The sequence below is a fragment of the Brassica rapa genome, chromosome A05, assembly GCF_000309985.2.
Source record: "Brassica rapa cultivar Chiifu-401-42 chromosome A05, CAAS_Brap_v3.01, whole genome shotgun sequence".
Classification (NCBI taxonomy): Eukaryota; Viridiplantae; Streptophyta; class Magnoliopsida; order Brassicales; family Brassicaceae; genus Brassica; species Brassica rapa.
In genome coordinates, this window is record NC_024799.2 from 23,357,712 (window position 1) to 23,601,166 (window position 243,455).

Here is a 243,455-nt window from a genome sequence, read left to right on the forward strand (position 1 = left end):
CTGGTCCCACAGACACGTGACGGTCCGCGATTGATCATTATTTTTAAAAAAAAATTCAGATAAAAAAAAGAGTTTTTTAAGCATCCATTAACAAATAACTATCTAATTATAAAATGTTAACTATCATTATAGATATAGCTCCAACTAACCCCTTCAACTTATATTTTGTTTTCTGCAATTTTATTATCAACAATGTGTATGTTGTTTACTAATCAAAACCATCAAATATTTATCCCCACTAATTAATTGAAAGATTATTTCTTCTTCTTGACATAACCGAATTTATTGTATATATAAAAAAATTATTTTTGATTCCATCTTTGATTAAAAACTAGTATAGAACGTTAGAAACCTAAAAATTTAATATACCAACGTTTTTTCTCCAAGAATGTCAATATTACCTTTCTTGCTGGGAGGATGGTCCTCTATGAATTGGACTGCATGATCCAACCCCATATACTTCGGTAGTTTTGTAGCCATGATAGGTTCCAATATACCATCCTCATATTTACCTAGCTCCTTTCCATCCTTGAACCCCATCTTTTTCAAGAGTTCCAATATTGGCTGATGATGATTCACATTGATCCTTAGATGGTGATGATGTATAATCCGTTGGCTGATGATGATGCATCGCGATGGTCGCGATCTTCGATTCAAATTATCTATCTATCTTTCATCATCATTTTGTAGTAAACATATTTTGTGATGTTCCACTATGCCATCTTCTTCTTTTTTCCTAGGCCCTTTCCATCTTTATAACCCATATTTTTCAAGAGTTTATATCCAATGCCAGGAGTATCTTTCTTTGGTTTATCTTGTTCCTTCTCCAAAGTTTTCTCGTTGTGCAAGTTATCCATAACTCGAACGGTGAAGTAGTTGGATTTATTGGTTTAACCTTCTTGAAGGGTGAAGCAGTTGGATTCATTGGTTTAACCTCCTTGAAGGGTGAAGCAGCTTGGGGTGTCTCCATACAAGATCTGAAATCGTGGTCATTTTGTAGTGAACATATTTTGTGCATTTCATCGGCCAACAACAAATTGCGTTGTGGTTAAAGATTTTTTTCTTTCATTCGCCAAATCTTTTTGTTTATGTTTCTCCAAATTCTTTGGAGGTTTTCGTTTATGCTTCACTAAATTTTTTAAATCCTTTTTGTTCTAAAGTTATCTTTTTCTCTGCCTAACTTTTAAAACACCATGCATTTATATTATAAAAGATTGACCACTCAAGACAAAGTTCTCATCGAGGTTTGTGAGTTTAGGAAGAACATAAGTGATAAATTTGTTTTGGTTCTTATACTAATATGGTTCTAGTTTGTTATATTTTGCTTCATATGATTGTCATGTGATGTGTTTTGACAAAATTAAGAATTCAAGTTCATATAACACAAAATTTTGATAGAATTATAGAATTGTTAAAACTCAATTTTTTGAATAACAATGTATTTATTACGGCATTAAAAATCATCAAACAAATAACACTTGATTTATATGAATGTTAGAATGGGTTAATGCCTTAATGGGAGTAAAATTTATGAATAGTTGGTTGATTGTGAAATCAAGAGATTTGTTAAATTTTTAAAAAATTGTAAAGAGTTTTTCATATTTAAAAAGTTTATCAAATATGCTAGTATAGTGATTTTAAAAATTTAGAGGTTATATGCAAGATTTGTGAAGTTTTGTTTCATAAGTAAAAGTGTTTAGAATTCAAATCTCAATGACAGTAGATTTGATAAAATTATAGAATCATTAAAAACTAAACTTTTTAATAACAAGGTATTTTGTAAGTTATTAAACAATCATAAAACCAACAACACTATATTTGATTAAGAATATTAGAATCCACAAACCAATAACATTAGAAATTCACATCCCATTAACACTCATTTAGAATCCATTAACAAATAACTATATTTTTTTTTGATGAAAAATAATAGGTCAGAGGAATCATAGGTAATGCAAGGCCTTTTGAATGCACATGAACTATTTAATCTAGATCACGTACCAGAATATCAGCCACATTCAGTTTTGGCAACAAACAGCTATATAATTTTAAAATGTTAACTATCATTATAGATATAGCTCCCACTAACCCCTTCAACTTTATATTTTGTTTTCTGCAATTTTACTGTTAAGAATGTTTATGTTGCTTACTAATCAAACCAAAATATTTATCCCCGCTAATTAATTGAAAGATTACTTCTTCTTCTTGACATAACCGAATTTATTGTATATATATAAAAATTATTTTTGATTCAATCTTTGATAAAAAAACTATAAAACTTTAGAAACCTAAAAATTAATATACCAACGTTTTTTTTCTTCAAATGGTCTCCCCCATTAATTAGACGGGTTCTTCCGATCTTTTAGAAAAGCTAACAAAAACAAATCAAAGGGACGAGACAGAGTCGCAAACAAATTTGTGTTTGTGAGAGAGATCTAGGAGAGAGAGAGTGAGAGAGTGAGTGCAGAGAACGTGAAATTGAAAATGCGTTTCCCACTTGCTGAGAGAAGAGACAGAGAAGATTGGGGTTCGAGACTTTTCATGAGGCACTGAGATTTCTTTTCGCATTCTTTGAGGAATACAACCCCCAAATGTCAGATTCAGATTACCATTTGATCCACCTCTGATCCCTTCTTCTTCTGCATGCTCTGGTAACCTTATCCACATTTTTCAGCTCTCTTTAGCCTTAGAAAAGCATCTCAATTTCTTGAAATCTGGTCTATGGGTTTTTGATATTTTATAAGCTTTGGTTAGAAAGATAAAGATTTGGCCTTTCTGGGTCTCTGATCTTGTCTTGTTTTGAATCTATTGCTCTTGTTTGATTCTGAGAAATTGCTTGTCGGCTCCAACCTATCTTGAAGGAAACAATTAACTTCTTGCTTTTTTTTTATATCTCAAAAATGTAAATTTGATTCTTGTTTCATTTATAACCAGCTGTTGTAGTTTCCTTTTATCTTTGCTGCTAAAGTTCTGATTATGAATCTGTCACTATTACTCTCTATAATCACAGGTAACTACTACCGTCCCCCTTTGTATAAGCTGAAGTGGAACATGCAGTTAGTTTGTGAAGATGCTTCCCGAAGCTGAGTATGAGATGTTAGAAGATGATAGCTTTGAGGGGTCATATGAAGAGCATCAGATATTCAGGGAAGTTTTCTTTGCAAGTGATGCCGGAAACACTACTACTAATAAAAGATGTCTTGTTACTGGAGCCATTAACTTCGAGTGTGATGATTCCAGTAAGAATGTCAACTCCTCCCTGAGCTCAAACAATGACAACAACTCTGTGGTCACAAGTGGCCTAGAAGGTTCTGAGCCATCATCTGCTTCTAAGGATGGTTCTGAAGTTAACACAAAAGCTAAAAGAGCCAAGCTTTCTGCTAATAAGAATGTGGATGAAAAGGGATCGCCTTTTACTGGTTTTCAGAATGCGGATTTTGCTAGAGATATGATACCTCTCCATTTAGTCGAGTCATCTAACAAGGGTGTCTCAACGAGCTCTTATTTGCTGAAGCAAAGCATAGAAAAGGGAAAAGAAGTTTATCTGAGTGGCATTGTCTCGCAAAACGTGAAAGAATGCAATGGAAAGGAGTTAAAGGCAATTGAGTCTCCTGTTTCTCAGGAGAGCTTCGCAACCAGAGTGTTCTCTGCTGGTGCATCTACTCCACTACAGTTGAAGGAGAGAACTAAAGTATCTCCTAATGAGTTAAGCATTTCTAAGACTTGTCTAAAGATTGATCCTAAAGAGGACCCTCGTCCTCTTCTCTACAAGTACGTCTGCAAGTTGCTTGCTTCTTCCAGATGGAAAATCGAGAAGCGCCAGAGATCCAATAGTAAATACTCGGAAACTATATACGTATCTTCACAGGGGCGGAAGTTTCGTGAATTTGGGTCAGCCTGGAGATCACTGGGGGAGATCTTACTCGCTGATCATAAGCTAATGGATACAGGTACTAAGAATTGGACAGGTATCAATGACTTTTGGTCTGATCTCTCGCTTACATTGTTGGACATTGAGGAGAACATGAAACTGTTGAATCTTGAGAACACACGGGCGCTCTGGTGGAGTACCTTGGAGCCTTTTGTGACTGCTGTCTTCGTCGATAAGAAAGTTGGTTCTTTAAGAAAAGGAAATAAAGTTGAAGTTGCAAAGAATTCAATTGTAGACAAGTTTAATCGAGAGGATGCGACTTGTCTGAAATTGATCTCAGGCTGTCCTGAAAGTGTGCTGACAGTATCTGAGAGCAGTCTTCTTGTTTATGACGACGAGAATGCTAACCAAGAGATTCGTTCTGATCTTGAGAGGAAAAATGCTTCTTCAAGACAAGAGAAGCAGAAGAACAGTGTTAGCAAGGTCGTTGAAGCTTCAAAACTGATAGCAGAAGGGATCCATGAGAGTCTTCTGAGGAAGAAGTCACACGGAAGATCGAAAAAAGCTCCCTTGGACCCCACTAGCCTTGAATGCCAGGATAAAGATATGGGATACATCCACGTCATCTCAGAGGAAAATGGAGATAAAAGGTTGAGGAATGATAAGATGAAGAGTTCTAAGAAGGGAAGAAGAAAGAACTGTAATCAAGACGATGTCGTTTTTAAAACCAAAGGTAAGGATGCCTGTGGAATCAGATCAAGCCAGAAGAAGAAGAAAGCTCAGAAATCAAAAGCTAGAACCAAGAAAAAGAATAATAGAGGAGGGTGCAGGCTCCTTCCTCGAAGCACTAGCAATGGGGAAAAACAATTTGGTCAAGGGAACTGGTGTGCTTCAGGTCCAAGAACAGTGTTATCATGGTTGATAGCTTCCAAAGTAATCTCTAAGGACGAAGTAATCCAGTTGCGGGATCCAGATGATGATGATACCGTTGTGAAAACAGGCATCGTGACTAAAGAGGGAGTGGTCTGCACATGCTGCAACAGGACTATATCGCTTTCTGAGTTCAAGAAACATGCTGGATTCGACCAGGGGTGTCCTTGTCTGAATCTGTTCATGGGATCAGGAAAGCCTTTCGCTTCGTGTCAGCTTGAAGCTTGGTATGCTGAGTATAAGGCTAGAAGAAATGGATCTAGATCAGAGGAAGGTTATGATGGTGATGATCCAAATGATGATTCTTGTGGAATCTGTGGTGATGGAGGTGAGCTGATCTGCTGTGATAATTGTCCTTCTACCTTCCATCAGGCTTGTTTAGCAATGAAGGTAATGTGTGGTATATAAATTTACAAATAGTTTTTGTAACTTCAGTAAGTTGCATGGCATGTGAGAATGGCTGTATTACTTTTGCTCTTTGTCTATTCAGGTGCTCCCGGAAGGCAGTTGGTATTGCTCAAGCTGCACATGTTGGATATGCAGAGAGTTCGTTAGTGATAATGCTCCTGATGACCGCTCTCAGGATTTTAAGTGTACTCAGTGTGCGCATAAATGTAATGACCTCTCCCACTCGTTCACCTGTTATAAATTACATGATCCATTCTCCTTGTTTGAGTTGTCTTACATAGATGTTATCACGATTGTTGCCACTGTTCATCAGTTTAGTTACAGTTGCAGATGTTGATTTATTTGCTAGGCTCAGCTCTTCTCAGTTTTGCTTTCTATACTCTAAATTTTTATTGAAGTCCGGCATGGCTGATAACTGTTAATGTATTTGATCAGATCATGGAGTATGTCTGCAAGAGAGAAGTAAACGCAGAGAACCATTTCCAGAAACCTACTTTTGTGGTAAAAGTTGCGAGAAGGTAAGAGCACTCAGGCCTAGTTTATATATTTTAAAATTGATATCTTTCTCAATGTTCATGGGCTCTTTTGACATATAACAAGAGAAGTAGTTACATCTAGCAATTTAGCAAATAACTAGTTTCTTAACAAGTTAGCTGTAATGCACAGGTGTACACTGGTCTAACTTCTCGTGTTGGGGTCATATCTTCTCCTAATGCGGATGGTCTGTCTTGGACGGTTTTGAAATGTTTTCAAGAAGATGGAAAGGCTCATTCTGCGCGAAGGTTGGCATTGAAGGCGGAATGCAACTCGAAATTAGCTGTTGCTCTATCGGTTATGGAGGAATGCTTTCTGTCTATGGTAGATGCAAGAACTGGTATTGACATGATACCTCATGTGCTTTACAACTGGGGGTAACGTCTTTATTTTACCTTTTTTGGTTCTCATTTTCATATTTAACGATCTGTCTTACCGTTTTTTTGTAATCTTTTGTTGCAATTAAAGGTCAAAGTTTGCTCGCTTAGACTTTGATGGGTTTCACACAGTGGTTGTGGAAAAGAACGATGTGATGATCTCAGTAGCATCCATCAGGTTAGTATATGAATTAAGTTCAACTTCACGCTCCAAGAAAGTGTAGTTTTACATGTTTGAGAATGAGTTACATATGAAAACGCATTTTGCTTATATCCAGGGTGCATGGAGTAAGTGTTGCAGAGATGCCTCTTGTAGCTACTTGCAGCAAGTATCGTCGTCAGGGAATGTGCAGAATCCTCGTGACTGCAATTGAAGAGGTACACTATTTTAAAATTTGGTCCATGTCACTGTTCTTGAGGCTCCATCTAAACTAATAGTAATATTGGTTTTGGGTGCAGATGCTTATGTCTCTCAAAGTGGAGAATCTTGTTGTGGCAGCGTTGCCAAGTTTAGTGGAAACATGGACTGAAGGTTTCGGCTTCAAAACCATGGATGATGAAGAACGCGAAGCTCTCAAAAGACTAAACTTGATGGTGTTCCCAGGTACAGTTCTTCTCAAGAAAACGCTACACCAGTGCGCAAATCCCAACACTGTGAAAGGTACAGCCAGCAAAGAAGCAGATCTAGACAATGCCGGGTTTGCCGTGACGACCTGCAATCAGATGGTTCCAGAAGGATCAGATGATGGACCTCCCCCAGGCTTACCAGTGCCACTTGGAACCAACCAAACAGAACCAGTGGCAGAAGCAGAGAAGCCAGCCCAAGAGAGGAACAACACCAAAGAAGATTGTTTGGAGAAGGAACTGTCAAAGTTTTCATCACAAGGAGAAGAAGAAGTGAAGATAAGAACTTCTTCATCCTGTGAAGTTGTAGAAGAAGAGAGGCAAGTTAGTAGTGTAGCAGTAGTAAATAATGTTAGTGATGAGATGTTGCTTTGTGTTGATGAACAACTCGACTTTGATAGCTCTGAAGACTCGGATTAACATTTAGGACTTTGATAAATAAGAAAACTACCACTTCTTTTTCCACTCTGTTTCTTGATTTTATATAATCTTTAAAATCAGCCAAACATTTGTGAATGGAGTATAAGCGAAGCAACTTAGCTTTCGTAAAGAACGGAGATATATCATACGATGATACTCTTCTTGATTAAGGTATTATCCTAAGTATGATTAAGAAGACACTATCACGTGATTAAGACATCCCTACATTTTCATTTGGACACAAATTAATCACTTTTAAAACATTCTGCGGGAAGATCTGAAATCTTTGTTAACTTACAAGCTAATATACAAGATAAATAATGCTAGAAGTTAGAACTAGAAATTTGTAAGTTTTAACTTAAAAAAAAAAATTAATTACCAGTAGTGTAGATGTTGATTTTCAATTGACATTAACTAGTACATTACTGACACTTAATGACTAATTTATTTTCTATTTTCTTAGCATCTGGTCAAATCACCTTCCTAACTTATATTATCATCATCAATCCTCTAAATTTGTTTAATTCATTAATTAACCTTCATACACATAAAGATCTCTGATCTGAGAAAACAGAATGTCCAACGACCGTTAAAACGAAATAAACCTCCGAGAACTTCCTAATAACTGGATCCGTTATCTGTCCGTTACAAAAAATCATGCCGTCTTCACCGAGGCTGAAGCTCTTCCACGCGCGTACATCACCCTCCACGCGCCGATCGACGTCTCTGATCGTCCTCACCTCTCTCGCGATCGGGCTATTCGGATTCATCTTCGGACTCTCCGCCATTGTTTTCCCTAGCCGGACCTGCCTCACGAACTCCCCTCCGAAGACGGTAAAGGTCGTCTGGGACGTCGCCGGCAATTCAAACGGCAATGGCCTCAGCGGCGGAGTGAAGAGGCATAAGGTGATGGGATTCGTCGGTATCCAAACCGGATTCGGATCAGCTGGGAGGAGACGAGCGCTCAGGAGCACGTGGATGCCGTCCGATCCAGAAGGGCTTCGACGGTAAGGGTTCATCCTCTCTCTGGAATCAATTTTGAGAATGATTAAGATTTTAATTAGAGTTAAACCGAAATTGTATAGCTGGTTTAGTATAAACCGGTTCCTCTGTTATATAGTATCTAAGAATTTTAGATAGCATTGTGTAGATAGGAACTGAATCATTGATCATAATCTCAAACCTTAAAGATCAAGGCACTCACTCACATGATGTTAATTTAATTGATTAAGAACCATTAAACTGAAACATCACTGTTCTCTGCAGCTTGGAGGAGTCAACAGGGTTGGCTATCAGGTTTATTATAGGCAAGACCAAAGATGAAAAGAAAATGGCTGAGCTTAGGAGGGAGATTGCAGAGTATGATGACTTTATACTGCTTGATATCGAGGAGGAGTACAGTAAGCTCCCATACAAAACGTTAGTTAAGAGATTTAACACTTTATCTGCATTTGAATCTTGTTTTGCTCGGTAACGGGAAAGGATTGGTCTTTTATATGTTTTTTTTTAATTGTTGTTGCATAGTTTGGCTTTCTTCAAAGCTGCGTATGCTCTGTATGATTCGGAGTTCTATGTTAAAGCTGATGATGATATCTATTTGAGGCCAGGTAATTGATTAGATTCTATTTGATTTTTTTCGCATGTCTTTAGGATGGTTCTGAATTTTCTAAGGAGGTGTTGTTTTCTTCACAGATCGTTTGTCATTGCTGTTGGCTAAAGAGAGGAGTCACTCGCAGACATACCTTGGATGCTTGAAAAAAGGTCCTGTTTTCACAGATCCAAAACTTAAATGGTAAGGACAGGAGTGGAGAACTAACCGAACATGTGAATTCATGCTTGTCTTTTGAGAAGTCTTGTTTATGATCGGATTTGGAACACATGGTCACATCTCTTGTGATTCAGTATACCTGAAAATTGGTTTGATTTTTGCAGGTATGAGCCTTTGGCAGATTTGCTGGGGAAGGAGTACTTTCTTCATGCTTATGGCCCCATTTACGCTCTTTCTGCTGATGTTGTCACCAGTTTGGTTGCCCTCAAGAATAACAGGCAAGACTATGTCTCCTCTATTTTATTCAGTTTTGAGGTCACCCTGAGTTATGTACTTGGATTAGGACTTTGGCTTCAGAGTCTTTTGCTTGTTAAGCTTTGTTGTTTAATAAAGAGAGCTGTTTTCAAACTTCAGTTTTAGGATGTTTAGCAACGAGGACGTGACAATAGGTGCGTGGATGCTGGCAATGAACGTCAACCACGAGAACCACAAGACCCTTTGTGAACGAGAATGCTCACCCTACTCCATTGCTGTTTGGGATATACCAAAATGCTCAGGTTCGATACTCGCATTTTGGAAACGCATCCAGGTTTTGCGTAAGCCTTTCGACAAGAACTGATCACAGCTTGGGTTTGAATATGTTTACTGGTGCAGGGCTTTGTAACCCAGAGAAAAGGATGTTGGAACTTCACAAGATAGAGAGCTGCTCAAAGAGCCCGACTTTGCCATCGGAAGATGAGTGATCTTTTACCTCTTATATAGTTATATATATCTCTCTCCTTTGATGGTCGAAGATCCGAGGCGACACTTCCTCCATTGAAGTTGCAGCTTCGCACAGATTATACAAGACTTTCCTCCTTCTTTTTTTCACTTACTCTGCTATGTACTTTAGGTGGCAATGCCAGAAAAGCGAGGAGAGTTGATCCTTCGCTTAAACGACATTAGGGTTTATAAAACTAGGGCTGGTAAATTTTGGATTATTCCTTGTTGTACAAGTATGAGGTTGAACTAACTGCAATTTCGAACTCGCATTATCGATGAGGAAAGGGGAAAAACCGATACAGTGTTAATCGATTAAGCTTTTGTTTTTACTATAGTAGAAAACTAATTTATATTTTATGTAAATATTAATAAGAAATGAAATAAAAAACAGTCGATAACCTTTTTTTTTTTTAACACTGATTATATTATCAAAAGAAGATTACAAAGGTGTGATACAGATTTGAAATACATTGGCCGGCAGGTTCAACAAACCTCCGGAGACTGAAGCTCCAACTATGGAGAGACTAAAACACAATAACATAATGGCTAAAGAAACAGAACATAAAACAATCTAAGCTAGAAGAAGTGGGTAACAACATAAAATAAACATTCACCCAAAAGAGATCAACAAGCATGATGACTTGAACAGAGCTTCTCTGAACAAGGCAAAGCAAGGAAGCCATCCATGGCTACAACCTCCGGTCTGTGAATCCTCCTATGGTGAATAGCACATGCAGATAAAAAACCAAAGCTTCAAGTACCAGGAAACAGAACACATCATGTTCAAAAGTCTTCAACTGGAAGTCGATGTAGGAGTTGAATCGACAAGCCAGAGAAGCTAGATAGAAAATAAGATCTCGATCAAATCTTTAAAGGAAGGGATAAAGAGCGAAACAACTCATAACCAGGAACAACCTCATTCGAGAGACCGAGAGGGCCGAAGATCAAGACCATGTATGAGCCAGAGAAAGCTCAAAATCAACATGAAATCAATCAAACCACACACAAGTTCCAAGATAGTGTAGAAGCCTGAAAACCGGATTGACATAAACGATAAAATACTAAACAATGTTAAAGAACATACGATTCAAATGAGACATGGAATCGAGATATAATCTATTTCCTTAACTCTATATATTCGCTTTGTATTGAGACGAGACTGTACGAATATCGAGTCCCAACATACAACCATGGCAGACGATCACGCTTCACTCGTGAACGCCCTATTGAACTAATATTTCTACAAAACACCCTCGGACTTACGTTTGGAAATTTGCTGATTTTTTTGTGTGTAAGAACTTGAGAAATGAGGAAGACATTCGCTCTATTTATAAAGGGAAACGAGAGCTCTGTTGGTTCTGCAATCGAAGGCACGTGCGCACGATGCGTTAGACTCGGGAAGTTGCTCGATGTGCGGAGAGAGGGAGAGATCGTTGGGAAAAAAAAATCCAGATAAAATTTTGTTCGAATTTTTTAAAATATATTCGTTTTTTCAAATTAAAACAAAAAACAAAACACAAAAAACTTGGTTTGGCCCAATAAATTGTTAAACTGAACTTGGTCCAAAAAAAAGCTTATTGAACCGGAAGCCAAGACCCATGCCCAAGCCCGAGCAGCCCGGACGGTGCCGGCGCCTGTGGTGAGCCTTCTCCTCTCTCAAGCTGTTTAACACATGATATCATGGGATCATATATAAACAGCTATCTTCCTCTTGTTTTCACCGATGTGGGAAAAGTACCTTTGCATCATTATTAATGTTTTTTGGGCTGTTAAAAACACAGACCCAAGTCATTTGTTTTTCACAATTTTCATTAAAGTCTGATGGCTATAAGGCTATTAATGGATCCAACGGATAGAACCAAATCTGAAAAGAACGAGGATATAATCCACTTCGACTAGAAAGATCGACAAAATAGATCAACCGATAATTCTCATTCTCTTTAGAAAAAAAATCATATCTGAGATCTGAAAACAATCCGTTGAGAGAAGCGAGAATAACCTAGTAAATCTACCCGGAGAACACAACATAAAGCAAAAGGAGGAGCAAAAAATGGCTCCGGCTCTATGGAAGCAACCAGAGCCGGCAAACAATAGATAACTAACATAAACTTATTTTAGGGTCTGCAAAAAAAAAATAAGTAAAATATAAGAAGAAGCTGAAAATAGGGTCTTTTACGCAACATCAAAAAGTTGGAGTCTTACCATCTTCATGTAACATGTTCAAAAGCTGTCAAAAGCCATGCTAACACCAAAATTAAAACAAAAAATGATAATGAATCCATCCATCCTTCTTCACCAATTCGTTAATTTTTCCTTTTCCTTTTTAACTTTGCATATTTCATTTTCTGTTGTCAGCATTTCCTATTCTTCTTAAATCATGTATGCATTAAGAAGAAAGAACATAACTAGATCTGCATTAACAAAAAGAAAATGGCGGAGCCAGAAAAATTATCTCACGTAGTCATATATATTAGAAAATTGAAACTGAAGGTGAAAAAGAAAAAAAAAATAAAAAGTTGAGGACTTAAACAAAAAAAAACAAAATGGGTCAAAATGTAAAATTTAGTGGGGTCAATTCATAAAACTTAAATAAATACAAAGCAGTTTTATAAATTTGGTGGGGTCTGCTGACCTCACTATGTTGTGAATAGCTCAACCTCTAACCATTAACTAGTCATTTTGCTTTTAAGAAAATCAATTTTTGGAATATTTTTTTAAGAAATTAGGAATATCATAAAATCACTAAAACATTTTTTATTCTGAAATAGCATATAATTTAAAAATAAAAAATATAATTAATCAAAACTTTTTATATTTAAACATGGTTGTGATTATAGTTTAGAAGGTGGATTAGAATAATCGTTTAAAAACTAGATTAATTTAATTATTTTATATTTAATTAATGTTGTTTTGAAGGTTTTTATGTATTATTTTTATTATAAAAATTTTATGTTATCAAAATTTTTGATTTTTTAAAGGTTATTTTTAAAAAGATGTAACTGATTTTAAGAAAAGGTGTGAGAACATTTTCTGGCAAAAGAAAAACATTACAATCATTCAATACGTACATGTACTTACCTTCTGCCACGCCTTCTTATCAATGTCAACCAGAGACAGTGATGATTAATCTGGCGTCATAGCAGGATTCCAACGTTTAGTTGACAAAGACATCCATCAAATTGCTTAAAGGTGTTTTGAACATGCCAAATTAGTTAGAACAAACACCATTAGATTTGTTTGATGCAATGTATGATTACAAACCAAAAGTGCTTATGCCATCCATCTTTGTTTGAATTTCGTCTCTAAGAATTAACATCAAAATAAAAGTTTACAGAATACACAGTATTCTTTATCAGTAATCTCGAATTAAGTAATCAATCTATGTTATCATACGAATCATTATATATATATATATATATGTGTGTGTGAGTTCATGTAAAAGTAAAACGTTAGTGCAAAAGTAAGAATACTTTATATCATTTCGTGTAAAATGTCTACCTAGATCGGTATGTATTCTGTTAGAAAATTATACAGTTCGACTCGGATGGAATATTATATTGGCCAATCAAATGCGTGCTTAATTAAGTGCGTACGTACCTATTCTTACTAACAAATCTGGACATATTAATTACAACCACCAACATATAATCTGATAATCAGAAGTAGGTCCATGCATGTACCTACCAAACAAGTTAATATTCATCGTCTATTGTTTACCAATAGTGTTTTGGCATTTATCTTTACGCATCTCACAGCCGCAAGTATAAACACTATAGGATTCTGTTTCTAGGAAACACACGCCACAGGCATGTATGTCTGCACTGCACTAACCTATTTTTACGTATTGTATTATGATTACTTTACTCGGTGATTGCTTACAAATGTCAATAAATAAAAGTAACATATATTTAATTTGTTATCTTTCAAGTTGTCCAAGACGATCTGGCCTTGTGAATAAATAATTATTCACTTATACTACATGTTAACATTTACAGTCTATACATGCATGCAGAGCAACAAAGAAGTGTGATAAAAATGTGTGGTCAGTTAAACATCACAAAAGTTTGATATCAAACGAAGAAAAAAATAAACATATGGTAAATCAAGTTTTTATTTTATATTTGTTTATATATAAAATGCATGGTATTATATTGGATGTGTCCTTGCGAACTGGGGTGATTAATTAATTAAATTAATGACAATGGTTAATGTCTTAATGATACTGTTAATTAAGAATTACGATTGCATGCTTCTAGGAGCGTGCACGTCACGTACCGCGAGTTAGCTTCTAGATATTGTAAGAAAAACGAGACAGTATAAAGACAAGACAGCAGATTACTTTATAAATTTTAGTTACTTCCAAATATTTATTGATAAGACATTCCTACGAGATTGACAAACACAAGATACATGTAAAATAAAAAAAATGAAACTGCTTATTTTTAAGAATACTGTAATTTAAATTTATTATGTATAAGCCATAGTAGTAGAGTGTTGAGCGCAATCTACGAGAAGGATCCAGTCAAGACTTTGGGTTTGAATATTAAAAAATAGCTACAACCAAATCTTAAATTAGATACTTCGTAAAAGTTTTAGATCATAGTGTACATTAGTTTTCATTTGACTAGGCAAAATCTTGTGAAAATAAAAAAAAAACACTTTTACCTCCTTTTTCTCTCGGAAACTCTAATTTAAAATTATTCGTACGGTGAAAGATTTCTCTTAAACTAAAGTTTTCTTAATTTTTTTTTTTTTGTCACTTTCCACAATTCTAAAGCGGAAGAAAAGAGCGAACAGTTGAGAAAACAAATTAAATCTCACTTCTATTTTTGTGTGTCAACATTCAACAAGTCGATGTAGTAAATAAATAGAATTTTAAAATTATTTACTTTATTTTTTGGTTTTCACTCCGCTCTTCGTCTCCTTCCTCTCTTCTTTCTCCGAGACTGTCTCTCTCTAGAAATCACTCTTTTTTTTTGCATTGCTCTTTTCTTCATCGCGAGATCCCCATCTCTCCCGATGATGCATTGATCGGAATATGTGATCGTATAAATCTTCTCCGTCGTTTCTATCTTGTTCAGCCATTGAAGGTCATCGCTCTTAGTTTTATCTCCTCACTTAGAGAATCCATAGGGAAAGTGAGATTTTTAGACGATTAAGCTATATATATATATTTTTTTTTGTAATCTTATTTTAAGACACAATGTTGAAGCCTATTAAACATGTGTCGGAACCTGACACTGTCGCCGATAAGCTTCGCAGATCACTGAATATGTCAAATAGTAAACCAGACAATGTTCATGTCGAATTCGGATCGCCAATTACTCCACTTCAGACACAACCGAGTGGACTCACCTCCGCGGCAACCACCACTTCCAACAGTAGCTTCAGTTCTAGCTCATCCGGATCGGTATCGGGCCGTGCCGTACACACTCCGGTTTCAACAAAAACCGACTCCGGTCGGTCAAATCCCTCCGCCGTACAATCTTCTAGGGCCACCGCTCCCTCCGCCTCTCAAACTTCTAAGACAAGCAATCCCTCCGCCGCTAAATCTTCCAAGTCCACCACTTCCGGGTCTAGCAACCCCGCCGGCGCTAAAGCGGGGTCGAACCCGAGACCGGGACGTGTCTCTTCAGCGTCGGACTCAGCTTCTGGCTCAACAAAACGATCAACAAAAAGCTCGACTCCGCCGCCGCAGCCGGTGAAAATCCTCCCCGGCGGGAATCTTTTCCCGTCCGGGAAGGTTCATATAACAGGGATGACACAAGGAGTGCCAAAACGCATGATTCTCGGACCAGGCTCCAAGTCCTACGGATACGGTAGCGTAATGCGAGGAACAAACAGCTATTCGTCAACGCCTGCAAAGCTAACAACGAGTTCTGGTTCTTCTTCCTCCGGTGCACTCGTAATATCCCGCTGCTCTAGCGGTGGTGGTGGCTCTGAGGTGGATACGTCGTGGAAGAGAGTGATGAACAGTCCCAATCCAGAGGAGGTAAAGAGACTTGGAAACGAAATGTTCAAGAAAGGTTGTTTCAGTGAGGCTTTGAAGTTTTACGACCGAGCGTTAGAGCTCTCGCCGAGTAATGCCACTTACCGTAGCAACCGAGCAGCTGCTTTGTCTGGTTTAGGTCGGATTGCTGAAGCTGTGATTGAGTGTGAACATGCTATTAAACTGGATCCGAATTTTGCAAGGGCTCATCATCGTTTAGCCACATTGCTTCTTAGGTAAACTAAATTACTTAGAAGTTTATTCTTGATTATAAAAAAGAAGTTTATTCTTGTTATATATATATTATCATTTGAATCTTTATTTGGTTTGCAGATTAGGTCAAGTTGATAATGCGGGGAAGCACTTCTTTTCTGTGGAGGAGCCATCAGATCCCATGGTGGTGAAGGTGCTTGAAGAAGTTGATAGACACTTGAACAAATGCGCAGAAGCAAGAAGACGTGGTGAATGGAATATTGTTTTGACAGAAGTAAGTGCAGCTATGGAGTCTGGAGCTGATATGTCTCCTCAGGTATCTTCTTGTGTGTGTACCTTTTAAAGAATCAGAATCAAAAGTTTTTAAAAAATATGTTAAAAATCTGCAGCTAGCTATGTGTAAAGTTGAAGCACTAATGAAGCTCCTAAGGCTTGATGAGGCTCAGACAATACTAGCATCTGCCCCCAAAATAGAAATATTATTACCATCATCTTTCACACGGATTCGGTTTTTCGATATGATCTCTGAAGCTTACACATATTTTGTAAAATCTCAGATGGAATTGGCTCTAGGAAGGTAATATATTTATAAACATATAGGTTTATTATTTATTATGTTCATAGTAAAAGAGAGATGATGTATTCTTGCAGGTTTGAAAATGCGGTTACATTTGTAGAGAAAGCTTCAGAAATGGAACCACGAAACAGTGAAATTGAAACATTGAATAGAAACGTTAAAATGATTGTTAGGACGCGAGATCGTGGTAACGGTCTTTATAACTCAGAAAGGTACACTGAAGCGAGCGCAGCTTATGCAGAAGGCCTTAAGTTTGATCCATACAATGCTACTTTGTTCAGTCATAGAGCTGACTGTTTCTTTAAAGTTGGGATGTGGGAGAGCTCAATAGAAGATTGTAGCCATGCATTGCTCATTCTACCGAGTTGCACAAAGGCTCGTCGTCAAAGAGCTGCCTCATACAGCAAGGTAACATCTATATATTAATATATATAGATATGGTATGAGTTAGTTTTTTTTGGCGTTTTACTTGTTGTAAGCTTCTTCTTGTGAAAAATGAAGCTGGAGAGATGGGCTGAAGCAGTTAGCGATTATGAAACGTTGAGAAAGGAACTATCTTATGATAGAGAAATAGCTGAATCTTTGTTTCACGCTCAAGTTGCATTGAAGAAATCTCGTGGAGAAGTAGTTTTAAACATGGAGTTTGGAGGTGAAGTTGAGGAGGTTTTTAGCCTTGAAGAGTTAAAAGCTGCATTGACCCGTCCAGGTAAGTGATACTTTAAATCAGTGGCTGATCTAGAAATTGTTTTTATCTGGGGCAGAAATGAAAACTATTAGCATAAGTATAACATATGAACAGTTTATAAGAACTAAAGGGCATGACTGAAATTTTATAAGAACTAAATTTAAAAATGTTATGGTGGGCAACTGCCCCATCCTTACTCCATTTAGCTTTTCCCCTGCTTTAAACTTTTCTGCTCTATAGAGGCAGATACTTTACTTATTAACTTCTTGTTGTACACTTCAATGGTGGCAGGAGTTTCTGTTGTACTTTTTATGAAAGCCTTTGATCAACAATGCAAAGAGATATCTATTTTTATGAATGCACTATGTATTCGTTACCCATCTCTGCACTTCCTCAAGGTTAAAAAAAAAGAAGCAAAAACTTTAAACATATGTGCGTGAACAAGTAAACTTACATGTGATGTTTGAATAGGTGGAGATAGAGAAATGTCCTGGAGTGGGTGATGCAGAGAAAGTGAGAGTTGTGCCAACCTTCAAGATTTACAAAGTTGGTATTAGGATGAAGGAGATTGTGTGCCCAAGCAAGGAAGCACTGGAGATTTCAGTGAGACACTATGGCCTTTAGCAAACTCTCAAACATATTTACTTGGTTCATATAAAAAAAAAGAGGAAGATAAAAATTTTGTCAATAATCTCTCAGAGTTAGGTAGAGGATTACTTCTGATTCGGTTCATTCATTGCTCGGTTATTAGAGATTAAATGTGTACATAGACAAAATTTTGCTTAGGTGATTAAACCCTATAAAATAAACAGAGAAAGAGAGAGCCATTCATTCATGTTGTCAAAACATTTTTGCCATGAATAAAAATTCTTCCTGTAAAATATTGTTGAATTACCGTTTTTCTTATTTATCTTCTCAGTGAATAAAAGTAAAAGGTGCCTGACTTAGATGACTAGAATAAACTGACTGAACATTGTCATATTAAAAATGGTGATGGTTATTCATATGGTAATAACTGGATGATGATGTTTCTTGCAACACACACAAGCTAAATGAGCGTACTATTTTCCTCTTAAAATGATTGTTGTTAATGAAGAAGTCTCTTATAGAATCAATTGGTAACAGTTTAATCTAATCTTCTTCTGTGCTCGTCTATGGTTTCCCTCACAATACAAATGATTAACATACACAGTTTTAGTACGCAATGACTAACACTCTCTCCTGAGTTACATCTTCAGAAGTAGAGTGTGGGAACTGTATGCCATAGCTGTATATGAAATACGTGCCGTGTATTTTAAGCTGGATAGAAAACCGTGTCGTTTCCTCCATGTACCTCGCTTCTTTAACGGCCTCGTTCGATTAAACATGTTCAGGGACCACATTTCAACTTACACGACTACACGTTTTGTGGAAAAGTATCAACAACTGTAAGTGATTCTGGTACCGCGAGATAGAGATCAGAGACAAAAAGACAAGATTTAATATTGAACACTGTCTCAGAAACAGAGCAGTGTTTAGTTTCATACAATGAGAAATTAAAACTTTTCTCAACGGTGTGGATACATAAAAAGTAAACTGTAATCCAACCGTAGTTACTTATTATTTTAGTTTTAAAAAAGAGATTATTCTTAAAAAAAAAAAGAAAAACAGAAAAGAGGACTCAGAAGTTTGTTTTCTCTCAGTGACTTAAACTCACTTAACCGGTGTTTTGCAGTCCTGCGGCAATACCTTTCATGGTTAAGATGAGCGTGTCCTCAAGTCCAGGCGCGTACTCACTCGTTGGGTTAAGCTTCACGAGCTCTTGTGCCGATTTGCTTGATTGCATGATCTCTTTGGAAATGTGTGGTCGCAGAGTCACATTGTAGTTAGGATCACGGATTCTCTTCAATGTGTAGGCTTGGCACACGTTGAGGGTCGTAATGTAAGAGTCACGCAGCCTAAGTCTCTGTTTCAAGTAAGGGTCTTCTTCGAGAAGGTCTCTGTGTCCAGCAGTCTGCAACAAAAGGACTTTAGTGGTACTTCAAGTAAAAATACGAAACAGAGGAAACAGAGGACTCTGTTTTTGTTTATTACCTGGAGGACGAGGCTCTTGGTTTCTTCAAAGTTGGTTCTGAGTTTCTCCCCAAAGGCCCATAGATCTTTCGAGACAAGAAGTTTGTCGTACAATGCAGCGATCCCGGGGTCTCCCTTGGCGAACACCATCTCAATAAGATCGATGGTAACTCGGAAGAAAGGCCAGTGTTTGTACATATCTTGCAGCATGTGAAGGTTCCGCACATCCTTCTTGATTGCATACCTGAAAGCTGCTCCAAATCCTAACCATACAGGAAGATGGAACCTTGTTTGTGTCCAAGCAAAGATCCATGGGATTGCTCTGAGAGACTCGATCCCACCGCTCGGTTTTCGCTTTGAAGGTCTGCTTCCGATGTTCATACGTCCATACTCCAGCTCAGGTGTAGCCTACACAAACCAAAACCAAACGGTTATAATACTTTGAACTATAAATCTTGGGGACAATTGGGAATACTTACAAGGCGGAAGTATTCGACAAATCGAGGCTCTTGGAACACAACAGATCGATACTCCTCGGTTGCAACAACCGCCATTGCATCGAGCAAAGCGCGCCACTCTGGTTTTGGCGAAACGGGAGGGTTCATACCATGCTCAAGAGTAGCAGCTGTGAAACGCTGAAGTGTTCTAAAACACAAGTGTTCCTCTCCAAACGATTGCTCAATGACTTCACCTTGAACAGTGACTCGGAGGGAGCCATTAACTGTATCCGGTGGCTGAGACAATATAGCAAGATGTGTTGGACCACCTCCTCTTCCGACTGTGCCACCACGGCCATGGAACATAGTCAGCTTCACTCCATATTTTTTAGCAACCTTCACAAGCTCCTCTTGAGCTTTGTACAGCTCCCAAGCAGCTGAGAGACGTCCAGCATCTTTCCCTGAATCTGAGTAACCGATCATAACCTCTTGTTTACCGTTAATGCGGTTTTTGTACCAGTCCAGAGAGAAGAGTCTTGAAACAGCTGCAGGAGCTGCTTCTAGATCAGCTAGCTTCTCAAAGAGTGGAACAACTCTGAGTGGCTTCTTCACGTGGCACTCGCGCTGTAAGAGCTCAACGGCAAGGACATCACTGGGTGAAGTTGCCATAGAGATAATGTAAGCTCCAAAGCAATCTGAAGGCAGCTCGGATATGACTTTGAATGTGTCCAGAACATCAGCAATCTCTTCGGTTTTGGGAAGATCTGGTCCGAATAGCGGACGCTTGCCGCTTAGTTCAGCTAGAAGCCATTCTTGCCGACGTTCTTCAGACCAGTCTCTGTAGGAGGAACCGTCTAAGTGCTTGGTGATAGCATCCAAAACATCGGTGTGACGTTCAGATTCTTGCCTAATGTCAAGCTTCACAAGGGAGAGTCCGAAGGTAGAGACTTGCCTCAAGAAATCAAGAAGGCTTCCATCAGCTATTGGGCGGTCACCACATGCACATAGTGATCGGTAACAAAGCTCAAGAGGCTCCAAGAACTGCGTAGATAGAACAAACAACAGGTTTGTTAGAATCAAGCAAAGACTAAGTAAAATAGACATTTGACAGAGTATAATATACATAGAGTTTGCTTACCTCTTCCACATTGGTGAAAGTAGCTTCTGCAGAGATGTCAGAGATTCCGTTACTCAGCAACTGACGAGAGCGTTCACGTGTGTGATAGAGTTTGTCCCTCACATCACCAAGAATCACACGGTATGGTTCAGTTGGAGGAATTGTCTTCCAGAACTCTGCATTGAGTCAAAAGAAAAAAAATGACTTAAGAATTGCAAAAGCACATTTGAATAAAGTTTTATGCTTCAAACCTATGTAATGTTTTGCAGCATCTTTCCTTGAGTTCCTGTGGATTTCATCAGCCTTGGCACGAAACTCATCAGTGCAACGCCACATAGACAACTGCCAAGAACAAAAAAAAATGAATCAAGAGGATCTTGTTGAAGGGAAAACATAAAAATGAGGAGATTTTCAGAAGAGATCAAAACCTCAAACATGAGATTCTCAATCTGGTTATAGTAGAAATTGGCTGCCATCATTCTAGCCAACAAGCACACGTCTCTAGTGACCTCAGGTGTGACCCTCGGATTACCTGAAATTCAGTTAAGTTGCTGAACAAGAGGAAACAAACAACAGAGAGTTTGGCTTGTAAGTAATGTGAAAAAAAAAAGAGTTTTGTACCATCACGATCACCGCCCATCCATGAAGAGAACTGAATCAGTGGGGCATTGTAAGGAACACGTTCATCAATTCCAATGTTCTTCAGAGCCGTGTCAACACGGCGAAGGAACTTAGGGACACCGTTCCAGATTGTCTCATGGAAATAGCTCATTCCAGCTCTCATTTCATCTTGTGGGGTTGGAGGTGTTCTCCTAATCTCATCTGTGCGGAATGCAGCTTGAATCTCTCTTTGGAGAGACTCATCAAGCTCCTGCTTGTCATCAGGAGTAATGTCCTTTGCATACAACTGAGCTAGACAATCTCTTATCCTGAGAAATCATTTTAAAGGTCAAAAGAGTTGTTTCACTGATCTCTCATTACAAAGTGTAACAAAAAAAAACTAACCTGCCGTGCTTCTGAAGTAAAGATCTACGCACCGACTGAGTAGGATGAGCAGTCAAAACCAAATCAACAGTCTGGTTCTTCAAAGCATCAAAGATCTCTTCAGGAGACTTACCAAGAACACCAACAAGCCTCTTGAAAGTCTCCTCGATATCAGACTCGGTAGTGGCAGAGCTCTCATCAGCGAAATCCCCCTTCTTCAGCTTCTTGATCCTTCTCCGGTAAGCAATCTGCACCTCCTCAGCCAAGTTGGCTAAGTTAAGCATGTGAGAGAAGGCCTTGGAGATAACAATGGAGTCGCCAGGATCCAAACTCGTGAGCACACTCCCTAGCTCCTCAAGCTTCTTAGGGTCACGTTTGCCTTCATACTCAGCAGAGAGCTCGTACAACTCTTGTACCTGTTACATTAAGACCATTTAAATTTAAATCAAACCTGTTAATGAATCTAAACGTAACTAAATAAAAAGTTCCATCTTCAAAGTGTCGTTTCATATTATTTAGAACCATGTTCAAAAAATATTAACTGTATATTTAGCTATGTAATTAAATAGCTTTGAAAGTTTATAGTCCTATAAATATATATATATATATATATATTTGACGTATTTTTGAAATTATAAACTCTATATTTATTAGTATATCTAAAAATTTTGACGATTAATATCTATATTACCATTAATGAATTTATATATAATTAACTATAAAATCAAAAACGATTTTTTATTTATAATATTAATATTTTTTTTCAAAAAGATAATTTTTATCTTGTGTTGTTATCTTAAAACATATTTTCAGTTATAAAATTTAAAATAAGATATAAAACTATTTATAATAATTAAGCGATTAAAGTCATTGTTACCCTTAATGAATTTTATATAAAATTAATTATATAATTAAAAACGAATTTTGATTCATAATATTAATTTTTTTAAAATAAGATAATTCTTATATATTGTGTTGTTATCTTAAAATTTATTTTTTCAATTATAAAGTTAGAAAATAACAAATAAACAATTTATCATTAAATATTAATAAACTAAATTTGTATAAATATATTTACTAAAATATTTTTAATATGTGAATGTTTTCTTTTAAAATTTCAGCATAATAATAAACATATATATATTTTAATTAAATTTACGTCATATATTTATATATAATTTAATGTTTAATTTATTTTTTTGAAAACACAAATAATAAGTTATCATGCTGATTTTTGAATCAATAAATTATAAATTAATATATATTTGTAAAATTTAAGTTTGCATGTGCGGGCAAAACATCTAGTTTATTAGTATATCTAAATTTTTTGAAGTTTTAGACCATAATTTATATATAATTTTCAAAAAAAAATTGTTTTAGATTTGGACCGTGTTAGACTGCTCCAATAGCTCATGCACGGCTCTGCATCTTTACAACGTGTTTTTCTAAAGGTTACGTGTTTTTTCTAAAGGTTTGAACTTTATGCGATCTGAGAAAATGAGTATCGATTTAATCAAAATAAAAATCAAGTTTTGGTACCGTTTCACGGAGATCCTCTCCATGCAAGTCCTGGAGAATGTCGAGGAAACGATCGAGGAGAAGAGCGTCGTACTCGATGAGTTTGTCGTCTTCACTCACTTTAGCAGGAACCAGTTGACGAAGCTGAGCATCAATGGACGCCATCTTCTCTATGTTACGACCCGCCATGATCGTTGATCAATCGCTCTACACACTCTTTCTGACTTCTTCTGTGATCATCAGATCAAAAGGAAAGGTTTTTTTGTTTTTATTAAATGATAAAAACAAAAATAATGCAAAATCTGTTGATTAATGACAAAAATCTCGCCGGTGGAATCGGGAATTCTATAACTGATCAAAACCCATAGTTAAAATAATAAAATCTTTTTAAAACAGAGTTTCAATGATTTTTAGACAACGAACCTTTTAAGAAGACAAGAAACTGTTATTGGTCTGAACTCTGAAAAGGTTATTAGATGGTGGAATCAGATTCAGAGATGAGAGCTAATGAGAGCGTATCCACTGTTTATATAGAGGAAGTGTGATAGGCGTCAGATGCGCGCTTTGAAAGTGAGGTTTAACCATTTCATTATTTTCTTTATTACTTTAATATGATCTTTTCTTTTTTTTTCTTTTTCTTTTATCATACTTTTTTATTGGAGTATAACTTAATTTGTTTTGTACCATACTTATCTAGTGGAAACAATATCCGCAAAGTCCATCTTATTTTTTGTAGTGAAGGAATAATACTGACGGATATTCTGCATCTTATTTAGGTATTAGTACAATCAGATTACATAACATAATGAAAGAATCTTTTCATTAACTCCATTCCATTTCATACCGTAAACAAAAGTTTGTTTACTTAGTTTTGTAAAAAAAAAAATGAATGAATGTAAAATTGTATTCAGTCAAATCTGTTTTTTTTAATGGTTGCATCTGGATTTTTAGTTTTCTTTAGGGCTGGGTTTTACAATAGACGTTTTGAATAAACTATTTCATTAGTTTTGTAGTTTACTTAATTGTATTGACCGTTAGAATTATATAGATTACAAAATAAGAAAATGAAACTATCAGTGATAGTAGATCACTAGATTGATTTATTATTTTGATTCGAAATATTATGCAAGCATTAAGTAATTTATATTAAGATTTACTGATCAAATACCTAATGGATCTTGATTTCTTAAGTTTTTTTCTTCTAAGAATCTTCTTCCTTGGTTACCTAGTTGTAAAATGTATAACAGGGTTTATGGAATTACGTTTAATAGGTTTCGTTTTGATCTTATCTTCTGTGTTTTTGGGTTAATTCTTAGTTCTGGTAGTAAACAATAATTGATTTTTTAGCTTATAAAACAGAAAGTTGACAAAAAGAAAAGCTTATAAAACAGAAAAGAAGATCATGCGAGTTCGTGCATGCACCTTGTCTATGCACGAAGATGCACAAATCTCTGGGGCTAGACGATAAAGTTGACTTTTTAAAAAGTTACTCCCTGAGTTTTAAAATAGATGATTTTTTAAAATGTTTTAAAATACTTGATGTTTTGATATTTTTATATTATTTTAGTTTTACAGAAAATTGTGTCACCAATGATGTTTTATAGTGGGTTTTATGATTGAATGAATTAGTTTTACTTTATATTTTTAATGTTACTTTTTAGGAAAAAGAATATGTTTTAATTCTTGTACATTCATCTAACACATCAAGTATTTTGAAACAGATGTAGTATTAAAATTTCAAGACCAATTATTCATTATACTTCTTAAAATATACTTTCCAGTATAGGTTTATGTATTCTCATTGCTTAGCAATGGAATATTCCAAATTTCGAATCATTGAATTTGTCATTATAATATGTACACAAGTCAACCAAGTTTGTAATTTCTTAGCATAAAAAGTGTTCTTGATCAATGATCTGTATCCAACTTGAGCACTTGTCTATCTGTTAGAATATTCGGTTCAAATGTAATTCATTTCACAATTTTACACAATTAGAAAGTTTCAGAAAAAAATATTACACAATTAGATCCCATATGTAACTACGTTCCAAACTATAGGATTAAAACAAGTCGTCTCAAACAATCCAAATATTGGAGTATAAAAAATAAAAATAAAAGTTCATGAAACTTTTAACAAGAAAACAAAAAGTCTGTGAATTTTAAAACTTATTAGAAAATTGGCTCTTGGGTATACTGATTCGTTCGAACATGTATCATTGACCCTTTTGTATTTATTTATAGGTTTGATGAATCATGGCGTCTTCTTAATTTGAAATTTAGCAATAATGCTGAATTAAATATAACAACTTTATAAAGTTTATAGCCTTATAGAGATCCCTTTCTTTTTTGTTTTTTTGAACACAATAGAGATCCCTTTCTACGTTAAAGAAATAGTTAGGTTCAGTTAGATAATATATTGAATGATAGCTAAAGTGGCTATAATAAAGTTATGCATAGTGGTCTGGCGTGGGATCAGTGTCGGTGATAATTAGGTTGACGTATTAGATGATAGTTAACATTATTTATCAGAAACATCCGGAGAGAGCGAGCCAACAGTGACAGAACTTTGAATAGTTAAAAAGTATAAATGGGATGATTCACGAAAGCAAACACGGCCAATGGCCATGGTAGACACAAAAGTGCAACTGTTCATTTTCCCGGGAAAATGGCAATCATAAATCTTATTCTCTTTTTTTGACCAAAATCATAAATCTTACTTTATAATTTATAAGTAATAATATGTTGCGAATTCATTTGACTTTGCATTATGTAAATTAACTTCTTTTTTTGAACAAATGTAAATTAGCTTACAATTTCATTCTTTTAAATACTCTTTCCGTAAGAATCATATTTTAGAAAAAAAAATATTTCAAAAAAATATATGTTTTACATTTTCGATGTATAAATTAATTAAAAATTGTAAATTAAAAAAATATAATGGTGTTTATAAAAAATTTATTGGTTAAAAATTGTGGGAAATAGTTGATATCAAAAAATAATGTATTGATAACTAAAATTTAATATGTTTTATTAATAAATGTGAAAAACTTAAAATATATATCTTTTTAAAATGGAGGGAGTATTCAGCAATTTGTAATTCATAACAAGCATTATACGGATTTGAATTCAGGTGATGACACAAAACAATGATACAACCATCCGAACGGTTTTGTCAAAAAAAAACATCAAACGTTTGACTCACGTATATACTAAACACACGTTATATTATATTTTAATTTTGTGTAAAACTTTATATATTGGCTCTTATCGGTAAATTTGTGAGAGTAAAAGAGTGATACAAAAATTTACACGTTTGACTCACATTATCAGGGGTACATTTTCTGTTTTTCTAAGTGAAGAAAAGATTTACAGGAAAATATTAATTTACTTGATAACAAAAATTGTTTTTCACTTTCTAATACTTTTTACCAATCAAAGCCATTGTTTCCTATAAATCATACAAGTGCTACTATATGTAATTATGATTTATCAGCCCATAACAACAAAAGAAGGAAAGAAGGCCCAATACCTGGAGTTATGTTTATATGCGTTTGTATTTCCGGTTAACATCCAGAAAATCTAACCGGGAAATCACATTGGATAACCAAATCAGACCAACCCAAATTGATTCAGACTGAGATTAGTGGCTTCTTTTTCTTTTTCTTTTTCTTTTTCAGTTCATGATACAAAAACAACCTACTTGGTTTCACATAGAAGATACAACAAATAAAGATCGAGAATACAAACAGGGAAAATTTTCAAACTCAAGACACTGTTAAAGTTAAAACCGGGACAGTGTCGACTGTTCTCAAAGCAAGTCACTCACTCTAGGATAAGATTATGAGTCAGAAACAGAAGTTTTTCTCTGATTCCTGCACCAAAAACCAAAGAGATTCAAACGTATGTTCACAAAACTAAAACAGAAAGGGGACTTGTCTCTCACCTGTCTATTCAACATTCCTCTCCTCAGGCAACCAGTTCAGATTCTGCAGGAACATGGTTTTGGAAAAACGTTTTGTAATCCAAGCTCCTTGCGGTTTCAAAGAAATGAGCCACGGCTTCCTCTGGTGTCCCTACCAAGACACCATGTCCTAGGTTGAGTATATGCCCTTTTGGTCCAGCACTCTTCACAACTCTTTACACAAAAACAAACATTCTCTTTCAGTTTCTTGAATTGAATATAAGCACAAAGTAAACAAACTACCTTTGAATTTCTTCAGTTAAAGCAGGAAGCGGAGAGAATAGGAAAGCTGGATCAACATTCCCCTGCACGCTAACATCGCTCCCAAGTCTCCTCCTTCCATCAGCCATATCTACAGTCCAGTCTAGTCCAATAACATCAGCTCCGGTTCCTTTCATCCGCTCAAGAAGGCCGCCGTTTCCATTGATGTAGAAAACTATCGGCGTGTCTGGACATCTTCTCTTCACAGCATCAATGATCTAGCAACATATAACGTTAGCCAAAAGAGAATCTTTTCAAGTCCTCAAAGAGGAAAAGTACTTAAAACTATATACCTCTTCAATGTAAGGTTTGGACCAGCGCTCCCACATCTCAGGAGTCAACTGCCCACCCCAAGAATCAAATATCTGTATGCAGTGAGCTCCGTGCTCAACTTGGTACACAACATACTCCGTAATAGCCTTAGTCAAATGAGACAAAAGAGCTCTCAGCACATTAGGTGCAGTATGACACATCCTCTTGATCACAGTATACGTCCGAGTCGTCCCTCCTTCAACTATATAAGTCGCTATCGTCCACGGAGCTCCAACGAAACCCAACACAGCAGCATGCTCCCCCACCTCTCGTCTCAGAATCTTCAGAGAGTCTCCAACGAACTGAAGCTTCTCAAGATCAATAGGATGCAGCTTTTTGAGATCATCTTCGGTTCTGATGGGGGACTGGATCACAGGGCCTTTGACTTCCTCGATGTCGAAAGGGACGCCGAAGGCGGGTAAGGGAGTGAGGATGTCGGAGAATATGATGACACCGTCTGGTTTAAAAGCTTGCCAAGGCTGCAGAGAGATCTCCACAATGAGATCAGTGTTCTCTGATCTCTCTCTGAAGGAAGGGTGCTTCAGGGCTAGCTTTTTGTAGACGGACATGTACCTTCCTGCTTGCCTCATCATCCAAGCTGGAGGACGAGTCACTGGTTGCCCCTTAGCAGCTTTAACCAATAAAGGATCTGATTTTTAAACAATGCGAGGGAGATTCATTAGGAAGGCTACAGATTCAACTGTGAGTAGTGACCTAAAGCTGGAAACTTTATCTACCAAGACTCAAAGCATGAAACTTTGGAGAAATTGGAGTAGAGGAGATACGAACCTGAGGATGAGGAGGAAGCTATGACGAGCTTCCGAGGAGAGTTAGTGTGTCTTCTTGGGTGAGAAACCAATCCTACATTGATGGGACTTGATCGGAACCCTATTGGCAACGATAAGCCCGAGGAGTAACATCTTGACGAGCTGCAAGCACTGTATTCAAGTCTCCGATTAGATTTAGCTAAAATAAGAAGAAAAAAATCGGAAAAAAATTGGAACTTTATCGGACCTGGTTGGTGATGATAAACTCATTCTCAATCACGCAAGAAGCTGGAGTTCGAAGATCAACTGCTGTCTGATTTTCCCGGCTCCTCCTTGGTCTGGTGTTTCCTTATCGCCGAGAGAAATGGGATTCAAGGTTTGACCTTTTTAAAGTCAATCATCTAGACGGCTGTACTGTAGCCACGTAGGATCTATCTGGATAATAGTAGGACCCACCTTCCGGATTTTCTTGCTCTTTGGGTGACACTTCCCGGTTCAATTTAAGAGGATGATTCAAATTAATCGGTTTATCAATCTTCAACTTATTTGTCATGTTTCCCGTCTGGTTAGAAGCTTCAGCCGTGGGGAGAGGCTTCAGTGTTTTCATCTTGGAAACAGTTTCAAAGCTTGTCATATAGAATGAGGTGTAGTTGAAGCTACTGATGTCGCTCTAGTTGCTCTGTGCTTCCATATCCATCGTCACTAGTAGCTATGTTTCATTTCGCAAATCTGATTACTCGGTTACTTTCTGTGAAACCAACCCATACAAACGTAGCAAAACTATTTGTTGAATCTTTGAAGCAAATAAATAGACACTATCTAGTTACAATGTTAACTACACACTAAAGAATCACTGCAATTTTCTTGTTCTTGATTAGATAACATATTATAGTTTAATAGCTCTTGTAATCAATTAGAGACTCTCTTAGCTATGCACAACAAGCTTGTGTAAAAGAAAAAAAATGAAAATGAAACGGTTACTTAAGACAGAGATCGGTTGAGCATAGAGACTTGGCCGGAATCTCCATTGAGTAAGAAGACTTCAAGAGGAATATAAGGAGAAGACGAAGAGTTTGATCCAAACCTATACGCAGGCTGCAACAACTTGCTACCTTTCGCACATTGAATCGTTAGAAGACGCGGCCCCGTTCTCATCTGCCACACCTGCTTTCAAAGTCCGTAGCAAAATCAAATCAAATCACGCCAAATAATCAAAACAACTATAATGTCTTTGAGAGAGAAGATGATAAACGTTACCTCGATGATGCCTTTGCGTGGCGCGTGAATGGCTAAGCATAGACAGTAATCGCTTTTCACCGGTTCTGTGTGATATACAGATTTTCCTTTATCTTTTTTGGCTAACATCTCCATGAACACGCAGCTGGCGTCACGATAACCCTGAAGCGGAAAAACTCTGTGAGCGAGAAAAAAGAAGTATGAAGGATGATGCTAAAACGAACCTTCCATAGTCGGACAACCACGAGAGCTTGAGTGTCTAGCAGAAGTATACGACCAAGAGAATCTGTTATAGCAGCTAATGTCCCGCTTGGGGATAACGTCAGCTTCTCGCCTTTCCTTGGGTAGTCCTTTATACATGTCAAGGATGAAGCTGGAGACCAACATTTTGAAAATGTCATGAATGCCCACATAATGATCTAGTCTAGTGAATGAAATCTACCTCGAGCGAATGATTGAGTCTTAGCTTCTGGCTTTCGCTTTGGTGACTGATCATTACTTCTCCAGATCAGTTTTGAAAAAGAAGCAATGGTTGAAGCAGCTGCAGGTACAACTTTTGATAGAATCGCTCCAACAAGCGATCTACCTCTATCTTCAGAGAGCCTTTCAAAGAAGCATAATAACTCTAATCAAACAAAAGAACATCAAAGAAAGTAACACCATCGAAAACGTTACCAACCTGTAAGCCGAGATAACAGCATCCTCTCCAATGGTCACTGCACAGTAATAACGTTGACTTGACTGTCAAACAAATAAAATCAGTAACAATTATAAATCAAATAGTATATCCTTCAAAAAAAAAAAATCAAATAGACATGACTAATCACCTGATGCTCCAGTAACGGAGGAGGCATTATGCCGGTGATAGTAGCATCAACGCACACACCGTTCTTGTTAACATTCCATATCTGATAAGGTAATCGTTGGTGCAAACTCCCAGTATCTTCCGGATCACCTTTTTTACTCTTTTGGTCCCAAAAGTTTGAATTTTTTTCTTGAAACCATTTCTGAAGCATACTCTATACAAATCATAAAGACAAAAACTCTCAGAACTTAACAGTTCCCATTACGTCAGAAGTATTTTTAAACACTAAACCTGAATGTTGGAGCCATCAAAGCGAGCAATAATGCCAGGCAACACAATGCTAATCTCCTCAGAGGATGTCTCTTGCATCAAATCTTTCTTAGTGCCACGTACTCTTAGTTTCAATATACGGCTAGGATGCACCAACTGTAACATATATACATAAGATCACTTGAAGTAACCAAACTAAATAACTGGGGTTCTTTCGGACAACAATTGTTTAAACCAAACATCAGTTTTAATATTATGAATTTTTTTTTTTACCTGTTTATGAATCAGATCACCGGCAATAGAGTAAACCAGGAGATAACCACAGGAGGTTCCGGCGAGGACGACTCTGACGTCGTCAAACACTAACCACTCGATCGCTGTGATAGATTCCGCCTCGATGGGAGACAGATCGGGTCTGATCTTGACGCGAAGAGAGTCGGGATCAGCCCAATTCACGATCAGGATGAGGAATCGATGGGCTAGGGCTATAGAGTGGGAATCGAGTGCGGAGATAAGGTTTGGATTGTTCACGAGCCACCCTTCTTTACCCGCGCCGAGCTCGGTGAGTTCCTCGCACGCGATGCAGCCTAGTTCCGTCAGGTGTATCCTCTTCGCCATCGCAAGTTTAATCGAAGAAAGAAAAAGAAAAAAAGACAGGATTTTTAGTTAGTTACTTTTATTGCTTGTCGGGTATTAACGTCTAACGCCGTCGTATTAATCAGCTTAAACGCCATCCATCGATTTTAAAACGGCGCCGTATTGGGTCGACTTAGTATTGATAGGCTTAATACGGCGTCGTATTATGTCGGCTTAATAGGCTTAGACGCAGCCGTACGGCCTAAACGGCGTCGTATGGTATTCATCTGCTCAATTAACAGGCCTAAACGCAGTCGTATTATATTATTACAGTATCTAATCGTCATCTCTGTCTCTCTCTCCGTCTCTTCGTTGTTTCACGGAAGGAAGAAATGTTAGGCCAAGACTTATCCTTTTCTAAAACCCTAAACCCTAGCTTCTTCATCTCCCCTTTCTCAATCCGCAAATCTCCACCCAACTCCTTCGCACGAAGAACTGTATCCGTTTTACCACTTACCGAGAGGAAGTTTACTTTCGGAGTCAAAAGCTCCGAGCTTTATGGTGGCTTCCGGCGAGACGTTCGCGCATTAGCGGGGCGGAGCAAGAAGAAACCCGGAGGCTCATCCGGCGGGAGGATAGAAGGAGACTCCGACACAAGAAAGCAGGCGAAGCGCAACGCCCGCGAGAAGTCCAAGAAGCTAGCGGAGTCTCTGTTCTACCGCCTCTACAACAACCCCGACAAGTCCCGGAGCAAGATCCTCAGCAGCCACCCGGACAAGTTCACCGAAGACGAGCTCGAGATGATCGGGCTCGGGTACGACAGGATGGTCCGGTTCATGGACAAGGACGACCCGAGGCTGCGCCACCCTCACGACTGGTTCAAGTACGGTGAGTTCGGGCCTTACTCGTGGCGCGGCGTCGTGGTCGGGGACCCCGTCCGCGGGACCATCTCCGACGAGTGCGTGACCATGTACGGGGAAGTGGCGAATCACGAGGAGTTTGAGAAGGTTGAGCAGCACGAGATGAATCTTGCGTTTCAGAAACGGGTCAAGGAGTTGGATTCGGGTGTTGGGTTGAGGTACTTTTGGGTTTTCGTTAGGCATCCCAAGTGGAGGTTGAGTGAGTTGCCGTGGGAGCAGTGGACGTTGGTGAGTGAGGTCGTTGTGGAGGTGGATAAGAAGAAGAGGTTGGATAAGTGGAACTTGATGGGGAGGTTGGGGAACAAGTCGAGGTCTTTGATATGTCAGTGCGCCGCTTGGTTTAGGCCTGATATTGTTTATGTGAAGAAGCCTGTGTTTCAGTGTAGGTTCGAGCCTCAGGAAGATTTTTTTAACTCGATTGTGCCTTATTTGAACCCCGTGACGGAGGCTGGATACGTGTTTGAGGTGGAGGATGATGATGGGAGGGTGGAGTTGAGTACTTACTATGGAGGGTTGTGTAAGATGTTGAAGGTGAGGCAAACCGCTTTTGTGGATGATGTGGTGAAGGCTTATGAGAAGTTGAGTGATGAGAAGAAGTCTAAGGTTTTGAGGTTTTTGCTTGGGAACCATCCGATTGAGTTGTTGCATCCGTATACTAAAGAGTGGAAAGCGAAGCTGGAGGAGATGGAGCTTGGGTGTGATGCTCCGGATGAAGATGAGGATGAGGTGATTAATAGTGGGAGCTCGGAGAAGGGTGAGTTTTCTGAATGGGTTGAAGATGAAGGTGGTGATAGCGAGATGGAGGAAGAAGAAGAGGATGATGATGATAATATGGTTGTTGATGTGGAAGGGAACGTGGAAGAAGACAGTTTGGAAGGTGAAGTAGATGAGGTTGATCCGGAACAGGATGAGAGGTATTGGGAAGAGCAATTCAAGAAAGCGACAAGTAATGCAGAGAGGATGGAGACGCTTGCGGAGATGAGCATGGTGGTTTCGGATAAGTTTTATGAGAAGCAGTTGAAGGCAATGGCGGAAAGAGAAGATGGAGATGGAGATTTTGGAGGAGATGAGTTGGAGATGAGAGGTAAGAAGGCGAAAGTGAAGCCAGAAGAATGGAAGACTGTAGGATATGGAAGGTGGATGAAGAAGATAAAGAAGAGTAGAATCCCACCTGAGCTCTTTCTTCGTGCTGCTGTTAGGCCCTTTGTTTACAGGAACCTTGTGAAAGAGATTGTTCTGACAAGACACGCTATTTTGGAAGGCGAGATTGGCCAAAATGAGTGATAATAATCAGTTCAGGTCTTGTCTGTTTTGATTATTACTGAGAGAATGTTTTATGTATGGTATTAGAGCATTAAGAAGAGATTATCCAAGAACTTTCCAACCTTATGTATGTAAAATGAAACGGAAATTGAAGCATTTTTTGTTGTCAATGGTTTTGTTATGTTGCTTGTGCTTCTCTTTTCTTGGATCAGTAAGCTCTGTACGCTGATAAGTTGATGCTTAAATGGCAGTGCCATGTACAAAAGCGCGTTGAGTTAAATACAACTGACAGTGTCATATTAAAAGACTGTTAAAGTTAAAGACGCATTGATTATAGTTTGATCACAAAAAGTATTCGTGCCTGACAAAAGAGATTTGCTAACATAACGCACAAGACTTAACAGCTGAGTTCCCTAACTTCAAGCGATAAAGTACTCCTCCGGAGTAAAAAACTTCAATCCATTCGCCTGCAACCAAAGAAAGTAGCTTTCTATCAGAACAGTCACGCAAATTATCTCGAGTATTGCTGAGATGTTTGTAACAAATACCTGCGCAAATTTAATGTCTGCGTCGCTGTGATCGCCTTTTCTTCCGGCTGCATCCCCAACATAGAACGATCTAATGATACAAAAGTTATAACCAAACTGAAGTGCTAGAGAGAACACAAACAAACAGATGGAGTTTAAATAGGAAAGAAAGCTGATGGACAAATGTGTGTAATCTTTCCAGCCTTGCTAGAAATTTCACAGCTAAATTCAAAATTTTAAGAGCAAGTTGGGAGAAAACGAACTTATCCATATCAATTTCAATTCCAGAGTTAAAGTGCTTCTTCATGAGTTGCCACATTCCAGGCTTGGGTTTGCGGTAAAGGTCATCTTTACCACCAGAACTTGCGACTCCACAGGCTATAAACACCTGCATACAGAACGAAACCATAATCAATCTTCAGATACCAGCATGTCAGAGAATTAAGAGTTTGGAAAATTGAAAAGTTCAAACGTTAGCTTATGAGAACTGGCAAGACAGAACTAACTTCAACATAGAGCTTTTGTCTGCGTCATAGTTTCTTTTGTATTACTAAATAATAATTAGGATTTGTTGAAGCAGTGTACGTGCTTGAGAAGATAAAATAACGCTGTTAACTATGGAAAACCAAACCGCACTTCACCTGAATGGGGACCTCCACGCGTTTGATAAAACTGTTGAGGCGTCCAATTTTCGAGTCAACAGCAGCTTGTCTTTTGTTTTTCCACCGGTCAATGTTGGACTCATTTGTGAAAATCACCTGATGACCATTTAAAATCAGTATCTCTATACGAACAAACTGAGACAATTCAGTAACATGGATTAGAGGGAATACAAAAGGAAAAGAAAGTACCAGCTTATAGCCTTGACTATAAAGACTTTGCAGTTTCTCAGGAATAGAAGGATACATAAGTGACCATGCATCTGCACCTACTCTGAGAAAGAGGAAAACGAAAATAATATGTGATTGCCTTTATAGAAATCATAAATAGTCAATGTAAGAGGTTCGAAACAGAGAAGAACAGCAAAATTCTGAGTGAACGAGTGGCTTCTTACTTTTTCACAGATGTGTTTGCAAGGCATCCATCAAAATCAAATGCAGCTATCTTCTCTGAATCATTAAGACCATCATCCTGTTAAGATGCAGCAAATGAATTAATCATTAAGACACAACATACACTGCCTTATATTTATACTAGGAAAATAACATCATATCTAAAAAAGATGATTTCTGACCCGCTCAAGGAATATTACAGTCTCAAACGCTTTCCACTTCGGTAATAGACTGGCATCCTGGAAAAAAAAAAGACAGTATTAGCAGCCAGAGAGATAAGATTGGAAAATGAATACGTATGTCACAGCTGCAAAGTCCCTAGGAATAAGATAAAGTTAACGGATAATACAGAACGTTAACTTATTACACACTAAGACTTACCCTGTACTTTTCCTTCACATCAGAAGCTGAAAAGGATATTTCTGCTTCAGCTACGACCTGAGAAGTTGACTCACTGGTGTTCATCTGCATAACACAATGTTTAAAATCAGTTAGGAGGATCTCTATCAGTAAGAACAGACTATCAACCATGAGCAGGTGTTTAAATACATATCTTATTGCTTGCATACCTTAGGTTTTCTAGTACTCGGTTGGTTCGCATTTGTTTGTACTTCATCTTCAACCAATACCTCCCCAACCTTCACAAAAAAAACAATCAATTACAGGACAATGAAAATTTAGCATTTACAAAATTATATTAGAAGAAGTGATTAATGCTATCTAATAACCTGAGAGTGTTTTCTTTTGTTTGTCTCCTCCGTTTGGTGGTGATCAGTTCCAGTCTCATCATTATCTTCGTCCATCTTCTGCAACCCCGCCAGGAAATGGAGTAAGAACTTAATTCAGAGAGGCCTCAAATATGTAAGCCTCGAAATGAAAGCAAATATCTGTGAAAGAGTTTTACTAGTAAACCTACCAAGGTCTTGTTCACGCATTGTTGGACCAGTTCCTTTAATGCATCTTGATCTCCATTCTGTTATTTTGTAACAAATGAATCAAATATAAAAGATGTGTCAGCACGACTAAGGCTGGTTATATGTTTGGGTGTTTATTCAACATGAACTAACAATGATGTCGTGCCATTGGTATATCTGAGAGTCAACGTGACGATTCTTTTTATCAAATATTCAACATGACACATCTATGTTCAAAATAAAATTATCTGTTTCAATTTATGATCCTAGTAACCAGAGGACATATGCAAACCCCAGAAGTTCTATCCACTTAACTGGAAATTCTTAATCTATAAATACAGACTAACCTGCAGCGATGAAAATCCACCAATGTGCTCTACGGAATCAACTGCAACTGATTCAACGGGGAAACATCCCAAGTGATGCCATTTAGTCATATCAAATCCCCGAGAGTCTCTGGTCACCATCCCTAATCTCAGTTCTTTAGCAGCAATCGGCTGAGAGCACTTCTTGCATGATGATCTGCTTGATTTGGCGTACTCAGCAATAACTTTTGAAGATGCAGAGGAACCTTTCGTCTCCTTAACTTTCTGCCCACTTTTTTCATCTGATCCGGCCTTTTTAATCTCTACCTCTTCCTCAACCTGTAAGCAGTTAAGAAATGTAATTTATTATACATTCTAAATCCACATGAGCAAACCATAATGAAGTAAGCCCTTTGCTATCTAGTAACCTGAGAATGTTTTCTTTTGTTTGTCTCCTCCGCTTGCCCTTTATCAGCTACAGATTCATCGTTAACTTCTTCCATCTTCTGCAAATCCACAAAGAAATGATATAAGAAGTTAGTACATAAAACACTATAAACACACTATCAAACAAGGTTTTTGCTAGTACATCTACCGAGGTCTTCTTCCCGCATTGTAGCACAAACTCCTTTAGTGCATCCTGGTCATCGCTCTGTTTAGCATAACAAATGAAGCAGTTATGCAATATACGGCAGTACAAACAAAGAAACTTATTACTTATATGTTTTGTAATTTATTCAACGGGAGACTGACAAAAAAATGACGCCATTGATATATTTGAAAATCCACGTGACATTGACAATACTTGTGAAATAGAATTATTGGTTTGATTTTATGATCTAAGTTACCGAAGGATATATTCAACCATCCAGAAGCTCTATCACCTTAACTAGAAAACTCCAAATATGTGATACAGACTACTAACCTGCAGTGATGAAAATCCACCAATCTCCTCTACAGAATCAACTGCAACTGATTCAACAGGGAAACATCCCAAGTGATGCCATTTAGTCATATCAAATCCCCGGGAGTCTCTAGTCACCATCCCCAACCTCAGTTCTCTAGCAGCAATCGTCTGAGAGCACTTCTTGCATGACGATCTGCTTGATTTAGCATACTCAGCAATAACGCTCGCAGAAGCAGAAGAACCTTTCGCCTCCTTAACCTTCTCCCCACTTATTTCATCTGATCCAGGATCTTTAATCTCTTCTTCCTTCTCATCGACCTGCTTCATTTCAACAGATACAAGCAGTTATATCAGTCTACATTCCAAATCTACATGAGCAAACAAGAGTGAACTATCTTATCTTACTTCTTTAGCACGCTCACCACACTGTTCCACCAGTTTCGCCAAAGCATCCTGATCATCTTTCTGCCACCATCACACAAATGCATTAACACAAATAACAGTAAATAATATTTTATTAACAAAACAAAAAAAAAGGTAAAAACTTTGGATGAGAAACGCTAACCTCTAAAGCGGATAAGCCTTTGACATCATCAACGGAATCAATCGCCACCGAATCGGTAGGGAAACACTCCAGATGGTGCCACCTGGTCATGTCGAATCCGCCAGGTCCCTTGCTAATCATCCCCACCCTTAAGGTTTTCGACGCGATCGCCTTCGAACACGCCTTGCACGAAGACCGGTTCGACTTCGCGTACTCCGCTACGATCGGCATCTTCTTTGATGGTAGAGACACTTTCCTCCTCGTTCTCGGAAAAAAGAGATTGGAAGAGTGGATAATCGAAAGAGAGGAAGAGTGAGAGTGATGAAAGACGAAGGAAGTTAAAACCATATGGCCATTGGGGGAGATTTCGAGAAAATTAGGGCTCAGTTCACATTTTCCCGCCATTCTGAAGTGGAAGAAGACTGTGGAATTGTAATTGACCTGGAGTATAAGGACTTGCATGTAAATACATATTGCTTTACAGTCTCAAGATAGAATTTCCTTTTTTTGTTTATTGGGCTTTAGTTTTATTTATTGGGCCGTTTTAACCTATAAAAGTCCAATAACTGACACTTGAGTTGGTTTCAAACTTTTCAGGGGGAATTCAACTTTATGGAACCTTTTTTTTTTTTTTTTGTAACGGTTAACTTTATGGAATTTCTCACTATTGTAAATTTTTTTTAACACTGGATAACTATAATTTTAGAAATATTACAGACGATTCTATAGCCGACAGTTTTACCTGCCATATAAGAATTCACGCATGACTGCATCACCTGAGCTACCCTGAGCATTATCATATGAGTATTCCTTGCGCCATACTTTAGATCTCTTGTAAGTTTTTTCTCTCTTAATTTGCATAGTTCCATCTTCTCCGAAAATTAAAATCTAGATCTTCTGATATAAAAGTATTAATAAATTCTTGGTCAAACCACTAGACCAAGGCGTTCACTATTGTAATTTTAAGTGATTTTTATGCTAACTATTATAAACTATAACCCTTTGATTTTTTTTCCATCTACTATAGGCATTACATATAAGCATAAATAAATTAATTGAAGTATAAACTTTCATAGTTAACTAAACATTACACAAAAAAGCGAACAACAACTAAAATTGCACGAGGATGCAAGGGAAATCAAAAGGTACACCAAGTGCGTAATTGGGAAGAGAGCTGTCCTCTGACCAAACAAATATAAAATGGCTATGTCACCAGTATCTTCGATTATTTGAATAAAATAATTTATGAAGAAGAATCTCTTATTTTTAACGAGGAAAAAAGAGAGAGAATCTCTTGCAGTTTTAACTCAGCCAACCAAACAAAACGCTAGGAATCGACGCCGTGATAGAAGGACGCGTACCATACCAAGTGTCTTCATGCATGTCTTCGAGAGATATTACCACGCCACGTTCACTTCATGTCTTTTGTAATAATGTTCTTTGACCTTTTTTTTCTGTATCCACTTGGTCTAAAGAAACCAACGATAACCCACGTCCCCCGATTCACGTGTATTTATTATTTTTTGTTTACAAAGAAACAAAAGCTTCAGTTAGTCCCATCTAATTTTTCAAACTGACTAAAAAGAGGGCAAGTTAACAAGACATAGTTCGACTTATATATCGTAAAACATGCATACATAACATAAGACAGTTTTCCATATTTCATAACCATGTAAAAACCAAACTCAATTTGGATAATAAAAACATGGTAAACACATATAATTATTATCTAACAACTATTAAATCCTCTCAATTCTTATTAGCTTTCCAAAACCGTTAACATGCGTTTTAGACGTTGGCACTTCGACGACGGTCGTGGCTACTCCCCCAACCAGAAACCCCCCTACGAAGCTCAGCCGCAGCAATGAGAAACTCGGCTTGTTGCAGCGGACTTAGGAGCTCCACCACACCTGTGATCGTTCTCAGTCGGAGATCATCGGCTCGATGAACGATCTCTGCTAGCCGTCGTATCCTCTGGTCGAGATTCGACACAGTTCCCATGACGAGCTCGCTCGCGTCGTCTTGCCACTCTGATAACTCTTCCGTTATCGCATTCTCTTCCTTTACCGTCTCGCATTGTAGCTCACTCACCTTCCTGCCTTTGACAAATTTAAACCTAATATTAAAATTTAAATAATCAAAATGTATATAGTTAGTCGTCCTCATGCTTACGTATCGAAGAACAACATAAAATAACACTTTTGCAACAACAAGAAAAACCATTACAACTACCAAAATAACAAAAATAATTAAATATTTATAATCATGATCAAATGCGTTTTAGAGATTGATTGTTTGTAATTTATGTTTTAGTTTTTGGTTTTGCTTTTGTAAAAACTTTTTATCAATCAAGTTTTTAGCTTTTAGTTTTTGTTTTTGTAAAAACCATTTCACTTGCCAATCAAGCTTTTTAACAAATAAATTCCCTAAAATTTAAGGAAACGACGGGATGTGGTAGCTCACTTGGTAAGGACCTTGTGGGCCAATTGTCATGCTCACGGGTTCGACGCCAAGCGGAGGCGAACTACCCATTCTGTCATCAAATGCGGTACTGGGTGTTGGGCCTTGTCCCCAGCCCAGGTAAAGCCCTCCCGGGTGAAGTGGACCGCTGCCTAACCGGGCCCAGGGGAATGACCCACGTAAGTGGGGAACCCCTGGATTATCAAAAAAAAAAAATTTAAGGAAACTTGTTTCTCAAAATTTTAACCAATTTGTGAAGAAAAGCCAAAAACCAATTTTTTGTGGATTTTCAATACAAAAACGAATTTTGTATAAAATACTATAGTTTAATTAATTAATAATTAAGTAAATAATGTTTTCATAAAGATAAAATTTCCATACAATTTTTTTTTATCAATTAACATTAATGTAAAATAATTTATGTGTTTCATATATGTAAATAATAGATAATATTAGTATTAGTTGTAACCAATTACTTACTAATATCTATAAATAAATTATTGAATAATTTTATTATACATACTAAACAACAACTAAAAATTATAAATTTAAAATATTATATCAATACAATATATTATATTAATTTGAAAAAACAGCCATTCAACTTCAAAAAAACAAAAATATTTTATGTAATAAAATCTATAAATAGTTTCAAAATTTTAAAATATTTTAATTTTAATAATTTATAAATATTTTATTAATTATATTTAAGTATAACACTTAAAAGTAAAATAATTTAAAACATGGTAATGTTTTTATTTAAAATAACAGCCCCTATATTTTGATAAATTTTAATGGTAATTTTTTAAAAAATTATTATTTTAAAATAATCTATTGCTTATTTTATAAAAAAAAACTAAGAATACAGCAAAACCAAAATCTAAAAACCAAAAACCAAAACTAAAAGCTGAAAATCAAAAATCAAAATCTAAAAGTTAAAAACTAAAAACCAAAATCTAAAACCAAAATCTAAAAACCAAAAACTAAAACCAGAAACTAATGGAAACAATCTATCACCTTAATCTCGAATGTTTTATATCTTGATTTCTCCATATGTTATCAACACAGAAAAATTAAAGTAAATAATCGAGTTAATGAAATATATACACAATCTATGACCATAATTTCTCTCTTTAATCTTCCCCTGTAATTAAAATTTTAAAGTCAACTTATGCTTGTGACAAGTATTGTTTTGGTAAGCACAGCTAGCTTGTTTTCACAAAAGTTATGATATTTTGGAATATCTTTTCATAAAACAATAAAGTCATTACATATTACATTTTTGATTGGTAAACTTAAGTATGTAACTAGGGTTTTGGTAAATAACCTGAATTGAGAAGGAGATAGATCACTGAGATCACCGGTACGAAACCCCCGGAGAATATCAACGATACGAGACTCAAACAAAATACTAGACTCGGTGTAAACCAGATGAAACAAGGTAGTTGGTCGCCAATCACCAACCCAATGGAGTGACCGTTCAAGAGCCGAAGACCAAGGAGCAGCCATAACTCCGACCACATCTTTCTCCGTCGTGGCCAACTTCGCCCTGTGGTACTCTCTACAAAGTTCCATCACTCTCTGCACCGCTTCCCTCAGCCGTTCCTCGTCACCGGTAGCAGAGTTGCGGTGGTGGTTTTGGACGGAGCGCAGGTGGTTGAGGTGGTGTTGTAGCTGCCCTATCCATGTGTGTTGAAATTTCTTGAAGCTCTCTATCGCTGTCTCTTGGCTCATTATTTTTGGGTCCTCCGTAGTGTTCGGGATGGTCGAGCCATTTTATATTATCTCAAACACTATGCTTTTATATAAAGATTTTTATTTGGTCACCGACTTTGTTATTGTATTAAACGTATACCTTATTGATTAGTCAAAAGAAAAGTAAAGTTCTATTTCTATCGCGTTGTGAATTGATGGTGTATTTTTTTGGACAAGTTACGTTACGTGTAAAACTGTATCCAGTTGTCAAAATTATAAGACTTGGCCAGCTTTGTAAATGATTCAGGTGTAAATGTGAAAACCGAACTGGTTTGGTCTCAAGTTCCGTAGATTCTATACCAAATCCAAGATAAAATGACAAATTTGAAATTTCAGTATATATTGGTGACAGGCAGCATACTGATACAAACCGGATTAGTTTAGGAATCAATCGTGAATCAGAGAATAAACCGGGTACGTTACCCACCGAGCCTGGACCCAGAGACGTTGTGGAGACATAAGATTCTCGGATAGGACTACTTTTGGGCCCATGAGATCTATCAAAAATATATTGGACCCATCTGATTATTATCTAACATATTTGGTCGGTGGATCAGAATAAGTAAAATATACTATAATGGACCCATCAGAGTGTTGTCATCCTATTATCTAAAACATATTTGGTCCGTGCTTCATTTTCATTTTAGAAGATATTTCAATTCCACTAACACAACATTTTATTCACTTTTAATCTTTCTGTTTGATGCACTAATTGATATCATAATTCATATTATAAAACCACAACATACAACTTGAAAGTATAGCCATGAGTCCATGACAATAATATCTTATTATTACGAATTATTTACATAAACAGAAGATAGTGACGATAACTAATAATAGATGGAGAACAGCTCAAAGATGCTTCTGTCTCTCTGATCAAATATTGACAAACAAAATAGTATAAAAAAAAAAAAAGAGGGCACAGTCGCATACTGCAATCCTTCCCTTAATCCAACGGTCAGCAAATTTTCTCCTCATTTATTTCCCCTAAACCAAAAATATCCCCACCACCTAAAATTACCTTAATACCCCTGGCGGAATCTATCCACTGTCCGGCGTTGACTTTGAACGAGAAAGGTAAACCTCGCATTGTATCGAAGTCTTACCGATTCTAAACCCAGGAACCACAGTAAACGCAACTCTCGGCTCAGATTCCGACAAGCACTCTTCCGACACGCTCTTCATGTACACTTCCGAGAATCTACAACCCTCAGAAACTCGAAAGATCGAAGCTTCGGGCTCCAAAGAGAACGCAAGGCAATGCAAGAGCCAAACCCGTTTCGCCATCTCCAAAAACGCACCGCAGAAACTCGTCTCGGGAAACTCCCCGGCAGAGACTTGGTTCCTCACGTGCGAATGTCCGAAGAAGGCAACCTCCATCTTCGGATGCACGAGCTGCAAATACTTACCCCTGCAGAACCTCGAGAATCTCGACTTGGGCCTTGACGCTATGTACTCTCTTACCTTCACCGATCTAAGCTCCGTGAACCTCTCCAAGAACATCTCTCTGCTCTTACTCGATGATGATTCGGTTGAGAAGTAAGGTAGATGAAACGCTTCGAACATTACTTTACAAACGAAATGCTCGAAGGCGAAACACGTGTGGTCTCGCTTGTAGTAGTACACTCCAGGCTGTATCGCATCAGCTGCTCTATCCACGTCCCAGCCGGAGAATCTCATTTGCTGAACCATTGTTTTGACGAATCCTCTGATAGACTTGACTGTGTGATGCAGATAAGTAACGAAATGAGTTGGACTATTATGATCGCTTTGGTTAAATCTCTTTTCCATCAACTTGTTCTGACTCGTTAAATCTTGAAACTTCTCTTTGAGAAAGAGTATCTCAGAGTCTTTAAGCTTCAACTGACACTCCATCTTCTTCCCAGTGATCTCGTAAGTCTTCAACAAACTTCTCAGCTCTTGAATCTCCGCGAGGACAAGAGTTCTATCGGGGTTACTATCAAACTCCTTCTTCAAGAAACTCTGTTTCATCTCAGACAATGTCTTCAGCTCCGACACCACCAAGCTGTCTGCTCTCTGGATCCCAGCTGGATCGTACGGTGACTGAGCGTACTGCAGCTGCGCGTAGCCTGATTTAATCGAAGAGACCGTGGCGAAGAGCTTTGCGAGAAGAGCTTCCATGGCGAGTCTTTTCTCATACTCTTCCTCGAGTTTGTCGAACGACTCTGAAAGATTTGCAGCATTCTTCACCAAGTCTTTGTCACCTTCTGGAACCACACCGGTTAGCTTTTTAACGTTGATGACTTTCACAAACGCGCGTCTGAGTTTTCCTTTTCCTGAAGCAACAACATCCAGTGGCTTCACAGTCTCCATCTGCAAAGATAAAATGATAAGGAAGAAAGTTATGAATGGGACTTGGCAATGGATGTCAATATCTAAATAAAAAGGAAAAGGTAAAAGCAAAATTTAGATCTAGGACCATTAATGGAACTTTGTAAGAGCAGATAAGGAGTTTGAAGAGATGATGATCTCACTAATGGCTAACACTACACTTTTTATTGTCACAAAGGAGAGAAGTAATGTAATGCATATACATTTATATATAAAAGTACACAGAGAGGGGAGATACATGCCTACAATATCAAGTGGACACAGATTGATCCAAAGTTATGGGGACAATGTGGCTCATATATATAAAAGAAAATGTGTCTTTTTATTTTATTTGAAGGAATAAACAATCAAGAAATGTCCAAGGAAGAAGAATAAACAACTTGCGTGTGTAGTACCATTTTCTTTTTCATGATCCGATCTACTTTTTTCTAATTAATGTTCTGAAAATCTTTTGGTTTGCTATATATGTAGTGGGGCTCTATAGTCAAAATATGCTGCTATAGAATCAAACAAATAACATAGAATAAAAATTTGTACCCAAATGGGTTATCTGCAGAGAGAACACATGACACATGCAAATAATTCAACACCACCCCTCTGTTCTCATTTTCTATTTAACATTTTCTTGAAAAGAAACAGTCAAGAAAAAAGTGCAAAAGAGAGTACAAAAAGAGCTAATGAGTTTAAATACATGTAGATACTCTTGAGTTATCAATTATGGAACACTGAGAAACAAAAGGATTAGAGTAATTCAGGAATCATAATTGCTAGGAACCAAAATCAGTTTAAACTAGAATCCAAGGATCAAAAAGTGCCCCCACACACAAAAACACACATGCTTGTATGCATATGGTTCTATTGAATGGTCATTTGATTCCACTCATTTGAAAAAAGATAAAGGTAGGGCAGACTCTAAGCCTAACATAGCTACCTAACATTTTGTACAGTCACAGACTTACTACTCACAAAAACATTCATATTCTCTATTTCACTTAACCATATCACTTTTTGTTTTTGAATATTAACCCAAGGATCTAGTGATTAAGTAACCTAGAAATGAACTCAGGTTTTCTATGATCTGTTTGTTAGTTGTTTACACTTCATTGTAGAGTGAATCTGAAGAAAAAAAAAAGAAATGAACAGAAATGACAGACTAACCTCTTCTTTAAACCCTTACAGATTAAATCAATCATAAGAAACTTCAAATCACTACCTACTGAAAAGAAGGGTAGGAAACAAAGAACAGATAAATAGAATGCAATACTCCTTATGTGCACGCAATGTGAATTCAAGAACCATGGTATGGATTTTCAACGATGGGATTTTTGATAAGCCTCGCAAGTTACTTATTGATTGTAAACTAGAGAAACAAAACCGAATCATTTAGAAGAAAGAAAACAAGATTTGAACAGATGTTGATTAGCAAACCTGATCGAAGAAAATACACTCTCCCCGGTAATATTCTCTCTGCTTTATCACTTCCTATCGACAATATGGGCAAAACGAAAAAGAGATAAAGATAAAGATTCCTTGGCGGTTTCAAGACAAACCCGGAGCTCGAGAATACAAGAAGAAAAAGAAAAAGTGTTAAGCTTTCGAAGTTTAGAGAGAGAAAGAAGTGTAGACTAGTAGGGGGAGGTGAAAGAGTAAATGACAGAGAGAGGTGAAGCAGAGTGAGCCTTGGGAAGTTCAAAAGACTCAAGTTTCCTGATATACCCTCGTAACTTAAGAGATATTTACACCGACATTGACGCTTGACGCTGCGGAAACGTCGAAACGGAAAGGGTGTTGTTGGTAAGTATGCAGACAAATACAGATTTATGACATGTTTTAAAAATTTGCTACTACGTACGTAGTCAGACAAAGTCGCAATACCACACGGTTAGGAAAGTTGTTGCGTGAAGACCGGTCCGCCTGGTACGAGTGTGGTTCGAAAAGTGACACGTGGCAATTCAAGAGTGTAACGATCACACATTTGAATTGCTTTGCGCATAACTCAAGTTAATGGCTGATTATTACATAATCAACGAGAATTTGTAGGTTAGTTTCTATTACTTAATAAAATATTTTGCATACGTACGTAACACAGAAGAGACAAAAAAAAGTAGCGCATCATTCCACAAACTTGTAATCAAATCTTAATTATTTAAATTTAAGGAAAGTTCAACTTGCATAAAGACAGCTAACTAGCAAGACTGGTTTTACACTAATTACGTGTGAAAAACAGAACAAGTACAGTTGTATGTCTTATCGATGGAAGCAAATCAAGGATGCTAATTGCCAAGTCCAACGTTTGAATTTATCTTAAGAAGTTACTATAACTAAACAACTGTTAGTCTTATAATGGGGTTAAATGTAAACTTACTCTTATAGCGGTAGCTATACATACGGTTATGAATACATGGAGTGGAGCTGGTAACGGAATAAAGTTCAGACAACTGAATTTCAATATTCAAAAGAAAAATTGAGAGCAATGAGCGAGGCTAGTACATGTAGGCTTCCCTTTAGATTACCCTTTATTTGATACAATAGAGTGGTTTTCTATTTACACAATCACACACATATATTTATGGAGTAGTACTGTTGATTTACCTAGAAGACAATAGAGTAAAAAGGAGGTATTGATGTTGATTAGACAAATCGTTGAAGTGCTTCTGATCTGTTTCAGCTTTTTTTTCCTTCTTGTTTTCTAATTATTTTGTCTTTTCTTCAGGACTTACAGTGGGTAAGCAATTAGCACCATCCAACGGGCACATCCAAGGTAGGACCATTAATGGGCTCAGTAATGGGCTCTATAAAAGGGGCCTAGTAACATAATCAGTAATAATGACCATTTATAAACACTAACCACAAAAGGTAATTTCCACAAGAAAAGAGCACAGAAAGGTTAGTACATTACTGCTTTGGAAATGAACTGTTCCATATCTGCAAATTGGTTTGTTTTGATTCTGTCTAGGGTTCGATTCGAACATAACTTGTACTCGTGAAGCTACAGAAAAGAGATGGGAGAATCTAAGAGCTTTACTGGGTCTTATAAAGACTTTGTTTAATTTATTCATCGTCTTTATTCTTCTTCACAGCTTCTAACCTGAAGCTGGTCCTCCTGCTTACTTTATTCATCGTCTTTACTCTTCTTCACAGCTTCTAACCTCAAGCTGCTCCTCCTTCTGGTAAATTACCACCTTAGTTTTTATTGATTTTTTTTATAAATTTCTGATCAGCAATTATTGATTTGGGTGCTTTTTTTTTCTGCTCACTCATTATCCTAATCATCAGTTTGGTTCTAGTTGGTAAGACTATCTACAATGATTTTAACACCCTCTTAGTTTTTAACATCCTCATTTTTTTCTTTTTAACATTCCACATCATCTTTTCTCTCTTCCACTTCATTTATTCAACACCCACTTCGTTTTGTACTTTACAATAATTTTGTTTTAAAAAATTCAACATTCTACTCTACAACTTTTAATTCATATTTTTTGTTTTTTAAAACATAACAATTACATATTAATAAGTAATTTAAAACTAAATAAAATAAATTTTAATAATATTTATTTAAAATTATTATACTAAACTTATTTTTAAATAATACCAAAATCACTATAATAAAAAACTAAAATTAAGAACATATTCATTTTTAAGTTAGATATTTACTTAATTTTATTCAAAAGTAAGAAACTTAATATTATTAAAACAACTAAAATTAAAAAAAAACTTTTAATATATACAATACAAGCACACATTATTAATAAATTTTAAACACACACGATATGAAGCACACAAAATAAAAATACATTAATTAGTACATTGGAAATTTGGTTTTGAAATTGATAATTGTTGGGATTTTGAAAGTTGAACAGAAAATTAGAAGAGTTTTGGGTGTTAAAAAGATTATTATTAGGATTCATTTAACCAAAAAAAGTTTAAAACACTAAAATAGTTGATTATAATGAAAATGATGATTTTTTCTGTATCCAAATGAAATGAGAGTAGTCTCTATTTATAAATAATTTTTTTCTGAATTTTGATATTTTAAAAACAAATTTTATTATGTAATAAATGTGTTTGAATTATTAGGTGAAGTTAAATATCAAGTGAAATTTGCTCAGTCAATAAGAGCAAAACATTTAAATCTTATCCAGACTAAAAAAACAGGTTAATCCGTATGCGTGACGCACGCGCTAAATGCGCTAAATGTTTTTGGCCATTCACAGAGCGACACGTGGTAGTACAGGCCACAAAATTTTTTTTCAGCTGTTGAAACTTTTCAATGCTTGTTGATAACACATAGATAAACACTTGTATAACATCCTCACTGCAAGGGTTTAAACTGTTAAAAGTGAGTTTCAACACCCAGTTGTGGGTGGTCTAATTAAATTGATAGTTAACTTACTCTTTATTCTTCTTATGAACTCGCGGTTGAGTTTGATGTCATATTTGCTGTAAATGGAAACCAGGTTCGTTGGTTAAGCCCATGTCCTCGGTTCTGAAGTAGACTACATGATCATCGTCCTCTAAAACATCCTCTCAGTCGTGATTGCTCAATTTGTAAATACAATGCTCTCACCTCTCAATATGTTTTATGCTGCTGGAGATTGTTTTGACTTTGTTTATAATATCTGTGTGTGCAAACAGCAAGGGAAGATCGGTGGCTGGATCATTTCAAGGTAAAAGGGGACATGCTGATGGAAAACATAGCAAGGCTCGTTTTAATCATCCTAAAAGGAGTCAAAATGGATGATAAAGGGAATGTTTATGTCGCTGATACTTTGAACCTAGCCATAATTGGAGATTCAGGTATGCATTCTTATTTTTTGTACAATTATCAAACTTCAATGATGTAAAGAGTCCTTTTTGAACATTTTCTTTCACAGATGTCACTACTATAACTGGAGGGAAATCATATGTAGCTGGGTTGTAGAGATGGGCTATGCTCAGTCCTATGCCACAGAAGAGGGATCAAGGCGTCGCCATCAAGGCAGCAGCATCAGATACGGTGAAGCCTGTAGAGTACAATATAATAATGAAGGATTGTTGATTTGTTTCATACTCTAATTTGCTTTTTGTTGCTGTTAAAGAATTTTCTCTCTATGTGTTTCCTTTTAAATCCACAGCTTTTCTTCCAAAATATAAATCTATTCACCAGAAGGAAAAGATGACTTCCTTTGGTAAGAATATCTGTGGCTGATTGTTTCATGTTACTTGTTGCAGGGTCAGTGAAAGCTGAAAACAAGACCAGCAAAGAGTTTTGAGACCATGGTCCTTAGTACAGGTATGACACTTGTAGCTTTTCTAGAATTGATCTTGCATTCTAACATTAGGATGTAAAAATGAGTATATTCAAGGGACTAAAGGTAGAATGAGCAGAATACAGTTTCGAAAGGGAAAAAGAATAAAAACATAAAGGGCCCTACCGGGTTCGAACCGGTGACCTCTTGATCTGCAGTCAAATGCTCTACCACTGAGCTAAGGACCCTTTTTGTCGTTATCCGTAATAGTTTACATTTTTATTACTTTAAATTTCACCGTAAGAGATTAGGTGCTCATGCAAAAACCATTGTGATTTCTCCATGGTTGTCTGGCTTTGAGACATAGCTAACGCATGAATATGATTCTTAATTCACGTTCAGTATTCCATTGTTATCTAATTAATGTAGAGATTGCTTGAAAATTTTGTAATTTCATACGTGTTTTGTTTGTAATGGAAGTTATTAATCTAACGAATTCGTAGTCTGCCTCTAATCATCCGATTTACTTGCTTGGGTCGCACACCATCCATCCCCTTTCTCAACCTCACTAGTCACTACCCCCTCTTTGATTTCACTCGTCGAATGCATATTTTATATTTATTTGTTCCTTAATAAGTCGAATTATGGAGTCCTACTTAAAAGTAAGTATTTAGGTTTGAACAATTTTTCTCTCCCAGACGACCTTTTCGAGAGCAGTCTTTATCCAATAGACCCAAGCACATTCCTGTCCAGCATCCTGCTTTAGTCCAAAAGTCAACGGAGTTTCTTTTCGAATTTCTTTCTTTTTTTGGAAAAACCATTGGATTTCTCCACGCTCTGGTCTTTTATACATCGGGTTCTTCCCCCGACCATGGTCGGAGGGACCGCCGGAGCCGCCTTCTCGCCGCTTAACTTGCCTGCTGGAGTTTCCCAACCGGTCGTTCCAACCCAAAGCCACGCCTCTCCCCGAAGCGGAACCTGTTTCCTCTTCAGGGCCCAACTTTGCTGAAGATCTCCACTACACCGAGGGTTTCCTCAGAACAGAGACGTAATCACAGAAGCCTTTCAAGGAGCTCACAAATTTGCTTAAGGGTTTCCTTATATACCTTTCTATCACAAACTAGAAGAAGATCTGTCATTTAAATCTCAACCACCAAGAAGTTATTGCTCACAAATTGACTCCACCAGCAACTACTTAAGCCTTCAAAGCGGCTTCTCTAAGGAACTAACTGACACAGGGGTTCCTGTTACTACATTAGTTTCTTCGTGCTTTCCACCTCACAACAAAAGATGTCTGGAAGACTTAGGAGAGCGGATAAAGGTAAAGAAATAGCTACTGACCCCTCTCAAGCCCCAAGAACTGCTCGCATCAGAATCCAAGACCCGGATAATGCTGAGCTCATGCAACGCCACTCTCTAACACTCATAGGCCGTGTTACCAACAGAACGGCGCAGCGAGTCTGGTCTCTCATCCCATTTTTCACCGATCTCTGGAAGGCAAAATCCAAACCGGTCGGCTCTGACCTAGGAAACGGAATGTTCCAGTTTCAATTTGACAGTGAGGAGGATCTACTATCGGTCTTGGAAAAAAGACCCTACTATTATGGAAGATGGATGGTTATTGTCCAGAGATGGGAACCCACGGTCTCCAAAAATTTCCCATCCCCCTTGCCTTTTTGGATTAAAGTTCAAGGAATTCCTGTACATCTATGGACAGAGGAGACAATCCAGAAACTTGGCGAAGATCTGGGTGTTTTTGAAAAGATGGAAATCACTTCATCAACGGTGAGAATGAGGGTGCAGGTTAATGGACTGCTCCCGCTAATCAAATCATCGGTGATTGAGTATGCGAATGGAGATGAAGTTACAGCGAGCTTCGTATATGAAAAGCTCGATAAGCATTGTCCTAAATGTTTCCGCTTGGATCATGACTTAAAAGATTGCTTGGAGGCCAAGCATGAAGCTAGAGCTCTTAAAGCTCAGGAAGCTAGCGTGGGAAATGAGGAACCTGAGAGAAGGGGAACGCACTACAAGCATCGCGACTCAGGTTCTAATATTTTCCATTTCACAGCTCAAGGATCAGAGCACAGAGGAAGACAAGACTATAACCGGCGAGATCGCCAAGTTGATGCGCGAGATGAACTAGAGGCCCGACGCAGGTCTCGCTCCAGCCAAGATACAGTCCCCCGAAGATACTTTAGTGAGGACCCCAAGCGGGGAAGAGAGGACTATCGTAGCCAAGATAGTCGGTCCTCCTATCACCGTGACACAAACCTGCACCTGCGTGAGGTTTCTTCTAGGCCACGGGACCTGGGAAGAGACATTTCGGATAAATATTTATCCAGGGACCGCAGCCTGCAACCAACTAGATCCAGAGATAGATCAATACCAGGGAGAGAGGATTCTCCTCCACGGCAGTCAAGAATCAATCCAACTAGGGGGATTCCCCTGGAAGAAGTTCAAGCCTCTGTTCCAGTGGAAGTATTTAATGCAGCAGTGGGAGAAGTCAGGGAGGCCATGATACAATATACCCAATGCAATGATCCAACTGAGAGCGCGGCCCGCAAGGAACGCATGAGAAGAGCAGAGGAAGAAGGTGAAATGGAGGAAACAGCAGCACTTATGCTTCGGGCAACCTTGATAGCGCCTACAGATACCTTGCAAAGCCCGGAACAGCAACCCACAGCGGAAAGAGTACCAGCTGCTCTCCGGCTAGGGCCTACTGTCCAACCTTTACAAGGACCAGGCCAAGATGCATCCAAGGAAACAGGCAAGAGAAAGCCTGGACGACCTCCAGGAAGACGTACGGTGCAAGGAAGCCCAAAGTTAATCAGAGGATCGACTTCCAAAAAGAGAAAACTCACACAAGATAAACCACCTCTCACCAGAAGAAAACTTATTCCGGAAACGGATCAAAGAAACCCGCAGAAGGCAAAGTCAAAACCCTCTTCATCACGAGGCTCCCGAGGAGCCCGAGGAGCCCGAGGAGCCCGAGGAGCAAACGGAAGAGCAGAGGTGCAAACAAACTCGGAGGATCAGCCCATCTGCAATTTGATTCCGGCGTCATCAAGAAGAAGAAAGATGGATTTTCAAAATCCATCTTCTCTCGTTCCTTAAAAGTTGCGAGTTGGAACTGTCAGGGTTTGGGGAATCCCCGGACAGTTCGACGTCTAAAGGAGATGAAGAGAAACATTTCTCCTGACATTCTTTTCCTTATGGAAACTAAAAACCCCGACAGCTTTGTTGCAAAGAAGACGGACAAGCTGCAGTATGAAAACAGAGTTCTAGTTTCACCTGTGGGACACGGGGCTGGAGGTTTGGCGCTATTGTGGAAGCAAGAAATTAACCTTCAAGTTCTCTCTACTTCTACAAACTGTATTGATACTTGTATTATCTTTGAAGGGAAAAAATTTTTCGCTTCCTTTGTCTACGGCGACACTAACAGACCTCAACGAAAAGAACTATGGGATCGTTTGATTGATCTGAACGCGGCCCGAGAAGCTCCCTGGTTTTTAACCGGCGACTTCAACGACCTACTTAGCAACGCAGAGAAAGATGGTGGGGCAATTCGCCCTGAAGGATCCTTTACAGATTTGAGAACCTTCTTTTCCGAAGGTGATTTATTTGACCTCCAATACTCGGGAGATTTCTTGTCATGGAGAGGGAAGCGTGGTGATGATCTGGTTCGCTGTAGGCTAGATCGTGCAGTTGCGAATAGTGACTGGGCTGAGTTGTTTCCGACTGCAAGTTCCCAATACCTTGCCTTTGAAGGATCGGACCACAAACCCGTATTATCCTTTTTCGAGCCAGAAAAGAAGAAGAAACGTGGAATGTTCCGCTATGATCGACGGCTTAAGAACAATCCAGAAGTTAAAGAACTAGTGGCCAAGACGTGGAAGAATGGATCATTTAGAACTGTCAATGACAGGATCTCTGCTATACGATCAGTCCTAATCGAATGGAGCAGACAGCAAGCTCTAAACAGTAGAGCCCGTATAGAGGAAAAGAAGCACCAGCTGGAACAAGCTCTAACGGACCCTGTAAACGACACAGAGCTGATAGCGAAAGTATCGAAGGAGCTCGACGAAGCCTATGCAGCAGAGGAGAGCTACTGGCATCAAAGGAGTAGACAGCTGTGGCTCAGCCTAGGAGACAGAAACACCGGATACTTTCACGCTGTGTCAAAGAACCGGAAACGAGTTAATGCCCTCTCGGTCATTGAGAACGCAGAAGGGGAAGCAGTCTACCAGGAGGACCAAATTGGGAGGGTTATTGTCGAGTACTTCCAGCGACTATTTACCTCTATGGGTGGAGACAGAGAAGATACTGTGCACTACGCCCTCTCCCCAATGATCTCGGCAGAGACAAATGAAGAGCTAATCCGCATACCTTCTGCATTGGAGATTAAAGAGGCAGCTTTCTCTGTTCACGCAGACAAAGCGCCGGGGCCTGACGGTTTCTCGGCCAGCTTCTTCCACACAAACTGGGAAAATATAGGAGCGGATATAGTCAAGGAAGTCCAGGGTTTCTTTGTGTCGGATAAGCTGCCTGACAAGATCAACGAAACCCATATCCGGCTCATCCCGAAGATTCAAAGCCCGAAGACAGTTGCGGAATACAGGCCCATCGCTCTCTGTAATGTCTACTACAAGATCATCTCCAAGATCTTGACCAAGAGACTGCAGCCACTGTTATCGAACATCATCTCGGAGAACCAGTCCGCCTTTGTCCCGGGCCGGGCAATATCGGACAATGTCCTCATCACTCATGAAGTCCTTCACTATCTCAAGACGTCCAAGGCTGAGAAGAGAGTATCTATGGCGGTTAAAACCGACATGAGCAAAGCCTACGATAGGCTCGAATGGGACTTCATCAGATTGGTATTTCAACGCCTCGGTTTCCACCCGAAGTGGATCAACTGGATTATGCAGTGTGTCTCTACTGTTACTTACTCCTTCCTCATTAACGGCTCGCCTAGAGGAAGAGTCACACCGAGTAGAGGTATCCGTCAAGGAGACCCTCTCTCACCATACATCTTTATCTTGTGTAGTGAGGTCCTCTCGGGTCTATGTAACAAAGCGCAAGAGGAAGGAACCCTTAAAGGGGTCCGTGTAGCACGAGGGTGTCCTCGTCTCAACCATCTCCTCTTCGCCGACGACACAATGTTTTTCCTTAGAGCAAGCAAGGAAAATGGTGAGGCTTTATGCCGATTACTGAAGCGATATGAGGAGGCTTCCGGGCAGTCAATCAACACAGAAAAATCTTCGATTAACTTCTCTCGGCACGCACCGACAGCTCTCAAATCAGCTATCAAGGATGCTCTTTCAATCCAGAAAGAGGGAGGTACCGGCAAATACCTCGGACTCCCAGAGCTGTTTGGAAGGAAGAAGCGAGATCTTTTCTCATCTATTGTGGACCGAATAAAGCAAAAAGCTTGTGGCTGGTCAAACAGGTTCTTATCTACTGCGGGAAAGATGACTATGCTCACCAGTGTTTTATCTCCCATTCCATCGCACGCCATGTCCTGTTTCCAGTTGCCGATATCTCTGTGCAAGAGAATTCAATCAACGTTGACTCGATTCTGGTGGGACACAAACATAGGAGATAAGAAGATGGCTTGGATTGCTTGGTCTAAGCTGGTGCAACCGAAAGATAGTGGAGGCTTAAACTTCAGAGATATACAGAGTTTTAATGAAGCTTTCCTCGCAAAGCTGAGCTGGAGAATCATCAACCATCCTGATAGCCTACTTGGAAGAGTTCTACTTGGAAAATATTGCAGTGATGAGAGCTTCTTAGAATGCTCAGAAAAAACTGCTATCTCGCATGGCTGGCGTGGAGTTTTGATTGGACGCGATATCATTGTCAACTCCGCAGGATGGGAAGTAGGCAATGGCTCCAGCATCAACATCTGGGAAAAACCATGGCTCAGTTGCTCTACACAGCTGAGACCCATGGGACCACCACCGAGAGAATTCTCACATCTCACAGTGTCTGACCTCATGCTCCCGGACCGGAATGAATGGGATATTGGGATGATCCAGCGTGTGCTCCCATTTGAGGAACAGAGAATTTTAGCCATTAAGCCAAGCTTAACCGGGGCTCCGGACAAACTCTCATGGCTGAGCACTGACACAGGAGATTACTCTACCAAAACCGGCTATGCTGCAGTCCTCTCTTCTCGAACCGCAGAGGATTCAGTAAGCACGGAGGATGCATCCTACAACTGGAAGAAGAATGTTTGGAAAATTCAAACAACACCAAAGATCAAGCTGTTCATCTGGAAAGCGCTTCATGGGGCGCTACCTGTGGGTGAAGCTCTCAAATCCCGGGGAATCAACACCAATGGACAGTGCAAACGATGTAATCTACCTGAATCTATTGATCATCTGCTTTTTCATTGCGACTTTGCTAGACAGGTATGGGAATCAGCCCCTGTCTCCCCAAGCATTGAATACAGTGGATCCATAGATTTAAGGAGCAACTGGAGTAGCTTTTGCTCAAGGAAAAACTTGCCACCGACTGGAGTTTCTACAGGAGCCCTTGCCCCTTGGATCATTTGGCAACTTTGGCTAGCTCGTAACAAGTTAGTTTTTGAAGGAAAGATCATCACAGTGGAGGAAACTATATCCAGAGCAACCGCTTGCGCCCGAGAATGGATATCTAGCCAAGTTCAGCTGTCTGCAACAAAACAGGCACTACCACCCAGACCCCCGCTTCATGACTGCGTTTTGGTGAGAACCGATGCTGCCTGGAACGAGAATTTAAAAATTGCAGGGCTAGGATGGACAACTAATCGAGAGGAGAGAGTCTCCCCATTCTCGACCACTGCGCAGCATGTTGAGTCCCCTCTTGCAGCAGAAGGTCTGGCGATGAGGGAAGCCCTCCTAAAGTGCAGAGAAATTGGCCTCCCCAAGCTTAGATGTGAGTCGGATTCGGCGATCCTGATCAAAGCTATTAACTTGCGCTCCCCACTAGTTGGTTTGTATGGCATTTTAGCTGACATTTATTCTATTGCCTCTTCTTTTGAATCCATCTCGTTCACCTGGATCTCGCGTGAGAGAAACAGTGTAGCGGATGGACTGGCGAAGAATGTTTTATCTTCGGAGCTGGCCATTATGGCAGCAACAAACTCTGTTTCGATTGTTTGAATTAATATAAGTAGTGTTTCAAAAAAAAAAATGGAGTCCTACTTAAATGTAGAATCAAACACAATAACAAATATGTAGTCTATTAGCAACGGACCTTTAGTTTATTCAGATTCATTCAAATGTAGAATCAAACACAATAACAAATATGTTATAATGTTGTTTTCCTATTTTTAAATATTTCTTACTAAAGCATATAATTGTAAAGAATCTCATTCCAAGTATCTGGTACGCCAGAGAGACACCAGTGGCTGCAATCATTGCCGGTTCGTCCGCCTATACCGTAAATGGAAGGGTGACCATCTTTGCGAAGCAATGAAAGCATAGTAATGTCTAACAAAGTCACCGGTTTGGTAATTTTCCCGAGTGCTCTCTTCAAAACTCCAACTTCTGGTGGCAATCCTCCTGGATAATTTGTCCCCCAAAGTGGTTCCGTCTGTCCCGCGCAACTATGTGCCGCTGGTTCACCCCATAGAGATCCACTACCAAACAAACAAAATGAAAGTTTAAAATATCTGATTGATTGCCGATTAAGAAAATGTGTATAACAACTTACTTGTAATGAGATGGTGAAATTCCTTGGAAAAATACTCTAGTTTTGCTAGTATCTACCACGCTATCGACCCATTTGCCCCAAGTTCCAAGTGCGATTTCGAATGCCGCCATGCGGTCCATGTCTTTTGTGAAGTTACTTCCTATTTGAATATAATCCCATCTGCCCAAAACAATTCGAACATAAACTTCTAGTGATTTAACTAAGCTAAGAATAACTGAATAAGCAAAGTGAAGAATTACGATTTACGGCTCCACCAATGCCAAGTGTTGAAAATCAGTGTATCCATTCCTAACCAATTCTTTCCATCGTTGATCGAATCAAGCTTCATCACGCTCCCAATCTTCTCACTCACTATATCTACCAAATACGGATTCCTATCAAACTTTATTTCAACTCCATACTCATTAAGCATTTATGGTTTAGTTTGGTTTAACTCATCCCGGTTTTCTATTTGAAAGATATATTTTACGTAACCAGAACGAGTGTATTATTATTACCTGGAATGTGAAGGTTGAGATAGTGCCTTCTGTGGTCATAGTATAGGGAGACTTGGGAACAGAAGAGTGGAGCATACATGTCAAAGACTGCCATTGATTTAGGCTAAGAGAATCACCTACAAACATTATCTTCTTCCCTCTATTTTTCTGCAAAAAATCTACTCCATTGAACCTACACAACAAAACAGTAAAATAACGGTGGCTTCTTAAGGCAAGTGTGATAAATGATAATTAACGTTAAAATCAAGAAATTTGCTGGCTTGTGTGTGTGTTATATATTCAAAATGATACATTTGATGTAAAACATCTAGAACCAACAACAAAGAAAGAATTTAAAAGGTATTATAGATTAACTGATGATGATACCATGCTAATTTGCATCCCTGTGGTTGCCATCTGAAGGTAGGGTAGTCGAGATCCGGCCGTCCATTTTTCTTGCAAGCGAACTCGCGTCTTATAAATGGACACGTGGAGGGATCGTAGAGAGGGTAGGAAGGATCCTTCACCCACTGTCCCGTGAACATATCACATCCCTTTGCAGGAGGAGGAAGAAGGAGGAGCAGCGACAACACTAACATAGAGCCATAAGAAATGGCGTTATCCTGTAAACCCATTTCACCACAGACGAGAGCAAGAGATAAAGAGAGATCAAATACACACTTGGGATTTTATACACCCATATGTATATAATTTTGTTGTTTGTTTTTCTGAGTCAAATACATGAACTATAATGCCATATAATGCCATATTCGTTTTGGTAAGAAATCTTGAAATCAAATATGAACAGTTCTTTGTATATATCTAGGCTATGAATGCTGACAAATGAACGAGATGAAAAATGCATTCCTAATAAATTTTAACATTCATAGAAACAATTATTTCTTTTTATTTTTTTATTATAGAGAATTAAATAATAAATTTGTTCCTCACTAAATTTGATATAGAATAAACATTCCTCATCATTCTTATATAACTTTATTCTCATCCATTATTTTCCTATATATCCCCTATATATTAATTAAGTATCATTTGAAAAATTATAACCTTAAATTTGTACTATTTAAAAAGAGATCATGCATAAGTGTCACTTTATTATGATATCAATTTAACTTACGTGACAGCTTAAGAATCAATTGAAAAAAAATGTTGGTTCAAATCCAATTTACTAGAAAACATTATATTAACCCAAAATATAAAAATCGTGTATTTTTTCCTTAAATAAAACTACAGAATTATCTAATATGGTTAACATATATATGACAATTAATGACTATGAATAATAAAAGATTTGATAACAATTTTTTGCATCTTTCTTCATTTTAATTGGTTTTCCCGTAAAGCTTAGAACTCCGTAATTACATACGTATATATATAATATATACAAACACAAGATCGCTGGCGTTGGCCGTGGAAGTAGAAGACGGATAGAAATTGTCTTAAATACAAATTTATCACAGTTCAAAAGTAAATTTTACAAAAAGGAAAACAAAAAGAAAAGACACAATTACTTGTTTCATAGTGTTTTTTTTAACATAATGCATAACTAAACGGCCCTAGAGTTCCAATACGCCGAATCAGGCTTAAGATCGCTGGCGTTGGCCGTGGAAGTAGAAGACGACGTGAATGGTCCGTCGGTGCTGATAGTCTGATCCAACATATTCATCTCCTCTTCATTTATCATCGCGTAATGCTTCTTCATCGCCTTCACGCTCTCTTCGTCTTTCTCGTTTCCTTTGTCGAAGGAAGCTACAAGAAGCTTCTCAACATTCACCGTGGAACTTCCTTCCAGTATGCTCACCACCGTTGACATTGACGGTCTTTCCGACGGAACTTGACTGGTGCAAAGGATCCCGATCTGGATCATGGTCATTGCTTCTTCTCTGTTGTAATCTGTGCCAAGCCTCGGGTCTACTACTTCCATCAGTTTGTTTTGCTCCCTTAGAACGTGTACCTTTTGGAAAGACATTGAGATTTAGATGATACTATTTCTGTTCAGAAATGTGTTTAGGTTTTAGGGTTTTAGAGGTGACAAAGTTATACCCAGTCAAGAAGGTTGAAGGTATCAACTTTGGAACGTGTGATGGTGTTGCTTCTTCCGTGAACGATTTCTAAAGCAACGACACCGAAGCTGTAGACATCTGCTTTATCTGTCAAATGGCCTCTCATGGCATATTCTGGAGCCATGTATCCGCTGCATAAACAAGTTTGCTTTGGTTACAAGAAATCTAAACATAGCTGAAAGAAACTTCTTCATTATCATTGATTGATTGACTCACTATGTTCCTGCGACTCGTGTGCTAATATGTGTGTTTTCTTCTTCATCAAGCTTAGCAAGACCGAAATCCGAAATCTTTGCGTTGAGTTCCTTATCCAGCAAGACATTAGTGGCTTTGATGTCTCTGTGTACAATCTTGAGTCTTGATTCCTCATGAAGATAAGCTAGTCCTCTAGCTATTCCAACGCAGATCTTCTGCCTAGTTGGCCAATCTAGTCTTATTTGAGTCTCTTGAGGACCTTTAAGAAACAAAAGAAATATTGTTACTGACAACAGTGACATAGTGTTTTTAATGCTTTTATAAAGTGTGCACTAACCGAAAAGTGCTCGAGCGAGACTGTTGTTTTCTAAGTACTCGTAGACTAGCAAGAGCTGGTCACCTTCGACACAACATCCATATAGTTTAACCAAATGTGGATGTTGTAGAGCAGAAATCATAGCAATCTCGTTCAAGAACTCTCTGTTCCCTTGTTTTGATTTTGATGATAGCTGCTTCACCGCCATTACGGTTCCATCTGTCAACGTTCCCTGGATTCATACAATAGACAAAACCTTTAGACAACTACAATCTCTGTTTCCTAAAGATAACTTTTTCGCAAAAAAAAAAAGTTTTTAAAAGATAGGAAAATGTTTTCAATGCGTTTTATATGAATAAATAATACTTCTTCTGTTTCATTTTATTTGTTGTTTTATATTTTTTTCACACAGATTAAAAAATCATTAGGTGCTAGAACTCAGCATTCTGCTATAGTTTATGTTGATTTAGTTCATCTGAGATAACTCTCGACTCATGAACCTACCTAGTCTAGTTTTGTCTTTTGTTGAAAAACAATTAAAAAATCATTAAATTTCATCTGTCATCCCTAATTAATATATTATTTTATTTGATTATGTTAATTAATGAATTAAAAGAATAATGATAAAATTGGAAAAATAGCAATTAAATGCATACACAATGTAAAACGACACTTAAAATGAAACATATTTAAATTTTACAATAAATTAATCTGAAACTAAAGTAATAAAATATATTTTTGCTTTATTAAAATTAATTGTACATATTAATTTTCTATTGGTTTACATTTTTTAAAATAGTTAATCACAAAAATAATGTATTTATTATCAGATTTAAGTATTTTTAGGATGCATAAAACACATAATATTCATTTTTAGAAGAGGAATTTTCTGTGATAGTCTTTTTAGTTTATTTTCACAAAATAGCTCTCAAAGAGAAAAATGATAAAAAAATTTTTATTAAAGAGTAAAAATACATGTATACTTTAGGATTAACTAATATAGACTTAGATTTAGAGTTAAGGGATGAAGTTTTGATGATAGGGTTTCAATATTAAAAAAGTTAAAAATTAAAACTTAAATTTTCAAAGTAAAAAGAAGCTATTTTGATCATTTTCTTCATTGATAACTATTTTTGCGACAAAAACTTAAAAATAGCTATTTGAGAAAATCAAGGACGGTGAAATATTCAACGCGTGTAGTAGCTACACCGCAAATCCCTAGATCCATGTCTTCCCGGCTAGATCTACCGTCGGCTTCGCCGACTAGACCTACTGCCGCCTCCGCCATCCCAGTTACTCACGTCTCATCTTCCCGCTACTCCTGCTCCGAAGACCTTCACCGGATGCCACTCCTTCGACCGTCGCAATATCTTCCCTCGTCCATAGTTTCCGGCATTTTGAAGTCCTGTGTGGTTGGGATTCCACCGTTTACCAGGCTTTCAGCGCTGGACTCTCGATGTCTGTTAAGTTTGAGCGCTCCCCGGTCCGCTACCACCTTATTCATCTCGAAAGTATACCGGTTTGGCAGTCTCCTCTGGGTTTCCGAGAAGATCTGTTGGGTTTCAACCGCTTGCTCCGGTGAGCATCCATCTCCACCGTTCGACGTTCCCGTCTCCTCACCACCCATCTCCACTTTCGGCGTATCTCCCAGGTACTCCCCGTCTCCGGTAAAGCGAATGGTTGTCTCCAACCCGAGGGTACTAAGTTTATGGGCCTGGCCCTTTCAGTCTTGTGGTATAAGAACTGTAAAAGTGACTATGCGATTGACTTCTGATGTGTGGGTTTGTGTGAAGAGCTTCAAGATTTCTGATGGGTTCATTAGGGTCTTTGTTGTGCGATTATTGTTATACCTCTCTTTTATGAAGATTATTTCGGTGGATACACCGTGTTTGCTTACGGTTTCAACCTCTTCCTCTACCGAGAAGAGTACTTTGCAACCATGCCTCCTCTCTATGAAAGGAGATGTCTTCTCGGTTTTATTACCGAGGAGTTTACTCACCGTTTTGTTATCTTGTGGAGCGGTCTGTACGGGACCTGAAGATGCAATCGAGAATAATTTGATTGTTCTCGTTGGTGAGGGCTGTCTCTCAACGTCGCCTTGTGTGTCTCTTCTCCAGCTGTCCGACTTTGTCGGGAAGGCTTTTTTGACGAATTCAAGCTTTGTTTTGAATTCGCTGTCACCTTCTTCGGAAGATTTATCTGATTTAGTTTTATATATCTCTGTACTTTATGCTTTCTTGCAAAGAGGATTTAATATTCCCTCTTGTATTGTATCAGAACAAGGTTGAATGAATGAAATTAAGTGGTGTTACAAAAAAAAAAAAAGCTAGTTGAGAAAATTGCTTTTTTAGAAACAAAAGAAGTATTGTTCATCATTCTATTTTTCTTGTAATAAGTCAACTACATTATGATGCTAACCTTGTGTACAGGACCGAAGCCACCTTCTCCGATCTTGTTAGCTGGATCAAAGTTGTTTGTAGCAGTTTTGATTTGCCTCAACGAGAAGGAACTTATATGAAAATCCAAGTTCTTGAAATCTGTAGGTGAAGAAGAATATAGAAACATCATTAAGTTTAGGAAGAAACATAGACTTTTAAAACCACACAAGAGTGGCCGTCGAGTGGTACAGCAGGATTGGAAAGGTGTTAAGCATCCGGTATTCGAAACCTATCAAATTCAAATTTATCCACTTGTGTGGAAAGTGACATAGATATCGAGTTCCTACTGCGAGCAACCTCCAGTGACTATTCGGTTGAAGCCTCGATTTGCCGGATACTCTAGATTATCAAAAGAAAAAAAAACATAGATTTTTGACCCAATAAGTTTTGATACGTACCTTTTTCCATTTGACTCTTGGGTCTTAAGCAACCTCTCCACCATAAGATACCACCGATTAAAAGCACAAGAAACATCGTCGAAGCAACTACAGCACCAACCAACGTGCCAATAGAGCTTCCACCACCACTTCCAGTGCCGGCTTCCTTAGGTGGAATGAAATCTACAACAAGATCATTAAAGATAATTAGTAAACAAAAAAAATACATTTGCTCTCTCTGTCAGATAGTTTCAAGTTTAGCAAAGTTTACTTGGATCTACAGATACAGCTGATATGAGAGCACCATATACACCTCTTACAGGAAGATCTTGAGTTCCTTTGCCAGCCCAGAACAATCTTATTTCAAGTTTCCCATCTGAAATCATGACCGGGAAACTCTTAACCACAGCTCTCCCAACACCTTTTGCCTCATCTACTATATTGAAATCCTTAACCACAAGCTTTCCCTGCACATTACCACGCACGCCAGTTGATTTAAAGCATGACAATCTTATCAAACATTTTTAGAAAGTTACCTGAACGTATATGTCAAAGAATCGTCTCCCCAAACTTTTATATGTTTGGTTGCCAGTGAACATAATTTCAGCGAAGTGGAGATTAACTGTGTAGTTTCCTTGTCCAAGACACAATGCGTAGTAAGTGAGGGAAATGGCAGAGAGACGTGCATGTGTATAGAGACTAGGATCTGCTATCTTAAGCTCTGATGTATTTGCCCAGGAAGTTACACCTCTTGGAGACCGCTCATCATCCAAGAAGTTCCCGGTGTTGCTTGAAACCCAACCGTTTCTACTGTCGTAGGCTCTATCGGATGTATCAGCATCATACGTAGTCCCATTGATTGTAAGTTCAGTGCCACCACAGTTTATATGAAGTCCATAGAAAGCTGGAAAAAAATATTAATAACAAACATAAATCAGATATACGCTGCTAGATTGTTAGAGATATGATTTTGTAAAGTATAGCTTCAAGTACTTACTTTTGGGACATATATAGCTACTCAGACACGAAACGTTTGAGCTGTAGAAAAACATAACATCAATATTCTAGTCAGTGTTAGAGAGAAGTAGCCATAGTCTACGGTCAGAAAAATGAACTGAGAGTTGGTCTGACTGCTTTAACTATGGCAGAATATTTCCTAGATGTTAATGAGCAAGACGATTCTAAAACTTATGAGAAGAAAATAAGGCTTACTGGTTATTTGCCACTAAAGGACTTGTGCTTGAAAACATATTCCTGTGATTGAAAAAGGACCAAGAAACTGTAAGATGTATATTCATATTTTAAGGCATTAGAAGTTTTAAATATTTATTGTTATTCTTACACATCATTCTTCTGACATTCTGCGGTTCTTAGATCATTGGTAAAGTCATTGTAAGCAAGATCACTGCAATATAAATAACCAAACAAAACGGTATTAGGATGTGTCACTATAAAAGATTGTATACATTTATCGTGGAAGAAAACTTGCATCTTTTCTCCTTTGTCTACCATCCAAATTGGTACTTCCCCACTTAACATGTTACTTGTCAAATATCTGAAAGATTAGGACACAAAATTAAACTTCCATTCATAGATAGATTTTAACAAAACAAGAAGAAAGAAGAGATGAGCAGAGAGTCATACATGTTATCTACATCAGCAAGAGCGCTATATTCTACCGGAATTGGTCCACTTAGTTTATTAAAGCTAAGATCTCTGCAAAATGAGTCTTACAATGTCATCTTGAAGTCTTTTTCATATTTTAGGCTGACCAAAGAAGAAAAGACTTTACTTACAAGAGTTTTAATGATGTGATTGGTCCAAGATACGGTGGTAACTCTCCTGTAAGATTGCAGTTCCTAAGAATCCTGTGAACAAATAGCGGGTGGAAGTAGAATTTAAGCTAAAAGAAGGTTGGAAGAAACTATTACTGAAATCGTTTAGTGTTAGAATCAAACTCACAGTGTCTTCATTGATATCATGTTTTGTAGTGGCGGAAATGGAGACTCTGGTCCGCTCAAGTCACTGATTCTCCTACAAACCAGATTAGGAAAAGAAACAATAAATATCGTTGATAATGAGTCCACTAAAGGTGACAACAAGGAATCACATACGCAAAGTTGATGTACTTACAATTTTGTTAACTTGTTGAGAGAACTAATGGTTTTAGGAATCGGTCCGACTAACCCACTTGCTTGAATAACCCTGTAACATGCAAAAAAAAAAAACAACATTTCACTCATTTGTAAGTCACCAATACCCATACAGGATACGAAAAATTCTGTTTACGCTGAAAGAACTGCTTACAGTTTTTCAAGTTCTGTCCAGTTCTGGATGAAATCTGGTATACTACCGGTGAACTGGTTGTCACTTATACGGCTACAAATCAAGAGAATAATATATATTAATATATAAAGTCAGAATCACCAGCAAAATATGCATTACGAAATAGAAGAATATTAGGGGAAGTATTACAAATCAGTCAATGTAGTAAGTTTGGAGAATGTACTTGGGATGTCTCCACTCAAGTAGTTCGATCGAAGATGCCTACAAAGATAAACATAGTCTCAACACTAGTGAATTCTATGAATGTTCCGTAGATTTTTTTTAAAAAACTTGGACAATGATTCTTACAATATTTGAATGTTTGGTAGATTCCCAAGCTCTGGAGGTAATTTCCCTGAGATTTGGTTGAAATCAAGGCCACTAAACCGAAATGTCAACAAACCAAAACAAAAAAATCAAGACGTATCAGTTATCTTCAAAATATGAATTATCTGAGACATTTACATTTTAAAAAAGAGAGATCGATCAAAGAATGGTGCTACTCACAGGAACTCAAGGCTTGTAATGTTTCCAATCTCTTTTGGGACTGGACCAGTTATTCGGTTTCCACCTAAGTTACTGCATTTCATCATCCAACAAATCAATCTACACATTCAAGCACATATGTAAAGTGCATATGGACAGAGACACGCATATATACATACAGGTATACAAGTGGCAAGGCTCCCCATTCGGGAGGAATTGGACCATTGAGAAAATTTCTAGACAGATCACTGCAAAGAGAAAGAAAAAAGTATCAGTTAAGTTAGTTAATGAAAGACACTGGTAGTGGCATATATTGTAATAAAGGGGGTGTTCGAGGGATAATATTTGCTATTCTTACATTCCCTGCAGAAAAGGAAGTCCTGCAAACTCTTTCGGAAGAGATCCATTAAGGTCTTGTCTCGTGACATCTCTGTCCAAGATTTAAGAGAGAAAAAGAAAGAAGAGTTTTCAAAATACCGTTTGCAAAAATATAGGCCTATTTATTTTTCGGCCCACTACTATTCAGCACGAAAGTTGAACAAAATAAGCTAAAAATCTGCACTATGTTAATTTTTTTTTTAATATTACAGTTTAGAAGATAAATAATATTCCCTCTATTTCATTTTAATTGGTGTTTAAAGTTTTCCCACAAAAGAAAATTTTTTTAATTATTATGTAATTTATTTTGGTAACATAAACTGATAAAAGCAACATTAAATAATTCTACAAATAAAAAAATTCAGTATTTTGTTATTGGTTACAAATTTTAAATTATTTTAAATTTTATCTGAACATATTTTATTATAAAACAAAATAAATATATTTAAACACCATTTAAAATGATTCAGAAGGAGTATATGAAAATATACAAAGTTTAGTTCATATATTTTTAATATATTAGTCTTATTCATGTAACTGAACAATTATATTTTCTATTTAAAATTAAACATAAATAACATTTTAGCTAAATAATTCATGAATTAAAGTTTATTTGTTTGATTTAAAGATTTTTATCCAATATTATTTTTTTGTTATAGAAAAATATGAACCATCGAAATATTTATATATGACAAATTGATCATAATATATAATTGGAAGAAGTATTGTTGATTCTCATAAAAAAATAAAAAAGAAATAAGTTACAATATGATTTGGTGATCGTCACTTGCGTGCCTCAAAACTGGAAAAGTCGAACACTTCTTCATCTCTTTTTGGGTTCCAATTTTTTAATATGCTAATGTGTTAATAGACTACTAAAACTATTAAGGCCCAAAAGCCTGTACTTTTTTCCTTCTTGCATTTTAATAGAAAGTCTCAGTTCAAAAAAAAATAGTTACAATATGTCTAATTTATATAGGGAATGATCTAACATGATTTCCTGAACTAATATGAAATAATATATATATATATATATATAGATAATGATAAGTTTTATATTCTAATTATTGATGTATATCCTAATACTGACTATTAGATTTGGGTAGATTTTCTAGATCTCTAAAAATATAAACATTCGTTTCTTTTAAATTGGTTTTTCTGTTTAGGTAATATACCAATTTTCAAGATTTTTATCTAGTATTATTTTTGGTTATAGAAAAATATGAGGTGATGATTGTTTCATCAGTTTTTAGATTTTAGATTTTAGATTTTAGATTTTAGATTTTAGATTTTAGTTTTTAGATTTTATATTTTAGTTTTTGATTTTTCAGGTTTTTGTTTTTGATTTTTAGTTTTTGGTTTTAGCTTTTGGTTTTTAGATTTTGATTTTGGTTTTTGGTTTTGCTGTATTTTTTAGTTTTTCAGAAAATAATTAATACATTAGTTTATAATAATACATCAAAATAGCAATAAAATATCTAGAATTTACCATTAAAATTTATAAAACTATTATAATTATTATTTTAAACTAAAATAAAGTAACATGTTTTTAATTATTGTTTTTATAAAAAAGAACTTATATTATACTAAAGTATAAATCATAAATATATATAAGTTACACAAAATTAAATATTTAAAAATTGGAAACTATTTAGAAACATTTCATATATATATATATATATTTAATTTTTAAGGCTATAGAAATATTATTTTATGCATGTGTTGTTAGTTATTAAATCTTCATTGGATGAAAATGGTTTTAACAACTAATAATTAATAAAATATGTCAAATTATATTTTTACAATTAGTTTTTTCAAAATTTATAGTAATATAATAAACAAGAAATAAACATATATAATATTTTATTAAAACATTATGTTTGTTAAAAAGAAATTAAAATATATTTTTTTTTCAAGTAGTAATTTTTTTAAAAAATAAATTTTACTAAAAATGTAAAATATTAATATATATGAATAATAAAAGAAAAGTACGTAAGTAAGAAGTTTAACAAACATATATATTTAACTAGTGTTGATATATTATATTTATATATTTTAAAAGGTAGTCGTGCATATTTAAAAAAAACCAACAAAACATGGATTTTGGTTTTTCATTGAAAACTTTGTTAAACATCTAAAATCTAGTTTTCCTATTTTATAGGAAAACTCTTTTGTTAAAATCTTGATTGGCAACAAAAATCAGTTTTAGTTTTCCTAAATTGTAGGGAATCACTTTAAAAAAAATCTTGATTGGACAAAAAAGTAGTTTTTAAAAAACAAAAACCAAAAACCAATCTAAAATCTGCAGACAATCAACCTCTGAAACGTTTAAATATTTATATAGAATTTGGTTTCTTTTGAATTGGTTTTTCTGTTTCAGGTAATATGCTTTTAAAAATGAGACCTCGCATTCGTAAAGGGGCAAAGTCGAACATATGGAATGTCAAAAATCATTTATTTATGCTTGATATTAAATCTGAACATGGAAATGGAAATTTTATAAACGAAGATGTATATACATTTTTTTAAAGGGAACAAAGAGAGAGAGGAACGCACATGTAGATGACATGGCAAACGGAGGAGGAGCAGTTACAAGTAACCTCGTCGGCGTCAGGAGTTCTCCAACCTCCTACGGTTGAAGCGACGTCGCATGGATCCACACTGAAATCCCAGTTATTTTGGTGTAACCCCTTCGCTACGGCTCTTAAAACGTCCACTGCGACACAGAAAACTAACATCATTATACAACTGACGAGTGACGAATAGATACGAACGTAACGTACGTACACCCACATTAACATATGTATACCTTCATCTTTGGCTAACTTTTGAGAGGAAGCGAAGCCGGAGAGTAAGAGAGAGACGAGTGCGTAAATGAAGATAAGTTGAGTTAACGACATTTTCTTCTTCTTTTCTTTAAGACTGTTATTAATTTGTTTGTGTGAGAGAAAATATGGTATGAGAGTGAAGTATAAAAAGAAGGGCACATCGTCTTTCTTGCCAGTGCATCTCATGGAACAATCAAAAAAAAATCTGTTATAAGTGCATCTCCAACCCTACTCTATTTTATATTTTAAACATTATTTTAGAGTAAAATCTTCTCAAACTCCACTCCATTTTCAACTCCAAAATGAAGTAATGGCTGGAGTTACTCTATTTATAGAATAATATTACCCATTACTTCATTTTGGTGATGAACTTTTTTCATTTGTGAAAACGTGGAATGAAAATAATATTGTTTAATTTAGAAAGTAAATAAAAGACCACAAAATCGCAGGAAAGTTGAGATATTTACGAGTATTATCTGGTTCTATCCGGTTCCAAACTGACTTAATTCGAACCGCCACCGAAACTAAACCAAAACTGTAAATCATTTTTAAACCGAAGGAAATCTAGACCCCACTCCATTTTCGACCCCAAAATGGCCTAATGTCTAGGGTTACTCAATTTATGGAATAATCTTACTAATTACTCCATTTTGGTGTTGAACTTTCTTTATTTATGAAAATGTGGAATGAAAATAATATTGTTTAATTTAGAAAGTAAAACCACAAAACCATAGGAAAGTTGAGATATTTATAAGTATTATCTGGTTCTACCCGGTTCCAAACTGACTTAATTCAAACCGCCACTGAAACTAAACCTAAACTGTAAATCATTTTTAAACCGAAGAAAATCTAGACCGATTCGACCCATACCTAATTAATTAAACCTTAATTTAGGATTTACTTCCCCAATCCCAATTCCATTCCTTTCCCATCTTTCCCTCTCTTTCTTGGTCGCTTTGTGTGTAAATCGAGAGAATGAATCGAGATGATGGAGACGAAAGAGATGTCGGAGGAGCCAGCGATGGTGACGGTGACAGATGGGGTCCTCTCGGAGCCGATAAATGTCTTCGTGGAAGCTGCGGTGGCGGTTGCCTCTGGAGAGGAGAATGATGGTGAGGATGATGTCCCTAAGGATAAGGAATTGGACGGTGTAGTAGAAGGAGATAGAGATGGGGAAGAGGAGGAGGACGATGACAACAAGGTAAAAATTTAGAAGAATTCCCAATTTAGGATTGGATTTTGAGTCGTAGTATCCGTTTTTTGAATTGGTAATGTTTTGGTGAAGGATGGAAAGATGTGTAGAACTAAGAATTATGGTATAACTATATGTAATAATAGTACCACTTGGTGAAACACTGAGAAAAATTGGTAAAATTAGTAGGTAGGTATTCTAAGGAATGCGATAATAACTTGGGAAAACTATTTGGTATTATTGGCAAAACTGATGTAGAAGTAAATGTATCTTGCAGGAATTTGACCCTATTGAGGCAATCAAACCAGAGAGAAAAAAAGTGTGGTTCATTGTCAATGGTGTTCCCATCCGTTTGTGAAGGAAGGCCATAAGGGATCGAGAGTTTTAAGGATCAAAGAGGAAGTGAAGAAAGTAATCCAGAGTATGTATTTAGGATTGGAAGTTTTTTTTGTTGATGTTTCATGTCGGATTATTTTGAAAAACTATATGCTTTCTCGGTTTGTAGAAGTTTGAAGCTATCATTTTCTGGATGTTATAATTTCAATTTCATTTTCTGGATGTTGCATTTTCAATTTCATGATATCGTGTATCAATTTCAATTTCATGATATCAAGTTGTGATTATACAAAGATACTAGTGTTACGATTATGTTTACATCTCTAAGACAATCTAAAACACTTAAACATAGAATTCTCCAAACTTTCTAACAATTTTATCTTCATTTTCGTCATTCACTGTCTCTTTCTTCTCCAAATTGCTTTTCATTTCTTAAATTGTTTTATTTACCTGCTTAATCACTCTATTCTTCTTCCGGATCTCATCACGGGCTTCAATCAAAGCTCTTTTTTGCCATTTTCTACCTTCCTCTTCATCAAACCAAGAGAAGTACTTGCATTCATCTCCAAGCTGCCACAAGGTCCAAATTCTAGTTTAAATCTACATTTCACATCTGAATCACTAGTTAAAAAGTTCAATTATCATATCTCATACCTTAAAACGCGGACAACCAAAAAATCGTTGACCTGGATTTTTGTCAGTCCAAGCTTACGTTATACTCGCTGGTAAGCTACAAAATCACAATTTCTGACCAGAATTTTGGCTCCTCGTGGACGATCCCGAACCCACTTCAATCTTCACTTTTCCATCTTCACTTTTTGTGTTTGATAAGAAGAGAGAGAGAGAGAGAGAGAGAGAGAGAGAGAGAGAGAGAGAGAGAGAGAGAGAGAGAGAGAGAGAGAGAGAGAGAGAGACCCCTAAGGAAGAGAGCAGAAATCTAACAGGAGAATGGGGGGGGGTCCGTATATTCGAGAAATTGACCGGTTTGACTCTCGGAATTGTTAGAGAGAGAATTGTAAGAGAGAGATGGATAAGAAAAAAGTGAAAGTGAGAGGATGTTGTGTGGTTGAGATGAGAAGAGAGAGATTTCGATGATTTTCGGAACACATAAAAGAAAAAGTGAGATAATTGGAACAAATGTTTTAAATAGTTAAAGTGCCAAAAAAAATTCATTTCCCTCCAAAGATTTGTTCTTAGTTATACTGAAGATACTAGTGTTACGAAATTTGGTCATAGTTTTTTTTTTTGGTGGTTTTTAATTTATTTAGTGTTACTAATCCTTTTACTTTGGTTTTCTATTTTTACTTTCGATTTTAGTACTTTAAAATGTTAGCCATATTTTGTTGTGCAATAACATTTTGATAAAGATATAACTCAAAAAAATTTCTTTGTAAGAAGTTATTCATTAAGAAAGTGTAATTGGAATTACAAGGTCTTATAATGGATATATTACTAGTTTAAAAAAAAATTCAAAAACATTTATTACGTTTCTTATAATTATAAGTAGTAAAGAAACCAAATGTAAAACTATGACCCGAGTTTTGATATAGATAATACTAATGTCATTACAAAAATAAAGTAGATAACCAAGTTTTACGCAGTTTTCCGAAGCATTCATAATGATATACCATGGATTTTACCCACTTTTAGCCATGATATATTAGTGTTTTAGGATGTAATTATTCTGTTTTGGAGTCATTTTACCATATTACCAGGTTCATGAGTGTTTTGCAGGAAAGTGGTAATTTTGGTGTATTTTGAAGATAAAATGAGAAGAAGTCCCTAGCTTACCATCGAACCAGTCTGGAGGTCGACATTCAGAATTTAACATCGATTGATGCACATCCAGTGCCGTCGATCGACAGCGAAAAGCGCAAGACCCGAATTGGTTTCCAGCCGACTTAAAATCCAAGTCAAACACATTACAGAAATACTCCTGGCCGACTTTAACCTAATATTTATGTGCTCCGTCATTGTTCTAGGCAACACGCGCTTTCATACTTTCTTACTTTTCACAGCAAACATAATTTAGAGTTTTTGGTAGTTTAGAGAGAAGATCCAAGACTCATTCAGAGCCTTGTATTGAAACTCTAGTTTTATACTCTATTCTATTTATGCAGTTTATTCATATTGTTGCTATGATTTACTTTGCTATGTATGAGTAATTGACTCGGTAGATTTATGGTTCAATAAGGTTATGAGGGATTAGCCCAAAATATAGAATTGCTAAGGTGATAAATATCCTTCAAGGAATTGTTATTAATGACTGTGTTCTAGAGTAGCTAACTAGAACCTTGAATGTAGGAGTGGACAACTATGACGGTAGGTTCTGCACCAGAATAGATTCTCTTGAGTTAGGATTGCTAGAAACAACCGACAGCTGATCTAAACAATACTAGTGAATCTATCGATCAACTCGCTATAGCTTACCTAAGAAAACATCGATCGACGCTCTTACCATAGCGGCGATCGACGTTCGATCCATATCAAGAAGCGATAGCTGAGGTATTGGACTTAGTCAATAGGATTGATTCAACAGCGAAATCTGGAATACTTTCTCATAATAAGTCGAGTTCTAGGATTGACAACCTAAGTATTCTATACGTCTATAATCCTTATTACCTGAAACCCTAGATCTAGCGCTTTCATTTAATTGGTTACAAACCTCAAACCAATCAACTGAACAACTATCTTGTTCACTCTGCTTATTTACTGTTCTAATAATTTACATAGCTTAATCACATGATGATTATGATCTATTGTGTGTCCTAGCTTTTTGTGGATTCGATCCCGAAGTACTACAACTGAACCTCTTATTTGAGAGAGTAAAAATCACTACTTAGCGGTTAATTTGAGTGATACCAAAACACAAAATAAACAGAGAATATAGCTAAATGCATTACTCATAATTCATCCAAATAATTAACTTTTAACTCCTTCCCTTCCACGGATGCGATTCGGAGGTATCATCTTCACCTCCTTGATGTGATCCGATACATTCTAAGAAGACATGTCGCACAACATAAAGTGTCTTGGAATACGCCAATCCCCATAATTCCGTCCAATAGTATTTTGAGCACAACTCATGGATATCAAGGCGCCTGCCAATTCCCCCATTGACGTTCTTAGTGAAATAATGTAAGCAGCCAGTCTGTCCAGACAAGTAAACTTTTCATATTCTCACACTTTGCATGTACAATTTTTCCCTACCAAGTTCGCCAAAAACATATTTCCATCAATGTCGGTGATCTCGTACTCAAGCTCATAACTATCAAGATCCCGTACAAGTAGCTTTTGTGCAACAGCCCATAGATCGTGGAAGTAGTTCTCAACCAGAGGTATCCGTTTGGTATCGATTGATCCAGAAACATCATCCTTTCGATGTTGATTGAACCAATCAGAAAATTTCCTGATGATACAATTCAGCATTGGTATTCAGGCCCACCTCGCTGAACACGTTCTTCATTGATTCCACACTGTTATTTGTATCCAAGTTGTACATGTCACATGAAAAAAACATTTGCCATTTATCCTTTTCAGTATGTTCATGCACATACGTATACGCTGAAGGATATCTTATCTTAAATGTATTGTAAGTAGAGTTGAAGTCAGCCACCGTGTAATATATGCCCAACTCCATGAATCTAGCCCGACTATATCCTTGTTGACTTTACAAGCATGCCATTTCACATTTTCCTTCAAATGCCATAAACAATGACTATGGTGAGCCTGTGAAAACACGTTTGCTATAGCGTAGATCAGGCTTGATTTATGTCACTCATGAAAACTAGCTCAAAAGAGTATGGTATAACACTTTTAAGCATCTCGAAAAACCAAGTCCAACTAGCATGATACTTTCCATCTAATACTGCAAACACAAGTGGATAATTGTGACGATTAGGATCCTGATCTTTCGCGAAAACTAGAACACCACCATATCCGTTCTTCAGCCATGTCACTCTTCTGCAAATCCTTCAATGAAAGCTCGCAAGGCTATGAGGAGGTAGTTGAATTTACATGCCTAATCCAATTTCACACAGGTTTTTGTTCCTAGATTCACTTGCTCTAACATGTACAAATAGCTATACATCATCTTGTAACTCTTTTCCAGACTACCACATATATCACAAACCACCAGATTCTTTCCGTCCAACGATCTGACGTGATTGCTCATTGTATTCTGCCAAAAAAGGAACAAACTCAACAAACTGACTAAAATTATCCAAAGTTATACCAGTTGTTTCTATTTTTTCCAGTTATCCACAGTTCTACCAGTTGTTCCTAGTTTTCCATTTATCCACGGTTCTACCAGTTGTTCTGAATTATACAATATTACTACAATTATCAAGAACAAATTTAATTAGTTTTCAGGTGCGGATCGATCTAGGTCCCATTATACTGCCTATACACTCTCATTCACCACCAAAATGCATTATATACCAAATTGACTTTACAAATCGACCCCAAACAAAACAATGCCGTTGTGCATACTCCTAATAAAATTCAATTGCAAATCCATTAAAATCTATTTTCGAAAGAAATATCAAGACGGAAAACACAACTTACGGGATGCTAGATGCTGGGTTACTATTAGTCTACACCAACAGACGGCGGTGATGGAGAAGCTGCGGGAGAGAGGAGTGTAGGTTCTGCCGAGTTACGTGTTTTCTTTTATTTTATTTTTCCAATTTTTTATTATTATTATTTTAAATTGATAAAGACGATACCATTTTTTAGCCAAATCGCAATAACCAATCATGAATCCAACCAAACCGCAATTTCTGTTTTTTCTTATAAAAAAATTTGAAACATGAAGACATGCATTTTCGTCAATGAGAGAAGAGCATAAACGACTTCAGAGGAACATAAACAATTGCTTCATGAAAAGAAGGCATGCAGGACAATGTTCCAAGAAGAAAGGATTTGTGTATGTGACAATGAATTGGTCAGACTCCAAGAGAGACTTTTACTCACAAAGTCATTTGGGAAATAGAAGAGAGAGGGAGAGGACACAAGAAGATAAGCGAGTCAACATTGTAATTTAATAGGATAGAGGATTTAAATTTGCAACTTGCACATAATAATAAGTAAACCTGGCCAGACTGAGAAAAACCAAGGGCCCAAAGCATTAAAATAATTCATTGCTTCTTGCTCTGTAGACTGTATTACTTTTTAAATTCTGACAGATTATAAAAGAGTTTGTTTCGTTTTATTTTCGTTTGAGAGAGACATATGTGAATATATCTAGTCCACGATTGATTTTATTAAATGTATTTGTTGATGTAGTAGTATATGCATTTTGGAGTTTCATAAGAAAAATTATATTAGTAAAAGATATATTAAGGTGGATACAAAGAGAGGAGCAAGTGGCTCACTGTTCGCACCAACTCTGTTACCATCTCATCAAGCGGGATTTGAACTCTGCAACTACCTCTAATAGAGAGAGTTACATTGAGAGACATATTGTGACTTTTGTTTTCCCTAACAGACACATTCTCTAGTTGGCACACATTCTATAGCCAGCTGTAATTTTTCGGACAAAAATAACCCTCTTTTTGTCTAAAGAGAAGTGTGTTAGTTTTAAAGAATCAAACTTAAAATTCTTAAGTTTTTATTCAGTTGTAATAAATGATAAAAGGGTTAAGTCAAAAAATAGATTTATGGGATAAAGTTAATTGTTTTTGGTCGTTGGATCTGTTTAAAAGCTAAAAAGATCTAACGGCAGCGAATATGGAGTGCTATGAAGGTGTTTGGTAGATGGTGCGAGAGAAGGTAAGCAGATTTCACTATAACTTTCTAACATTACAAACTTATTTTTCCTTTATACAACTTTCTGTGGATACAATTTATATGGACACGAAAATGTTACAAAATTTTATGTGGGCAAATTCTGTGTACACAATTTGGTGGGCAAGACCGTTACTTTGACTTGGATGGGATTGGCATGGATGCATGCGAAGCCGTTGTGTGTGTATTGAATCAGTGGTTAGCTTTGTAATGCACACGCAGCTGTGGACATGAGATGAAGTTAGGCATGAATATGTAATATGTTAGTTAAATACCAAAAGAGCCACACATACTGAGTTCGTGGAATTAAAGTACATGAATAGACATAAGCTGAAAGGCATATTAAGAACAAAACAAAAGGTGTATCATGTGTGGCGACATGAGATGGGTTGCTAAGGTTGTTGTGGTTGGGTGAGTTGTGGTCGGGTAAGTCATGGTTAGGCGTAAACTGTTCGGCAGCTTTATGGTCAGAGGTTATGTGGACGGACGATGTGTGGTCAGGAGTGGAGTGGTTGCGAAGTGTGTGTTCGGGCGATGTGTGGACGGGGATTGTGTGGTTGTGCGACGAGCAGTGGTCAGACAAGTTGTGAAGTGGTGAGGAATCAAGGATAGGTGGCGAGTGAATGTCGAAGTTGAGGAATAAAGGATAAAACTTTTCTACAGATTTAAACAGAAGAACATAGAGTTGAGGTTTATATCGAGAACTCAGACAAAACTAAACCACCACTTCCTCCTCCTCACGTCCTCCACCTCTGTATCCATATCCACACCATAGCATCCACCATCACGGCATCCACAGCCACCTCCTCCTCACGTCTTCTACCTCCGTATCTACATCCGCCACCACGGCATCTACCATCGCGACATCCACCACCACAATCAGAGAAGAAACTAACTTTTCATATATGAATCAGTTGCGAAGAGTCTCACGGGAAGACGGTGGTCTACGGCGTCCTCTGCAGAATCTTAAAAAGGAAAAATCGTTAACGGTGACTGTGGGTGGAAGATGAAGAAACAACGGCGGCGGAGACAGAGTACGAAACGGAACTCACCTTTCATGGTGGATTTTTCTCAATCAACGGTGGCTGGCTGTGGCTAATGACGAATCGACTATCGCCGGAGAGGATCTGATTTCTAGAAACTTGATTACGGTTTGGCGAAGGTTTGAGTTTCTAGATCTACAAGAAGTCGGGAGAGAGATAAAACTAGAATTTGTCTCTTGGAATCTACAAAATGAGAAAGAAAAAAGAGATCGACTCTTTCAAAATTCAAGTAAAAAATATCTGAAAATATATTATTTGTTTTATTGTTACTAGTTAGGAAAACCAATTGTTCTGGTTAGAGAATTTATGAAACTCACTTTCATTAAGAGGTGAGGGTTAAGCTAGACATTTCACTAAGAGAAAGTGTCCACTAAGATCAAAGTATCTTAAAGTGTAGTTCATAAGATGAATTGTATCTGTGGGTGTAAATATCTCTGTCTAATAAGAGGATCTACTAGGCTATTTTACCACATATGACTTAAAGAAAATGGAGACACGAAATATCTCATCTATTAGCCTATAAAACGTTTGAACATGTATTTACCTGTTTCTATATTTTCTAAACATTTTTCATATAAGAAAAATAGATTTGTCGGAAATAACTAATTCAAGTTAATTTGGTATGAACCAAAAATTAGAAAATCATCAGCACAAAATTATCTTTAACTAGTCTAACCTTGTAAATAGATTTTGATCCACACTTTAAGAGAATGTATATTTTTTTCTGGGGTTGTTACAAATAAATGTGTAATATACTTAATACTTGTGATATGTACTTTTATTATGGGATATTTGCAAAATTGACTAAAAACACAAAGTCAAACACAAAACTAAACTATGATTTTTTTGGAAATTTCATTTGCCTTATTCACCCTATAAGTTTGAATTATTTACGAAAATGCCATTAATTTTTTTCTTCGAAAATTGATTTTTTACTCTCTTAACCCCATCATCTTCAAGCATTTACAAGAATGTAATTTCCATCAATACACCAACCACTATGAATAACCAAGTTGAAGCTCTTAATGCACCCAAAATTGATTTACACTCATTCTTTCTCATTTCATATGAACTAAAAACAATATCTCTTTCACTTTCTTTCTATATTCATAAGAAAAAACCCAAAATTTTGATTCTAAAATTTTTTAAGGTTCATAGAGCCATTCAAGCTCACGATTTTTGGTGGGTCACCTTCGTTTGAGGTTCTGGGTGCTTGAAAAAAGACTTATGTGTGCTAAGGAAGTTATCTCATGAATTTAAGGTATTAAATCAATTTTTTTTAGATCTGTCCGTCATAAGACTTTCGTGTAAGTCTTCTGGATGTAGAAGACTTACACAAAAGTCTTCTGGTCAATGCATAAGTTAGTTTTGCAATGGACTCTATGTGTATCTTTTGAGACAACTTATTTGGAAGTCTTCTGGTTTTCTTTGTTTACAAAAAAAATTAAAAATCCCAAAGATGACTTCCATGTAAGTCATCTAGGATAGCCATGTTAATTTTGCATTTGAACGGATTGTATCCGAAATTTGACTTTTCTTAAACGACTTACGTGGAAGTCATCCACAGAAAAATAAAACTTCAATATTTAATTTTTGCTAGATGACTTCCATTTAAGTCGTCTCGAGTTACTTTTGTAATTAAAAAATAAAACTTAAATATTTAATTTCATCCGGACGACTTACATGTAAGTCTTCCGTTAGACGACTTACGTGTAAGTCTTCCATGATTTTATTCCGAGATTCCAGTCAAACTTTGGCTACCACAGACGACTTTCGTGTAAGTCGTCTTCCGGAAGACTTACATGTAAGTCGTCCCAAGAAAATTTAATATTTTAAAGTTTATTTTTCAATTACAAAATTAACCCGAGACGCCTTACATGGAAGTCGTTTAACAAAAAATTAAATATTGAAATTTTGTTTTTATGTGGACGACTTCTTTGTAAGTCGTCTAAAAATGACAAATTTTTGACACAACACAGTCAAATACAAAACTAACATGTTCATTCTAAACGACTTACATGGAAATCGTCTCTGAGATGTTCAAAAAAAATTTGAAAACAAAAGTAAGCCAAAATTTACAAAGACGACTTCCAAAGAAGTCTCATGTAGAGCAGACTTCCCTGTAAGTCATCCTTTGTAAATTTTCAATTGCAAAAATGACTTCTTTGACGACTTCCATGAAAGTCGGTCAGAAGTTTCATGGAAGTCTTCAACGTCAACGTGTTATACACTTTCATTTTCTCTAAGATTATAAAGATTTTTTTAACATTTTCATGTTAATTCATGTATATTTGTCAATATTGAAGCTACTAAATGAAACTTATAACTTAATTGAAAATAATTATGAGGTTAACAACATTCGTGCTTGTTAATGTTATTAGCTAATTCAAGAAGACTTCTATGTTAGTTTTTGTAAAACTTGTATTTTCAACTTTAAGATATAGTTTTTTAACTTTCAATAATGTTAAATAATTTCAAAAATATCAAGTCATATGGTTTAATGTATCTTCTTAGAACATAAGATATACTTTTTTAACTTTCATGAATTTAAAATTTTAATTTTCACCTAAAATTTTGAGTGAAATCCTTTTCTTATATATAAAAATATTTCTATTGTAAGTTGCACTTTAACCACATGGTTTTGAGTTTTAGCCTAACCATTGAACAAGCTTTTGTCTTTTTACGTGTGCGAATATCTAATCTACTAAAACTAAAGTATAATTGGAAATTAACCTTTAATTCACTATTTTAATTACATCTTGTGCCATCGTCGTTAAGTGCAGTTATTTAGTAAATAATTAGGTTTTCACGTTTTTTTTACCAATCGGGCTTTACCAGCCCAACTCGAAAACCACTATAAATAATCATATCTTTGAACCTCAGACCAGGCTACAACTCGGTTCAGTTTACCGCAGCTACCGCATTTTTCATTTCTTTGATATTTTATAACATTATAAAATACAGTTTGTAACTTAAAAAACAGAAGCATTACCAAACCTTCGTGTAACATTAAGCACATTTAGCATAAGAATGCATATTACAAATTTGACTCGGTTTACATCCAATTGTGAAATTGAGTTCCGGTTTTGTGTTATGTTTTTTTTTTGGTAAAAATGTAAAGATATCATTACCAAGCTTTTAAGTTTTGACAGAATTACAAAAAATAACAAGAAACAGAAAAACAAAAATAAACCTAAACATAACTCTATCTAGCTAAACAAGGGCATACACAAAAAACCAATACCACCATCTAGAGGCTCAGCTATGTCCACACTATCCGCTTGCCGCAAAAAGAAAAGAGTCATGTTAAACTGAGAGTCGGAACCCGGTAATTTTGGCCTCTCCGATGATCCGCTCTTAAAAATGATGATTTTTCCGAGAACAGCTTGTCGAGGGCTTAAAAAATACGGACTTCCATGGAGTTTATTTTACTAAGTGTACTGCACTTAATATCTTTGTAGTTACAAAATATTCCTAAAATCAATCACCTACCTACTAACTTAGCTTATCACGACCCTAATTTTCAGCTACCACATTAACCACAAATATATCCCCGAATTTTTATTTTCCATATAGTATCACATAGATAGAAAATAAATAATGAATAATTCAAAGAGTTCCATTCTCTTTTTATGATATTTTTCTCTATAAAAGATAAATAACATTTTTTCTACCGTAAAAAGTCATACAGATCCATTTCATAAGAATATTTTAATTCATATTATAATTTACTTAAATACTCTATTTTAAATATAGAAATCAATTATAATAAATATATACATTAATATAATTACATATATAATTTGATAAAAATATATAATTATAACTTCAGTTATTTGATAATATATATAATAATAAAAATATGATTTATAAATTGATGGAAAAATCTTATATTCGTAATTATTATTTATTTATTAATGTGACATATATTATTTTAATATATATATATATATATATATATATATATATATATATATATATATATAAAGAAATAACTATTACCATATTTCTAAAATCTTACCAAAATAAATATTTATGCAAAAAAATATTTTTGATATAAAATTTATTAGTCATTATTATATTATGAAATTTTGCAAAAATAAAAAATCTGTATATAGAAAATAATCATTGCCATATTTAATTACCAAAAACATAAATTTTAATATACAAAATTTTACATGTCACTGTTAACTTGATGATGTGTCATATTTTTCTTAAACTATGTCATTTTTTCTCTTATGAATATAGTGATGACACATATACAAATCAATTCTCAAATAATCTTGGGAAAACTTTTTTTAGAGCAAAAAAATGATAACTATGTCCCTTTAGACTAATCTATATTTTGTATCATATTTTCCTATAACACCCTTTAATATTTTTGAAAATAAATTTAATAAATAGTTTTACAAACAAATTTTTCTTGGAAAAATAGTAGTTTTTGATAAAATACCTATATGAACTTAGTGGTATTTTTTCGAGTTATAAAAAAGTTAAAATTATAAATTTCATATGATGTTCTAAATAAAGTAGAAATGACATTCTACAAGTAGAAAACGAAATCCACTTTTTTCATTGAATGTACAATGTTTAGAATATGTGATCTACGTAAATAGGGGTATTCTAAAAATATTTAGAATACACATTTTGCGCTTAACCTACCGTTCTAAAATCTTTAGAAATCAAAATCTACACATTAATATAAATCTAAAACACGTAGAAACCGACTTCTAAAGATTTACTATAAATCTAAAACATGTGGAAATCAAAATCTAAACATTACTATAATTCTAAAAAACTGTAGAAACCGATTTCTACATATTAGTTGTATTCTACGGATAAGAAATCAGTTCCTAAAAATATGGAAACAAAATATTTGGGAATATTCACTTTTATATTTTGAAAAAAAAATCGATTTTTTAAAAAAAAAAAAAAAAAAAACGAAAAAGGAACAAAAAAAATAAAAAAACTAAAAAGGAATAAAACAATTACAATTTTAAGGGCATTACTGTCATTTTGAAAAAAAATAGTCTAATAGGACATAAAGTAGTATAGATTAGTCTAAAGGGACATAGTTACTATTTTTTTGCTCTAAAAAAACAATTTTCCCAATAATCTTTAAGAGATCGCTCCATTTGTGACAAGAGAATAGTCAAAAAAAAGTTTATTTGTTTATATAATCCGTTAGGCATAGATATTCGGGTACTTGTTCAACTACGAATTGTATCTTTTGAATATCAAATTTTTGGATTACAAAATTAGGCTTCATTTGGGTATTATAAATTTTCATGTAGGTTTCGGGTCGGATCTTCCCAAGTTCGTATAGATTCAGTTTTGATGTATATGAAAATGTTCGGATATTTATACTAAAAGTAACCTATTAACCGATTCAGTTTGAATATTTTGAATTCAAATTACAAATAATTTAAAATAATCAAATAACCAAAAGTAGCCATATTAGCCGATTTCACTTGGGTTCGATTTTGATGAATAAAAACTTAAAATTATTCAAATATACTTATACAAATATTTATATGATAACACATATAAAATGTATAATACTAATCAAGAAAAAATATTAAAGTACAAAAAAAAATTCAACACCCGCACTAGTTCAAACGTTAAAAGAAAGACAAAAACACTGCAGATTAAAATGATCAAATCATTATTACAAAAAACAGATATGAACTCGTTTATGTACAGAAAAAAAAAAAAAAACATCCATGCAAGCTCAACCTGTAGAAAGTAACAAAACACACACAACAATGTCTTATCAAAACACACACAAAACAGACCAAACAACTGTCTTCAAGCAACTTTGCGCAGATCACTAGCCCATAAAAAACCATTAACGGGGTTCAAAAACTTTACCTCATCCTGTAATTTGTGATAGTTTCGTTACAATCCCTAACTTTAAAAATTTGGCACACTAACCCCAGTTCAATTGATGATTATCAAGTAGAGACTCGACAAATAAGCAAAAGCGCCATTAGGCTTCTTGAAAACATCCCAAAGCTTTAGTTCCTTCGTGATCCATTGGATGATTCTCCAGATGTACTACCGAGTGAACCAACATTTCCAAGTCTCTCACAAGAATGTGTCGCATCATTAGTTGCGTCTTCATATCTTCGAAAGAACTACTGATCCTCCTACCCATTTGTTCTTTAGAAGCTTCATCGGCTTCTGGTACAACCTCAGCCATCCATTGAGAGTGATCTACGGTTGCTTCGTTTAGCCTGCAAAGAGAAGTTAACAAGAGTGTAATTCAACAACAGCCTTCAAAGATTCTAAATCAAGAACCAAACATCTTCAGTTCCAGTATAGAATTTGCTTCGTTCATGCTTCTAGCTCGAAAGGAAACTTCAACACTGTCCTCATTAATCCTAGCAAGCCCTTCGAGAGAGCCAATGGACAAGCACTTCGAGTGTATCTCTGAATCAGTTGTTTCCGAGTTTAGATTACCAATCCTTATAACCAGAACCGAAGATGGATGGTTTGGTTTCGGGGTGTATCGGAGATAGAAGAGCCAGTTGAGCTAGTTTCCTTTTCCTCCTGGGCCTTGGATTCGTGATCTGGAATTGGAGAAGATGACTCACTCGGTTGGCTTGGAGAAGGAATCCGTAACAATTCTTGCTGGGGAAGAGGCATGTTCTACCATCTTGCCCTGGCCATTAGTCTTTTGATAAGAAGAGGTACGAAGGACAGTTGAGAGCTTTCAATCATTCTTGAATCAAACAACATTTGCTGCTCAAATAAATGACAGGTGTGCTCTCTTAAACTTGAACCCCCAAAAAAAGTTTGAATCAATATGTCACACACACACAATCAATTCAGTGTTCTAGTTAAACTCGGTAGTGAAGAATTGATACACTCCCAGAAGCTAAGGTGCATTTTCTTTCCATACAGACAGGGAAAGGATCATGAGCTGAAGTTATCATGTAATCTTATGCAGCATTGCTCCCTCCTGAAATTTTAAAGATCTTCAAAAACATTTATTACATAGTGGAGAAAATGCATCGTTCGCTTCTGGTGCATTTTCTCCTCTATGTAATAAACCTTGTATTTTGATTAGAGGATGACTCTGCACTGTTTTGGTTAGAACAGAAGACTAAACAGAGATTTTTCACAACAATTTGAGTCATCCAATCTCTTGAAACTCCATTGTAGGCATCAGAGAAAGTATAAGAAAAAGATCGGATTCAAGGCTCGATCGTGACTGTTCGAATTAAGAAGGGATTGAACACGAAGAAGACATAACTGAGAGCGTTTCAGTGATACTAAGGAATATCAGAAGTCGCTGCAGACCAAAGAGAAGTGACAAGCCTTAAACTCCATTCTTCTCGTCAAACAAAAATTAGGGTTGAATCGAATCTATTGGGCTTTCGAGCCGTAACATAAGCACAGACAGATCCCATAAACACAGCGTAACGAAGATAACTAATTGAGCAAAAAAAAACACATTAGGGGGCGACTGGTTTTCCCGCTACCATCCGCAAACGCAGCTTTTGCGGTTAGTAGTGGTTGTCAGCGGTTTGCAACAATCACTCAAATCGCTCTAAACCGTTTTAAACCGCTCCAAATTTCATAAATTCAAAAGTTGGCTGCAGCTAGCGTTTGCGGTTGCGGACGGTTGCGAGAAGGTAAATTTTTTTTTTTAAAACAATATATATACAAAAGTAAAAATATTTAATAAAAATTTTAAAATTGAAATTATGAAAATATTAAAATATATCTATTATATTTTAATTAATATTATAAAATTTTATAATAAAAATAATTTCAATAAATTTTAAAAAATTAAAATTATAACTTTCTAAATATAAATTTTATATTTATTATAATTTTATGATTTTTGATATTTTTATAATTATATTAAATGTAAATATTGTTAATTTATTATTTGACTGTTACCGCATTTGGTAGTTAACCAGTCATAAGTCACCCGCAAACGCCTCAATTTTTAACTTCAGTACCAGTCGTACGAATCTCTTAAAACCGCTAGAAACCGCAACTGCCCGCATCCACAAACTCCCGCAACCGCAACCGCAACCGCTGCGTTTGAACCAGTCAGCGAATCGTTGAAAGATGACAGATGTCGCCTATTTAGAGTATGACTGGTTTTCCCGCTACCACCCGCAAACACAGCTTTTGCGGTTAGTATTAGGGCCTGACTGGTTTAACCGCAGCGGTTGCGGTTGCGGTTGCGGGAGTTTGCGGATGCGGGTGGTTGCGGTTTCTAGCGGTTTTAAGAGATTCGTACGACTGGTTCTGCGGTTAGAAATTTGTGCGTTTGCGGGATACTTATGACTGGTTAACTACCAAATGCAGCAGCTGTTAAATAATAAATTAATAATATTTACATTTTATACAATTATAAAAATATCAAAAATAATAATATTATAATAAATATAAAATTTATATTTAGAAAGATATAGTTTAAATTTTTTAAAAATATAGAAAATATTTTTATTTTAAAGTTTTATAATATTAATTAAAATTTAATTGATATATTTTAGCTTTTTTATAATTTCACTTTAATTTTTTTATTGAATTTTTTTATTTTTGTATTTATATTGTTTTGGAAAAAAAATAATTTTTTTTTATCCTCCTGCAAACGCCCGCAACCGCAAACGCTAGCTGGAACCAGCTTTTGAATTTATGAGGTTCAGAGCGATTTGGAGCGGTTTAGAGCGGTTTGAGCGATTGTTGCAAAACGCCAGCAACCGCTACTAACCGCAAAAGCTGCGTTTGCGGGTGGTAGCGGGAAAACCAGTCATACCCTTAGTTGTTGGCGTTTTGCAACAATCGCTCAGACCGCTCCAAACTGCTTCAAACCATTCTAAACCTCTTAATTTTAAAAGCTAGTTTCAGCTAGCGTTTGCATTTGCGGGAAGATAATTTTTTTTCTTTTAAAAAAACAATATAATTACAAAAATGAATAATAATTTTAAATTCGAATTATAAGAATACTAAAATATATCTATTATATTTTAATTAATATTGAAAAAATTAAAATAAAAATATTTTTATAATTTTTAATCATTTAAAACTATAACACTCTAAATATAATTTTTATATTTATTATAATATTATGATTTTTGATATATTTATTATTATATAAATGTAAATATTGTTAATTTATTATTTAACCGCTACTGCATTTGGTAGTTAACTAGTCACAAGTGTCCTGCAAACGTATCAATTTCTAACCGCAGAACGAGTCGTACAAATCTCTTAAAACCGCGAAAAACCGAAACCATCCGCATCCGCAACGCAACCACTACGTTTGAACGAGTCCGGCCTTTAGTGACGTGTCTTGACCGGAGTGAGAGAATATATGTGTTAATAGCTCCGCCCCTGAGGGTTGGAGATTGTTTTGACTTTGTTTGTAATATACTCTCTTTGTTCTTAAACGATCAATATTCTAGTTTTTTCACATATTTTAATAAAACACATTAAATTTGCATAATTTTTTGTGTTTCTCTTCTTTCCACAATTTTAAGCCAATAAAAAATTAATTAGTGCAATTAAAATTTTTGAAGTTTGTAATTAGTTAATAAAACATGCATTGAAAATGTAAAAAATAATTTTTTTAGAAACAAAATTTTTATCTAGAATATGTATCTTTAAGGAACGGAGGGAGTATGTGTGTGCAAACAGCAAGGGAAGATTGGTGGCTGGATCATTTCAAAGTAAAATGAGACATGCTGATGGAAAACATAGCGAGGCTCGTTTTAATCATCATAAAACTAAAAGGAGTCAGAATGGATGATAAAGGGAATGTTTATGTTGCTGACTTTGAACCTAGCCATAATTGGAGATTCAGGTATGCATTCTTATTTTTTGAACAATTATCAAACTTCAATGATGTAAAGAGTCCTTTTTGAACATATTTTTTCACAGGTGTCACTACTATAGCTGGAGGGACTATGCTCAGTTCTGTGCCTTGGAAGAGAGATCAAGGCGTCACCATAGACAGAACCAAAGACAGCAGCATCAGATACGGTGAAGCCTGTAGAGTACAGTATAATAAAGAAGGATTGTTGATTTGTTTCATACTCTAATTTTCTTTTTGTTGCTGTTAAAGAGATTTCTCTCTGTGTTTCCTTTTAAATCCACAGCTTTACTTCAAAATATATATCTAATCCCCAGAAGGAAAAGATGACTTCCTTTGGTAAGAAGATCTGTGGCTGATTGTTTCCTGTTACTTGTTGCATAAGTGAAAGCTGAAAACAAGACGACCAGCAAAGAGTTTTGAGACCATGGTACAGGTATGACACTTGTAGCTCTTCTAGAATTGATCTTGCATTCTAACATTAGGATGTACAAATGAATATATTCAGGGGACTAAAGGTAGAATGAGCAGAAGACAGTTTCGAAAGGGAAAAAGAATAAAAACATAAAGGGCCCTACGGGTTTGAACCGGTGACCTCTTGATCTGCAGTCAAATGCTCTACCACTGAGCTGAGGACCATTTTTGTCGTATCTGTGATAGTTTATATTTCTATTACTTAGAATTTCACCGTAAGAGATTAGGTGATCATGCAAAGACCATTGTGATTTCTCCATGGTTGTCTGGCTTTGAGCATAGCTAACGCATGAATATGATTCTTAATTCACGTTCAGTATTCCATTGTTATCTAAGTAATGTAGAGATTGCTTGAAAATTTTGTAATTTCATACGTGTTTTGTTCGTAATGGAAGTTATTAATCTAACGAATTCGTAGTTTGCCTGTAATCATCCGATTTACTTGCTTGGGTCGCACACCATCCATCCCCTTTCTCAACCTCACTACCCCCTCTTTGATTTCACTCGTCGAATGCATATTTTATATTTATTTGTTCCTTAATAAGTCGAATTATGGAGTCCTACTTAAATGTAGAATCAAACACAATAACAAAAATGTAGTCTATTAGAAACGGACCTTTATTTTATTCAGATTCAAATGTAGAATCAAACACAATAACAAATATGTTATAATGTTGTTTTCCTATATTTAAATGTTTCTTACTAAAGCATATAATTGTAAAGAATCTCATTCCAAGTATCTGGTACGCCAGAGAGACACCAGTGGCTGCAGTCATTGCCGGTTCGGCCGCCTATACCGTAAATGGAAGGGTGACCATCTTTGCGAAGCAATGAAAGCATAGTAATGTCTAGCAATGTCACCGGTTTGGTAATTTTCCCGAGTGCTCTCTTCAAAACTCCAACTTCTGGTGGCAATCCGCCTGGATAACTTGTCCCCCAAAGTGGTTCCGTCTGTCCCGCGCAACTATGTGCCGCTGGTTCACCCCATAGAGATCCACTACCAAACAAACAAAATGAAAGTTTAAAATATCTGATTGATTGCCGATTAAGAAAATGTGTATAACAACTTACTTGTAATGAGATGGTGAAATTCCTTGGAAAAATACTCTAGTTTTGCTAGTATCTACCACGGTATCGACCCATTTGCCCCAAGTTCCAAGTGCGATTTCGAATGCCGCCATGCGGTCCATGTCTTTTGTGAAGTTACTTCCTATTTGAATATAATCCCATCTGCCCAAAACAATTCGAACATAAACTTCTAGTGATTTAATTAAGCCAAGAATAGGCAAAGGTGAAGAATTACGATTTACGGCTCCACCAATGCCAAGTGTTGAAAATCAGTGTATCCATTCCTAACCAATTCTTTCCATCGTTGATCGAATCAAGCTTCATTACGCTCCCAATCTTGTCACTCACTATATCTACCAAATACGGATTCCTATCAAACTTTATTCCAACTCCATACTCCTGAATACATTAAGCATTTATGGTTTAGTTTGGTTTAACTCATCCCGGTTTTCTATTTGAGAGATATATTTTACGTAACCAGAACGAGTGTATTATTATTACCTGGAATGTGAAGGTTGAGATAGTGCCTTCTGTGGTCATAGTATAGGGAGACTTGGGAACAGAAGAGTGTAGCATACATGTCAAAGACTGCCATTGATTTAGGCTAAGAGAATCACCTACAAACATTATCTTCTTCCCTTTATTTTTCTGCAAAAAATCTACTCCATTGAACCTACACAACAAAACAGTAAAATAACGGTGGCTTCTTAAGGCAAGTGTGATAAATGATAATTAACGTTAAAATCAAGAAATTTGCTGGCTTGTGTGTGTGTTATATATTCACAATGATACATTTGATGCAAAACATCTAGAAACAACAACAAAGAAAGAATTAAAAAGGTATTATAGATTAACTGATGATACCATGCTAATTTGCATCCCTGTGGTTGCCATCTGAAGGTAGGGTAGTCGAGATCCGGCCGTCCATTTTTCTTGCAACCGAATTCGCGTCTTATGAATGGACACGTGGAAGGATCGTAGAGAGGGTAGGAAGGATCCTTCACCCACTGTCCCGTGAACATATCACATCCCTTTGCAAGAAGAGGAAGAAGGAGGAGGAGCGACAACACTAACATAGAGCCATAAGAAATGGCGTTATCCTGTAAACCCATTTCACCACAGACGAGAGCGAGAGATAAAGAGAGATTCAAATACACACCTGGGATTTTATACACCCATATGTATATATATAATTTTGTTGTTTGTTTTTTTGAGTCAAATACATGAACTATAATGCCATATAATGCGATATTCGTTTTGGTAAGAAATCTTAAAATCAAATATGAACAGTTGTTTGTGTATATCTAGGCTATCAATGCTGACAAATGAATGAAGATGAATAATGCATTCATAATAAAGTTTACCATTTGTAGGAACAATTATTTCTTTTTATTCTTTTTATTGTAGAGAATTAAAGAATAAATTTGTTTCTCACTAAATTTCATATAAAATAGCCATTCCTCATCATTCTTACATAATTTTATTCTTATCCATTATTTTCCTATTTATTTTTAGTATTCATGAGATAGTTACCAGTTAGACCTGTATTCTTTAGAGACATGTATTCTTTAAAGACGTGAACTTTCTATAATGTTTTTTCAGATGTTGATTATAAAATTATAGTAACATAATATTCACGGTCAACAAATTTAATGATATTACCTTTAGTGCAAAATTAAATCATGCTCTGATCGGTTTGTTCGCACCATAAATATTTTGTGAAGACGTTTCTTTGTGTTTTTTTTTTCAGTTTAAAAGGATTTCAATTTGTGCCACCCCGTGAAAAAACTTATTGACCTGCATATTAATATATTTAATCAATTCATTAAGTTTAGTTGAAAATAGTTTTGTATAGAGCAATATTCTAAACGGCAGTATAGATGGATCTTATTAAACAAATACAAGCCAATCATTTGTGAACAGATGTACAGATGTTGTAAGAACTAAGAACTACAACAATATTTTCGTATAACTTATATAATCCAAATTAACTGTTATGGTTAGCAATCAAACATAGTTCCATAGTGTCTCCATGTGGGGTTAGTTAGACTTCGGTCTAAACAGCCCTAGTTAATAAAAGAAACAATAATTTATCTTCACTGGCATTATTTCATCTAAAATTGTCTTGGACATGTTGATTCCCTTCAGCAAAAATATATCTCATATTATGCTTCAAGAAACATAACCTTGTAATTGTCTTAAATACAAATTTATCACAATTCAAAAGTAAATTTTACAAAAAGGAAAACAAAAAGAAAAGACACAATTACTTGCTTCATAGTGTTTTTTTTTTTTTGAACATAATACATAACTAAACGGCCCTACAGTTCCAATAAGCAGAATCAGGCTTAAGAGGGTAAAGATCGCTGGCGTTGGCCGTGGAAGTAGAAGACGACGTGAATGGTCCGTCGGTGCTGATAGTCTGATCCAACATATTCATCTCCTCTTCATTTATCATCGCGTACTGCTTCTTCATCGCCCTCACGCTCTCATTATCTTTCTCGCTTCCTTTGTTGAAGGAAGCTTCAAGAAGCTTCTCAACATTCACCGTGGAACTTCCTTCTAGTATGCTCACCACCGTACACATTGACAGTCTTTCCGACGAAACTTGACTGGTGCAGAGAATCCCTATCTGGATCATGGCCATTGCTTCTTCTCTGTTGTAATCTGTTCCAAGCCTCGGGTCTACTAGTTCCACCAGTTTGTCTTGCTCCCTTAGAACGTGTACCTTTGGAAACATACTGAGAGATTCATAGTCATCTTTTTTGTTTCAGAAAAGTATTTAGGATTTAGGGTTTAGATTCGAAAAAATAATAACTTACCTAGTCAAGAAGGTTGAAGGTCTCGACTCTGGATCGTGTGATCGTGTTGCTTCTTCCGTGAACGATTTCTAGGGCAACGAATCCGAAACTGTAGGCATCTGCTTTTATCTGTCAAATGACCTCTTATGGCGTATTCTGGAGCTATGTATCCGCGGCATAAACAAGTTTGCTTTGGTTACAAGAAATCTACATATATAAAGCTGATGAAACTTCTTGTTTGACTCACTATGTTCCTGCGACTCGTGTGCTGATGTGTGTGTTTTCTTCTTCATCAAGCACTGAAATCCGAAATCTTAGCGTTGAGTTCCTTATCCAGCAAGACATTAGTGGCTTTGCTGTCTCCGTGTACAATCTTGAGTCTCGACTCCTCAAAAGTGTGCATAGATTTTTATTATATAATTTGTGTTTAGAAAAGTATTATTTCCTTTTTCTATTTCCTTAAAACGTGTGTAGATGGTATTATCCTTTATATATATATATACATAGAGTCAGGCATGTCAAAGACGAAACTAATAACTTCTGCTTTTGCTTGAACGAGGAAGAAGAATAAGAAGACGAAGATGTGTGGGATATGGTCGTTACCGCAAGAAGTGGCTATGAAGTGCTTGGCTCAGGTATCGAGAGTAGACCTCGCGGCTTTGGCTATGGCCTCCAAGGAACACCGATCTCTCATCGTTTCCCTTGATTTCCGGCTATTGAGATTCCAGATGCGTTGTCTCGAGTCAAACATCTACCTGTGGTTGCACATCTTACCAGAACCGACCCCACGCTGGTTTATCCTCAACCCCGTGCACCGTCGTCTGAAACCCATCCATCTAAAATCCGACAAGGCTCCTCCGGAATCATCGTCCGCTTTCGTGTTGAGGTGTTTTGGGGTGTTTGTTGTCGGTGGACTCGTAAACGGCAAACCCACTTCGGATGTCTCCTTCTTCGATTGTTTCGATAACACTTGGCAGTCTCTTCCGCCCATGAAGATGCCTCGTGCTTCAGCGTCGGCAAACATTATAGACCAGAAGATGTACGTGCTTGGAGGGTGCGGGGATGACGCTGATTCCTCGAACTGGGCAGAAGTGTTCGATCTAGACACCGAAACCTGGGAGTTCTTGTCTGTAACTAGTCCGAGGAAGATGCCCCTCAGTATCCGACAAAGCATGTTGATGTTACAAAAGAATGAGGTTTACGCGGTGGATGAGGATGGTCAAAGCTTCTCCTTCTCACCAAGTGATAACAGTATATCAAACGGAGTAGCAGATTCTAAGCCAGGGTACCGAAGCGATTGGTGTTGGATTGGGGGATTCTTGTTCTGTGGTAGTTCCCGTGGGAAAATACTGTGGTGTTCCCCGTATGAGTTGAATTGGAAGGAAGTGAAGGGTTTGGATGAGCTGTCCGAATATGATATCAGCAAACTCTGCAGAAAGTCTGATAAGAACAAGAACATTGTCGTCTTCTGGAACTCTAGCTCTCTAGGCTCTGAGCCTTTGGAGATTTGGTCTGCCGAGATTTCCCTGGAGTTACGCCACCCACACGAGCTTTGGGGGAAGATTGAGTGGTCTGGTTCTGTCTTCACACTTGATCCTCTCTCGCACTCATACGGTGGCATTAAGCTCTTGTATGCTGTGTCTATCCGTGCCTGAAATTCCTCAGTCCTTGTTTAAAAACTAATCTATTCATTTAATCGCTTTATTTATTTGCTGTCTAATGTTTTTATATAATTTGCAATCCACTCACAAAGCGCTTTTTATTTTGTCGAATTTTCGTAATCTCACTCATCTCTCTCAGGCTCTACTTGAGAGAAATTAGCTACCTTGTCAGTGATTTCTGTTGGAAGATAATAATAGTTAGTACGTGAAAATATATCTGATTAGTTAACACCATTTCGTTAGTGGTTTAAGACTTTAGCTAATAATCTGCTTTTTACATGTTGTAAGAAGGGACTATTGTGTCTTATCTTGTGATGTGATTTGCTTAATACCATGAATGGTTGATGGTTTAAGACTTTAGCTAATGATCTGCTCTCTGCTGTTTATATGTTGTTGGAAGAGACTGCTACCTCTGTCTTGTTTAGTTTGTAGATACTTTCTCTATTGGCGATGGTCAATCTTTTAATAAAGCCTGGTCGGAACGGTGGCTGAGTGCTACCTCTCAAGAACAACCTATGGGACCAGCATCCAAATCCGGCAGTTCTTTAATGGTTACTGATCTATTGCAGCCAAGCGGAGGAGATTGGAACAGAGCCGTAGTGCACCAACTGTTTCCACTTGAAGAGTCAAAGATATTAAGCATAAAATGTCTTGGAACACGTTTTAGGCCGGTCCAAGTGAAATGTTTTAGACCATCTGCAAGAAACATAACCTTCTAATCGTCTTGTTTTTTTAACGCTGGGTAGTACCTTCTAATTATCTTAAACACAAATTTATCACAATTCAAAAGTAAATTTTACAAAAAAGAAAAACAAAAAGAAAACACACAGTTACTTGCTTCATAGTGTTTTTTCTTTTAACATGATGCATAACTAAACGGCCCTAGAGTTCCAATAAGCAGAATCAGGCTTAAGAGGGTAAAGATCGCTGGCGTTGGCCGTGGAAGTAGAAGACGACGTGAATGGTCCGTCCGTGCTCATAGTCTGATCCAACATAGTCATCTCCTCTTCATTTATCATCGCGTAATGCTTCTTCATCGCCCTCACGCTCTCTTCGTCTTTCTCGCTTCCTTTGTTGAACGAAGCTTCAAGAAGCTTCTCAACATTCACCGTGGAACTTCCTTCGAGAATGCTCACCACCGTCGACATGGATGGTCTTTCCGACGAAACTTGACTGGTGCATAGGATCCCTATCTGGATCATGGTCATTGCTTCTTCTCTGTTGTAATCTGTTCCAAGCCTCGGGTCAACTACTTCCATCAGTTTGTTTTGCTCCCTTAGAACGTGTACCTTTGGAAATATATTGAGATTCAGAGTCATCATTTTGTTTCAGAAAAGTATTTAGGGTTTAGAGTCGAAAAAATAATAACTTACCCAGTCAAGAAGGTTAAAGGTCTCGACTCTGGAACGTGTGATCGTGTTGCTTCTTCCATGAACGATTTCTAGGGCCACAACTCCAAAACTATAGACGTCTGCTTTATCTGTCAAATGACCTTTCATGGCGTATTCTGGAGCCATGTATCCGCTGCATAAACAAGTTTGTTTTGGTTATAAGAAATCTTCATAGATCTGAAACTTCTTGTTTGACTCACTATGTTCCTGCCACTCGTGTGCTGATGTGTGTGTTTTCTTCTTCATCAAGCTTAGCAAGACCGAAATCCGAAATCTTTGCGTTGAGTTCCTTATCTAGCAAGACATTAGTGGCTTTGATATCTCTGTGTACAATCTTGAGTCTTGATTCCTCATGAAGATAAGCTAAACCTCTAGCTATTCCAACGCAAATCTTCTGCCTAGTTGGCCAATCTAGTCGTATTTGAGTCTCTTGAGGTCCTTTAAGAAACAAAAGAAATATTTTTACAGACTAACATATGCATTTTAATGCTTTTAGAAAGGGTGCACTAACCAAAAAGTGCTCGAGCGAGACTGTTGTTTTCTAAGTACTCGTAGACTAACAAGAGCTGGTCACCTTCGACGCAACATCCATATAGTTTAACCAAATGTGGATGTTGTAGAGCAGAAATCATAGCAATCTCGTTCAAGAACTCTCTGTTCCCTTGTTTTGATTTTGATGATAGCTGCTTCACCGCCATTACTGTTCCATCTGTCAACGTTCCCTGGGTTCATACAATATACAAAACCTTTAGACAACTACTCTCTGTTACCCGAAGATAACTGTTGCAAAAAAATGTATACTTGTTTATGTTTTCAATGCATTTTATATGAATAAATAATAGTAAATTATATTGTTAAAAAAAATAATTATATCTATTAATATTCGATTGATTTAGATTTTTAAAAATAGTTAATCGCAAAATAATATATTATTATCAGATTTAATATTTTTTAGTATGCATAAAAGCACACAATATTTATTTTATAAACAAAATATTGTTCATCATTCTATTTTTCTCATAACAACTAGGTGTTTTCCTGCACTATGTGTAGCAATAAAATTTTAAATTTAAATTATATTTAAAAATAAAATTTTGTTAATGTTTTAGATTTTGTTATTTTAAACCAATATTTTAATATAAATACTAATTTAGTTAAACATAAAATTAAGATAAAATAAATAATTTAATTTAATTAAAATTATATTTAAAATCATAATTTAGATAGATTTTTATTTGTTTATTTTGGTTAAGATATATTAAATTAACTTGTATAAAATAAAGTAAAATTGATATAATTTTTCTTGTAACTATCAAAATATAAAAATAAACAGAATTTCTAAAATCTAGATATCAACAAGAAATAAATGATATTACGATTAAAAATAATATCTTTTTATAAAGATTGTATAACATTTCGAAATATTTTTAATAATAAAAATTGTATGATTATAAAAATATACTTAAATAATATTTCAATTTTTTTAAAAAATATTTCTTAGTTCTATTATCAAATTATTTAATGACATATGTGAATAGATTTATTTTAATGATGATTTATTAGTTATTACCGTATTATCAAAAGTTACAAAAAAATGAGATTAACATTAAATGTAGTATACATGTCACATTTAACCATAAGTCATGTCATCAATTTTAATATCATGTCATATTTTTTGGTGAAAATAATTGTGGAAATGACAGGTGTGAAATCACTTCACAAATAATATTTAAAAGATGTCAACTACTTTATGATACTAACCTTGTGTACAGGACCGAAACCACCTTCTCCAATCTTGTTTGCTGGATCAAAGTTGTTTGTAGCAACTTTGATTTGCCTCAACGAAAAGGAACTTATCTGGAAATCCAAGTTCTTGAAATCTGTTGGTGAAGAAGAAGAATAAAGATATTTAAGTTTGAGAAAAACATATATAGACTTTTAACTCAGTAAGTCTTACTAAGTACTTCCGTTTTTTTTATAGATGATATTTTAATAGTAGATACATAAATTAAAAAATATTTAGTTCTTTACATTTTCTAAACAAAAATATCAACAACTATTCAGCTAACCACAATTTGACCAATATTAAAATAAACTGCATAATATCATTGATAATAGAACATTAATTGTTATTAACTTTTACTTTGTTGAAAACATCATCTAGTTTGGAATAAACAAATTTTCCTAAAACTTCATGTATTTAAAAACAGAAGGAGTACCTTTTTCCATCTGACTCTTGGGTCTTAAGCAACCTCTCCACCATAAAATACCACCGATTAAAAGCACAAGAAACAACGTCGAAGCAACCACAGCACCAACCAACGTGCCAATAGAGCTTCCACCACCACTTCCGGTGCCAGCTTCCTTAGGTGGAATGAAATCTACAACAAGATCATTAAAGATAAATACAAAAAACACTCAAATAATTCTCTCTGTCAGATAGTTTCAAGTTTTGCAAAGTATACTTGGATCTACGGATATAGCTGATATGAGAGCACCATATACACCTCTTGTAGGAAGACCTTGAGTTCCTTTGCCAGCCCAGAACAATCTTATTTCAAGTTTCCCATCTGTAATCATGACCGGGAAACGCATAACCACAGCTCTTCCAACACCTTTTGCCTCATCTACTATATTGAAATCCTTAAGCACAAACTTTCCCTGCACATTACCACACACGCCAGTTGATTTAAAGCATTACAATCTTTTCAAACATTTTTTAGAAAAGTAAAAAGTAAATTACCTGAACGTATATGTCAAAGAATCGTCTCCCCAAACTGCTAAATGTTTGGTTGCCAGTGAACACAATTTCAGCAAAGTGGAGATTAACAGTGTAGTTTCCTTGTCCAAGACAAAATGCGTAGTAAGTGAGGGAAATGGCAGAGAGACGTGCATGTGTATAAAGACTAGGATCTGCTATACTAAGCTCTGACGTATTTGCCCATAAGGTTACTTCATTGGGAGACCGCTCATCATCCAAGAACTTCCCGGTGTTGCTTGAAACCCAACCGTTTCTACTGTCGTAGAAGATTGGTCTATCCGATGTATCAGCATCATACTTAGTCCCATTGATTGTAAGTTCAGAACCACCACAGTTTATATGAAGTCCATAGAAAGCTTAAGAATAACAAAAGTTAAGTCAGATGCGCTACTAAATTTTTAGCGATATGGTTTTGTGCAAAGACTTACTTTTGGGACATTTATAGCTACTCAGACACGAAACGTTTGAGCTGTAGAAAAACATAACAACATAATATCAATATTCTAGTCAGTGTTGGAGAGAAGTAGCCATAGTCTTATGAAATGAAAGTTGGTCTCACTGCTTTAACCATGGCAGAATATTTCCCAGATGTTAATGAGCAAGACGATTTTAAAATAGAAGAAAAAAAGGCTTACTGGTTATTCGCCACTATAGGGCTTGTGCTTGAAAACATATTCCTATGAATGAAAAGAAACAAGAAAATGTAAGATGTATATTGATATTTTAAGGCACGAGAAGTTATGGAATTATATTGTTCTTCTTACACAGCATTCTTCTGACATTCTGCGGTTCTTAGATCATTGGTAAAGTCATTGTAAGTTAGATCACTGCAATATAAATAACGAAACAAAATATTATTTGTGTCACTACAAAATATTGTGTTATATATATATACATATCGTTGAAGAAAACTCACATCTTATCTCCATTGTCTACCATCCAAGTTGGCACTTCCCCACTTAACATGTTACTTGTAAAATATCTGGAAGATTAGAAAACAAAATTCAACTGATCATTTAACTTTCATCCATAGATAGATTTTAAACCAAAAAAGAAGAGAGGAGCAGAGAGTCATACATGTTATCTACGTTGGAAAGAGCTCTATATGTTACTGGAACCCGTCCACTTAGCTTATTAAAGCTAAGATCTCTGAAAAATGAGTCTCGCAATGTCATCTTGAATTTTTTTTCTTCATATTTTATGCTGGGCAAAGGATAAAAGAGTTTACTTACAAGAGCTTTAATGATGTGATCCGTCCAAGATACGCTGGTAACTCTCCTGGAAGATTGCAGTTCCTAAAAATCCTGTAAAGGAACAGCGAGTGGAAGTAGAAGTTAAGCTCAAATGAAGTGGAAAGAAACTATTACTGAATTTGTTTAGTCTTAGACTCAAACTAACAATGTCTCCAACAATTTCATGTTTTGTAGTGGCGGAAATGGAGACTCTGGTCCGCTCAGGTCACTGATCCTCCTACAAAACAAAATTAAGAAAAGAAACAATAAATACTATTGATAATGATTCTACTAAAGGTGACAACAACGAATCACACACGCAAAGTTGGTGTACTTACAAGTCTGTTAACTTTGTAAGAGAACCAATGGTACTAGGAATTGGTCCGGCCAAACCACTTGCTTGAATAACCCTGTTGCATGCAACACAACAACATTTCACTCATTTGTAAGTCACCAATACCCATACAAGAAACTAAAGAATCTGATTACGCAAAAAGAACTGCTTACAGTTTTCCAAGTTTTGTCCAGTTCTGGATCAAATCTGGTATAGTTCCAGTGAACTTGTTGTCACTTATACGGCTACAAATCAAGGTATAATATATGTTAATATTCATATATATATATATATATATATATATGTAATATGCATTACGAAATGAAAGAAAATTAGACTAAGTCTTACAAATCAGTCAATGTTGTAAGTTTGGAGAATGTACTTGGGATGTCTCCACTCAAGTAGTTCGAGCTAAGAAGCCTACAAAGATAAAACATAGCCTCAACACTAGTAAATTCTCTGAAAGTTTCTGTAGCCTGTAAAAGAACTTGGACAAATATTCTTACATTCTGTTAATGTTTGATAGATTCCCAAGCTCTGAAGGTAATTTACCTGAAATCTGGTTGAATTCCAAGGTACTAAAAACCAAATGTTCCACAAAAAAAAATCAAATCAAGACATTATCACCAATGTATGAGTTATCTAAAAATTTTACATTTTTAAGGAGAGAGAGCGATCAAAGAAGTGTACAGGATGATAAGGCTTGTGATGTTTCCAATCTCTTTTGGGATTGGACCAGTTATTCGGTTTCCAAGTAAGGAACTGCATTTCATCATCCAACAAATCAATCTACACATTTATGCACAGATTTAAAGTGTATATGGACAGAGACAAGCATATATACATACAGTTTTTCAAGTGGCAAGGCTCCCCATTCGGGAGGAATTGAACCATTGAGAAAGTTTCTAGACAGATCACTGCAAAAAGAAAGAAAAAAAGTATCAATTAAGTTAGTTAATAAAAGATACTAGTAGTGGCATATATTGTAATAAAGGAAGTGTTCGAGGGATAATATTTGCTATTCTTACATCTCCTGCAGAAAAGGAAGTTCTGCAAACTCTTTAGGAAGAGATCCATTTAGGTTTTGTCCCTTGACAACTCTGTCCAAGATTTAAGAGGAAAAAGAAAGAAGAGCTTTCAAATACTGTTTGCAAAAATATAGGCCTATTTATTTTTAGCCCACTTCTGTTCAGCACGAAAGTTGAAGAAAATAAGTTAAAAATCTGCACCATTTTAATTTTTTTAATATTAAAATTTAGATGAGAAATATATAAAAATTGGCTTTCATTTTATTATTTTTGTATTCCATTTTTATGTTTATTAAAATCTACTTCTCAAAATTAGTCAATGGACTTTCATTCCCATGTTGATAGTGTTAATAACATAATTTATAGAAATTTTGTTGGTCGAAATTTTAATTCATACAAAAATTGCGGGTGACTTATTCTAAAAAAGTTATTTTATATTTTTAATATATTACTTTGTTCAAGTTGTTTGACATACAATAGTGTTTTATTCATGTAACTGACAATCATCTTTCTATTTAAAAATAAATATAAATAACATTTTAGCTATACAATTCACGAATAAAAATTATTTGGTTCGATTTTCAAGATTTTCATATTAAGTGTCGTTTTGGATTTGTGCATACAGATTAAAGAAACAATTAATTATGTATATTTCATATATATAAACATAATTACCAATATACCTAGCCATATTCAACCAATAAAAAAATAAATTACTAAATAAAACTAATAAATTTTGCATTGAAAGTCGAAAAGAACACTTATTTTGTGACGAAAAAATTTTTTTACAGCGACACTTAATATGAAACAGAGGAAGTATTATTTTTTGGTTATATAGAAAAATATGAAGCGTTCAAATATTTATAGAATTTGGTTTGTTTTGAATTGGTTTTTCTGTTTCAGGTAATATACTTGGAAAATGAGACCTCGTACTTCATAAAGTCGAACATGTAGAATGTCAAAAATCATTTATTTATGCTTGATATTAAACCTGATCATGGAAATGGAAATTTTATAAACAAAGATCAGATATTTATTTTTTTTACAAAACAAATATATTTTTTTAAAAGGGAACAAAGAGAGAGAGAGGAACGCACATGTTGGTGACATGGCAAACGGAGGAGGAGCAGTTACAAGTAACATTGTTTTCGAAGTTCTTGTCTGTGTAAGGAGTTCTCCATCCTCCTACGGTTGAAGCGACGTCGCATGGATCTACAGTGAAATCCCAGTTATTTTGGTGTAACCCCTTCGCTACGGCTCTTAAAACGTCCACTGCGACACAGAAAACTAACATCATTATACCAGTGACGAGTGGCGAATACATACGTACGTACGTAACGTGCACCCACTTTAAAATATGTATACCTTCATCTTTGGCTAACTTTTGAGAGGAAGCGGAGCCGGAGAGGATGAGAAAGACGAGTACGTAATTGAAGATAAGTTGAGTTAACGACATTTTTCTTCTTCTTTTCTTTAAGACTGTAATTAATTTGGTTATGTGAGGGAAGATAAGATGCGATGAGAGTGAGGTATAAGAAGAAGGGGTTTGTGTATGTGACGACGAATTGGTAAGACTCCAATAGAGACTTTTACTCGCAAAGACATTTGGGGAATAGAAGAGAGAGGGAGAGGGCACAAGAAGATAAGCAAGTCAACATTGTAATTTAATAGGTTAGAGGATTTAAATTTGCAACTTGCACATAAAAATAAGCAAACCTGGCCAGACTGAGAAAAACCAAGGGCCCAAAGCACTAAAATAATTCATTGCTCTTGCTCTGTAGACCGTAGATACTTCTTTACAGATACATTTCTTTAAATTCCGGCAGACGTCTAAATTATTAGGAAGAAAAACACAACAACTATAAAAGGTTGTTTTCGACTTTTCGTTTTATTTTCTTTTGAGACAGACCTATGTGAATATAACTAGTCCACGATTGACTTTATTAAATGTATTTGTTTTTTTAAAAGAGAAAAAGACCAAAATAGCACTAAATCAAGTTTTTGTTCTCAAACTAGCACTCAAGGCCAAAAGTCACAAAAATAGCACTCAAGGGGTGGGGTTTAGGGTTTAGAGTTTAGGGTTTAGAGTTTGATTTTAGGGTTTTTGAGAATAAGTTTTGATAAATAAATTTTTTTTCAAAAGTATAAAATGCTATTTTGGTCATTTTAGTTTTTGAGTGCTATTTTTGTGATATAAACTTAGAAAGGTGCTATTTTGGAGATTTGCCCTTTTTAAAATCAATACTATTAAAAGGGAAGAAGTCTAAAAAAATCTACATATAAAAGTTGTTTGGACCATTTCATTTAACTCATTATTTTTTGGTCTTACCTTAAATTTACACTAACAATATGTTACCATATATTTCTCTAACAATAATTAAGTCAATTCTTTTATTTATTTAAATCTCACTCCTAAGTCCTAATTTACTATTACTATATTTATCATTTTGATTTTTAATCGTAAAAGCATTGAGACTAATGTTTTATATTATCACTTTTATCATATAATATATGATTTAAAGCAAGATAAATTACTTATATTATCAGTTTTGCGATAGTATCCGTTATATATTTCTGATAATATATTAATCATTCTAAACATACAATATTTTAAATAATTTTAACAGATCTTAATATTATTTCTTAACTTTTTCTCAGAAAAATATTTCATCAACCATGTTTTTGTACAATAACATTAAAAATATATATCAAAAGGTTGTTGAACATGATATGGACGTAATGGGTCCACATCTGTTCGAGTATTTAAGATCCTAAAAGAATTTGAAATATATGAAAAATCTGAAAAAATCCGAAACACGAAAAGTATTTGAAACTCCAAACAAATACCAAAAAAATTCAAATACCTAAAAATTTAAAATCTTATTCAAAATCTGACACGATGAACTGAAAAATACCCAAAATTTTATCCAAATATCCATTTTTTTTTAATTTAAAAATTTTACCTGAAACAAAACTCTAATTGTAAACCAAAAACTTAAAAACAATATCCATAATACCGGAAACATATTCGGAATATCCAAATATACCTAATATACACGTATTTATGATCGAGTTTAGGGTAGGACCCGGACTCAAACAAAGACCTGCAGGTCAAAAAAAACCCAATAGATTATCTTCTCTAGACCTAAACTAAACCTATAATTTTGGGTCGGTTCGGTTTGTTTTTTATCCGGATATAATTCTCATGTCGAAAAGAAACTTACGTAAAAGTGTACATATAAAATCTCAAATAAACTAATTTGTAGATTATAGAGCTGTTAAAAATTATGTTTTTCGATATAATAAAACTTTGTATTATAATATAATCCAACAACTCCGCGCTTTCCAAGCGCGAATCAAAATCTAGTAAAATGTTAAATTTAATACAACTTCTTACATCATTATCATTTGCTGATGTAGAGGTATAGCATATATTTTATTAAATGTATTTGTTGATGTAGACATGTAGTAGTATATGCATTTTGGAGTTTCATAAGAAAAATGATATCCAGTAAAAATATATATTAAGGTGGAGACACAATATATCCCATCTATTAATTAGCCTATAAAAATTTCTAACATGTATATCATAGTTTGTATTTACCTGTTTCTATATTTTCTAAGCATTTATCATATCAAAGAATAGATTTGTCGAAATAATAATTCAAGTTAATTTGGTATGAACCAAAAATTAGAAAATCATCAACACAAAATTATGTTTAACTAGTTTAACCTTGTAATCTTGAATTCTTTTAGTTTCATTGGAAATATTATTGTAATATTATTTTCTATTGTTTCTAAAACTTAATAATTTGAAGAAATATTGCAAATAGTATCAGAGTCATTCAGTGAGCTAAAAGTTTGTTAACATCAGAGTCATTTATTATTAAAATATCACCTTATCATAATTAAAATACAAACGAAAAAATATAATAATTTTAACCATAAAATTCATTAAATAATTTATAAAAGTGGGTGGAATTATATATATACTAAAAAGAAGAAAAATAAAAGAACAAGGACTGAAAAAATAAGAAATGACAGAAAATAATTTCTGGAAAAGTCATTTCAAAATAATATTTAATAAACAATAAATTTTAAGTTTTGGTGTCTGATAGACCGTGACCACTTACCAGTATTGTTATCATCCAGAAATGAATGATGTGAACCAAAGTTCAACACTTCAACTATTATTTAGTAATATTAAAAGAAAAGGAAAATGTCTAACTATCGCTTCTATAGTTAAACCCTTAAAAAATGCATGAGACTTTTTTACGTTAACATTCTAACTTATGTGTATAGTGGTTGATGTGTTTTGAGTTAAAAGTATATTCACTGTCCAAAAGTGATTTTGATATTATGTGATTGAGGCTAAAGTAAAAAAATTATGTAATAATTGCATATAGTAAGAGTCGAATTGATAAACCATCATATGAATATTAGAAACAAATAAGAAAAAAACAGACACAAATAAAATTTTAAATTGATAAAAATAATTATTCCTTATCAAATTTAGGGAAAAACAAATTTTTATATTATTCTACAATAAAAATGAGAGAGACTAGAAAGAAAAAGTTATTATTTATAAATGATTAAAAATAAGCAATATTGAAGAATACATTATTTATTTTCATTCTTTAGCCACCAATTGGATCCTAAATAAGTTTTTTTTAATCTTCCTAAACTTAATACATTGATTATCATATTGAATGATACCTAACCGTAGGCCTGAGATTTATTATCCGAAATCCGGATTCGATTCGAGATACGCTCCATATTCGTTCTGAAAATAGGATATCCGGGGTGCCCGGATCTGAATCCGGATAGTAAAATCTTGGATCCGTCCAAACCGAATCCGGATCCGGATATCTTAATTTTTAGGTCCGGATATCCAGATCCGTATTTTTAAAATACATTAATTTTTAAATTTCATTAATATTTATATTTTATATCTTAATATTTTTATTTTACATATTAATATTTATACATAAATTAATTTTATAATATTATATTTTAGTTTTTACAATATTATAGACATATATATATTTATAAATCTTGTATTAATATTTAATTTATGTATTATTTTAAAAAATTTAGTAATTTAAAAATAAATATTTTTAATTATTTTTACGGATCCGGATCCGAATCCGAATATCCGCGGGTAATAGAATATAGAGACAGATATCCGAAATCCGGATATAGAAAAACTACAAATCCATATTCGGATATTAAATCCACGGATAAAGATCCGAATACCTAAATTTCCCGAATATCCGGATTCGTCCCAGGCATACCTAACAAGAGATGAGTAGATAGAATCGTCGGTGTGTTTGACTTATGAGTGGTACCATAGTGGACTGGTAGTCTGGTATCCTAATTCTTTTTTTCTTTTTGAAACACTCCTAATTCTAATTGTAATCTAGATAGCGCTTTTTATGTGTAACAAAAGTGAAGCGTTCTATACTGATTATAATATTTGATTTATTGTATATAGTAGCTTAAAATGAGATTATATTTTGAAAAGTAAAAGTCCAATCATACATCGAATGCAAGGGGAGCAAGGGGAGCAAGGGGAGCGAAAAACAAGATGCTAACAGAAGAACAATAATTTGTCTAACTCGTATCTCTTATCATGTTTTTTTAAACAAACACCTGTTCTATTCAAAACGGTTCAGCGAATCGATCGCCAAACGTATTAGATCGGACATGAAACATTTTTAAAAGGAAACAGCCTAAGAAACAATATGTGTACTATAAAATACTTATAACCCCCACAAAATTACATAAAGGAAAACAGACAAAGATAATTATTTCCTCCATAATTATTATATATTTTGTTTTGCAAAAACATAATTCATAACTAAACTCTAGAGTTCCAGTAAGCAGAATCAAGCTTAAGAGGATAAAGATCGCTGGCGTTGGCCGTGGACGTGGAAGAAGACGTGAATGGTCCGTCGGCGCTGATAGGCTGCTCTGTCATCGCGTAATGCTTCTTCATTGCGCTCATGCTCTCTTCGTCTTTCTTGTTTTCTCTGCGTAAGGAAGCTTCAAGAAGCTTCTCAACATTCACCGTAGAACTTCCTTCGAGCATGCTGACCACCGTTGACATGGACGGCCTTTCCGACGGAACTTGACTGGTGCAGAGAATCCCTATCTGGATCATGGTCATTGCTTCTTCTCTGTTGTAATCTGTTCCAAGCCTCGGGTCAACTACTTCCATCAGTTTGTTTTGTTCCCTTAGAACGTGTACCTTTGGAAATATATGGAGAGTTATGACTTGTTTCAAAATATGTTTAGGGTTTTAGAGGTGTAAAGATAATAACTTACCCAGTCAAGAAGGTTGAAGGTCTCGACTTTGGAACGTGTGATCGTGTTGCTTCTTCCGTGGACGATTTCTAGGGCAACGACTCCGAAACTGTAGACATCTGCTTTGTCTGTCAAATGACCTCTCATGGCGTATTCCGGAGCCATGTATCCGCTGCATAAACAAGTTTGCTTTGGTTACAAGAAATCTAAACAGAACTGAAACTTCTTCTTTTAACAGTAGTTGAGGGACTTACTATGTTCCTGCGACTCGTGTGCTAATGTGTGTGTTTTCTTCTTCATCAAGCTTAGCAAGACCGAAATCCGAAATCTTTGCGTTGAGTTCCTTGTCCAGCAAGACATTAGTAGCTTTAATGTCTCTGTGTACGATCTTGAGTCTTGATTCCTCATGAAGATAAGCTAATCCTCTTGCTATTCCAACGCAGATCTTGTGCCTCGTCGGCCAATCTAGTCGAATTTGAGTCTCTAGAGGACCAAAAAGTGCTCGAGCGAGACTGTTGTTTTCTAAGTACTCGTAGACTAGCAAGAGCTGGTCACCTTCGACGCAACATCCATACAGTTTAACCAAATGTGGATGTTGTAGAGCAGATATCATAGCAATCTCGTTCAAGAACTCTCGGTTCCCTTGTTTTGATTTTGATGATAGCTGCTTTACAGCCATTACGGTTCCATCTGCCAACGTTCCCTGGATTCATACAATATACAAACTTTTAGACAAGTACTTTCTCCGAAAGAATTGTTTTACAAAAAAAAAAACCTTTTAAAATTAGTGTTTTTACGGTTCAATGCATTTTATATGAGTTAGTAATACTAAACTGTAATTATTAGAGATAGTTAATCGAATAGAGTTTTATTTAGTAAGCATAAACCACATAATATTTATTTTAGAAACTTATCATTCTATTTTTCTCATAACAATGTCAATTACATATATGATGCTAACCTTGTGTACAGGTCCAAAGCCACCTTCTCCGATCTTGTTTGCTGGATCAAAGTTGTTTGTAGCAACTTTGATTTGTCTCAACGAGAAGGAACTTATCTGGAAATCCAAGTTCTTGAAATCTGTACGTGAAAAAGAATAAGAAGAAACATCATTAAGTTTGGGAAGAAATAGAGACTTCTAACTCAAAATCAATTAATTATTGCTAACAACCTTTTTCCATCTGACTCTTGGGTCTTAAGCAACCTCTCCACCATAAGATACCACCGATTAAAAGCACAAGAAATACCGTTGAAGCAAGTACAGCACCAACCAACGTGCCAATAGAGCTTCCACCACCACTTCCAGTGCCAGCTTCCTTAGGTGGAATGAAATCTACAACAAGATCATTAAAGATAAATTTCAAGAAGCAACAACAAAAAAAACACTCAAATAAATGTGATCTCTCTGTCAGATAGTTTCAAGTTTAGAAAATTTTACTTGGATTTACAGATACAGCTGATATGAGAGCACCATATACACCTCTTGTAGGAAGACCTTGAGTTCCTTTACCAGCCCAGAACAATCTTATATCAAGCTTCCCATCTGTAATCATGACCGGGAAGCTCTTAACCACAGCTCTTCCAACACCTCTTGCCTCATCTACTATATTGAAATCCTTAACCACAAGCTTTCCCTGCACATTACCATGCACACACGCCAGTTGATTTAAAGCATTACAATCTTTTCAAACATGTTTTTAGACAAATTTTAAGTAAACTACCTGAATGTATACGTCAAAGAATCGTCTTCCCAAACTTCTATACGTTTCATCGTCACTGAACATAATTTCAGCGAAGTGAAGATTAACAGTGTAATTTCCTTGTCCAAGACACAATGCGTAGTAAGTAAGTGAAATGGCTGATAGACTTGCATGTGTATAAAGACTAGGATCTGCTATCGTAAGCTCTGACGTATTTTCCCATATGGTTGATCCTCTGGGAGACCGAGCATCTTCCAAGAAGTTCCCGGTGTTGCTAGAAACCCAACCGTTTCCACTGTCGTAGAAGATTGGTCTAGCCGATGTATCAGCATCATACTTAGTCCCATTGATTGTAAGTTCAGTACCACCACAGTTTATATGAAGGCCATAGAAAGCTTAAGAATAACAAAAGTTAAATCAGCTGCGCTGCTAGATTTTAGCGATATGGTTTTGTGATATGTATATTAGCTTCAAAGACTTACTTTTGGGACATTTATAGCTACTCAGACATGAAACGTTTGAGCTGTAGCCAATCATAACAACATAATATCAGTATTAGAGAGAAGTAGCCCTAGTCTAGGTTCAGAAGAATGAACTGAGAGTTGGTCTGACTGCCTTCACTATGGCTTACTAGTTATTTGCAAGTAAAGGACTTGTGCTTGAAAACATATTCCTGTGAGTGAAAAAATCCAAGAAATTGTAAGATGTATACTGATAATTTCTAAGGCACGAGAAGTTTGAATTTATTTATTTATCTTCTTACACAGCATTTCGTTGACATTGTGCGGTTGTTGGATCATTAGTAAAGTTATTGTAGTTAAGATCACTGCAATATAAATAACAAAACAAAATGTTATTCGGGTGTGTCTCTACAAAAAAAAAATATATATATATATATAGTTAAAGAAAACTCACATCTTCTCTCCTCTGTCTATCATCCAAATTGGTACTTCCCCATTTAACATGTTACTTGTAAAATACCTGGAAGATTAGAAAACGAAATTAACTTTCATTCACAGATAGATTTTAACAAAACAAGAAGAAAGAAGAGAGGAGCAGAGCGTCATACATGTTCTCTACGTTGGAAAGAGCTCTATATTCTACCGGAATTGGTCCACTTAGTTTATTAAAGCTAAGATCTCTGCAAAATGAGTCTCACAATGTCATCTTTAAATTTTTTTTTTTCATATTTTATGCAGGCCAAAGAAGAAAAGACTTTACTTACAAGAGTTTTAATGATGTGTTCTGTCCAATATACGCAGGTAACTCTCCTGTAATGTTGCAGTTCCTAAGAATCCTGTAAGCAAACAGCGAGTGGAAGTAGAAGTTAAGCTCAACGATAATGAGAAGAAGCTATTACTGAAATTGTTTAGTCTTAGACTAAAACTAACAATGTCCTCATCAGTGTCATGTTTTGAAGTGGCGGAAATGGAGACTCTGGTCCGCTCAAGTCACTGATCCTCCTACAAAACAAAATTAAGAAAAGAAACCATAAATGTTATTGATAATTTGGCGAAACACGCTTTAAATTTAGAAACTAATGTAATGAACTCCACCCTTTGGGGGCTTTAAGATTTGAATAGAAGGTTGTGTTACAGAAAAAAAAAAAAAGAATCTCACACGTTAAGTTGGTGTACTTACAAGTCTGTTAACTTGCTAAGAGGACTAATGGTACTAGGAATTGGTCCGACTAAACCACTAGCTTGAATAACCCTGTTGCATGCAGCAAAACAACATTTCACTCATTTGTAAGTCACCAAAACCCATACAAGAAACGAAAGAATCTGATTATGCTAAAAGAATTGCTTACAATTTATCAAGGTTTGTCCAGTTCTGGATGAAATCTGGTATTGTACCAGTTAGCTGATTGTCACTTATACGGCTAAAAATCAAGAGAATAATATATATTAATATTCATATATATATATATATATATATATATATATATATATATATAAAGTCCGGATCTCCAGCAAAATATGCATTACGAACTAGAAGAATATTAGACTAAGTCTTACAAATCGGTCAATGTTATAAGTTTGGAGAATGTACTTGGGATGTCTCCACTCAAGTTGTTCGAGCTAAGAAGCCTACAAAGATAAAACATAGCTTCAACACTGGTAAATTCTCTGGAAGTTGTGTAGATTGTAAAAGAACTTAGATAATGATTCTTACATTCTTCGAACATTTGGTAGATTCGCCAGCTCTGGAGGTAAATTCCCTGAGATTTGGTTGAATTCCAAGACACTAAAACCCAATTGTTCCACAAAACAAAAACAAATCAAGACACTATCACCAAAATATGAATTATCTGAGACATTTACATTTTTAAAGAGAGAGAGAGATCAAAGAAGTGTACTCACAAGCTCACAAGGCTTGTAATGTTTCCAATCTCTTTTGGGATTGGACCAGTTATTCGGTTTCCAAGTAAGGTACTGCATTTCATCATCCAACAAATCAATCTACACATTCATGCACAGATATAAAGTGTATATGGACAGAGACACGCATATATACATACAGGTTTACAAGTGGCAAGGCTCCCCATTCGGGAGGAATTGAACCATTGAGAAAGTTTCTAGACAGATCACTGCAAAAAGAAAGAAAAAAAAAGTATCAGTTAAATTAGTTAAGAAAGACACTAGTAATGGCATATACTGTAATAAAGGGAATGTTCAAGGGATAATATTTGCTATTCTTACATCTCCTGTAGAAAAGGAAGTCCTGCAAACTCTTTAGGAAGAGATCCATTAAGGTTTTGTCCCTTGACAACTCTGTCCAAGATTTAAGAGGAAAAAGAAAGAAGAGCTTTCAAAATACTATTCATCACGAAAGTTGAACAAAATAAGTTAAAAATCTGCACCATATTTAGTTGTTTTTTCTTTAGTATTTAAATTTAGATGAGAAATAAATGTAAAAATTGGCTTTCAGTTTCATTATACTTTGTTTGTTTTTTATGTTTGTAAAAGTCTATTTCTCAAAACTGCGTCATGGACTTTTTTTATCCTATGTTGACAGTGTTAATAACGTAACACTTAATCATTTATAAGAAAAATTATATTGTCACTCACAATTTTAATTTATACCAAAAATTTGTTTACAAGTCGATGCGAGCAATTTATTATAAAACACATGTAAAATATATTTTAATATAAGTAATATTCTAACTAAATAATTCATGTATTAAAGTATTCGTTCGATTTTCAAAGTTTTTATTTAGTATAACTATTTTGGGTAAAGAAAAATAAAAGTTGTTCAAATATTTATAAATTTTGATTTGCTTAGATTTTTTTTCTGTTTCAAGGTAATATGCTTTGGAAGCTGAGACCTCACACTTAAAAAAAGTCTTTATATTTTTTAATGAAAAATCAACATGTATATATAATGTTCTAAAAATAATTTATCAACTAGATAATTTTTTATACTTATGTATGGATATAAATATTTACAAAATAAATACATTCTAATAATTTATGAATATATATTTTAAATTTAATTTTTGTAATATATGGTAATTAAAATGCATAATTTATTTTAAATAATATTATGTCTTTTACTGACAAAAAAAAATTATGTCTTTTAATTAAAAGAATGATTTTGGATATATAATATCTCATCTGTTTGGTTATTATATGGATATATTATGTAATGTCTATTTTTTTCGATGGCAACATTATTTTTGTTCTATATATATTAAAATTTTGGTTAAATTTGTTATTTACATTTAATTTGATTCTTGTCTTAAATTTGTTAATTTATTTTGTTGATTATTTATAATTTAATATATGATTTTCGAGAATAAATTAGTAAAAAACAACTAAAATATATATTGATTTATAAATTACATATGAATGTAAAAAGGAGTTTGAAACCTCATGTACATATATATATGATGTTTTAGCTTAGTGCACAAAGATTAAAAAACTTATTTTTCTCTAAAAACATTTTTAAAGATAGAATTTTAAAATAATTCAAACAATTATAAAAAATACTATAAGATTTAATTGGTTAAATAGTTTTCAATAGAGATAAAGTTAATTTTAAATCTCAAAACGTCTTATATTTTAAAATAACATAAACCTCCTAAAACATCATATAATTTGAAACTGAGTATATATAAAATAATTTAATTGTATTAGTTGGTTAATATTTTTAGGATATTATTTGAGAATTTTATCGTTATTTATTAATATATTGAGTCGTTCAATTATTTATGTGTAGAAGAGGGAATAATAAAGAGGTAGGAACGCACATGCTGGCGACATGGCAAACGGAGGAGGAGCAGTTACAAGTAACAGCGTTTGTAAAGTCACTGTCGGCGTTAGGTATTCTCCAACCTCCTACGGTTGAAGCGACGCCGCATGGATCCACATTGAAATCCCAGTTATTTTGGTGTAAGCCCTTCGCTATGGCTCTTAAAACGTCCACTGCGACAGAAAAAAAAAAACTAACCTCATTATACACTGACGAGAGACGAATACAAAAGTACGTAACGTACACACTCATTAACACATACATATAAATCTTTATACCTTCATCTGTGGCTAACTTTTGAGAGGAAGCGAAGCCGGAGAAGACGAGGGAGACGAGTATGTACATGAAGATAAGCAGAGTTAACGACATTTTCTTTTTCTTTTTTTAAAGACTGTTATTAATTTGTTTGTGTGAGAGAAGATAAGATACGATGAGAGTTAAGTATAAGAAGAACGGGTTTGTCTATGCGACAAGGGACGGTGAATTCAGAAGTCTTGAAAAGAGACGTAGGGGGTCTGAACGGTGACAACATATATTATTTAAACATTATTTGAAAAATATTTTTTGGAAAAATTGTTTAACCGTCATCGTACTTTATTCTCATGAAAAATGATATGATTTAGTACAAAATATTACAAATTTTTTTTATCATGAAATATACAATTTTTATGATGAAAACTTGATTTATGATAAAATTCTTAAATAAAGTTAATGAATAAAATTTTAAATTATGTCAAGAATCCTAAATAAAATATAACTAGTGTTGGCTAATTTTTTTTATTGTAACACATAAATATGTGGAAAATTCTAATTTTACCACAAATTTGATAACGCTTTTCAAATTTACGTTTAAAAATAATTATTTTCATAAATATTTTAAATTTTTGATGAAAAAACTAAATTAACCATCTTAAGCTTGAAATATTTTAAAAAAAATATTTTTGAAAATTGGTAGTCAACTTCTTGTTTTCAAGCAATTTTCTAAATATATTAGTGATGAAAATTAGTTATGGAAATATTTTTAACTGACATATAATTAAATCTGGCTCTATTCCATAAAAAAAATTAATAAAACCAAAAATTATATTAAAACATTGGAAGGGTATAAAGGAAACAATTAAACAACATATCATACGTGTGTGTGATTTTTTTTACCAAAAAGAAACAAACGTGTGTGATCTTTTGATAACCACTCTTATTAAATTACTGAAATTCTACGAGTGAATCTCAATTTTTTTTTTATCCCATTTTTTAGAAAATATCTTAAGATAGCATTAAAAAGAAATATATTTAGCTTTTAACATTTAGACCAAAAATAAATAAATATATATTAGCATAGTACTAAAAATATTGTATCACAAAAACGTCTTCAAAATTAAAATGAGTAAAATAAGTTTCATCAAAAACAATAAAATATACTTATAATCCGATTATTAACTAATGTATATTAAATTTTATATTTTGGAGGGTGGGACTTAGGATTTAAATTTAAATTAAAATTTTTTTTTTGCAAATAAAATTTTAATTTTTTTTTAATTTTTTAGGATTCAAATTTTCAAATAATAATATTAAAACTTTTAGTTTTTACTTATCATCTTTGAAAATTCTATTTTGTTGTTGTGTAGCTTACTAATCATCAACATGTTTTTTGAATATCAACATTCTAATTTTTCAACCCAACAATTTATCGTTTGATCGAATACTACTAAATCTCGAGGACAAGTCAAAGAGGCCACCTTATTAGACTCGAGACTGAAATAGACTTATTCAAAATTACGAAGAGGTGACTAAGACGATTCTCTTAAACTTTAGTCATTAATTTTTGGGAAATTTGGAAATAAGGAACAGAAAAACTTAGCTATTGTCCCTTTTAGTACAAAATCAAATTTTGTCACTTTTGGATTTTCACTACACTTCTTGTAAATAAAAATTCATATCAATATATTTACAATACAAAAAAATAAAGAAAAATATAAACCATGAAGTTATCAAACATGTGCATATATGAAAAATATTTTTGGATTAAAAAAATATTTAGAATAGAACTTTAAAAATGGACTAAATATGTTAGAATATCAAATCTTCATCTACGACAATTTAGAATATGCATTCTACCTAAGACAAAATGATCTACTATACGTAGAAGGCACAATACACCTAAAAAATTTTGACCTACTAAAACAGAATAACAAATCTGCATTTCCTTTTATGTTCTGTATAAAACAAAAATTTTGACCTACTAAACCAATCTAGCTTAACATGGTATCAGAGCCTGATCCATACAGTCCAATTCGATCCATTATCGATCCAGCCCAAAGTCAGCCCATCGATCCTTGTCCGAGCATTCCGAGATTGATACTCAAAGAGCCATCATCTCGAGGAGGCGTATTAGGGATAAATGTCCCACATCGAATATTGGAAGGGATCCTTAGCAATATATAAGATGGATGGGCCACTCCACTTAGTACCAATTGGTTTTAGATTGGAAGTCCATCTAGCTTAACATAACATGATGGTCGTTAAAAAAAAAGGGTTTACCTGGTGATGTTCGCAGAGAGCCTGGGTTCAAAAAAAAAAAAGGGTTTATCACGTACATAATCCAAAACACCAGAAAAAATGGTTTTATTGGGTCAAATTTCGTCAAGTTTATAAACATTATTATAAAACGAAATGCTTGATACTACTATATATGTTTTAAATGTCTATTAATTACTATTTACTTTAACCATTTTTATTGCATGACTTTGAACTGGTTTCCTGACTGAAACTGTAAATTTGTGACCACAGTTTTCTAATTTGAAAACCCGACAATATACTCAATATTGAACTGTCTTCTCTAATGTTTTTACCAAAAAAAAAAGTGACAATGTGTATTATTCTACATGCAGACAATATAAACGTGGATTAAAAATATTGTCGGGTTTTTAAAAGAGTAAATTGTAAATTACAGTTTTCATCAATACCTATAAACGTGACAATATTGAACTGTCTTCTCCAAAATAATTTGAGTTTTATATTGTTGATAGGCCCGGCTCAAAGAGTAGTTGGACCACATGCTGCTTGGAACAAGGAGACGCTACAAGCTGGCCTCGCATGGACCTTCACCGGATCCGGATTCAGTTCAGCGGTGGAAGGATCAAGCACCCAAGACTACAACAAATCACCACTGGTGGCCGAAGACTTGCTCTCATCAAGGCAGCGACCCTCGAGATCACTTCTCTAAGGATGTCCTCCGATAATCTAACGCTCATTCGAGCTATCAACATGACATGCAGATTAAGGAAATTCAAAGAATCGTGTGTGGTATCCAAAAAATTTCCTCTGCTTTCGTCAAAATCATTTTTTCTCACATTTCTTGCGACTTTAATAAAAAAGCCGATGCGTTGGCTAAGCAATTCCTTCTTTGTATTTCTGTAGTGGACCTTCTTTTGGGTTGACTTGGGCCTGAAATCTTTCTCTATTAATCAAATGAGTTGTGCACAAAAAAAAAAATACCTCTGATATAAATTTACCGGATTAAGCTTCATATATCTATCTTGAAGTTATGTTTGTTCTCCAGTAGGCTTTTAGCCTCTTTTTTCTTTCTTTTGTCTCTTGAGCCCCTGTAGACTCGGTTCTAGTTCAAGAGTTTGTTTCCGGACGGTACTTGTATCACATCAGTTTGTGGCTTCATAAAATTAAAGATTATATCTTTGATGGTTGTATTTAAAGAACGGTTGCAAATCTATCCTTAATCTAACAAATTAAGATCTTATTATGTATTCTACTAGATTAAGATCCTAACTTCTTTAAAAATTGGAAAAAGGGCCCTGTGGAAAAGCACTCTCAGTATATGTTCACAACCAACTGATTTTTGATAAAAAAAATTAACACAGTTTTGATATAATTTTTTCAAATTTACTCTTAAGATAATTATTATCATCAATGTTTTAAATTTGTAATAAAATAATTAAATTAATTCTCGTAGATCATTTATACAATGTTTTAAAACAATTTATAAAAAATTTAGAAATCCAACCTCAGCCATTAAATATTAAATTTTAAATAGTAACCATTAAACCATAAACTCAAATGTTAGTATTTTTTAATTAGTTAAATTTCTAAAAATGATAACCAACTTAAGATATTTAATTAATTTCTTATTAAAAAGATAATAAATTTTACAGGCTTATTTTATGATTTTTTAATATTTGGTGGGTTTAAAAACACTATAGAACATTACCAACCCCCATTCTATATTTTCTTTTAAATAGAGTTTAAAATAAAAATGCTTAACAATCATTTTATTTTCTACCTTATAATTGAGTAACAAAAAAAATGATCTGAAATAAAGTGGATCTATTAATGATTGTCTAACTTGCGGTATCTAATTTTCTTTCACACATGTACATGGAAATGTGGCGAAGCAGTCTTTTCACACATATATACATCAGTACATGGGAATAAACTTTGCCTTAGTATGTGTATACAAGGAAAGGGAATCAGAACTCAAAAGAGTTATTAAGCTGGACAGAGAAAGAAGGCTGGCCAATACTTGCTGCAAGAGGAGTATCAGCTCTAACAACTATCCCCGTGCGTCCGTTGTTTCCATTCCATTTCGACCGACCAAACTGCAGTTTCCATCAGAGAAACACAGAGTAGTTAAGTTAGGGTCGTGAAGGAGACAGAAACGGTTCAGGCTTTGACTTCACATAGCAATAAAAAAAGACAAGCTTAGCTTACAGATACAGAGGCAAATGCTGAAGGATGTGCGTTGAGTGCGTAGCCATATATCAAGTTCAAGTCATCCCTCAGCGAGTGTATCACTTCCGCTTTCACCCCGGGGTTGATTCCACCAAACGTGGGACATACACTGTTCCGGTTCATGAATCTTGTATTCATTCTTGGTTTAGAGGGGCACATGTTTAGTAAAGAAAAAGCTTTACCTGAGTTGAAGTGTAGGCTTCATTAGTAGTCCGGATCTACGCCATGCCAAGCCTTGAGAAACTTCCAACGCGAATGATTTGTCAGGCAAATATACCATTGGTGTGATTCTAGTTCCACGTTTGTTCTATTCCACGAACAAAGAGGTTTTAAAAAAAAATGAGAATAAGCTCCATCCACAAGGATCATGATGAGTTTTATGATCTCTATACTAACCTTACAAGAGTAACTAAACCTCATATCGCCTGGATACTGACCCTGTGCTTGAAGAAGACCTCCACAGAGAGGCACAAAGGTACTAACTGTCAACCCCTCGCCGGATACATAAGTCAGTTGCCCGTTTGGGAACTGCAAATCCATAAAGGACTGTCCAAAGACAACAAGTTCAGGAAAAGTAAGAACATAACCACACCTCCAAGGAACAAAAGAGTGGCTTACGCAAGACAAAGGGTTGAGACATAGCATTGACATCATAAGCCATCTTCTATGCTTTGACCATATAGCTGGGCAAAGTGAATGCATACCTTTCTGCAAACAAACTTAAGTAAGTTTTGGGATAAAATTCGAAAGAGAGAGGAACTCTTACTGAAGTGTGTGAAGTTTATTAAGCATATACCTTCCTGTCATATCCATACCAGAGCAAGTGTTGTTTTGATAAGTGCAACGGTAAGAGAAGAGTTGAATCTCGTAGGAAAAGAATCGGTCCAAGCTGGAGAAGAAAAAGAGAGGAAGTCCCATCACTTGCAGTAGAACTCGAACTCGAGGCTTCAAGTCTCCATATGTCTCCCCTGGCTGCCAATGAATGTTCCATACCATTTGTCCTACTATCATAACTTGATGATATATCAATCTTCCCCTGCATTCACCGAGAGAAATCTACAGTTACTCAATCAAGAAGCAGACAAAGAGAACAAAGCAGACAAGTATACCTTTGATCTTCCAAGGAAACCACCTGTTCTTAAATAAGAATCTGCAACTTCCTCTTCAGACATGGTAACAGAATCATCCGTCTTAGAAAAACCTGTCTCTTTCAACCGTTCTGCAGCAACATAAGCCCTATGGCTCCTTATACTCTTACCACTAAGCTTGCTATCTTCGTGCACAAACGGTATAGGTAACCTCCTAAAGAACTGCTGGACCATGAGGTTCAAACCAGAACCGAAATCAACACCAGCTTGACCTATCTTACTCCCAGCATCAAGAACCGCCGCAACACCGTTGATGGGTTGGTTAATAATACCGAAACTATAATCTCTAATAGCGTCGAAATGTTGACTCGGGAACTCGAGATCGAAAGGTTTCGGCTTTTGATGATGGTGAGGCCACGGGAAGGAAGGTGGGCTAATCTGAATCAAACCCGTGAAGCCCTGAGCGAGCCGGTCGGCTAAATCTAGCCCTTGTCGTTGAACCTCTTCCCAAGCTTCGAAAGATCTCTCCACCGACATGTTTGTTTAAATCCTCATGCGAATCAAATCAGTGGGAGAAAGGTTTGAACTTTACCTAAGGATCGAAAACAGGGGAAACAGAGCAGACACAGATTCTCACCGCTTTGAAAGCAATAAGCTTTGGGTAAATGATGATGATGATGATAGGCTTCCTTAAAAAGATCAAATCTTTGTCCCTCCGTTGACCAAAATCATACGCAAGTCTTCTTCTTTGATACGGAACCATTTAGTTTATGATATAACCGGGATGGATTCGGGTGCAGGACCGGGTCGGTTTGCCAAACACAATTGAGATGTTTTGAGATTAAAATCGAAGTGGACAACATATTAAAATCGGTTTGGTACGGTTTAGCCAAATCCAAACCTAAGCTTCTTTTGGACCCTTGGGCGCTGATTTAGCCTTAAGATCTCCACAATACTGACCTATAACATGTAACCAAAACTTGAGAACAAGAAACTATAAGAATTGTGTTTTACCTCGACGGCGTTGATAAGTGTAATGTACACAAGGAATGTATATCGCTCCCAAACAGCAGAAGATGAATGTAACCGTAATCCAGAACCACACTTTTTTGTAGAGTATATATCATATGTATTTATATTCAAACTATATGTGAACATTAGAACATACTCTAGAATGTAACCGGTTTTTATCGGTTCTTTTGTCCACCCTATAGTAGTAAGCAAATACCGCGGCTTAACAAGCCTAAACCAGTAGAGAAATTTCAGAAACTGGAGTAAACCAATTAAAGGAAACAAAAAAAAAAAGGAAATTCAAGTTATCAGCTGATCGCCTGATCCTAATTAATATTGGAAAAAAAATTCTCAAAATTAGTAGAAAGGAAAATTATAAACCGATAAAATAAAAAGAAAGGAAATTTAAGTTAATCCTAATTAATATTGGGAAAAGAATTCTCTATAAATATAAAAACATAGCTCCGATCCGACCAAACTCTTTTCTAACCCGACCAAACTAAACTCTTTGTAATCAAATTGAATGAATGGAAGAAAGGCGGGAATCATCGCCACCGCCGGCCAAGAAGATGAAAATTCTCCGGGGTTATGGTCGCTGCCAGATGAGGTGGCAGTTAACTGTCTGGCTCAGATCTCGAGATTCGACCTGGCGGCCTTAGCAATCGCCTCAAAGATCCACCGCTCTCTCGTGTCTTCCCCTGAGCTCTTGGAACTGAGACGGCAGAAGGGTTGCACCGAGACGTGTTTCTACGTATGCATGCGCGTCTCTCCCGACCCGAGCCGCCCACCACGTTGGTTCATCCTCAGCCCTCACCATCGCCTGAACCCGATCCCGTGGAACCCCTCCCAGGCCTCGGAATCGTCATCCTACGTGGCGGTGGACGGAGGGATCTACGTTTTGGGTGGACTCATAGACGGCCGCCATCGCACTCGAGATGTCTGGTTTCTGGATTGTTTCTATCACACGTGGACACGCGTCCCGTCCATGAAGATGCCTCGTGCTTCCGCATCAGCGAACCTCGTCGACGGGAGGATATATGTTTCTGGAGGGTGTGTAGAGGAGAAAGCTAATCCCACAAACTGGTCAGAGGTTTTCGATATAAAGACCCAAACTTGGGGTCACTGGTATCTCCCCAAGTTGCGATTCGGTATCTGCCAGAGCGTGGTGATAGAGGAGGAGAAGAAGGTTTACGCTGTTGACGAGGGGCGTCGAAGCTTGTACTTGTTGCCGAGTGAGTGTTTGTTTTGGAGGTTCAGCAAAAGAATTGACGACTTTATTCCAGGAACCAAAAACGATTGGTGTGCTATAGGGAAGCTTTTGTTCTGTCGTGGTACTACTTGCGGGAGGATACTGTGGTGTGAGCCTAATGAGTTGCGTTGGAAACCAGTCAAGGGTTTGGAAGAGCTTTATGATATTTGCAGACTCAGCAGCAACTCTGCTGGAAACATTGTCACCTTCTGGAACTCCCATCTTCGTCAGACTTGGCTTTGGTCTGCCGAGATTTCCTTGCGGAGGGAACAAGGCGAGATTTGGGGTTAGATGGAATGGTCCGATGCTGTCTTCAAACTTGATACTCTCTCACCCTCATCTAAGATCTTATACTCTGCTTCTGTTCTTGTGTCTGCTAAATGAATCTATGCATTATATTGATTTAACTTATAACATTGTGTAACAAAAGTTTAAAGCAAAGGGTTAAAGCATCAATATTGTTTTTTTATTGTTCTGTCTTCATCCATCTTCTTTTATCTTGACATGAAAACAAAAAGAATTACAATAGGAACAGGAATCTATAGTGTATAAAATAAAACTCAGATAAATCTGTAATAATATTAATGTAAACAAAGATGTGTTTTGTCGTAGAGTACCAAAAAGGAGTAAATGAATTACATGATAAATCAAATCAAATTAAAGTAGAATCATGAGATACAGTGAAACTACCTGCAGGATAATATAACAATGAACAGAGAAAGAGGAAGTGTGTAGTGTATTCTTAACGAGAGGCTCTTACGTTCTCTTGTTGGGTTCGAAGACGTATTTGATCAACGAGTCTTTGATGGAAAGCAACTCTGGAAACTCCTTGCTGAGCTTGGCACCATCCATCTCGTTGTTGCTCCGCGGTGCAACAATGACTTTAGCCTGTTCTTCCAAAGTGAAGTTGGACCATTTGAAACCAGGCTCGATGTAACTCTTGTACATCTCTAGTATCTCGTTGTGGCTCACCACTCCTGGATTGGTGAAGTTCCATATCCCCCTCAGGTTCCTCTTCGCCATCTCGATTGAGATTGGTAAGAGTTCGTCTAGTATGGTCATGCTGTTTGGGATGTTCACCACTTTGTTGTAACGAGAGATCTTGGTGATGAAGTTTCGTGGGTTGTTCAAGTCGGATGAGATTGGCATACGCACTCTCAAGGTGCAGACGTTGTCAAATTCTCTTAGAAGCTCTTCCACCTGGTGAAAATGAAAACAGAGAATTTATAGACAAAGAGTTTCCAGAGATTTTGGATCAAAATGTGGTTTGATTATGTGATAGTTTATTATTACCATTGCCTTTGTTTTTGAGTAGAAGGAACCGGTGAAGTTCGGTTTGTCTTCTTCCTTGAAGCCAATCCCTGAACCTTCTGGATGTGCAGCGTCATACTCAAATATACAACCGGTGGCAAAGTTCATCATCAACAGACCATTCTCTCTGCAAACATCTGCCAGAGTCAAAGTACCAGCAACGTTCACTCGGATGGTCTCTGTTTTGTGAGACTCACACCAGTCTACATTGGGTCTACCCGTTAAACCGGCTGCATTGAAGACATGAGTAGGTTTGACTCTACGAATATCCGCCACAAGAGAAGCTCTGTCCTCCAGTCTCCCTTTCCCATACTCGTACGCAATCCCTTGCTTCTCACAGAGTTTCCCTAGAAGCCCACCGAGCCACCCAGTTTTACCATAGATGAGGAACTTCAAGGACGTTTTATTGTCTCCAGAACCACCAGTCTTGGGGGGAGTAACCACCGTGAACGTCTGATTACCATCAGCATCCTTGTGCTCGTCACCACTATCACAAAGTCTATCACCAGGCATCATCAGCATCCTTGGATGAGGAAGCAGAGCTCCAGAAACATCTCCCCACCACTCAGGGTTCGCAGTGTACCACTCCATAGTCTTCTTCAACCCTTCCTCCCAAGTGGTTCGCTCCGCCCACCCCAGTTTCTTCAGCTTCTGGTCATCGAGGAAGTACCTCTGGTCATTAAAAGGCCGGTTCTCCACAAACTGAATGGTGGAGTCAGGGTTAATCCCAAAGAGCTTGGAGATATCATTAGCCACATCAATCACTCTCCTCTCTTTCGTCGTCCCAATATTATAAACATGGTTAACCTCCCCTTTGTGCAAAACAACCTCAAACGCCTCAGCAACATCTTCACAGTAGAGATAACTCCTCACATTAGACCCATCTCCGTGAATCGGAAGCGGCTTCCCACTCATAGCCAACAGAATAAACTTAGGAATCAACTTCTCAGGAAACTGATTCGGACCATAAACATTATTCCCACGAGTAGTAATAACCGGCAACCCATAAGATCTCCCATACGCCATCACAAGCATCTCAGCACCCGCCTTAGTAGCAGAATATGGATTAGTCGGAAGCAACTGAGAAGCTTCATGATTCCCCACGGAAGCATCCTCATCAGTCTCTCCATAAACCTCATCAGTACTCACATGAATAAACCTCCTGATCTGCCCAGTGACTTTACAAGCCTCCAAAAGCACATGGGTCCCGTAGATATTGTTCTTGGTGAACTCAAAGCTGTTACCGAAGGAGTTATCAACATGGGTTTGAGCTGCGAAGTGCATGATGGTGTCGATGTTCTCGGTGATGAGAAGGTAGTTGACGAGGTCGGCGCTGGCGATGTCGCCCTTGACGAACTTGAAGTTGGGGGAGGATTTGGAAGGGTTGAGGTTCTTGAGGTTGGAGCAGTAGTCGAGCTTGTCGAGGACCACGATCTTGTAGTCGGGGTAGGTGCGGACTAGCCTGTTTGCCACGTGGGAGGCGATGAATCCCGCCGCTCCGGTGATGAGGATGTTCTTGGGCTTATATGTAGCCATTGCGATGTGAACAATTATAATAATATCTGCAACATCAGAAACCATGTAATTTCATCGAACAGGTGGAGTGCAAACATAATCATCATGATCCATGAAACAGATCTATACTCATTAGTACGAAAAGATACAGCTAATAGCGAAATCGAGATCGGAAAAAAGTTAGATCCAGATCCACAAGTATGACGAATGTAGTAATCAAATGAGAAGCAGATCCAATGGCAAAACGATTAACCAATAAAATATAGCATCGATAAAAGCGGCACGACGTCGTACGTTCACGAATTAGCTCAGAGATCATAGAGAAAGAGAGTTGGGGGTACGTACCGAGTCGAATCGGATCAAGATCAACCTAAGCTTGAAGAAGAAGAAGATCTCGAGATGTGGAGAGATAAGAGGAATAAATATAAGAGTGAAGAAGAGGAGGAGGAGAAAGGATCTAACGAGCGTCTCAGAAAACACTGTGCGCCCCTTCTTTTTTTAATTTTGAGAAAGTTACGGAGAGCCACCGACAAATTACTGAATTGCCATTACTAACTACGGTTCAATTTTTTACGCCACGGTCAAATTCTTTTTTCTTAATTTACCATCCGAAAGTATATAGGCAACGCAGAAATTTCAACGTGTCCGCTTGGGTTCCGGTTTCCCATGCAATTTCTCGTCTCGTCTCTTTTCTTTATAGTTTGTAGTCCTTGAACTTTGAATTTGACTACAAATCTTTATCATTGTTTACGTTGAAAATTTAAAGAGAAGACTTTAAATAAAGAGAAATTATCTAGGATCGTTTTTTTCAGGTTTTTATCATAAAAATAACATTCAATGAAAAAAGACCAAAATAAATTTTATTAAAAGGTAAAAATGATCAAAATATATATTTTTAACCTAAGATTAATTAATCTAGACTTATGGTATCGAGTTAAGGAGTGGAGTTTTGAAGATAGAATTTTAAATTTTAAAAAAAAAATATTAAAATTTTCAAAATAAAAAGAGTTATTTATTTACCCAAAAAAAAGCTATTTTGGTCATTTTCTTTTCTGAGAGATATTTTTGTGATAAAAAATTAAAAATGATTATTTGAGAAAATTGCTTTTAAATAAAATGGTATAAGCGTAATGTTAATCTAAAATAAAGAAGAATAACAAAATGCAAAAACATCACGTTACGCAAAAGTTTGATTGGGCCTTTAGATACGCAACCCTAACCATTACGAGGCCGTCGCCTTCGAGCCTTATTTATCGATGACTAATTTGACGTTCTTTGTGACAAAAAAAGAAAAAATGGACGTTCATAATTTTGTTCCAAAAAAAGAAATGACGTTCATAACAAAACAAAAGATTACAAGGCCACATCTATTACGGCCCACTAAAAACCACTAACAAACCACAAGCCCCCTAGGCCCAAGAGAGCAATTGATGTCGGCCGCATTTCTTCGCGAACCGCCGCATCACTTCTGCCTCAACTATCACCGGAGAACCACCCACCGGTTCACCGAACTACACCGGAGCTCTTCGACTCCACACCTTCTTCACCGCGACCGCCTATCTTCCCAAGTACGCCTAATCTCGGAGAGAGTCAATCGTGTTGGGCTTTGGGCCTTTATTAAATAAACTTTGACGGAAAAAAAAAAAAACAAAACAAAAGAAAAGAGAGTACACTTTTTGTCAACGAAAACAGAGTACATTAACAGTTTGATGTTTGGGAAGATATATTTGAAACGGGCTAAAAAGTAGACCTTTTATTGTCTTTTTAATGTACCAAAAGAGAATTTGTTGAGGATCATTACTGGTGGCCCAAATGGCACATTAGGTATGAAGTTGAGCTTTCTTCATTTTCCTCGTATCCATTTAAGTATCTTCCACATGTATATATGTGTTTTGTTTTCCCTTATTACGGATGAAATTAATCGTGAGTAAGAAGCACTATGACGTTTACAAATCAATATATTAAGAATACATATTCTTGATGTTACGTACCGATCCATATTTTCCTCTTACAGTTGCGTAATGTTAGCTAAATCATATTTATATGGTATTAAAAATGTTTTTTCGTAAGCTGACAACTAAGACCTGATTGTTTCTCTGCTTCTGCATTTTTGCCTTGCGTTTCTAAGTGATGATAGTTAAAGTATTAGACTCACACAAAATTGCAAACGAAAATGCAGGATATAAAGCATGGGACTACTTCGTTTGCTGAAGACTATGAGTTGCTAAATAAAGTCAAATCCACTGAATACATACATCACAGTTGCAAAGATATTTGATGAAGAACAAAAGAAGAAATATATTTGATGAATTAAATTATTAAAGTACTCGTAATATTTGCGTACAGTCTTAGATTTTTGAAAGAAAAGATTAACTAGTTGTCCCACGCTTTGTATATAGATAGCTTGATTCATGAGCGACATTGCTTAGTCAACTAGTCATTGATTATTACATGAGATAATTTTATACTTTTCCTATTTCATTTTAATTGTTATAAAATATAGTTTTTGTTTTAAAATAATTGGTATTTTAAAATTTCAATGCAAAATTATGAGTTTTATATGTTATATGATTTTTTATTCGTTGAAATGTTGTTAGGTGCATATGAATATTATTTTAAAAATATAAAAAAAATAAATATTTTTTTAATATGGGTACAAATCGAAAACGATAATTGAACTGAGAGAATACTAATTAGTTTTGTATTCTTTAGTTGGTCAAAGAATTATTAGCTAAGACGAAAAGACAATAATCTGATGATTTATTGGATAAGGATTAAATTCCGACTTTACACGTACGGTTTTATCCGAAAGAAAAACAGCAAGTCTGCAACGTTCAAATATACATGCAAAATGAATTTATTCACAAGTGGGCGTTTTCTAAACAATTGTTTTCTTAATATTTTATTTTATTATATTATGCTTAATATCAATAACAGCATCTCCAACCCACCTCTTTTTTTATTTCTATACTAAGTGTTTTGCCCGCACATGCAAGCAAAAACTTCTTATGAATACTTATTAGTTTATGTTTTATTAATCTAAAACTAACATAATAAGTTATTATTTATGGTTTTAAATAGTTAAATCAAACATCAAAGTATTTATATATGTCAAATATTTTTTTATCAAAATATATGCTTACTATTGTGTTAATTTTTTTTAAAACACTCATATCTTAGAAATAGTTTAGAAAATATATTTATATAATTTTTTTGCTTGACTAATATTTAATTATCAATTGTTTTTTTATCTTAACTTTTTTAACTTTTATAATAAAATATTATTTTCAGATAGCAACACAATATATATAAGAGTAATATCATATTTTTATAATTCTATTATATTATTTTATACTCAATTATTTAATGTAACATATAACATATAAACTTTATACTATTAAAATAAAATTCATTTTTAATTATATATAAAATTCAGTAAATATATTGTTTAAAATTTGTTTTTAATATAACATAGAAATTTAATATTATTAACATTCGTTTTTAATTATATACAAGATTCATTAAGAATAAATTTAAATTAATATATTAATGACTCATCTAATAACAAATAATAAATCAATGATTTAGCTAAAACCTAATAAAAACATGACAAATAAGCAAAATTACCTTAAATCAAGGAGAACATGACAAATAAGCAAAATCACTTCATAAATAAGTATAAACTAGATCTCGATCCGCGCAACCGCGCGGATTTATGTTTTCATCTATTTTTATATAAATATTGTTCTTTCAATTCTAAATTAGTATATATTATAATATATATGTGTCTATCAATGATGACAAAAAAAAATATGTGTCTATCAATTTTTAAAACATAATAAGTTTACTGTATACTTTTTTCATTAAATAGATTGTTTCAAACTTCACATGTATTTGTATCTTCTTCTATATATATATATTTTCGGATTATTATTTCATTATTAGAATCGTAACTATATATATAAAGATTAATAAAATATTATTTTAATGTCATATTCAAAATTATTGTAACATTTCACAAATTTATAAAGTTTTTAAAAAAATAAACTTTTCACTTCATAGATTTATATTATCGAGTAAATAACTAAACATTAAGTTTTTTTTTTAATTTTTAAAATAAACTATATAGTTTAAATTTTGTTTTCATTGGTTTAAAGTAATAAAGATTAATCATTGTTAGATAATATGATTTTTTGTTATTTAAAAAAAAAACTTTATAATTTTAAAAGTTAACATCGATAAATATTTAAATATATAGCATATAGAGGTATAATATTACAACATTAAATTATATCTATTTAATTTATACTATCTATAAAGCCTATGGATCATCTATTGTTTAAATCTAATTATTGATATCCAATAAAAAAATTTTGTAGGCCCAAAATTTAAATGATAAGATTAGATATTAAATATAACATGATTTTCTAGGAATATGTCCGTTAGGTCCATTTTTTAAAAAAAATCACACATGAATCAGGGTTATGACTTCTGTTTTAATATATAAGATTTTTTTTTTAAAGTGAGAAATTCTATTATAGAAATAAAATGCTCCAAAGAATAAAATATATAGATATGTTATTTTCACGTTTAAATATAGAGACAAAAAGTAATTTTTTTTATTTTTTCTCTAAAATAGAGAAATTTTATTATAAAATTATACATTGGAGCAATTTTACTTCTATTATTGATATATTTATTTTAGAAGAAAATATAGAAGTTTACATTAGAGATGTTCTAAAAACGTCTGAAAAATCAAAAGATGGTTAGATAAACGCCGCATATATATGAATATGATATTTTTCAAAAAAAAAATACCGAATATGAATAATTAAGTTCAAATATGAATATTTAGTTTTAGAAAATATATATTCGATAACGTGTTTCAAGTATAGTTTTTGTCAGGTCAAAAGTTCATAAACGCAATTGATTTTGTCGTAGTTATACACTTTTATGTCCATGGGCCATGGCTGTGTGATTATTAAAGTCAAGAATCAAATTCTTGTATAACCAAAAAAGGCTATAAGAGATAAGGTCAAGATTCAAGAAGAGCATTAAAATGCTAGTATTTAATAAATAAGCATACGTATGAATGGCGTTTGAGTACAAGCTTTCAATCATATTACTGCAGGTGATCTAATATTCATAAACTCAGTGTCCTATTTTACCAAAAGAAAAAAAAACTCAGTGTCCTATTTTCATATTCATCAACCCTCGTCACGAAAGTATGTTAACAGACTTGGTCAAGATGTTCAAGCACAAACTTTCAAACCATAGACAAAATGAGTAGTAAAGATAAAAGCGAAGCCATTGAACTACATGTTCTTACACCTAGTTTTAAACGATAAAACATAACATGTGGTTCTATCAGATTATTCACTGCATGCTCAATCATAAAGCGCGTTCTAAAACTTGTCACTCGGGTCTTAAGTGGCCTCGGATTACTAGATATATAGAATTGGGAATTTGCATTAGATAACAAAAAAAAGAATATAAATTAGCTAACAGGTAACGGTACTGTATAAATTGTGGTAATACCAAGCGTGTCCTTAATATACGACCTGTTACACGTTACACGTGAGCTGAACACACTGTTTATTACCACAAATGCAAAGAACTGAGCAGAGAAAGAGAGAGAGAGAGAGTGTGATAATAATGCAAAGAATCAAGAATGCTCAACTACAATTTTTCTTTCCTGCAAAAACCCAAAGCGCTTAGATACATTTTATATGTTAAAAGATCGTCTCGTTTTAAAAAGTTAAACTCATTCTCTAGTTGTGTCTAAAATTTATAGAATTTATAACCGGTTATAGGTCTGATATTTCGGTTTTATAGAATTTATAACCGGTTACTGATTCCAATATGAACTTCATGCAACATATGTGTCTAATATAGGATCGCAATAAATTATTGCTTCTAAATCCGGTTTCAATATGTATGTACGCCAACTATGTCAAATTATAACCGGTTGCCCCTAATATACGACCTGTTACACGTTACACGTGAGCTGAACACACTGTTAATTACCACAAATGCAAAGAACTGAGGAGAGAAAGAGAGATAGAGAGTGTGATAATAATGCAAAGTATCAAGAATGTTCAACTACTATTTTTCTTTCCTGTAAAAACCCAAAGCACTTAGATACATTTTATATGTTAAAAGATCGTCTCGTTCTAAGAAGTTAAACTCATTCTCTAGTTGTGTCTAAAATTTATAGAATTTATAACCGGTTATAGATCTTATGTTTCGGTTTTATAGAATTTATAACCGGTTACTGATTCCAATATGAACTTCATGCAACATATATGTTTAATATAGGAGCGCAATAAATTATTGCTCTTAAATCCGGTTTCAATATGTATGTACGTCAATTATGTCAAATTATAACCGGTTGCCCCTAATATACGACCTGTTACACGTTACACGTGAGCTGAACACACTGTTAATTACCACAAATGCAAAGAACTGAGGAGAAAAAGAGAGAGAGAGAGAGTGTGATAATAATGCAAAGAATCAAGAATGTTCAACTACTATTTTTCTTTCCTGCAAAAACCCAAAGCACTTAGATACATTTTATATGTTAAAAGATCGTCTCGTTCTAAAAAGTTAAACTCATTCTGTAGTTGTGTCTAAAATTTATAGAATTTATAACCGGTTATAGATCTGATGTTTCGGTTTTATAGAATTTATAACCGGTTACTGATTCCAATATGAACTTCATGCAACATATGTGTCTAATATAGGATCGCAATAAATTATTGCTCCTAAATCCGGTTTCAATGTGTATGTACGTCAACTATGTCAAATTATAACCGGTTTTCTACATATATTGCTTTTCCTCTCCACTTGCAATCAAAATACATTTTGTTCTTCAACCCTGGTAACAGGTAAACATTTTCGTCTCAGTTCGAGGAGAATATTGACAGCACAGCACAATTGTTACATGGCAGCAAATATTTAAAAATAATGCATAGATCTGCAATCATTTGAACCTGGCTATAAATTGTTCATTACCTTTCACAAAAATAGATTTTTTATATTTTTGTATAAAGTTAATCAAATAATATAAAATACTGACCGTTAAAAACAAATGTTAACAAACTTTCTAACTTTATTGCGAATTTGTATTTATGGATGGAAATGTTAAAAACAAAAACAAAAGTTTTGTTTACGCATCCCCTTGGAGTTGTCATTCTCGGAACTTTATCAAGTGATTCAGAGCCAGACACACACATGCATTGGATCACTAATAGAACACATCAACAGACGAGCCAGCAAATGTTACTATTTTATTATTTAAGAATTATTAATGTGTAGGAGAACGTGACTGTGGAATGTAAGCCACAGAAAAAACTCTCAAAACACAATCCAAGGATGGAAAATTTTGAGTGGACAGCGATGATCATAGATAAACGAGTGGGGTTCAGCGTCGACAGAGAGCAACTTTTTGAGCTCAAGTTCAATCGATAAGACATTTACTTTAAGCGCCCCTTGGACATCGTTTTCACATGTTGCAAATCTAGCGATTTCTAAATATTCGTGAAAATGAAATATCCAAAGACAATATGACAAAGTAAAATCAGTACGAACGAGTTACCTAGCAATCACACAAAAGCAGTTATTTTATTTTAAATGACTGAAACCAGATTTATATAAATTTTAATCTCAAAATAAACATATACATAAATGTTGTTAACCTGCTGTCATCTTCTCTTGAAAAATCATCCCGTTTATTTTACAATGTCGTAATTTATGTTTTCGAGAGTAGATAATTTTCTCTAATTATTGTAATCAATCAAGTTGAGAAGTAATTAAAAATAAGTTGTGTTAAAAAAATGAGTAAGCAATTAACATGATGTAATTTTTTAGATAGTTTGGGGATTTGAAACCCTTAGCCCGTCCAAATCTTTTACATTCTATTTCTAACAGAGACAAATTATATTTGAAGCATAAACAATCAATGAGATCAAGCAGGTGTTAATACTCAAATATCAATTTATACAGTAGAAATATTTGATAGATTATATGAACATGTTTATAATGTTTGTACTTTGTTTAACAACTATGCAACTTCACGTCACTTTTTAGTTTTGTTTTAATGTATCGCAAGATGGTAGAAAAGTACACAGCTAAATCTGGACCGCATATATATAGTCGTATGCATTCAATCTTTTGGTCCTTACTCAAGAAACTCTTCTTCCCTCTACAAATCTTATTTATTACTTCTGACTCCATAAGAGCAGAACAGAGCAAAGAAGAAAAAGCTGAATCTTTGATCTTCTAAAGGAAAATCAAGGGGACTTTGACAGAGAAGCTTTCCTATGGATGTCTTTGCTTTCCAAGGTTCTTTCTCCATGTGGAAAGATGTTGCCGGAATCGCAGGTAAATACTTTAACCAGATTTTAATTGTGTCCACTGTGTTTCGTTTTGGTAAGTTTTAAAGCTACTTTTTTTTGCTGAACAAAGTTTTAAGCTACTTTAGGGACAGAAACTTTTTTTTTTAGTTTAGTCAATATGTATATTGGATCTGGCTTTATTGCCATGGATATGCCCAAATCAAGAGATATGTTTAACCTTTTGTTTTGTCTTTGCTTTTTCTTCTTTCTCACTGAAAAGATCCAAATGTTGTCTGTGATCATTTTCCTACAAGAAAAAAAAAGAGATATGCTTATTGATGCTTTGCTATATTTATTACTGTTTTGCATCTGTTACCTCACTTATTACTGTTGCATCTTTGTTCTGTTTCAGGCAACATATTTGCATTTGGACTATTCATTTCACCAATGTGAGTTCTTCTTCTTCTTCATTTACTTATCTTGTTCCTTCCTTGTAGTAAAACATTGTTTTCCTTGTAGTAAAATATTGTGCGTGTGTTTTTAATTCTCAGGCCAACGTTTAGGAGAATATTGAGGAACAAATCAACCGAGCAATTCTCTGGTTTACCATACATATACTCTCTCTTAAACTGCTTGATCTGCCTTTGGTACGGCTCACCTTTCATATCCCAAAGAAACCTCATGCTAGTGACTGTGAACTCCGTTGGAGCCACTTTTCAGCTTTGTTACATTATCCTCTTCATCATGCATACAGACAAGAAGAATAAGGTTCCTTGATTGACTCTTCACACAAAAAAAATCTGACTCGCTTTCATTTATCGTTCTAATCAAGATCTTGATCATGGCAGATGAGGATGCTAGTTTTGCTTCTTGTGGTGTTTGCTGTGGTTGGATTGATTGTAGCTGGAAGTTTACAGATACCTGATAAGCTCGCACGATGGTACTTTGTTGGGTTCTTGAGCTGCGCTTCTCTTGTCTCCATGTTTGCCTCGCCTTTGTTTGTTATTGTAAGTTCACAAAAACGTCAACCAAGTATCTTCAGGTGTTCAGCTTTCTGACTTGCTTGGTCTCTTGCAGAACTTAGTGATTCGGACTAAGAGCGTGGAGTTTATGCCGTTTTATCTCTCTCTATCAACGTTCTTGTTGAGTGGTTCCTTCCTCCTTTACGGGTTATTCAATAGCGACGCCTTTGTTTACGTAAGTTGTGCTCTTCAGTAAGTGAGGTTGCAACTTGTGTTGTCTCTCTGAGTAGTATTAACGAATCTTTATTGTTTTTTTTGTTTGAAAACTCAGACACCAAATGGAATAGGAACGATTCTTGGCATTGTGCAGTTGTCTTTGTACTGTTACTACCACAGGAGTTCTATAGAAGAAGAAACAAAAGAGCCTTTAATTGTTTCTTATGTGTGAGATCAATGGTGGGAAAAAAAAGAAAACAAGAATGTGGATACATACAAGATTCTTTGTTGTTTATATTATTGTCTATACATTGTCTAGCACCTTGTGTCTATATCTACCGGCTTTCGTTATCTCATGGCGTGAAGATGTTTATCCTCTCGGCTTCTGTCATGAACGAAAGATGGAGATCTCTTCTCAGTTTTGATGGCTCATTTGCTGAAGATTATCTGAGACCACATGAAAGGATTTCGTTTTTTTTTTTGTGTGATGGAAATCTCTGGTGCATGGTATATAATATATCTGAAGAACATTTGTCCATATGTTGTTTGTCTTAGAAGATTATTCTATTTGTTTGTTCATATGATTTTACATCTTTTTTCAAAAATGTAGAATAAACTTTGCATATTCTTGTAGCAAAATTGTTTGTCCATAAGGCCATGCGAATTGGTGAATTTCTCAAATGATAGATTCTGGCATGAGTCTCTCTGCTTTTATGAGAAACACCATAACTTTTTTTTTTTTGTCACGAAGAAACACCATAACTAAATATTAATATAACTGATAAGAGATTTTAACGAGAGATTCACCAATGCGAATGTCCTAAGATTTTGTTTTGCTTTGGTCTATACACACAAAAGGATTAAGATTTGCATGTACATAACATAAGACATTGTTTACACAAACATGTAATGTTTCTGCGTTCTCGAAATCTTACATTTTCATGGGGGTTTAAACTTGTTATACACAAAACTCAAGAGACTTGCATAGAAAGCAACTATCAGAGCAATTTGTTATGCACGAAAGTTCAAGAGACTTGCATAGGAAACAACTATCAAAGCAAGTCTCTCAAAGTTGTTCTTACCAAATAACTATGTTTAACCTGCAAAATAGCAACAAGGTACAATGCATTAACAGCTAATCCATATATAGCATAGAACATAACTGTTCTTAGTTGTTAATGCGTTGTACTTGCAAGTGAGACAATATGAAATCGATTTAATCATATGTTAAACTTTTTTTTATTTAGCTAAATCATTTTTCTGATGATAGTAGTATGTAGTACTGCTAATCTGTAATGTTCATCTTTTGATTTACTTATATCCTTCTGGTTGTCTGTACTTCAACCTTACGATAACTAATCCCACATCTACCTTACCTTATTAAAGTTGAAATATAAATTTGACTTCACCCTTGATTCTTCTTAGTATTTACCAACTTGTGCCACTGATATTAACTATTTTTTAAAAAATAAATTAAAAATTAATTATAGAATGGAATATATTCTTTTTAAATGTTAGTTAAGCTTAAAACTTCAAAACACAATCTTGGTAAATATGCACCAAAAAGACGTTGGAATCAACGACCAGTCTGCTCTCCAATCTTTAATTTTAACTCTCATGATTTGCTCTCCAATAATTTGATGTTAAACCTAATTCTTCTATTATATCTCCCTCGTGATAGAATCAAAGACGTTGGAATCAACGACCAGTCTGCTCTCTGATGGAAAAAGGTGAGTTCACCAAAAAGTTTTTGAGTCTCCGACCTCTCTCTCCGATGGAATGGCCAAAGCATGGATTCCAACTAGAATAATAAAAGCAATGTAATGCCGCCTTCTTCTTCCTTTTTGTAATCATGTATCTTATCTATGTGATTATGCTAATAAAGAGTTCCATTTTCTTGAGTTGTGTTTTTTTTTCAGTTTATGTTAAAACTCTTTTAGGATGAAATTAATTTTCGCTTAGTCTCCTTTGTCTCTGATTCCGATTGATTCTGATGTTGTAGTGTTTGATTAGCTTAGTTGGACGATCATTGCATCCAAGTTCACGGATAAGAGCACAAGACAATGAAGAAGATTGTTGTGCCTATAATGGAAAGGAAATTGTTGGGAGTTCATCTCGAACTCTGGGTGGCTTTATTTATGAATTTGTTATGATTTCTCAAATGCAGTTTCCTTCACATTTTGTATGATTTCATTAGTTTCAGGTTTCGTTGTGTCTGGGAACATGATCAAGAGCTTACACGCAAGGTAATTAGCAGCTTGGTCTTTAGATATGAACATGTTTATTTGATTTTTGTTTCTGAAGTTCCTAATGTCTCTTATGGTTCTTTTCCAACAGGCTGTGGGTCACAACGACTCGCTTCTTTGGAGACGAATCTATTCCCAAGTGGTATGATCAGATTCTACAATGAGCATAGACATATGAGGCTTGACACTTATAACATGTCATTTAGGTTAGATTTGCATATTTTAAATTATGGTTGTGCTAAGGATTCAGCTTAGAGATTACACAACAACTAAAGGATATTACATGGTTGTATATTTGGATCATCAAGATCCACCCCTCTGCTCTCACTCTTTTGATCTTTCCCTAATGCACTCAGATTAATTAATTTATAATCTTCTAATGCAGATACCAGAACTTTTAAGGAGCTCTATGGGAAATTTATGAAGTTAATCAACAAGAAAACAACATGTCCTGAAGAGAGTGCAAGTATGTGACTTCCAATTTCATGCATCAAGATTGTTCTGTGTTGTTATTTGCTTACATAAATCCTTAACATGGTTTTTCTGTGTTTTTGTTTTCTTACAAAAACTGATACTTTTAAATTAAAAATGTATTAAGTAAAGAATGCATAAATTAAAGACTTTAGAGCATATCTTTAAGAATGAGTATTATAAAAATGTGTTACCAAAAACTACATACATGTCACATGTGGTTAGAGTGAGTATCTATATTACATACATGGTAAACTAATACAAAAACTGTATGCTAACAAATCTATTTGAATGTGTATAATTATTTTATATCGGCTAAGAGGATATATTCTCCGAGTTTCTGTAAAATAAAAACACACATCAAAAATCAGGACCGAACTAGAAAACCAAACGATCATACCTAAACATATTAGTAAACAAAGATGCTCTTTATTTTTCCAAGAATTCATTCACTTCCCTTAACTTCATAGGGCTTTCTATAAGAGGAGTTTCTCCTTCCATTTCCGTCAAATGACCCGGCCTCCCCCTAAAGATTAATAAATTGAACATCAAATAATCCCGAATTTTCAAAGCACCCATCAAAATCTAATAGTTGTATTTAAAAAGCATGAAACATCAGGTATAAACTAAATTGATTTGTTTTATCTTATGAAATACATACATTACAGACTACATTACCTTACAGGGAACTAGGGATACAAAGTTTTAATAAAAGATCACGAACCACACAAAAGTTTGTTCAAAGATTTTTATGGACCTATAGTACCACGAATTAAAAGATAAAGGATCAATTTGAAAACCTTCCGAAGTAAGGGGGTGTAAAAGGGAAATATAGTAAATACGAAACATTACTATTTTGTTAAGCAGCGACCTTCGTTCGATCCCACACTTCCGGCGAACTAGAATCTGACCAATCGGAGTTCCTAAACACTTCTCCGGAACCCTAATTTATTCTCTCCAACGAGACAAAGCCAGCGCGTGATTTCGACTCTCCTTTCGCGAGATCAGCAATGTCCGGTAGAAATCGCGGATCGTACGGCGGCTTACAACCTCCGATCAACCAACCGCCTTTCGTCAGAGGCTTAGGAGGACACGCACCTCCTCCTCATCCTCATCCTCATCCTCATCCTCATCCCTCTCGCCCCTTAGACGACAACAGAGAACTCCCCCAATTCAGAAACCATCATCCTCAACACCATCACCACTCAATCATCGAAGACCGAATCGCATCCCAAAACCAAGACGTGCAAGGCCTTCTCGCCGACAACCAGAGGCTCGCCGCGACGCACGTGGCGCTGAAGCAGGAGCTGGAAGTAGCGCAGCACGAGCTGCAGAGGATGATGCATTATATCGACTCGCTGCGAGCCGAGGAAGATATAATGATGAGGGAGATGTACGATAAGTCTATGCGGTGCGAGGTGGAGCTGCATCAGGTCGAGGCCTTGCGCGCTGATGTTCAGAAGGTTAGGGCGGATATCAAGGAGTTTACTGCGAGCAGGCAGGAGCTGACGAGTCAGGTTCATTTGATGACTCAAGATTTGGGGAGGCTTACGGCTGAGTTGCAGCAGATACCGACTTTGACTGCGGAGATTGAGAACACTAAGCAAGAGCTGCAACGCGCGAGGTTTGAAGTTTCTCTTTTTAAAGTTGATGCCTTTGTTCGTGTTTTGAGTTAGTGTTGTTTTGTAGAGCGGCGATTGATTACGAGAAGAAAGGGTATGCGGAGAATTACGAGCACGGGAAAGTTATGGAGCAGAAGCTAGTTGCGATGGCTCGGGAATTGGAGAAGCTTCGAGCTGAGATTGCTAACTCGGAGAGTAGAGCTCATGCTACTGGTCCTGTTGGGAATACTGGTATGGTGAACTTTGAATAACTATGAATCATCGCAGTGTCAGTTGGTTTCAGTAGCTAGAAGGAAGAGTAGCTACTAGCAGTCTACAGTTGAATGCGTTAGTGTTAATACAAAAATGTTGTTTTTTTATATCAGGTGGAGTTGGTTATGGTGGTGGGTATGGAAACCATGATCCTGCTGGGTATGCTGTGAATCCTTATCAACCTAACTATGCCATGAATCCAGTAAGTTACATTTTTTTTATACTATTAAAATAAAATTCATTTTTAATTATATATAAAATTCAGTAAAGATATTGTTTAAAATTTGTTTTTAATATAACATAGAAATTTAATATTATTAACATTCGTTTTTAATTATATACAAGATTTATTAAGAATAAATTTAAATTAATATATTAATGACTCATCTAATAATAAATAATAAATCAATGATTTAGCTAAAACTTAATAAAAACATGACAAATAAGCAAAATTACCATAAATCAAGGAGAACATGACAAATAAGCAAAATCACTTCATAAATAAGTATAAATTTTTTTTTTAAAAGTGAGAAATTCTATTATAGAAATAAAATGCTCCAAAGAATAAAATATATAGATATGTTATTTTCACTTTTAAATATAGAGACAAAAAGTAATTTTTTTTATTTTTCCTCTAAAATAGAGAAATTTTATTATAAAATTATACATTGGAGAAATTTTACTTCTATTATTGATATATTTATTTTAAAAGAAAATATAGAAGTTTACATTAGAGATGTTCTAAAAACGTCTGAAAAATCAAAAGATGGTTAGATAAACGCCGCATATATATGAATATGATATTTTTCAAAAAAAAAATACCGAATATGAATAATTAAGTTCAAATATGAATATTTAGTTTTAGAAAATATATATTCGATAACGTGTTTCAAGTATAGTTTTTGTCAGGTCAAAAGTTCATAAACGCAATTGATTTTGTCGTAGTTATACACTTTTATGTCCATGGGCCATGGCTGTGTGATTATTAAAGTCAAGAATCAAATTCTTGTATAACCAAAAAAGGCTATAAGAGATAAGGTCAAGATTCAAGAAGAGCATTAAAATGCTAGTATTTAATAAATAAGCATACGTATGAATGGCGTTTGAGTACAAGCTTTCAATCATATTACTGCAGCTGATCTAATATTCATAAACTCAGTGTCCTATTTTACCAAAAGAAAAAAAAACTCAGTGTCCTATTTTCATATTCATCAACCCTCGTCACGAAAGTATGTTAACAGACTTGGTCAAGATGTTCAAGCACAAACTTTCAAACCATAGACAAAATGAGTAGTAAAGATAAAAGCGAAGCCATTGAACTACATGTTCTTACACCTAGTTTTAAACGATAAAACATAACATGTGGTTCTATCAGATTATTCACTGCATGCTCAATCATAAAGCGCGTTCTAAAACTTGTCACTCGGGTCTTAAGTGGCCTCGGATTACTAGATATATAGAATTGAGAATTTGCACTAGATAAAAAAAATGAATATAAATTAGCTAACAGGTAATGGTACTGTATAAATTGTGGTAATACCAAGCGTGTCCCTAATATAAGACCTGTTACACGTTACACGTGAGCTGAACACACTGTTTATTACCACAAATGCAAAAAACTGAGGAGAGAAAGAGAGAGAGAGAGAGTGTGATAATAATGCAAAGAATCAAGAATGCTCAACTACTATTTTTCTTTCCTGCAAAAACCCAAAGCGCTTAGATACATTTTATATGTTAAAAGATCGTCTCGTTTTAAAAAGTTAAACTCATTCTCTAGTTGTGTCTAAAATTTATAGAATTTATAACCGGTTATAGGTCTGATGTTTCGGTTTTATAGAATTTATAACCGGTTACTGATTCCAATATGAACTTCATGCAACATATGTGTCTAATATAGGATCGCAATAAATTATTGCTCTTAAATCCGGTTTCAATATGTATGTACGCCAACTATGTCAAATTATAACCGGTTGCCCCTAATATACGACCTGTTACACGTTACACGTGAGCTGAACACACTGTTAATTACCACAAATGCAAAGAACTGAGGAGAGAAAGAGAGATAGAGAGTGTGATAATAATGCAAAGAATCAAGAATGTTCAACTACTATTTTTCTTTCCTGCAAAAATCCAAAGCACTTAGATACATTTTATATGTTAAAAGATCGTCTCGTTCTAAAAAATTAAACTCATTCTCTAGTTGTGTCTAAAATTTATAGAATTTATAACCGGTTATAGATCTTATGTTTCGGTTTTATAGAATTTATAACCGGTTACTGATTCCAATATGAACTTCATGCAACATATGTGTCTAATATAGGAGCGCAATAAATTATTGCTCCTAAATCCGGTTTCAATATGTATGTACGTCAATTATGTCAAATTATAACCGGTTGCCCTTAATATACGACCTGTTACACGTTACACGTGAGCTGAACACACTGTTAATTACCACAAATGCAAAGAACTGAGGAGAAAAAGAGAGAGAGAGTGTGATAATAATGCAAAGAATCAAGAATGTTCAACTACTATTTTTCTTTCCTGGAAAAACCCAAAGCACTTAGATACATTTTATATGTTAAAAGATCGTCTCGTTCTAAAAAGTTAAACTCATTCTGTAGTTGTGTCTAAAATTTATAGAATTTATAACCGGTTATAGATCTGATGTTTCGGTTTTATAGAATTTATAACCGGTTACTGATTCCAATATGAACTTCATGCAACATATGTGTCTAATATAGGATCGCAATAAATTATTACTCCTAAATCCGGTTTCAATGTGTATGTACGTTAACTATGTCAAATTATAACCGGTTTTCTACATATATTGCTCTTCCTCTCCACTTGCAATCAAAATACATTTTGTTCTTCAACCCCGGTAACAGGTAAACATTTTCGTCTCAGTTCGAGGAGAATATTGGCAGCACAACACAATTGTTACATGGTTATGCAAATATTTAAAAATAATGCATAGATCTGCAATCATTTGAACCTGGCTATAAATTGTTCATTACCTTTCACAAAAATAGATTTTTTATATTTTTGTATAAAGTTAATCAAATAATATAAAATACTGACCGTTAAAAACAAATGTTAACAAACTTTCTAACTTTATTGCGAATTTGTATTTATGGATGGAAATGTTAAAAACAAAAACAAAAGTTTTGTTTACGCATCCCCTTGGAGTTGTCATTCTCGGAACTTTATCAAGTGATTCAGAGCCAGACACACACATGCATTGGATCACTAATAGAACACATCAACAGACGAGCCAGCAAATGTTACTATTTTATTATTTAAGAATTATTAATGTGTAGGAGAACGTGACTGTGGAATGTAAGCCACAGAAAAAACTCTCAAAACACAATCCAAGGATGGAAAATTTTGAGTGGACAGCGATGATCATAGATAAACGAGTGGGGTTCAGCGTCGACAGAGAGCAACTTTTTGAGCTCAAGTTCAATCGATAAGACATTTACTTTAAGCGCCCCTTGGACATCGTTTTCACATGTTGCAAATCTAGCGATTTCTAAATATTCGTGAAAATGAAATATCCAAAGACAATATGACAAAGTAAAATCAGTACGAACGAGTTACCTAGCAATCACACAAAAGCAGTTATTTTATTTTAAATGACTGAAACCAGATTTATATAAATTTTAATCTCAAAATAAACATATACATAAATGTTGTTAACCTGCTGTCATCTTCTCTTGAAAAATCATCCCGTTTATTTTACAATGTCGTAATTTATGTTTTCGAGAGTAGATAATTTTCTCTAATTATTGTAATCAATCAAGTTGAGAAGTAATTAAAAATAAGTTGTGTTAAAAAAAATGAGTAAGTAATTAACATGATGTAGTTTTTAAGATAGTTTGGGGATTTGAAACCCTTAGCCCGTCCAAATCTTTTACATTCTATTTCTAACAGAGACAAATTATATTTGAAGCATAAACAATCAATGAGATCAAGCAGGTGTTAATACTCAAATATCAATTTATACAGTAGAAATATTTGATAGATTATATGAACATGTTTATAATGTTTGTACTTTGTTTAACAACTATGCAACTTCACGTCACTTTTTAGTTTTGTTTTAATGTATCGCAAGATGGTAGAAAAGTACACAGCTAAATCTGGACCGCATATATATAGTCGTATGCATTCAATCTTTTGGTCCTTGCTCAAGAAGCTCTTCTTCCCTCTACAAATCTTATTTATTACTTCTGACTCCATAAGAGCAGAACAGAGCAAAGAAGAAAAAGCTGAAGCTTTGATCTTCTAAAGAAAAATCAAGGGGACTTTGACAGAAAAGCTTCTTATGGATGTCTTTGCTTTCCATGGTTCTTTCTCCATGTGGAAAGATGTTGCCGGAATCGCAGGTAAATACTTTAACCAGATTTTAATTATGTCCACTGTGTTTTGTTTTGGTAAGTTTTAAAGCTACTTTTTTTTGCTGAACAAAGTTTTAAGCTACTTTAGGGACAGGAACTTTTTTTTTTAGTTTAGTCAATATGTATATTGGATCTGGCTTTATTGCCATGGATATGCCCAAATCAAGAGATATGTTTAACCTTTTGTTTTGTCTGTGCTTTTTCTTCTTTCTCACTGAAAATATCCAAATGTTGTCTGTGATCATTTTCCTACAAGAAAAAAAAAGAAATATGCTTATTGATGCTTTGCTATAGTTATTACGGTTTCGCATCTGTTACATCACTTATTACTGTTGCATCTTTGTTCTGTTTCAGGCAACATATTTGCATTTGGACTATTCATTTCACCAATGTGAGTTCTTCTTCTTCTTCATTTACTTATCTTGTTCCTTCCTTGTAGTAAAACATTGTTTTCCTTGTAGTAAAATATTGTGCGTGTGTTTTTAATTCCCAGGCCAACGTTTAGGAGAATATTGAGGAACAAATCAACCGAGCAATTCTCTGGTTTACCATACATTTACTCTCTCTTAAACTGCTTGATCTGCCTTTGGTACGGCTCACCTTTCATATCCCAAAGAAACCTCATGCTAGTGACTGTGAACTCCGTTGGAGCCACTTTTCAGCTTTGTTACATTATCCTCTTCATCATGCATACAGACAAGAAGAATAAGGTTCCTTGATTGACTCTTCACACAAAAAAAATCTGACTCGCTTTCATTTATCGTTCTAATCAAGATCTTGATCATGGCAGATGAGGATGCTTGTTCTGCTTCTTGTGGTGTTTGCTGTGGTTGGATTGATTGTAGCTGGAAGTTTACAGATACCTGATAAGCTCGCACGATGGTACTTTGTTGGGTTCTTGAGCTGCGCTTCTCTTGTCTCCATGTTCGCCTCGCCTTTGTTTGTTATTGTAAGTTCACACAAACGTCAACCAAATATTTTTCATGTGTTCAGCTTTCTGACGTGCCCGGTCTCTTGCAGAACTTAGTGATTCGGACTAAGAGCGTTGAGTTTATGCCGTTTTACCTATCTCTATCAACGTTTTTGTTGAGTGGTTCCTTCCTCCTTTACGGGTTATTCAACAGCGACGCCTTTGTTTATGTAAGTTGTGCTCTTCAGTAAGTGAGGTTGCAACTTGTGTTGTCTCTCTGAGTAGTATTAACGAATCTTTATTGTTTTTTTGTTTGAAAACTCAGACACCAAATGGAATAGGAACGGTTCTTGGTATTGTGCAGTTGTCTTTGTACTGTTACTACCACAGGAGTTCTATAGAAGAAGAAACAAAAGAGCCTTTAATTGTTTCTTATGTGTGAGATCAATGGTGGGAAAAAAAAGAAAACAAGAATGTGGATACATACAAGATTCTTTGTTGTTTTATATTATTGTCTATACATTGTCTAGCACCTTGTGTCTATATCTACCGGCTTTCGTTATCTCATGGCGTGAAGATGTTTATCCTCTCGGCTTCTGTCATGATCGAAAGATGGAGATCTCTTCTCAGTTTTGATGGCTCATTTGCTGAAGATTATCTGAGACCACATGAAAGAATTTCGTTTTTTTTTGTGTGATGGAAATCTCTGGTGCTTGGTATATAATATATCTGAAGAACATTTGTCCATATGATTTTATTTGTCTTAGAAGATTATTCTATTTGTTTGTCCATACGATTTTACATCTTTTTGTCAGAAATATAGAATAAACTTTGCATATTCTTGTAGCAAAATTGTTTTGTCCATAAGGCCATCCGAATTGGTGAATTTCTCAAATGATAGATCCTGGCATGAGTCTCTCTGCTTTTATGAGAAACACCATAACTAAATATTAATATAACTGATAAGAAATTTTAACGAGAGATTCACCAATGCGAATGTCCTAAGATTTTGTTTTGCTTTGGCCTATACACACAAAAGGATTAAGATTTCCATCTACATAACATAAGACATTGTTTACACAAACATGTAATGTTTCTGCGTTCTCGAAATCTTACATTTTCATGGGGTTTAAACTTGTTATACACAAAACTCAAGAGACTTGCATAGAAAGCAACTATCAGAGCAATTGGTTATGCACGAAAGTTCAAGAGACTTACCATATAACTCTGTTTAACCTGCAAAATAGCAACACGTTACAACGCATTAACAGCTAATCCATATATCGCATAGAACATTACTGTTCTTAGTTGTTAATGCGTTGTACTTGTAAGTGAGACAATATGAAAACGATTTAATCATATGTTAAACTTTTTTTTATTTAGCTAAATCATATTTCTGATGATAGTAGTATGTAGTACTGCTAATCTGTAGTGTTCATCTTTTGATTTACTTATATCCTTCTGGTTGTCTACGATAACTAATCATTTTGTATGATTTCATTAGTTTCAGGTATCGTTTGTGTCTGGGAACATGATCAAGTACACGCGAGGTAATTAGCAGCTTGGTCTTTAGATATGAACATGTTTATTTGATTATACTTGTTTCTGAAGTTCCTAATGTCTGTTATGGTTCTTTTCCAACAGGCTGCGGGTCACAACGACTCGCTTCTTTGGAGACGAATCTATTCCCAAGTGGTATGATCAGATTCTACAATGAGCATAGACATATGAGGCTTGGCACTCATAACATGTCATTTAGGTTAGATTTGCACATTTTATATTATGGTTATGTTAAGGATTCAGCTCAGAGATTACACAACAACTAAAAGATATTACATGGTTGTATATTTGGATAATCAAGATCCACCCCTCTGCTCTCACTCTTTTGATCTTTCCCTAATGCACCTAGATTAGTTTATAAACTTCTAATGCAGATACTAGAACTTGTAAGGAGCTCTATGGGAAATTTATGAAGTTAATCAACAAGAAAACAACCTGTCCTGAAGAGAGTGCAAGTATGTGACTTCCAATTTCATGCATCAAGATTGTTCTGTGTTGTTATTTGCTTACATAAATCTGTAACATGGTTTTTCTGTGTTTTTGTTTTCTTACAAAAACTGATACTTTTAAATTAAAAATGTATTAAGTGAAAGAATACATAAAGACTTTACAGCATATCTTTAAGAATGAGTATTATAAAAATGTGTTACTAAAAACTACATACATGTGGTTAGAGTGAGTATCTATTACATACATGGTAAACTAATACAAAAACTGTATGCTAGCAAATCTATTTGAATGTGTATAATTATTTTATATCGGTTAAGAGGATATATTGTCTGAGTTTCTGTAAAATAAAAACACACATCAAAAAATTGGGACCGAACTAGAAAACCAAACGATCATATCTAAACATATTAGTAAACAAAGACGCTCCCTATTTTTCCAAAAATCCATTCACTTCCCTTAACTTTATAAGGCTTTCTATAAGAGGGGTTCCTCCTTCCATTTCCATCAAATGATCCGGCCTTCCCTAAGAAATTAATAAATTGAACATCAAATAATTCCGCGCTTTTAAAGTGGATGTCAAAATCTAGTAGTTGTATTTAAAAAGCACGAAACATCACATATAAACTAAATTGGTTTGTTTTATCTTATGAAATACATACATTACAGACTACATTACCTTACAGGGAACTAGGGATACAAAGTTTTAATAAAAGATCACGAACCACACAAAAGTTTGTTCAAAGATTTTTATGGACCTATAGTACCACGAATTAAAAGATAAAGGATCAATTTGAAAACCTTCCGAAGTAAGGGGGTGTAAAAGGGAAATATAGTAAATACGAAACATTACTATTTTGTTAAGCAGCGACCTTCGTTCGATCCCACACTTCCGGCGAACTAGAATCTGACCAATCGGAGTTCCTAAACACTTCTCCGGAACCCTAATTTATTCTCTCCAACGAGACAAAGCCAGCGCGTGATTTCGACTCTCCTTTCGCGAGATCAGCAATGTCCGGTAGAAATCGCGGATCGTACGGCGGCTTACAACCTCCGATCAACCAACCGCCTTTCGTCAGAGGCTTAGGAGGACACGCACCTCCTCCTCATCCTCATCCTCATCCTCATCCTCATCCCTCTCGCCCCTTAGACGACAACAGAGAACTCCCCCAATTCAGAAACCATCATCCTCAACACCATCACCACTCAATCATCGAAGACCGAATCGCATCCCAAAACCAAGACGTGCAAGGCCTTCTCGCCGACAACCAGAGGCTCGCCGCGACGCACGTGGCGCTGAAGCAGGAGCTGGAAGTAGCGCAGCACGAGCTGCAGAGGATGATGCATTATATCGACTCGCTGCGAGCCGAGGAAGATATAATGATGAGGGAGATGTACGATAAGTCTATGCGGTGCGAGGTGGAGCTGCATCAGGTCGAGGCCTTGCGCGCTGATGTTCAGAAGGTTAGGGCGGATATCAAGGAGTTTACTGCGAGCAGGCAGGAGCTGACGAGTCAGGTTCATTTGATGACTCAAGATTTGGGGAGGCTTACGGCTGAGTTGCAGCAGATACCGACTTTGACTGCGGAGATTGAGAACACTAAGCAAGAGCTGCAACGCGCGAGGTTTGAAGTTTCTCTTTTTAAAGTTGATGCCTTTGTTCGTGTTTTGAGTTAGTGTTGTTTTGTAGAGCGGCGATTGATTACGAGAAGAAAGGGTATGCGGAGAATTACGAGCACGGGAAAGTTATGGAGCAGAAGCTAGTTGCGATGGCTCGGGAATTGGAGAAGCTTCGAGCTGAGATTGCTAACTCGGAGAGTAGAGCTCATGCTACTGGTCCTGTTGGGAATACTGGTATGGTGAACTTTGAATAACTATGAATCATCGCAGTGTCAGTTGGTTTCAGTAGCTAGAAGGAAGAGTAGCTACTAGCAGTCTACAGTTGAATGCGTTAGTGTTAATACAAAAATGTTGTTTTTTTATATCAGGTGGAGTTGGTTATGGTGGTGGGTATGGAAACCATGATCCTGCTGGGTATGCTGTGAATCCTTATCAACCTAACTATGCCATGAATCCAGTAAGTTACATTTTTTTTATACATTTCTTGTGGGAATCGCTTGTTTGGTTTTTGACCAAGAGAGAGCATTGCTTGGGAGGGTATAGTAACCTTGAAGATAATATAGCTGAATTTACCATAGTTCTGTTTAAGCAGTTTAATACATTTGTTTGAACTTTGGATCCTTGGATAAGAACAAAGGTACATTAGCCCTAAGGTTCAAGCAAGTCAATCTGAGCTAACCAGAAGTAGCTCAATGTACATATTAGACCAATCCCGAGTCACTCATCAATGGAGATGTTGATGAAACGTGTGACAGAATATCTATCTGAACGACCGCTATCTTCACATATCTCATGTTCTTGTAGTTCTAGGTGCAAACATATTACACACACACAAATTTATAGTAATGTGCTCATATGATGGTTCAGGCACAAGCACAGGGAGGCGTGGAAGGCTATTATCCTCCTCCATATGGAGCAGCACCCACTGCCTGGGCTGGCGGCTATGATCCGCATCAGCAACAACAACAGTATTATCCACAACAAGGACAAGGACAGTGATGAAAATGTCAAAGCCGTCTATTTCCCCCGACACCAACTCATAAATTTAAAAACAAAGCAAGCCTCCCTTTTGTAATCTTTCCTGTGTTATTTTTGGGTGTATAAGCAAAATTCAGAACTAACCAATGTATTAAAGTTTTTAATTATGAAAAAAAGAACGAAAGCCTACAGTGTTTTTTTAAACAAGCCCATTAGTATCTGAAAAGGGCCCAATTTAAAGCCCACTGGAAATCACCTCCCCAGTCCGCACATTTAAGTTTGGCGGGTAAATTTCTAAATTTTAATTTCGGTTTTATGAGAAATAATTTCAAAGGGAATAAAAGTTTCAGAAAAGTGGCGGGTATTTGTTTCCCACTCACGTTTCATTAAAACGCCATAACCAAAAACAATACAGGCGGCAAAGTAATGATTTCAATCTCCCTTTTTAATATCTCTGCGATCCACCAGACTGTTCACACAACACAATCCCTAATCCTTCATTAGAGAACTCAAGTAGAAGAAGAAAGCAATGGATGCTCAGTATCAGAACTTGCCTCCTCTCAAAAGGCTAAGATTGATGCAGCGAGATCTCGAACTTGCTCATCAACAACATCAGCTACAAAGCCAACCTGAGGTGAAGCCGTCGCAGTTACCGGCGAAGAAGAGGAAACACTCTCGTGTTGATTACGACGACGACTGCGAGAACTCCTCCCCCGCTTACCGTTGTCTCCCGGCGAAGAAGAGGATCTGGGCGATCGATCCAGATCTGCTCTCCGGTACTCCCTTTTCACCTTTCGATCTGAATGTTGAGTATACGCCTTGCGTAGACGAGGACGGAATCGAGAAGAAGAAGAAGAATCCATCTCCTTTGGTTGAATCTGAATCCAATCCACAAGAGGATGATGATGATAAAGAGAATATCGATCCTCTATCGATACCTGAAGACGAAGATGGTATCATGTGTGGTGTATGTCAAAGCACAGATGGCGATCCCTCGAATCCAATCGTCTTCTGCGACGGTTGCGACTTAATGGTCCACGCTTCTTGCTATGGTAACCCTCTGGTTAAGGCCATACCGGAAGGTGATTGGTTTTGCAGTCTATGTACCGAGTCAACGTCATTGAAGAAGAGAGAGAAGCCTTTTTTCTCTTGCTGCTTGTGTACGACCAAAGGTGGAGCCATGAAGCCCACTAAGGATGGTCGTTGGGCCCACATCACTTGCTCGCTGTTTGTTCCGGAGGTTTACTTTGAGGATCCTGAAGGAAGGGAAGGGATTTGTTGCAGCGAGATTCCGAGTAGGAGGTGGAAAGAGAGGTGTTATTTGTGCAAGGTTAGGCGTGGGTGTGTTATCGAGTGTTCGGAGATGAAGTGTGAGTTGGCGTTTCATGTTAGTTGTGGGTTGAAGGAGGAGCTTTGTATTGAGTACCGTGAAGGTAGGAGGAGTGGTGGTATTGTTGTTGGTTTCTGCAGTGAGCATACTAAACTCTGGGAAAGGGTAAGACTTGCATCGTATTTATCTGTTTTGTTGAGTTGTGTATTTGAGTGTAGGGCTTAGTTTTGATGATTGTTTTTGTTTGTCAGCAACAGGAAAGTGGAAAGTACAAGATTGTTGCCAGAGATTAAGATAACAAGTAGGACAAAACAGGAAGGCCAACTCTGAGAAGCCTCATTTGATGTTTTGATTGTTTTAGAATTTTTTTTTTCTTGTTTCATAGTTATCTGATCAGTGACTAGCTGGTGTTCTTCATTCTTGTCAAGTTTGTGTTTTTTTTTCTTTTCTTTTTTTCTTCTGGAGGCTATGTTATGTTCTGTGTTGACTTGTTTTAAGCTGCACAAGGCTAAAACTTGGTCAATCTATTTATACCTCGTTGTATCTTTTCTCGTTTATGTCATAATAACATTTTCTTTTGGAAGATGGATCAGGATGTTTGGTCATGTTCTGCTCTTAACTCAGCTAAACAAAATCATTGTGACTGTACATCAAAAAACACTTTTAATGAAATACATCCTTATTATTAAACTGAAAATCAAAGTACAAATTCTATTGTTAAGGTGTTTAGGTATGTATATCTATCAATTTTCTTAGTGATAATTTGGTAAGCGAGTTATATCTCTTCTGGTTCTTGTCATGAGGATCATAACCAGATTCATTTCGAGTTTTCGACCAAATAGATGAGGATATTGACTATGTTCTGCTCTTAACTCGGACTCAACTTGATGGAAGTTCAGTGACTTTGGTGTCCTAGTCAAGTTAAGCAGATTGCACTAGGCCTTAGATCTTGGCAAGCAAGTGCCTCACAACTCAAAGAGGTAAGGTAATGTATCTTCGAGAACATGTTAGCCAAATTAAAACTACCAAAAGACCTCTTTATTCAAATTTTCCTACATAATGGCTACAATAAATCTTCTGAGCAACTAAACGGCAATGTCAAAATTAATTGCGTTGGTTTACCCGAAAACTGATAACCTAACCGGAATCTCGTACCGATAATGCGTTTGTGCCGCCGTCTTTAAACAAAGAAAAACAATTTTCTCCGACAGAGCTGCAACACCGAACTAATCTGATTGTCTTAGCTACGCAAAGTTCAATTCCAGTAAGATTAACTAATCAGAACCCTAGTATAACAGGGTTTCAATAAAGCGTAGTAGTGTTGACAAAAGCAATAGAACCCAGAAGAAACCGATCTAAATTTTTTTCAAAAAGCTGGAAACTTTCTCTTCCACGCAGATTTGTTTCCTAAACTTCATTTACGGTTCCCGAGAACTTTCAAGAACCCTAAGAAACGAAAACCCAGAAGAACAGAACGGAGGAAACCCCAAAAAACGAAAACACAGAAGAACAGATGAAGAAGACGAAATCGATTTTGAAAGTTTTTTAGAAAAAAAAAATTTGGACCATTTCTCGATTTGTGCGTGTCATCCTTGCGCAGGGGCCATGCTAATCTTCTCTGTATCGTTCCAATTTTATCGGATGTCCCCGAAGGGACAATCACTCTTGTGACTCCATCGCTATATAAACGCAGCTCCTTCTCTTCCCCTGAGCGATGTGGGACTTTTAAGTTGTTAACTGTCGTCTTATACAGCTTAAATGGGCCTATTTATCATAAGTCCTCTCTTTCTATTAATTGTACTAAGCCCATTAACGTTGTCTTCCATATTCTCTTACCACCTTGCCCAAGTAGATTTTATGCTGTATATAAAGCTCAATTTCAAATACTAGAATCTGAAAGTAGTAGTCACATGAGCTCAAGCCAGAGCATTGCTGCGGTTATTATGTACTGATGTCTAATGTATATGTAGATGCTGAGAAATACGAGCAAGTTTTGGACGTTAGAGACATGATCAGTGGCTAGCTGGTGTTCTTCATGCTTGTCAAGTTTGTGTTTTTTTTTTTTTCTGGAGTCTATGTCATGTTCTGTGTTGACTTGTTTTAAGCTGCACAAGGCTAAAACTTGGTCAATCTAGTCCTACCTCGTTGTATCTTTTCTCGTTTATTTCATAATAATCATAATTATTTTTTCTTTTGGAAGATAGATCTGGATGTTTGGTCATGATCTGCTCTTCAATCAGCTTAACAAAATCATTATGATTGTACATCACACTTTTAATGAAATACATCCTTATTATTAAACTGAAAGATATATCTAAATACAAATTCAATTGTTAAGTTATTAAGGTATGTACATCTAACAGTTTTATTAGTGTGATAATTTGGTAAGCCTTTTGGTTCTTGTCATGAGGATCATAAGCAGATTCATTTAGACTGATAGATCAGGAAGTTCAGTGTCTTATTCAAGTTTAGCAGATTGCACTAGACGTAAGATCTTGGCAAGCAAGTGCCTCACAACTCAAAGACTGTTTCTCTGAGAACATGTTAACCAAATTAAAACTACTAAAAGACCTCTTCATTCAAATTCTTCTTACTCGATGGCTACAATAAATCCTCTGAGCAACTAAAAGCCAATGTCAAAAATTAATTCCGTTGGTTTACCCAAAACCTGATAACCTAACCGGAATCTCGTACCGGTGATGCGTTTGTGCCGCCGTCTCTAAACAATACAAACAGAAAAAAAAAACAAATTTCTCCGACCACCAGAGCTGCAACAACGAACTAATCTGATTGTCTTAGCTAAAATCGAAGTTCATGTTCTTCAGAACCCTAGTATAACAGGGTTTCCATAAAGTGCAGTGATTATTTTTCTCGCGCAGATTTGCATCCAAAACATCTGTTCTGATTCAGAAATGAAGCAATCGAACCCAGAAGAACCGATTTAGAAAATTTTCAAAAAGCTGGAAACTTTCTCTTCCACGCAGATTTGTTTCCTAATCTTCTCATTTACGGTTCCCGAGAACTTTCAAGAACCCTAAGAAACGAAAACCCAGAAGAACATAACGCAGGAGACCCTAAAACTCAAAACCCAGAAGAAAAGATGATGAAGATGAAATCGATTTTGAAAATTTTAGGGATAAAAAAAATTTGGACCATTTCTCGATTTGTGCGTGTCATCCTTGCGCAGGGGCCATGCTAATCTTCTCTGTATCGTTCCAATTTTATCGGATGTCCCCGAAGGGACAATCACTCTCGTGACTCCATTGCTATATAAACGCAGCTCCTTTGCTTCACCTGAGCGATGTGGGACTTTTAAGTTGTGAACAGTCGTCTTTTAAACCTTAAATGGGCCTATTTATCTTAAGGCCTCTTTCTATTAATTGTACTACGCCCATTAACGTTATCTTCCATATTCTCTTACCACCTTGTCCAAGTAGATTTTATGCTGTATATAAAGCTCAATTTCAAATACTAGAATCTGAAACTAGTAGTCACATGAGCTCAAGCCAGAGCATTGCTGCGGTTATTATGTATTGATGTCTAATGTATATGTAGATGCTGAGAAATACGAGCAAGTTTTGGACGTTAGAGACATGATGAAACAACGGAATGTGAAGAAGAAACCAGGTTACATTTCACATGTAACGTAGTAATAGTGGCCTCGAAGACTACAACTAATTTTAGGTAAGACATAAGATCCTTATGTCAAAGCATCATAACCATAAGATCAACCTTTGAGTTATAATATATTTACTAATTATGTTGTGAGATAGACAATCGTTTCCGGACTTAAGAGAATCCAGGAACCAACAACAACTTGAGGTCATGCTAAAAATTGTTTGGCCATTACTATGTCATATGAGAAAAAGGCACAAGAGCACTGAAACTTTTTTTTATTACACAATCTCTCAAATGTGTTCAAGTCAGGGCTTGATCGAATAATAATTTACATTATACAATGACTAACATTGGGGGAGAGTTTCTGAGCAATCAAATAACCTGAGACACCCAACAAATCTGCTAAGTTCTTTAAGACATGCCGTACCCAACCGTGCCTACGCTCCGGTGCGCTGCAACTGCAACCGCGGCGGCTCCAGCAGGACCATACTGGGATTGTGCATGCAGCAGCTTAGCATCAATACCCACCTTATGCTGTGTTTGTTGCACATAAGGGTTTGGGTTCAGCTCAGCTGGCTTGCATTGGGTGGGAACAAACTGCGGTTTTGCTTGAGACGCATCAGCTTCTGTACCAAGGCGCTTCTCTTGGTTCATGGTGGTGTTGGGATTAAAGAAACAGTTAGGAGATACGGTCTGTTGTGGAGTGGTTCTGTAATATGATGTCCTTGCATCATAGGACGACGATTCTTTGAGGTTCCTGTTATTCTCATAAGTTAGAGATGATGATTCCACAGCACGGCCTGGTCTACCTGAAGGTATCCTTGGAGGAGGTCCTAAAGGTTTAGATGAAGTGGACGGAACTACATTTCTTGAAGGCTCAAAAGAGACACGTCGACTCTCTGGAGGTTGAGCATTGGAGGTCGTCACTACACCAGGGTGAACTGTAGACCTACAGAGATGAATGAAGATGCAGAGATTAAATCACAAGCCCCATACTAAATAAAAAAAGACCTATATGGTGAACGTACCGTGGAAGTGAAGCATGCTTTCTCTCTGGAGGTATGATTGGCCCACTTTTGCCGCTATTTTCTTCTAAGTAAGCAAACTGTTTCCTCAGATGACCAATGGCGCTGCCAATATCAGAATCAATCGATCAGCCAAGAAGATAACTAAGAGAGAGTTTAAGGTCTTAAAAGAGGAAGTAAGTAAGAACCTAGGGTATAAGAAACTTGAGCCTTCAGAACCGTTCATATAATCCTTAAGCAGCTGAGGATGGTACTCTAGTATCTCCCTGTATATCAGCTCTCTAATGTCATCCTTTGTCAACCTTCTTCTTTCAAACTCAAACTCCATCTTCGAGATTGGCTGACAAGAAGGCTCTCTCTCAACCTTTGCTAGACCCTTAAAGTAAGGATCAGCCAGCGCCTCTGTAGCAGTTGGCCTATCCTTTGGATCAAAAGCCAACAGTCTTTGCAATAGCCGCAACGCTGAAGGATCTGCATTAGGAAACTTTTGAGTAAAAGGGACAAGACTCTTCTTCCTCATTTCGCCCAAGTATTTTCTAGCTTTTTCGTTTCGAACCTGCGTCAAAAGAGCCATCATTAGTACTACTTCTACATTGCATTCTCTCAGCAAACAAAAAAAAGAAGGAAACATACTCCTGCAATGGTCTCAGACTTTGGTGTCCCGAGAAGATCGGTAATCAGCTCTAACTGATGGACAACACTTTTCCCAGGAAACAAAGGCTTCCCTAATAACACCTCGGCAAAGATGCAACCAATGCTCCAAATGTCAATAGCTGGTGTATACTGCAAATGGATACAGAATTACAATGAGCATAGCCTGACACAAAGTGGTAGTTGGCATTGGTCACAGCTCTTAACTTATAGAGTACCTTAGAACAGAATGAGCCACAAAGCTCAGGAGCCCTGTACCATCTTGTAGCAACATAATCCTGAAACAAGAAAGAGAAGGAAAAATTCAAACACACTGGAGAGAGATTACCAAAACCGAATAAACAGACAAGGGTGCAGACCGTCCAAAAGACTGTAGTAGGAGTATCATTAAACGACACTCTCGCTAATCCAAAGTCACAAACTTTCAACTTGCAATTAGCATTAGCCAGAATATTCTTCGGTTTAAGATCACGATGATAAACATTAGCTGCACACACACACAAAAAAACAGAATCCACTTAATTAACAAGTTTTTACTAAAAATAGTCCAAGAAAGAATTAAGACAATCCCATCATCCCCACCTGTATGCATATACTTTAACGCACGAAGCATCTGATAAAGAAAAAACTGATGATGCTCCTTAGTCAAGTCATCATTAGCTTTGATGACTTGGTGCAGATCCGACTCCATGAGCTCAAACACGACGTAAATATCTTTAAACTCTCTTTTCGAAGGCGGAAGCATGATGCTTTTGATCTCGACTATATCCGGATGCCTCAGGAGACGGAGAAGCTTCACCTCGCGGAGGATGCGGAGCGCGTCGGAGATGTGTTCGAAGACGTCGTTGATCTTCTTTATCGCGACTTTCTCTCCCGTGTGTGTGTCGATGGCCGCGCAGACGACTCCGTAGCTTCCTTTCCCGATCACTTCGAGGGTCTGGTAACGGTTCGCGTCGCCGTACTCGGTGAAAAAGTCGAGCTCTTTCATGTTCTGTAAGTAAAGAAAGTTAATCAAGAATCCAAGAAAACAACTCGAATCCATCAAAAGGACAAAACTTGAGAAACCAACCTTCTTCACGTGACCTTGTTGCATCGTTCTGAGCAGCCAATTAGTATAAAGGTGAGAACTTTGGACCGACCCAGATGAAAATACAGCTCAACAACCTTATCGTCTTCCTCAGATTCAAAAACCCTTTCGAAAATGGCAATTCTTGGAATCACACAAAACCCTAACGATGCTCAAGATCCAGAGATTGGAGAAGAAGAAGAGACGATAGAGAAAGGCCGAAGATGAGAGATGTTTGTTTGGTTTGGTTTTATTATAAGTAACAGATTGTGATTTTCTGTTTCCGTGTTTTCTAATTATAGCAATTTTCGTGGTACTTATTTGCGTACGAGAGGACAGGTCACGCTCACGCGGAACAGACAATGGCATTCTTGTAATTTTGTTGCAACTCTGAGCCGTGTTTTGTTTTGGTTTGGGTAGGTCCACTGTCGGTGATCTCTTCCGGCAACCACCACCCCCCATGGACCGTTTTACTATTTAAATATTTCTCTGTTGCAGCAACCCTCAAACTATTTATTAATCAAAATTTAGTCTCTCTTTTTATCGTGTGATTAATTTAGTCCCTATGAGTTTTGTTTTAATTAATTCTTGGTAATATATTGCTTTCCAGCTATTTTTTTTACCAAAAAGTTGTTCGCTTGATCTCTGTCATTGATGATGTTTCAGTCAATAAATTTGATGGAAACATAATAAATCCAACAAGTTTTAATGTGTATACCCGTAAGTTTTACCTAATCATCGTTAACGTTTCACGTGTGTACACATGGACATGGTACTGTTTATATAGAATAGCATAAAACATAAACAAAGGTTTTGTGTTTGCCAGAAGTCGTCTAAAAAATATTATAATAATACTAGTAATTACGATAATGACTAATGATAATGAGTATTGCAAGCGACCTGCGGTTTTTGCCGCTAGAACGTTAAGATCAAATAAAATAATATTGCAAATCCATTGGTCTCTCTGACTCTCTCTCTCAAAAGAAACAAATGAATGATAAAAACATTAGAATACTTGTGAAAATAACAGATTTATTGATATATAAGGTCAATTATGAAAATTGTCGTTCGTTTCTAACTTTTGTACTTTTACTATATCTGATAAGTGTAGATATAGAGCCGTAAAACTTGCCTAACCATCATTAACGTTTCATGTGCATATACATGGCGCTCTTTATATATCTATATATATCATAAACACATAAATAAACGTTTTGGGTTAGCCTGAAGCTGTCTACAAATTCTATGATAGTGTTAGCAATTACGATTGATTTCATATTAAACAAACGAGAAGACTTGAGTGTCAAAAAATAAAGTAGGATAATGACTATCGACCCTGCCTCCCATTGGTCTCTGACTCTCTCCCTCTTTCTTTCTCTCTTTCTATAAGGGAACAAAATGAATGATAAAAACATTGGAATAAATAATATATTAATTGATATATAAGGTCAGTTATGCATACTCATTTCTATCTTCTTTTTTTTTCTATCTTTCTTTTTGCGTAAAAATGTTTCTTTGATTGATCGGAATCAAAGAAATATGCCTGAGTTATCTGTTTTATATATATTTGTACTTAATTATATAATTTCAGGTATATTTTAACATATGGGTGAGATGCAAAGTCGGTCCATTAGCTAAAAGCATGATAAAGACAGATTTACACAGCACGGATGAACAAGAATCTCACATCTGTAAGCCACACAAAATTAGTATCATTTAAATAACAATGTGGGGAGAGGTGTCACAATATTTATACATTTAAACTAAAGTTTATCTTTCATTTTTCATCACACTTTCTTCGTTGTGGTGACAATTTCTTTAATAATATAAAATTTACCAAGTCCACTGGTCTTTATTTGTTTTAATATGTCAATAAGCTATTAATATATTATCATACTATACAGTATTGGAAACGTGTAAAGTCGGTCTCTCTATATCACTGCAAAAAGAAACAAGACATGATAAAGCCTCCCTAACCAAAAATGTTCCATACATTTAATAATTTCTTTTGAAAAAATGTCACGTTGATACTAATTAAAATTTTGAGATTTTCAAGTTTAGTTTTCAACATGACATATAAGTCAATCCAAACATTTTGTTGACGACCTGACATAATATTCTTGAAGTTCTTTTAGTACGGCTTTTGAAAAGATAGATTGTGTCGCTTCACATATTCATTTTAGGGTAACCGTGAAGTATTTTCAGATTTCTATTTGAAACAGATAAAAACAAAAATAAATCAACAAGTAGATCAGAAAATTCTCTACAATCGAGAGTAGTGCCGTTTAATTTAAACACTGCAGAGGACAGGAATTTCTCCGCCGTGCAGATTTAGTTTTTTTTTTTTTTTTTTGATAAAAGGCTTTTAGTGCAGATTTAGTTTCTTGATTTGTTTGGTAGCCTTCAAAAAGAATCAACGAACCTAATTTGTAGTTCAATATTAAAAACACATCCTTCTCAACACATTATTATGCCAATAAGTTTGTGTCACCTATTACATCAAATAAAGGAGAGTATCTTTTAACGCATAACACCAAAACAACTTTTCGATATTTTTAGACCAGAAAACAGAGGACCATAAGTTTAATATAAACAATTCTCTAAGATTCAGTCTGATATTGTCTTTTATTATACCAAATAAATATGATAGAGTTGATAAAAGAAGACAATAGAGGATGCTGCATCATCCAAATAAATAATGCATGGTATAGTGGTCCAGTGGGAGTGGCACAAGAAGTTGCATGTGGTTAAGGGCACATTCACACTCGTGTATGTCTTTAGCTTGTCCAAAAGGCATATTCGTTTATTAAACAGAGAACCCCACACAAATGCATATTAAAGTTCTACTGAGAGAATCAAAACACATTAAGATGATGAAATGTTGACGTGACTAACAAGGAAACGCGGGCCTCAGAGTATGGGTGCCGACTTGAGGAAGTGCCTGAATAGATAAAGGTCTATCATGTCGTATATATGTAAATCATCTTAAACTCCCTTCTAATCTAAGGATACCAAGATAAAAGAGACGTGAGTCCACGAATTCAATAAATTTATTATACCTTTCTGGCTTCATGCCTTTGATAAAACAGGGTCCTAACAGCTTCCAGAGTTGTAAGATGACTCAGAATTACGTTAAGAATGCTCTCAGGCAATTCACTGAAGTTGTCCCTAAGGTTCTCACTACATAGCTGAGTCTTCGTGGAAGATGGAGGAACCGTCTCTACATGGGATGATGCATTGAATTAATTCCCTGATACAGTCGAAAATAAAAACATCAAAGAAAAATGCAAAAAATGTTAGTGAACAAAAATAAAAGAGAAACAATGTAGTTTTGATGTAATTAAAAACATGCAATGTAATCTTCAAACATTATGCAAAATACCAAGTCTAAAAGCTATTGTAAAAGCATATGAATCGAAAGAGACTTTAAAGATTAGAGAAAAATGTACGGACTCTTCAACTCGGCATGAACCTGTCTCATCCTTTCCACAGCTCTATCTGAAGACTCCAATATATTTTTTGAGCTGTCTTCATGTTTCTTCATCCGTTTCTCTTGCTTCCTCTTCCCGGGTTTCTTCCCATGGAACCCATGACAAAGTTTCTTAAACGCTTCTTTTTCAGTCATTATCCTGCCACATTCATCCACCCTATCAATCGTAATATCCTTAAACGCATCTTTGAATCTGTCATCTTTACCATGATTAATGTCTCTAACACCTACATGATGCTTGCTGCTGCTTTTCTCCTTGAAAGTTCCTTGCTCTCTGAGAAGCTTTAACGCGCCAGATAATCCTGTACCGACGTCAACCTCACGCATCACTCCGTCTCTAACCCTAGAATGATCATGGGAAGTACCATGATCAAATATCTCTTCATTAGCTTTAGAACGAATCCTTTGATCAAACACATCTCTTCGTCTCTCTGATGATTCAAACCTCTTTTTTTCATCTTTTATTGAAGAACCAAGATCCCGATGATTAGCTTCAAATTCTTTCTTCGTAGAAGCAATATTAATAACCAGTTTCTTGTTCTTCCTCATCGAATTCTTCTTCATATCAATATGAGACATTCTTATGAAAATCCACACAATTGTGAAATAATAATCCCCTATAGAATCCAAACCCTAATTATTCTATATGCCTTGTTACATTACATATATATAGAGACCACAAGAGAGATCTGGCTAGGTTACAATCCTAATACATATTGAGAAAGGAGGATGAGAGAAGAGGCAATTATATATACTTGAATATTGAATAAGAATGTATAACGCCCCGACCCGCCCACGGCTAATGGACCACCCACGCCCGCTCTCTCGGCCCGTGGGCCCCATCCCGTCTGACGGTCGGTCGTTAATTTTCCAAGGCCCGAAATCATTGTTTACTGACTTTTTCCGGTTCTTTGGCCTCAGTCACACGCTATCGCGAATCACTTCCCGATAGGTCACCCATCCTTTCACTACTCCAGCTCAAGCACGCTTAACTCTGGAGTTCTTTCAGGATGTGCTCCGGAAAAGGTAAGTCAACTTTGGTGATATAGGTAGTCAAATCAATTCTCTTAAGCCTTTCTATATATCACAATTCGGGATGTTACAGAATGGTTGAGAACTTACGAGGTGGGTGGCGGCTGACAAGAAGAATTATTCTAAGTTTCTTGCGCCGCACGCGCGGAAGCTCTAAACTTTTATTGGTCAATCACTCAAGCAAATCCATATTGACTTTTCAACACCTAAATGGCCCAAAATTGAATAAAAAAATAATGAAAATATGAGGGTTTTAAATAAATAAAGCCCATTAAGAGGCTTTGTTTGAAGACATTGGTGGTTTCTTTCTTTCTTGTTTGTTCTTCTAGTTACTTTACGAATCAGCAGAACTAACTGAAGGTAAAGAATCTGAAATGTGACATACGACATAGTCCATAGATATCACAGGTGAAAGCATGTAATGGTTAAGTATCATCAGGGGCTGCTTGGAAATCAAATTTAAAACACATAGTAGTACAACCACAAAAGAGATGTTATCAAGTTTTTAAAGATAGGGACAAATGATTTATAAAAAAAAGAATTTTTAATTTTTCTAAAAGCACTCAAGGATATTACAAAGAACTCGAGAGACATTTTAGGACTTAACTCACTCAACTCACTTGGCTTGGATCACATCACACTCCAAGCTTCTTTATTTATAGTACAAAACCTAAAGATATTTGATATCTTACATTACACACTAGACATGTCATATCTTACATTATACACCACATATAGTTGGTGTTGATTCTTTTGACTATTATATGACATACATAATTGATGTTGAGAGGAGGGCACGGAGTGTGACTGCCCAGGGTCCGAATTCAAAATTTTAACTTTTTGATAAAATTAACATGTTTTATTTTCTTAATCTAGGGTATCTGAGATCTATGCAAATGCTCACACTAATTCTTAAGAAAAATTGCATCTTATGGATAAACCCTTTCTTTCAATATGTAAATGGGATGAAAGCATAACTCTATTTTTATAAACAAAAATAGGTATAAATAAAATTTTAGCTAAATTTAGCTTTACCTGTTTTAAGTAATTTTTTTTAATGAAAAAGGTCTCATACAAAATCCTAAATCAGTTATATTAAATACCTATTTTTAACTTTTAATTAAAAAATTTAATATACAAAACACCTATTATTATATATATATATATATTTATTTATTTTTTTGTACAACGGCCTTTACAATTCTTGAACCAGTCTGGGTTGGATCACAACACATTCCAAGCCTCCTTATTTATTGTACAAGGCCTAAGAATATTTGATATTTTACATTACACACCAGACATGTCATATTTTACATTACACACCGCACATAGTTGTTGTTGATTCTTTTGACTAATATCTAGCATACATAGTTGCTGTTGAGAGGAGGGCATGGAGGAAGACTGCCCCGAATTCAAAATTTTAACCTTTTGGTAAAATTAACATGTTTTATTTTATTAATCTAGGGTATCTGAGATCTATGCAAATGTTCACACTAATTCTTAAGAAAAATTGCATCTTATGGATACACCCTTTCTTTCAATATGTAAATAGGATGAAAGCATAAGTCTATTTTTTTATATAAACAAAATAGGTATAAATAAAATTTTATCTAAATTTAGCTATATATGTTTTAAGTAATTTTTTGAATGAAAAAGGTCTCATACAAAATCCTAAACCAGTTATATTAAATATCTATTTTCTTAACTTTTAATTAAAAATTTTAATATACAAAAGACCTATATATATATATATATATGTATATATTTTTCCAAAGGGACTTTACAATTCTTGAACCAGTCCTGAGTCTCATCAAGTTATGATAGTAGAACAAAATGGAATGTAACGTTATTTGACAGCCAGGAAAGATCTCTGGTAAGTAGTTTGAGTTCTACATCTACATCTACTGCTCTGGTCTGGATATGATATGCTTTAAAAAAGTAAAATTTAAATACTGGGGACACATCCAGTGTTTTTATTCTTTGTGTTTATGAAATTTATAGCTTGTGCAGGATAAGATGAGCACCAAACTGTGGGTGAAGGGTGAAGACATTGTAAGGAGCATGAACATAAGAAGGTGAAAGCTCAAATGAGAATCTCTGTAGTATCAATGCCATTGCCATCTTTGCCTCCAACATTGCAAAGTTCTGTCCTATGCAGATCCTCGGTCCCCACGCAAAGGGAATGAATGAGACTTGGCTCTTTGTTGCCTTTGAGACACCATCTTTGAATCTATCAGGCTTGAACTCCCCTGCATCGTTTCCCCACAGGTTCGTATCTCGTTGGACTAGCATAACAGGTAGACTGATGTGAGTGCCACCTGGCAGCGTCAGGTCACCGAGCTTCATCTCTTTGTGAATGGCTCTTGTCAGCTGGACAACTGGAGGGTATAGCCTAAGGACCTCATATAGTATCGTCGTCATCTGTAATGGATTAAAAATATTCAACAAAACATAAAGTCACATGAAGGTTTTTGATTTGGTATTACTTACAATTTTGAGATGGTTAAGACCTTCTGTATCAGGTTCTTTATCACCAAAAACTTGCTTCACTTCTTCTCGTGCCTTAGCCTGCCAGTCTTGGTGTTGGCTTAGCATAACCATTGTCCAGACAAGAAGTACTGAAGTTGTCTCTTGTCCGGCAAAGTAGAACAACTTGCACTCCTCTATCACATCCGCAATGCTCATTCCAGTTCCTTTAGTTTGTCCTAAATTTGATTCAAGAAGTGTACCTAGCAAGTCTTCGCTTGGTGCTTCACCAGATTCTCTCGCCCTTAACCTTTTGTTGACTATCCCTCTCAGTATATCTTGGACTTCTCTGGCTGCTGCTTTCATCCTTCTATTACCCTTCGTTGGGTAGTATCTACACAAAAGAACAACAACATGGTTTATGTCTCCTAATAGAGCAAGTGGTTACATGGTCAGACCATGGTTAAAGTAGGTTTTATTACCTGTATCCAGGGATGAAAATTCTCCTAAAAGCTTGTGTAAGGAGCAGTGCTAGTTCAGCTTGGAGCTCAAATATCCTCTGCCCTTCTTTGTAGCTGCTTCCAAAAGCAGTACGAGAGATCACATCAGCAGTCATACTCACAAGTCCTAGCCACACGTCCACCTCACATGATGATCCTTTGTCCGAGACTAACTTGTCCCATTTGCCAACAACCTCGCTGCAGCTCTGGTGGAACGCAGGTACCATATTCTATACAGAGAACACACAAGGTACATATTAGAATATACATACATACATAAAGAACGGTAAAGTAAAATTCAGGACTATGAAATAAGGAGCCTAGACCTTGATCTTCTCAAGGTGGAAGGCAGGGTTGATGATTCTACGGTGTTTAGCCCATTTATCACCATCATAACTAAACAGCCCAGTGGCTATCAATCTTCCCAAAGGGAATGAATGAGGCTTCTGGAAATCATAAATTTTATTGAACACTTCTTTGATTTGCTCAGGATCCGTAATGGTGATGGTTGGTATAGGTCCACGCCATGTAAAGAAAGTCCTTCCTGTTCCAGCCACATAGAGAGATACAATACTTAGTAACCTTTTTGTCTAGTATAGGAATCAAGAAACAAACATACCGTAAGTCTTTAGCATGTGCGAGGGGAAAGGCACAACACGTGGGATGATATCATCCGTTGTTTTGATGGGTTTGGACCTTGCCTCCATTGACATGGTATAATCCCTTCTCACATCACCAACGAGTGGCGTGTAAGGACTACCGGAAAGGCCTTGTCTTCTCAGGTAACTTTCAAGCATCTTTGGTTTAAACCAAACCCAGTTTAGAGTTCTCCATACCCACCACAGCACAGCAACTATAGCTACTGAAACTGTAACGGACGCAGCTGATGTTTCCATTTTTATTTCCTAGGAAAGAGAATGAGAGATATGGATAATCTGCTGATATTCTTGGGATCTAAATATATATGGATGTGGTGATGACATCACCACTTATGTCATAGACAAGATATTATTTTGCGTCTCCGATAATGATTCTGTTGTGACCGTTTATCTTTTGCATTATTTGGAGCCTCAGAGTCATATGCCACGAGGGCGAGGCAACAATTAAGAAGCAAATTTAGACTTGCGTAGTTGAAAAGAGGCATGACTTGACGTCGACCTTTTCACATTTCTTTGTCACTCCATCAAAAGGAAGAAACATTAGTCCACTAAAGTCTAAAAGTGATTGCCATTGTCTATGCAATGACGTATTTTTTTCTCTTAAAAACCTATGGACTATTATTAATTTATATTATATGAAACGTTAAGGACTTTGTCCACTAATTGGTTTTTCTAATGTCACATATCCTGCTAGATACTGTGAGTTTGGGGCATGTTTTTAAGGTTACAGGCATGAGACGTGGGATAATATGATCCGTTAAGCTGATGGGTTTGGTTCTTGCCTTCTTTAAAACTATGAAACTCCTCAAATCTCCAAAAAGAGACGTGTAAGGAGTTCCTGGTAGATTATGTTCTTTCAAGTAACACTCCAACATCTTAGGTTTTAGCCATTACCACTTCAGAGTTGTCCACGTCACGAGAAAAATAGTTATTAAATGTAAAACAGAGATCTCTACTATGTATGTAACTATGTAAGAGGCATAGAGAAGCAGACGCATATAATTTTCAAAACGTCATTGGTCTTTTAAATAATAATAACTGGAGGTGGTAATGTCTTAGATGGCTTTAATATGTACATCTGTCTTAAATACATAAAACAAGATTTTATTCGAGTATTGTATTATGATCTGGACTCAGTTTCATCTGTGTATTACAAGTTTCTTTTTTATAGGATTAGGACTAGAGCTTGTGCAGGATAAGATGAGCACCAAACTGTGGGTGAATTGTGATGACTGTGTAAGGAGCATGAACGTAAGAAGGAGATAACTCGAAGGAAAATCTCTGCAGAATCAATGCCATTGCCATCTTTGCCTCCAATAAGGCAAAGTTCTGTCCAATGCAGATCCTCGGTCCCCATGCAAAGGGAAAGAAGGAGACTTGGCTCTTCGTTGCCTTTGAGAGACCTTCTTTGAACCTTTCAGGCTTGAACTCCGCAGCATCGTTCCCCCACAGCTCGGTGTCATGTTGAACTAGCAGGATAGGTAGACTGATCTGAACGCCGCCTGGTAATGTCAGGTCTCCTAGCTTCATCTCTTTGTGAATGGCTCGTGACACCTGTGTCACTGGAGGATATAGCCTAAGAACCTCATACAAGATCATCGTCATCTACAAGGGATCATCAAATCATTCAGCCAAAAAAAAACAAAGAGTACTTGAGTCACACGAAAGGTTTATACTTACAACTTTGAGCTGGTTAAGACCATCTATATCAGGTACTTTATCGCCAAAGACTTGTTTCACTTCTTCTCTTGCCTTAGCTTGCCAATCTTGGTGTTGGCTTAGCAGAACCATTGTCCAAACCAGAAGTACTGAAGTTGTCTCTTGCCCGGCGAAATAGAACAGCTTGCATTCCTCTATCACATCCTCATTGCTCATCCCATTTCCTTTAACTTGTCCCAAATTAGATTCAAGAAGTATACCAAGCAAGTCATCGCTTGGTGCTTCACCAGCCTCTCTAGCCCTTAACCTCTTGTTAACTATCCCTCTCAGTATAGCTTGGACTTCTCTGGCTTTTGCCTTCATCATTCTATTTTCCTTCGTTGGAAGATACCTGAGAGATTATGACAACATAGATCAAGAGTCAAGTTCTAAAGTCCTTGTAATAACATATTAATTACCTATATCCAGGAATGATGTGCTTTCTAAAAGCTTGTATGATGAGCTGAGCTAGTTCAGCTTGGAGCTCAAATATCCTCTGCCCTTCTTTATAGCTGCTACCAAAAGCAGTACGAGAGATCACATCAGCAGTCATACTCACAAGCCCTGGCCAAACATCCACTTCACAGGACAGCCCTTTGTCCGAGACCAACTTGTCCCATTCGCCAACAACCTCGCTGCAGCTCTGGTGGAAAGCAGGTACCATGTTCTATACATATAAGCACAAGTGTCACAAAATTGTGTCAGCCTAATTGTTAGGAGATCTCGGAGATTACAAAATCGCCTAGAATATTTTTCCATGTAACTATTAGAAAATATAACTTATGATACCTAACACAAATGATACACAAACCAATCAAAACTCTTCATGGAGCTAATACTAATACCTTGATCTTCTCAAGGTGGAAAGCCGGGTTAATGATTCTTCGGTGTTTCGCCCATTTATCACCATCGTAGCTAGCAAGTCCAGTGCCTATCAACCTGGCCAAAGGGAAGGTATGTGTCTTCGGGAAATCATAAACTTTGTTGAACACTTCCTTGATTTGCTCAGGGTCCACTATGGTGATGGTTGGTATAGGTCCAAGCCATGTAAAGTAAGTTCTTCCTGTTCCATGCCAACCACATAAAGATTGAAAACGTTTTCTAGACAAAGAGGAATCAAGAAGTATGAGATAACCAGGAAACATATATATATATATATACCATGAGTTTTGAGCATTTTCAAGGGATAAGGCACGAGACGTGGTGTGATATCATCCGTCAGTTTGATGGGTTTGGATCTTGCATTTTTCAGCAAGCTAAAGTTCCTCTTCAAGTCGCCGACGAGAGGAGTGTAAGGACTACCGGAAAGACCTTGTCTTCTCAGGTAACTCTCAAGCATCTTTGGTTTAAACCAAACCCAGTTTAGAGTTCTCCATACCCACCAGGACACAACAGCTATAGCTATTGAAAGTGTTGCTGATGCAATTGAAATCTCCATTTGCTCTCACAGAGACAAGAGAGACGTAGGTTAGAGAGATGGGTAATTTGCTAACATTCTTGGGATTTTAAAGATTTAGAATATCGGAGAAGATATTGCTGTGGTGATGACATCACCCTGATGTCTTAAAAACTTTATTTTTGGTAATAAATGTTAAATAGTATATATATCCTGTGTATCTCAGCCAGTTGTTTTGTTTGGCCAATGATCTTTTGACTGTACTTGGAGCTAGGGCTGGGCAAATAAACCGAATCCGAAAACCCGAACCGAATCCGATCCGATAAAAATGAATCCGAACCGATCCAAACCCGGCGTAAATACCGAATGGATCTTGTTTTGTGGTATTTCGGGTTATGGGTATTATCCGAACCGAACCCGAATTTAAATGGATATCCGATAGAACCCGAAACATTCAAAACCTCAAAAAGATCTTGTACCAAACATGATCTCAATTCCAAATATGTATCCAAAATACACTAAAAAATATTGAACATCTAAAATACTTATCTATTACATGAAGATTGGTGGTTCTATTACATGAAGGTTGATGGTTAAAAATGGTCGTTGAATCTTGAAGTATTTAGATTTTGATTTTGTTTTCGTTAAACAATGTTTCTCATGAATTTCATGAGAACTTGGTTTTCGTTTTATGTTTTTATTTATTTGGTTTTCTTTTTATCAGTAAATATGTTTACTTTTCGTTTGATTTTGAATGATCACTGTTGATGTTCCTTATTTTTGAATCGATTTTACTTAAGTTTTGGTTACAAAATAGGTACAAATCAGGTATTTTAAAACTGAAGAACCGATTTTACTCATGTTTTAGTTATAAAATAGGTAAAAATCAGGTACTTTTGAACCAAAAAACCGATTGGGACCTGAACCCAAAAGTATATTGGGTTGTACCGGTTCTTGGAAGATTTACTAACCCCGACCCGAACCCGATAGAACCCGAACCGATCCCGAACCGAATTTTCATATAATCCGAATGGGGTTGATTTTGATAAACCCGAAAAACCGAAACCCGATTGGATAAAACCGAAACCCGATTGGGACCCCGAATGTCCAGGCCTACTTGGAGCCTCAAAAGTCACATGCCACGAAGCTCCAAGAAGTACATACACATTTGGATTTGGGTAACAGGTGACAAGTGTATTTTTCATAACTTAAGTGGCAGGTAAGGTGCGAACGTCGTCAACTTTTTTGACGTTTCTTTGTTAATAATCTCATCCATTTAAATTACTGTTTTGTTTTTGTTCTTTGAAACATAACGATTAAATATTTTTGTTTTCTCAAGAAATAAATAATAAAAATGTTAGAATCTTTCTCTGGTTCAAATCTTAAATGTTTTTTCAGTTGATATTAGCGTAGCAAAAAATGGGATGGAAACCTATGGAGTGCACTCAATGCAGAAACTTTTGAGTTAGAGTTCTAGTTTTACTACAAGCGAGAATAAGTTCTTGTGTTTTATATCTAGAAGCTTTGATTAGGACCAAAGCTAACGTGTGTTTTGCACGTTTATTCTCTCATATTGGGTCTTATTTTCACAACAGAGAATCTCTATATGGGACACTGTGTTCTGACTTAAATACATAACACCATAATGAGTTGTGTTATGACCTGGACCCGCTTCTTCAGTTAATGATAAGTTCATTGGACTACATCACACAGAATTATAGCTTGCGCAGGATCAGAGGAGCACCGAACTGTGGGTGAAGCGTGATGACAGTGTAAGGCGCATGAACATAGGAAGGAGATAGCTCAAAGGAGAATCTCTTTAGAATCAAAGCCAGAGCCATCTTTGTCTCCAACAGAGCAAAACTCTGACCAATACAGATCCTTGGTCCCCACGCAAAGGGAAAGAAAGACACTTTGCCGTTTGTTGCCTTTGAGACACCGTCTTTGAACCTCTCTGGCTTAAACTCCGCGGCGTCTTCCCCCCATAGCTGTGTGTCACGATGGACTAGAAGAATAGGTAGACTGATCTGAGCACCGCCTGGTAGTGTCAAGTCACCTAGCTTCATCTCTTTGTGAATGGCCCTGGTCAGCTGAGCTACTGGAGGGTATAGCCTAAGGACCTCATATAGTATCATTGTCATCTGCGAAGCGTCAAATTAATCAACAAAAATTACTGGAGTCGCTTATCCTACTACTACTCTCGTCCAAACATGCTTAACTGCAGCAAGAGTAGTACTAAAATTAAAAAGTTAAATCAGCTAACGGTTTTTGATTTGGTTCTACTTACAACTTTGAGCTGGTTCAGGCCTTCTGTATCAGGTTCTTTATCACCAAAAACTTGCTTCACTTCATCTCTTGCACGAGCTTGCCAGTCTTGGTGTTGGCTTAGCAGAACCATTGTCCAGACAAGAAGTACTGAAGTTGTCTCTTGCCCGGCGAAATAGAACAACTTGCACTCTTCCATCACATCCTCAGTGCTCATCTCATTTCCTTTAGCTTGCCCCAAATTAGATTCAAGAAGTATACCAAGCAAGTCATCGCTTGGTGCTTCACCAGCTTCTCTCGCTCTTAACCTTTTGTTAACTATCCCTCTCAGTATAACTTGGATCTCTCTAGCTGCTGCTTTGATCCTTCTATTACCCTTTGTTGGGAGATAACTACACACACACAAAAAACACAGAGAACTTGACAAAACATGACTGCCATCTTCAATGTAATAGAAGCAGACAAGTTGAGGTTTGTTTCATTACAGATATCCAGGGACGAAAGCTTTCAGAACAGCTAGTATGATGAGCTGAGCTAGTTCAGCTTGGAGCTCGAATATCCTCTGTCCTTCTTTGTAGCTGCTGCCAAAAGCAGTACGAGAGATCACATCTGCAGTCATACTCACAAGCCCTGGCCACACGTCCACCTCACATGATGACCCTTTCTCCGAGACTATCTTGTCCCATTTGCCAACAACCTCACTGCAGCTTTGGTGGAACGCAGGTACCATGTTCTACACATATAAACATAAGGCATCAACACAACATACATACATAAATAAATAAAGTTTATAAAACAAGAAGCTTAAACCTTGATCTTCTCAAGATGGAAAGCCGGGTTGATGATTTTTCTGTGTTTAGCCCATTTTTCACCATCATAATTAGCAAGTCCCTTGGCTATCACGTTACCTAAAGGGAACGTGTGTGGCTTTTGGAAATCATAAACTTTGTTGAACACTTCCTTGATTAGCTCAGGATCCATTATAGTTATGGTTGGTATAGTTCCAAGCCATGTAAAATAAGTCCTTCCTGTTTCAACAAGATAACTAAGTTGAAAACAAGTTGAGATGTTTTCTTGATCAGGATACCAAGAAAACATTTTAACATACCGTGAGTCTTGAGCATTTCGAATGGAAAAGGCACGACACGTGTTGAGACATCATCAGTTAGTTTGATGGGTTTGGATCTTGCCTCCATCGCCATGCTAAAAGTCCTCTTCAAGTCGCCGATGAGTGGCGTGTAAGGACTACCGGAAAGACCTTGGCTTCTCAGGTAACTCTCAAGCTTCTTTGGTTTAAACCAAACCCAGTTTAAAGTTCTCCACGTCCACCACGAAACAACAACTATAGCTACTGAAACTGTTACTAACGCAGCTGATATCTCCATTTTTGTTCTCTCCGAGAGAAGAAAGGAGATAGAGAGATGGAGACTTTTAATGATTGAGAGTGTCGGTGAAGATATCAACGTTGCTTTAGTTGGAGAGCTTCACAGTCACGTGCGACGTAGACGAAAGAAGCAAGTTCCTATTTGTGTGAAAAGTCTATAGATAGAGCCACAAACGGCACGGGCCATTATTGTCTTGTGGGGGCGGGAAAGGCATGGACGTCAATTATTGTACGTTTCTTTCTCAATCATTCATGCGTTCATTCATTTCTACCAAAACGTTGAAATCTTTTGTTTTTTCTTTGCTTACATTTTAATGCCACTGTATATTCTTATTTTGTTAATGAAATTATACTGATTACGACGTCTCCACTAATTCACTATCTATTGTAAGTGTTTGATATGTATAGATAGAAAAAATATGAATCATAAACAAACAAAAGAGTGGATGGAGTGCTAATGTTTTTCTTTCAATAAACATAATGGAAAACGTGAACTACTGCATCGAAATTAACTATTTTAAAGTAAATTTCATTTTTATTTGCCTTTCCATTAGGTGAATGTAAATTAATTTATTATGTATATCGATCAGCCAATAAAATAAATTAAATTTACTAGGTTTTCCAACAGAAAAAAATCACTGGATATTATGTGATATAAAGTTGAATCTAAAATAGATACATATGTATATATATATATATATATATATATATTTATAAAATATGTATTATATAATACTATCAGAACTTTTAAGTGTACACTGTCCCAATCATAAATAGCTTAAACTTTGAAGTACACTAAAATGATGGAGTGTTTATCAAAGAAGATTTCTAGAAACATGGTTTTATGAATGTGACTTTGATTCATTTCTTCTACGCAGTCTTGTTTCCCTTGTGTATAGCAAATTCATTTGATATCATCACAAGTTCATAGCTTATTTAGTATAAGATGAGCACCAAAATGTGGATGAATTGTTATAACTGTGTAAGGCGCATGCACATAAGAGGGAGATAACTCGAAGGAGAATCTCCTTAGGATCAAAGCCAACGCAATTTTTGCCTCCAACAGAGCAAAGTTCTGACCGATGCAAATCCTCGGTCCCCATCCAAAAGGCAAGAAACAGACCTGGTTCTTTGTTGCCTTTGAGATCCCATCTTTAAACCTCTCTGGCTTGAACTCCGCTGCATCATCTCCCCAAAGCTTAGTGTCGCGATGGATTAGCAGAACAGGCATATTGACTTGAACGCGAGCTGGTAATGTCAGATCGCCTAGCTTGATCTCTTTGTGGATCGCTCGGTTCATCTGGATGAGTGGAGGATATAGCCTAAGAACCTCATAAACAATCATCGTCATCTATAACACACATTCAACAAAATCATCATTAATGTTATAACACTTCCTAAACTTTTTAGTAGCACTTTTTGATGAGGTTACAAGAAATAATATCAACTTGAAATAGCATTTTGCTTTGGTTTAATACTTACAACTTTGAGTTGGTTAATGCCTTCGATATCCGGTTCTCTATCACCAAAAACTTGAATCACTTCCTCTCGTGCCTGAGCCTGCCAATCTTGGTGCTGGCTTAATAAAACCATTGTCCAAGCCAAAAGTACTGAAGTGGTCTCTTGTCCTGCGAAGTAAAACAACTTACACTCTTCCAAAATTTCTTCCGTGGTAAGTCCATTGCCTGTAGCTTGCGCTAAATTTGATTCAAGAAGTAGACCCAACAAGTCGTCACTTGGTGCTTCTCCAGCGTCTCTCGCCTTTTCTCTATTGCTAATGATCCCTTTTAGTATAACTTGTATTTCTCTAACTATTGTCTTTATCCTTCTATTATTCCTTGTTGGGAAATGCCTGCCGAATAAAAGAAGAAAAAAATCACAGTTCTACATTGACAAATCTCGAGTAATAGTATAATACAAGCCATGGACCATCATTACCCTCTTGATTTTGAATAAAAAAACTCGTTAATATATATACATAGTCTAACTACTCTGTCCAAAAGTGACATTTGCAAGATGAATCTAGTGTGTTAGAAATTTCATGTTGAAAATAAATAATTACTAATCAAGTGTAATGGAAAGCGACCAATCATGCAAGTATTGGACCAAGACAAGTCAAAGTCAAGTTTATTACCGATATCCAGGGATGTAATTCTTCCCTTGAGCTTGCATGATAAGCTTTGCTAGTTCCCCTTGTAGTATAAATATCCTTTGTCCTTCTTTGTAACTGCTACCAAAAGCGGTACGAGAGATCACATCCCCGGTCAAATTCACAATCCATGGCCAAACGTCAACCTCACAGGAGGTCCATTTGTCCGAAACTAGCTTCTCCCACTCGAACACAACCTCACTACAACTTTTTTGGAACGTAGGGACCATATTCTATACACAAAACACAAAGATCATAATCAAGGCACAAAATGGAACATGATCATCTCATCAGCCTAAATAAAATTTAATGTTAGTTCTGACAATATTATAAAAGATAATCTGAAACCTTGATCTTTTTTTTTTTTTTTTTTTTTTTTTTTTTTGTCAAAACTGAAACCTTGATCTTCTCAAAGTGGAATGCCGGGTTGATGATCTTCCGGTGCTTAGCCCACTTATGTCCATCAGCATTAGCCAGTCCATCAGCTATCAACGCAACTAAAGGAAACGTGTGCGTCTTTGGGAAATCATGAACTTTGTTATACACTTCTTTGATCAGTTGTGGATTCATTATTGTGATGGATGGTACGGGTCCTAACCATGTGAAAAAAGTTTTTCCTGTTGCAGCCACGTAAATATATTATTACTTATTAAAAAATAATTCAAATTATATTAGCCGAAACAAGATACATATATATACCGTAAGTGTTGAGCATGTGAAAGGAGTAAGGCATGACAATTGAAATGAGATCATCCGTTGGTTTCATAGGTTTTGATCTTGCTTCGTTCAACATGCTAAAATTCCTTCTCATATCTCCGACAAGGGGCGTGTAGCGAGTTCCGACAAGACCTTGACTTCTCAGAAAACTCTCAAGCATCTTAGGTTTAATCCAAACCCACTCCACAGTTCTCCATATCCACCACAATACAGCAACTATAGCCAACGATGAAACTAGTATCTCCATTTGCTTAGTTGTCTTTAAAGTTTGAGAATCTTGATGAAGAATTGCATGTGGCGATATGTCTTTTAATACTTGTAGAATTTGTGTTTCGGTCAATAAAATTATATTCTTGTAACCGTCGAACTTTTGCCTTTACTCAGGAGCCTCACGAGCTCTGGCCACATCTGTCTTCCATGCCTTAAGTCTTTATTCTTTGGAAACAATTAATTACGATGCCATAATTGCTATAATGTTGATTTGTTACTTGAAACACGCAATCAGATAATGTTGACTTAATTTATGAATCTATAGGAGTACAAATTTGAAATAACCATAATTTTTCCTACATAATTACAAGTGAATGCCACTTATTTTTTACTCTTAACAATAAATAATTTTAATAAATGAAATTATAAAATACATAATAGATATTGTTTCCCAAAAAATCTAAACTATTAAAATAGGAGTACAAATTTGAAATAACCATAATTTTTCCTGCAGAATTATAAGTGAATGTCACTCTTATTTTTACTCTTAACAATAAATAATTTTAATAAATGAAATTATAAAATACATAATAGATATTGTTTCCTTAAAATCGTATGTGCTACACCAAATTATCCAATATTTAGCTAATATAAAATATTAGAATCTTTCATTTCCTAAACAAATATAAAACATAAAAGCAAAAATCTGTGATAAAGATATGTTGTAGGATATATTTTTCAAGATATTGATTTTTTGGTCAATAGTACTTACTTTAATTTTGGGTATTTTTTATCTGATTTTTATACCATGAGTCGGTTTGAAATGATATGTTTTCAAAAATATTGATTCGAATACGAATTAAAAATGTTAAACGTTTATCAAAAGATTTAGAAGTGTGTCTCTAATCCTTTCATTCAACCAAATTAATAAACATATGTGTCATTATTAACAATTTTCAAAAATTATTTTTAATCTCTTTATTTTTGAATCATATGAAATTTGGAGATGAAAGAAAGTGGAGACATGACAAATACGAAAAAAATATTTAGAAACAATGATACATCTTTCTTCTATGGTTTTGATATTTATGATATTTTACTTAAAACAAAAATTATTAACTGAGTAGTTTAAATATGTAAACATGACAAAATAATTTGGAAGTAAATTTAGAAATTGTAGTCTCACTAAGAGACAAAGGCATATATATCATAAAGGGAGAAACTCTAACATGTCATTGATCAATAAAAATCAAAGTTTATTTATGAAGTTAACAAGAGGAGGACAAAACAGAAAATATGAGATTGTACAACTAATATTTGACATCTATGCAAAAATGAAAATAACACCCGCACAAGTGTGTGGGTCAAACTCTAGTTTGTGTTTGAAATAGTAAAAATTATATTTCACGCAAGTTTATGTATTTTTCAAATAAATTTCAGGAATTGAAAATTAACAGAAAATATTGACTACATAACAACATTATATAAATGTATATATATTTTTTTATGCTGGTTATTATATTATTGTAAACTATAAGAAGCATTACATATTTTTTTTGGGGGTCAACAAGAAGCATCTATAACAATAATTCTATATGATTTACTAGGATTCAGGGCTGATTACATCACGGTAAGCCATCCTATAAAATTTATGTCTAACTGTATTTTTTTACAATGTTGAAAAATTTTTGTAAGCATTTTTATTTTATAATTTACCTTTTTGGGATTCAAAACTTAAACTTCATAATATAGAAATAATAAATAAAACCAATAGATTAAAGAACTTTCACAAATATGTACTTATTAAGCAACTAAATTTTTGTTTCATATAAATCTCACGAAATACATTTTTTTTGTTAAAGGGTTTGATCTCACGAAATACATTAAAACGGAAATATTAGGCAACTAAATTTCTCGTCCAAATAGTTCATGAACGTTCTGACATGCACTTATAAAGTGAATTTGTGACATTAAAATTAATTTAAAATATCTCTCTGTAGCAATTTAAAATATCTTTAATATTTTAATATATCTAAAATACACCTGGGGCAGAATTTGCATGGTGAGCTTGCTTAGGAGTATTGTTATTTTTCTTTTTGTAAATTAAGTTCGATAAGTTTTTGGGACGACGATGTCATTGTTCGTGATCATCTTGAATGGCTTCTTATTGGTGACGAGTGAAAATAAGTAATATGTCATGTGTTTTTTCTTAATTGTCGAGAAGTCATATGAGGAATAGTTCAAACTTATCCACAACCACAAGTCTTTGTCCGTTTACTCGGATTTTCAATCAAGTAAGGTGAGATTGATGAAGTATGTGTTCCTATCTTATCACCAGGTACTTGTCACACTAATTAATGCAATGGTAAAGTACGGTCTAGCATTCATCCACGTTACTGGCCCTAAAATATCTTATTTCGGAAAAACCAAAAGGGGAAATGCTACTATCATTACACTTTGATAGTGCTTGAGAGGCAGAAAGGCTCTTCAAGACCCTATCTTCAGCTTCTGTCATACTCTCTTGTAAGTTTCTGCTTCTGGTTCTGGATGCATCACATTATGATATCTTGGTTTTACTTTTTATTAGGAATGAAGGAGTTTGGAGTCAAAAAAAGAAGGAAAAAAAAAACATGATCACATAACATGCGCTAGACCAAATCGATATTTGTGACGCCATAAGAACACATCCGCATATTTAACCCGAAATGCATAATTATTGTTGTACGTGGAAATCTAGAAAAGCATGATCTCTTGTCTTTGTCCACGTATAAGTACATGCATACACAAAGTTACATGCATAATGTATTATTTGATGCGCTCTCATTTTGAAAGGTCCCTGGTACATAATAAAGCTGCATTTCCTTTCTTATTTTTGGTTTAAGAATATATTACATGCATAGATGCTATTCTTTATGGACGAATAATTCATGAAAATTTCTCAGTACAATTCTCGTGAACTTCTCCGTGTTATTATTTGGGTATTATATGCTAACAAATCTTGAATCTTGATTAAAAAAAAAACAGAGGATCTTGGAAACCTAGTTTACTGATCTTGGAGCATGTGGAAGATCAACGGAGCACCAAACTGAGGATGAAGTGTAAGAACAGTGTGAGGTGCATGAATGTACGATGGAGACAGCTCGAACGAGAATCTCCTTAGTATCAAGACAAGAGCCATCTTAGCTTCCATGAGCGCGATATTTTGACCAGGACAGAATCTTGGTCCCCATCCAAACGGTAGAAACGAGACTTGGTTCCTCGTGGCCTTTGAGATCCCATCAGCGAATCTCTCCGGTTTAAACTCATTAACATCTTCTCCCCATAGCTCAGGATCACGATGAACCATAAGAGTAGGAATCACTATTTGTGCACCACCTGGAAGTATCACGTCCTCATCTAGCTTTGTTTCTTTCTCTATGGTTCGACCAAGTAGAATCCCTGGTGGGTATAGCCTCAACACCTCGTTCAAGATCATGCTCATCTGTTTAATAAAAACTAGGAAACGTTAGTCTGAGTTTGGGACACAAAGTAGATAAAAAGCACACAAGATTTAAGAACCCTAGGCAAAGCTTAGAGGTCACAAGATAGAGTAACGATTGTGAAGAAACTAATATTAGATGCTGTGATTTCGACTTAAAAATCTCTTGGTATTCAAAAGAAAAAGAAAAAGATTTATGTTGTTACTATTTTGAGTCGAGAGAGTGCATCAAAGTTTGGTTTGTTGCTCTTCCCAATAACTTGTAATATCTCCTGTCTAGCTTGATCTTGCCATTTCTGGTGATGGCTAAGCATGATCATAGTCCACACAAGTAGATCCGCAGTGGTTTCTTGGCCCGCAAAGTTAAACAGCCTGCACTCTTCTATCACATCTTTGGTACTCATCCCATGATCTCCTGAGTTAGATTCCAAAAGTATTCCCAGCAGATCATTCTTTGGAGCCTCTCCTGCTTCCATAGCTCTCTGTCTTTTCTTGATGATCTCTCCCAACCTAGACTTTACTTCTCTGTCTATTTGCTTCATCCTCATGTTGTTCTTTGTCGGTAGAAACCTAAACAATGGGAAGAACACTTAATATCTCCATGTTTCTATGAACATGAATATTGAGATTACTTAGAGATTAATGAGTTAATGAATTTTAATCTTCAAAGTGTGTGTGTAATAATATAAGCTTCCACATCGGGAGCTTCGATGGAATATGACTAATACATTAGTGATTTGGACACTTCGCCATTTGGTTTTAAGTTGGAAGCCAAAGAAACGTAACAAAGGAAGAAGATCGGTTACCTCACTCCAGGTATAAAAGCCATCTCAAGAGCTTTTACAAGTCGTCGGCCTTGTTCTTCTTGAAGCTCAAAGATTCTCTTACCTTCCTCATAGCTACTACCAAACGCCGTACGCGAGATTGCATCTGAGGTTACATCCTCAAGGTATGGCCAAACATCAATCTCAGCTGATGATCCTTGCTCCCTCACCAACCTCTCCCATTTGCTTATTATCTCGATGCAGCTCTCGTGGAACGCAGGTATCATAATCTACACAATCAGAGAACATAGGAAAACTCAGCATACAGTCTAAGAACAAAGGTTAGAAGTTAGAAACATGAGAAATGATGTAAGAAGAAGAAGACCTTGAGCTTTTCTAGATGAAAAGAAGGGTTTATAATCTTCCTGTGCTTAGACCATTTCTCTCCACTATACAACGCAACTCCAGTCGCAAAAAGCTCAACGACTGGGTGCACTGGCGGCTTCGGAAAATCGTTAACTCTGTTTAGAACTTCTTTGATGTGTTCTGGTTTCGTTACAATAACACTCGCTGTAGGTCCCATCCACATGTAACATGTCTCCCCTACACAAACACCAAACCATAGATAAAAACAGAGGATCTCTGTTTTGAGATCAAATCAAAACGTTAGCTTACCATGATCCTTAACGGTTTGTAATATCATAGGCATGACACGTGGCGTGTAATCATCGTTTAGACTGATGGGTCTGGTCTTTGCTTGCTCCACCATACTAGCTTCCCTTAGAGCGTCACCGACAAGAAAGGTGAAAGGAGTTCCAGAGAGACCTCGTTTCTTTAGATAAGCCTCATGCTTCTTTGGTCTAAACCAAGCTAGGTTCAGACCTTTCCATATCAATACTGTTACCGCCACGACTACAGCCGCAACTGCAACCGCTGATGTATCTGGTTTATTCATAAACGCTTCTTTGGGATATCGTTAGATGTGTGTGTGTTTTCTTTTGTTACTAAAATAAGTTACCAGATGAAGATGATATGTATATATAAGATAAGTAATTGCTAATTTGCGTATGCGTCAAGTAAATCATATCTGAGGCAGACGAAAATTCAAAGACTGTTCTAGATTTTTTAAGTACAGATAATAATTTTTTTATATGTTATACTTTTCTCATATTCTAGTTTTCTTTCTCTATGGTTGGCTCCTTCTAAAGCACATCCAAAAGAAGGTAAAGTTGAAATTGGCTTTATATTATAGACTTTTCAAGATTAATAATGCAGCCACACTAGAAAATGACCTTAGACTTTGACTGAAGAAGACATTTCCCATAAAGAGACTAAACAAGTCTTTGTAAGATTTGCTTTTGTTACAGACTTTATACACAATACACTTGATGACAACACCATAATCAAAGCTTATGGAGAATAAGATGAGCTCCGAACTGAGGACGAGTGGTCATTACTGTTTGAGGCGCATGTACATATGAAGGAGAGAGTTCAAAGGAGAATCTCTGAAGAATCAAAGCCATCGCCATCTTTGCCTCCAACAGAGCAAAACTCTGGCCAATACAGATCCTCGGTCCCCATCCAAAGGGGAAGAAGGAGACCTGGTTCTTCGTTGCCTTTGAGAGCCCGTCTCTGAACCGCTCTGGGTTAAACTCAGCTGCATCATCTCCCCAAAGCTCAGGGTCTCGATGCACAAGTGCGGTTGGTATATAAACCTGAACTCCAGCTGGAAGAGTAAGCTCTCCCAGCTTCATTTCCTTGTTGACAGCTCTTTTAAGCTGAGCTACGGGAGGATACAGCCTCAAAACCTCATTGAAGATCATAGTCATCTGTTTCAAAATCAAAAACTTCAAATGAATTTGGTAAACTATGGATGCAGGAGAAAGTGGAAGATGTTTTTACTTACCACTTTGAGGTTGCTAAGAGAATCTATATCTGGTTTAGTATTATTACCACCGAGTGTTTGCATCACTTCCTCACGTGCCTTAACTTGCCAGTCTTGGTGATAGCTCAATAAAACCATAGTCCAGACCAAAAGTACTGAAGTTGTCTCTTGTCCCGCGAAGTAAAACAGCTTGCACTCTTTCATCACTTCCTCTACGCTCATTCCATTTCTCTGAGACTCCTCTGAGTTTGATTCAAGTAATATCCCTAACAAATCGTTGTTCACCGCCTCTCCAGCTTCTTTTGCCTTCTCTCTTTTGCTGACAAGACCTCTCAGTATTGTATCTATCTCTCTGTCTATTACTTTTATTCTTCTATTGCTCTTTGTTGGGTAAAACCTACACCAAACAACAAGTTCTCATGAGTCCCACAGTCTTCAAGTTTTTAGTTTATTAACTAACACTTGTGTGTTTATGTAACCTCAAACCAGGGATGTAAGATTTTTTAAAAGCTTGTGCGACGAGCTCAGCTAGTTCCCCCTGGAGTTGAAATATCCTCTGCCCTTCTTTGTAGCTGCTTCCAAAAGCAGTATGTGAGATCACATCTGCAGTCAAATTCACAAGCCAAGGCCATACATCGACCTCACAAGGCGTTTCTTTATCCGGAACCAGCTTCTCCCATTGGCAGACAACCTCGCTGCAACAATTGTAGAACGGAGGGACCATGTTCTGTAAAACCAAAACCAGCAGATCTTTAAGTATCACACACATATATAGTCTAACTTGATTCAGACAAAACACAAAACCTTGATCTTCTCTTGATGAAAAGCAGGGTTGATGATCCTCCTGTGATTAGCCCATTTATCTCCCTTATAGCTAGCAAGCCCGCCTGCTAACAATCTGAACAAAGGGAACGTAGCAGCTTTCTCAAAGTCGTAAATCTTGTTGAAGACCTCCTTGATCTGCTCTGGATTGGTTATCATGATAGCTGGAACTGGTCCTATCCATATAAAGAAACTCCTTCCTGTTCCCACCAATCAAGTCAACTTTAAACTCTCTCTCCAAAGAATCTCTCAAGATCTAAGAAGAAAGACGAGGGAGAGAAGAAGAAGCAGTACCGTGAGAGTTGAACATCTTCAAGGCAAGAGGAAGGAGACGTGGAGTGATGTCATCAGTTATATTGATGAGCTTAGATCTGGCCTCCATCATCATATCAACATTCCTCTTTATATCTCCGACCAGAGGCGTGTAAGGAGTTCCGGCAAGTCCCTGTCTTCTCAGGTGACTCTCCAGCATCTTGGGTTTTATCCAGACATACTTCACGATCCGCCATGTCCACAAGGACGCAGCTGCTGCTGCAACCACCACCAAAGCTGCAACCACTGAAAAAGACATCTCCAGTTCAGATCCTTTCTTAGTTTCTTCTATCAACTGAGCTTTACAGTGAAGATCCTTTGCCGCCAAAGGGTCTTTGTCTGTACTTGTCGTGAAAGTGGTTTCCATCTGTTCTTATCTAACCGCTATTTTTTTAATCTTAAAAAGACACATCCACTAAGCAGCATTAACAGGCATGCTTTGGCAGGTGAATGGTAAGCGCGTATGTTCCAGACGCTTATTACTCTATGGACATTGCAATAAATACCAGACTGCGAACAAAGCGTGGCCTGTTTTAGAACTCTTTGAAGCATCAAAGCTTTGAATATTTTAAACGAGGCCACTGAATATTGCATCATATCTAGAAAACAAAGTTCATAAAGATGCAATATTTTAAGATTCAAAAGATAAACTCCAAATGGTGTGTTTGATCAGACAGAGGAACAAGAAGCCTAATCTGATAGTTGAAACGGACAAGGAGAATCATGCAAGCTTTGGTTTTATTACATGAAAAGGTTGGGCTTTGAAGCCTTGTACGTAGTCTTGAGCTTCCTGGTTGGTGGCCTGACCTTCCTGAAAACAAGAGGGAACTTGATCTTGGAGTTGTGGAACTGCTTGGTGCTCTCTCTCTTGCACAGCTTTGCAGGGACTGTCGCGGTCTTGATGATCTGAATGCAAGGGAACCTCACTCTATGGCGAGAAGCCATCTCGGTGTACATCTGCTCCACTGAACCGTTGAGAGTTGTGTCACGGAACTCCTTGTACATGTTGTGGTAACCCGTTCTGCTCTGGTAACGCAGCCAGATACCGTAGTTCTTGATCTTCGTGGGGTTCTTCTCGAAAATCTACAAGACAAGAACACAGTCATATATAATATACAAACTATCCAGCATAGGTTGAAACTGAGCTGTGAAATGTAAGTCATACCTCATTGATGGCAAGCATTTGTCCGTTGCTTTTCTTAACCTTCTTCAGCTTCCTCAAGAAGTACCTAGTTACAAGAAAATGCACTTAAGATTAGTAAGGCAAAGCTGAGAGTTCCATTAAACAAAACGGGCATCAAACAGGGCAGTCATGACTCACCAAAACTTGGACTTGGCGCGAACTTCATTGGTGGCCCAAAGCTTCATCCGGTAAATCTTAGGCTGCACATCTTTCTCTGTTGGAAGTGCTCTCCCAACCACTTGGTATTGGTGAAACTACTCAAAATAAACAAAGGTGACAATGAATCAATACATTATGCAACAAAAAAGAGATAAGCTTTTACAAACACTCAACCTTGGATTATATCTCCTACACTCTAACTCACAATGACAACACCAATCTAGAATTAAAGATAGCTCATAAAGCTTAAAATGTCACAACAGATCATATTATATACAAGTATGATGAGGAACAAAATGGACAAAGTTTCGCACTTTCTCCTACAACACATTCTCCCGACCAAACCCAGTTCATTACTATCCAAGATATAATGTTTCGAAACAACTCAAAAATTCTCCAAAGATCAAATGAAGAAATGATCAAAACCGATAATTACTCAGTAACTCAGCTTCCTATGCAGTAGAATGAATAAAACTAACCCCGAAAGCGACCATTTCAACGGAGAGATCAAAGCTCCAACGAAATCAGCCGAAAAGGAGTCAGAGTGTGAGCTAGAGAGAGCTAAACGGAGGCGCTGATTAGAAAACTATAAGAGAGAGCTTCTCTACGACAAACCCTAGACCAATTCTGTGGGCTTTTAGTTTTCTACTTGGGCCTTCAATTTTTTCTTTTTAAAACATGTACAATTTTACCGCGGTAAAACTAAATTACTTACTAATATCACACCAAAACTGATAAATCATCTGCAACTTTGGAAAAAAAAATATTGACAGCCTTTTACATCAAAACTAGGATAAGACCTAGTTTTTTTTTTTTGTCATCTTTTAGATTAATATATATATAACATGGATATATATGGTTATAATAATTTTTCTAGGGAATATATGGGTTAAACTAACATTTCTTCGTGCTCATTCTAATGATATACCACATAAAAAAATTGGTGTATTAAGGAATTGATATCTTAGCGAATTTATTTAGTAATTAATACACAATTGAGATTATATATTTTTTTAAAAGATCATCAAATATTATATAGACGATATTAACAGTTTCTTTTACCATTGTATAATCTCCATCTTTGATAAACAATTTTACAGAATGTAACATTTTGATCGAGAGATTTTCGATAAACATGTTAAATGGCTCTTTTTGTGACACTCTAGAAGTTTATGTTAAGCTTGTATGATTGTATCCTATAATCTGAAAAAATGTTATATTGTCTAAAATTAAACTATGATGTAAACATTTTTAAATCTGGACCACTATACTATGATCCTTCTATAAATATTTACGATTTAGCTGAAGAGTTCTCGTCGTAATATTTGATGAAGACCAATAAACTACTCATTTTTCAGCTATACATTCTAGTTGTTTTTCTTTCCATAATCTTTTGAAATTATGAAATACGTACAGAAAAAGTTAATAAAACATCCATAAACGTAGCGAACAGAAGTTATAAGTACTTTTATAAATAAATAAAAAAAGATACTGGTTCAAATCACCAGTGTTTAAGAAAGTGGTAAATCGTACTCAATGCCTAGCAGCTAAAATACTTCATCAGAAATGTAAAGAGTCTAAACGTATAGAAAAATAATCATCTCGATTTTTGAAAAACTCAACGCCTACGTCACACAAATCATATGTATATATATAATTTTAAAATTTAAACACATTACTACGGTTTGGAGAAGAACATTTTTTTGGTAAGTAAACAAATGCCATGGTCGACTGTAATCTTTAAACAATATACATTGAGGTCTTAAACACACATGTACAATCTTCTTCTGCAACAACAGTATCTCAACGCTCTAACCGGTCTCCACCGAATTAGAAGCGTCAAGTCTTCACTTTAAGACCAGGCCCCTGATCCTCTTACAGCTCCAATAACGATGAAAATCGTAGCAATAACAGCCTATTGGTCAGAATTAACTTAGTGTCTTCATCAGAAAAATAAGAAAATATGTATTGCCATGTGAGATATATATTATGGACTTACTCCAATTGCACAAGCTATGTATCCTGGTTTCTCACGCGGGTTTCTAGAGAATAGGAAAAGGAAAAAGCCGATGTACCAGGGGATGGCACCGAAGAAGAAACCAAGGATGAATCTTCATGAAACAAAACCAAAAAACATATGTGGGTTTGTGTTTTGTTCAAAGCTTGACAAGAATGTAAATGATCAGAAGATAAGGTAAAAGATGAATTAGACTTACAATAACCAACCAATGCCTATACCACAACAAGGAAGACGATCGTGCTCTGTTACTCCATTAACAGCATAACCTAGAGAAACCATAAGAATCATTAGACCAAAATGACACAACCCTTTTTGAGACAATGAGATTTAATGTGTACTAAGAAGAAACATTCAAAGGAAAATTTTACAACATTCAAAGGAAAATTTCATTTGTCAGTTAAAAAACGTAAACGCTAAACCAAAACAGAACCTTCCATTGCGTTTAACATTTTCTTATTCTATATCAAAAACCTTTAAATCTTTCTTACTTTTGAGACTCAATATATCTCTTCAATCTCAAGCGATCTAGCATCTATCTTGATTTTTCTCAAAAGTTGACATACGGTAAAAAAAAAAAGAGTAGTAAAAAGGTAAAAATTCTCTTTTAGTTACTGGATCAGGTTCGAATACAATATAATACTACAAAGGATCTCACAAAATTCTATAAAGAGTTAGATTCTAATCCAATGCGAATTTTGGCGGCTTTAGTGGAAGTAAAATATCAAAGATCCAAACAAATTAATCATCAAAAGGATATTCGATAGAATATATCAAGAAAAAAAAAGAAACCAACAGCTGATCTGATCATTTCAACATGTTGTCCATTGAAAACATGAAAAAGAAAGTTACCGGAGACGTAGGGCTGAGCTGGCTGTGGATAACCGGGGGGAGGTGGCTGCTGCTGAGGAGGTGGATAGTTGGAGACACCTTGAAACGGCGGAGGATGATGAGGAGGCTGCTGCTGGTGTTGATAATCAGTCGCAACTGATCTGTTTTTCTCGTCTTCTACTACGCCGCCGCTAGTCATCTCTCTTTTCGGATCAATAAACAAAAACAATCTTCCTCTGATTATGGATTTGTTCTGTGATCTGATGAGACGGTGAAAACAAGATTTCAGTTTATGTAAGGTTATGTATTTGAGGTTTGCGCGTGCCACGTGGCTGTTTCCGTGGTTGGTCTGATTTCTCTATAATTTGAACTAACGTAACCCGAGGGGAAAGACTTGCTTCGCTGTATATACCTTTTTACTTAAAAAAATATAACATCGACGGAAATAAAGCCAAGAAACCATCATTAATCACGTTTAAGCTTCATTTTTTCTCAGATCCATTTCAAACTATAGTCTATAAATTAATACTCCACTAGGCTAAGATCCGCGCAATTACGCGATATGAACATTATATATAAAAATAATTTTATATATTACTATTTATTTGTGTTCATTTACGTATTATGTATATAATTAAATTAGAGTAAGCATATAAATCAAAACAATAACTCTTGTTTATTTACAATATTTTTTTGGTAAATAAATCAAAACAATCATTTTATTTGTTTTATATGGTATATAACTAAATTTCAATGACATGAATATATATATATAATATATTTTAATATAAACATTTATTATTGAGAATTCATACTCATATGATAAATAAAATTTTTAATGTGTAAATTTTTCAATACAAATTTCAAAATTAAAATATTAAGGTTTCAATTTTTTTTAATAAAAATTTAAAAATTAACATATTTATGTATTTTATATGTTATATAGTTTAATTTTAAACTATATTAATATATAATATGACTGTATATTAAATGAGACTCATATTCATACGATTTATGATCATTTGTATCTTGTTATTACAAAAAAAAATTAAACCATTGATCATAAAATTTTAATGTGTTCATTCAAATTTTTTTTTTTAATGTGAGACATTTAATGTTTTAGTAATTTATAGTCGTTTTAAAATTCAAAATATTACATATAAGAAAAAATATTTTTTATTATATGGTTGATGTGATTGCTTAGTATCTTTTAATAATATAAGATTAAACAAAAAAGAACTAAGATGCAAAAATTGTTATCAAATATTTATTATTTATAATCATTAATTGTTATATATACGTTAATCATATTAGATAATTTTGTAGCTTTTATTTAAGGAAAGTGCGAGAATATTCATTTGTACATTATTTATCAATTCAATAATTAGCTTAAAAAGTATAATATAAATTAAGATGAACCAACCTATTTTTCTAAGAATTATGAATTTCATTCACGTATTGCTGACACATGGCTACAAAACAATGTTGTAATGTTTCTCAATTAATATATAATGGATTTGTTTTATTTTGAATGTCGTGCTTAATATGAAATGGAGAGAGTATATGATGCAAGGTTAGAGGTGTAAAATGTTTTCTATGACCCACCCCACTTCTTCAAACACAAAGTGCTTTTTTTTTGTATTTGGTAAAAAGTGTATTTTAAAAAAGTGTATTTGTTTCTTAATGAAATATCTACCTTGCTATACATAAATTTAAATGATGTAAGCAAAAAATATAGATAAAATCATAATATAAATTCACAGATAATGTTATATGGAAACATATCAAATGTGAGTCATCCATAGATTTATGAATCTTGAAACAATGACTAAACATATATATTTTTAATCATTTAGGAATCAGATGATATCTTACTAACTATTAATATTTTGGAAATTATACCAATATATCATCTTGTTATGAACTTATGACTACGACAGGCTCTGTGTCGGTTCAGATCAACTACTTTTTTTTTAAATGGCACAGTAGGATCTTTTTATTCATAACATGACATCATTTGGCATGAAACATCATAGTAAATCTTATTGTATATCCTCAACACGTGCCTTACACGCTTGCTCACTTTCAGGCGGTTGACGCGTTTCTATTTCGCAGAAGACGACGTTTTTTCTCCTTTCCAAACAAGTCTCTTGTTTCCATAGAACCCAAAAGGAAACGATAACGTTTTGAGCTTAGCGGAAGAGAGGAGAGAGGAAATATGATCGCTAAGTAGGCTTTCGTTGTCATTGTCTCTCTCGGTCCCACTTAACTAATCAACCACCAGAAGAAAGAAACAAATATAAAACTGCAACCGTTTCTTTCGTTGACCTTTTTTGTTCGAACCAAAACACACTCCATCATCATCATGAATAACTTCGAGTCGATTCAGAAGATGGTTTCGTTTCATGAGATTATAATTTGATCTCCTTGGTTAACAAGACAAAGCAACCATCTTCACTTGTGTGTTTCGTGGAACATATGGAGTGTTCTGTCTTCCATCATGTGGTCATTGTGTTGATGTTCCTTTGGATTCTTTCTTACTTGAATCGACCACACTCCCTTTTCTATCTCCTCGCTCTGCTATATCTCTACTTGGTATCGTTTCTTCTGCTCCTCTCTCTCTCTCTGGTTGACTTATGTTTCCTTTGGGTTTGTTAAAGCCTTTAATTTTTGCTTTGTTTTGGTGGGGTTCCTTTTAGGTTCATGAACGTTATGTGATGAGATTGAGGAGAAAGTTTCGGTTTCAAGAGACGAAGCAAGCTAACCAGAGACGGGTAGTTTTACTTCCTTGGAGAAAAAGTTATTCCATGTTCATGTTCTATCCCTTTAGGGGTTTTTTCATTTTTATATTGAAAGATACTGACTTTGGCTTTGTTAGGTCCTCTCCGACTCTGAATCAGTCCGGTGGCTGAATCATGCCGTGGAGATGATATGGCCGGTTTGCATGGAACAGATTGCGTCTCAGAAGATTCTGCGTCCGATTATACCTTGGTTCTTGGAGAAATATAGACCTTGGACCGCGGTAAAACATACATACATATTTGTTGAGTGTTTTCGGTTTATTTTTGTCTATGGTTAGACATTTGGAATACTTCTTTGGGTTCTATGGAAATTCCTAGGCCATTTGTTGTATTACCATCACTTAGTATAATTGATGGTATGGTATGATCACTTATATGCAGAAAGAAGCTTCCATACAACATCTCTATTTGGGAAGAAACCCACCTTTGTTGACTGGTATAAGGGTGCTTGGGCAATCTACTGGTGAGGATCACTTGGTATAGTTTCAAAAAACTTTGGTTTTCGTCATAGCTCTCAACATGGTGACATCTGGTGCTTAATATCTAAATAGAGGAAGTATAACTTATGCTGGAGTGTATTCAGGTACTGGAACTTGGAATGAATTTTCTCGCAGCAGATGATATGAGCGCAATACTGGCAGTGAAGCTAAGAAGAAGACTTGGTTTCGGAATGTGGACAAAGTTACATATCACAGGAATGCATGTCGAAGGAAAGGTAATGACTTCACACATCCACATTTTTTTTTACACACTCTTAAGTGGAGTACCTTGATTCATTCTGTGTACCTTTTAACTAATGAAGGTGTTGATTGGAGTGAAGTTCCTTCGTAGATGGCCGTTTCTAGGGCGTTTACGCGTGTGTTTTGCTGAGCCACCTTACTTCCAAATGAATGTAAAACCAATCTTCACTCATGGACTTGATGTTTCTGTGCTTCCAGGGATTGCAGGATGGCTAGTAAGTATTGACTCACTCCTGATGAGCTTGTAAACTTAACTAGTGTTTCATCTTCTAATAGTTATTATTTTCCCCATTCAGGACAATCTCCTGTCTACTGCATTTGAGCAGACTCTTGTTGAGGTAAGGTTTCCCTCATGGTAGCTAAGCAAACATTATCATTACAATGAAGCCAAGTTTTAAATATGAAGCTTGTGTCAAACTTTGCAGCCAAATATGCTTGTAGCTGATATGGAGAAATTTATTAGCCCAAGATCAGGAGGTAGGATGTTCAGAATACATAACTTCTCTCTTGTACTTCTTTTGATTGGTTACTTGATGTTATCAACATTCTCTTTACAAGTCCATATGATTACAACTTTGTGCATGTGTTTACTTGCAGAAACCTGGTTCTTTTTTTATGAGAAAGGACCAGTTGCACACGCTCTTGTTGAAGTTGTTGAAGCCTCTGATGTTAAACCATCAGATCTAAATGGTTAGTTAGTTTCATCCACTCTTAATTAGTAAGTTTGAACGGCATTTTATGAACTGCTTGGATTTGGATGCTTCAGGTTTAGCTGATCCTTATGTGAAAGGGCAGCTTGGCGCTTACAGATTCAAAACCAAGATACTAAGGAAAACGTTGGCTCCCAAATGGCAAGAAGAGTTCAAGATACCAATCTTAACATGGGAGTCTCCAAATGTACTTAACATTGAAGTACAAGACAAAGACATATTCTGCGATGGCAGGCTTGGCGATTGTTCAGTAAACATTGCGGAGTTCAGAGGTGGGCAAAGAAATGATATGTGGTTGCCTCTTCAGAACATCAAAATGGGAAGGCTGCACCTTGCTATTACTGTAACTAAGGATGAACCAAAGGTTAGAATTGAGCTTCTGTGTTATTTTGCCTGAACATAGAGTTTCATTACTAAGTCTTAAGCAATGTGCATCTGATTCTTTTGCAGTGGAGTGATGACCCGTTTGAAGGAGTAACAGTAAGTAAAGAAGATATGTGGGCTTCTTTTGCTTTAGAGAAAGCAAGCAAATGCTCTGTCTCGTCAGTGACATCTGATAAGTCTCCAAGGGTTCTTGATAATTTGGAACCAATTAACATTGAAGGACAAGAAGAGACAGGGATCTGGATACATCAGCCAGGAACTGAAGTCTCACAGATTTGGGAACCAAGAAAAGGCAGGAGTCGATGCCTTGATAACCAAGTACGTGGAGTTCCTCATGATGCTTCTGTAGCAAGTAATGAAAGCAGCAGCCCTGATGAAACTCAAGAAGGTAAGAACACAGTGAGGTCTGTTGGTCGTGGATTGAAGAAAGTTGGTTTAGTGTTTCGTAGGAATGGGAAAAAGGAAGAATCAGGGAACGTGGAGGAGGGTGTCAGGTCTCCTCGGATTAATTTAAAGGCGTTGAATCGAAAGGATGTTGGGGTTAAGTACATCATTGAAGACCGTTTGTCAGGGCCTCTCACAGGAAGAAGTCTAAAAAGTGAGAGCTTTGGTGCTGAAGACAGTCAGAATAAGGGGCACATGAAAGATGTTGCAAAGAGCATTCTGAAACAAGCTGAAAAGTCTGCAAGATACCTAAAACATATGTTTTCGCCTAGAGGGTCAAGGAAATCAAGAGATAATGAGTGTTTAACCGTGTCAGAGGAAGATGTTGTTCCTGAATCTGTGTCTGATTCAGAACGTCAATGTGTATATTCGAATTCTGATGACGAATCTGCAGTTAGTATTGTGCAGGACCTAGGATCACCAAAACCTGAAGGTAAAATTGTCGGATCAGGCTAAGATGATCATGTAAATACATCAGTAAACTCCAAAGAAGATTTTAAAGGTGTTGCAGACATTCCAAAAAAATAAAGAAGCAAAAAGTAAATCGAGCAAACTTGGAAACAACATATATGGATGCCAAGAACTCCTCTGCTAGGCTGAGAAAGTCGCCACACCAAATGGAAGAAGAGAAAATGGATCATAGGTAATCAAGGATGGATATTTGAGTATGTTCAGTCAATGTAGTTGTAAATTTACGACAAAGGGTTCGCGTACACCTTTTGAGTTTTGAGCCTGTGTCTTGTTCAACAACTTTTTGAGTCTCTATCTTTGCTTCTTCCACTCAAAGAACTGCGCAAAGCATGTTCTATCTTTCAAACAAATGTACAAACATTATCCACTTGTTCCCTGGCGATCAATAATGCGATCCAAAACTCTTTGAGAGTCCTTATTCTTCACAACCACACAACCCACAACTTTCCACCACATCCCAGTTTTCGGAACAAAACCATGACTCACCATCTGCCTCAAAACCCAATCCACTTCCGCAACATCCTTCGTCTCACAAAGCCCCAGAACCATCTTCTTGTAAGACAAGAAACTAGGTCTCATACCCCAAGAAACCATCTTCCTCATCATCTCTCCAGCTTCCAAGTTCCTCTTCTTATCCAACAAACCATACAACACCTCCTGATACGTCCCACTATTCGGCTGACACCCTCTCACCTTCATCCTCTCCATCACCTCAACCCCTTCTTCAACCCTACCTTTCCTCCTCAACCCCGAGATCAGAATATTAAACGTGATCGCATCCGGCTCGATCCCTTCCTTCTCCATCCTCTCCAACAACCCAAACGCTCCCTCAAACTCGCCTTTATTACAAAACCCACGTAACAACGGAGAAAACGTCATCACATTAGGACGTGATTTTAGTTTAGGAAATTCGTCGAGCACTTGGAGTGCAGCTTCAAGATTCCCACTCTCGCACAGCCCCTTGATGAGTATATTCAAACAACAACCATCGATCTCAACGCCGAGCTTCGGAGCCCTCACGAAGATCTCATGAATCTCGTCGAACAGCTTCGCCTTCACGAGGAGGTTCAGTATAAAATTGAAGCTTTTAACGCTCGGCCAGCATCCGAACTCGGGCATGGAGAAGAGGATCTCGATCGCTTTATTGATTCTCCCGGCCATCGCGTAAACCTTCATGAGGCTGTAGAAGAACTCTTCGGAGAAACGGCACCGTTTTGCCTCGACGGTTAGGGATTTGACGAGGCGTTCGATTTCGTCGAACATCTTGGCGTGTCCGAGCTTGTTGATGAGGAGGGCGTAGAGAGGCTCTGTGGGTTGGTAGTCTTTGCGTTTGGAGTAGTGTCGGTAGGCGGGGATGAGGAAGGTTGGGTCTTTGACGGTTTCGAAGATTTTTAGAACCTCGTTGGGGGCTAACCAGTCCTTGTGGGTTAGTCTGGCGAGTTTGGTGTCAGCCGAAGGAGTATATCTATCGGGGGAAGATGAGAGGAGGCGTGTAGTGGGAACAGAGAGTGGTTGGGTTCTTGTGAGATTTGAGCTCGATGTTGCAGACAGAACAAGTCTCCGGAGAATCATTGTTTCGTTTTGCTTAGAGACGGACGCCTTGGAAACTCGAACAGTTATATGTATTGGCGGCGACCCAACAATAACTTGAACCAAGTGGTTTAAATTTTTTATGTTTTATATAGTTTGGACCAGTATTATCTTAATTCGGCTTTGTTACCTGGTTTGTGAGGGTTAAATTGATTTTAGTTCGGTTTATCCAGGGTTTGAGAACAAAAAAAAACAATTAAATCATACAAAATGTTGATTGAGCCTTCCTTATTATGGGCCTTACTGGTTCAAACGCAGCGGTTGCGGTTGCGGGAGTTTGTGGATGCGGACGGTTGCGGTTTCTAGCGGTTTTAAGAGATTTATACGACTGGTACTGCGGTTAAAAATTGGTGCGTTTGCGGGTGACTTATGACTGGTTAACTACCAAATGCGGTAACAGTCAAATAATAAATTAACATTTAATATAATTATAAAATATCAAAAATCATAAAATTATAATAAATATAAAATTTATATTTAGAAAGTTATAATTTTAATTTTTGAAAATTTATTGAAATTGTTTTTATTATAAAATTTTATAGTATTAATTAAAAAATAGTAGATATATTTTAATATTTTCATAATTTCAATTTTAAAATTTTTATTAAATTTTTTTACTTTTGTATATATATTGTTTAAAAAAAAAAGAAAAACATTTTACCCTCCCGCAACCGCAAACGCTAGCTGGAGTCAGCTTTTGAATTTATGAGATTCGAAGCGGTTTGAAGCGGTTAGAGCGATTTGAGTGATTATTACAAACCGCCGACAATCGCTACCATTGCGGGTGGTAACGAGAAAACCAGTCGCCCCCTAATACATCAGAAAATTTTGGAATTCGAATTAAAAGAAACAATTTATTAATATTTATACAATTATGTAGACTAATAATATAAATTAAAGAAGATCTTCTTTATAGTACAAGTAAATTTGTCAGTAGATCTTCATAAAACATCAAAATGGTGTAAATATATTAAATATTAAGTGCTGGTTTCTGTTTTAGAATAAGCTCGATGTCTTGTTCAAAGAAATTTTCTTCAAGCTTCCCCATGTCCCATGTGTTTAGTTTGAGGATTAATCACAAACCCTCAGATCCAGATCAAAAAGACTTTGTTTCCTCAGTGGAGCAACCAGAACAGAACCTAACAGCCACTTATCCGTCTAAACAAAAATGTGTTCTTCCGGTCCAACGTTTTTCGTAGACCTTTTGCTAGCAATTCTCATCCAAATAAATACTCCTCCTCCATGCAAAAGAAAGCCGTGATCCAAACGAGTCGATAGGAAATCTCCCTCCGGGTAGTATCTACTCTTCACTACCTTCACACATAAAGAATCATCAAACATAAGTAGCCGCCATCCATGTTTGACCAAAAGAGCTTGGTTGAATTTTTCTAAATCCCTAAACCAAAGACCTCCATTCTCTTTATCAAGACACGTCTTTTCCCATGAAACACAATGCATCTTATTCTTCCCCTTTTGAGCGTTTCAACAAGAATTTTCCATCGCACTAGTGAAATTCTGACAAGTCTTCTTTGGTAATTTAAAAACCGACATAGCAAATACCTTCATCACCATTGCCACAAATTTAAGAACTTCTTTCCCTCCTGCCGACAGAAAACTCCCATACCAGCCATTGACGCGATGTCATCTTCTCCTATATATATTGAAGCATTTCAATTTCTGACCCTCTGAAACACTAAGGTAAACCAAGATACTTCCCAATACTTCCTTCATTCACAATTCCTGTGATATCTTTGGTTTTCCTTTTGCGTTCCTTTCCAAAAATAATAATTGGTTTGGTAAAGCTAATCATCTGGCATGAGGCACCTTCATACTCTTTCAGTACCTTACAGACCACCACTGTCATCTATATTCTTCTTAATCTTAATGGTAGTGGCAAAGAATACACTATTAGATGAGATTGTCATTTCTCGTTTATCTTTATGTTTCTTTTCTAAATATATATTATATAAATTTTGAATCTGCGACTAATCGAATTTGATTGTTTATTTATATCACAAAAAATTAAATAAATTTAAATATAAATGAGTTAAAAATTATTAAAAAAAATAAATAGAGATTGTGATTTTGGTCAAATTAGATCCTTTTATATCGGAATCTGAAAATATACATAGCTTAAATTAGATATATTTTAATTTTTGATTCATCTATAAATGTACTTTTCTGACTTTTTAACTTTTAAAACACCATTATTTCATTATCGAAGATGAAAGTTGCTTTCAAACAATGGTTTATTAGTTTTGTTATCCTCACAATTCTTCTGTTTGGTTTGTATTTACATTTACAGCTTTATTAATATATTATATAATCATTCTAAAATTATTTGATGCTGTTTATTTTATATACCTGCATAGATTATATGTTTAATTTTATAATATTGAGTTTAATGATTTTCCAAGAAGATATTTAAAATTTCAGTTTTTCTTTTATTTAAATATGCAGAAAACTCTCTAAACATATGTTTCACAAAAAAATTATTTTCTATTTTAAATATAAAAACTAAGATTATGTTTATTACAATAATAGGAGAAACGACAATTGCTCAGAAAGGAAAAGGTGTCGACCAATGTAATGAAACATTAACAAACAAAAAAGGAACATGTGATGCCAACCAATGTAAAACCGCATGTGCCAAAAGACATAAAACAGGGCTAGGTATGTGCACAAATGGCGAAGACAACAACAAAGGAAAAGTTATATGCATATGTCATTATCAATGCCCTCGCTGATTTTTTTCATCTACATCGAAAATCTAATAATATTAAGTTTTTGTCAAAAAAAATATATTTTTTACAAATTGTTGCTGGTTTTTTTGTTTTGTTTTGGTAATCTTGTTGCTGGTGTTTTGGCATAATAAGATGTATTATGTTACTGAATACAAATATAAAAAACAAATATTGATATGCCCATCTTCATTTTTTTTTGTGCAATTGAGTAAATTAACAAAAAAAGTTATATATTGGAATTTGTTGTTAATTTCATATATATTTGAAAAAAAGGTAAAAATGCTACACAGACTTCTTCCTCAGATGTTGTTCAAGGAAGAAGAATAAGAGGAGGAGACATTCGAACTCGGACGATCTATGGAGGCTTGTTTCGTGGATCCCGTCAGGAGAGAGAACTCGGTCGAGCTGTCTTTGGATTCGTCTAGGTACTTTGTTAAATGTATGGACGACAGGTGAGGGAGAGGAACAAAGCCATTTGATTTCAATGTGGCATTGTCGGATCATGAGAAGTACGTGAGGAGGGAGAAAGAGTGAGAGCCACGATCTCATAATTTGTAACCGAAGAATAGCCTTCAACTAAGTCACTTTTGGTTAGCTTCAACCGGTTTAAATAACCACCCTTGATTTAAAAAAAATCGTGAACACCGGTTAAATATTTTGTATTCAATAGAATTTTTGTACAGAGAGCAATTAACAAGTGAAATAGTTACAAACATGTACAAAGCAAAGGCGTGGAAGAAAGCAAGAGAAGTCTTACTCTTATTTCTTCTTCTTCCCAGCAAGAATAGGTTGAATCTGAAGCCTTCTGTTAAAAGCTTCGTTGAAGAGAAACCGAGTCTGAAACGCAGAGATGATAGGAAGCCATGCTAAGATAGCCATTGGTGCAAACAGAACCACTCCCATTCCGTAATCATAAGCTCTAGCTAGAACCTGTGTGAACTCCCACAAGCTCGTCCCTTCTATCTTTGGCCTTACAGCTTGTGCAATCTGCCAACAATTAACTCCATAAGAATCTAAACGTGTCGGCTTTAAAAAAAAAAACAAAGAGTGGATTGGTTACCAGAATCAGACCCCAACCGGTAGGCAAGAAAGCTAAACAAGACACTATAAGGTCCTTGATAGACAAGTGACAGATGTTTGATAGCGTGATAATGACTGTAAGTATGCTCACAAAGACAAAGACTTTGAAGAACCTATACACAAGATGCTTCCTCGTGCTGAACAGCTGCCTCCCTAAGTCAACGGCCTTGACCGTGAGGAACGTGGCGAGGATCACGACCCAAGAAAGCGCGTAGACTATAATATTAGTGCTGCTTTGTGTGATGTCAAGGTGATAGACCAAACCGTACTGATACAAAAAGAATCTGAGAGACAAAACTATCTCCAAACAGCGAGCGCCAACGCCAGAGCCACGGAGATGAGCCTGCTCATCGTTCCACCAAGACTGCCAGCTCTTGTCTTGCTGTATCCCTATCCCGCCTTGCTCCTTGATCCACCTGTTCCAATCTCTCCAGTCTCCGACTATTATCTCCCATGTAAACCCCGAAGGGTTGAAGAGAAACGGTGCGCATAGCCAAGTGAGTGACATGAACCATACTGAGAATGTGATGAATGAGTAAGCCATGTTGCTTTGTGATGTATGCTTGAAGAGCTCGTAGACCACCAGGAGGATAATGAGCTCAAAGCCTTTGATGAAGTGGCTACGTGAATATAACCTGTAGTTCTCGCTGAAGTTGGCGTGGAACACCACCACTTTACGTCCAGTGGGTCTGTACTTGGCGCCGCCGTGGAGGATCGTTCTGCCGAAGTAATGCGTTTTGGTTCCTAGGGAGAAAGTGAAGAAGAAGGCAGCGAGCTGGAGCTGCATGAGTATGAAGTCTTGGAAGGCTATGAGGAAGCCTTTCTCTAATCCAATCTCCATCACCATTGGTAAACCGGTCAAGAGGCCTAGCTGGAGAAATGACTGAGAGGCAAGGGCGGTTTCTAATGATTTTATGTTCTTCACCTTGGCTTCGAGAATAAGTGTCTTCTGCAAACCACTGAGGACTAGGTAGAGTTGACCATAGAGATAGATGTAAATCCCGATCACGGAGATCTGTTCAAACATCAACAAAAAAAATTAGAGCACATTCACAAGTAGGACTAAGCCTGCGGATTTTGTCTGAACCGGACCAGTCGAACCGAAATTTTCGGTTTTGAGTTCGGTTTAGTTTGATATGATTTTGAAAAATAATTCGGTTTTCAGTTCGGTTTATGTTTTCTGAAAATAAATAAAAGCCGAAAATAAAAGAAATTACTAAACCGAATTAACCGAAAAATAACCAAACTAAACAAAAATAACCAAAAATAACCGAATTTCCTTAAGATAATTATACCAAAATCTAACTGAAGTCTCCAAAATAAGATATTTTCAAAAATTATTAAACCAAAAATAACCAAAAACCGAACCGATATTATTTTTGGTTCATTTCGGCGGGATTGTGACCGAACCGAATTAACCAAAACCTAAAATACCCGAACCGAAAAAAACCAAAAAAAAAAGGAAAAACTAAACCGCAGGCCTAATTAGGAAAAAGGAAGCGTTATTACTCAGCTGAAGTTTCATAGACGTTACCAAGCTACTGAAGTAGAATCCAATGGTTGTGAAATAACAAGACAACATTCTGAAGAAATCAAAACGTTGTCCTAAACGGTATATGTCACGGCTAATAGTCTGCTCACTGTTTCCGTTAGCCACCTTGGCCTCAAACTTTGAGATCTGATTGAGGCCAACATCACGGCCTTTTCCGACTTGGAGGTACTCATTGTAGGTTATGCATCCACGTCTTAGGGTGGTATTATAACCTGCACAATACAAGGAAGAATGTAATTACAAATAAAAACCTTACCGAATGTCTGAGAAAGGAACTTCTTAATGTGAGATTTTCATTACCGGCGAAAACGTCCTCACTTAAGTTAATAGTTCTTGATGCTTTACTGATACCACCCCTTGTTATGTGAAATATTCTATCAAAGACATCAGGATGCCCATAATGAAACCGGACTCTGTAAATCAATGAAAAAGAAAGTTCAGTTTCTGTGGTCTCAGCAAATGGACAATGTTATTTTGAAGAACTTAGAGATTATTATTACCTGAGAGGATTAGCAAGAAGCCTTTGACCGATTGTGACAAAACTGGTTTCTTGATATGACATGAACCATGCTAGAGAAGAAACACTGCAGTGTCATAAAACTCAGTAAACTCCCTTCTTATGACTGTGGAAGATATTTATATGCATGTATGTAACTGTGGTTACAAACCTTCCAGTGAAGATGTGTTCTCTTAACCCAAGTATTGTTGGAGGTCTTCTTCCACGGTTCCGAAGAAACTCTTGAAGGAGGTTTCTCATTTTAAAAGCCTCTTCCAGGTAGTTATCCTAATGTTAATGTGAAAATCTTTAGAGGAAGAAGAGCTGGTTCACTAATTGTATGTACATCCAAGATGAAGAAAACTTACTTGGTTCATGTCAATCGTCTGAAGTGCTTCACCTCGAGTGAAAATTATGGCGTGGTTTTGATTCTCAGGCTTCCCCTCTCCGATGTTAGGTGGTCCAGGAAGCTTGACCCGGTATATTTCCTAAGTTACCACGACCAAGTTACCAACGTGCACATCAAATTACCAAGAATGGTTGAATAGAGCGTTTGATACCTGATCGAAACCGTTGACAGCTTTCACCAATATAGAGTAGTAAACCTTCTCAGGGTTATCCGACACAATTTCTTCCCTCTCCTCAACGTATGCAACACGGAGAGATGGGTACCTGAACGCGCAAGTCATGTAACATGGCTTTAGGAAATTATGTACTACCTTTGTGTTCTGAATCTATCTGACATCATATGAATGACAGCTTACTTTATCATCAGGTCGAGTATGTCTTGTGCGTGAGGATCCCCGGCTGATTTTTGAGCTCCAAACATTTGGCAAGAGACAACATATGTGAATTTCATATCTGCTAAGGCATCAAGTTGCGCGGCTAAAGGTCGGTTACTTCGCTCCACGTCATCATATCCTTCAAGAATATCTATAGGAACACAACAGGTGATCAGTTTTACAAACAGAAATTTACAAAGATCAGAGAGGAGAGTCAAGATGACAAACCCTCATCATCTGCCATGTCAAGGAAGGCCTGCAATTTCAGAGCTTCTCGGCAATACATCATTCCACGAACTGTGTTCATGCATGAATACACCATAAAGTTTGTTAGTTCCCTGTATAAGGCAATTTGCAGATACTGTTATAGTTTCTCACCTGTTCTACTCAATGTTTGTCCACGAAACGATGCCCACTTTCGAAGCTCTTCTTCTTTACCCTCTCTCTTTAATGCCTCCAGATTCTCACATCCCATTCTCTCCAGAAAGTTTTTCCACTCATCTAACAAACCAAAGATTTAGAAAATTTTGTAACATGACCAGAGAAAACATTCATCAATCAGAATAAACATTGATTTTACCTGGAAAAATCTTCTGCATATAAAAGATGATTGACACGCTGGACTTTGCGGAGTGTAGTTCCTTAGTTGAAAAGTTAATATCCTCCTGATAATGCGGTGTCAAGACACTGCAACCAAAGTTTTAGTCATCAGTTGATGATCTAAGAATCTGTATACTTTTTTCTGAGAGAAAGTTGTGAATGCAGACCTGAAGGACATCATATTGCGTACTTTAGGAGCGTCTGGCATATCCATGAAAAGCGAAGTAGCAAAGAAAGATATGCGTCGTCGAGCGTCTAAGTTCTCTGGTATGTCCATTGCACTATCTTTGACGGTTAACAACAACAGGAACCGCTGGATCTGCCAAGAACAAATTAGAAAGATCAGCATTTTTTTTCACAGGAATGGAACATTTGAATGAAGACGATCACAGTGTACGTACCTGTTCACTCAACGAAGTACTATCTGGCAGAGGAAAATGAATGCATCTCCTTTCTCCATAGGATTCAAACAACTGTGGTTCTATAACCCTCATAAAAATTCCTGTGTCCTCTTCTGAATCCTCCAGAGGTTCAAGCAAATCCAGAATTCTAAACATTTAAAGAATTATTAAGCAAGTTCACCTTTAAAACTTCACAGATAAAGGTTACAACAGCTTTGAAATTCACTAACCTGTCACCATGTACCATCATATCATTTGTTACAAGCTCAAAGATATCTTGAAGAGCCTTTACAAGTTTACTATGCTGCTCTTCAATTTTCTCAACAGGGAGTTTATCTTCACTCCCCTCAACCTGGAAATGTACAGAAGAACCATTGGTACTAACTATAAACGAAACAAATATAAAATCTTCGCCACACCACAAGATCAATTACCAGAAGTTGAACCAACTCAATACATTTTTTATGCAACGTTGGAAGCTCTTTCAACTTAAATTCTTCAAGCAAACTTGACTGTCTGATGCTTTCCTCTATCTCGTTTATTATGCCAGATATGATCCTGAGCCAATGCCAAAGGCATGAGAAAATGAAATAAAACTTGAAACTAGAGGAGGTATAAGGCCTTACTTTTTCTCGAGATCACCAACAACAAGAATCTGAAGGATGTACTTCAATGACTCATAACATTCTTTTACTGCGTAGTACATGTACTCGTCTCTCCGAATCCTTCGATAAAGAGCCTCATCCTTCTCCTTAAAATCTTTTGCAATGCTCAGAGCTGTTGAAAACTACTAAAGATGGGGTTGCTATATTTACCAACAAACCCAAAATTCCAACCAAAAACAAATTGTGTAGAAACTTTTTAAGCAATGTACCTTATTTGCAAGGAGGAAAATGGGCCAACGGATGATCCCTGATAATACCTCCGATGACATTGGCATCGTCATCAAATCTAGTTCCCTGATGATATAATATTAGACTATATAATATCTGTTGAGTATTATTCAAGTCTTACGTTCGGTTTAGGATTCAATAGATTAGGCTTAGATTCGTTTTGGTTTAGAACGGTTAAGCTTGTAATTGTATTGGACCGAGTTCTCTCTCCTTAGATAGTACTCACACGTGTGGCTTGTGCGCGTGTGTAAAGGTTAGCTAGCTCAACATATAAGAGTTAGTTAGCAGAGAATAAGATCGTTGACTTGAGCTGATTAGGTTGTTAGATCAGTGATCAAGAATCATCTAGTGAGAGAGAGCTAGGAGAACGCTTTGTAAAGACGGTGGCTCGGCTTGTGAGCTCATCCGTTGAAGGCATAGTAGATTGCCGGTTCAATCCCGGCCCCGGTGAAGTATAGCGGCCATTCCTCGTTAACGGAGTGGTGCGGTGAACACCGGGTGAACACTCGTGTGTGTGCTCCCGAGTTTGCGTGATAACGATCTTGAAGAAGAGAGATTGATCTTCACAAATTGGTATCAGAGCCAGGTTTCACATCTCAAGAATCTACGACGAGATGGAGAGTACGATGACGACGCACAAGATGGAGTTGAGAGTGACGATGTTCGATGGCACCGGCGACTTCGGAATCTGGAAGAAGCGAATGCTTGCGAATCTAAGCGTCCAAGGTTTGAAAGACGTTCTGTCACCTCAATCACAAGCTTTAGTGACGACGAAGACAGACGATGAAGATGAAGACTCCAAGAAGAAGAAAGATCTTGAAGAAGTTTCAAGATCCGAAAGAGATGAGAAGGCGATGAACATAATCTTCATGAGCGTAGGAGATCATGTATTGAGGAAGCTAGACAAATGCAATTCAGCATCAGAAGCCTGGGAGTTACTTGACAAGCTATACATGGCGAAGACTTTGCCTAATCGTGTTCATGCCCAGCTTAAGGTCTATTCCTTTCGTATGCAAGATGCAAGAACTATTGATCAGAATGTTGATGACTTCCTCAAGCTGATAACGGATCTGAACAATCTCAACATAGAGATTCCCGAGGAGGTTCAAGCTATACTTCTGCTCAACGCTCTACCTAGCAGATATGATTCATTGAAGGAGACTCTGAAGTATAGCAGAGAAGCAATCAGGGTGGATGAGATTGCCAGCGCAGCAAGGTCTAAAGAGATGGAGTATAAAGACTCACCATCCACCAAGTCAAACGGAGAAGGAAACTTTGTCAGAGGCAGATCAGAGAGCAGGAACAGAAGCAACTTTGGAAGCAAGAACAAGTTCAGGGCTCGTTCAAAGAGCAAGGAAGGCAAAAGATTGTGTTGGATCTGCGGTAAAGAGGGTCACTTTAAGAAGCAGTGTCACAAGTGGTTAGAAAGAAACAAAGAACAGAAGTATGGCCAAGACAAAGGTGAAGCGTCATTAGCCAGAGATGATGCAAAAGATTTTGTTGGTCTTTTGGTAGCTGAAGCAAATGCAGCGGAAGCAGACCATGAAGAGTGGGTACTAGACACAGGGTGTTCTTTTCATATGACTCCAAGAAGAGATGTCTTTGTGGATTTTCAAGAGACTTCACAAGGAAGAGTCAGGATGGCAAACAACTCAGTGTCTCATGTGAAAGGTGTAGGATCAGTCAGGTTTCAGAATAATGATGGGACTACGTTTCTCTTGTCTGAGGTCAGGTTCATGCCAGACATTGCTAGAAACTTAATCTCTATGGGAACACTTGAAGAGAAGGGTTGCGAGTTCAAAGCGGCAAATGGTGTTCTCAAAGTCATAAAGGGATGTACAGTGGTGATGAAGGGGGTTAGGAGACAATCTCTATACATTTTGCAAGCCAAGTCTCAGTTGCAAACTTCACACACGGGAGAAACCAGTTCTGCTACAACAACAGAGAATGCGAGTGATGTCACGCATCTGTGGCATAGCAGACTTGGTCATCTAGGTCGTAAAGGGATGGAGGTCTTACACAAGAAGGGAGCTTTTGGGAACAGTAAGATTGAAGAGTTGAAGTTCTGTGAAGCGTGTGTTATAGGCAAAACACATAGAGTGAGTTTTAGTCAAGCGAAACATGTTTCTAAGGACAAGCTTGACTACATTCATTCAGATCTTTGGGGATCTCCAAATGTACCGCACAGTCTCAGTAGAAATCAGTATTTCATATCATTCACAGATGATTACACGAGAAAGGTGTGGTTATATTTCTTGAAGTTCAAGGATGAGGCATTTCAAAGTTTTGTTACATGGAAGGCCATGGTTGAGACACAAAGCGAGAGGAAGGTTAAAAGGTTGAGGACAGATAATGGGTTGGAGTTCTGCAACAGACAGTTTGATGGGTTCTGCAAGGAACAAGGAATTGTCAGACACAGGACATGCACATACACTCCTCAGCAAAACGGTATAGCTGAAAGGTTAAACAGGACTATCATGAACAAAGTTCGTAGTATGCTAAGTGAGAGTGGACTGGAGCTGAAGTTTTGGGCTGAGGCAGCAGCAGTAGCAGTATACTTAATCAACAAGTCACCGTCCTCAGCATTGGAATTTAAAGTACCTGAAGAGATGTGGACGTCACATGAAGTTGATTTGAGTAACCTTAGAAGATTTGGATGTTTGGCGTATGTACATTCTTCAGAAGGGAAACTTCTTCCTCGAGCCAAGAAAGGTGTGTTCACAGGTTATCCAGAAGGAGTGAAGGGTTATAAAGTGTGGCTTCTGGAAGAAAAGAAGGTTGTAATAAGTAGGAATGTGGTCTTTAGGGAAGAGAGAGTCTATAAAGACTTTAAGAATGAAGAAGATAGTAAAACGGAGCTGAGTACTGAGTCTGTCATCATTGACTTAAAGTTGCTAGATTCTGAAAGCAAAGGTCAAGAATCAATAAGAGTGACATCTACAGGGGAAGAAGCTTCGTCAACTACAGAACCAATAGAGGAGGAGAAGCAAGATTTGGAGGAGTATCAGTTGGCCCGAGACAGGGTTAGAAGAACAACTAGGCCACCTCCAAGACTTACAGATTATGAGTGTGACAGTGGTGAAGGAGAGGATCAGTTTGCGGGTCTTGTTTGTCTTATGTCTGAAGACACCATAACAGAACCGGATTCTTATCAAGAGGCGATGACTGATCCTGATAGTGACAAGTGGGCAGAAGCAGCTCAAGACGAAATGACTTCTCTGGAAGTAAATGAGACATGGGAACTCATTGAGAGACCAAAGGGTCAGAAGGCTATAGGGTGCAGATGGATATTCAAGAGAAAGGCTGGCATTGCTGGAGTAGAACCACCGAGATATAAGGCTAGGTTGGTGGCTAAGGGGTACTCTCAGACTGAAGGGATAGATTATCAAGAGATCTTCGCTCCTGTAGTAAAACATGTTTCTATAAGATTCATGTTGTCAGCAGTCACGCATTTTGACATGGAGTTACAGCAGATGGACGTGAAGACTGCATTTTTGCATGGAAATCTTGATGAATTCATTGTGATGGAGCAGCCTGAGGGGTTTGTAGATAAGAGATATCCAAACAGAGTTTGTAAACTCAACAGGTCGTTGTATGGGTTAAAGCAGAGTCCGAGACAATGGAATAAGCGGTTTGATGATTTTGTGAGATCGAAAGGATATATCAGGAGTGAGTATGATCCTTGTGTTTACTTCAAGAAGAATGATAAAGAAGTATATGTCTACATGCTACTATATGTAGATGACATTCTTATCGCGTCTACAGACAAAGCTGAAGTTCAGAAGCTCAAATCTGTATTGGGAAAGGAGTTTGATATGAAGGACTTGGGAGATGCCAAGAAAATCTTAGGAATGGAGATAGCAAGGGATCGAGTTAAAGGAGAACTATCTGTGTCACAAGAAGAGTACTTGTGGAAAGTTCTAGGAAAATACGAGATGGATCAGTGTAAATCAGTGGCTACTCCATTAGGAGCTCATTTTTCACTCAAGACTGCAACAGATAAGGAGTTTCAGGATCAGGAGGAGATTTAGATCATGCCAAGTCAACAACTGGAATGATTTTTACAGCAGGAGGAAACCCTGTTAGCTGGAGGTCTTCTCTACAGAAAGTAGTGGCTCTATCCACAACTGAGGCAGAGTATATTGCATTATCTGAGGCAGTAAAAGAAGGAGTCTGGTTGAAGAGATTTGCAGAGGAGTTGGGTTTCCCGCAAGATACAGTTGAAATATTCTGTGACAGTCAAAGTGCTATAGCATTATCGAAGAATGCGGTGTTCCATGAGCGAACCAAACACATGGCTACTAAGTATCATTTTATCAGAGACTTGATTAAAGTAGGAGAGGTACAAGTCTTGAAGATTGCTACTGCTAACAATCCGGCGGATATTTTTACTAAGGTCTTGCCAGTATTCAAGATGAGAGAAGCATTGAAGGTGCTTCGGGTTACTGAAGACTGAAGTCTGAGGAGAAGTCTTGAAGTCCGGTCAAGGACTCAAGGAGGAGTTCGGTGAAGAGCTTCAAGTTAGTGTTTCGGTAAGTATCAGGTATGTGATATGAGAAAAGAGGTTTTTATTCTGGATTTGAGAATGAAGTTGTCATCTAAGCTTGTGATGAGTGAAGACTTGCCTAAGGAGGAGATTTGTTGAGTATTATTCAAGTCTTACGTTCGGTTTAGGATTCAATAGATTAGGCTTAGATTCGTTTCGGTTTAGAACGGTTAAGCTTGTAATTGTATTGGACCGAGTTCTCTCTCCTTAGATAGTACTCACACGTGTGGCTTGTGCGCGTGTGTAAAGGTTAGCTAGCTCAACATATAAGAGTTAGTTAGCAGAGGATAAGATCGTTGACTTGAGCTGATTAGGTTGTTAGATCAGTGATCAAGAATCATCTAGTGAGAGAGAGCTAGGAGAACGCTTTGTAAAGACGGTGGCTCGGCTTGTGAGCTCATCCGTTGAAGGCATAGTAGATTGCCGGTTCAGTCCCGGCCCCGGTGAAGTATAGCGGCCATTCCTCGTTAACGGAGTGGTGCGGTGAACACCGGGTGAACACTCGTGTGTGTGCTCCCGAGTTTGCGTGATAACGATCTTGAAGAAGAGAGATTGATCTTCACAATATCTATTTATTTATGACAGAAGTGTACATACAAACAAGACAATGGAGGGAAATTTACTTGTTACTTATCAGATCTTCTATTCTGAAACTGTTAATGACTTGGTTCCATACCAACACAAACTTGGCCATACTATTTTTCTGGCCATCAGATCCCTGGAAAGGAAAAAAGGTACTTCTTAATACGGAACTCAAATATACAATTTAGTCCCTCGGCATATACATGTGATCGATCTCTTACCCTGCAAAAATTGAAGGGGAAAAAGCCTCTTTCTTTTCTCTTTCTCTCATCTTTCATTGAGTGTGGAATAAGGGATGCATTGAAAGCTGATGGTAAAGTATGAAACCGGCCTCTCAACATGCCTAAAGTTCGAATCTAAATAGAAACAATGGAACATATTAGCCTGGAAACAGCAACACCTGGCCAGGAACAACACAAAATGACAATAGTCGCATCAAACCCATGTGTGCTTACCTCACCAAGGTGGTGCAGAACTCCATACAGTCCACCAAAGATAGTACAGAAAACTGAGTACCATATTTGTGTATCCATGAAATAGACCTGAAAGTTCGACATTTGTTTCAGAATACAAGTAACGCGACAGTTTGTCATAAACACTCAATCTCTAGTAGATGCATGGAGCTAGAAACTCACCACCATGATTGGCGCCCATACTGCAACAATTGCAGCAGCATTACTCTTCACTATCAGAGGAGAACACAAAAGTTTCTTTAGTGCTCCACAATACATACTTTAAAATAAAAGAAAAGAAGTTAAAGGTATCAGAATAAACCTTCTGGAAAAATTTCATGCCATTCATAGTTCCGCACGCCAACTTTCATAATCAGCCGTGTAGGTTCTATTAAAGGCTTTATCTGCATTTTCAAATCATAACGAATGTAAGATACTGTTTGAAATGCATACAACAGCAGTTAATAGGGAGGTCTATTTGGAAAAGGCATCAGTTTCAGCTACCTCAAATGCATAGCTGAAAGCAAACTTGGTCAGGAGAACCAGAATCCAAAAGAAAGTGTACCTGAAAAGGAAGAAAAAAAATCAAAATCACTGAAAACTAGAAAAGATATGATTAACAGAAGTAGTAACACTGTGGACGACATACTTGAATTGTGATATCTGAGTTTCTTGCACTCCTCGCCCAATGAATAACCTAGGCTGCAGGAAATAAGTTAGCACTTTATAAAGTAATCGGATGATACCTTTTAAAGTGAGTTTATACAAAACTATAGTTTCTGAGATAGAAGTACCTGTCCCCACCAATACAAAGTTTTGAAAACGCGATGATTCGAGGTCTCAATGTATTTGCTGATGGCAGGGACGAAAAACAAGACCAACTCAACCGCACTTCCGGTAAGGTATATAGTGACCGCCACCATATACGGAGAAAAACACCACTCACCAAGCCGAGTTTTGTAACTTGTGAAATAGCAAATGTACTTCCTTCTTGAGTGAGAATACAGAACTGGTAGAATAACTGTCCACATCGCAGCCAAACCCAACCTCGCCATCTGTTTCTTTTTTTCATTGATTGGCATTGTGGTTCTGGTTTTCCACTTGAAGATTATGTCAAGAATACCTGCAATTAATACCCTCAAGTGTCAGCAGTAAGTACTGTATGTCTTATTTTATACATTAAGAAAATTTCTCTAAATAACCTTTTATAAGCTTTAGAAAAGCAGAAGTGATGAAAATGCTCATGACATCTTCAAATATGTTGGCGTTGAAGATTTGGAGTGGAGATCCCACATCGTGACAAGCCATAATGATTAATGCCTGAAAGGGAAGTAAGAATTTTCATAATCAGTAAATGTATATACTTGAATATAATCTGAAAGATAAGAGCAGAAGAAGAGTAACCTGCAGAGACAAAACAAAGAAACTCCACATTCTGTCAAAGCTCCTGAATATCTGCCAGAAGGAACGAATCTCTACAAAATTTGTCTTCCCCAGCCATCTTTGTGTTGGTTTAATTTGTTCCTCAGTGATAGGCTGCAGTAACAAGAACATCATATGTCACAAGAGAAGTTTTGTATTATGATTCTAGAAGCAATGCAGTTTGCTGAACCCCAAAACGTTATTCCTAGCGACAACCTAAGATTATTTTTCTGAATTTGGACTCCGGAAGCAGTTAATAATGTGCTTACTTAGATTTTAAGCGATAATAAGCTCTGTAGTCTCTTCAATAAGCTAGCAACACCATACTGCTATGACACAATGTTTCATTATCCTTTTAGATTACTTAGTGTGTGTGTATATGCAAATGTATAATCAGGGGAAGAGATGTCTCCATAAGTTACAAGGATATGTACCCCAAGTTCTTCGTCATCCTCCATTTCTTCATCTGTTTTCTTCGTCTGCCTGCGAAACCTAAGCTTTTCTCTCCATCTCCTTGGTTTACTGGTATCTAACGGTTCTACACAGAAAAAGTCATGTTCTGAACGCATTGGCCAGCCTAATTCGAAGCATTCAATAGACCTGTGGAAGATGTAACAAGTATGATTAGTGATGCTCCAGGCTAAGAGTCATAAGATAGTGAATGTTCTGACCAGAAAAACTCGTTGAGATCATCGTAGTTTCTCCACATAGAATGATCAGCAGTTCCATTCTTGTTCTTCTCAGCTTCCTGCAAGCATAAATCCATAAACTTTACAATTGAATACTCATTTTTAAGTTGAGCCAAGCACTCCATCAAATAGAAAGATCACCTTTTCGATAACTTTGTATATTGGAGTAACTACTTTCTCAAGAAAAGTTTCGTGAGACACTCCACGATATGCTGGAACGACCTTCTCCCCGGTTATCATACTAACGTCACCAGCTAAAACTCCATGTAATTCATATGCCATCTGGATTAACATCAACATCCATGTTGCAGATAATGATCAGATTGACTGATAAACTTTTGAAGAAGACGTAATAAAAAGCATATAAACAGAAGTCTTTTCATCATACTTGATGGAATATATAACACAGGCACTCTGGCATGAACCTCAAATTCGAAGCTTCTCCCCATATGAGAAGGTAGAGTCCTATGTACAGTGTTTTATATTGTAGGGCTTCCTTTTTCACACAGGGCAACCTGCAGGTAGATTGTGAGGCCATACAGTTAGACATAAACACCGCCCAAAGAGATGAGACGACACAAGATGTCAATAGAATACCTGATGTTATTTTTTCTCCCAAGAAACTTACACCAGCTTGTGTAGTTCTTGAAAAATTTCTTCATCAATGCATCTACTGCTTCATCACCAGACTGATCACAGGAATTAAGATTATTTCCAATTTAAAAGATGGAGGAATAAAGAGGGGGAATAATAACAACACCTTTGGTTGTGAAGACTGTTTCTGAGGTTGCCGTATAATGGTGTTGCTGAGTAGTAGGATCATATGTTCTCTTTGATTGGCTACATTACCACTCTAGGAAGAAGATAAAACCGAAATTTTGGTTACCATGTCTGATTAAATACTAATTGAAAGTTCCTAATAAGTACCTGAAAACCAAATGCGTACTGCAGGAATTCAAACAAATCCACAAAAGGCTGGTGTCTCTGAAAGTCTTCTGGAGGAGGCAACCCACGTGTGTTACGTACAATCGCAACAGCAGCTTTAATCTGTAGTTTTGAAACAGAAAATAACATTTTACTATGACATAACCAATTCATACTAGTACATAATAACTCGTTCTACACATGAGGCCTTATGTATGTTTAGTATACCTCAGGCAGATGCATAATTGCTTGGTGTACCCCTCCTCTGTCAAGAGGAAGAATGTTATACGGCACATAGAATTCAGATTTTGCACGAATGCTTTCTCTATCCGCAATGGCCTATATATCAGAAATCACAATCTCAAAGGTTAGATACACAAAACAGATTCAAGTGGAGAGAATCTGAAAGAATGAGGGCAGAACCTGAGGGCCAGCGCCACTTGTGACAGTCTTAAGGACTTCATACAAAACAGAAGCAATTCTCCGTGCGTTAACCAACTTCTCTCTCTGACTATTTCAACATCAAAATAAGATTAGTGTTGAGTTGACTAGCTTAAACTGAACTACAAGTATAGTTAGTGAGAAGCTGAATAATTACCTATGATCCAAATTGAATGTAGCACCATGTTTGATAATATACTCTTTGTAAGCATGGTAAACACGCTTGAGTTCTCGAACATCACTCTTCTCCTTTCTTCTTATCACGGTAAACTCTTCATCCTATAATAAAACCAAAACAAGTCAAGACTAAAATAACCCGAACCGTCACATCTTAACACAAGAAGCTTTAAGACTTTGCCTGTTCAAGCCTTTGGAGAAGAGAAGTCTTGAACTGCCGCACACCTCTTCCCGTTGAGTTTCTGTCCATGTGGTGAGCTATCTCAAACGCATGGAAACGGCCTAAGAATCAAAAGTTTCAATTTTTAGACTGCAGAGCGTTTGTATTCATGGAAAAGTTTCAATTTTTAGACTGCAGACCGTTTTGTATTCATAAAAAGTTTCGATTTTTGGACTGCATAACGTTTTGTATTCATAAAAAGATTCAATTTTTAGACTGCAGACCGTTTTGTATTCATGAAAAGTTTCAGTTTTTGACTGCAGAGCGTTTGTATTCATAAAAAAGTTTCGATTTTTAGACTGCAGAGCGTTTGTATTCATGCAAAGTTTCAATTTTTAGACTGCAGACCGTTTTGTACTCATGCAAAGTTTCAATTTTTAGACTGCAGAGCGTTTGTATTCATGCAAAGTTTCGATTTTTAGACTGCAGAGCGTTTTGTATTCATGAAAAGTTTCAGTTTTTAGACTGCAGAGCGTTTGTATTCATGGAAAGTTTTGATTTTTAGACTGCAGAGCGTTTGTATTCATGAAAAGTTTCGATTTTTAGACTGCAGAGCGTTTGTATAGAGAGAGATGGGAACTCACAAAGGTAAGCGATGCGAGGTTCTTCAGACTCAACCAAGTTAGCAATACGAAGAAACCTCTGAATCTCTGAGGCTAACGTCGCCGGAAGCCTCTCGCTGTCGAAGGGCTCCGACACGTGTTCCCGGAAAGTGAGGGATCTCGTGTACTGGTGTTCTCGTTCCGGCGAATCTTCTCGGCCCTGAGCCGGACGTGAGTAGCTAGTGCTCGGGATGTCGATGGGGTCCACGGGGACGATTTCGTGAGACATAGTGTGGGAGTAATCGGAACCAGACGGAAGCTGATTCTGCGACTAAGGGTTTTGGAGGGAAGCATTCGGGAGGAGGAGGGGGGGAGATGAGTGGAGAGTGATGGGGTTTGTTTATATAAAGCGGTTAATTGCTTAGCGAGGTGAGTTTCCATGGCGGAGATTTTTGAAAAAGGGATGATTTTTATTTTTTGGGGAGAGAGGTGATATGATGATATGATGATGGTGCGATTTCTTTTTGCTTTTCTTTATTAGTTGGAGAGACGTTCTTTTTTTTGGAGGGAAAAACGGTGATTAAAAAAAAATGAATTGCAAAACAATATAGGATTTTTTTTTTTTACAATATAGTTTCAAAGGCTAGAACTAATATTTTTAAAATAAATATATAAAAGTAACTCTTTGTTTATCTCTAGTTTAATATCACTCAATCACACACATATACAAGTATATTTTAACATGCATATGTGAAATTAGGACACTTGGTAACCTGAATTTTCAAACAAATCAAAATTAATGATTCTAGAAAGTATGTCCAGAGATTGGTTACTACATGTTGGGGATTAAATCAATGAGATTATTATCATGTACAAGAAAATATGAGATTTATATTAGAGTAGAAGTGTGAATTAGCTTGCATAATTGGTCTTAGATATCATAAAGATTAAAGTGGAAATGACTTTTTAATTAACTTAAGTAAGCTTTTTTTCTCCAAAAAGAAACAAATTAAAGAAAGGGTTAAAGTGAAAGGTAGTAGGATATGCAGAGACAGAGATTCGGTGTATGTAGTTTTCTTCAAAACAAAAATTGTTTTATACTAAATCCTTGCTAAAGAAACTAACAATGGGGTATCACTGGAATAGTTTACACCATAATACCAACGTGCATGGAAAAAGAAGAAAGAAAAACATATTAAAAGTTGATTGACTGTAAAGCAGCCAAATCTTATAATATAAAAATAAATTGGAATGTAAAAGCATATACTTCCGGAGTTGATGTGCATTTGTATCTATTTCTTAGTCACTAAGAATATACCAAAAGATCACTCACAATATAACTTGGTGATCAAATCAAACCGAATTGTTTGAACTAAGTAAAACAAATTAACAGAAAGATACAAAACAAAACTTTCTATTTTATTGACTGGGTACGAATGTATTTTAGAGAAACAACAAGATTTCGGATTAGAGATGTAGTTAGTTCTTTTTGTTTGGTACTATTTGCATTAGCGAGGTGTATTTTTTTTTTTTTTTTTTTTTTGAAACATAATTTAGCGAGGTGTATAGTCCTTCTCTCTAGAGTGTAAGAGCAATATTATTGGTGGGACAAAATTTTGAGTTTTTAGATTTTTTTATTATTATTTTTATACTAAGAAACAATGTTAAGAAACAATGAGCGGTAGTTTTTTACCCAAAAAGTCTAGCTCGTTTGTGTGATGATTGGGCCTAATATTTTGAAGAGACTGTTAAAGCCTATTCGCTAAAATTTGTAGAATGGCTTATCTAAAGCCCATGACCCATTGGCCCATTGGCTTTATGTCATACATGCAGTTTGAAAGCAAAGTTATACCAAGTAAGCAGGCCATATTTTACGTTTCTTAATTTCTGAACTGTATGTCATGTCATCTGATAATTTGATGCTTTGTTAAATTTAATATCACAGTAACATTGCCTCTCTTCTTAGATCATACTGTATTTTCTTCCAACCCATTTTCATTGCTGTTAAAAATATATATAAATGAGAGGTAACCAATTACAATAGTAGATACAACTGAGTTAGCCTTGGGATACAAGTTAATCCATTAAAGGTGAGATAAATTATGTCAAACCACCAGGTACTAATTATCAGTTACCAGGTAATAACAGTTCAAAATTCAGAACCGTAAAACAAACCAGAACCATTAAATTTTTATGTCTAAAGCAAAAATGATTTGTGGAAACATTAATAGACTTCAACGGAGACTGTTGGAGATTATGGTAAATCCCAATCTAGAATATGGCTTTGTATTACACGGATCGTTTGTGGACAAATAAAGTTAATTATGCGAATATATTGGAAAAAAATGAAAGTTGATTATGCGAATACGCATCTATATATATGTAGGGTTATTTATGAAGTCCAGTAAATTTATTCTTAGTGGAAAATGCTAAGTTCATGTTGATGTTGTTCCTCAATCATATTCCAAGGGCTTTTATGTAATACTATTCCACAATATGTAGAGAAGTATGTATATCTTGTTAACGTCAACGACTATTCGTTAAATCATGAAAATTCGTGTGACCGAATTATATATTTATATCCAACTCGGTTGATACATATGCTAGTTTTGTTAATTAGTCTTCTCAAGTAATCATTACATTTTTTATATAATCAACTGATATTGAAACAGCTTTTCTTAAATTAGGACTTCATGAAACCAATCAATACATAACTACATCATTATTATTCTCTTGCCACAGAGAAAGACTTGGTTCCTCAAATGTAAGTCCGTAGTTAATATGAGAATAATAATCACTACCTTCAATCTCAAGAACACTACTATCCACACCATCCATGTACGAAAGTTCCGTACACCATTTCATCATCTCATCATCATTTTCCGACGAAACCAGGCCAATATCAAAGTCGTTAAGCCACCCAAAATCATCTTCGAGACCGGGTTTTGTGATCTCTTGCAGATCCGTTTTTTGAGATTCTATGGTCGGAGAACTCATGTTGATCTCCACTTCTAACGATCTAATCACACGGTTTAGTTTCTCTTCTTCCTCTTCGGTAACGCTGATATGATTTTCAGCTGGCGATTCTTCTTCTAAGAACGACATGATCATAAGCTCATCGTTGAAAGTCTCCATGCCTTGATCCAAACCATATTGAACAGACGCCATGAGAAGAGAGAAAGAGTCTGAAAAGAGTAATTATATATCACTTAGAGAATGTATTATAACTTGAGCCAAAGCAAGTCTTATATATAGGAAAAAAGTTAAAATTAATTAATTAGGCATATTGGTGTATAATATAAGATGTCTCCCCACACTACACGACCAATCATGTGATCATATGTAATGTGATATGATGATGATAATAACCTTTCATAAAAAGAATGGGATGCCTAACTTATAATGGACCATCGAGGAGACATGATCACTGAATGAAATTAAATCATGGACATTATATTATAATTAGAAAATTAGTTGAATGTCAAATGTCAAGTGTCAAGTGTCCAAGTGGAATATCCGTATAGGCAAGATATTACAAGTTTGGTATAATGCGTAGCCCACTAATAGATATGGTTTAGGATAGGCGAAGAAACAAAGCCGAAACATCTACTTTTATCGTGTTTGCATTTAATTTGGGAACAAATCAATGGACGTAAAAGGAGAAATTTTAATATGCTACCGATAATACTGTGTAGACAAAGAAAATACCACTACTACTATAACATGTTGATTTATGAAAACCATTCATCCACTTTCATGGTAAAACTATTCAGATAAAGAAAATTCCACTACTATAACACATCCACAGAGTAATTGTATTTAATAAAGATTTTATTCTTGAGTAATTAATTTATACTGGAAAATTAATGAAATGTCGAACTTCGATTCATGATTCTCTATCAATAGATTTTCTCAAACAAAAAATTTAGTAACTCTTAACATCAGAACTTACACCAAAAGAACATCTGAACTATTTGATGTATACATGAAATATTTTGAATAACTAGAAAATTCTGGACCTTTTTTTTTGAACAACAATTCTTAATATTAGATAATCAGGTCAAAGTCCAAGAAGCATTCGGATTACAAAGAGATATTTTTGCCAAAGAACCAGCAGGCCTATTTCGTTCTCTAAGTATAAAGGAAAAAAAAAACAGAAAGTGAAGTATGACGATGGAAGTTTGATATCCGCGAGGACTCTGTAGATGTTCTTCGGTTTTGAGATCGAATTGATAACTCTGACGAGTCCTAAAATTTTTGATATAAACCAGATTTTGGTGTAGCCGCGTAATTGAGGACAGTTCTGATATCTAGAGCTTCAGCAAGGAGGGCTGAATGTACTTAAAGTTGCGTGTATATTTTTGGCAAAATTTTGGACCTTATACTTGTATATGTTTTAAAACGTTAACGAGGCCAAAACTATTTTAAATTTTTTTTTTGCTAAACAAAAACTAGTTTAGATATTTTTTTTGTAGAGATAAGACCCTTTTTAACATAACTTGAACCTATGATTCCTTAAATGCTTAGTAGATAATCTAAGAGTTCTATATATCTATTATGCCTAACACATATTGGTTAAAAACATTTTGAAGCGAAAACCTCTTTTGTTTTATTCAATAAAGTCATGAAACGATAAGATGACGAAACTGTTCAACATAATTCACGAATCTACATGTGATTAGTAGTAAAATGTAGGAATCAAGTTATTTTATTAGTCAATCTATAGAGCTATAATAGCATATCGAGGTGGTTATATAATATGTGTGAAATAAAAGTTAAATACCAAAGGTATGTACAGTGGTTTATCTTAGTTCTATTTGTGCCCCAAATTTAAATCTGAAACTTATTTACGTCGTGTCGGGGCATTTCCAATTTTATTCTATTTTTTTTTCTAAAATAGAGTAAAAGTGAATAAAAAATGTTCCGACTCAATTATATATGTCATTTCATAATACAGTTTATTCCATAAATAGAGTATTATATTTTTTGTTTGTTTATTACTCCATTATAGAATGAAAAATGAAATATGATTGGAACATTTTACTCTATATTTACTTTTATTCTATTTAGAAAAAATAGAATTTTACGTTAGAAATGCTTTTATAGTATTAAGAAAATTAGTATCCACCATCTAGTTTTTTCTTATCTCGTTCCCAAATCAAAATTATAAAAATAACATGTTTTAACATAACGTTGTCATATTTTGTAAAAATACCGTATATACATCTATTTTTATGAAATCATGAAAAGTTTATTTTTATGAAATAGTTTCTTAGCATTTATTTTAGAGGACGGAGAAAGTATATAATGTCTTTATATATAGTTTATTTTTGTAAAAAAATTGTATGAATGCAAAATTTACACGCCTATAAAACGGTTCGGTGTATAGTGGTTGGAAGTACATAATATAATGTAGGGTTGTAATGCAAATGGATGTCACACTTACGGTACACGTACCGACACTAAATTTATATTAAAGATTTAGCTTTAATTTCGGGGTCGTTTTACGATATGCTATGATAAGGTACGTGTCACATGTGGGTGTTGGACGTTGGAGAAGAGATGATTTGACCGAATAAATGAGATTCGAAGCATTATAGAAGCATTAGCACGGGTGGTGGACCGACCCACCCCATTTTCATCGCATCAATTATCGATTGGTTCACATGCTTCCACCTCTGCTTGCGTCTTCCTTAATGTTCTCCAATTATTCTCCAGGACTTGTTGAACTATTCTACAATAACCTTTTGTATTTTGATGATAATTTTTTCATCAGTTTTCATGAACTTTTTCCGTTCGTAGTTGTTAGAGGCCAAATTCATATTCGTTTTGCATTCGTCAGCGATGATGCCAACAGGTTATAGTGATCATCAACAACAACATCTGGTTTGATTATATATTTATATTCGAACAGTCACCAACGGCATCAACAGACTTCAAAAGTAATCGCTGATTCAAATTTTGATACAATATATACAATGTAACTTATGAAATTATAATACGAATTATTATTCAAATCCCAAAAAGTTATGTATACCAACACAACACGAATCTTGAGTTGATTACCGGTACGGATTTCCTCAACCAGCTCGAGCATCGTCTTCTCTTGGTTACGTGTTTCCACCATATCTAGATCCGTGAGGTTCGAGATGGCTCTGATACCATAATGAGACAGCAAAGGTTATGAGTGATAGTTTCTCTCTGTAAATCTTCCGTAGATCTAAAGAGGAGATGAATCAAGGACTAAAAGGTGATCTGAGTTTAAGAAATGTCACCTTCAAGTGCAATGACCAAAGCAATACGACGTTAATGGCGTATGCACAAGATAGAGAGAGAGTTTAGGAAGGAGATAAGTTTGATAATGATTGATTGATTCTAGCAAAATGCCAAAGTTGTACAAATAAAGGAAAGATGCTAACGGTCTAAACAAATGACCTGTAACCGGGATGCAACCCGTGACTGAGAGTAATCTTATTAGACTTGCAGTAATAAAGTGAAAGTAAAGATAGGTGAGTAAAGAAGGTAAATGCTGTCACAATGGTAAAGTCGTTCTGTATAGATTTACAAGCATATATCAATATCGTCAAACCACGTCAAAGCTATTATCGTAATCTACACTCTTGTTTTGTTCCCTTGTAGTCTCTCCTAATGACTGTATAAATTATGTTTCATTTATATTCACTCTGTTTCTAAATAATGCATATTTTAGATTTTTCACAAATATTAAAAGAAATTTATTAACTATCAATGCATTAACTTATAAAGTTATAACAATTTCCTATGAATTTAACTAATAGTGATTCAATAAATCCAAAATTGTCAATTAACATTTTTTGAAGTTCATAATTCGTTATTAAAAATAAATAAAAATCTAATACATTAATCTTTTAGAACCAAGTAAAAAGTGATAGAACATTGATTATTTAGCAACAGAAAGAATATTAATTAAGCTGATATTGTTGCACTATTGGAAGCATCCCAGGTTAATCAAATCATTAATACTTCCTCCGTTTTTTTATATAAGTCGTTTTAGATGTATTTTTATGTTCCAAATTGTATGATATTTTCGGTTTTCTATGTAAATTTTATTAATATTTATTGTTATATGACCAATGATAATATACTCTCTAATTTATTATTGGTTGATTTGTGGTTAGATAAATAATTAATAATATTTTTGTTTAGAAAATATAAAAAATAATGATTTTTTAATCTACTTGCATAATTCTAAAACGACTTATATTAAAAAACGGAGGAAGTAGTTTTTTTTCTTGGGATAAAATCTTGTCTATAGTTTACAATTCATTATTAAAAATACATCAAAATCTAAAACATTGATATTTTAGAACCAAATAAAAAGTGCTATAACATTGATTATTTAGCAACAGAGAGAGTATTAATTAACCTGATATTGTTGCACTATTGGAAGCATCCCAAGTTAATCAAATCATTAATAGTTTTTTTAAGGATAAAATCTTTTCTATAGTTTACTCTAAAATCTTTGGCATATAAACAAATTTCTTCTTTTTGGGGGGCTCAGAAAATCTAAAAGAAAAACTTCTAATATAATTTGACAAATAACTATCATTTTTTTAACACAAGACAAAAGAATATTTTATAGACATTTTTAATGTTGAAATATTATAAGCAACTAAGCAAGTATCATTTCAGGAAAAGAAAACTAGGAAAAGAGTAAGACACATTCCGTAGAAAGGAAAGAAAGTGTATAGATGCCATGCCTTGTTGAAACCTTCTAAAGCAGCTGGAAGGTTTCGCGTTGATAGAGCCCTAAACGCTTCCCGCCATTTCGTCCTCAATAAGGTCACGTGACTAACTAACTTTTTTTCTTTTTTTTTTGAAACACATACGGGACTAACTAACTAATGTGGGAGTTTAAACGACATGGCTTTCTCTGCAGATACATCTTCTCTGGCGTTTTTTCTTCCGAACCCCTAGTTTCTTTTCCTAAGCTCAAGTAGGAAACTTAGAACTCACGCAATCTTCCGAAACATGTGCTGTACATCTATAACTGATATGGTTGTTTCAAAGATAGGTTTGGTTTTGTTTCGCAAAAGTTGAGACACGAGGAGATGTCAGTTTGTCAATTCTAGCACCTTCGCTCGCTCTTATTACATTGTGTTTATGCTTCAGTTTCCAGCTTTTTTGGACGTTATCTTATTACATGATGTTTCTCTCGCAGACCAAGAGCTTAGCTTGGTTTCGTGCCTACAATGCCCCTGAACGTATTCTTCTAGCTAGAACAAATCAAATTTGATCTGTGTGTTTACTTACTCTAATCAGCTAGCCTAGAAGTTAAGACACTCTTAATAATCTAAGATCATATCTTCACATATTTTTCTTATATGCACCTTCACATTGTCTTGACTAAGGATTGGGAAAATGCCTCATGATGCTCTATGATCAGACTTCACAATCTGTATTTCAAAAGTCAATTTTTGTTTTTAGAATTTCCTGTAATAACTAAACACTGGTCGATGTATTTAGCTATTCAAATTATTATTACAACTTACCTTATATATATGAACATAGATCGTGACTTTTCATCCAACGATTTGTTGAATATTCATATAATCTTTTTTATACAAATTTAAAATAACAAGAACGACGTTGACCTTCATTGCTTCCAATTCCAAGAAACCTAATAAGAACTTCACATGCTCTTAGTGGGCAAAGACTCAAAGCCAATTATAAAATTGTATTAGAGAAAGTGGATCAGCAATGGCGACTGTTCATCTCAGCTCATCATCCCTCTTCATACAATTCAAAGGAAGAAGATACAACTCTATATCCTCCGTCAAGAGTCTCCAAATACGCAACGTTTTGTCTATCTCATCTTCTCTCACGTCACGAGGTGGAGGCATGATTACACCACACGGTAAAGGCAATGATCACAACCCCACCTTTGACTTCAAGTCATATATGATCCTTAAAGCGGAATCTGTGAACGCTGCTCTAGACGTTTGCGTACCGCTTATGAAACCCCTCACGATCCAAGAGGCGGTGCGGTACTCATTGCTGGCTGGTGGAAAACGTGTGAGGCCTCTTCTATGTATTGCTGCCTGCGAGCTCGTGGGTGGCGACGAGGCTACTGCCATGTCGGCAGCTTGTGCGGTGGAGATGATACACACTAGCTCTCTGATTCATGATGACCTTCCCTGCATGGATAATGCTGATCTCCGCAGAGGCAAGCCAACCAACCACAAGGTGTGTTGTAATTTGTAAATCATATGAAGGCTCGAAGAAATGCTCACTAGTGTATCATGTTAAGTTAGATGAACTTGCAAACTAAAATCAATTGGTGATAAGTGGATTGACTCTCATATACTAGTTAATATTCCTTGCAACTTTTGATGCGGGCCCCTTGTCCCTAATATATCTTTCCTTGATGCTAATGTTTGGTATTGAACCATTTTATTCTCAAACAAGTTATTTGGAGAAGACATGGCGGTTTTGGCGGGTGATGCACTTCTTGCTTTGGGTTTTGAAAACATGACGGTTGTGACAAGTGGTTTGGTCGCTCCTGATAGGATGGTTCGCGCGGTAATTGAGCTGGCAAAGGCCATAGGGACAAAAGGGCTTGTGGCTGGGCAAGTGGTTGACCTACGCAGCGAGAGAATAAGTCCTGAAGTCGCTGGACTGGAGCGTCTAGAGTTCATCCACCTTCACAAAACAGCTGCATTGTTGGAGGCAGCTGCGGTTTTAGGGGTTATAATGGGAGGCGGAACGGAGGAAGAGATCGAGAGGCTTAGAAAGTATGCGAGATGTATTGGGCTGTTGTTCCAAGTGGTTGATGATATTCTTGACGTAACAAAATCTACCGAGGAATTGGGTAAAAGCGCCGGGAAAGACGTCATGGCTGGGAAACTGACGTATCCTAGGTTGATTGGTTTGGAGAAATCTAGGGAACTTGCGGAGACATTGAGCAGAGAAGCAAAGGAACAGCTTCAAGGGTTTGATTCGAATAAGGCGGCACCACTGGTGGCTCTGGCTAGCTACATTGCTAGCAGACACAACTGATCTTTTGCAATAATTGATCTTACCTCAATGTATCTAATGTCCAAAGTCCAAACAAGTTCGTTTTGTTCGCTTTCTGGTCTTCTTTCTTATGAAACTATTTATGTTGTGACTTCTCTGTGTTTTCAGGTCGTAATTTGTCTTTTGAGATCTTAATGTCATGTCTCAACAAATATCATGCGCACATGGGAACAAAGCAAGTGGGTATACTAAGAACGAGGTTATATATGTGGATTCCCCGTTTAAATGATCATCTGACGTTTTGTATATAATTTATGTTTTAGGCTTTAGCTACATGAGTCGTTGGGTTGTATCTCTGTGTGTGATCACTGATTAGTTAAAATCACAATATTTGTATTTGTGAAGTTAAATTCTCTTTTAAGTACCCTTGTTTTGTATTTAATTAGTACCTATGCTTTTAGACGAAAGACTTTGTCTAATCTTCATATCCAAATTTCAGCTAATTTTAAGTATGCTCCTTGTTTTTTTTTTTTTTTTTGTCTTAAACTCTTATCTAAATGAGGAAACATACACTAATATGAAAGGGATGAAAGAGAACAACTGAAAGCAAGGTTCCTTATTTCCCACGGCAATGGGTTATATCATGACTTTTAAGTCAACAACTTAGAATCTTCAGATTTAAACTCGGTTCGAGGAAGAAGAGTGCAGATTAGGGGATGAGCCATGGTCAAGGACAATCCTTCAAGAGTCTCTTCCATGCTAACAGTTTTATCTCCACTGATTATCCAGTCAGAGCACTGAACCATCATTCCAACTCCGGTTTCGAGAAAGATATATCCAAGATTTTCTCCAGGACAGCCTCTCCTTCCGCTGCCAAATGGAATTAACTTAAGGATTTTCTTTCTTTCATCTTCTTGCTCAGAACTTGAAGAAGCAAGAAACCTCTCTGGCTTAAACTCATCAGGATCTCTCATAACAGCGTAAATGTTCACAACAAGTGTTGTCCTCGCCGGTATGTGAAACCGTCCAACCTTAATTCTTCAAACATCCTTAACATAAGAGGCGCTACCGGGTGAAGTCTTAGTGTTTCCTTAACCACCGCTTGCAAATAAGGAAGTCTTGGTAGATCCGTTTCTTGAATCAACCTTGTTTTCCCTACCACAGAATCTATTTCTTGCCTCAACCTCTCAAGAATATTTGGTTTGCTGAGGATCTCAGCCATTGCCCACTGCATCAACTTTGCAGTGCTGTCAGTGCCTGCAAGGAAAAACTCCTGAAAGTGCAGACACAAACGTATTCTTAGTCGTTGATAAAAATGAGTTCTTTGATATTTTTCTCTGAAAATAAACAATAATTACCACGATCAACAACTTGATGTGATTTCTAGTGATCTTATAGTCTACTTTTTCATCTCTAGAAGCTGCCAATAAAACGTCCATCATGTCTGTATCTTGATGTTTATCTTCGTGTTCCCGGAGAAGCCTCTCTAGCAGCTCATTGAATCCGCTGGAGACCCTTCGAATCTCCTTCTCATTAAGCGGCTTACCTAACATGTTTGAAAAGAAAAATTTCTTAAACAAACCCATTGTCTTGGTCACTGAGTCTCTGACCTTCTCTGCCTCACCGTCCTCCTCAGAGCAACTCCTCCCAATGAGCAACTTGGACATGATGTTGTTAGTGAGCACCATTGCTTCCTTTCCTATCTCAACACTCTCCTTCTTTCTCGCCTTGTCGAGCAGTCTTGCGTAAAACCGCTCTAGCTCATCTGCACGGATGCCTCGTGACCGCTCCAGTGCCTGAGTACCCAACATATTCATGACCAAGACCTTCTTCATGAACTTGTGATAATCTCCGAAGTCAGCGCCTACGAATGTTTCATGTCCGATAAAGAGAGAATTCTCCAGTGTACGAAAACCACGTGATGAGACATTCACATCGTGCGTCCTGAAGAGCTCGTATGCCCTAGAGGCCGAGGAGGCAAGGACTAAGGGGACTTTGAATATACGGAGGTGGAGGAGACCTCCGTACCTGGATGAGATATTCTGAAAAGACTTGTGTGGTAGAACAGAAAGGAGAAGGTGAAGATGTCCTATGATGGGCAGAGAAGGAGGGCTCGGAGGCAAATCAAAGCCATCTTTTGGTTTCTTGAAGAAGATATAGTAACAAAGGAGCGAGAAGAAGCATAGGAAGATCAAGATGAAGCAATTTAAAAAGTCAATGGTGATCATTGCTTCCATTGTTGCTCAATGGAATATAGTACATTTCTAATGATACATTATATAAAGACACAGGTTTGTAACCAGATTAACTATTAAAATTGAGTAAATAGTGTTCACTGTCCAAGAAAACAGACAACTAAGGTTTCCACATGAATCATGTGGATAAAATATTTCCATAAATTAGCATTTTATATTGTCACTAACCTTGTTAAATGGATTGTTTATATTAGTAGATATGATTGGACGAAGCACTGAGTTTCACAAGGAATCACTTTGAGTCCCTGGCAAAGGGTGCTAGTCCCCACTTCTATAGCCACATACCTAAACATTTACTAATATTCTTAACTATGCGTTTAACAAGGTTAGTGACAAAATAATTGCTAACTTATGGAAATGTTATATCCACATCATCCATTTGAAACCTTAATTGTCTGTCACCTTGGACAGTGAACATTATTTACTCAAAATTTTAAAAGTTAGTCTGATTGCAACTGTTGAAAGTAACATGTATTTTTTTATATGTATCATTAAAAATGGACTAGCTTTCAGTTGAGCAACAATGACAGCAATGATCACCGTTGACTTTCTAAACAGCTTCATATTGACCTTCCTATGCTTCTTCTGGCTCCTTTGTTACTATCTCTTCTTCAAGAGACCAAAAGATGGCTTTGATTTGCCTCGAAGCCCTCCTTCTCTGCCCATCATCGTGCATCTTCACCTTCTACTCTATGTTCTACCACACAAGGCTTTTCAGAAGATCTCATCCAGGTATGGACCTCTCCTCCAACTCTGCATATTCAAAGTCCCCTTATGCCTCGTCTCCTCGGCCTCGGTGGCCTACGAGATCTTCAGGACGCATGACGTGAATGTCTCATCACGTGGTATCCGTACACTAGACAATTCTCTCTTCTTCGGACATGAGACATTCACAGGCGCTCCCTTTGGGGATTATTACAAGTTCATGAAGAAGCTCCTGGTCATGAATCAAACATGTTAGGTAAGCCGCTTAAGAAGCTTGGCATCTCACTCTTCTAAAAGGAGATTCGAAGGGTCTCCAGCCGATTCGATGAACTGCTAGAGAGGCATCTCCGGGAACACGAAGAGAAACCAGAGAAACATCAAAATACAGATATGATGGACGTTTTATTGGCAGCTTCTAGAGATGAAAACGCAGATTATAAGATAACTAGAAACCACATCAAGTTGTTGCTAGTGGTAACTGTTCTTTTCAGAAGAAATATCAAAGAAAAAAAAAACTCATTTTATCAGGACTAAATAAAACGTTTGTGACTGTATTTTCAGGAGCTTTTCCTTGGAGGCACTGACAGCGCTGCGAAGTTAATCCAGTGGGGCAATGGCTGAGATCATCAGCAACCCAAATATTCTTGAGAGACTAAGGCAAGAAATGTATTCTGTAGTCGGGAAAACAAGGCTGATTCAAGAAACCGATCTACCTTAGACTTCCCTATTTGCAAGCAGTGGTTAAGGAAACACTAAGATTGCACCCACCAGCGCCGATTTTGGTAAGAATGTTCGAAGAAGAATGTAAGGTTCGAGGGTTCCGCATACCGGAGAAGACAACACTTGTTGTAAACGCTTACGCTGTTATGAGAGATCCTAATTTCTGGCAAGATCCTGAAGAGTTTAAGCCAGAGAGGTTTCTTGCTTCTTCAAGATCTGAGCAAGAAGAAGAGGGAGAGAAAGTTCTTAAGTTTCTTCCTTTTGGCAGTGGAAGGAGAGTCTGTCCTGGAGCAAATCTTGGATATATCTTTGTAGAAACCGGAGTTGGAATGATGGTGCAGTGCTTTGACTGGAGAATCAGTGGAGATAAAACTGTTAACATGGAAGAGACTGCTGCAGGATTGTCCTTGACCATGGCTCATCCCCTAATCTGCACTCTTCTTCCTCGAACTGATTCCTTTGAGTTCAAATCTCAAGATTCCAAGTTGATAACTTAGAAAATATCTCTGCTGATTGATCGGAGACCTACAGGCCACTTGCGTGGGTAATAAGGAAGCTTGCTCTTCCATCTCTTTCTTAGAATGTATGTTTCTTTGTTTACTAGATTACATATTTTTGCTCTCTTCCTCAATATTAATATATCTTGGTTTAACATTTTGAAAAATTCATGTTGGAGACTACTATTAATAATGCTTTAATGATTAGAGAATGACTTTCTGTCTTAAGACGTTGCTTCTATGCACAGTGACCAAAACCAAAAGTGAGTCGATGAGGTTCACCATCAGTACATGTATATGACTCTAATAAGCACTACAGTAAAAAGTATTACTTAGACAAACAATGAATTGTAACAAAAATAAAATCTTGCATCATCCATCATTCTATGTCAATGTCACCCATCTGGTGCACTTCAGATAATATGCAAATGGAACTAACAGGCAAGAAAAGAACAGAAAACCAAGTCAATCCACAAAACAAGTAAAACATCTAACTTTACAAAACATGAGTAAATTGTTCATCCTGTTGGCAATCAAGATACTTAATCACCTCCGCATCCGCCTCCACCACCTCCATCTCCACAACCGCCACCTCCTCCCCCTCCTCCACAACCACCACCACCTCCTCCCCCTCCTCCACAACCGCCACTTCCTCCCCCTCCCCCACAACCACCACCTCCACCTCCACAACCACCAGAACTACCATAGATAACGGCTCCAGCAACTGGTATGGCAGTGCCAGTGCCTGTCAGAATGACAAGATCTCCATCTTTGGTTCTATACACAGGCGTCTGGAGCTGCAGTGGCTGTGGTGGCCGTGGTAGAGGCGGCGGTGGGGAAGGAAGCTTAGTATTGCGGGTGATGATGCAGCCTATGATGATAACCACCACTGCTAAAACAGCGCAGGCAACAAGTCCGATGACCAAGTTCGACATTTTCTTAAGTTTCTTCCCTCATTTCTTGAATGAAACTAATGGAACTATTGACGTACTCTATAAATACTCCCTTGTAATTTATAAACTCCTTTTTATATAAAAAGCTTGACCAAGGTTATTTAGTCTTACAAGAAACTCGTAACAACAATAAGTTGAGACTCATTCTCCAGCCTCATTCATAACAATCTTATATCTAGGCAAAACTATTGACCATTGACATATATAGTCTAGTTTATCATGACCTGGCTCGAAGACAAGCAAGCTTTTGACAAAGTGTAGTACTCTTATACAAAGTGTAGTACCGTCCCACTTTCTGTCTACAGTAGAACACAACATATACATTACACAATTAGAAGGGGAAGAAAAGCCAAGGAGATATATGGAACAAATAGAATATGTTTTTGACTGATGCAAGCGAATCAGGGTTTAATCATATCTTGAAGGTGAACGTGAATCATATGACCTGTGTGAACCATGAGACCTTTGTGAACCTGAAACGTTTAGTCTTGGAAGATGAAACTGATGATATTGAGGCTGTGGTTCCATCGGCTGTCTGAGATTCCTGCAGTTCGTGACCGAGACCGTGACCTGTAAGTTCAGCTCTGGAAGACGCTGCAGATTCTGACAGTCATTGATTCTCAGGTTTCTTAGAGCGTTCGGACCATACGAATGCTCCTTCGATAGCTGCAAAGACTGCAGAGATATGCAGTTATCAAACTCAAGCGTGTGGAGGTTGGCGAAATGGCCTAAAGGAAATGTAACGAGAGAGTCACAGCTGCTTTTTATGCTTAGCCTTTGAAGATTCCTGTAGCTGTACTCGTGGTGGTCTGGCTGGAAATCTAAGACCCCACATTTATGGATATGAAGAGATATCAGAGAAGGAAGAAAAGTCGGTAGATTCCCGGTTAGCTCCGGACATCTTAGTATGGAAAGTTTCTTTAGAGAAGGGAATAAGTCTCCTTTGGTGACCCTTATGTCTGACCAGTCTTCCAAATCCGGCAGATTATCAAACCGCAGCGTTTCAAGTGACTTAAACGGCTGTTGGTCTCGATCGCGCAGTGATGGACTTAAGTAGAACTCGGAACCTATGCTTCTGAGCCCGACCATTCCTGAAATGTAAAGCTCTTTGAGACCTGGGAGTTGACCAAAAGATGGCAACGAGGAACGGTTTCGACATTCTCTGAGGCGTATGCACACAACTCTTGAGAACGAGGAATCACACAGCCAATCTGGAAACTTTTTTCCGTTGTATCTCTCAATGGCGAGCTTCTCGATACGACGATGTGGGCGTAACTTCTCAAAGACTTCAGCTTCGTTCTGCGTCCGGTGAGGATTTGTATTGCTCTCTGAGCTACTAGATCCAGTTCTCCAGATAAAATCAATCTCTTTTAGATGTTTCTTGCTGTCTAAATTTGCTCCTGCAGCATCAGCAACATCCACAACTCGCTGTAGCTCGACTATTCTGAGTTTGCCATGGAGTTCATCGAGTTCTCCAAGTTCACAAATCCTTGCCCCATCACTAGCACTCACGAAAAATGTTGTAAGAGTCTGGAGGCTCTTCAATCTACCAAATCTTTTCGGCATTCGTTTTAGCTTCGTCCCAATCAGATCAAGATACCGCAGATTGATGAGGTTGCAGATGTCTGTAGGTAGGTCCTTCAGACTGGAACAGTAGGCCAAAAGAAGTGTCTGGAGGTTATACATATAACAAAGGGACTTCGGAAGCTTCTCGAGTTCAGTGCGAGAGAGATCCAAGAACCGCGCATGGCTCAAGTTCCTGAAAAAGTCTGGAGGCAGCCTTGAGATCTTGTAATGTGACAAAGACAAAACACGCAAGCGGGTAAGCGTTGGAAGTAGCTTCTCGCTGACCATTGTATCTAAGCAGCATGACCGCGAAGAATTTGTGAGGCTGAGTGGTAGAAAAGTTCTGAGATACTTCACCTCACGGAGAGCTTCAAACCTCATAGGTTCACCGTAATTATCTCGTAGGTAGGATAGATACCTAGTCTTTTCTGAAATCTGAAATTTGCAGCCATTTTCAAACTTGGAGCTGAACTCTCCTGAAGCAAACTGAGAAAGCTCATTGATGAAGTCATGCATCATATATCTAGTCTTGGTCTTTTGGAAAAGCGACCTTGATTCCAGTTCTGAAAAGTACTCATCCCCAAGCTCTTCTAGATTCTTACTGCTTCTCGTCTGCTGCAAGAAACCTTCTGCCATCCACAGAAGAACTACCTTTTCCTTCTCAAACGCATGCCCTTTGGGAAATATCGAACAATAGGCAAAACATCGTTTCAAGTGAGCTGGAAGGTAATAGTAGCTTACCCGTAAAACTGGAAGTAGATTGCTCTTATCAGCTGGAAGATCCCAAATCCTGCTGCTTAGAACTCTCTCCCATTCTACGACGTTACCTTCAAACCGTAAAACACCACCAAGTGTTTTCGCAGCCAAGGGCAAGCCGTGGCACTTGTACACTATCCTCTCCGCAAGATCTCCAATTTCTTGATCTAAGCACGGATCTTGATTAGGAAAAACGGTTCTCATAAACAACGACCAGCAATCTCCATCAGATAATGGCTTAAGGTTGTGTACATGGACAGAACACATAATGGTTGCAACGCGTTGGCTTCTTGTTGTCACAATAATCCGGCTCCCTCGAGCAGCAGATGTGAAGGGTTGGCGTAGAAGATCCCAATCCGCAAAATTTTCATTCCACAGATCATCTAGAACAAGCAGAAACGGTCCTATTAACCTCTCCTTCAATTTGACTTGAAGTACATCCAGATCGGTGAACTCGCAAGGCCGGGAAGTAACAGATTCATAAACCTTCTTGGTGATCTTGAAAACGTCAAACTCCTCTGAGACATGAGCCCAGACCCTAGTTCCAAAATGACTCTGAACACGCTGATCGTTGTATAGGAGTTGTGAAAGTGTGGTTTTGCCAACCCCACCAATTCCAACAATAGCTACAACGGCTGTCCCGCTATCCTCCCCGTTCTCAGGAATCAAGAGTCTCATGATCTCATCTTTATCATCACCTCTACCAAACACTTCAGATTCATCCACAAGAGATGTCGTTGGCAACCTTTGTTTGGGTGTCATTGCAGTTATCTCTTTCAAACCCAAAACATTTCTTTGTGAGGCTAAACGCTCGAGCCTTATCGTGACCTTCGCGAGCCTGGTCTCCAAATGATCACTGCTCCCATCCAAAAGATCTCCCAGGGTTCTGATACGAAGCTGTCTCAGCGTATTGGAAGAAGATTCAGCTCCTATGTTGAGACGCAGAGCTTCTGTAGCAATATCATCAAGAGCATCCTCAGCATGGTAAACAACATCCCTCAGTTCGTTGACCCATTTTTCCACCGCTGGGTTTGTAATCTGTTTCTCCTCCGCATCAATCAGCACCGCGCTTATTGTCAACAACGCAGTGTTGAGCCTCTCTAGTACACACTCGTTCAGTTCTCGCCTCTTGAAGAAGGACTTGAAAGGACCAGACATTAACGTCTGAAAGAGAGCTTGTAGAAAAGCCGAGAGAATTAACTCTCCTCCAGTCATCTTGTCTGTCTCTGCACACAGAAAGACCTCTGGGGAAACAAAATAAACAAGAGAAGAAATCAAGAATTTGAAGCTTTATGTCTCAGGAAATCAATAACTTCACAGCAGGATATTTATTTCTTCAGTTTACATTCGCAGAATCAAATATTCCAATAAGTAAGAAATTACAAGGCAAGTGGTAGGAAAAATCAGAGAAACTAACAATAACTAAACTTGATAAAACACCGAAGTATATTCTACCTTCACCAAGTGAAACTACCACGAAAATGACTAGAAGTTGCCTGCATTTTCATAGAGAAACTCGAGGATGGAATCAAACGGACCAAAACTTATATGAACAATGAATTAGTCAGAACTTATAAAGAATGAATTAATCAAATTGTTTACTTTAGATCAAAATGGCAGATGAATTCGCCGAGTTGACTTGAAAAACTACTCAGCAAATTCTGTTAAGCAACATAACTGTAGCAGTTTAATAAACAGGTAAGAGACGACTTCAAATTAAAAAAAGTGCATCGTCCACAAACGAACAAAATATTAAATTCGAGAATGATTCTCTTATGAGCTGGCACGAAACTGTCTTGGTCTACCAACTGAGACAAAGTCAATCTTACAAGGTAACACACAAAAATGCAAAACCGTGTGTTAAATCAACGGATGTACATTTTGGAGTCTTCGTAAATGATTGCTTAGGCCTTTAATTGTTTTTGTCTTCTATAGGGTCAAGGCGTGAAGGGTCTACAGTGTCCTTCTGGAGCGCTATTGGCTTAAGCACAACCGAGATTAGACATGTAGATTTAACGGATTAAATTTGTTAAAATTGTGAAAAAAAACTTGTTAAAATTGTGAAAAACATCATGAACCAAAATATTTTATGAGAAAAGTAGTTTTAGTTTAAATTTTCTATACCATCTGTCAAATCCGTAACAGATCATTTACATCAATTAGAGAAGGTATAAAATAGATTGTGTAAAATACAAGAAAACTTACATCTTGTGGTATTTATTGGTTGAACCGAGACATTGGCAGGACCTTTTCTTCCCTGAGCTTTCTTAAGGCTGAATATTATGCAGCCAAACCCTTTTTCGCTTCCTACATAGATCCAAAAATCCAGACACAAGGCTGAACATAAGAGAAAGAAAAAAAGTAAGAATAAGAAGGCAAAGAAGCGTGAAAATTCTGCTTCACCGTGTGTTTGGAAATAGGGAAGAGGACGGAGACAACACAAGACAAAGGTAGAACTCATAGTGCAGGTCAGATTCACCTTATTTCTTCCTTAATTTGTCCTCTTTTTCTGGAATGTAACTCATTGAATGCTCCATGTCCATGAGCACTGCAAGGAAATTTTAATAATAGTTTAGAAAATGGAGATGTATTATAACAGTTCTACGCAAAATGTCTGTAAACTTGTGGATCTCGTGATCAAGTGGAAGACAATAATCTCTAAAATCTTGACATTATTACCACTTGCTGCAGGCCAGCTGACAAATTGCATAAGGAACAGCAAGTCAATAAACCCTTTCCGCTTTGCTTATTCCAATAACTGGCTTGCGATTTTCCTGAGTTGCATCTCCTTGGCTCCAACAAGCTACGAGGGAAGACATGGCGAAGTTCTATTCCTCAAATGGCGCGAACGTGATGATTGAACGGATTAACAATTCTCAAGAATTGGTCGAATTATGCAAAGGAAAGTCCTCCGGTGCATTGCTGAAGAGATTGAAGGTCGCTTTGGCCACTGTCCACCCGGTGATTGCGGACGCTGATCAGAAAGCAGATCATGTCCGAGAAGTAAAACATTGGCTTACAGGACTCACAGATGCTTTCTTCCAGGCAGAGGATGTTCTTGATGAGTTACTAACAGAGGCTTTGAGAAGAAGAGTAGTAGCTGAAGTGGGAGGATTCGGGGGACTATTCCAGAATCTTATGGGTGGTAACGAAGCCAACAAGAATAAGATAGAACGAAAGATGGAAAACGTAGTAAGACTGCTGGAACATCATGTGAGACACATAGAAATTATTGGATTAAAAGAATATAGCGAGACTCGGGAACCACAGTGGAGGCAAGCGTCACGGTCCAGACCTGATGATCTTCCACAAGGCAGAGTGGTTGGGCGAGCAGAAGATAAAGTAGCATTACTCAACTTGCTGCTTTCTGATGATGAAACAGGCATTAGGAGACCAGCTCTGGTTTCCACTGTAGGTATGCCTGGGGTTGGAAAGACAACCTTGACGCAGATAGTTTTCAAGGACGACAGTGTGACCAACCACTTTGATGTTAAAATGTGGGTTTCTGTTGGGCTAAACTTTAATGTCTTCACGGTTACAAAAGCCGTACTGCAGGAGATCACTTCAAGTGCAGTTAATACTGAGGATCTACCTTCACTTCAACTTCAGCTGAAGCAAGAACTATCAGGGAAGAGATTTTTACTCGTTCTGGATGATATTTGGTCTGAAAGTAGCACAGAGTGGGAAAGCTTCAAGGTCGCCTTTACTGATGTAGAGGAAGGAAGTAAGATTGTTATAACAACACGAAATGACATTGTCTCCACAGCCGCACAGGCTGACAAAGTCTACCGAGTGAAGCTGATGACCAATGAAGAATGCTGGGAGCTGATCTCTAGATCTGCTTTTGGAAATATCTCAGTCGGTTCTATCAACCAAGAACTTGACGGGATTGGCAAAAGGATTGCAGAACAATGTAAGGGCTTACCGTTAACTGCAAGAGCCATCGCATCTCATCTCCGGTCAAAGCCAAATCCTGACGACTGGTATGATGTATCAAAGAATTTCTCGACATACACTAACAGCATCCTTCCAGTTCTTAAACTGAGCTTTGACACTCTCCCTCCTGTACTCAAGCGATGTTTTTCACTCTGCTCGATATTCCCCAAGGGTTATGTGTTCAAAAGAGAGGAGTTGGTGCTTCTATGGATGGCAATAGACCTCTTATACCAGCCAAGGAGTAACAAAAGATTAGAAGAGATTGGTTATGATTACATTGATGATTTAGTTGGTCGATCTTTCTTCCTGAGGTTGGACATCAAAATGAAAAGCTTCGTGATGCATGATCTCATGAATGATTTGGCTAAAGCTACTTCAGGAGATTTTTGCTTCAGACGGGAAGATGACAATATTGCGGAGGTGCCAAGCAAGGTTCGACATTTTTCCTTTTCCAGAAGCCAGTGTGATGCTTCCATGGCTTTCAAGTCCATCTCTGGAGCTGAGTTTCTTAGAACCATTCTTCCCTTCAATGTTCCAACCGGTCTTGAATCTCTCCAGCTCACAGAGAAAATTTTGAATCCATTGCTTCAGGCATTGAGCAGCCTGAGAATTCTCAGCTTGTCTCATTATCAGATAACTCGCTTGCCTAAATCATTAAAGGGTTTGAAGCAGTTACGGTATCTAGATCTGTCAAGCACCAAAATAAAAGACCTCCCAGAGTTTGTGTGTACACTCTGTAATTTGCAGACACTGTTACTATCAAACTGCCGTTACCTGACTAGCCTACCAACAGACATAGCCGAACTCATCAACTTGCGCCTCCTCGACCTTGTTGGCACTCCCTTGGTACAGATGCCGCTAGGAATAAGAAAGCTGAGAAGCTTGCAGAAGTTATCTAATTTTGTTGTAGGAAGGCTGAGCGGAGCCGGACTGCATGAGCTCAAAGAACTTTCTGATCTCCGAGGGACTCTTCGCATCTCTGAGCTACAAAATGTGGCCTTCGCCTCAGAAGCAAAAGACGCTGGTTTGAAAAGAAAGCAATTGCTTGATGGGTTAATACTGAAGTGGACTGTGAAAGCTTCTAGCTTCGCCCCTGGTAGTCTTAGTACATTGTCTTGTGACCAGAAAGAGGTCCTGAAGATGCTAGAACCTAACCCAAACTTGAAAACGTTCTGCATTGAGTCTTATCAGGGTTCAGAATTTCCTAAATGGTTGGGTGATTCTTCATTCAATAGTATTGCATCTGTCACTCTCAGTAGCTGCAACCTCTGCATATCACTACCTCCCCTTGGGCAGCTGCCTTCACTCAAGTACCTCAGCATTGAGAAATTTAACATTCTGCTGAAGGTTGGTCTAGACTTCTTCTTCGGTGACAACACCTCTAGCTTTGTACCGTTTCAATCCTTGCAAACTCTGAAATTCTATGCGATGCCGAGATGGGAAGAATGGACTTGTCCAGAACTAGAAGATGGGATCTTCCCTTGTCTCCAGAAACTAATGATAGAAAAATGCCCCCGCTTAAGGAAAAAATTTCCAGAAGGACTCCCTTCTTCAACTGAAGTCGCCATCTCTGATTGCCCCCTAAGAGCAGTTGGTGGGGGAGAAGGTTCCTCCCCAGGGAATATCAGCATAACGGAACCACCACCTTCCCCTGCAGAGAGTCCAACGTTGGATGCGAATCCAAGTTCTCAATCAGATATAGGTACAAGTAGTCAGAGTAATGATGACACTGAAGTAACTTCAACATCAAGCATGTCTTCTTTGCCAAAAAACCATCCACTATCAGAAGAGATGGACCAGTATATAACTCAGCTTGAAAGCTCACATCAGCATATTGAAGAACCTGCTGTGATATCTGCAAGGTTCTCAGAACTCATCTCCTCCGCTGATCTCAGCTCCATACTGTCACAATCACCACTTCGTCTAGATCCCAAAAATAGAGGCTTTGGTCACCCTGGAAGTAGTAGCAGCCAGAACCAGCCACAGCCACAAGAACAGCTGCTTGTTCCAAGTGGACCATCTAGTGATAACGGTATAACCAGGCCTTCGCAATCTAATGATGAAACAGACATTGAATACTTAAAAGTGACAGATATCTCTCACCTCATGGAGCTTCCCCAGAACCTGCAGTCACTCCACATCGACACCTGCGACGGACTATCTTCTTTACCGGAAAGCCTCTCCGAAAGCCACCCAAATCTCCACGAACTCCTCCTCGTCGCCTGTCACTCACTAGAATCCTTCCCTCCAACCACATTAAAAACACTCTACATAAGAGACTGCAAGAAACTCAACTTCCAAGAAAGCCTACAACCAACGCGCAGCTACTCACAGCTAGAGCACCTCTCCATCGAAACCAGCTGCAGCAACAACCTCATCACCTTCCCTCTATCCCTCTTCCCAAAGCTCAAATCCCTCTCAATCACAGCCTGCGAAAGCTTCAGAACCTTCTCCATCCACGCCGGACTCGGAGACGACCGAATCGCACTCAAATCCCTAGAAATCAGAGATTGCCCAAACCTAACAACCTTCCCGCCCGGAGGCCTCCCGACGCCGAAGCTCTCTTCGATCCTCCTCTCAAACTGCGAGAACCTCCGAGCGTTACCGGAGAAGCTCTTCGGCCTCACGTCTCTCCAATCGCTCTTCGTAATCAAATGCCCAAAGCTCGATTCCATCCCCGGCGGAGGCTTCCCGAGCAATCTCCGAACGCTCTGCATCAACCTCTGCCCCAAGCTGACGCCGCGGATCGAATGGGGGTTGCGAGATCTAGAGAATCTTCGGAATCTCGAGATCGAAGGAGGTAACGAAGACATCGAATCGTTTCCTGACGAAGGATTGCTGCCGAGAGGGCTATTTTCTCTGAGGATAAGCCGATTCGAGAATCTCAGTACGTTGAATCGGTTAGGGTTTCGAGATACGAAGGGTTTGGAGACGATGGAGATCGACGGCTGTGATAAGCTGAGGATATCGATGGAGGAGGATCTTCCTGCTTCCTTGTCGTGTTTGCGGATAAGCTCTTGTTCGTTGTTGAGCGAGAAACTTGCTGAGGAAGGAAGAGAGTGCGTCTTTAGTATTCCGTATGTGGAAATAGACGGCGAGATCTTCTCTTGAGGAAATGTTTTTTTATGTAAAAGTTTAGATACTAGTGACCTAACTTGATGCGCACGACTTGTGAAAATATAAGAACTTTTAAAAGAAAATGCTCCAAAAGACAGAGATGATGAAATAGAGAGAAGTATCTCAGAACCTAACAAGAACACTCCAAATTCGGAAGCAGGAACATAGTGTTTCCAGCTACTAGCATAAGTGGAGATAAGTGTTCTAAAACTTAAAAGATAACGAAAGAAATAAAGTTGCTGAAGGGAACAAAATGTTTGCAATCATCTCTCTAGTTTGTAGATGGTGGTCGAGTGATTCGTGGCCTTACTGGTGTCTTTGATGGACTTACCCTGAAAAGAGAGAAGAAAATTGAGTCAAATATTGATCCAACTGAGATAGTTTAAAAAAGAAAAAGAAAAAAAAGCTTTTACTACATTGCATTGATGAAGTTTTTACCTTATGGGTTGGGATCCAACAACCATCCCGCTGCAATTGAGCGCCCTAGTTGCACTATCCGCCTGTTCGTTTGAAAATAAAACAAATATAAGTTTCTGAAGTTGCATGTGAATACAAGTTCAAGCATGTCAAAGGGAATAGACTTGCAATGTGATAAGCAACACCCATGAAGAAAATTTACCCTTGGTGGATAGATAAAGACCTTACCAGAGCAAACTCAACAAAAGCAATGCGAGTTGAATGCAGTTGATCGCCAAGAAGCCTTAGACGAGTTACCTGCATATATTTGGAAAACAACTTATGCATCATCACTCCTTAAAATAAAATTTTCAGGTCATTTAACAACTTATAAGGAGAGAGAGACAGAGAGGACGAAAGATTAAGGTCTAGGTTATGTTCTGACCTCACCACATGCTGACTCAAAGAAGTTTCTCATGTCAGCTTGAGAAACCTGCAGTTTACGAAAATATATATATATTAAACCAGGAAATACTAGAAATAAAAACATGTTTTTCCCAAAATGGTCAGCATTTTCACCTTTTTGTCAATGTTTGTGCAATAGATTGTCCTTGAACACATCTCCCTTTCATCTTCAGACTGCATCAAACACCAAACATAGTAGATATCAAAGTAAATTCAAAACTGGAAACTCAAACCATATTTAACTAATGGAACATTTGAGCTTTACCCTTGGAAGAAATGTGGGATTCACGGGAAGAATAGCAGTTTTTGAGGGTAAGACCCTCACAGGGTAGTACCCCAACATCGTTCCACCAAGGCTTAAAGCTTCATGTGCCCCCTCTATGGAAACCATTTTACAATGTAAGTGGTCACTATGGGACAACCAGTGACATGGAAACTTTTTGTTATTGCATTTTAAGATTCTAGAAGCCAAACTTACGGTCATCAGCAAACTCCACAAACGCAAATCGAAGAACTGAATGTGGATCCCCACAAATTCGACAGTCAACAACCTTCACAAAAGAAGAACTCACCGAGTTATATCACATACCACCAAAGAAACATATAAGATCATAAAACGTAATTATTTGCAGTAATATTTAGCACATAATCACATATAGGCTTTAAAAGCTCATTAACAAAAAAAAAAAAAACTCTCAATCAACCATTTTTATAGACTCAATAACTTCGTCTAAACTAATCACATTGTCCATAAACCACAAAGGGGTAAAAGATAAAACAAGCATTTAAAGCTTAAGGGATCATTCTTACTTGTCCACAGTTACTAAACAAAGCAGCAAGACCCTCCTCAGTCACCTATATCACAAACCAGCTTTACATTACACTGATACAAATTAACTCGAATTCTTTGTATAACCATCAGAAGACAATTAAAAAAAAACTTACACTCTGGTCAATGTCAGAAACATACACTGTTCTCCTAATACTATCCTCTCTCTGAGCTTTTGAAATTCTTCCAGTCAACCTCTTCCTCCCTTGGCTATAATTGTTTCTTTTCTGTAATCACAAAACAGAATAAAAAAAATGTTTGCACAAAACAAACCTCTTCAACCAAAGTTTACAGATTTACAACAACAAAAAGTAAGCAGATCAATCTAAGATTATCTAATCATAATTTATTTTTTTAAAAGAATGTTTCAGATTATACCTTCCGGTTATTGTCATCCTTCTTTCCATCAGAATCAAATTCTTCACCAGATTGCTTCTTAGCCGTTGGTAAATCGTCATCAACGGACAGCAATTGGTTACCTTCTGTAGTTTCACCATTCTTCTTGGGACTGTAGTAAGAGGGAAAAAACTCCTTAGCCAAAGGATTCAGTTTCTTGAACATAGCCACCAGCTTTTGCATATCTAACTCGGATTCAGGTTTGAGCTCGGACTCTGTCTCGGGTTCCAAGCCCGTGCTCTTCTCAGTTTTGTCATCGATGATCTTTTCAGCATCTTTCTTGATACATATCTCATGAACATCTTTGACAACAACATCAGTGGGATCCTCAGTGATGTCAGCCATTGGATCAAATGATGATGATGAACGGCCAAAAGTTCTCCTTAATAAGAATTAACACTTTACAGAAAATGATGATCAAAATATAAAAATGTTATTATTAATGAAACTCCACCAAATTAACGTAAGCAAACGCAAGAGTGCATGATCTGTTAGATATTATATGGATCAGAAGGTGAGACAAAAATGTACTAATCAGCTCATTGAGAGACAGAGTTTGCAATTACAGAAAGAGAAACTTTTCTCTGTTGTGTGGTTATGGCAATGAGCAAAGGGAGGAGATTGGAAGTAAAAAAGAAAAGAATGATGAGACTTTTTTTGCTTCCGTTTTGGCCGCTCTCTGTTTTGGCCTTTTCTACGTGTTACAAAGATGCTAAATTTCATAAATGCTTTTTTTTTTATTTCTTGTGAGGACTCATATTTTAATTGTCTTTGCAGCCCTGTATTTTCTTTTTCTTTGTAAAAAGGTCTTTTAGTTTATGATTCTCTCAAATTTCGATGTAATTCGAGTCAATTTAAATTGATATTTTATTGTGTAAGGAATCATATAAAGTGACGAAATGGACCACCAGCTTTTATTTTTATTCCATTTTCTGATTATATTCTTCTTCTTTATTTTCTTTTATAGTTCCATTCTGTTGTTCCACATTTTTGCATTTAAAAAAAAAAAATTTGTGTCGTAGACTTGTTAAATAACTAATAAGTCCGTTGCCTGCTACTACTGCTGCATAAATCTTTGAGTTTGTTAGGATTTCATTTTCTCTTTTGATAAGTTTCGTGTCTGGTCTCCCTCTCCAGTATTTTTAAAATTAATTTATATGTTTAATTGTGAAAGAATATAACAAAAAATCTATTATTCAGCAACAGAATCCACCGTCTTCGCGGTGAGTTTATAAATGTTTATGTAGTTTAAAATTCCATGATTTTTCTTTAACAAAACAAAAAGAAAAAAACTTCGTTGTGAGTTTGTAAAACTTGTTGGCTACATTTGCCGACAAGAGATGAAATTTGTCATAATTATTAAAAATATTATATTTTTTGTTTGTAAAACGTGTTGTGTAAACAATGTTATCATGTTTGTTTGACTGCACAAGGATATGTTATTACAACTTTGCAAATAATAGATGGTTATAACGAGACACTATTAAATTTAGTTTAAGAAATAAAAATGGCAGGTCAACTTTGATAAGGTACCAACTTGTATTTTATGATTGAAAACATTTAGCACGTTTTCCCCCGGCTGCGAACAAACGACGCGACATGTCACAACACTAGTAGGATCGTCCTTCAAAGATACGATTACGCGCTTTGTGCGAGCCTGACTCTACCCATTTTTCCGGCACTTCCAACGTTTCAGGCCCATCTAGACCCATCGGTGTTTCTACGAAACTCAATATGAACAAGGAACTTACTATATATATGCAGGATTTTAATAGTTGGGCCTAACGATATGTACATCGGCCATTTCCCACAACAACGTCGTGTTATCGACTAATTGACAAACAACAAACAAGTATTGTCGCAAGTTGTTGCGGGATTATATTACAGGGCGGAGAGGGATTAAATCAAATATGAAAATTCTTAAACATAAATTTTTTACTTTATTTTTTGAGTTAATTTGCTGAATATACTAAAAAGGGGTGAGATACCATAGAATGGGGGAAAAATGGTAATGATAGGAGAAAGAAAATTGAAGGGATATAGTGTGTGGAGTGCAAATATGAGATATTTGTTGTGTAGGGAATACAAATTCTCTTATTTTTTCGATAAACCCTATCGGCTGATTCAATCGATTTTGAAAGGAACGCACTTAAAACTAGTGATTACAATGGCTCATCAATAAAAATTACATCCACCAACAGTTTCAATGTTTCATTTAAGAAGTTGTAACTATCCATCAAACACTTGCAATGATTCACTTAAACAGTTACAAAAATTCACTTAAATTGCTAACAATTCTCTCTCTAATTTACGTGTACTAATGATTCACTAAATATTGAAAGCACTGTGGTCTAGTGGTAAAGGTTTAAAGGCTTATACACCCCGGTCTGGGGTTCAAACCTCAGATAACGTAATTTCTACAGGAAGAGGTTTGGGCTTCAATTCCCGGAGAAGGCGAATTATACAAAAAATTAGAGAAAAAATGCTTACAAGAGATCTTCAGCATGGCGCAAGGAGTACCGTCAGGAATGGATCTCATAGAGCTATTCAGAGTGATGCAGTGAAGCGTGAATCTTCATAAAACAGGTAGAATTGTCGGTTGTAATATCATCTATGTAATGGTTCTCATAATTTGTAATAGCATAATTAACCAGACAAAAAAAAATGATTCACTAAAAAAATAGCACATACAACAAACTGATGCATAAAAATGTTTTAACCATACAATTATTAACATGAAAACACATGAAAAAATATGTTGTTAGGATGATAAGACACATTTTTAGTTATGAAATTCATGAGAAGACACGTTCCTGGATGATAATATTTATACATAAAACATTTACTAACTGCTTGAATACCAAAACAAGTTTTATAATAAATGTACACATGTTAGACAGTGCATAACTCCTAAAACCCTACACAATTAATTGGACAACTAGATTTTGACCCGCGCTTCAAAAACGCAGATTATTTTGGATTGTATACAAAATTTGTGAATTAATATTTTGAAATTGTTTTATATTATTATGTTACAAAATCATATGATATCGAATAAGATAATTTGTTTACCTTATATAATTCATGAATTTGTTTATTTAAAATTTGTATGTACACTTACAAACTCTCCCTTGGACATGAATATTTTACCAAATTCGGAAAACCAAATTGAAATAGACCTGGAAATATAGGTGCAGTTTGGGTCCAGGTTTACATATTAAATTTTTGGATCCGCATGTCTCTTTTCGAGTCCAAATCATACCCTTTACCTGATCGGATACCCAAGTGCCTAAAATGTTTTGTGTATATTAGGTATATTTGAGTATTTTATATATGTTTTAGTATTACAAATATTGTTTAAGTTTTGTGTTCAGGTTTTCGATTTTAGTTTCGGGATTTGGGTAAAAATTTCAATTTATTTTAAAAAATATTTTGGGTATTCGGAAAATTAGCTTTTTTAATTTCTCGGATCATAACGGATCGGTTCATTTTGGATCTTTTTGGATATTTCAATATTTTCGAGTATTTGTTTGGGGGGAAGGGGGGGGGGGGTTTGGCAATTTCAAATCTTTTTGGTGTCCTAAATAATCAAACCAATCCAAATCTGATACGTACCCAAATAGTACATTGATTTTATAGATATTTGAATTATGGATTCAAACCGACCCGGATCCAAAAGGAACCAACCCAAGCTTGAACCAAAAAAATACTTAGTTATGTTCAAAATGTCTGAACCCAAAATAAAATGATCCGTACCTACCCCAAAACCCGATGCTCAGACCTATTCTCTTTCACTAACTTTTGTGTGTATTTTAAAATGTTATATTTGCTGAATTGATGAGACTTAAGAGTTATTTGACATATTTTTGGCTAAGTTAATAGTATAAATTTGTAAGGTTTTTAATAGTTTTAAACTTATTTTAAATAACAAATTTTATTATAAATGATTTTTATAAAAAGTTAATTTAAAGTAAAAGAAAATATAATTTTGTTTTTAACAGATGGTTTGATTTATTAAATTTAATTTTGCAAAAATTTGGAACTATGTGATGCGTTACAGATATTGTTCTACTATACTAATAATATATTAAGTTGATCTACCACTAAACTTGATATAAGTTTGGGTGTGGCATATGTCCGTTGCATGTCATAGATATTATTCTACTATACTAAATAGTATGTTATATAAAATAAATGTTATATGTCATGAAGAAGGTGATTAATTAGTTGTAGTTGTTATATATATTGTAGTTGAACATGTCATTATCATATTATTTCACACGTACAAATATATAGTGTAACCGTAGATTTAGTTATTAAAGATAGAGATAAGAGTCCAATATATAAGGGATGAAAAATAAAGTTGTAATATATTGTAACAGATAAAATATGGAGAATAATAAAATTTTATTTGATTGCTATAAGATAGGTTATAGTTATAAGATTTGGTTATATATAATAGGTTGAACTAAAAAATGAAAGGGTCCAAACAACTTTTTAAGTAGATTTATTAAAACTCTTTCTCTTTTAATAGTATTGATTATGGGATTATATATATATAGACATTTAAAAACTTCTAAGAGCCTATTCTTTTAAAGATGAAAAGACACATAATAAAAGAGATATTCTAAAAAATTAAATAAACCTCTTGCAATATTATAATTTTTATAATGAAAAAACACATTTTAAATAATTTCAACACTCTCATAAAAAATAGGAACGAATCTAGAGATAAACTATATTGACTACATTAAGAATTTTCTATAATTATATATTAATTCATGTGATTTATCTTAGAAAAAGTGTTCTCTACATAAATCACTATTGCTTAAGAACTATTAAATTTTAAGATAAAAAGATACATCATTATAAAATATACATTTTAACATTTTCTTGTTAACAAATGCAATTATTAGAATAAAACACACATGCTTATACATTTAAAAATCATTTTAAAAATTTAATATAATTATTAAAATATAAAACACGTTGTGAAGATGAAAGTGTGCATACTTATATATTTTGCTAACTTTTAAAAAATAAATGCAACTTTTAAGATGAAAAACACATAGCCTTGTTCTTTTAGAAGACGTGTTGCGTCTTACAGCTTAATTATAACTGCTTTCTCGTCAGCGTCTGGACATAAACACCGGTAGCTGTTTTTTGCCTATCAAAAATAGTTGCAGCGTCAACATAAATACCGCCACTTTTAACAGCGTCGTTGACGACACCAAAAACTTTCTGCAAAAATAATGACAGCGTCAACTTAATTAAATTTTCCATCGTTTTTTGTTTAGTTTTTGATCGGTGCAGCTGACGCCGCGCGTCTTCAAAAAGTATATAAAGATGAAAACCTTTAACATTAGATAAATAATAACTTAGTTTCTGTAAATAATAGTATTTATACCGACGAATTTACATAGTCTACACTGCCATCGCTTTTGAAAACGTTTTAAATAGTGAAAAATCTATTTTTATGAGTTTCGGAATTTAGTGAAGATAAGATGTCACACATTAATAAATATATATTCGAATATATAACATTGCAAGTTTTCAATTTTTATAAAATAGTTATCCGACTAATCAAGCTCACTATAAGTTAATGAAAATATTAAAGTATATTCATATGGAATTTTCTTAAATAATTTTAATAATAACGAAGATAGGATTCACGTGTTCTTTATACTATTTAAAATTTAAAATCTTATCCCACCCAAAATACAATAAGGAAACACAATTTGATACTTGTAAACTCTAACATACTGTAATTCGATCAAGGAAGTAACGTTTCATAATTCATATGCATCAATAAGCAAATGTAAGCTAAATGGTACTTTTGTTTTCTATGAAACTGTAAATAAATAGTTTGGGTTAAACCGATAATTAGAGAAGATGTCATATTAAAGGATTCCGTTTATCACATAATTAAAAGAAAAAAAGCAATCAAAAGTTTCAACTCATCGAGTGCGGTCGGTTTAAGCACTTGGATTGACCGTTATAAACGCGTCAAATCTTGCCACGTGATTGTATTTTCCATGGTGACTTGGTGAGACGGACACGTTTTCGTCACCGTGTCTTTTTCTATCGGAACGATGATGTGTCTTTTAACTAACGGTATCGTACATATGGCGGCAGTTTTGAACCTTCATTTAAAAAAATCTTTTATTCTTAGTTAATGGGCTATTCAATCACCATATGTAAAATGCCCTTTTCGTCAACTTTCGGTTTTCCCGCGCTAAAGTGATGTTACTTATATCTAAATAAAATCAGGATGTACACTTAATGTTTGTTCATAATTATCCATATAACGTAATTGTTAAAAAGTATATTAATTTGTGTCATCTTATTTTGAGATCGTCTCAAAATATGTTTTTTCTCCTCCAGTATATAGGAATAATTATACTAAGTACTGTATTATTTATTTCGAAATAGTCTTTATCTTATTTATTTTTCCTGTAACTTGGAATCTTTACTCATCTTAAAATAGGTAGATATTCAACGGCATGCATTGATTGGACAAGTTGAATGCAAATATATTTTTAAAATAGTTAAAACAAGAAGAAGATATATGGAGTGGGACAGAAAGAAAAGGAAGTTTGATTGGAAGAGAGCTATTAAAATGAAAGGAGTGCATGAATCAATGGAAAGTGAGGTAGTGA

The 243,455-nt window shown here is 36.3% G+C and overlaps 45 protein-coding genes, 2 long non-coding RNA genes, 3 other non-coding genes and 3 pseudogenes across 82 annotated transcripts; 17 read left to right on the forward strand and 36 right to left on the reverse strand.

Annotated features, from left to right (window-relative positions):
• The first annotated feature begins 2,411 nt into the window (after window positions 1–2,411).
• On the forward strand, window positions 2,412–7,209 carry LOC103869966 (increased DNA methylation 1). Its single transcript, XM_009148052.3, has 8 exons — window positions 2,412–2,651; window positions 3,011–5,191; window positions 5,292–5,415; window positions 5,645–5,727; window positions 5,876–6,120; window positions 6,212–6,298; window positions 6,399–6,498; window positions 6,580–7,209. Exons 2-8 carry the CDS (start codon window positions 3,071–3,073, stop codon window positions 7,162–7,164), a joined length of 3,345 nt encoding a protein of 1,114 aa, XP_009146300.1. The 5' UTR covers window positions 2,412–2,651; window positions 3,011–3,070; the 3' UTR covers window positions 7,165–7,209.
• Window positions 7,210–7,591: 382 nt separating this feature from the next.
• LOC103869968 (probable beta-1,3-galactosyltransferase 13) lies at window positions 7,592–10,019 on the forward strand. The gene is made up of 7 exons (XM_009148053.3): window positions 7,592–8,171; window positions 8,431–8,583; window positions 8,689–8,771; window positions 8,857–8,956; window positions 9,097–9,210; window positions 9,347–9,489; window positions 9,587–10,019. The coding sequence occupies exons 1-7, from the start codon at window positions 7,822–7,824 to the stop codon at window positions 9,673–9,675; spliced, it is 1,032 nt and encodes a 343-aa protein (XP_009146301.1). The 5' UTR covers window positions 7,592–7,821; the 3' UTR covers window positions 9,676–10,019.
• Window positions 10,020–12,034: 2,015 nt separating this feature from the next.
• Window positions 12,035–18,064, forward strand: LOC103869971 (TPR repeat-containing thioredoxin TTL2). 2 transcript variants are annotated; one of them, XM_009148055.2, is made up of 8 exons: window positions 12,035–14,784; window positions 14,957–15,919; window positions 16,017–16,212; window positions 16,286–16,473; window positions 16,548–16,881; window positions 16,975–17,179; window positions 17,450–17,556; window positions 17,630–18,064. In XM_009148055.2, the coding sequence occupies exons 2-8, from the start codon at window positions 14,967–14,969 to the stop codon at window positions 17,780–17,782; spliced, it is 2,136 nt and encodes a 711-aa protein (XP_009146303.1). In that variant the 5' UTR covers window positions 12,035–14,784; window positions 14,957–14,966; the 3' UTR covers window positions 17,783–18,064. The 2 variants fall into 2 exon arrangements, with proteins under 2 accessions (XP_009146303.1, XP_009146302.1); XM_009148054.2 differs by having other exon boundaries at window positions 12,035–15,919.
• Window positions 18,065–18,615: 551 nt separating this feature from the next.
• On the reverse strand, window positions 18,616–24,718 carry LOC103869972 (phosphoenolpyruvate carboxylase 3). 3 transcript variants are annotated; one of them, XM_009148057.3, is made up of 10 exons: window positions 23,690–24,718; window positions 23,288–23,493; window positions 21,770–22,164; window positions 21,386–21,693; window positions 21,193–21,296; window positions 21,016–21,106; window positions 20,786–20,940; window positions 19,690–20,688; window positions 19,232–19,618; window positions 18,855–19,151 (listed from the first exon to the last, which is right to left on the reverse strand). In XM_009148057.3, the coding sequence occupies exons 2-10, from the start codon at window positions 23,453–23,455 to the stop codon at window positions 18,855–18,857; spliced, it is 2,904 nt and encodes a 967-aa protein (XP_009146305.2). In that variant the 5' UTR covers window positions 23,456–23,493; window positions 23,690–24,718. The 3 variants fall into 3 exon arrangements, with proteins under 3 accessions (XP_033148653.1, XP_009146305.2, XP_009146304.2); XM_009148056.2 differs by having other exon boundaries at window positions 23,288–23,496; window positions 23,690–24,717; XM_033292762.1 differs by lacking the exon at window positions 23,690–24,718 and having other exon boundaries at window positions 18,616–19,151; window positions 23,288–23,455.
• Window positions 24,719–26,875: 2,157 nt separating this feature from the next.
• LOC103869973 (uroporphyrinogen decarboxylase 1, chloroplastic) lies at window positions 26,876–29,068 on the reverse strand. Of its 3 annotated transcripts, none has more exons than XM_009148059.3 (6): window positions 28,815–29,068; window positions 28,590–28,738; window positions 27,782–28,449; window positions 27,471–27,706; window positions 27,210–27,401; window positions 26,876–27,138 (listed from the first exon to the last, which is right to left on the reverse strand). In XM_009148059.3, exons 1-5 carry the CDS (start codon window positions 28,835–28,837, stop codon window positions 27,233–27,235), a joined length of 1,245 nt encoding a protein of 414 aa, XP_009146307.1. In that variant the 5' UTR covers window positions 28,838–29,068; the 3' UTR covers window positions 26,876–27,138; window positions 27,210–27,232. The 3 variants fall into 3 exon arrangements, with proteins under 3 accessions (XP_009146307.1, XP_033148691.1, XP_033148692.1); XM_033292800.1 differs by having other exon boundaries at window positions 27,782–28,453; window positions 28,570–28,738; XM_033292801.1 differs by having other exon boundaries at window positions 27,782–28,453; window positions 28,578–28,738; window positions 28,815–28,908.
• A 271-nt stretch (window positions 29,069–29,339) lies between these two features.
• Window positions 29,340–31,581, reverse strand: LOC103869974 (rab3 GTPase-activating protein non-catalytic subunit). The gene is made up of 8 exons (XM_009148060.3): window positions 31,152–31,581; window positions 30,900–31,034; window positions 30,631–30,822; window positions 30,483–30,544; window positions 30,246–30,406; window positions 30,028–30,176; window positions 29,825–29,965; window positions 29,340–29,731 (listed from the first exon to the last, which is right to left on the reverse strand). The coding sequence occupies exons 1-8, from the start codon at window positions 31,494–31,496 to the stop codon at window positions 29,549–29,551; spliced, it is 1,368 nt and encodes a 455-aa protein (XP_009146308.1). The 5' UTR covers window positions 31,497–31,581; the 3' UTR covers window positions 29,340–29,548.
• Window positions 31,582–31,631: 50 nt separating this feature from the next.
• Window positions 31,632–33,823, forward strand: LOC103869975. The gene has a single exon (XM_009148061.3). It carries the CDS (start codon window positions 31,847–31,849, stop codon window positions 33,656–33,658), a length of 1,812 nt encoding a protein of 603 aa, XP_009146309.2. The 5' UTR covers window positions 31,632–31,846; the 3' UTR covers window positions 33,659–33,823.
• Window positions 33,824–33,870: 47 nt separating this feature from the next.
• On the reverse strand, window positions 33,871–38,581 carry LOC103869977 (polynucleotide 3'-phosphatase ZDP). 4 transcript variants are annotated; one of them, XM_009148063.3, is made up of 17 exons: window positions 37,908–38,581; window positions 37,748–37,807; window positions 37,361–37,660; window positions 37,025–37,087; window positions 36,864–36,941; window positions 36,478–36,774; window positions 36,133–36,189; window positions 35,945–36,022; window positions 35,786–35,854; window positions 35,598–35,681; window positions 35,399–35,455; window positions 35,219–35,295; window positions 35,016–35,097; window positions 34,806–34,922; window positions 34,428–34,552; window positions 34,186–34,255; window positions 33,871–34,104 (listed from the first exon to the last, which is right to left on the reverse strand). In XM_009148063.3, exons 1-17 carry the CDS (start codon window positions 38,346–38,348, stop codon window positions 34,057–34,059), a joined length of 2,103 nt encoding a protein of 700 aa, XP_009146311.3. In that variant the 5' UTR covers window positions 38,349–38,581; the 3' UTR covers window positions 33,871–34,056. The 4 variants fall into 4 exon arrangements, with proteins under 4 accessions (XP_009146311.3, XP_009146312.3, XP_033148660.1 ...); XM_009148064.3 differs by having other exon boundaries at window positions 37,031–37,087; window positions 37,361–37,663; XM_033292769.1 differs by having other exon boundaries at window positions 34,186–34,232; window positions 37,361–37,663.
• Window positions 38,507–42,613, reverse strand: LOC103870151 (protein DELAY OF GERMINATION 1). Of its 4 annotated transcripts, none has more exons than XM_033292825.1 (2): window positions 41,674–42,613; window positions 38,507–39,981 (listed from the first exon to the last, which is right to left on the reverse strand). In XM_033292825.1, exons 1-2 carry the CDS (start codon window positions 42,078–42,080, stop codon window positions 39,675–39,677), a joined length of 714 nt encoding a protein of 237 aa, XP_033148716.1. In that variant the 5' UTR covers window positions 42,081–42,613; the 3' UTR covers window positions 38,507–39,674. The 4 variants fall into 4 exon arrangements, 2 of the variants coding, with proteins under 2 accessions (XP_033148716.1, XP_009146508.1); XM_009148260.3 differs by having other exon boundaries at window positions 38,507–40,002; XR_004458580.1 differs by lacking the exon at window positions 41,674–42,613 and adding an exon at window positions 40,350–41,051 and having other exon boundaries at window positions 39,842–39,981.
• A 257-nt stretch (window positions 42,614–42,870) lies between these two features.
• On the reverse strand, window positions 42,871–46,123 carry LOC103869980 (protein GRAVITROPIC IN THE LIGHT 1). Of its 2 annotated transcripts, none has more exons than XM_009148068.3 (2): window positions 45,885–46,123; window positions 42,871–44,438 (listed from the first exon to the last, which is right to left on the reverse strand). In XM_009148068.3, exon 2 carries the CDS (start codon window positions 44,436–44,438, stop codon window positions 43,146–43,148), a length of 1,293 nt encoding a protein of 430 aa, XP_009146316.1. In that variant the 5' UTR covers window positions 45,885–46,123; the 3' UTR covers window positions 42,871–43,145. The 2 variants fall into 2 exon arrangements, with proteins under 2 accessions (XP_009146316.1, XP_009146315.1); XM_009148067.3 differs by lacking the exon at window positions 45,885–46,123 and adding an exon at window positions 44,545–45,847.
• Window positions 46,124–46,499: 376 nt separating this feature from the next.
• LOC103869979 lies at window positions 46,500–52,860 on the forward strand. Of its 5 annotated transcripts, none has more exons than XM_033292784.1 (3): window positions 46,500–49,253; window positions 49,331–49,452; window positions 49,668–52,860. In XM_033292784.1, exon 3 carries the CDS (start codon window positions 50,975–50,977, stop codon window positions 52,799–52,801), a length of 1,827 nt encoding a protein of 608 aa, XP_033148675.1. In that variant the 5' UTR covers window positions 46,500–49,253; window positions 49,331–49,452; window positions 49,668–50,974; the 3' UTR covers window positions 52,802–52,860. The 5 variants fall into 5 exon arrangements, with proteins under 5 accessions (XP_033148675.1, XP_033148674.1, XP_033148672.1 ...); XM_033292783.1 differs by having other exon boundaries at window positions 46,500–49,004; window positions 49,092–49,253; window positions 49,331–52,860; XM_033292781.1 differs by having other exon boundaries at window positions 46,500–47,626; window positions 48,914–49,004; window positions 49,092–52,860.
• Window positions 49,861–49,932, reverse strand: TRNAC-GCA. The gene has a single exon. It is a non-coding gene; the product is annotated as a tRNA-Cys (tRNA).
• A 4,016-nt stretch (window positions 52,861–56,876) lies between the features above and the next one.
• Window positions 56,877–59,045, reverse strand: LOC103869978 (protein trichome birefringence-like 41). The gene is made up of 5 exons (XM_009148065.3): window positions 58,249–59,045; window positions 57,883–58,054; window positions 57,625–57,788; window positions 57,386–57,544; window positions 56,877–57,311 (listed from the first exon to the last, which is right to left on the reverse strand). The coding sequence occupies exons 1-5, from the start codon at window positions 58,494–58,496 to the stop codon at window positions 57,017–57,019; spliced, it is 1,038 nt and encodes a 345-aa protein (XP_009146313.2). The 5' UTR covers window positions 58,497–59,045; the 3' UTR covers window positions 56,877–57,016.
• A 238-nt stretch (window positions 59,046–59,283) lies between these two features.
• Window positions 59,284–69,492, reverse strand: LOC103869981 (probable leucine-rich repeat receptor-like serine/threonine-protein kinase At3g14840). Of its 2 annotated transcripts, XM_018659123.2 has the most exons (24): window positions 69,267–69,492; window positions 69,014–69,173; window positions 66,438–66,509; window positions 66,259–66,327; window positions 66,101–66,172; window positions 65,903–65,974; window positions 65,744–65,815; window positions 65,576–65,647; window positions 65,402–65,473; window positions 65,231–65,302; window positions 65,065–65,136; window positions 64,913–64,984; window positions 64,758–64,823; window positions 64,611–64,673; window positions 64,481–64,522; window positions 64,266–64,306; window positions 63,805–64,172; window positions 63,540–63,735; window positions 63,290–63,451; window positions 62,872–62,990; window positions 60,475–60,685; window positions 60,159–60,396; window positions 59,923–60,073; window positions 59,284–59,833 (listed from the first exon to the last, which is right to left on the reverse strand). In XM_018659123.2, the coding sequence occupies exons 1-24, from the start codon at window positions 69,469–69,471 to the stop codon at window positions 59,426–59,428; spliced, it is 3,147 nt and encodes a 1,048-aa protein (XP_018514639.2). In that variant the 5' UTR covers window positions 69,472–69,492; the 3' UTR covers window positions 59,284–59,425. The 2 variants fall into 2 exon arrangements, with proteins under 2 accessions (XP_018514639.2, XP_033148645.1); XM_033292754.1 differs by having other exon boundaries at window positions 64,611–64,823.
• Window positions 69,493–75,469: 5,977 nt separating this feature from the next.
• LOC117134427 lies at window positions 75,470–82,087 on the reverse strand. The gene is made up of 3 exons (XR_004458594.1): window positions 78,345–82,087; window positions 77,653–78,303; window positions 75,470–77,565 (listed from the first exon to the last, which is right to left on the reverse strand). It is a non-coding gene; the product is annotated as an uncharacterized LOC117134427 (long non-coding RNA).
• Window positions 82,088–83,253: 1,166 nt separating this feature from the next.
• LOC103869983 lies at window positions 83,254–85,268 on the reverse strand (annotated as a pseudogene).
• Window positions 85,269–88,538: 3,270 nt separating this feature from the next.
• LOC103869985 (protein trichome birefringence-like 41) lies at window positions 88,539–90,189 on the reverse strand. Its single transcript, XM_009148070.3, has 5 exons — window positions 89,885–90,189; window positions 89,522–89,693; window positions 89,256–89,419; window positions 89,024–89,182; window positions 88,539–88,949 (listed from the first exon to the last, which is right to left on the reverse strand). The coding sequence occupies exons 1-5, from the start codon at window positions 90,130–90,132 to the stop codon at window positions 88,655–88,657; spliced, it is 1,038 nt and encodes a 345-aa protein (XP_009146318.2). The 5' UTR covers window positions 90,133–90,189; the 3' UTR covers window positions 88,539–88,654.
• A 999-nt stretch (window positions 90,190–91,188) lies between these two features.
• Window positions 91,189–91,966, reverse strand: LOC108872003 (probable leucine-rich repeat receptor-like serine/threonine-protein kinase At3g14840). Its single transcript, XM_018659125.2, has 2 exons — window positions 91,843–91,966; window positions 91,189–91,761 (listed from the first exon to the last, which is right to left on the reverse strand). Exon 2 carries the CDS (start codon window positions 91,758–91,760, stop codon window positions 91,332–91,334), a length of 429 nt encoding a protein of 142 aa, XP_018514641.1. The 5' UTR covers window position 91,761; window positions 91,843–91,966; the 3' UTR covers window positions 91,189–91,331.
• Window positions 91,967–92,348: 382 nt separating this feature from the next.
• On the forward strand, window positions 92,349–93,607 carry LOC103869987 (F-box/kelch-repeat protein SKIP6-like). The gene has a single exon (XM_009148071.3). It carries the CDS (start codon window positions 92,403–92,405, stop codon window positions 93,474–93,476), a length of 1,074 nt encoding a protein of 357 aa, XP_009146319.1. The 5' UTR covers window positions 92,349–92,402; the 3' UTR covers window positions 93,477–93,607.
• A 583-nt stretch (window positions 93,608–94,190) lies between these two features.
• Window positions 94,191–101,863, reverse strand: LOC103869989 (probable leucine-rich repeat receptor-like serine/threonine-protein kinase At3g14840). Of its 2 annotated transcripts, XM_009148073.3 has the most exons (24): window positions 101,594–101,863; window positions 101,326–101,500; window positions 100,229–100,300; window positions 100,049–100,117; window positions 99,891–99,962; window positions 99,707–99,778; window positions 99,549–99,620; window positions 99,374–99,445; window positions 99,205–99,276; window positions 99,033–99,104; window positions 98,867–98,938; window positions 98,712–98,783; window positions 98,551–98,616; window positions 98,399–98,461; window positions 98,270–98,311; window positions 98,063–98,103; window positions 97,617–97,990; window positions 97,339–97,534; window positions 97,093–97,254; window positions 96,635–96,753; window positions 95,385–95,595; window positions 95,074–95,311; window positions 94,856–95,006; window positions 94,191–94,771 (listed from the first exon to the last, which is right to left on the reverse strand). In XM_009148073.3, the coding sequence occupies exons 1-24, from the start codon at window positions 101,682–101,684 to the stop codon at window positions 94,355–94,357; spliced, it is 3,063 nt and encodes a 1,020-aa protein (XP_009146321.2). In that variant the 5' UTR covers window positions 101,685–101,863; the 3' UTR covers window positions 94,191–94,354. The 2 variants fall into 2 exon arrangements, with proteins under 2 accessions (XP_009146321.2, XP_018514640.2); XM_018659124.2 differs by lacking the exons at window positions 100,229–100,300; window positions 101,326–101,500; window positions 101,594–101,863 and having other exon boundaries at window positions 99,856–99,962.
• Window positions 101,864–105,181: 3,318 nt separating this feature from the next.
• Window positions 105,182–116,559, reverse strand: LOC103869988 (probable leucine-rich repeat receptor-like serine/threonine-protein kinase At3g14840). The gene is made up of 23 exons (XM_009148072.3): window positions 112,767–116,559; window positions 112,487–112,661; window positions 110,937–111,008; window positions 110,756–110,824; window positions 110,598–110,669; window positions 110,410–110,481; window positions 110,253–110,324; window positions 110,045–110,116; window positions 109,876–109,947; window positions 109,626–109,697; window positions 109,460–109,531; window positions 109,304–109,375; window positions 109,150–109,215; window positions 108,998–109,060; window positions 108,866–108,907; window positions 108,717–108,757; window positions 108,256–108,629; window positions 107,973–108,168; window positions 107,706–107,867; window positions 107,496–107,614; window positions 106,789–107,237; window positions 106,556–106,706; window positions 105,182–106,478 (listed from the first exon to the last, which is right to left on the reverse strand). Exons 1-23 carry the CDS (start codon window positions 112,855–112,857, stop codon window positions 106,089–106,091), a joined length of 3,036 nt encoding a protein of 1,011 aa, XP_009146320.2. The 5' UTR covers window positions 112,858–116,559; the 3' UTR covers window positions 105,182–106,088.
• A 247-nt stretch (window positions 116,560–116,806) lies between these two features.
• On the reverse strand, window positions 116,807–119,056 carry LOC103869990. Its single transcript, XM_009148074.3, has 7 exons — window positions 118,341–119,056; window positions 118,028–118,267; window positions 117,850–117,939; window positions 117,628–117,777; window positions 117,414–117,538; window positions 117,211–117,340; window positions 116,807–117,098 (listed from the first exon to the last, which is right to left on the reverse strand). The coding sequence occupies exons 1-7, from the start codon at window positions 118,854–118,856 to the stop codon at window positions 116,970–116,972; spliced, it is 1,380 nt and encodes a 459-aa protein (XP_009146322.1). The 5' UTR covers window positions 118,857–119,056; the 3' UTR covers window positions 116,807–116,969.
• A 241-nt stretch (window positions 119,057–119,297) lies between these two features.
• Window positions 119,298–121,048, forward strand: LOC103869991 (F-box/kelch-repeat protein At4g39560-like). The gene has a single exon (XM_009148075.3). It carries the CDS (start codon window positions 119,854–119,856, stop codon window positions 120,868–120,870), a length of 1,017 nt encoding a protein of 338 aa, XP_009146323.2. The 5' UTR covers window positions 119,298–119,853; the 3' UTR covers window positions 120,871–121,048.
• A 73-nt stretch (window positions 121,049–121,121) lies between these two features.
• Window positions 121,122–123,983, reverse strand: LOC103869992 (trifunctional UDP-glucose 4,6-dehydratase/UDP-4-keto-6-deoxy-D-glucose 3,5-epimerase/UDP-4-keto-L-rhamnose-reductase RHM3). Its single transcript, XM_009148076.3, has 3 exons — window positions 123,751–123,983; window positions 121,873–123,452; window positions 121,122–121,779 (listed from the first exon to the last, which is right to left on the reverse strand). The coding sequence occupies exons 2-3, from the start codon at window positions 123,424–123,426 to the stop codon at window positions 121,336–121,338; spliced, it is 1,998 nt and encodes a 665-aa protein (XP_009146324.2). The 5' UTR covers window positions 123,427–123,452; window positions 123,751–123,983; the 3' UTR covers window positions 121,122–121,335.
• Window positions 123,984–130,346: 6,363 nt separating this feature from the next.
• LOC103869993 (bidirectional sugar transporter SWEET2) lies at window positions 130,347–133,558 on the forward strand. The gene is made up of 6 exons (XM_033292826.1): window positions 130,347–131,787; window positions 132,154–132,190; window positions 132,293–132,509; window positions 132,590–132,748; window positions 132,819–132,938; window positions 133,035–133,558. The coding sequence occupies exons 1-6, from the start codon at window positions 131,727–131,729 to the stop codon at window positions 133,149–133,151; spliced, it is 711 nt and encodes a 236-aa protein (XP_033148717.1). The 5' UTR covers window positions 130,347–131,726; the 3' UTR covers window positions 133,152–133,558.
• Window positions 133,559–136,485: 2,927 nt separating this feature from the next.
• On the forward strand, window positions 136,486–141,892 carry LOC103869995 (protein FLX-like 1). 5 transcript variants are annotated; one of them, XM_033292810.1, is made up of 4 exons: window positions 136,486–137,260; window positions 137,326–137,489; window positions 137,624–137,712; window positions 141,622–141,842. In XM_033292810.1, exons 1-4 carry the CDS (start codon window positions 136,647–136,649, stop codon window positions 141,793–141,795), a joined length of 1,041 nt encoding a protein of 346 aa, XP_033148701.1. In that variant the 5' UTR covers window positions 136,486–136,646; the 3' UTR covers window positions 141,796–141,842. The 5 variants fall into 5 exon arrangements, with proteins under 5 accessions (XP_033148701.1, XP_033148702.1, XP_033148703.1 ...); XM_033292811.1 differs by lacking the exon at window positions 141,622–141,842 and adding an exon at window positions 140,828–141,546; XM_033292812.1 differs by lacking the exon at window positions 141,622–141,842 and adding an exon at window positions 138,456–140,809 and having other exon boundaries at window positions 136,488–137,260.
• LOC103869997 (bidirectional sugar transporter SWEET2) lies at window positions 141,758–143,652 on the forward strand. Its single transcript, XM_033292827.1, has 6 exons — window positions 141,758–141,892; window positions 142,259–142,295; window positions 142,398–142,614; window positions 142,695–142,853; window positions 142,925–143,044; window positions 143,140–143,652. Exons 1-6 carry the CDS (start codon window positions 141,832–141,834, stop codon window positions 143,254–143,256), a joined length of 711 nt encoding a protein of 236 aa, XP_033148718.1. The 5' UTR covers window positions 141,758–141,831; the 3' UTR covers window positions 143,257–143,652.
• A 2,025-nt stretch (window positions 143,653–145,677) lies between these two features.
• Window positions 145,678–147,623, forward strand: LOC103869998 (protein FLX-like 1). The gene is made up of 4 exons (XM_009148080.3): window positions 145,678–146,446; window positions 146,512–146,675; window positions 146,810–146,898; window positions 147,309–147,623. The coding sequence occupies exons 1-4, from the start codon at window positions 145,833–145,835 to the stop codon at window positions 147,438–147,440; spliced, it is 999 nt and encodes a 332-aa protein (XP_009146328.1). The 5' UTR covers window positions 145,678–145,832; the 3' UTR covers window positions 147,441–147,623.
• A 45-nt stretch (window positions 147,624–147,668) lies between these two features.
• LOC103869999 (protein Jade-1) lies at window positions 147,669–149,334 on the forward strand. Of its 2 annotated transcripts, none has more exons than XM_009148081.3 (2): window positions 147,669–148,914; window positions 149,001–149,334. In XM_009148081.3, exons 1-2 carry the CDS (start codon window positions 147,949–147,951, stop codon window positions 149,040–149,042), a joined length of 1,008 nt encoding a protein of 335 aa, XP_009146329.1. In that variant the 5' UTR covers window positions 147,669–147,948; the 3' UTR covers window positions 149,043–149,334. The 2 variants fall into 2 exon arrangements, with proteins under 2 accessions (XP_009146329.1, XP_009146330.1); XM_009148082.3 differs by having other exon boundaries at window positions 149,007–149,334.
• Window positions 149,335–150,303: 969 nt separating this feature from the next.
• Window positions 150,304–150,406, reverse strand: LOC117134513. Its single transcript, XR_004458698.1, has one exon. It is a non-coding gene; the product is annotated as a U6 spliceosomal RNA (small nuclear RNA).
• A 1,484-nt stretch (window positions 150,407–151,890) lies between these two features.
• On the reverse strand, window positions 151,891–151,993 carry LOC117134534. The gene has a single exon (XR_004458720.1). It is a non-coding gene; the product is annotated as a U6 spliceosomal RNA (small nuclear RNA).
• A 582-nt stretch (window positions 151,994–152,575) lies between these two features.
• LOC103870000 (mitogen-activated protein kinase 19) lies at window positions 152,576–155,421 on the reverse strand. The gene is made up of 8 exons (XM_009148083.3): window positions 155,113–155,421; window positions 154,626–155,034; window positions 154,403–154,530; window positions 154,262–154,321; window positions 154,026–154,175; window positions 153,581–153,948; window positions 153,396–153,497; window positions 152,576–153,316 (listed from the first exon to the last, which is right to left on the reverse strand). Exons 1-8 carry the CDS (start codon window positions 155,134–155,136, stop codon window positions 152,779–152,781), a joined length of 1,779 nt encoding a protein of 592 aa, XP_009146331.1. The 5' UTR covers window positions 155,137–155,421; the 3' UTR covers window positions 152,576–152,778.
• Window positions 155,422–157,280: 1,859 nt separating this feature from the next.
• LOC103870001 (SART-1 family protein DOT2) lies at window positions 157,281–161,228 on the reverse strand. The gene is made up of 2 exons (XM_009148084.3): window positions 158,563–161,228; window positions 157,281–158,359 (listed from the first exon to the last, which is right to left on the reverse strand). Exons 1-2 carry the CDS (start codon window positions 159,176–159,178, stop codon window positions 158,352–158,354), a joined length of 624 nt encoding a protein of 207 aa, XP_009146332.1. The 5' UTR covers window positions 159,179–161,228; the 3' UTR covers window positions 157,281–158,351.
• Window positions 161,229–161,455: 227 nt separating this feature from the next.
• LOC103870002 (cytochrome P450 72A13) lies at window positions 161,456–163,536 on the reverse strand. The gene is made up of 5 exons (XM_009148085.3): window positions 163,217–163,536; window positions 162,924–163,141; window positions 162,580–162,827; window positions 162,122–162,491; window positions 161,456–162,052 (listed from the first exon to the last, which is right to left on the reverse strand). Exons 1-5 carry the CDS (start codon window positions 163,491–163,493, stop codon window positions 161,627–161,629), a joined length of 1,539 nt encoding a protein of 512 aa, XP_009146333.1. The 5' UTR covers window positions 163,494–163,536; the 3' UTR covers window positions 161,456–161,626.
• A 736-nt stretch (window positions 163,537–164,272) lies between these two features.
• Window positions 164,273–166,481, reverse strand: LOC103870003 (cytochrome P450 72A15). Its single transcript, XM_009148086.3, has 5 exons — window positions 166,116–166,481; window positions 165,800–166,017; window positions 165,374–165,621; window positions 164,937–165,306; window positions 164,273–164,861 (listed from the first exon to the last, which is right to left on the reverse strand). The coding sequence occupies exons 1-5, from the start codon at window positions 166,390–166,392 to the stop codon at window positions 164,436–164,438; spliced, it is 1,539 nt and encodes a 512-aa protein (XP_009146334.1). The 5' UTR covers window positions 166,393–166,481; the 3' UTR covers window positions 164,273–164,435.
• Window positions 166,482–167,783: 1,302 nt separating this feature from the next.
• LOC103870005 (cytochrome P450 72A15) lies at window positions 167,784–170,150 on the reverse strand. Of its 2 annotated transcripts, none has more exons than XM_009148087.3 (5): window positions 169,724–170,133; window positions 169,426–169,643; window positions 169,101–169,348; window positions 168,638–169,007; window positions 167,784–168,491 (listed from the first exon to the last, which is right to left on the reverse strand). In XM_009148087.3, the coding sequence occupies exons 1-5, from the start codon at window positions 169,998–170,000 to the stop codon at window positions 168,066–168,068; spliced, it is 1,539 nt and encodes a 512-aa protein (XP_009146335.1). In that variant the 5' UTR covers window positions 170,001–170,133; the 3' UTR covers window positions 167,784–168,065. The 2 variants fall into 2 exon arrangements, with proteins under 2 accessions (XP_009146335.1, XP_018514651.1); XM_018659135.2 differs by having other exon boundaries at window positions 168,346–168,568; window positions 169,724–170,150.
• Window positions 170,151–170,790: 640 nt separating this feature from the next.
• LOC103870006 (cytochrome P450 72A15) lies at window positions 170,791–175,313 on the reverse strand. The gene is given in 6 exon segments (XM_009148088.3): window positions 170,791–171,350; window positions 171,482–171,851; window positions 172,134–172,381; window positions 172,548–172,765; window positions 172,848–173,217; window positions 173,220–175,313. Coding segments are annotated over 6 exon segments (1,686 nt in total). The 5' UTR covers window positions 173,274–175,313; the 3' UTR covers window positions 170,791–170,924.
• A 599-nt stretch (window positions 175,314–175,912) lies between these two features.
• Window positions 175,913–178,506, reverse strand: LOC103870007 (cytochrome P450 72A13). The gene is made up of 5 exons (XM_009148089.2): window positions 177,993–178,506; window positions 177,703–177,920; window positions 177,360–177,607; window positions 176,760–177,123; window positions 175,913–176,556 (listed from the first exon to the last, which is right to left on the reverse strand). Exons 1-5 carry the CDS (start codon window positions 178,270–178,272, stop codon window positions 176,119–176,121), a joined length of 1,548 nt encoding a protein of 515 aa, XP_009146337.1. The 5' UTR covers window positions 178,273–178,506; the 3' UTR covers window positions 175,913–176,118.
• A 35-nt stretch (window positions 178,507–178,541) lies between these two features.
• LOC103870009 (cytochrome P450 72A13) lies at window positions 178,542–180,760 on the reverse strand. Its single transcript, XM_009148092.3, has 5 exons — window positions 180,319–180,760; window positions 180,007–180,224; window positions 179,682–179,929; window positions 179,224–179,599; window positions 178,542–179,146 (listed from the first exon to the last, which is right to left on the reverse strand). Exons 1-5 carry the CDS (start codon window positions 180,701–180,703, stop codon window positions 178,721–178,723), a joined length of 1,653 nt encoding a protein of 550 aa, XP_009146340.1. The 5' UTR covers window positions 180,704–180,760; the 3' UTR covers window positions 178,542–178,720.
• Window positions 180,761–180,902: 142 nt separating this feature from the next.
• Window positions 180,903–182,333, reverse strand: LOC103870008 (60S ribosomal protein L18a-2). Its single transcript, XM_009148091.3, has 4 exons — window positions 182,158–182,333; window positions 181,658–181,773; window positions 181,502–181,565; window positions 180,903–181,419 (listed from the first exon to the last, which is right to left on the reverse strand). Exons 1-4 carry the CDS (start codon window positions 182,170–182,172, stop codon window positions 181,078–181,080), a joined length of 537 nt encoding a protein of 178 aa, XP_009146339.1. The 5' UTR covers window positions 182,173–182,333; the 3' UTR covers window positions 180,903–181,077.
• Window positions 182,334–183,307: 974 nt separating this feature from the next.
• Window positions 183,308–184,874, reverse strand: LOC103870010 (60S ribosomal protein L18a-like protein). Its single transcript, XM_009148093.3, has 4 exons — window positions 184,548–184,874; window positions 183,895–183,964; window positions 183,678–183,789; window positions 183,308–183,593 (listed from the first exon to the last, which is right to left on the reverse strand). The coding sequence occupies exons 1-4, from the start codon at window positions 184,723–184,725 to the stop codon at window positions 183,531–183,533; spliced, it is 423 nt and encodes a 140-aa protein (XP_009146341.1). The 5' UTR covers window positions 184,726–184,874; the 3' UTR covers window positions 183,308–183,530.
• Window positions 184,875–185,794: 920 nt separating this feature from the next.
• LOC103870012 (C2 domain-containing protein At1g53590) lies at window positions 185,795–190,355 on the forward strand. Its single transcript, XM_033292768.1, has 10 exons — window positions 185,795–187,121; window positions 187,226–187,300; window positions 187,405–187,548; window positions 187,709–187,804; window positions 187,911–188,042; window positions 188,130–188,282; window positions 188,364–188,405; window positions 188,493–188,757; window positions 188,834–189,141; window positions 189,228–190,355. Exons 1-10 carry the CDS (start codon window positions 187,005–187,007, stop codon window positions 190,059–190,061), a joined length of 2,166 nt encoding a protein of 721 aa, XP_033148659.1. The 5' UTR covers window positions 185,795–187,004; the 3' UTR covers window positions 190,062–190,355.
• LOC103870011 (pentatricopeptide repeat-containing protein At3g14580, mitochondrial) lies at window positions 190,067–192,009 on the reverse strand. The gene has a single exon (XM_009148094.3). The coding sequence runs from the start codon at window positions 191,646–191,648 to the stop codon at window positions 190,437–190,439; it is 1,212 nt and encodes a 403-aa protein (XP_009146342.1). The 5' UTR covers window positions 191,649–192,009; the 3' UTR covers window positions 190,067–190,436.
• A 1,557-nt stretch (window positions 192,010–193,566) lies between these two features.
• LOC103870015 lies at window positions 193,567–194,587 on the forward strand. The gene is made up of 2 exons (XR_004458592.1): window positions 193,567–193,951; window positions 194,211–194,587. It is a non-coding gene; the product is annotated as an uncharacterized LOC103870015 (long non-coding RNA).
• On the reverse strand, window positions 194,569–210,734 carry LOC103870013 (putative callose synthase 8). Of its 2 annotated transcripts, XM_018659265.2 has the most exons (41): window positions 210,252–210,498; window positions 209,629–209,729; window positions 209,428–209,549; window positions 209,253–209,340; window positions 209,058–209,168; window positions 208,833–208,952; window positions 208,666–208,758; window positions 208,503–208,594; window positions 208,294–208,420; window positions 208,047–208,187; window positions 207,888–207,964; window positions 207,651–207,816; window positions 207,199–207,330; window positions 206,997–207,114; window positions 206,589–206,917; window positions 206,444–206,496; window positions 206,299–206,359; window positions 206,117–206,198; window positions 205,978–206,027; window positions 205,798–205,884; window positions 205,564–205,698; window positions 205,384–205,478; window positions 200,196–200,280; window positions 199,948–200,108; window positions 199,756–199,879; window positions 199,552–199,673; window positions 199,322–199,469; window positions 199,088–199,239; window positions 198,901–199,007; window positions 198,699–198,821; window positions 198,549–198,617; window positions 198,303–198,471; window positions 198,099–198,210; window positions 197,907–198,026; window positions 197,711–197,826; window positions 197,543–197,626; window positions 197,343–197,455; window positions 197,025–197,254; window positions 195,471–196,505; window positions 195,168–195,397; window positions 194,569–195,029 (listed from the first exon to the last, which is right to left on the reverse strand). In XM_018659265.2, exons 1-40 carry the CDS (start codon window positions 210,496–210,498, stop codon window positions 195,170–195,172), a joined length of 5,925 nt encoding a protein of 1,974 aa, XP_018514781.1. In that variant the 3' UTR covers window positions 194,569–195,029; window positions 195,168–195,169. The 2 variants fall into 2 exon arrangements, with proteins under 2 accessions (XP_018514781.1, XP_009146344.1); XM_009148096.3 differs by lacking the exon at window positions 194,569–195,029 and having other exon boundaries at window positions 195,038–195,397; window positions 210,252–210,734.
• Window positions 210,735–212,754: 2,020 nt separating this feature from the next.
• Window positions 212,755–213,447, reverse strand: LOC103870017. The gene has a single exon (XM_009148097.3). It carries the CDS (start codon window positions 213,375–213,377, stop codon window positions 212,913–212,915), a length of 465 nt encoding a protein of 154 aa, XP_009146345.1. The 5' UTR covers window positions 213,378–213,447; the 3' UTR covers window positions 212,755–212,912.
• A 231-nt stretch (window positions 213,448–213,678) lies between these two features.
• LOC103870018 (geranylgeranyl pyrophosphate synthase 9, chloroplastic-like) lies at window positions 213,679–220,797 on the forward strand. Its single transcript, XM_009148098.2, has 2 exons — window positions 213,679–219,434; window positions 219,657–220,797. The coding sequence occupies exons 1-2, from the start codon at window positions 218,949–218,951 to the stop codon at window positions 220,245–220,247; spliced, it is 1,077 nt and encodes a 358-aa protein (XP_009146346.1). The 5' UTR covers window positions 213,679–218,948; the 3' UTR covers window positions 220,248–220,797.
• On the reverse strand, window positions 220,633–222,502 carry LOC103870019 (annotated as a pseudogene).
• Window positions 222,503–223,414: 912 nt separating this feature from the next.
• Window positions 223,415–224,464, forward strand: LOC103870024 (annotated as a pseudogene).
• Window positions 224,465–224,696: 232 nt separating this feature from the next.
• LOC103870156 (glycine-rich protein 23) lies at window positions 224,697–225,365 on the reverse strand. Its single transcript, XM_009148265.3, has one exon. It carries the CDS (start codon window positions 225,315–225,317, stop codon window positions 224,925–224,927), a length of 393 nt encoding a protein of 130 aa, XP_009146513.1. The 5' UTR covers window positions 225,318–225,365; the 3' UTR covers window positions 224,697–224,924.
• A 146-nt stretch (window positions 225,366–225,511) lies between these two features.
• LOC103870022 (putative disease resistance RPP13-like protein 1) lies at window positions 225,512–230,198 on the reverse strand. Of its 8 annotated transcripts, XM_018659114.2 has the most exons (5): window positions 230,061–230,097; window positions 229,863–229,964; window positions 229,260–229,318; window positions 229,113–229,153; window positions 225,512–228,901 (listed from the first exon to the last, which is right to left on the reverse strand). In XM_018659114.2, the coding sequence occupies exon 5, from the start codon at window positions 228,870–228,872 to the stop codon at window positions 225,744–225,746; it is 3,129 nt and encodes a 1,042-aa protein (XP_018514630.2). In that variant the 5' UTR covers window positions 228,873–228,901; window positions 229,113–229,153; window positions 229,260–229,318; window positions 229,863–229,964; window positions 230,061–230,097; the 3' UTR covers window positions 225,512–225,743. The 8 variants fall into 8 exon arrangements, with proteins under 8 accessions (XP_018514630.2, XP_033148646.1, XP_033148648.1 ...); XM_033292755.1 differs by lacking the exons at window positions 229,260–229,318; window positions 230,061–230,097 and adding an exon at window positions 230,137–230,198 and having other exon boundaries at window positions 229,863–229,994; XM_033292757.1 differs by lacking the exon at window positions 230,061–230,097 and having other exon boundaries at window positions 229,260–229,638.
• A 215-nt stretch (window positions 230,199–230,413) lies between these two features.
• Window positions 230,414–234,788, forward strand: LOC103870021 (putative disease resistance protein At3g14460). Its single transcript, XM_009148102.3, has one exon. The coding sequence runs from the start codon at window positions 230,475–230,477 to the stop codon at window positions 234,702–234,704; it is 4,230 nt and encodes a 1,409-aa protein (XP_009146350.1). The 5' UTR covers window positions 230,414–230,474; the 3' UTR covers window positions 234,705–234,788.
• Window positions 234,763–238,779, reverse strand: LOC103870020 (polyadenylate-binding protein-interacting protein 9). The gene is made up of 10 exons (XM_009148101.3): window positions 236,779–238,779; window positions 236,517–236,627; window positions 236,382–236,426; window positions 236,050–236,122; window positions 235,837–235,949; window positions 235,686–235,745; window positions 235,552–235,599; window positions 235,356–235,424; window positions 235,149–235,210; window positions 234,763–235,042 (listed from the first exon to the last, which is right to left on the reverse strand). Exons 1-10 carry the CDS (start codon window positions 237,139–237,141, stop codon window positions 234,982–234,984), a joined length of 1,005 nt encoding a protein of 334 aa, XP_009146349.1. The 5' UTR covers window positions 237,142–238,779; the 3' UTR covers window positions 234,763–234,981.
• Between the last annotated feature and the right edge of the window lie 4,676 nt (window positions 238,780–243,455).

What these genes read in the sequence shown, in the direction of transcription:
- LOC103869966 (XM_009148052.3), top strand. Translation starts at nt 3,071, where the DNA reads ATGCTTCCCGAAGCTGAGTATGAGATGTTAGAAGATGATAGCTTTGAG. An exon ending in CATGTGCTTTACAACTGGGG is followed by an intron (nt 6,121 to 6,211) that starts GTAACGTCTTTA and finishes TTGCAATTAAAG; the next exon opens with GTCAAAGTTTGCTCGCTTAG. An exon ending in ATCTCAGTAGCATCCATCAG is followed by an intron (nt 6,299 to 6,398) that starts GTTAGTATATGA and finishes GCTTATATCCAG; the next exon opens with GGTGCATGGAGTAAGTGTTG.
- LOC103869968 (XM_009148053.3), top strand. Translation starts at nt 7,822, where the DNA reads ATGCCGTCTTCACCGAGGCTGAAGCTCTTCCACGCGCGTACATCACCC. An exon ending in GATCCAGAAGGGCTTCGACG is followed by an intron (nt 8,172 to 8,430) that starts GTAAGGGTTCAT and finishes TGTTCTCTGCAG; the next exon opens with CTTGGAGGAGTCAACAGGGT. An exon ending in ACAGATCCAAAACTTAAATG is followed by an intron (nt 8,957 to 9,096) that starts GTAAGGACAGGA and finishes TGATTTTTGCAG; the next exon opens with GTATGAGCCTTTGGCAGATT.
- LOC103869971 (XM_009148054.2), top strand. Translation starts at nt 14,898, where the DNA reads ATGTTGAAGCCTATTAAACATGTGTCGGAACCTGACACTGTCGCCGAT. An exon ending in GAGCTGATATGTCTCCTCAG is followed by an intron (nt 16,213 to 16,285) that starts GTATCTTCTTGT and finishes AAAAATCTGCAG; the next exon opens with CTAGCTATGTGTAAAGTTGA. An exon ending in CATCTCTGCACTTCCTCAAG is followed by an intron (nt 17,557 to 17,629) that starts GTTAAAAAAAAA and finishes ATGTTTGAATAG; the next exon opens with GTGGAGATAGAGAAATGTCC.
- LOC103869972 (XM_033292762.1), bottom strand. Translation starts at nt 23,455, where the DNA reads ATGGCGGGTCGTAACATAGAGAAGATGGCGTCCATTGATGCTCAGCTT. An exon ending in TGCTGCAAAACATTACATAG is followed by an intron (nt 20,941 to 21,015) that starts GTTTGAAGCATA and finishes GACTCAATGCAG; the next exon opens with AGTTCTGGAAGACAATTCCT. An exon ending in CCAAGAGCCTCGTCCTCCAG is followed by an intron (nt 19,152 to 19,231) that starts GTAATAAACAAA and finishes CTTTTGTTGCAG; the next exon opens with ACTGCTGGACACAGAGACCT.
- LOC103869973 (XM_033292800.1), bottom strand. Translation starts at nt 28,837, where the DNA reads ATGAGTTTATCATCACCAACCAG. An exon ending in GTTCGTATCTCCTCTACTCC is followed by an intron (nt 28,454 to 28,569) that starts AATTTCTCCAAA and finishes ATTGTTTAAAAA; the next exon opens with TCAGATCCTTTATTGGTTAA. An exon ending in TTAACTGAAGAAATTCAAAG is followed by an intron (nt 27,402 to 27,470) that starts GTAGTTTGTTTA and finishes TTTTGTGTAAAG; the next exon opens with AGTTGTGAAGAGTGCTGGAC.
- LOC103869974 (XM_009148060.3), bottom strand. Translation starts at nt 31,496, where the DNA reads ATGGCGAAGAGGATACACCTGACGGAACTAGGCTGCATCGCGTGCGAG. An exon ending in GTGATCTGATTCATAAACAG is followed by an intron (nt 31,035 to 31,151) that starts GTAAAAAAAAAA and finishes TATATGTTACAG; the next exon opens with TTGGTGCATCCTAGCCGTAT. An exon ending in CACGCAAAGGCATCATCGAG is followed by an intron (nt 29,732 to 29,824) that starts GTAACGTTTATC and finishes CTTTGAAAGCAG; the next exon opens with GTGTGGCAGATGAGAACGGG.
- LOC103869975 (XM_009148061.3), top strand. Translation starts at nt 31,847, where the DNA reads ATGTTAGGCCAAGACTTATCCTTTTCTAAAACCCTAAACCCTAGCTTC.
- LOC103869977 (XM_009148062.3), bottom strand. Translation starts at nt 38,348, where the DNA reads ATGCAAGTCCTTATACTCCAGGTCAATTACAATTCCACAGTCTTCTTC. An exon ending in GTGGATTTTCATCGCTGCAG is followed by an intron (nt 36,190 to 36,477) that starts GTTAGTCTGTAT and finishes ACAAAATAACAG; the next exon opens with AATGGAGATCAAGATGCATT. An exon ending in ATAGTCAAGGCTATAAGCTG is followed by an intron (nt 34,923 to 35,015) that starts GTACTTTCTTTT and finishes AATGGTCATCAG; the next exon opens with GTGATTTTCACAAATGAGTC.
- LOC103870151 (XM_009148260.3), bottom strand. Translation starts at nt 42,080, where the DNA reads ATGAGCCAAGAGACAGCGATAGAGAGCTTCAAGAAATTTCAACACACA. An exon ending in CTATCTCCTTCTCAATTCAG is followed by an intron (nt 40,003 to 41,673) that starts GTTATTTACCAA and finishes TTTTAATATTAG; the next exon opens with GTTTAAATTTGTCAAAGGCA.
- LOC103869979 (XM_033292782.1), top strand. Translation starts at nt 50,975, where the DNA reads ATGTCTGGAAGACTTAGGAGAGCGGATAAAGGTAAAGAAATAGCTACT.
- LOC103869978 (XM_009148065.3), bottom strand. Translation starts at nt 58,496, where the DNA reads ATGGGTTTACAGGATAACGCCATTTCTTATGGCTCTATGTTAGTGTTG. An exon ending in TCTCAACCTTCACATTCCAG is followed by an intron (nt 57,789 to 57,882) that starts GTAATAATAATA and finishes TAAATGCTTAAT; the next exon opens with GAGTATGGAGTTGAAATAAA. An exon ending in ATTTCACCATCTCATTACAA is followed by an intron (nt 57,312 to 57,385) that starts GTAAGTTGTTAT and finishes TTTGTTTGGTAG; the next exon opens with TGGATCTCTATGGGGTGAAC.
- LOC103869981 (XM_033292754.1), bottom strand. Translation starts at nt 69,471, where the DNA reads ATGAGATGCACTGGCAAGAAAGACGATGTGCCCTTCTTTTTATACTTC. An exon ending in GCCTTGCCACTTGTATACCT is followed by an intron (nt 66,173 to 66,258) that starts GTATGTATATAT and finishes GATGAAATGCAG; the next exon opens with TAACTTAGGTGGAAACCGAA. An exon ending in GCTTCGGTCCTGTACACAAG is followed by an intron (nt 60,686 to 62,871) that starts GTTAGCATCATA and finishes GTATGAATCCAG; the next exon opens with GGAACGTTGACAGATGGAAC.
- LOC103869985 (XM_009148070.3), bottom strand. Translation starts at nt 90,132, where the DNA reads ATGGGTTTACAGGATAACGCCATTTCTTATGGCTCTATGTTAGTGTTG. An exon ending in TCTCAACCTTCACATTCCAG is followed by an intron (nt 89,420 to 89,521) that starts GTAATAATAATA and finishes TAATGTATTCAG; the next exon opens with GAGTATGGAGTTGGAATAAA. An exon ending in CATTGGTGGAGCCGTAAATC is followed by an intron (nt 89,183 to 89,255) that starts GTAATTCTTCAC and finishes TGTTTTGGGCAG; the next exon opens with ATGGGATTATATTCAAATAG.
- LOC108872003 (XM_018659125.2), bottom strand. Translation starts at nt 91,760, where the DNA reads ATGTTTCCAAAGGTACACGTTCTAAGGGAGCAAGACAAACTGGTGGAA.
- LOC103869987 (XM_009148071.3), top strand. Translation starts at nt 92,403, where the DNA reads ATGTGTGGGATATGGTCGTTACCGCAAGAAGTGGCTATGAAGTGCTTG.
- LOC103869989 (XM_009148073.3), bottom strand. Translation starts at nt 101,684, where the DNA reads ATGTCGTTAACTCAACTTATCTTCAATTACGTACTCGTCTTTCTCATC. An exon ending in TAGCTATAAATGTCCCAAAA is followed by an intron (nt 97,991 to 98,062) that starts GTAAGTCTTTGC and finishes GTTATTCTTAAG; the next exon opens with CTTTCTATGGACTTCATATA. An exon ending in TCTTTGACATATACGTTCAG is followed by an intron (nt 97,535 to 97,616) that starts GTAATTTACTTT and finishes GGTAATGTGCAG; the next exon opens with GGAAAGTTTGTGCTTAAGGA.
- LOC103869988 (XM_009148072.3), bottom strand. Translation starts at nt 112,857, where the DNA reads ATGTCGTTAACTCTGCTTATCTTCATGTACATACTCGTCTCCCTCGTC. An exon ending in GCCTTGCCACTTGTAAACCT is followed by an intron (nt 110,670 to 110,755) that starts GTATGTATATAT and finishes GATGAAATGCAG; the next exon opens with TACCTTACTTGGAAACCGAA. An exon ending in ATTACAAGCCTTGTGAGCTT is followed by an intron (nt 110,482 to 110,597) that starts GTGAGTACACTT and finishes ATTGGGTTTTAG; the next exon opens with TGTCTTGGAATTCAACCAAA.
- LOC103869990 (XM_009148074.3), bottom strand. Translation starts at nt 118,856, where the DNA reads ATGTCGGTGGAGAGATCTTTCGAAGCTTGGGAAGAGGTTCAACGACAA. An exon ending in GTTTCCTTGGAAGATCAAAG is followed by an intron (nt 118,268 to 118,340) that starts GTATACTTGTCT and finishes CGGTGAATGCAG; the next exon opens with GGGAAGATTGATATATCATC. An exon ending in CAGCATTTGCCTCTGTATCT is followed by an intron (nt 117,099 to 117,210) that starts GTAAGCTAAGCT and finishes TGGAAACTGCAG; the next exon opens with TTTGGTCGGTCGAAATGGAA.
- LOC103869991 (XM_009148075.3), top strand. Translation starts at nt 119,854, where the DNA reads ATGAATGGAAGAAAGGCGGGAATCATCGCCACCGCCGGCCAAGAAGAT.
- LOC103869992 (XM_009148076.3), bottom strand. Translation starts at nt 123,426, where the DNA reads ATGGCTACATATAAGCCCAAGAACATCCTCATCACCGGAGCGGCGGGA. An exon ending in ACTCAAAAACAAAGGCAATG is followed by an intron (nt 121,780 to 121,872) that starts GTAATAATAAAC and finishes CATTTTCACCAG; the next exon opens with GTGGAAGAGCTTCTAAGAGA.
- LOC103869993 (XM_033292826.1), top strand. Translation starts at nt 131,727, where the DNA reads ATGGATGTCTTTGCTTTCCAAGGTTCTTTCTCCATGTGGAAAGATGTT. An exon ending in AGATGTTGCCGGAATCGCAG is followed by an intron (nt 131,788 to 132,153) that starts GTAAATACTTTA and finishes GTTCTGTTTCAG; the next exon opens with GCAACATATTTGCATTTGGA. An exon ending in GGACTATTCATTTCACCAAT is followed by an intron (nt 132,191 to 132,292) that starts GTGAGTTCTTCT and finishes TTTAATTCTCAG; the next exon opens with GCCAACGTTTAGGAGAATAT.
- LOC103869995 (XM_033292810.1), top strand. Translation starts at nt 136,647, where the DNA reads ATGTCCGGTAGAAATCGCGGATCGTACGGCGGCTTACAACCTCCGATC. An exon ending in CAAGAGCTGCAACGCGCGAG is followed by an intron (nt 137,261 to 137,325) that starts GTTTGAAGTTTC and finishes GTTGTTTTGTAG; the next exon opens with AGCGGCGATTGATTACGAGA. An exon ending in TGGTCCTGTTGGGAATACTG is followed by an intron (nt 137,490 to 137,623) that starts GTATGGTGAACT and finishes TTTTTATATCAG; the next exon opens with GTGGAGTTGGTTATGGTGGT.
- LOC103869997 (XM_033292827.1), top strand. Translation starts at nt 141,832, where the DNA reads ATGGATGTCTTTGCTTTCCATGGTTCTTTCTCCATGTGGAAAGATGTT. An exon ending in ATACAGACAAGAAGAATAAG is followed by an intron (nt 142,615 to 142,694) that starts GTTCCTTGATTG and finishes TGATCATGGCAG; the next exon opens with ATGAGGATGCTTGTTCTGCT. An exon ending in CCTCGCCTTTGTTTGTTATT is followed by an intron (nt 142,854 to 142,924) that starts GTAAGTTCACAC and finishes GGTCTCTTGCAG; the next exon opens with AACTTAGTGATTCGGACTAA.
- LOC103869998 (XM_009148080.3), top strand. Translation starts at nt 145,833, where the DNA reads ATGTCCGGTAGAAATCGCGGATCGTACGGCGGCTTACAACCTCCGATC. An exon ending in TGGTCCTGTTGGGAATACTG is followed by an intron (nt 146,676 to 146,809) that starts GTATGGTGAACT and finishes TTTTTATATCAG; the next exon opens with GTGGAGTTGGTTATGGTGGT. An exon ending in CTAACTATGCCATGAATCCA is followed by an intron (nt 146,899 to 147,308) that starts GTAAGTTACATT and finishes ATGATGGTTCAG; the next exon opens with GCACAAGCACAGGGAGGCGT.
- LOC103869999 (XM_009148081.3), top strand. Translation starts at nt 147,949, where the DNA reads ATGGATGCTCAGTATCAGAACTTGCCTCCTCTCAAAAGGCTAAGATTG. An exon ending in ATACTAAACTCTGGGAAAGG is followed by an intron (nt 148,915 to 149,000) that starts GTAAGACTTGCA and finishes TTTGTTTGTCAG; the next exon opens with CAACAGGAAAGTGGAAAGTA.
- LOC103870000 (XM_009148083.3), bottom strand. Translation starts at nt 155,136, where the DNA reads ATGCAACAAGGTCACGTGAAGAAG. An exon ending in CTACTACAGTCTTTTGGACG is followed by an intron (nt 154,322 to 154,402) that starts GTCTGCACCCTT and finishes TTCTTGTTTCAG; the next exon opens with GATTATGTTGCTACAAGATG. An exon ending in GTGGCTCATTCTGTTCTAAG is followed by an intron (nt 154,176 to 154,261) that starts GTACTCTATAAG and finishes ATCCATTTGCAG; the next exon opens with TATACACCAGCTATTGACAT.
- LOC103870001 (XM_009148084.3), bottom strand. Translation starts at nt 159,178, where the DNA reads ATGTCTCATATTGATATGAAGAAGAATTCGATGAGGAAGAACAAGAAA.
- LOC103870002 (XM_009148085.3), bottom strand. Translation starts at nt 163,493, where the DNA reads ATGGAAACATCAGCTGCGTCCGTTACAGTTTCAGTAGCTATAGTTGCT. An exon ending in TCCACCTTGAGAAGATCAAG is followed by an intron (nt 162,828 to 162,923) that starts GTCTAGGCTCCT and finishes TTCTCTGTATAG; the next exon opens with AATATGGTACCTGCGTTCCA. An exon ending in ATTTTCATCCCTGGATACAG is followed by an intron (nt 162,492 to 162,579) that starts GTAATAAAACCT and finishes TCTTTTGTGTAG; the next exon opens with ATACTACCCAACGAAGGGTA.
- LOC103870003 (XM_009148086.3), bottom strand. Translation starts at nt 166,392, where the DNA reads ATGGAGATTTCAATTGCATCAGCAACACTTTCAATAGCTATAGCTGTT. An exon ending in GAAAATGCTCAAAACTCATG is followed by an intron (nt 166,018 to 166,115) that starts GTATATATATAT and finishes GGCATGGAACAG; the next exon opens with GAAGAACTTACTTTACATGG. An exon ending in GTCTTAACCAGCTCAAAGTT is followed by an intron (nt 164,862 to 164,936) that starts GTAAGTATAAAC and finishes GATCCCTTGTAG; the next exon opens with ATGACGATGATCTTGTATGA.
- LOC103870005 (XM_009148087.3), bottom strand. Translation starts at nt 170,000, where the DNA reads ATGGAGATATCAGCTGCGTTAGTAACAGTTTCAGTAGCTATAGTTGTT. An exon ending in TCCATCTTGAGAAGATCAAG is followed by an intron (nt 169,349 to 169,425) that starts GTTTAAGCTTCT and finishes TTATATGTGTAG; the next exon opens with AACATGGTACCTGCGTTCCA. An exon ending in GCTTTCGTCCCTGGATATCT is followed by an intron (nt 169,008 to 169,100) that starts GTAATGAAACAA and finishes GTGTGTGTGTAG; the next exon opens with TTATCTCCCAACAAAGGGTA.
- LOC103870007 (XM_009148089.2), bottom strand. Translation starts at nt 178,272, where the DNA reads ATGAATAAACCAGATACATCAGCGGTTGCAGTTGCGGCTGTAGTCGTG. An exon ending in ACAAACCGTTAAGGATCATG is followed by an intron (nt 177,921 to 177,992) that starts GTAAGCTAACGT and finishes GTGTTTGTGTAG; the next exon opens with GGGAGACATGTTACATGTGG. An exon ending in CACTCTCTCGACTCAAAATA is followed by an intron (nt 176,557 to 176,759) that starts GTAACAACATAA and finishes TTTATTAAACAG; the next exon opens with ATGAGCATGATCTTGAACGA.
- LOC103870009 (XM_009148092.3), bottom strand. Translation starts at nt 180,703, where the DNA reads ATGGAAACCACTTTCACGACAAGTACAGACAAAGACCCTTTGGCGGCA. An exon ending in TCTTACATCCCTGGTTTGAG is followed by an intron (nt 179,600 to 179,681) that starts GTTACATAAACA and finishes TGTTTGGTGTAG; the next exon opens with GTTTTACCCAACAAAGAGCA. An exon ending in CTCTTAGCAACCTCAAAGTG is followed by an intron (nt 179,147 to 179,223) that starts GTAAGTAAAAAC and finishes ATTTTGAAACAG; the next exon opens with ATGACTATGATCTTCAATGA.
- LOC103870008 (XM_009148091.3), bottom strand. An exon ending in CGCGCCAAGTCCAAGTTTTG is followed by an intron (nt 181,566 to 181,657) that starts GTGAGTCATGAC and finishes TCTTGTAACTAG; the next exon opens with GTACTTCTTGAGGAAGCTGA. An exon ending in AAATGCTTGCCATCAATGAG is followed by an intron (nt 181,420 to 181,501) that starts GTATGACTTACA and finishes CTTGTCTTGTAG; the next exon opens with ATTTTCGAGAAGAACCCCAC.
- LOC103870010 (XM_009148093.3), bottom strand. Translation starts at nt 184,725, where the DNA reads ATGACTAGCGGCGGCGTAGTAGAAGACGAGAAAAACAGATCAGTTGCG. An exon ending in AGCTCAGCCCTACGTCTCCG is followed by an intron (nt 183,965 to 184,547) that starts GTAACTTTCTTT and finishes TGGTTTCTCTAG; the next exon opens with GTTATGCTGTTAATGGAGTA. An exon ending in ATAGGCATTGGTTGGTTATT is followed by an intron (nt 183,790 to 183,894) that starts GTAAGTCTAATT and finishes TGTTTCATGAAG; the next exon opens with ATTCATCCTTGGTTTCTTCT.
- LOC103870012 (XM_033292768.1), top strand. Translation starts at nt 187,005, where the DNA reads ATGGAGTGTTCTGTCTTCCATCATGTGGTCATTGTGTTGATGTTCCTT. An exon ending in AGCAAGCTAACCAGAGACGG is followed by an intron (nt 187,301 to 187,404) that starts GTAGTTTTACTT and finishes TGGCTTTGTTAG; the next exon opens with GTCCTCTCCGACTCTGAATC. An exon ending in GAATGCATGTCGAAGGAAAG is followed by an intron (nt 188,043 to 188,129) that starts GTAATGACTTCA and finishes TAACTAATGAAG; the next exon opens with GTGTTGATTGGAGTGAAGTT.
- LOC103870011 (XM_009148094.3), bottom strand. Translation starts at nt 191,648, where the DNA reads ATGATTCTCCGGAGACTTGTTCTGTCTGCAACATCGAGCTCAAATCTC.
- LOC103870013 (XM_018659265.2), bottom strand. Translation starts at nt 210,498, where the DNA reads ATGTCTCACGAAATCGTCCCCGTGGACCCCATCGACATCCCGAGCACT. An exon ending in GATCTCAACGAGTTTTTCTG is followed by an intron (nt 207,817 to 207,887) that starts GTCAGAACATTC and finishes CATCTTCCACAG; the next exon opens with GTCTATTGAATGCTTCGAAT. An exon ending in AAGTGAGGACGTTTTCGCCG is followed by an intron (nt 197,255 to 197,342) that starts GTAATGAAAATC and finishes TGTATTGTGCAG; the next exon opens with GTTATAATACCACCCTAAGA.
- LOC103870017 (XM_009148097.3), bottom strand. Translation starts at nt 213,377, where the DNA reads ATGGCGTCTGTTCAATATGGTTTGGATCAAGGCATGGAGACTTTCAAC.
- LOC103870018 (XM_009148098.2), top strand. Translation starts at nt 218,949, where the DNA reads ATGGCGACTGTTCATCTCAGCTCATCATCCCTCTTCATACAATTCAAA. An exon ending in GCAAGCCAACCAACCACAAG is followed by an intron (nt 219,435 to 219,656) that starts GTGTGTTGTAAT and finishes TTCTCAAACAAG; the next exon opens with TTATTTGGAGAAGACATGGC.
- LOC103870156 (XM_009148265.3), bottom strand. Translation starts at nt 225,317, where the DNA reads ATGTCGAACTTGGTCATCGGACTTGTTGCCTGCGCTGTTTTAGCAGTG.
- LOC103870022 (XM_033292755.1), bottom strand. An exon ending in GGTAGTTTCACTTGGTGAAG is followed by an intron (nt 228,902 to 229,112) that starts GTAGAATATACT and finishes TTGTTTCCCCAG; the next exon opens with AGGTCTTTCTGTGTGCAGAG.
- LOC103870021 (XM_009148102.3), top strand. Translation starts at nt 230,475, where the DNA reads ATGGCGAAGTTCTATTCCTCAAATGGCGCGAACGTGATGATTGAACGG.
- LOC103870020 (XM_009148101.3), bottom strand. Translation starts at nt 237,141, where the DNA reads ATGGCTGACATCACTGAGGATCCCACTGATGTTGTTGTCAAAGATGTT. An exon ending in TGTTTAGTAACTGTGGACAA is followed by an intron (nt 236,123 to 236,381) that starts GTAAGAATGATC and finishes TCTTTTGTGAAG; the next exon opens with GTTGTTGACTGTCGAATTTG. An exon ending in CTTTTGTTGAGTTTGCTCTG is followed by an intron (nt 235,211 to 235,355) that starts GTAAGGTCTTTA and finishes TCAAACGAACAG; the next exon opens with GCGGATAGTGCAACTAGGGC.